Below are 288358 nucleotides of genomic sequence, written 5' to 3'. Positions count from 1 at the left end.
ACAATAGTAACGCCCTAGAAGTAACGTGATTAGCATTTAGGTACATACACTCGAACCGCGCTGCCAATAAAGTGAAAAAGTTTAAAGCAAAATAAGCTCTCGCGTGTAGTGATACGACATAAACTAGCCTGCACGCACGCGGTATCACTATTGGTTCGAGGTCTCATTCGATTTTTGTTTTTCTCGATTGTAAATTTGACATTTTTGACTCTAATATTTTTTTATATTTTTAAATCGATTGTAATATCACGACAAAATCATTTCGCTTCGGGAAAACAACCATCAAAATTTCAGCGTGTATATTTAGATTTTGTAGTGCGGGGTGTATAGACGGCCATACGATACCTAATATACATCCTGGGATGGCTGTTTTAGGGTGGATATAAACGGAATAATCACTTAACATCAGGTGACCCGCCTGCTCGTTTGCTCGCTATATAAATTAAAAAAAAAAAAAAAGCCATACAAGCTTTTTTTAAATGCAGAATAAGCTTGACGATAGTCATACTTTAAAGAAAGCAATGATGAGGTCTAAGTTTTTTTTATTCAGATTCAAATTAGCCCTTAACTGCAATCCCACCTGGTGGTAAGTGATGATGCAATCTAAGATGGAAGCGGGCTAACGTGGAAGAAGTAAGGCAGTTTTTATTAAACCCCTAGGTAACCCTTTGGTGTCTACACGGCATCGTAGCGGAACGCTTAATCGCTTAGCGCCACGGCTTTGCCGGTAGGGCCATAAATAGCCACGACCGAAGCCTCCCCCAGACCAGACCAGAAATTTAGAAATTATAAAATTCCAAACCCTGCCGGCAATCAAACCCGGGGCCTTCCACTAACAAGGCCACAGCGCTTACCACTGCGCCAGGGAGGTCGTTAAAAAGTTAGAGCGCGGTTGCCTAGAAGATGCCTCTTGCCTTAAAGGTACACTTTGTATAAACTATGGCAAGTGTTGTGTATAAAGCATTAAAATCGAACTTTCAAGTCATGTCATTAGCTATAGTTTAAAGGACAATTCTAGAAGCATTAGCAGTAAGCTTACTCGATGCGATTTTCTTGAATAAAATCTTTTAAGCCCTGATGAAATAGGTAAATTGTCTATTGCACGAATAGGTATTGCAGAGGCCCTAGAGAGTGGGATGTCCCAATGTCGACATCCCGAAGAAACGTAGGTACTATACGCAAAAAAAATTGATTTGACACATTCGATTTTGGTTCAAAATCTTACAAGTGACAGAGATCGAAATGAATGAAGAGAAAAATTCCTCAGTGCTTGAAGACCAAAGTCTTCGAACAGAGCATGATGCCAGTGATGACTTATGGATCCGAGACATGATCGCTAACATGGTTGGCCTCATAAGAAAGCTCAGAGTCACTCAGCGGGCGATGGAGAGAGCTATACTTGGAGTTTCTCTACGTGATCAAATCAGAAATGAGGAGATCCGTAGGAGAACTAGAGTAACCGACTTAACTCAACGGGTTGCGAAGCTGAAGTGGCAATGTAAGCAGGGCACATAGTTCCTACAACCGATAGACGTTGTTGTCTCAAAGTGTTCGAATTGCGACCTCGCACCGGAAGACGCAGCGTTGAAAAACCCCCCACTATGTCGACGGACGACATCTATCGGTTGATGATGATGATGATGATGACAGAGATCGTGCCAGGCTTCTAGCACTATCCGAAAAGGAATCTGGGTATTGGCTTCATGCCTTATCATCCAAAAATCTTGGCACGCTTTTAGATAACGAAAGTTTTCGTGTGGCTCTAGGGACAGAAGATATAATAGTACTAACTCTAGGTCTCTAGGAAATTTACCCCTATTATACCCGCTCAAGAGTTGAATTTGCGAAATGCGAAAGTGTGTTTGTTTGTTGGTTTGTCCTTCAATCACGTCGCAACGGAGCAACGGATCGAAGTGATTTTTTGCATGGATATAGTGTAAGACCTGGAGAGTGACATAGGCTACTTTTTATCCCGGAAAATCAAAGAGTTCCCACGGGATTTTCGAAACCTAAATCCACGCGTACGAAGACACGGGCATTTGCTAGTTTATTTATATAGATGCAAGCTACTTATAATAATTCTCCTAATAACACTTATGGCTTTATTAAATTACTCAAAATAAGGGGGACATTAGTGGAATTGTACTTTACGGCGATGGCGGCCAATTACCTACTTTATATTATTACATCAATGCATGCTGACATAACGCATGCTCGTAGTTCTTACCTCTCAAGGGGGGGAGTTATACATTAGGTATGTTTCTCCAAAGAACCAGCCCACTTGGTCACAAATATGTGCAGTTCCTTAATCACTATAGTTTAAGAGTGCTGTACCTAGAATCATCAGGGTTGAAGAGTTGGGACTTGGAGTTCAAGCATGACGTCGTTGATGGTACCTACAATATTAATTCACTATGAACAGTTCTTGGATATTGATAAATTAGGCGGGCAATAACCCTGCAGCATCAGGATTAAGCAGTTGGATCCAGAAATTCTATGGGATCACCACGGAAGTTTCTTCAGTTAATTTAAAAAAATTGCAAATCGGTCCGAAACCTTGAAAAAATTGGTGGAGGTACATAGATACATTAAAAATAACCCCCTCCTTTTTGGAAGTCGGTTAAAAAGAAGAAAGCAAGCATGCTAAATGCACAATTAGCAACCCCCTTCCAGGCGCCCTCGAAGTTTAAAAGTTTACTGGCAAAGCCACCATGAACCAAACTTCATAGTAACTCATCGTTCATCCTTATGTTGGGGACAATACGCAAAGAAACTTTCAGTTTTTAGGGTTCCGTACCTCAAAAGGAAAAACGGAACCCTTATAGGATCACTTTGTTGTCTGTCTGTCTGTCTGTCCGTCTGTCTGTCAAGAAACCTACAGGGTACTTCCCGTTGACCTAGAATCATGAAATTTGGCAGATAGGTAGATCTTATAGCTGACATTTGGGGAAAAATCTGAAAACCGTGAATTTAGGGTTAGATCACACAAAAAAAAATTAATTGTGGTCATGAACTAATAATTAGTATTTTCAACTTTCGAAGTGAGTGACTATGTCAAGTGGGGTATCATATGAAAGGTCTTCACCTGTGCATTCTTAAAGTAAAGTAAAGTAAAGTAAAATATGCTTTATTGTACACCAAAACAAAAACAACAGATTAACAAAGATCAACAACAACAGAACAGATTAGATTTAAACAGATTTTTATTTATTTTTATGCATCATCGTTTTTGAATTATCGTGCAAAATGTCGAAAAAATACGACTGTAGTACGGAACCCTCATTGCGCGAGCCTGACTCGCACTTGGCCGGTTGAATTTTCAAAAATCGTTTCTTAGCGGATGCCTACGTCATAATAGCTATCTGCATGCCAAATTTCAGCCAGATCCGTCCATTAGCTTAAGCTGAGCGTTGATGGATCAGTCAGTTACCAAGCAGTTATCTTTTCCTTTTATATATTTAAACGGAGGTCTGGCCCTCGCGGGCTTTAAGTCATCACTGTAACGTTGGGTCAGTGACGTGTTTCTCTATGACGTAACCTCACGACCTGCGGAAGTAAGGAAGTAGGTGAAATAAGAGGCATCCAAAACCGGAAGAGTGGAAATGTCACATACAGATAACATCTTCTAAAGCTGTTAGCGCAGTGCTGTGAATCGGCTGAATTCATTCGCATGGAATACACTACTGTTTTACTTACTCTTTTTAGTTTTTTGGGTTCCGTACCTCATAAGGAAAAACGGAACCCTTATAGGACCACTTTGTTGTCTGTCTGTCTGTCAAGAAACCTACAGGGTACTTCCCGTTGACCTAGAATCATAAAATTTGGCAGTTAGGTAGATCTTATAGATGACATTTGGGGAAAAATCTGAAAACCGTGAATTTAGGGTTAGATCACACAAAAAAAAATTGTGGTCATGAACTAATAATTAGTATTTTCAATTTTCGAAATGAGTCACTATATCAAGTGGGGTATCATATGAAAGGTACATTCTAAAACAGATTTTTATTTATTTTTATGCATCATAGTTCTTGAATTATCGTGCAAAATGTCGAACACATACGACTGTAGTACGGAACCCTCATTGCGCGAGCCTGACTCGCACTTGGCCGGTTTTTGTATGAGTAAAAATACAGCGATGTATGTTTGCACGACAGATTTGTGCAAACTGTACCGACTATTGCAGATTTAACGATTTACCTGGCGCAGTGCTGAGCGCTGGTCTCATGTGGCAGGTCCCTGGTTCGGTTACTATTTAGGAATTAAAATTTCTGAGTTGGCTTTGGTCTGGTGTGGTGGGAGGCTTTGACCTGGGGGGGGGGGGTCTTGCAACGCTGCGTCTCGGTGCGAGGTCGCCATTCCAGCACCTTCGTCTATCGGTTGTACGAACTATATGTGTCCTGCACATTGCCACTTCAGCTTCGCAACCCGTTGAGCTATATCGGTTACTCTAGTTCTCCTACGGATCTCCTTATTTTTGATTTGATCACGTAGAGAAACTCCGCACATAGCTCTCTCCATCGCCCGCTGAGTGACTCTGAGTTTTCTTATGAGACCCATAGTTTGTGAGTGTGACCATGTCTCGGATCCATATGTCAGATATATCCATATGGCATATAGGTAAATAAAAAATAAAAAAATAAAAATAGCTTTATTTTCCTTTCATATTTACATTGATAGGTACGTATTGTTCTAAAACATTTAAAAACCTTATATCTTATTTTACTAAAATTTAATAATTTATATCTAAAAAAATTAGGGTATTAGAAAGGACCGCTTTTAGCGGTGAAAGCCTCCTCCAATCTTTTTACGTTGTTTTTACGCCCCCGTGGTGACCAGCCAAGTTGGGGGAATAGGCAGGCATATTGGTACTTCCCTATATTTACTTAGTTAATAACCCAAAACACGGAAAACTTACTAACTAATTTGAATAAACAGTGAGCATAACATAGCTATCCGCTCACGAATATCTGCTAAGTATAGCATGTGATTAACAGGAAAACAGTATTAATTAGATATTTCTCACGCACAGACAAACAGTTATTTTATGGTTATGAAACACTGATTCATAATGTTTTAATACTACGACTTACAGTTCTATAAGTTCTTTAGTATGGGTTGTCTGGAAGAGATCACTTTAGTGATAAGGTCGCCCTTTGTTTTTTAAGTGTATCCCGTATTCTCTCTGTAATTTTATTAACAATAAAGTTGTTTAAATCAAATCAAATTAAATTACAAGTGAAAGTACAAAAAAGCTGTGATAGCTTAGTGGTTAGGACGTCTACCTTCTAATCGGAGGTCGGGGGTTCGATCCCGGGCACGCACCTCTAACTTTTCGGAGTTATGTGCGTTTTAATTAATTAAATATCACTTGCTTTAACGGTGAAGGAAAACCTAGTGAGGAAACCTGCATGCCTGAGAGTTCTCGATAATGTTCTCAAAGGTGTGTGAAGTCTACCAATCCGCACATGGCCAGCGTGGTAGCCTATGGCCAAAAACCCTTCTCACTCGGAGAGGAGACCCGTGCTCTGTAGTGAGCAGAGTGACTAATTAGATGTGCTTGCGCGGGACTTATTCTAGTAACCGTACAGTAATCAAAATAATATGAGTGTTTTGCATAACCATTACTGTTCCGAAAATTCCATCATGGATTTTAATTACAAAGTCATAGAGTTCTTATAATTATAGGCATTTGATATTTAAATTAGATTCTGTTAATCAAACGGGAAAGGTAGGGTGACGCAGACATTAGACAATTCATAAGATTGTCGCATTTAATATTCTCTTGCTGGTCGCGTGTAATCTGTCAACAGAACCTGGAACGTGGGTAAGTCTCGAGATGGGTTTCACTATTCCCATTACCCATTAATTTTAAATAGATAGCTAGAATCTCCTGGAATCACGCCCGACGCTATTAAGGCGAGTCACCGAGGCGGGCAGCACGGCTTTAAAGTAAACCGCTTGGCAACGTTCAAATTCTGTGTTTCAAACGTTAAATTTGAATTTAATAAATTATAGAAGTCCTGTTGAAAACCAAAATTTAGCAGGTTCTCTGTAGTACTTAAAGACAAATATTTCCATATAAAAATTATTTGCCAAATCAGAAATTTTAGTGTTAAATAATTCTTTTTAGACTTTTATTTCGGCTTATTTCAAGATTTTATTTGATCGAGTGAAGTACTTCCTATTTTGTATCAAAGTAGCACATTCTTTAGACAATGTCTTTAGGTATATTGTATAATTTTAGCAAGGCCATTATTTCATAGTAAATACCTAAAACATTTGATCTAGCAAACCAGTTTTTTCCGCTTAGCCTCGGTGACTCGCCTTAAATGGCATTAACAGTCGCTTCAGTACTGAGTGAACAAACATATCACTGTCACTAGCAGCAAGCGTGCCGTAGCTTAGTCGTTAGAGCGTCGGGCGCGATCCCCAGGAGACGTGGGTTCTATTCCTGCCATTCCGAAATTTTTGATATGTATTTAAAATTATTTAGAATTTTTTTTGAAGTTTAGGTAAAAATTATAAAAATATCTTTGGAACTACCTAAATAAACAAATATAAAAGGAAAAGGTGACTGACTGACTGACTGATCTATCAACGCACAGCTCAAACTACTGGACGGATCGCGCTGAAATTCGGCATGAGCTATTATGACGTAGGCGTCCGCTAAGAAAGGATTTTACAAAATTCAACCCCTAAGGGGGTGAAATAGGGGTTTTAAATTTGTGTAGTCCACGCGGACGAAGTCGCGAGCCAAAGCTAGTAAACAAATAAAACTATGTCATTTACTCTTCTAAAAATGACGTGTTTACATACAGTATCGACATTAAAAATGTCTACACATATTTGTCTCAAGTCTGCAGATCCTATGTGATGAAATCATAGATCACTCAGCGTAATAATATGTTACGATTTTTGTTGTGAATGTAACACTAACCAGTTGGCGAGTTAAAAAGTGAAATGGTCTAATTCTAAGCCTTAGCTTCATATTTTTTATAATATTGTTATGTAAAGACTATATAATATATACATATAAGTTGATTATAAGACAGCTTTTGTACCTAATTAATTTATTCTACTTTAATAAATTAAAAACAACATCACATCGGCTGCTCAGTCAGTGTTTATGAATTGTCTCTAAGTAGATAAAGTTTCATAATAAGGAATTTGAATCTTATAAGTAGGTAAACGATGTTAATTAGGGTTCCGTACTTCAAAAGAAAAAAGGAACCCTTAGGTATAGGATCACTTTGTTGTCTGTCTGTCAAGAAAACCTATAGGGTACTTCCCGTTGACCAAGAATCGTGGGCAAGTAGGTAGGTCTTATAGCACAAGTAAAGGGAAAAATTCGAAAACCGTGAATTTGTGGTTACTTTACAAAAAAAATTATGAAAATGTTGAATGTGTTCATGAAAAAATTAATTTACTATCACATTAACTTGCATTGCTCTACATAAAAGTGTCAGATACGTATATCTTGTACGATGGTACGGAACCCTTCGTGTGCGAGTCCAACTCGCACTTGGCCGGTTTTTTTTTAATTGTTAACAATTTACTAGTTTATAGACCGATGCCAATTAATTATGTGCCCTATCCCTCTCCAGAATTTACCTTAACCTATATTTTGTTATTGTGTTTTTCAATTTTAGATAAATTACTACGTTAACTTTCATTTTATACAAATTAAGATTTTCTAATCATGACAATTTTTAAATTTAAATATTAAATTTTAACCCTTGGGTCACAGACCATAATATTATGTTATTATAATCTTACATAATTTGCAACGCTTTGGATTGAATAATAGTAGAATCAAGTTAATTAATTTATTTCAAAGTAACTAAAAATTATGTAGCAATAATTAACACTTACCGTTAAATCAATGTGATGTCTTAATGAAATTGTTGGCTCATTCTTTTAGATCATCACACTCACCGTTAATCAATGTGGTGATGTCTTAATAAAATTGTTAGCTCATTCTTTTAGATCATTACATAGGATTTGTAACACATTTTCAGTTCTAGACATAACTGCTGATAGCTTCGATGCATTGATAAGTAATTTTTTTTTTTTTTCATTTATTAGGATCACCAACAGCTAATCATCTACATCAAACACAAAATTAAAAATACAAAAGTTCTTAGATAAAATGACGTGCTAATTAAAGGTAATCACCGCATGCGAATAAAGTGTCAGGTAATTTTACTACTAAAATAAGTTACTTAATTAAAAAATAATAATAATAATTACATAAATAAACTCTAAACTAATAAACAAACAAAAACTTCTAAAACTTGTAAAACTTCTCGTGAATGAATGAATTAAATTAATGAAGCTGAAGTGGCAATGGACAGGGCACATATAGTTCGGCCAAAACCCTTTGCAAAATTTCAGCTTTCTAGGTCCAATGGGAGTGGACTGGGCTATTGATGTGTCAGTCAGTGAGTCAAGAGTGAGTGAGTTTATTTTTGGTGTCCCGTACCTACCCGGAGGGTGCTAACAGGGAGCTAGGAATACACTAAAATTACTAAGCCTCCGCTATTCTTCCATCTGTTCGTCCGTGTGCGGGCTGTATCTCATAAACCTTAGTAGAGACCTGAAAATTAATAGAGAAATTAGGTAGAGAGATGAAATTTTCACTGAATGTGTATTTCTACTAGTTTATGTTTGCGACTTCGTCTGTGTGGTACTACGTAAATTTCAAACCCCTATTTTAAAAATCCTTTCTTTGCGGATGTCTACATCATGATCATCATGGTCGCACTTGACCGGTTTTTTATTTTAGTCGTGAGATGTAAAATATACAAATGGAGTTTTGCCGGCTATTGCAGGTATATATATATGACAATTGACTGCAAAGAAGTACCTAACCTACATTGTAATTATTTCCAGTTAGTCGTCTTTTTATGACCTGTAGTCTAGACTGGTTACAGATGTTAAACAAGTCAGTAACGTAAGGGTTGCGTAAATTCGCCAACCGGCAACCTGCACCAGTTTCTCACGTGCTGTTTATTGTGCGTTGTAAATATACAGCAACCTAAATTCAGCATTTACTTATGTGGAAAGTATTATAGATATAGACGTCCATCGGTTGATAATGATGAAGATTATAGATAAATCAAAGACACTCAAGATGGCTCGACTAGTTAACTTTCTTTCTTTAAAAATCCCGCGGGAACTCTGTTTTTCCGGGATAGATCTAATATACCAGAGAGAACTTTGACCATTAGAGGAATGATTAATAGCTCTATGACTAATGACTATGACTATTAATTGTCATAGGTACTAAGAGTCCCCGCAGACCACAAACTTTTTATCGGCCGATAGTTTGGTCGGTTTCTTAATCAGTATGAAGATGTATGTAAGTGCGCAAATTATAACGATTACATCTTCATACTGATTAAGAAACCGACCAAACTATCGGCCGATAAAAAGTTTGTGGTCTGCGGGGACTCTAAGAATTACTATACACATGGATTTACATAATATATCGCTTTGCCAAACTTGTTTAAATATAACTTATGCCCGCTATTTCCTACGCGTGGATTTAGGTTTTTAAAAATCCAGTGGAAACTTTTCGATTTCCCGGGATAAAAAGTAGACTGTGTCAATTTCCGTGTCTTTAACTATACCCATGCACAAAATCACGTCGATCTGTTGCGACGTGATTGAAGGACAAACCAACAAACCAAGAAGCCGTCTCGCGAATACTGTGGCCAGTTGAGTGGCGTATGCAGTATGCCGAACTATCGCACGCCCGAACTCGAAGCATTTGCCAAATCCCGACAGTAGAGAGAGATACACCATAATAGCAACATTGTGACCAATTGAATAATTTCCATTTCACAATGACCTTTCTCAGAACGTGTTCGTGTGAAAGTTAGCCTCACGACCCATGCAATGCTCATACGCTCTGTTTCACTTCACGACAGTGTTTTCGGAGATTTTTAAATTGTGACCTACTTGCAATAGTGTCAACAAAATCTGCCCCGGCGAACTTCGTACCGCCTAGCAGTCGATTCTTTTTCAGGAAATTTTTAATTTTTTTTTTTTTATTCATTATAGGTGTACGCTTGACCACAATCACACCTGATGGGAAGTGATGATGTGGCCTAAGATGGGACGCGTTTACCTAGAAGATGCCTATTCACTCTTGTTTTAAAGATACCCGGGTTGTAATTGGTAGGAAACACATATCGCGGGAGAGTTTTACTCTCCCTAAGAACCCATCCTCGTACTCCAAGGTATATTATGAAAAAAGAATTAGCGAAATCGGTTCAGCTGTTCTAGAGATTTGCGATCAGCAACACATTCAGCGATTCATATTTATATAAAGAGATAAACAAGTATAATATGAGAAGGAAAACTATACATATATCAACATAACATAGCTCATACCCTTAGGATCTTCATGCATGTAGGTTCTTTCTCACGGTTCTTTGTAAAAAAAACACGTGGAAAAAGTCGCATGGAAGGCTAGTTAAATAAGCGACGCCTAACTTCTTGTACGGTATTTGGTGAAATAAACACGAATTTTGCTTAGGCATTAGTTTTTTAATATTCTTACCAGGCAGCGGTCCCTTAACTTACTGTTTTAAAGCATTGATGTAGGTACAGTGCATTCAATATTACCTGGCGTGTTTACACTTGAGACCGTCATTTGCAATAGAGGACAATATGATTAATTCGTGGCTTGACACTAACACTGGTTGGTTTGCAACAAAATAGGTAAGGTTGAACCGGCTCCTTTAAAAGTGAATGGGCTCTATGAGTGTTTAGTTTATTACCCCTATTGCTTACGTTCAAGTGGAAACGCGTCAGCTAATACTGAATCTACTATACCTAGGAGGAATTTTCTTCTTCTGACCTAGGAGGAAGTTTCTTGCCGGCTCTTCTTAGTAGGTACATAGACCGTATAATTAGCTTTCCAAACCAGTGCAGTGGTAGTCACAGACGTAGTATAAAAGACACTAGTTTTCCTACATGCCAATTAAATATGTAGGTACCTACATTTAAAATTTCAAATTTATTGAATATCTATTTATAATTTTTACCGCATTTCCCTATTTTTCTTTAATAAAATTTAATAGCAACCCATTAATCATATTTTAGTAGAAATTTCTCAAATCATTACCTAATACTTTACGCAATTTTATATGAATTTAATCAGTAATTCAGATTTTATAGTGAATCTAATCTAATCGCATAATAATTTACCGCACCACGCGCAAAGTTCGTCAAACTCGCCGGCCACAGTCGCGAGTCGGTGATGGGGAGACGCGTGCGCGAGCTGCGTTTTGAATTTATGAGTTTTGTAATTTTTGAATTTTATGAATTTTGAATTTTAGAATTGTTTGAATTTTGAATTTTTGAATTTATGAATTTTGAATGTTTGTATCTATGAATTTATGAATTTAGAATTTATTAATTTAGAATTTATGAATTTAGAATTTTTGCGTTTATGAATTTTATAGTGACACTAATCGCATATAATTTCCTGCACCGCGCGCAAAGTTCGTCAAACTCGCAGGCCACAGTCGCGAGTCGGTGATCGTGCGACGCGTGCGCGAGCCGCGTTTTGAATTTATGAATTTTGTAATTTCGTCATTACGAATTTGACGCTTTCTGCCAAGAAACTTGGATGTCAAATTAAGTGGAGCGTGCTCTTTGTGTTGTATGGATTTATTTAGTTCGGTTTTGAGTAAGTTTCTTCTTTTGTTTTTGAACCTAAATTACGTTTTGTAATGTTTATAGGTGAAAGCTTATTTTGCAATTTTCCGGAAATTAGGAAATAAAATATGCGTTCCTAGTTGGCGGGAAAAGTTTTTTTTCTCAACGGCTAGATTGGATTTGGATTATCGAAAATTTCTCTTAGTACGTACAAACGTACGTACGTACGTACTTAAAAAACTACAGTACAAGTACAAACAGAAAAATTCTACAATCTCGACTAACTTTACCAAATTAAAGCTCTAGAAAAATTAAATTCTATCGAAATAAACAAGAAAATCTTTATTTTCTTGGTAACATTTGCAATATTTGTTTCTTAAAAGAGCAGTAGGTATGGTACCTTTATTAGCGATTTTAATCGGTACTTCGGACTTTGGTATATCAATTTAGTTTAGAACTAAAAAAAAAAAGTGATGATTAGAAGACGTGGTTTATAACGTTGGCTTTGTATTCGGGTTCACGGGTTACACGCACTTCTTATTCATCATCATCATCATGATCAACCCATCGCCGGGTCACTACAGAGCACGGGTCTCAGAGAGAAGGGTTTTGGCCATAGTCTACCACGCTGGCCATGTGCGGATTGGTAGACTTTACACACCTTTGAGAACATTATAGAGAACTATATTTTATAATTTTTATAGTGTTTTACCCACACTTCAAGGATATCCTCCTCCTCTGGGAGACGCGGGTTCGATTCCTGCCGGTTCGCAATTCTTGATAATGGGGCCGATTCACTTGTACACAATCTCTAAACTAAACTAAATTAACAGGTCTAAATCTAGTGCTATCCTTTTCCGCAAGCAACATTATGAAAGGGATAGTAATAGATTTAGACGTGTCATTTTAGTTTAGTTTAGAGATTGTGTACAACGGAATTAGCCACATTATGTATTTAAAATAAAAATTAAAAATTAAAATCTTTTTTTATTCGAATGAACTTTTACAAGTACTTTCGAATAGTCGGATGCATCTACCACTGGTTCGGAATGCCTTTCCTATTCCTATTTAAAATTATTATAGAGAACTCTCAGGCATGCAGGTTTCCTCACGATGTTTTCCTTCACCGTTAAAGCAAGTGATATTTAATTACTTAAAACGCACATAACTCGAAAAGTTAGAGGTGTGTGCCCGGGATCGAACCCCCGACTTCCGATTAGCGGACGTCCTAACCACTAGGCTATTACGGCGGAATCGCCGTGATGGTAATGATGAAGCAATAAAATATAACAATGTATCACATAATATTTAAAGACATAATTTCACCATGGAAGAAAGTAAAGAAATCAAAAGTTAAGTTGAATCTATTACTCGTATTTTTAAACAGTGGAAAGTTTAATAAGTAATTCTTATTTATTACCGCAGATACCTACTTTCTCGAGTAGTAAATGACTTTTTATACTTATAGTACACGAATTATATTATCATTAATTTGGTAGAGCAAATCAAGTTAGTAATTACTCTCAGCTTTTATTTTGAATAAATCATTTTTTTTTTTTATTATTTGACTTTGACTTTGATAATAAAATTAAAAAATATTTGTCGTTTACGCTTTGTGATGTCAATAATCTCTTTTTTACGGCGTGACATTAATAATTAATTATTTTAAAAATAAATAAAAATCATGTTTTTAGAAATTATTCTCTTTAATAATGTATTCTAGCCCCGCCCCATAAACTGCCGGTATACAAAACATCACGTCATTTTATTACTTCAGTCCAAGACAATCTTTGATGATACACTTTTGCATGTAACAGTATATTAGTCATCATCATCACCATCAGACTTGCAAAGTGAACAATTATTTCCGCCTGCACTACTGGATAATTATAATCATAACGTGTCTGAACCACTCGGTAACATGTGATTACGCATCATACATGTCTCGGTTAGTGCCTTGGAGTAACTAGTTTTTTGTTTTTTAATTTATTGCATTAGGTTCTAATTCTAACTGTAGTCTTCTTAGTCATCATCATCATCAACCGATAGACGTCCACTGCTGGACATAGGTCTCTTGTATATTGAGGCTCTAAATACAGGCTGAATACAGAAATGCAAGCTACATATAATGCGTAATATTTAACTCCTCACGCGTCATTTTAACTTTTTGTGTGTTTCATGTCAAAAGTACGATTTTAATGATTTTAGTGGTTTAACGACATAATATTTTAATGTAGATAAGTGGTAAGTACATACCACGATTAATTTGATGTTTTTATTTGTCGATATTTCAACGCAATACGGTATTTGACAACTAGTCAAATCAGTAACTTTTTATCAAACGTCAAAACGCGCACTTAGTATGCCATCTCTATAAAAATGAATCGCTAAATGTGTTGCTGATCGCAAATCTGCTGCTAAACCGATTTCGCTAATTCCTTTTTTATGATATTCCTTGAAGTACGAGGATGGTTCTTACGGAGAGAAAAATTAAAAAATTGCAAGTATTAAAAAAAAATTAAAGAATCGACTGTTAGGCGGTACGAAATTCGCCCGGGCAGCTAGTATTCTATGAAATACTAGAATGTGACCCATAGAGTTAAAATGGTGTGTTATTTTGTACGGACTATATTTCCTAACTAGATATTACAGCAGGAATTACAATCAATGCCATGGCATCTAGTTGTAAAACAAAGGCACGTTAGCGCATCGCCCGAGGGAGGCGGCGGGTAACGGGTTCGGTTCCCGTTACAGTTATGCGCCACGGTTCATTGGGGTGCTTAATTATTTCGATCCGCCGAGAATCTCGCACGTTAAGCCGACATGATGTTTATCACGCTTTATATAAAATTAAATATTTTACTCTTTGATAAAAAATATGGATTTCTTTCTTTCGATGACATTTTCGGTTACGCGGTAAGTAAGTAGATATAATATATTTAGGGTTGCGTAGGTACCTCAAAAGACAAAAGGAACCCTTATAGGATCACATTGTTGTCTGTCTGTCTGATCGTTTGCCTGTCGTGTCTGTCTAGAGACACTAGAATTATGAAATTTGGCAGCTAGTTAGGTCTTATAGCACAAATAAAGGAATAAATCTGAAAACCGTGGATTTGTAGTTACATCACGCAAAAAAAATATTTTGTGTTAAAGAACAAATAATTAGTATTTTCAATTTTCAAAGTAAGATAACTATACCAACTATACCAACTATACCTATCATACGAAACGACTTTACCTGTATATTATATTCTAAAACAGATTTTTATTTATTCTTATGCATAATAGTTTTTGATTTATCGTGCACAACGTCGAAAAAATACCCGAGTACGAAATCCTCGGTGTGCAAGTCTGACTCGCATTTGGCCGGTTTTTATTTTTGTGGGGAGATTTGACTTCAAAAGTAAACTTTCTTTAGAATGTTATAGACAGACCTGACCCTTTGATTAACTGAGCAGTAAAATTTAAAGATATTCACGATAATATTCTGGTAAATCTGTAATAAATCGGCCAAGTGCGAGTCAATGCAAGTGAGAGGGTTCCGAAGTACAGTCGTATTTAAATATGTAAATTACCTTTAGGTGTAGATATATTATTATTAATATTTGCATGCTGAAGTATCAGTAAATATGCGGGGACTATTTAGATTATAAGTAATATATTAAGACCTTTGTAAACTACCCATATTTAGCAAATAAAATAATTTCATTTCATTTCATTAAGGGCTCCTTTTTTCTTTTGAGGTACGGAACCCCAAAAACCGACGCCCACCATGTCTAATGGAGGTAGCTGTTCTTCCATGTATCGCACCATTGCGTGCACCTCGTTGCGTGTCTGCTTAATGATACAATTGTAGAGATGTAATTGATATAAGCAACTCTAGTAACGGTTCTGACCTTGATTAAAAGGCGAGCTTTATGGTTTTACTAGCTTATGCCCGCGACTTCGTCCGCGTATTATCTATATATATAAAATTCAAAGTCCTGACTGACTGACTGACATATATCAACGCACAGCCTAAACCACTGGTCCTTGAGACATGAACTTTGGAGGGTGTGTTCTTTGTAAACAGTTGGTATCCACTAAGAAAGGATTTTTCGAAATTCCACACCTAAATGGGTTAAATAGGGGATGAAAATTTGTATGAAAGTCCGTCATTTTTCAAGTTATTTGCATAAAAATTAGTATTTAGGTTTTCAGTCACAAATGAAGAAATATGTGTTCCAGGATTGTTGGAAATTCATCCCTCAACTCGATTTTCTAAATTCCACCCGAGCGAAGCCGGGGCGGGGCGGGTCAGCTAGTTACCTATAAAACGAAAAGCTGACTGACTGACTGGCTGATCTATCAACGCACAGCTCAAACTACTGGACGGATTGGGCTGAAATTTGGCATGCAGATAGTTTTAATGACGTAGACATTCGCTAAGGAAGGTTTTTGAAAATTCAGTCCCTAAAGAGATAAAATAGGGGTTTGAAATTTGTGTATTCCACGTGGATGTAGACGCGGGCATAAGATATCACTACCCATATTATAAATGCGAAAGTGTGTTTGTTTGTTGGTTTGTCCTTCAATCACGTCGCAACGGAGCAACGGAACGACGTGATTTTTTGCATGGGTATAGGGTGACATAGGCATTTTATCCCGGAAAATCAAAGAGCCTCAATAGCTCAACCGGTAAAGGAGTGGACTGAAAACCGAAAGGTCGACGACGGTTCAAACCTCGCCCGTTGCACTATTGTCGTACCTACTCCTAGCACAAGCCTGACGCTTAGTTGGAGAGGAAAGGGGAATATTAGTTATTTAACATGGCTAATATTCTTTTTAAAAAAAAAAAGAGTTCCCACGGGATTTGTAAAATTTTTGTACGAAGTCGCGGGCATCAGCTAGTTAATCAGCTAGTTAACAATATTATTGTCTTGTAATGTACTTCCTCTATTTGTTGCAGCTAGTGGCACAGCGCAAAATGAAGCTACAAGCTCGGACTGTAGTGGCGCCGTGGGGGGTGGCGAGCTCCTAGTAGTGCGCGTTGAAGTCTAATGTACTGTGAATGTGAAGATGTGCTCCACAGTGTGTTTGGTGTTGCTCGCGCTCGTGGGCTCGGCGATATGTAAGTACATTACTTTTAGGTATGATTTATGCTAGCGCGTGACAGGCACGAGCCGTGCCACGTACGAGCATAAGCTGCTTCATATAAAATGTTCATGATATTTTGAAAACCCTGCCTCGTCGTTGCGGGCACGAGCCGTGTTAGCAAAAATCATTTTTAGTACTAGAATCCTACATTACATTACAATACATTCATGATGGTGGTCTGGTGTGGAGGGCTGCGGCCGTGGCCCGCGGCTAGTTATCCGGAAAAGCCGTGCCGCCAAGCGATCTAGCGTTCCGATACGATGCCTTGTGGAAACGAGTACGGGTGTGATAAAAAGTTAACCCGCTACCATCTTAGACTACATCATCACTTACCATCAGGTGAGATCGCAGTCAAGACCTAATTTGTAAAGGAATAAGAATTATCATGAATATGAATGAAATATTTTTTACGCCAATATAAAACATATATATCTTTATAACATATATCTTTATTTGCAAAAAAGAGAAGAACATAAAAGGAAAACAATAAACAACAGAAATAAAAGCACATTTGGCGCTTTGGAGCATCTCCATCGTCGTCTACTACACGATAGACGACTTAACTTTACTTGTACCTACCTGTTGTGTACCTATAGATAAAGACCTGGAGAGTGAAATAGGCTAGTTTTTATCTCGAAAAATCAAAAAGTTCCCACGGGATTTTTAAAAAACCTTATTCCACGCGAACGAAGTTGCGGCCATCAGCTAGTAAGAATATAAAGTAGTTCTTGACTGTATTAAACGGATAAACGACAAACTGTCCTACTATTTTATAGTCTACAAAATTATTTACTGCTTTGATACAAACAATATATCTCATTTTAATGACAGTGATAATGTTTTCACAGCAGAACTCTAAATATCATAGATAATAGAAATAGTAACCACCTTTACGTGTTAAGTTCTTTAATAAGGGGAAAGTGTGTCTTTAATGTTATGCATTTTAATGCATTATACTAGCTGACCCGTCCTGTCTTTGCTCGAGTGGGATTCTTAAAAATTACTGAGAGGAGGGAGGAGGAGTGAGAAATCCTGAAACTCGCTGACATTTGGCTGTCTGGCAGCTCACAATCTATATACATGTATAATATATAAAATCTAAATATATAAAAGGAAAAGGTGTCTGACTGACTGACTGATCTATCAACGCACAGCTCAAACTACTGGACGGATCGGGCTAAAATTTGGCATGCAGGTAGCTATTATGACGTAGGTATACGCTAAAAGTCTACCAACCCGCACATGGCCAGCGTGGTAGACTATGGCCAAAACCCTTCTCACTCTGAGAGGAGACCCGTGCTCTGTAGTGAGCCGGCGATGGGTTGATCATGATGATACGCTAAAAAAGGATTTTTAAAAATTTTACCCCTAAGAGGGTGAAATAGGGGTTTGAAATTTGTGTAGTTCACGCGGACGAAGTCGCGAGCATAAGCTAGTCATTATAAAAACCATTTGGCTATGGTCAGGGCGCAAGGTTTAAGATTGACTTTCCAACTTTCTCTGACGGAACTTATTTGCGAAAAAAAAGCGATTTGCGCCATGATAATCAATCCTTTGTCTACGAGATAACATTTTCAGCGTAATTGGACTGTCTCACGATATTATGTGTTAAAATATATAACTACTGGTGAACAATGAACATAATCTAGTGTTTAGTTCGTGGTTATCTAGATACCTATCTATAAGAACTAGGAAGCGATTTTTATCTAACTTTACACATCAGACTGAAGAATAGTATTTATCGTGTACCTACTTATTTGCTCAAAATATTTTGGGCAGATCTTAATGATAGGGTCTTGGACTGTAGTAATAAAATGGGTAAATTTTTGTACCTATAGCGGTAGTTTTGACTAGAATACTTAAATAGAATAATTAGAAAAAAAAAACCATGATATGTATTCATTTAAAAATATTTAATTATTAACGTCACACTGTACGGAAAGCGATTAATGAAGCCACCTGGCCTAAAGGACATTTTTTTAATTTTTACATGAATAATAATTTCCCGCAGAAATTGCTCTACTTTTATGTTAAAAAATTTAAAAAAATGTCGTTTACGGATTGTGACACATTATTCACATTCCGTACAGCGTGACGTTCATGTTAAAAAAAATATATAAAAATCGACTTCCAAATCCACTAGAAAGTCATTTTTTTACTTTGTAGTGGTTTTGGAAGTCGATTTTTTTAATATTTTATTTTATTTTATGCTTTTTAATGTAAGTAGTCATTGCTTGGTACCTAAAATATCAATTCACCAGCATAACTTTCCAAATCCATACAGCTTAGGAGTTCAGTACCTTGCAGCATCAGGATTGAGAAGTTGGGATCCAAAGTTCAATGACATAGATCATATAGATATAGGCAGTGGCGTGCACAGAGTTTGAAGCCAGGGTAAGCATTAGTAAGATAGGCCTTAGATACACCTTATAGAGACCTGCTAAATGGCAGGTCATAAAGAAAAATGAGCACTGGTCATTTCAACTAGGGTAAGCAGTACTTTTATGCCTCTATGAATTGCACGCCACTGGATATAGGTATTATTTTCTGATGGTTCTTGATTTTAAACTTCAAAAAAAAAGTTTGTCATGATTCTTCATTTACCAAAACTTTGACATGCCAGTAATATGACAAATTAACCTACAAACCGTCGTGATAGCACGTCTCACCCATTACGATTGACATCATGTCGCGCTCCACATGCGGGGTAACTGTGACACAGATCGCAGTTATCAGATAGGCGAGGGAACTCGCAGGATTAGCGTAACATAGATCTCATTTTTTTAAAAGAAAATTGTGAAGGCTTGTTATTATGGTCATGTTGTTTTAAGCGTTCTCCTCTCTCTCTAGAAAAAAACCGCCAAGTGCGAGTCAGGCTCGTGCAACGAGGGTTCCGTACTACAGTCGTATTTTTTCGACATTTGAACGATAAATCGAAAACTATTATGCACAAAAATAAATAAATACCTGTTTTAGAATACACAGGTGAAGCTTTTTCATTAATTGATACCCTACTTGGTAAAGTTATCTTACTTTGAAAATTGAAAATACTAATTATTTGAACATATTTTAATTTTTTTGTGTGATGTCACCACAAATCCACAGTTTTCAGATTTATTTCTTTACTTGTGTTATAAAACCTAACTACCTGCGAAATTTTATGATTCTAGGTCAATGGGAAGTACCCTATAGGTTTTCGTGACAGACGGACAGACGGTCAGACATATGTTCTTTAGAGGATCTAGGAGAAGACGCTATGAAAAGGCTAGGGCTTTTATACTCCAAAACACTGACTGACTGACAAAATGGACTGATACAGAATCTCTCGTCAATGGAAATTTTAATAGTAATTTAAGCACGTAATAACTTCATGGGTTAAATAGTTCATTAGCCATACATATACATATAATATCTAATTAGTTATATTATTTAACAACTATTACATAATGCTTAGAAGCTTAGGAAATCATTTCGAAAAATTTAAATAATTATGAAATGGATTGTAATATTTGTATATAAAATAGGTGAAATTCTTTATAATTTATTTAAAGCCTACATTATTTAAACGCATAACAGATAAAATGCGCGTGAGGTGTTAATTAAAAAACAAATTACTTTATTTAAAAGTGTTACGTTAAACTGTGTTTAAACTTTAATTTACCTACCTAGTTAAATTTACATAAGTATAAGTAAGTACTTACATCACTTGAAAGTAATGGTTAAATTAACCTATCATTTAATAAACAAGAAAGTTCAAATACTAAAACCCATAGAGATTGAGTATATTATAGATTAGTACCTATCTAAAACCTGACTAGGTATTTGTCTACAAAATACATAGTCTAACAAACAAATAATTATTTTTTAGGATCTACACAATCATACATAGTGAAACCTTTCAATCGATGTCAAATTAGATAGATTTATCATAACTTTAATTTATTAACTGTTTTTTTGTCATATTCGCCATATTGAATTTGTTATGGTGTCAAAATAACTTGTGTGACCGTATCATTCTACTCAATATCGGACGCATATGTACCCGTAGTACAAGATTTTACGTCTCACCAAACGAAACCAAATTCGAGAGTCGAAATACTTCCGCGTTACAGTAAAATGGACCTAAACAGCCTTGAATTGAAGTCAAATATTCAATGCCACTGATTTTAATTTCGCAATGTTACCGCTTGGAGCGCTGGCTGTAGAAGTGTAGACAAACTTGAGCTTTAAAACAAGGCATTTAAGATCCAGTTTACTGTAACGCGGAAGTATTTCGACTCTCGAATTTGGTTTGGTTTGGTGAGACGTAAAATCTTGTACTACGGGTACTGCTCCTGCCAGCCGATCTAGCAAGCGATCTAGGATCCGACCTAGAATTACCCTACACAACGACATGTTCAGGAGGCAATCTAGGATCCGTGCGTAGAATGCTTACAATGGGTTTTACCCAGCGATGCTTCATCTATTGAGTTTGGTTGAACTTTGAGGTGATCGATAAAAGGGGAAAATTTTGTACAGAACCTCAGTACATTTTAGCTTTCTATAGGCCCTTTGTAATATACCTACCCAGGAAAGACCGGATTTCCATTTTTCCCACAGGAGTGAAGCTATAGGCGGTCGCTAGCAACTTTATAAGAATGGTGTCCGTAGCACCATATCTCCCATAGATTTCTCCAACCATAAGCCGACCGAATTAATTAGCTTCAAAGTAGCATGGCGTGTCATCTGAACAGCTAAATAATTGCATTAACATCTGTTACACAACTTTAAGCTCTATCATTACGTAATAGAGATCACGACAAGTGCATTCATTGCTTTGTATCTTTCTGATGGTTACTTGTAACTGTTGGTTGGATAATAGAATTTATTACAATAAAAATATGGTTTAATTTGGGTTGCGTTTTGTTTTGATCTCGGTCGTGAGACGCGACTTACTTAGAATAATTTAAAAGGCATTTTTCTCATATTGAGTTGATTATGCGATTTCTTTGGTACGTGTATACTATTTGTTTTGTATTGTTGTTGGAACTTGGAAGTGTGTCCGGGAAATGAGTGTAATAATTCTCCCGTTATTGCTTTAATTATCGAAGTTTTTCTAACTCTATAAGCTTAGTGGAGTGTTAACATCTATAAACTTATAATGATTGTATATTCGATTTAGTTTTTAAAGCTTATTAGCTAGGTAGCTATTTATTTGAGTTAATAATACGTTAACGTGTGTTTAATATTTCGTAAAAATCCGAAAATCTAAAAGATAGGCTACGAGGTTGTATCTAAACTATAGTACCTAGGTATTATTATATATTCTGGGCCTATACAATATAATGTTTTAATGACTGTATACCAGTGGCGTGTACAGGGTTTGAAGCCAGGGTAGGCATTAGTTAGATAGGAACCTGTTTAATGGCAGGTCATAATGAAAAATATGCATGGAGCTATATTACAACTGGGGTAAGCAGTGCATTTATGCCTCTATGAACTGCACGCCACTGCTGTATACATTTGAAGTTTTTAAAGCATTTCTTTAAAAAAAAAAAAGAATATTAGCCATGTTAAATGACTAATATTCCCCTTTTCTCTCCAACTAAGCGTCAGGCTTGTGCTAGGAGTAGGTACGACAATAGTGCAACGGGCGGGGTTTGAACCGTCGACCTTTCGGTTTTCAGTCCACTCCTTTACCGGTTGAGCTATTGAGGCTTATTGATCGTATGATCGTGGGTATGTAATAATCCTGCATGTTTACTAATGATTTTAAGCTTGTTTTATTATTATTATCAAAATCATCTAAGTAATCGTGGTACCCATGTACCCGTTATCTAACATCTTTATACTGAATCTAAACATCAGAACATATTAAAACACATGTTTAATATTAACATCCGAAATCCGAAGTTTTGCAATAATTAATTAGAATTACAATATTTAACATTTCGTAAAGAACTAAACTCTAAAATGTCACTTCGGTTATGAAAGCCACAAAATACAAAGTTACTAACGACACTTATTAAGTTATATAAATATAAACCTTTTAACACCGAGAACATCCGAGACATGGCCGCTAACTATGGGCCTCATAAGAAAGCTCAGAGTCACTCAACGGATGATGGAGAGAGCTGTGTGCTGAGTTTCTCTACGTGATCAAGTCAGAAATGAGAAGATCCGTAGGAGAACTAGAGTAACCGATATAGCTCAACGGGTTGCGAAGCTGAAGTGGCAATGGGCAGGGCATATAGTCCTAAACCGATAGACGTTGGGGTCCCAAGGTGCTGGAATAGCGACCTCGCATCGGAAGACGCAGCGTTGGAAGACCTCCCACTAGGTGGACGGACGACATCAGACGAGCCGCAGGGAGCCGCTGGATCCAGGCGGCGCAAGACCGTGGCGTGTGCAAGTCCCTACAAGAGACCTAAGTATGTCCAGCAGTGGACGTCTATTGGTTGACGATGATGATGATGATAAAACCTTTTAGCCTATCAAATACCTAAGTTTGTATGACTGGTGGCAGCCTGTAGTGGCCTTCTATTCGGGAGGTCGGAGCTTCAATCCCGTGCACGCACTTTTAGGTGCTTCTAGCTTTTTGGAGCTATGTGCGTTTTATTTTAAGCAATTACAAAACGCATATAACACCGAAATGTTAGATCCCTATAGGAGTTGAATTTTTAAAAATCCTTTCTTAGCGGATGCCTATGTCATAGCTATCAGCCTGCCAAATTTTATCTCCATCCAGTAGTTTGAGCTGTGCGTTTATAGATCAGTCAGTCAGTCACCTTTTCCTTTTATATATTTAGATCATGTAATGTTGTAACAGTAAAAACTGGTGTAATGTTCCCAAGTGCGAAGTATAAGCAATCAGCACAGAATGCGGAATGGAGCCGATTTCCGATCCGACACAATGTCCCTTGCTCCCATGCGATTGCTCGCGTTCGCCGCTTTCCGCGTTTTTGCGCATTCCGCACTCCACCTACTTACGAGTCAACGACCTCACATGATTGTGTTAGATCAGTCGGGATCTCAGTAAAAACAACTAAACCACCATTGAGTAAGTCTTTTCAAAATTTACTACAAAAAAAGATTCCGATGAATTGAGAACCTCCTCCTTTTTTGAAGTCGGTTAAAAAATTAAACACTCGTATTCGTGAGTAATTAATGGGATCGGATGCGATCCCAGGAGACGCGGGTTCGAATTCTGCTTCGATTTAGAAACTAACCCGTCTGCGACTTTATCGAATGGAATTAGGTTTTTCAAAAATCCTGTGGGAACTCTTTGATTATCCGGGATAAAAGTCTTTATCACTCTCCAGGTCTTTATCTATATCCATGCGAAAAATCACGCCAATCCGTTGCACCGTTGCGACGTGATTGAAGGACAAACCAACAAACAAATACACTTTCGTATTTATAATAAGGGTACTGATTTCCTTGAAGTGTATGTAAAACACTATAAAAATTATTTAAAATAAAAATGGTAATTAAAAATTGTAAACTTTATTTTCTGAACGTTTTCCAGTCACATGGGAAAATCGCGAGTTATTGAACTGTAACAGTATATTACAACTGTAATCTGCTGACACGCACATATTACTGATCTGCGTATGTAATTCCGTCCCCGGGCAACGAGAGCCGATTACAGAAAGCACGTAACTGACTCGTAATTACAGTGCGGGTTCGATTCCCGGTATTATGATAGTGTACTTGTGATGGCGTGTTGTATGACGTGTAGCGGGGACTTGAAGAGATGCCAGAGAAACAACTGATAATATACATGTCAGCGTTACTTGCAATCTCCTAAGTAACTTAATTATTAATTGTTTAGTTAAGTAGTTAGTTAAGTTCTTTTTATTTGTCTAGATATTTTGCAAATGCTGTGTACACATTTTATAGATACATTTATCAGCCTGTGTTTGTCTATAAGTGTCGTATTTTGTGTTAAATTAATGTATTGTGTGTGTTCCTAATAAATAAAATAAAATAAAAAAATGTTATTATAATTAACGGGTTATTAAGCTATGTCTTCACATGCGTACGGATAAGTTTATTCAAGCAAAATGTTGTCCCTTGCTTCTTTCAGTTATTTCTTTAATCCGTTCTCAATAAAGAAAAAATAACAATACAAAAACAAAAAAAAAGCGTAACATCTAAGTGTTACCCACAGCACATTAGCGGATTTAATTATGCAATTGTAATTGTAATTGTAATTCTGATTGATGCCGGAAACGAGCGTAGTTGAGAGCTCTTCGGATGCCGAACAAAAGCATTTTTTAGGGTTCCGTATCGTATCTGAGGGGCGTCAACATGGGCGCGTTTGGAAGCCTCGTAGCTTTAGTTTTAAGTTTACGTAGTTGATTATTACACTATACCATGTTACAAATCTAACAATTTTTACAATCAATAAGAGTAACATAATATGTTACCTATTCAAAAATTCACGATTCAAAATTCAAATATTTTATTCAAAACAGGTAATAAATTACAATTTTTGATTTTCAGTTGTTGGATTTGTAAGATATAGTGGTGACATCGATATAAATTACAAGATATGCCCAAGCGAACAAAATTTTTCACGGTTTTGGAACCAAATAAATCAGCGCCACCTCTTAGATACTAATGAACGACCCCTTTGAAATACAGACGTCGCTGAGGTTGTATTGGTGCATTTTGGAACCAAATAAATCAGGGCCACCTCTTAGATACTAATGAACGACCCGTTTGAAATCCAGACGTCGCTGAGGTTGCATTGGTGCATTAGCACCAATGAGTCGGTGCCATTTTGTTTGTTCAATAGCCCTGTCCATACGAAGTAATTATATAAGTCAATCAATCAGTGGTGATAATTATTACGCAAACTTTAAACTAAAGCTATGAGGTTTCCAAACGCGCCCAGGTATGTGAAGAACCCACAACAAACTCAGCTGGGTATTCTTTTTCATCATCACCGCTTTAAAAAATGCAAATAAAAAAAATATTAAAAAGTATATTATACAGTGCGACAAGGCTATCTTGGCGCGTGGCGAAAATCAGAACTAACGTTGCCGTCAAGTGTCCCCTTTGTGCTTATTTGAATATTCTTAGCATTTGTTCTCCACCAGCGCCCCCCTATCAAGTGCCAAGAAAGCCTTATCGCACTGTACCAAGTAAGATGGTACGGAACCCTTTATGTGCGAGTCCGACTCGAACTTGACCGGTTTTTGTAAGCGATCACAATTGCGCAACACTGCAAAGCATCTTCACTTTTTAGATTCCCTTCACTATCTAAGATCTCTTAGCGCCAAGCTTACGTGTCTTTGACCTACTAATTATTTGACCTGAATTATTTATTTATCATTGTTTGTGTTTATTAGATACTAGCTTATGCTCGCGACTTCGTCCGCGTGGACTTCAAAATTTCAAACCCCTATTTCACCCCCAGATTACACCTACCGAGTACAGTGGCGAGTCAGTGTCCTCGGCCGAGTACTCGGTTGGTATAAACACTTTAACGAGTGCAATTTCGCCGCAATTTCTCAGCCACAACACTGTCTCGGCCGAGTGACATTTTTAACCGACTTCAAAAAAAGGAGGAGGTTCTCAATTCGTCGGAATCTTTTTTTTTTTACTGTCTCGCTTCACTACTCGGTAGGTGTAATCTGCCCATTAGGCGTTGAATTTTCGAAAATCCTTTCTTAGCGGATGCCTACGTCATAATAGCTATCTGCATGCCAATTTAAGCCCGATCCGTCTAGTAGTTTGAGCTGTGCGTTGATATAGATCAGTCAGTCAGTCAGTCAGTCAGTCATTCCGTCAGTCACCTTTTCCTTTTAGTATATATTTAAACTAGCTTATGCCCGCGACTTCATCCGTGTGGACTAAATTCTTTCTTAGCGGATGTCATCATCATCATGATCATTGATCAACCCATCGCCGGCTCATTACAGAGCACGGGTCTCCTCTCAGAGTGAAAAGGGTCTTGGCCATAGTCTACCAAGCTGGCCATGTGCGAATTGGTAGACTTCACATACCTTTGAGAACATTATGGAGAACTCTCGGGCATGCAGGTTTTCTCACGATGTTTTCCATCACCGTTCAAGCGAGTGATATTTAATTTCTTAAAATGCACATAACTCCGAAAAGTTAGAGGTGCGTGACCAGGATCGAACCCCCGACCTCCGACTAGAAGGCGGACGTAACCACTAGGCTATCACAGCATAATAGCTATTCGCATGCCAAATTTCAGCAATTTTGCCAATTTTTCTATTCTATTATATTCTAAAAATTCTATTCTATTCCCACGACTTCATTCTCGTGGGCTTAGGTTTTTGCAAATCCCGTAGGAACTCTTTGATTTTCCGGGATAAAAAGTAGTCTATGTCACTCTCCGGGTCTTTATCTATACCCATGCAAAAAATCACGTCAATCCGTTGCACCGTTGCGACGTGATTGAAGGACAAACCAATGAACCAACGAACAAACACACTTTCGCATTTAAAATTGGATAGTGATACAAAAGCATTTTTGAGAGTGAATATTATCATTAGTATTACATGATGCTGCAACATCATCACTTCTGAGATTCCCTTCACTATCTAAGATCTCTTAGCGTCTAAACTTACTTACGTGTCGTTTTGACCCACTAATGTTTCTACTTTATTATTAATGGACTAAGAGCCAGCGCGTGCCAGACCTTCGTTATTTTATAAAGGCTGAAAGACCTCTCAGAGTCCCCAACACTGGGAAGACCTTTTGTTTGGATCATGATGGCTTTGGTAGACAACAATAAAGGTGTATAAAATCTTACGTCAAAGTATAAAGTCAAATTTTTTTAATATTTTCTTCTGAGTAGTATTAGAAAATATCATGTCGTGCATTGCCAGACTAGTGTAGTGGCAACCCCCTCCCAGACAACCTTAATTTTTTAAAATTTATGGGTGTCTAGCAGGGGGTTGCGACGATACTATGTGTCTGGCAATGCATGACGTGATTACTAATACTACTCTGAGGAAAATACAAAAAAAATTGACTTTATAAATTGATGTAAGATTTTATACACCTTTATTACCTGTTGTCTCCCAAAGCCATCATAATCCAAACAGACGTCCAAACAATCGTTCTTCCCAATGTTGGGGACAATACGCAGATAAACTTTCAGCTTTTATAAAATTACGAAGGTCTGGCACGCGCTGTCTCTCTCTCTCTAATAAATATAAGGTAGCATTTTCACTATGACTTGAAAAAATGCTTAGTGACAATGCGAATGTCAGAAAATTTTAATTTCGCCCCCAATATTATCGTTAGTTGCATAAATTACAGTAAATGCGGAAAAGAGAAAAACTCTTAACCTTTGGCCGTAGGACTGACGTCTTTCCATTCAAACCATGTGTAGTCTGGAGATGCTTTTTAGGACAAGCGTTTTAGCGTTCCGGTACGACAGCGTTTCCACCTTTCCACTATCGACCAGGAGTATGTAATTATTAAATAGGTCAATTTAGATCCAATTCATCAATAAGTAGATACTTATCTGATATCGATTCTGATTTTATTCCCATAACGCGTATCAATATATTTTATTTCCATCAGCGTGGCAGACTATGGCCTAAGTGCTTCTCTTTCTGAGGAAACTTGTGCTCAGTAGTGAGTCTAGATTAATTATTAGGCTAGATCGTAGTTCAATTGAGTAGCTTATTGACACTCAGTAATTTGACAACCTGGCACTGGAGAAAAAAACCGGCCAAGTACGAGTCGGACTCGCGTACTGAGGGTTCCCTACTTGGGTATTATTTCGACATTTTGCACGATAAATCAATAAATAAACGATTTTGCACGATAAATATACAAAAATAAATAAAAAATCTATGTGTTTTCAATCTGTACCTTTTCATATGTTTTTCCACTTGGTATAAGACCTACCTACCTGCAAAATTTTATAATTCTAAGTCAACGGGCAGTACCCTATAGGTTTTCTTGACAGACACGACAGACAGACAACGAAGTGATCCTAGGGTTCCTTTTCCTTTTGCGGTATGGAACCCTAAAAAAAGTTGTGAGCCGGCGATTGTTTGATCATGATGATGATGATGACGTGAAATAGTTGCTTACTTGACCATCAACTGCGGAACCAACACGAGTACCTGTCGTACTTGAGGAACTAACAGTAAACAAATGAAAGTGGTTTGCTACAAAAACATGCAAGCACCATAAGAGGACCATAAGGTACAAAAAGTCAATCACGCCTGCGGGTAAAGAGCGCCCGAACCTGTATGGTAACTTTCGTTTTTTTCTTAACAGACTCGATAAGACTTACTTTTTCACATAATGTTAAGTATACAGTTACATAATAGTTACCTATATTATTATATTATTATATTATTGTTATGAACATAGCCATACTATGCGGCTTAACTTTTGTCGCTTATACACTAGACGGGTCATTTGGAACAAAAATTGTCATGGATGATGGCGCCCTCTTGTTTGTCAATGAATCAGCATTTTTAAACAATACTAACCAAACTATTAAATCTAATATACCTACCAAATATTAAATCGGCAATCATAGAAACAGATGATGTTTTAAATAATGAATAGTCGGTTGTTATGGGTGTAGAAAGTTCATAACAAGTCTTGTTTCTGTGGGAAGTTGTATTTAAATCCAGACATTCTAGATACACCGACGCGACGCCTAACTGTAAAACATGCTAATTGGTATCTACAGGTTTTCCTAACAAAACCAAATCAAATTAAACATAGAAACGTGAATTTTTGCTTGCATATAGTTAAAGTAGTTAAACTTTCACCGATATTTAATTATTACATTGTTTTTGTTTTTGTAAAAAAAAATTTTTTGTGTACTGATTAATAAATAAATTCTAATTCTAATTCTAATTGTACCATGGACATATTACGTTCATATAAAAAAAAAACTCGCCTGGTTCTTAACTTAAAATCCTGGAGGTTACTTCCTATCCTTACTATTTAAAAAAGGTTACTTCCTATCTATCCTGGAAAATCAAAGAGTTCCCATGTTCTTAAAAACCTCGATCCATGTAGACGAAGTCGCGGGTATCAGCTAGTGTATAATTGAGTAGTGATATTAATATGTCTCGTGTTGTGTACTTCCGTGAGATAAAACTGTAAAGGTCATAAGCACACAATATATCAACTCGGATACAGATCGTCACCGTATCAACTGTAGCCGTTAGTGCCTAGTGGGAGATTTTCTAACTATTTGCTTAGTATAAGATTTAACGTCTCACCAACGTTGCTAGAATTCGAGAGTCTAAACACAATAACGTCAAAGTAAAATGGACCTAAAGAGCATCGGCTGTAGATGTTTCCTGTCAATTATAATCCGGGTACCTTTAAAAAAAGAGTGAAGGCACCTTTTAGGCAAACGCGTCCCATCTTAGGTCACATCATCACTTCCCATCAGGTGTGATCGTGGTCAAGCATGCGCCTATAACGAATAAAAAAAATGTGTTTCCTCTTGAAGCGCTGGCTGTAGATGTGTTTAGCTTTAAAACAAGGCAGTTAAGATCTAGTTTATTACAACGCGGAAGTGTTTCGACACTCGAATACTATAAACGTTCGTGAGACATAAAATCTCGTACTGGTGGTACTGGTTGACAGTGAGGCGAAATGCAATACGGTAACGATAAGTTTTCGAGTTGATATGTGTGCTATGACCTTAAGATGTAAATACGAAGTGATGGCGCCCTTGGTTAGGCTCCACCGTTCCGTGCGGCTGCGCGCGAGTTCGCTTTCCTCACCACTTTCCCGCTTTCTTGTCATTGTCGCCTGCATGGCTAGTTAGAATTAGAATTAGAATTAGAATTTGTTTATTAATCACTTGGTACACAATCAATTAATTTACAAAATCACTATAATAATTAATAATCAGTAAAATAATATGTGTAAACAAAAACAACACAATCGATAGAACTGCATTAGTGAAACACTGCGTCGCAATTCTATAATTACTAGTTACTAGATTATGACTAGATCTTATCTTATGTTAACACCAGCTTGTGCTCGCGACTTCGTCCGCGTGGACTACACAAATTTCAATTTATTATTTTACCGCCTAGCGCCTTAGGGGTTTAATTTTCAAAAATCCTTTCTTAGCGGATACCTACGTCATAATATTTTCATATCCTATTTATTATTATATTTGCATATCCGATTTGTATGTTTAGACTTTAGACCAAAGAATTTTTGAATACCTACTAATACTTATGTAAGTTATAAGAATTATTACTTCTACATCTATGCTTCAGACTATGTTGTACTTACTATAACCTGTTAATTTAAGTTTAATATGACATTCTTACTGAAAATCGAAACTATTTTATATTAACATACTTGTACCTACCTAATATTACAAAATAATTAACAAAGAAGAAACTAATTGACATTATAACAAACATAATTAATTCGTGCTATCAATAAATAAAAATAATTTCGATTCAAAATGAATGCCCTATATAATTACCTGATAAAATCTATTATAAAATAATGTAACACGTAGTTTGCATGTAATTGTATAATAATTATATATTTAGCATGTATGTATTGTTAATGTACCTAACTTTGCAATGCCCTAACGGGGCTTCATGTAACCATGAAAGCAAATGAATAAATAGATCATAATAGCTATCTGCATGCCAAATTTCAGCAAAAACACATACATCTTGGTAATGCATCAGGAAGAATGAATATGTCATCGAAATCACACATAGCATCATTCATACTTTAGAGTGTAGACATACAATATAATCATGTGACAAAACACCGTAGTTTGTTCCATATCGTTAGATATTACCGCTACACTTTCTCCACCTGTCCAGGAAATACTTCCTGCTCTGCGTTCATGACTTCCTTGTTCAGCTACCTTACCTTGAGTCCCCCTATCTTTAGATAGACAGGTATCTACTGCAGATAACGACCACAGAACGCGAAATAAGGTGATAGGAATGGTTTCTATCGAGGCCACAAAATTTATGTAAAACAAATACAGTGTTGCTAACTTTGGAATAGGCTAGTTGACACTTTTTTTAAGTTGGTCTTAAATGGTTGATATTTGTCCTATTAGATCAAAAAAATTAACACTATATTTTTTTGCGCCCTAAAAACCGTAAAACTTTAATTTAAAAATATATTTTTCTTAGACAGGTGAAAACACTGTCGGCCATGTTTGGCCGATAGATTATCTGTGCTCTGACGTCATGCATTTGTAAACAACAGCATAACTTCCCAAAGTTTAATAAACATGACTTCTATACTAGTTTACATGGAAAATATAGTAATTATCGTTATTGTATCATCCGAGAATGTAAAAACGCATCGATAAAGACCACAGGAAAGTTGTGGATTAGAGTGCCCAATGAAATAAATATACGTAACACGATCCTATATGACTAACGACTTCAACCCAAATTTATTTTTGCAAAGATCACTTCGTTGTAAGTCTTACTTAATAACTTATTCAATTTATAAAGAGAAAACGATAATTTTTTACGTTTACTATGAGTTTTTAGAAATATATAAAAACTAGCTTGTGCTCGTGACTTCGCCCGCGTGGACTTCATAAATTTCAAACCCCCGTTTAACCCACTCAGGGGTGGAATTTCAAAAAATCCTTTCCTAGTGGATACCTTCTCTTTACCTACAAAGAACACACCCACCAAATTTCATGTATCTAGGACCAGCTGGTTAGATGTTTAGGCTGTGCGTTGATATATAAGTTAGTCAGGACTTTAAATTTTATATATATGGATACTACGTTAGTCCCCGCGTGACATAGGGATGACATTTCTTTGTTTACATATTTAATGACGTCACATTATGGCTGACAGCGTTTTCTGCGTTTCAAATAAAAATAAAAATTGTATTTTTTTATCCATCCTGCGTTTTTAATAATTTTTATTGAAATATTTCGTTGTCTTAAGCAAAATACTATAATAAATAATCATTTATTGGACGAAATTAGATATGAGTCAAGTAGCCTATTTCATTTACGTATTTTTATAAGATACCTATAACAGCTACGTTACGATCAAAATCATAGGTATCTGATTGGCTGACAGTTTCTCACTTTTGGCTGCAACGCATTGTTGCAGCAAGAATACCATAAACTCAACCAATCATAGTAGTTGAAATTGTAGCAATGATGCAATCTTTCCACAATCAGCTTCGGGATGATATATCACCGATTTTGAGCAGCTCTCGTTATTATAAATGTGAAATTATAGTTGTGGGTTTGTCCATCAATCACGCCGCAACGAAACAAAGAATTGACGTGATTTTTGTATGGATGTAATAATAAGTAGTTAAAATCTGAAGAGTCACATAGGCAACGTTTCATCCCAGGAAATTAAAGAGTTTCGAAGGGAAGTATTTTGAATTTTAGACTTTTCTGGATTTTTAAAACCTAAATCCTCGCGAACCAAGCCACAAGCATCATCTAATGCAAGATAATTCAAAAGAGCATTATCTTTAGAATCCATAGCAATCTAAACTAAACTGAAATGTTTTAGCGTTTAAACTACCGTGAGTGGGGCACGCGCGTCCCGCAGTCAAAACCGCGGCGCGTGCGCGAACGGACTCCCTTGAAAAAGGACCCCGTATGGGTTCGAAACTAGTCGGGCTAACGTCGACTACACACGTGAGTAAAGCCGGGACAGATATTATTTAAACTGAAATGCTGTACAAATATATTTTTACAATAACTTGCACTGATGTGTAACTGCACATAAGCGCGGCGACTAACTCACATTTCTATACGTATTCTGTGTCTCGTCCTACCTATCTCTAGGTTTAGTTAACTGGTAGGCAGCCTGGTTGTCTTTGACGTGGTAATTATAAACTGGTAGCGTTGTGAAAACCGTGGAAAGTAATGATTATGCAAAGTTTTAATGGCATGTTGTCAAGAAAACTCATTTTTAGGATTCCGTACCTCAAAAGGAAAAACGGATCCCTTATAGGATTGTTGTCTGTCTGTCTATCTGTCTGACGGTCTGTCGGTCTGTCTGTCTGTCTGTCCGTCTGTCAGTCTGTCGGTCTGTCAAGAAACCTACAGGGTACCTACTTCCCGTTGATCTAGAATCATGAAATTTGGCAGGTAGGTAGGTCTTATAGCAGACATTCGGGGAAAAAATCTGAAAACCGTGAATTTGTTGTTACATCACACAAAAAAATTAAATTGTGGTCATGAACTAATAATTACATTTTCGAAGTAGGATAACTACATCAAATGGGGTATCCATACAAAAGGTCTTCACCTGTGCATTCTAAAAAAGATTTTTATTTATGCATCATAGTTTTTGATTTATCGTGCAAAATGTAGAAAAAATACGATTGTAGTACGGAACCCTCGTTGCATGAGCCTGACTCGTACTTGGCCGGTTTTTTGTATGTGTACCTCGTAGTAAAATTGATGGAAAGGAGTCACAACCCCCAGCGATGAGAATACGACGCAGAAAGGCGCTTACGGCTCTTATCTCGCGATCACCTTTAAAAGCTATAATCATTGGCCTTACAAACAACCGTGATTCACATTGCCTGCAAAATAGCATAACGGTTCGGGAGATGAAAACATCGAAGGGCGATACTTAGCTGCGCAACTGGTAATTTGAACTATACGCGCTGAATTGTAGGGGCATTGAAATCTCTGTTATGAGATGAAACACCTCATCTCTTTTCTAAACTGTTATTTGAAAAGAACCATTGTTAAGACGTATGGATTCGAGACATGGTCGCTTACTATTGGCCAGCAGACATACTTAGAGATCTATAGAGCCCACTTTGACTTTGCTCAGACATAATACGAGACAGATTTATGTGAGAGATATACATCTGTCTCGTTTGAACTCTGTCTGAGGCTGAGATCATTAGGGCGATTGTCTAAAACCTGCATCAATCATTATTACAATCTCAATTGTTCTGATTGGCTGAATTTGTGCGATTCTTGTTGCAACAATGCATTGTAGCCAATAGTGAGCGAGCATTAACCAATCAGAGATGATTGCGATCGTGACATTGTAGCTGTCAAACAACCGCGGTAGGGCCACTGTAGAGCGCACTTTGACTTTGCTCAGTTTTAAGATTGAGTTAAAACGAGACAGATTTATGTGAGAGATATAGCTATGTCTCGTTTTAACTCTGTCGTAAGTCTCAGCAAAGTCAGAGTGCGCTCTATAGATCTCACCCTTAAGTTTAAGCAAAGTCAGAGTGCACTCTATAGATTTCACCCTTAGTGTGCGATGTTAGCTCACTAGCTATGCTTGGAGTTTCTCTACATGTTGTTCTTTCACTTCATTGAAAGAATCATTAACTATTACACCTTTAGATTATTATCATTGTCTACGGCAATATAACTTTAAATGTGTAGCCGAACTACCATCCTCAATTCAGAGGCAAATTAGATTTCCGATAACAAAATAGATAGCTACAATTACAAGATTAGCGTCTCTGTTCTGTTACAGCTTAGCTATTAAATAATGCATGGGAACTGATTTATCGTTTCAATTGAAAGGCTCGTCGGGAATCTTTATAGTTATCTAATAGCTGCATTGTTTCGGAGATCAGATATGCATTGCGTATTGTTGGAAATTTGCCTGAAGGTCAATATTACCTATATCTGATCTGATGAGGTCTTCGGGAGGGCCGTGGTTTGGCGTAGATGATACCTACCGTTTAGGTTTATAATAGCTACCCAATTGCCTAGAAAATATATTTAATTACTACATGATGCCCGCGGCTTCGCCCGCGTGGATTGAAGTTTTAGAAACTCTTTGATTTTTCGGGATAAAAAGTAGCCTATGTCCTTCCCCGGAATGCAGGCTATCCCTGCAAACCGCCGGTCCTAGAGACGTGTTTGGAGGGTGTATTCTTTGTAAAGAGTAGGTATCCATTAAGAAAGGATTTTTCGAAATTTCTCCCCTAATAATAAGGGGTTGAAATTTATGTAGTCCACGCGGACGTAGTCTCGAGCATAAGCTAGTAGATTATAAACGCACTGTATATATTTTAATTAAATCAAGAGTGGTGCCCAGAATCGAACCCTGGTGCTACCAAAAAGGAGGCCTATAGCTACTTACGTTTTAACCACTAGGCTATTATCGATTTTTCGTAGAAATAATCCGATCTCCCTGAAGCGGTTAAAATTTCAAATTTTGAGCAAGAGGCACCACCGAAATATTATTATCGAAAAAACAAGTCTAGAATTAGTCGCGTCACTTACCTGAATAGTTTTTCATCGACAATAAGTAGTAGGTACTTACCATAGATTTCCTCACAGTTGGTAGTTTCATCCACCGTGACGGACTATCGTAAGACATTTGCAATGGCAAATTTTCCCATGCCTGCCTGCCGTCTTTGGATTACAACACCATAGCACAGAATCGTCTAGGATGATGGTAATTTTGTTTATCTAGGTACTTTCCACATACCTACCTACTTATCCATGCATATACTCTGTCTCTAGACATAATCTATATACATAAAAGGAAAAGGTGACTGACTGACTGATCTATCAACGCACAGCTCAAAACACTGGACGGATCGGACTGAAATTTTGCATGCAGATAGCTATTATGTCGTAGGAAAGGATTTTTTCCAATTTTCAAAGTAAGATGACTATACCAAGTGGGGTATCATATGGAAGGGGTTTACCTATGCATTCTAAAACAGATTTTTATTTATTTTTATGCATAAAAGTTTTTGATTTATCGTGCAAAATGTCAAAAAAAAAATATCCGTAGTACGGAATCCTCGATGCGCGAGCCTGACGCGCACTTGGCCAGTTTTTTCACAGTAAATTGAATCTGTCCGATTGTTCCATAGTAATATTTTACGGTAAGATTTGCTAAACTACCAATAATAAGCATAACAACTTCTTACATTTTTTAAATGAAGACGCAATCTGGTTCTTTGAAACGTTGCGACAGAAAAAGTTAATAAAAATATTAGAATCTTATTTAAATGCTAACCGTATTTTGCGGTTCATTTGTAATTATACGCTCTATTAGGAGTCAAACATTCTATTGAAAGTAAAAACAAGTTCGTGTGGTCGAGCGTAACGCTTGAGCATCGTCATTTTGTCGATAAGTTGAGTTTTACGTAAAAAACTATATAATTATTGCAGTAGGTACAGTAGTATATCAAATATTTGAAAAGAGCAACCGCCGAGTTTCTTGCTGGTTCTTTTCGGTACGAATGGCATTCCGAACCAGTGGTACATGCATCCGACGATTCGAAAGCACTTTTAAAAGTTTACTTAACTATAAAATATTTATTATTATTAATATTATATTATTTATTATTATTAATATTATATTATTTATTATTATTAATATTACTAAACGTAACTTATGTCACATTAAGGACAAATCGTAATTTTTAAAAAATCCACATTTGAAAATGGCACCATACATAGTGGCGAGCACAGGGTTTGAAGCCAGGGTAGCATTAGTTAGGAACCCGTTCACTGGCAGTTCATAATAAAAAATATGCGTTGAGCTATTACAACTTGGGTAAGCAGTGCATTTATGCCTCTATGACCTGCACGCCACTGTCCATACAACCGCCATATTGCTTTTTTTTTTCAAAAAATTTATAGCCAATCCTTATATTATTATCCCGAAAAAATTCCAAAAACAGTTATTTTGGAATCTAGCTATATCGATATTAGAAATGTTTCCTCCGACTTTAATTTTCAAAACATATATTTTGATGTACAGAAATCTTCCAGTTACAGTTTTATTTTAAGTATAGATATTGCGATGTTTATCAGTATCATGTATATCTGACAGACACTTTCATAACAGGAGCAAAAATGAAAATTGTAACTTCCCTACTGAAGAGGACCTACAAGAAACTCGATGATGGGCAATCAGTAGTCACAAGTCATTATTTTCTTGTTGCTATGCACTTAGCTGGACGCAATCACATTTCATCTCACATTCTCTTTGATTATCCATTTTTATGAGACCATTCCTGATTTTTTCTTTCATAACTACGAGTAATACTCAGAGTCTCATTTTGAAAACTTTCAGTAGGTAAATTAAAATTACACTGACTCAGACTTTTATGTAAGTCTTGCAAGGGAAAATAGAGCTTGTAATGTACAAATATGCACTAATTAACAAATATGCACTATTTTTACAACAGTTTTTTACCTAGATTTTGTTAAATTTGTATAACGCGAACTCGCCATCCTCACATAAACTTTAACAGTTTCCAGAGGATGGCGAACTGTTTATTTTAAAATGTATTAGTGAAATTTACGTGATCAATAAAAAAAAAAAAAAAAAAAAATTATGATGTGCAAACAATATTATTCAACCTAAGGGTGTTCAAGTAATTTTATTTTCGAATAGATGATTGGGCTTCGAGTGGGATTTTTCAAAATCAGTTAGGGATCGAATTTCTTAAGATCTTGAAAAACGTAGGTATTTCTTCATTTCTGCCCGAAAGCTCAATTTTTATAGAAAATGACGGACTTTCTTATAACGTTCTTTTATCACCTATTTAGCCCCCGAAAATCCTTTCCTTGGCGCCTACGTCATAAAAGGATCCTACTGTCAAAATTTCAAGTTTTTCAGCGCGTGGTTGTGCGTTGATATAATAGATCAGTCAGTCAGGATGTCTTTTTACAATAGAATAGAATAGAATAGAATGTTTTTTTATTCATGTAAACTTTTTAAAAGTGCTTATGAATAGTCAGGTAGTTTTAATTTACGGTAGTTTCATTATGTAGGTAGAGGTACCTATAGATGCTTGAAACATCTTGATGTCAAAAATGGCCTTTACGTGATACAATTATTTCAGTATCAATATAAAGGGTCGAAATTGTGAAGTATATTTTCAAAGTATACCCGCAGCATCCACTTTCTATTTAAAGGTACCCCGTATTAAGTTTCCCAACACCACAAAATGTATGTTATCAATGAATGGTACACTTTCAAGCGTTTTCCCATGCATGCGTTGCCGCAATCTATCAACGTTTAAATTTTTCTCAACGGCCGCCGCTATTGATTCTATAACAAATAGGACAATCGGATTTCTCAAAGCCACTGTTTGAAAACGAGGTCAGAGATTAGAAAAGTAAATAAATTGTTCTACTTTTAAGAACATAATTAATTTTAAGCAGCTTTTTAAGTATTTTTGAAAAGTTTTGCTAATCTGTCAGAAGTTTTTTGAAAGTAAATACGGGCCTATTAGTTATTATCATGAATCCCTACTTTAATATCACTACCCATGATATAATAATTAATACAAAAGTGTGTTTGTCTATTGGTTTGTCTTTCAATAACATCGCAACGGATCGACACGATTTTTTGCATGGATATAATCAAAGAGCTGGAGAGTGAAATAGGCTACGTTGTACCCCAAAAAATCCAGCGTGACTAAGGCCTAAATCCATCTCATCCTTTTTTCGTTCGTTTTGCAGGCTGCAACTTCTACCCTGTCGGGGACTACCTGAAGTTCGTCAGGATACCAGAGAACTTGGAAGTGGGGGAAGAGGTCCTACAAGTTGAAGTGCATCCAAGGTTAGTAAATAAAATTATTTTATACTTACTTATTTTAGTTTTAATTTAATGTTGTTTTTTTAGATTTAAGTTTATTAATAGTTTATATTTTGTTAACCATATTAAAACAAATTGTTCATATATTCCAATCTCAGAATAAATACCTGATTTTATACTTATTAGAAAATGCTCGCAACTTCGCTTGGATTTATGTTTTAAAAAACTTGGGTTATCTCTGAAACTACTGAACCGATTTTGTTTTTGAACTGAAATTCTTTCACCAGTGGAAAGCTACATTATGCCTGAGTAACATAGGCTATATTTTCAATAAATAAAATTAGGGATTATCAAGTGATTTTTAGGCAAGATACCTATACCTAATATGTAGGGCGTATGTAACATGTCCTCAGTAAAGAGGCCGGAAACTTTGTTACGGCATAAAATATCGCAACATTCATATAAAATTCATTCACCAACTAATGATTTCTGTGAACTCTGTAGATACATACCTAGATAGTCGTTTATGGTATATATTACGGCGGTACTTACATGGGATTTTTATCTATTTTACTACCACATTGCGACCTGCCAAATTTCATGATTCTAGATCAACGGGAAGTATCATAGAGTGACTTTTGATTCCTCCGAATTGACTAACACGAAAGACAGACAACAAAGTAATCGTATAGAGCCTCAATAGCTCAAGACTGAAATCCGAAAGGTCGGCAGTTCAAACGTCACCCGTTGCACTATTGTCGTACCTACTCCTATAGCACAAGCTTTACGCTAAGTTGGATGGGAAACGGGAATATTATTCATAACAAGCATGGCTAATATTCCTTTTTTTTTTTAATAAAGGTTTCTTTTTTCCTTTTGTGGTACGAAACCCTAAAAATCAGCTGGATTCAACGGAAAGTTTTAAAATTTTAAATAATATTGTGCGAAAGTTTGTCTGTTTGCTAGCTTTTCATGGCCTACCGTTTTTCATTTCGGGAAAACAAAGACTCATCGCGGGATTTTTAAATCACCACAAATCCACGCGGACGGAGACGTGGCCATTATCTAGTATAGATATACATACTATACTTACGTATGCTTGAAGTTCACGATAGTGGATGAGAGAAATCAAATGATTTGAAGAAAAAGATGTCAAAAAAACATCTAAAATAGTATTTTTTTAACTTCAATCATTTTGTAAAATTAGCAAATCAATAGGTTACCTACCTATTACGTCTTTTGACCCACTTTTGACCACATAAATCTTTTGGCAGGAAATTTCGTAAATTTTATCATTTTTATCAGCTCTTAATGCAGTCTGGCAACATCCAGCTATGAGCTAATTGAGAATATTGAGCAATACACAGTCCACAAACATATTAGCCGCATAACTAGTGCGCGACACGCGGTGTTGCTTGCTCAGTTATTATCAGATTGTACACGCTTTTCAAGGAAGCCCGTGATTTATGATTGTGATACAATAGTCGTTTTATCATTATCTTTACTATAGGGTTCCGTGCCAAAATGGTACAATTGGAACCCTAAAAGTGCGACTTTCTCCATCCGACTGTCTGTCTGTCTGTCTTAATCGATTATTTCCGTAATTATTATTAAAGCTATCGACATGAAAGGAATAGTTGTATAATATAATAGTTTTACAGCATCATTGCAATATTTTTTTTGCGACACTTACCGTTTTACTTCTTCTATAGTACGGAACCTTCGGTGCGCGAGTCTGATTCGCCCTTGGCCGGCTTTTTTGTAATGTTGCCAATTTAGCTTGTATTTTATATGCATGATGCCTGAACTGATATTATTATACCTAATGTTTAAGACCTCTAATTCGGGAGGTCGAGGGTTCGATCCCGGGCACGTAGCTACATAGATGCCTCTAACTTTTCGAAGTTGTATGCGTACCAATGAAATTTAATTTCATCTGCTTGAACGGCGATGAAAAATATCGTGGTAGGTAGTAGGTAGATGGAAACCTGCATGCCTGGGAGTTCTCCATAATATTCTCAAAGGTGTGTGAAGTCTACCAATCCACACTTGGCCAGCGTGGCGTGGCCTCGGTAGACTCCTCTCATTCCAAGAGGGGAACAGTGCTCAGTAGTTGGCCGACGATGGTATGCTGATGATGATGACCCTAAATGACCAAGTAGGCGCTAAGCTTTCGCTTATTTGGTTTGACATTTGATACGTTCATAAACATTTTATAAACGTTGCATCAATAGCACATTCACGTCGAAGGCAGAGAAAAAGTTGTTATCAGTTAGCAAATAGGTACCTAATCTAAATATTATTATATGGAAAAGGTGACTGACTGACTGACTGACCTATTAACGCACAGTTCATAGCTACCTACCGAAAGTGTGTATGTTTGTTTGATTAGGTACCTACCTACGTCTTTGTCATTTCATTATGCCCTAACTACTCAATCGATTTCAAGGAAATATCGCCAATTCTTTATCGCGGGAAAATGTAAGTTAGTATTACAACTTTCAATGTTCAAATGGCGAAATTTAATTTAACATCTACCTAATTATAAAATACGTTGTAGGTTGTAGTATAGAAAACAGCTTTATTAAATACCTAAAATGTAGATTGTAGGTAGGTACTATCTTAAAGTATGATCACCCATCCAGTTACCAACTTGGGTTAAAGTTGCTTAACCAGCGCAACAATTTATTGACAACAGCCTAGCTGCCCCACTCTAGCAGATACATGCTTGTGAACTAGGACAAAATAAAGATGTCGTGCCTCGTTTTCCACTTCGCTATACTGTTAAAGATAACGACTATTAAAAACCGTTGGGACGTTGATGGAAAAGTGTATTTATGGTGATAACCACCTGAACTACATTTTATAAACGCCTCCAAGTAATGGATCTGTCTACAATATTTCGAAAAGTGGTGTCATGGGAATTTCATGAAGAACTAGGTTTGACTAGCGCCATCTATGAAAGATTCATAAAACTACTATTCAAAGTGCTCGTTCGTAATAATAGTGATAGATGTCGCTTTTTAAATTTTAATATTTCGTAGAGTGAAATGTTTAGCAACTTTTTACTCATAGCAATTGTCTTTTTATGACTTGATCCTAATTTAAATTAATTAATATTTTTAACTTAAATATCTAAATTGATTGAAGACTTTGTAAGTTGTACTAGTGACATATTATGTCAAACGAAAACGATTGAGACACCTTGTGGTCATTTAGTTCTTACGAGTATTAGCAGATGTCGCTTTTGATAACAAATCTAAAATACAAAATTGAAACTTCGCGGGTGGGGGAAAAAAATAGTGAGACAAAATTATTTGACCCTTACAAAATATAAATAAATTATTTACTCACTGTATATAAACATCAAAATGTTATTTGTACTTACACCAGAAAATAAAATATGTATCTAGGAGGTCTATCTAAGCTATGTGTGTTAATTAATTGTCTGTAATTTTTGTAACGTCGAAAATTGATAATTATGATTTTATAAGTTTTATGTAGTTATTCTAATATGATTTTTCAGAAAGAACCTGGTCCTGCAGCCGGTGGACAGGGAGGAAGACGCGCATCTGTTCACTTACCGCGACGTGAACCGCACACACGTGTCAGTGGTACTGGCGCAGAGCGTGGACAGCTTGGTGGACAGCGACTCGCCTCAGAACGTGGTCAAGTTCCGTCTGGGCTGCGACTTCGACACCGGCGACGATCTGGTAACTATAAAACCAAAATATTAATACGTAGGTACTCTTTCCTTCACCATCATCAACCCATCGCCGGCCCACAACTTTACGGCATAGTCCTTCACGCTCGCCAAGTGTGGATTGGCAAACTTCACACACCTTTGAGAACATTATGGCGAATTTGCAGACATGCAGGTTTCCTCACGATGTTTTCCTTTACCGTTCAAGCAAGTGATATCAAATATAGGTACCTACACACACATAACTTCGAAAAGTTAAGAAGAGGCAATAGTCCACCACGCTCGCTAAGTGTGGATTGACAGACTTCACACAATTTTGAGAACATTGACTCTCCTGTGTTCTCAGGCATACAAATTTTCTCACGATGTTTTCCTTCACCATAGTTAATTGATAGGTATTTAATTGCTTGAAAGTTTTTTTAATATTCATTATAGGCGCACGCTTGACCACGATCACACCTGATGGCAAGTGATGATGTGGACTAAGATGGGACGCGTTTGCCTAGAAGGTGCCAGTTCACTCTTGTTTTAAAGATACCCGGATTATAATTGGCAGGAAACACTGATCTCCAGACTCTGGAGATCAGTGTAGTCCAGACCCTAGCCTACATGCCTATAGCCCTAGCAGATAAGGAACGATGACGCAAAGCGTTTCGTACGCGAACATGGAATGTTGACATAGGGGTGGAAACTACCCCGGTCTCTTGCGGTACGGTGGTAGAGAGGTGAAGGGGGGACAAGATCGAGCAGCTCCTGAGCACACTCTCCAAAATATATCCTGTAAAACATTAATTACACATAAGTAACTCTGATACGTACCTAATTAGTGTTTGTCGAACCCCCGACCTCTCAAACAAAAGGCCGACGTCTTAACCACTGGTTGCGTTAAAACTGGCGCCTTCATAAAAAGCATTTTATGAAGGCACCGACATTGGCATGGCAATATTGTATCAGTCGATGTACCGTTTGTCGGTGAATGGAAAACGCATCATACCTACTTACAATTTCCTCCTTTGCCGTAACGCCGCCGGTTCCGGTGCCGAGCCGGCCATTCAAAAAACGTACTGGAAGGATTTTTTTAAATTCCCAAATTTTTTTTTTTTTTTTTTTTACAAGAAATCACAACTTTTTTCACCTATTGCAGAAAGTAATGTATCTACATCGCCCTTTAGAATGACATTTCGGCTTTGTAGAGCGTTGTCTCTGTCACTATATCTATATGAGGTTTTGTCGGTCTTAATGGTCGATGTACATTATTTTTATGGTTTCCTCACGATAACATTTCCTTTACCGTTAAAGCAAGTGATACTTAATTGAACGGATAAGTTTTGAGATGCGTCATCAAACCCTGGACCCCTCGACTAGGAAGCCGAAGCCATATCGCTTTAACCCATAACATAGGAAACAATAAATCTCGTACGCACTCGGCACTATAAAGTGTATAAACCCAATAAGGCCGAAACGATTTCACGTTAGCTTTTACAACGTGCGCCGTAAAACGTATAAAGACTCCTTTTTAGATGAAGTTCACTGAACCTCGCTGAGAACGGGAACGCCATGGGTGAGGCTCCCAGAAATACTCATGGCTGGAAGTGGCACTGTAAAGTTTTTTTTTAATCTGTAGGGCGATTTCGTAAAACCTGCATCAATCGTTATTCTGGTTTAAGACATTTTTAGGGTTCCGTACCTCAAAAGAAAAACGGAACTCTTATAGGATCACTTTGTTGTCTGTCTGTCTGTCTGTCTGTCAAGAAACCTACAGGTTACTTCCCGTTGACCTAGAATCATGAAATTTGGCAGGTAGGTAGATCTTATAGCTGACATTTGGGGAAAAATCTAAAAACCGTGAATTTAGGGTTAGGTAACACAAAAAAAAATTGTGGTCACGAACTAATAATTAGTATTTTCAACTTTCGAAGTGAGTGACTATATCATATGAAAGGTCTTCACCTGTGCATACTTAAACAGATTTTTATTTATTTTTATGTATCATAGTTTTGGAATTATCCTGCAAAATGTCGAAAAAATACGACTGTAGTACCCTCCCTGCGAACCCTCATTGCGCGAGCCTGACTCGCACTTGGCCGGTTTTTCCATAAAGGAATTTCCACTTAGATGGAACTTACAGGCTATTCAGCTTCGCAATCCGTTCAGCCAAGTCGGTTACTCTAGTTCTCCTACAGATCTCCTCATTTTTGATTTGATCACGTAGAGAAACTCCAAGCATAGCTCTCTCCATCGCCCAACATTCGGTTAGTTTTTAGGAGGACAAACTGAAGGATCATCTAGTGTGACTGTATCGCTGTATCCAGACGACATTGTTTACCCAAATACTTCACTTATTTGCATAATTCCCTTCAAAACAGCCGCTCGACTGCGGAAACAATGTGTCTTCACTTATTATGAATATAGAATATTAATATTACACTCTGACAGGAAAATGAGAAGGGAAATTCGTTTTTCGTGCTAAACTACACCTGATGGATTTTTATGGCTAACTTATTCTTTCTTTCTTTATTTTAAGGGTTCCGTACTTCAAAAGGAAAAAAGGAACCCTTATATACGATCACTTAGTTGTATGTCTGTCTGTCTGTCAAGAAACCTATAAGTAGGGTACTTCCCGTTGACCTAGAATCATTTAATTTGGTAGGTAGGTCTTATAACACATGTAAGGGGAAAAATCCGAAAACCGTGAATTTGTGGTTACCTCACTTTCTTTTATTACCTGTTATCTCCCATAGCCACCTTGGGACAATACGCAGGGCAACTTTCAGCTTTTATTAAATAAGACAGGTCTGGCACGCGCTGGCTCTCTCTTTAAAAGCTATAGAATAGAATAGAATATATATTTATTCAAGTTGACTTATTACAATTGCTTTTGAATCGTTTACTAGTTTAATTTACCACTATATAAAAAGCCTTGACTAAAGTTATATAAAAGGTTTTTAACTTTTTTATAATAAATGTTCCGTAACAACAAGAGACATAAAACAAAGCTTCATTAGGCACGCTAAATCTAGGTCTAGTGGAGTTGTAATTCACAGCCTGTCTACAATTATATTTTCTTTTCAGCGACATTGAAATAAACCTCCCCACTTGACCTCTGCTTTCGAGCTAACGAACGAGCGTGGCTTTTTAGCTGAATTAACAGTTTGGTAAAGAAAACATCCATACTAATTTCATAAAATAATGCGAAAGTTTATGTGTCTGTCTGCTAGCTCTTTACAGTATATTTTTAAATGTTTAACAAATGTTGATGCAATTTGTTGCACATTAGCTTGCTTTCCAGAGACGGCATAAGGCTTTTAATTTATTTTAATTTGAACAACTTTATTGATTCGAATGGGGTGGAATTTCGAAAAAATATTTTTTAGTGGATACCATCGATATAAATGACAAGATATGCCCAAGCGAACAAAATTTTTCACGGTTTTGGAACCAAATAAATCAGCGCTAGCTCTTAGATACCAATAAATGACCCGTTTAAACCGGTTGAATCCAGACGACACTGAGGTTGCATTGGTGCTAATGCTAAACAAACATTTTAGGACCAACGAGTCGGTGCCATTTTGCTTGTTCAATGGCCCTGTCCTTACGAAGTAATATATAAGTCAATGGTGGATACCCATTCTTTAAAAATTACACTCCCTCCAAATTTCACGACTCTAGGACCATGCGGTTTAGGCTGTGCGTTGATATACACTAAGTCAGTCAGTCAGGACTTTGAATTTTATATATACAGATTTACCCTTATTATAAATGCGAAAGTGTGTTTGTTTGTTGGTTTATTGGTTTGTTGGTTTGTCCTTCAATCACGTCGCAACGGTGCTATGGATTGACGTGATTTTTTTTGGGTATAGATAAAGACCTGGAGAGTGACATAGGCCATTTTTTATTCCGGAAAATCAAAGAGTTCCCACAGGATTTTAAAAAAACCTGATACCACGCGGACGAAGTCGCGGGCATCAGCTAGTATAATATAAGGTGTCTAAAACTCTAAATATAATTATTTGGACATCACTTCGCCTGCCACCCTGATTTATAGTGAACTACGAGTATGCAAAATATTTCCTCCAATGATTTCTTCAAAAAAAAAAAAACAATAATCCAGTCTGAAAACTCCCAGTGTTTTCAACAGACGGCAAAAATATAAAAACTAAAACGTTACAATAAAATTTAAAGCATAAATTTTAAGTTTTATTGTAACATTTTCAAGAAAAAAAAAGAAAAACGGTACTTCCACGTCTGAATATAAAATGCTGATAAACAGACGATCACTTCCGGTTGAAGGAACTCTCGTGGATCGCGAAATGCCGCGTTACTTCTCTGCGATAAATCACCAGGTATTTTTAGGAATACAAAAGGAGGAGGTTTTTTAGGTTTTATTATAATTTTTTGCACTGGCGACAATAAATTTCTTGGAAGTGAGAAAAGATTTTTTTTAAAATTTCAGATATAAATTAGCACTTGACTGCAATCTCACCTAGTGGTAAGTGACGATGCAGTCTTAGTTGGGAGCGGGCTAACCTGGAAGGGGTAAGCCGTGCCACCAAGCGATTTAGCGTTCCGGTACGATGCCGCGTAGAAACATGGGTTTAATAAAAACTGCCATACCCCTTCCAGGTTAGCCCGCTTCCATCTTAGACTGCACCATCACTTACCATCAGGTGAGATTGCAGATAAAGGCTGACTTGTATCTGAATTAAAAAAAAAATACTTTGTTTGCGACTACCACCACAAAGGATTGCTTTACTCTAAGCCTACAATATAGCGGCGTTACCAGTTTATGGCGGTTTCTAGTAGGTACCAATTTGATTCCCGGAAATTTTTTTTTAAATTTCGTCACTATACCGACTGCCATGTTGTTTACCATTTATAGATGATTCCATGTAGAAACTGATTGGGTTTCATAGAAACTGTCATTTTGTCTTCCAAATTAGAAAATTATGCTATTCAAAACGATGTAACGGATCGCTTCCCTGCTTCTAATACGAGAAAACTCTTACCAAAAGTCACAGGACAACCTCAACGATTAACCTTCACCCAGTTTGGAAGTCGGCCTCTCTTGAGAATTTAATCTTCTCCGCGTTCAGCTGTACCTACTGGCCGTGACTGCGACAATGCCCCGGGAAGCTATATCGCCGTGTTGAAACGCGAGGGTGGGCCGCTTGGCGGACGAAAATTTTCTTTGTCGCACTTTATTCTTAACAATGCAACAAGAATTGCTATTAAGTAAAATAATATTTGTCATCAAGTCGTAATTAGTTAGGCTCGCGCAACGAGGGTTCCGTACTACAATAGTATTTTTCGAGCTTTTGCACGATTATTCAAAAACTATGATGCATAAAAATAAATAAAAATCTGTTTCAGACTGCACAGGCGAAGCACTTTCATATGATACCCGATTTAATACAGTTATCTTACTTCCAAAATTGCAAATACTAATTATTAGTTTATGACCACAATTTTGCTTTGTGTGATGTAACCACAAATTCACGGTTTTCAGATTTTTCTCCGAATGTCTGCTATAAGAAATACCTGCCAAATTTCATGATTCTAGGTCAACGGGAAGTACCTTATAGGTTTTCTTGACAGACACGATAGACGGACAGACAGACAGACAACAAAGTGATCCTATAAGGGTTCCGTTTTTTGCCATTTGGATACGGAACCCTAGAAACGACTGCCCTTTCAAAACGGAGACTATTTTTTTGACATCTTTGAGAATAGTGCCATTTAGCCGCCATATTGATTTTTTCAAAAAAAAAGCTATAGCCAGTGTCACTTAGAATTATATTACACAGAAGGATTCTAATAATATCCCAAACATCCAAATCCGTTTAGTATTTTAGAAATTATGGCGAAATACATACATGAACCATGAAAATGTGATTACGCTCGTTTTTTTGGCCAGTTTTTTATATCCCTTTTTTTTCTCTTGTAGATATCGGCTTTCCTGTCAGTAACAGTGTACATAGAAGACATCAATGACAACGTGCCCAAGTTCCAGGATACGCCGTATCGAGTCACCGTGGACGAACTCACACCGACAGGTGAAATTATATAAACTACATTTCAATGTTATAATAAATTATTTTTTATTACCGATTATAACCGATTTAGGTGTTCTGAATTTGGCCTTTTTTATCTTTCGTGGTCTCAGAAAGCATATCAAGCCGTAACCACCACAAAATACAGTAATACCTAATCCTTAAAAAAGGGCATTTGCTGAGTTTCTTGCTGGTTCTTCTCAATAGAAATTGCTTTCCGAACCGGTATCAAGACTACCATTGGATGTCCTATATAAAATAAATAAATACTTTTCATTTAATTTCAAAGAAACCAATGAAAAATTTCCAGGTCTCACAATCTTTAAAGGCATCCGAGCATTCGACCGGGATAAACCCAACACGCCAAACTCAGACGTCCACTACAGCATCACGGCAGGGGATGAAGACGGCCGCTTTGCTCTTGAGAGCTCCCACAAACCAGCTTTGATCCTCAACAAGCCACTGGACTTCGATAGCGGGGACAAGGAGTTCCTGCTTGTTATAACTGCTTCGGTAAGGACTGTAGCTAAGATCTTTATTGTAAAATTGTCATCATCATCATCATAGTCAACAAATAGACATCTACTACAGCAGCACGATAGGGGATGAAGTTGCTCTCGAGAGACGCGTTTCTATAACCTTGTGGGGGGTGGGGGGGCTTCCAACGCGTAATGCTGTATTTTCGGGTGATCGCTTTTCGTGGATTTAAGTTTTTTGAAAATTTAAATCCACGTGGACGAAGTCGTAGGTACGTACTTCAAAGACTATAATTATAGAGTTAGCTTGTATCCTATAGACATAGGCTTACTTTACTTCCCGTAAAACGCAAAATCAAAGAGTTCCTATGAGATTTTTAAAAACGTAAATCCACGAAGTCGCGAGCTTTATCTAGTCTAGTAATTTATAATGCAACAGAAGTTTTGAATAATTTACTTAGTCAGAAATAAAACGTTTACATTATCAATTTGTAATTTTATTATTTTGCCCTTAAAATAATAATATTGTTTAAGACTTTTTTGGCTTAAAATAACATAGTCAAAGTCAAAGTCAAAGTCAAATGATTTATTCAAAATAGGTAATAAATTACTCTTATTGATGGTCTGGTATGGTGTTAGATTTGTAAGATAAATGATAATTATTACGCAAACTTAAAACTAAAGCCACGAGGGTTCCAAACTTTTAAACATTGTCGACAAAATAATAAAACCTGACGATAAAAAATAACTTTGATATTTTGAATCTAAAGGGTGCTAATAGGGCGTTGGTGAAATTTTAATGAACTACAGTTTGTAATTCACTAAAGAGTTCAAATTCTCGGGTGATTGGTTACGAAAAACGCGAGATTGAAATAATTTTAATCTGAAGTTCTAAGGATATCTTATGCCTAGAATTTGCTAAAGAGTTAGATTCTATTTAAATATCTTTTATTTTAAATGGTTTTAGCTAGGAATTTCGTGGTAATTTTAGTATACTAAGATTAACAGTATAAAGGAAACCATCGTGAAGAAACCTGCATATCTGAAAGTTCTCATTTTTTTCAAAGACAGCCATGCTAATCGTTAATAATATTCCTCTTTCCCCTCCAACTAAACGTAAAGCTTGTGCTAGGTGCAGGTACGACAATAATGCAACGGCTGGGGTTTGAACCGGCGACCTTTCGGAATTCAGTCCACTCCTCAACCGTTTAGCCATGACCCTAATGTTTTCAAAGGTTTGTGAAGTCTGTTAATATGCAGTTGGCCAGCATGATAGACTATGGCCTAAGTCCTTCTTATTCTGATGAGAGTCAGTAGTGGAACAGCAATAGGTTGAGATGATGATGATGATGATGATGGAACTTTATTTTTGCTATATATTTCAGGACCGTGGATCGCCCCCTCGGAGCTCCAACACTACAGTACACATTTTGGTCCAAGACAACGACGATCTGCCACCCAAGTTCACCCTTGATGTCTACCGTACCAGAATATCTGAATTCTACCCTATACTGGTAAGTATTTTGCAAAAATATCCACATCATTGTTATTATGTTAAAAAAGTTTAATGCCGGCTTTTCTCAGTATAATTTGCTTTCAGTATAAATTGAACCATTGGTGGAATCCTGACGTAAGCGATAAAGTTAGCCTGCATAAAATATTACAAAGATCAGGAGGCAAGGCAGTGGGGCACTGACGTCAAGACGAGCCAAACTTAAGGACAGGGCACTGCGTACCTTTTCTAGAAGCGTTTCGTCGTATTTTCGAGCAATCATAGCTTAAAATTTTCTCTTACAGATTTAGATCTAATCCACTCGCACAAAACGTATTTGCTCAACGTTCCTATTTTCTGATACGAACCACTAAACCCTCAGTGTCTATGTTTCCTGCCACGTACAATCTAAATACCTTCAAAGCAAGATTGAATAGGCACGTTCTAGGCAAGCGCGCATCTTCAAGGCAAGCGCGCTCCAACCTAAACCTCATCATTGCTTTTTGCTTGCTAAAAAAAATTGTTTAACTTTTCATGAAAGAAGAAAGAAAGAAATGACGTTTACTTTCCAAACTGTGCCACACATCACATCTTATAACTAAGAGCTGGTTATTCCGGCGCTTCTTCCAACTGAGCATAAGCCCAACATGCTTCAAGCAAAAGAAGCGCCGGAACAAACTGTCATGTATGGCACAACCCGAAAAAGGGTCCCAGCTCAGCAAACATTGAATTTTGATACCAGGGCAAAAGAATCCACAAGGAGTTATCGTTCGAGCAGCCGATACGGGCGTTTGACCAGGACGCAGGAGTCGCCGCGCCAGTACGTTACGAGCTGATCTCCGGCAATGACCGTCGCTTGTTTCTGCTGAGTGCTCTCAATGGGAGCTTGTTTCTGGAGAAAGAAGTGGACTTGGATGCGGAGCCTCCATTGCCTGGTGAGAATCTATACATAGTATTATAAAGAGGTAAAGTTTGTAAGTTTGGAATTAGGAAGTAATTTTTTAAACTACTCATCCGAATTCAAAAATTCTTTCATCATTTGAAAGATACATTATTCAAGGTGGAAATGATAAACGCAAAAATGTGTTTGGATTGACAAACTGCAACAGATCAACGTGATTTTTCGCTAAACTAATTTTTTTTTGGAAAGTGATATAGATTTTTTTATTCCGGAAAATCAAAGAGTTCTCATGGGATTTTAAAAGTGCTTAGTTGTAAGCACAGGAAAATTATCAGAAGTTGTAGTCCAGATGTTTTAAACACTGAAAAACAAATCTCACTGATATATAATATTTTTCATTCTTTCAGGCAACACTTTCGTCTTGCAAATCCAGGCATCGCAAGTGGATAATCCCTTGAAAACAGCAGTGGCAAGGGTGGAGGTGGAGATACTGGATCTCAACGATAACCTGCCAGAGTTCGAGGTCGACTTCTATAACATCAGCATTGTTGAAAATTTGCCTAACGGTAAATATAAATCTTTACTACGGTTGTCACAGCTTATTTCATGTAAAAGAGACTACTGACCTTGTGTTTTTGCTGTGATAGCTTAGTGGTTAGGACGTCCGCCTTCTAGGACGGAGGTCGGGGGTTCGATCCCGGGCACGCACCTTCAACTTTTCGGAGTTATGTGCGTTTTTAAGTAATTAAATATAACTCGCTTTAACAGTGAAGGAAAACATCGCGAGGAAACCTGCATGCCTGAGAATTCTCCATAATGTTCTCAAAGGCGTATGAAGTCTATCAATCCGCACATGGCCAGCGTGGTAGACTATGGCCTAAATCCTTCTCACTCTGAGAGGAGATCCGTCCTCTGTAGTGAGCCGGCGATGGGTTGATCATGATAACCTTGTATTTGTGCAGTAGGCGATTTTATTAGACTTTTGTTTCCTGCGCAGAATGAGCACTTAAGTGTAGATAAATCTGTATCCCTGAAATCAACAGCTGTAACTAGATAAAAGATCGCTGGTAACAGTTGACAATTATACTTTACAGGTTTTAGTGTACTGCAAGTCATGGCGGCGGACAAAGATCAAGGGGATAACGGAGAGTTCACCTACCAACTAAACGATCCCAGAGGTGCCTTCTCTATTGACCCTAGAACTGGCTGGCTTACTGTTAGGAATCAAGTAAGTTTTATTATGCAAATATTATTACAAAATATCTATTTCACAAACGCTTTAACAAATTTTACAAATTAACTAGTGTCTTTGGTGAAGTAAATTGTGCCGTGTAGCACAATCAAAAGTCACTAAACAAACAACAATAACAAATTTTATCAACTGTAGTAAAATTTCTTTGTGCAGAAAACAAACAGAAAAAAATGGACTATCACATTTGTATATTTCGTTTATTCCAGACTGAATTGGACAGGGAACAGCATTCATCACTACGAATGAAAGTATACGCGAAAGAAAAGAATCCAAGTATTGTTGGCACATTTCTAGATAAACAAAGGCTTTCAAAATGGCATCGTAACCCCACAGTTCGAACACCAGTTAAAGACAAAACAACATACGTGTTTCCTGATAAATTAGGGACAAATAGCGAGAATATTGAATTCATGGAAGAAACACATCAACTTATGTCATTTGTTACAGTAGAAGTCACATTACTTGACGCAAATGATAACAATCCAGTTTTCATACCAAGTAACTTATACGAATTCTCAGTTGCATTTGATGCAGATATTGGTACGGAAATCGGTAAAGTAAAAGCTGTTGATCCAGATTTAGGAAGAAACGGGATAGTGCTATATGATTTACAAAGAACGAGTAACTTGACGATCACATCACCGTTTCAAGTTGATGCTGAATCTGGAATGATAACTTTAGTAGAGTCACGATTGTTGGAAGGAAGGCATGCTCTTTTTATTGAAGCATCCGATCAACCTGCAAATCCTAGTGAGAGACGATATTCTTTGGCAGTTGTAACTATCGATGTCATTGGAAGTCTTAAAGGTAATAATAGTCTTATTCAGTAGCCCTATTATCTAATACATCATCTTAAATGATACAAGTTAAGAAATATTGCAGATATTTTATAAAAAATTCGAAAAGACTTAACAAGCTTCAATTTCAAGGTTCAAAATCGGACAGGCCTGACTTCATAGGTGCGCCCTATGAATTTTGGGTTGGATCAAACGTTGGCATTGGGACGAGTGTCGGTCAAATAAAAGTAAATGATGCTTCTGAAAAAAGCGATGTTACTTACGATCTACTACATGGATATGAAGAAGGAGGTTCGTAACTGAATATTTTAAACTAAAATTTTCTAGTGTGAGAATAAATTATTAATAAAACGGATTTTTGGTTTTCAGTACCTTTTGCAGTAGAGGAAAGATCAGGTGTAATCACAGTTATAAACGAACTCTCAAAGTTTGAAAGACCTCTGTATGACTTTGAAGCTGTAGCTATTCTAGAGAAACTGAACGTAACAATAACAACAAATGCCACTGTCCACGTGGTTGATGTGAACGACGAGAGAGGTGTCTTTTTGAAGTAATTACTCTATATTTTATTTAACTATTTAAGTCCTTGAATTCACAATAACATCGCTTTTCGTTTTCAGGGGGACGCATTCGCCGTTTGTGTTTCACGTCAAGGAAAATGTAGCGGGGGCTACAATTGGACACATTTTTCCCGTGAATATTAGTTCTTTTGCAACTAATAATGGAAACATCAAATTCATAATTGCAAACCAACAAGACGTCGCTGATGAAATTGCTATAGGTAAAAACTATGTACTTCGCTACTTTGTTTAATTGCTTATTTAAAAAAAACAACCCAGTTTCAAATATTTCATTTTCCCTCAGGACCAGATGGAACTATTTATGCTCAGCAAGCGTTAGATAGAGAAAAAAAGGATACATACAGAATGACAGTAATTGCAGAATTCAATAAAGGAGTTATCTCAGGAGCTGGGTTATATCAAATTACAATACATGTAGATGATGAAAATGATAACCCACCTATTTTTGATATGTTATCTTATGAAGGTTTTATTACTGAAAATGCAAAAACAGGAACAGAAGTCACAATGTCAAATAAAATACGAGCTAAAGATGCAGATATGGACCAAAATGCTGTATTTATGTATACTATTTTTGGTGACGGACATGATCTATTTAGCATTAACGAAGACACGGGAGTGGTATCATACATTGGTAATAAATTAGATAGAGAGGAGAAGAGTGTCTATTTATTGAAAATTGTAGCAAGAGACAAAGGCAGTTTAAAGTCAGAAGCAAAACTGACGATAACAGTATTAGATGAAAATGATAATGTACCTAAATTCAACCAAATATTAATTCCATTAGGAGAACCAGTAGATTTATTAGAAGTAGATGAAAGTGCCCCTATTCAAATTTACAAAGAAATAATAAATAACATAACTAACAAAGTAGCCAAGATTGAAGCAATACCTAAGAAAACTTTTCCTATAACAGCAGATTCGCCTCTTTTTTTAATGCCCGAAAATATTGCAATAGGAACGATAGTATTAAAGTTGAATGCTGTAGATATGGATAGTGGTATAAATGGACAGATAAGATATGAATTTACTTCAGAGGTATTTCTACCTCCATATGCATTACCTCCGAACTTATTACAAGTCAAACGATATTTCGTAATAAATGAACGATACGGTCATATTATTGTTGCAAGAACTTTACCACCAGAATCAGAGTTTCGATTAAATGTGACCGCTTTGGATGGTGGAGAATTAAGCGATCAGATTACTATAAGATTTTTTGTCAAAGACGTTAATGATCATTTTCCTATGTTCAAGAAATCATGGTACAATTTTAACGTAGAAGAGGCTCAATATAGTAGACGGATTTTAGGTAAAGTTGACGCAACAGATGCCGATTTTGGTCAAAATGCTAATTTGACTTACTTTATCCAACCGTCAAGTAAAGAAATTCCATTTGAAATATCCCCTTTGAGTGGCGTTTTTAGTGTAAACGGTGTTTTGGATCGAGAAAAGGAAGACAAATATACTATAACAGTAGTTGCGCGTGATAATGGAAATGATAAGAAATTATCTTCATCCGTGAGCGTAGAAATTCAAGTACTAGATGTCAATGATAACGCTCCAAAATTCTTCGCTTATGATGATTTGTTAGAATGGAAACATCCTGAAGCTGATGAAATTTCAAACCACAATTTCGAATCAGTTATGATGATACCTGTATATAAGGCAACTTTAGAAGAAAATGCTCCTATTGGTACTACAGTAACTAGGGTTTATGCTAACGATTCTGACTTCGTTGGTAATGGGAATGGATTAATTCTTTACACTTTGCCGCAAAAAATAAATCAACTTAACATGTTTGCCATCGATTCTAAGGAAGGTATCTTGACCACCACAACAAAATTAGACTATGAAACTCAGAAAGTACATAATGTCACAGTCGTTGCTTCTGATTTAGGATCACCCAGTTTAAGTTCTACAGCCCTAGTTATGTTAAGTTTAATAGATATACCTGATGAGATTGAAGTTTCTGATAAACCAGTATTTATATCAAGATATTATGAATTAGAAATCGAAGAAAACGTTCACACTCCTATTGAACTAGTGACTGTAAACTTAACAGAATATTATGAAAATTTTAAAATGAAATATTTTATACATAATGAAAACGACACAGATATAAAGAAAACATTTATTATAGACCCTCGTAATGGTACCTTATACCTAATTAAAAGTCCCGATCGAGAATATAGGGATGTTTATGATATTATAGTTAGAGTTGAAAGGCAAAAGATAAGCCGTGAGCTGCCTCACATGATTTATCCGGTTTCTGATGATGTTCTCGAAGGGATGTCTAAGTTTGACGTTAAAGTAGTCGTAAGGATTAAGGATGTGAATGACAATGCACCCAGATTTGTCAACGGGGGACGACCCATGGTTACAGCTATTCCTACCACTGCACCCTTCGGTTATGAAGTTATTCAATTGCATGTAAGAATTATAATATATCTACTACTCTAAAAACTTAATCTTAAAATGGCAAAACTGTTACGGCGGGTAGTTTCTATTTGAAATTTACACCAGAGCTTTAGACGTGGCCTGAGATACGTACGATGATATTATGTTGATCGTAGGCAATTTTCTTTGTCGTATATTACAGGCAACGGACGCAGATATAGGCATCAACGCAGACATCCGCTACCAGTTGATCAACTCCGAAGGCGGTCGGTTCACGGTAGAGCCAGTATCGGGGCGCGTGCGCGTGGCAGGCAGTGTAGCGCGCTCGGCGGGCCGCGTGCTCGGCTTCGATGTTAAAGCCACTGACAGACGCGGCGCTGATGATGGACGGTCGGCCATTGTTAATGTTTTTGTGAGTTTGTTAATATAATCAATATAGATTACATTCAATGAACCAAAAGCTTAATTTGCTGTTGTCTGGAGGTCTACATCTCCTGAGGATGCTCCGGTGTCGGGGCGAAACGTGCGTCGATTGGGAGGGCGGGCGGTGCATTTCGCATGCTGCATGTTGCACCATACAGATTCGACCTGTTTCAGCGGATTACAGCAAATTAAGCTTTTGGTTCATTGTATATCATAGACTTCCGCAAAGTAACGCCTGCTTCTATACAATAGATTACATTATTACCAATTCGTTGGAAGAAGCAAGAACCACGTCTAGAGGGTGAAATTAAAATGGTGCGCTACGAATTCACATAAAACTCATAACTTAAACTGTTGTAGATAAACTTCTTATAGATTACTGGAGGGGAGGGCTTTTATTCTCTGCATCGTATTCCTCATTGCTCAGAATTATTGCGACCCCTTTCGATTCATAAACACTCTTTGAAACAATACTTAAATCTGACTCATGTTTAAAGGAAATCTTACCTTTAAAGGAGTAGGCATGATAAAACAAATTTGGAATGAGTTTGGTAATTAACAAGAGTAATAAAAAAGTTACTAAAAGGATTTGCTGAAGTTTTTAAAAAGGTTTTTTTACTGAACTTTTTGGTTGGGGTTTGAATTGGGGGTTTGATCCTGGGCCTCCTCTAACTTTTCGGAGTTATGTGCGCTTTAAGCAATTAAATGTCCCTTGCTTTAACATTGAAGGAAAACATCGTGCAGGCGTGCAGGTTGCATGCCTGAGAGTTCTCCATAATGTTCTCAAAGGTGGCTTCTTGGCCAGCGTGGCTAACTATGGCTCTTCTCATTCTGAGAGGAGACGTGGTGATGAATAGGGTCTTGGATTGTAAAAATAATATGACGTGATTTTTTGTATAACGGTAGTTTACGGGGCTAGAATTCATTATCAAAGAGAAAATTTTTAAAAAATCATGAATCATCGTTTTATTACTACAGCCCTATTAGATTATATTATAAGACCCTATTGATCATGATGATGATGAAGAAGCTTTTTGAAGTTGTAAAAAAGATGCTTTGTGTAGGTGTACGTGTTGGATGAGAACAAGCAGCTAGTGATGGTGATAGGAGCCAAGCCGATGGAAGTGGAGCAGGAGATGGACAGCATCGTACGGCATCTCTCCAACGTGACCGGCTTCGACGTGCGAGTGCGGCGCCTGGAGTCCAGTGCCAAGGCTGCTATGGATGGATACGCGTACGTTGACCAGTTATACGTTTTTAATAGTTTATAGCGGGCTCAGGCGGGTGATGCTATGCTTGAAGTTTATCTACGTGATCAAATCAGATATGAGAACCAGGGTAACCGATATAGTTCAACATGTTGAGAAGCTGAAGTGGCAATGAACATGTCGAGGAAGATCTAGAGGCTGGTGGATTGATAAAAAGGTAAAGGGTATGAGGATTATGGGAAAAGTTTCCTCGGCCAGACTATGAACTACTCAAGTCTGAATGATTGAATGAGGACCCTCCGATGATGATTAGGATGACATAAACCAATACTTCTTTTTGATCATTTAATTTTCGAATCGATCATTGGCTTCAACTGTCGATATCTATCGCTACTTGTACTAAAGTTATAACGCATAAGAGTAAGTTCCTATAGTAGTAGGGCGGTGCGGGAGGGGGTGATGACGTAACATGAGAGTTCAACTTATCTCTCGCACAGCTTCGCTACCGCAGGAGCCTCCTCAGTTATGCGCTATACCTCTAATTGTAAGTATTTCTAAACGATTGGTTTTTGTTTCAGAACGGATATGTACATTTACGCTGTTGATCCAATATCTAACGCCATCATCGATATGGAGATCCTGCAAAAGTTAGTTATTATTTACCATCATGTTTTTATGGCGTGCTGTAATCAGAGTGCTATAATTTATGAGTAAAATAAATGAAATTTTGGTTAAATTAGTATAACTGTCTCGTTTGAAAATTTTAATGAAATGCTTGATATGAGTTAAAACGCCTTTATAATATTCTTATTGTACATATTTGAATACACATAAAAATATTTATTTCCCTTTTTAAAGACGCTACAAATTCTTTCTTACAGATCGTTAATGAAAAGAGAAACATCCTTACGCCATAATTTAGCCGGCTTCAAAGTGCTAGAAGTAGGTGATACTACAATGGTTCAGGCCAGAAGCGTACAAATATTGAGCACCATGGAAATTAGCGTAGTGGCCTTGGGATGCCTCGTGTTTATCGGCGCTTGTACCACCGCTATATGCATATTGTGCTTTAGGAAGACGCGAAGGTAAATATCTTGTAATGTTTAAGACTAAATATTTTATAAGAATTTCTCATTCAAAATCACTACGTCAGATTAAATAACTAAACACTGCAAATGCAGCCTTTGGGCTGCATGTATACAGGCTGCATACTGGGTACATAACATACAGGGTGTAACCAGAACGCTGGCAAAAACGAAGACAGGTGATAGTACTGCTGATTATTGATATATTACCACAAAAAAACGCGAAAAATTATTTAAATATTTCCAATAATTTTGTAAAAGTTTACGATATTTTGCAAATAAAACATCTGACTGACCGTAGGTCAACTAACGTTGCGTAAGTAGGCCACTTGGACCAAAGTTTTGCACGCTATACATTGCGGGTTTGGAAAGTACTAAATCACTAAAACTACAAAATGAGGCAAATGGTTATTGGTATTGGATTGTGTTTATGTAGTATAACTACAATGCTAAGTTTTTGCTAGCATTCTGGTTACAACCTGTATATGGTGACATGACTTTACGTGCTAGGGTCTTTTAAAATTTCTAAATTCGCTTAATTCTGGCCAACTGGGTGGCGACAGTCGTCCCTAGTTACCTCCAATAAAGCTATGCCCATGAGGGATTTAGCGTTCTGGTACAGTGCCGTGTAGAAATCGATTAGTGTTAGTAGCCTGCTTCTATCTTAAGCTGCATCATCAGTTATAAATGAGATTGCAGCCAAGGGACAATATTTTATCGTCGATTTAAAAAAGATAACTGCAATTTCATTTCTTTGAAATCACAATCACAACAATTTTATTATTTGCATTAAAGGAAGAATGTACATTTTTGACTTGACTACGGAACTCTCCATGCATGACCAGATTTATACTTGTCTATTTGCTTTTCTCTAACTCATATCAGACCAAGACCAAGTCAAATTATTACAAATCTACCGTTAAATTGTTATTCGTTTACTTTAAATTTCCCAATGACTCTTTAGTAACTTAAAATAAACTTTGACGCTTCACTTTATTATCTTAACCTTATTATGAATACATTATTTTATAGATCATAAAAATAACTAAGTTCTTAACCTAATTACCTATCTTTCAACAGAAGGTGAGTGATATTTTTCTTACACATTTCAGACACCATCACCACTACAAAAGAAAGCATGCTCATCATTACTTCACCTAAACACAAAACTTCAATTAAACATACATACAATATCCAAGAATTCAATTATTTAATTTATTTTTATACATTTAACTGTCTTTCTTCTTTAATTGGAATAAAGAACTTTTGAAGATTGATGAATAATTTTATTGTATTCCTATAGATATAATTTCATATCTGATCATTTATCTCTAGTTGAATTTTATTAATATCTGCTATTTTCTTAATATCAACTACCTACTCTTTTATATTAGGTATGTCATAATATGTAATTATAATATGTTAAAAAGCAAAGTACAATGTTTGGATACCTATATTTGTAGATAGATTACTTTCCTTGATTAATTTCGTTCTGTACTCCATAAGTAATTAATCTGGATACCATTATACATATTTATTATAGTTTGAATTTTCTTTTTTCTCACCTCTAGACTTGACAATTCCACTATTATAAATAGTTTCATGATTAACATTACACTTCTATTGACTGAATTCTTTTCTATCTTTGCCCTAACAGAAATCGCCACAAACCATTTTCCCAACAACGTCTTAACGCTTTCTCAACTGAACATCTAACTAAATACGGAGGTCTTTTCCCATCTGGTAATAACCAGTGTCAAGAGCTGAATCAGTCTTATAGCGAAGCAGATTCTTACATCGATGTGATGAACCAAAGCACCCTGAAGAAAACGTGTCCTCATGGTAACGCAGTGGAAGAATTTGGAAAGACTCACCAGAAATGTGTCAAAGGACAGTTTGCTGATGTCAACTCTAAAGAGAAGCACGAGAGGATTTGTATCAAATTCAATCAGCGACCTTTACAGAAGAGGTAATTTTTATTCATGCCTTTAAATTTTAAAAAAATAAATATTTTTACATTATTGACATTTATCAGACATAAAGATTATCTTTAAATATATTTTTCGCATGTTTATAGAAAAAAATGAACCATATTTATTTTATTATACTTTACTAATAACTCCGAACAGGACTACTAAAATCAGCAATCAATAAAACTCTAAAAGCTTTTATACTAACAATACTTTCATGTCTCGAATAAAACCTTGATAACACATCTAACAGTAAATCTTTAATTATTATTAACCTAATTATTCTTAATTAGGGTTTTATGTCTATCTTTCTTTTCTACATTCCACTCAGCTTTATATAATTAATCTCCATTCAACCTTTAGGAAGAATGCTTGTGGTATAAATGTTGCTTTTTCTGATTGTTATTTGATGCTCAATAATACTATTATTTTATCTGAAAATCTATGATGTCCTCCAATGTTATGAATATAGTCACAAGTTCAACAGATAATATAATTTTTTGGTCTCTTCAAACCATCCAGTTTTCATGAAAACTTTTCTGATATCACAACATGTCTCAACATGTCATAACCTCCAACATGTACAAACATGTGTTCACATGTCCACTAACACACACGAACATCCACACGTAGGAAAGGCCATGACACGTCGCTAACGTCAGTGCATTCCAGTGGACAGGACTCTGGCATCGCGGACGCGCGCTGCGACTGCGTGCGCTCCATCAACCACACTTCTGAAGAGAGCAGCGGGTATGTGGATTTAGATTTTTGTGCTCATCTATATATTGCATGTTATGAAAAATTCCCACCTTCAAGATCCACTAGTTTAAATTGTGCGTTGTCTGACATTATCAGCACGTATTTGTTAGAGTTTTATTAAGTAGATGACAGATCGGAATCAAATCTATTGTCTTTTATATTTACAAATTTTGGAAACGTTTGATTGTATCTAAGATCAAAACGTCAAATGAGATCGCAGTCAAGCACAAATCCTGGCTCATTTCACACTACGGGATATAATATATACTATAGTCCGGTCAATATTGGTGTTCCCAGCATTCATACCAAGCTCGAGTATTATTCAGAAATCCACTCCAAGAAACATAAAAAAAATTAAAATGAATTTTTAAATGTGATAAAAATTCTATTTTCAGATGCAGCTACGAAGACTCCCTAAAATCAAATCATAATCAAGACAGAAAACTATTTCGCACTGAACCTGGGAACAGATTCATTCGACGAGCATCTTTCAACAACCAACCTCTAGACGTCCGAAGATACAACCATCGGCGACAAAGCTTTTCCGAAAACCTCCAAAGACACTTTCCAACTTTCGAAAGAATCGGTTCAGGGAATGGATCGAGACAAATATCTTCACCGAATGTAAGTTCACAACCCTATTTCTTAAATTCTAAAAAGAATTATAGAAATGAAGTGGTTAATGAACCGATGGTAGACTATGATCATAGTGAAGTTGATGATGTTTTTGATACAAATTTGGGCAGGAGGCTGAATTCAAAAAATAGAAATAGCAGTATGGTGGATTTAAATCAAGCTGTGTTCATGGCTACTCCAGCTACTGCTGAGATTATGCGGAGAGGAAGTGAAAGGATTATGTTTGCGAGACCTTTATAGCATAAGGAAAATGATACTATGTCTAACATTAGTGTTAAAAGATATGATAGAGGCTATAGTTTTAAAGATTGGAAAATAACTGTACTTGAATTGGAGAATGATCATAATACTTAAGCCTCATCCATAAACCAAAAGTCGCTCAGCGCGCTATGGCGCGAGCTATGTTGGGTATCACTCTCAGGGATAAAATCCGGAACGAGGAAATTTGTAGAAGAACAAAAGCGCTCGACATAGCTCAAAAGATTAGCAAGCTGCAGTGGCAATGGGCAGGTCATGTAAGTCACAGAACCGACGGCCGATGAGGCAGACTTGTTCTGTAGTGGAGACCACGTACCAGTAACCGTAGTGTAGGACGACCTCCAGCCCGCTGGACCGATGACCTGAAGAAGGTGGTTTGGAGTGGGTGAGTGAGGAAGACGGAGGAGTATGGTGGCGCACTCTTGGAAAGGCCTATGTCCAGCAGTGGACGCATACAGGCTGATGGATTGGATTGGAACAATACTTAAGATTAGGCCAAAGTACGATTGCTACTACGATTGCCTGATTAACGAGTTAAAGTATTAGTAGTTAGCTTTAAAACTGACTTCAAAAATGAAGCTAGCTAGGGCTGCAAATCTCCGTGAATAATATTATGTTATTCAAAAAATGGGTCAAGTTCGAGTCGTGCTCTTAAACTAAGGGTTCCGTATCATTGTACAAGAAATAACACTTTTAAATTTTTATAAATTTTCATGGCAACTATTTTGAAATTTTTGTTATTTGTTATCATAGCGGCAATAGAAATACCAAAACTCTACCTTTTACGGTTCACGAGATATTATAACCCGCTGATAGACAGACGGACGGACAGCGAAGGCTTAGTTATAGGGTTCTTGGCACCTTTTGGGTACGGAACCCAAGAAACGATAAGCTTAGCGAGTTTTTCTATACATAATATGGATTAATAAAGAAATGAAAACCAGGTTTGGTTAGACCAAATTGTAACAGACAATTAGTTCAATATTTATCTAAGCTGAAAATTAATTATTATATAAATTGAGTCTCTTATAATGAAAATGTCCGATTCCGAAAATGACGAGACGCAAAATACTGCGTTTAGTATTATAAAGAAACGAAAATTGTTTCACTTGGGAAATTGATGGAGAAATTACAATCTCATTCTATACTTCATTTCCTGCGGTCGTAAAATAAAATTGTACATAGAATTTTTTGTATTAGCATTGCGATTGTAATTTTATGTATTAACTTTAGAGATTACTTTTTGTAAATAGCCTGGTAGCTATGTAATGTGTTTATTTGTAATGTGTATTTTTGTAAATAAGCGTCTAGAATTTTAAAATAACTATACAGGTTGTAACCAGAACGATGGCAAACACGAAGTCAGGTGATAGTACTGATGATAACTGATACGATACCACAAAAAAACCCGCGCAAAAATAAATAAAAAAATCCAATTCATTTGTAAAAGTTTACGATATATTGCAAATAAAATATCTGACTGACGCCAGAGGTTAAAGAACACGTTAGTAGGTCACTCGGAGTTAGTACCGCGTTGTAAGCGGGGCATTGACCCGAGTTTTGCACGCTATACATTGCAGGTTTGAAAAATACTAAATCACTAAAACTACAAAATGAGGCAAATGGTTATTGGTATTGAATTGTGTTCAGGTCGTATAACAATAACGCTAAGTTTTTGCTAGCGTTCTGGTTACACCCTGTATAGTTCTCTCCGTGGATAGAATATAGTTGCTCATAAATAATTTGCTCTTTCTGATAATATTATGAATTTTTATTTCGCAAGTGTGCCATTTTGAAAATTGAGCGTTTTTGTAAATCGAATAATATCCACCTGTATGAATAAAATGTAGTACTTGTTGTAGTATAGTAATTATCTTGTAAGTTAATACTTAATGTTTTGTATCATAAATTGTAAAAATAAAATTGTAAGGATTTGTAACTTCGTTTTTTTACAACACAATTTTTATCCATGACTGGTAAGTAGTACCTACTTACTGCGATATCCCATCGCGCGATTTTATTTCGCGAGTGCGACTGACTTCATACAATTTCCACAACAATGTCATAGAATTTGGCTAGAAAATGCGCGCGGTGTAAATTTGCAGTGCAGGTTTATCCTTAGTTAGGAATATGACGTACTAGCTGATGCCTGCTACTTCGTACGCGTGGATTTAGATTTTAAAAATCCCGTTTGATTTTCCGGGATAAAAAGTAGCCTATGTCACTCTCCAGGTCGTTAACTATACCCATGCAAAAAATCACGTCGATCCGTTGCTCTGTTGCGACGTGATTGAAGGAAAAACCAACAAACAAACACACTTTCACATTTATATTATAAAACGTACTGAATGTACTGATGTACTGATATAATGTAGGTACTGATTAGGTACATTTTTGCAATTGACACATGCAAGCTATCTCTATACCAGACTGATAACATCCACGTGGAATTAGGTTCTTTAAAAATCCCGTGGTTAGGTTCTTTAAAAATCCCGTGGGACTTCCTTTATATAAATATGCCCATCCCCAGGATGCAATCTATCTCTTTACAAAATTTCATCAAAACCGGTAAAACGCAGAGGCCATGAAAGCTAGCAAACAGACTGACACACTTTCGCAATTATAATATTAGTATGGAATATGGATTTCGCATAAAAGGTTTCAGAGCCATTATTAGTGGTTTTTCAAGAGTAAGTTTTTTTTTCCTAGTATAAGTCCCGCAAATTGCTATTGCGTTAAAACCATGTCTCATTAACATCAAAATGACGTCATTTTGACGTCAGCCGAAATAAAAATATTATACCATCTCGAAACTTCAGTCTAGTGACGTCAGTAAAATGGCGGCCACGCGCATTAGCAATTTACGGGACTTATAGTAAAACCTTTTCTGAAAATGTTCATAACATTTTAAGCATAGGAGCCTATTTTCCACTTCATAACCTCTTCCGGCGATGTTCACAAAAACAACCGTTTTGCGAATAAATGGAGCAATGTAAGGATGTGAGTGAGTTATTGTGTAACATTAATATGCTTATAAGCAGCAGTTGGAGTTTGTCTAATGCTAACATTCGACTGGGTGTGTGTAGAGTGACCATAATTGAGGGAAAACTTGTGTGCAGTTCACACGCGGTACGAGTAAACTGTGAAACCTTCAGAAAACTAACCTTCGAAAGAATGAGACTAATGGAGAGTACCAATCCAGATGAGATTCATTTAAATCATTTATTATAAATCCATATTATAAATGCGAAAGTGTGTTTGTTTGTTGGTTTGTCCTTTAAGCACGTCGCAAAGGAGCAACGCATTGACTTGATTTTTTGCATGGGTATATTTAAAGACCTGGAGAGTGACATAGGCTACTTTTTATCCCGAAAAACCAAAGAGTTCCCACGGGATTGTTAAAAACCTAAATCAGCTAGTAAATTATAAAAGAAAATGGTGACTGACTGACTGATCTATCAACGCACATCTCAAGTTACTGGACGGATCGAGCCGAAATTTAGCATGCAGATAGTTATTATAACGTAGATATCAGCTACGAAACCATTTTTGGAAATTCAACCCCTAAGGGGGTAAAATAGGGATTTGAAATGGGTGTAGCCCATTTGGACGAAGTCGCGGGCATATGGTAGTTACGGTATAAAAATATGTTGTTGTGTATAATTCACGACCAAGCATGACCAAACGTACCAAGTAAGAAATTCATCATCATTATGATCAACCCACAGACTACGGGTCTCCTCTCAGAGTGAGTAGAGTTTTGGTCATAGTCTACCACGCTGGCCATGTGCGGATTGCTAGACTTCACACACCTTTGAGAACATTATGGAGAACTCTCAGGCATACAGGTTTCCTCACGATGTTTTCCTTCACCGTTAAAGCAAGTGATATTTAATTATTAAAAACGCACAACTCCGAAAAGTTAGAGGTGCGTGTCCAGGATCGAACCCCCGACCTCCGATTAGAAGGCGGACGTCCAAACCGCTAGGGTTGTGCCACACATGAGATACTTTATTCCGGCGCTTGTTCTACTTGAGGTCTTTGGACTTTACTACTCAAGTATTAGAGGCGCCGGGATAACCTAACCAGGTCTAACTTGTAATGTGTGAGCTTTAAAAAATAAACGTTTTTTTTTGCTTTCTTTCTTATAGGCTATCACAGCTTTTAAGTACACAGTAAGAAATTGAAAGTATGATATTATATTATTGACATGATTTAGAATTGTAGTAATTTGTTAATATTAATGTATTATTGTAATAAAAATAACCCACATAATTAATTTTAATAATAATAATCATTGTATCTGACTCGTAATTTGCGTAATTAACTAATATTAATTTATACTTTATGATTTAATGACAACTTTATGAAGGGAAAAAAGAATAAAATTATACTTAAAATATGAATTATTATTATTATTATTTGATTGCTAATTTGATTGCTAATGGACTAAGGGAAACGAAATGTAAGATTGTTTAATTTTTTTATTTTATTATTTGTAACGTATTAGAATAAAGGCTTTTTTATTTATTTATTTTATTTAATATTGCCAATGATATTTCAGTAAGGGATGTCCGAAAATCACAGCCATCATGCGGCTCCTACCCCATTGATGCGGGTAGACGGGGCAAAGAACCTCTTTAACTACACCACTACTCAAATCACACTATACCAGGATATCCCACTCCTCTCTTATTTATCTGTGGACTTGTTTATTATCAGTTTCATCTGATTTTAGAAACACAGTATTAGTCCCGCAAATTGCTATTACGCTGGAACCATGTGGTCTTATTAGTGGGAGGTCCCGGGTTCGATTCCTGGCAGGGATTTGGAACTTTATAATTTCTAAATTTCTGGTCTAGGTTTACGATGCCGTGTAGAAACCAAAGGAGCGTGGGTTTATTAAAAAACTACAATACCCCTTTTAGGTTAGCCCGCTTCTTAGACTGCATCGTCACTCACCACCAGGTGAGATTACAGTTAAGAGCTAACTTGTTTCTGAGTAAAAATTTAAAAAAAATCGCTTAATTATTTCGGCTAGGTAACTTAATCCTAAATGGTGCTATCAATCGCAAAGTTGGGCTCATATAAATTCCCTAAGTTCATTTAACTTAGCTAATTTACTTAAATGTTACAAAACCAACCTGAGAGGTGTACCTAAGTTTGTCAGTTAAAGGTGAAAACAAAATTACAGACTTTAAATACCTACAATTTAGATTGTAGTTTAGAATCAAGTCGCCCGCTACTGACTAAATAACTGTTTGGAAACTCCAACCCTAAAATGTGCTGAATGGATTTTGTTTTCTAAATATATAAAAGGAAAAGGTGACTGACTGACTGACTGATCTATCAACGCACAGCTCAAACTACTGGACGGATCGGGCTGAAATTTGGCATGCAGATAGCTATTATTACGTAAGCATCCGCTAAGAAAGGATTTTTGAAAATTCAACACCTAAGGGCGTGAAATTGGGGTTTGAAATTTGTGTAGTCCACGCGGACGAAGTCGCGAGCATAAGCTAGTTCTAATTTAAAGAAGTAAATAACAATAAAACCCAAAGCTAGCCTTAGCTTACTGTATAAATTAGTCATGCCCGCATGGAATGGTGCCAAGTTTATTAGCTGGACAGTCAGGCTGATCCTTTACGCAGAAAACGAGCCAGCTTTTCTATCGCCAGATAAAGCAAACCACGGTGAGATCTCGTAAAGATTTTTAGTCTAAGCCAAGCTTCATGATAATAACTTTGGGAGATAATGGGTAGTAATAAAGGTGTAAACAATCTTACGTCGAAGTATAAAGTCTAATTTAGGTTAGGCACGCGCTGGGTCTCTCTCTTATAAGGAATAGCGTATCATCAAATAAAATTAATAAAATAGTAATCAAGCAACACCTAAGTACGTATAGCTTTTGACGCTTTTTCCAAAAGGCCTCATAAAATCGACGTAAACCTAAAAAGTTACCATAGATTAGGACGGGGCGGGCCGGGCATTATCGTCCATTAATTTTAACAGCCCCTAAACCATTTTATGAGCATGCACTTAATGCGTGATATTACCACTTTATCATCAATATCATCATACCCAACCTAGCCCCGCCTGATATATGAATAAAAAAGATTTTTATTTTATTTTATTTATTTTATTTCAATCACAAATATAATTTTATTTACATCAAATATGGCGAAGCAGTGATAGTAAGTACATAGACTCTATTGGTTATAAATAATAAATAAAAATAGTTTTTTATTTTTACAAGACTTTTTTTTATTATTATTTTTTAAAGAATATTAGCCAAGTTGCCGACTAATATTCCCCTTTTCCCTCCAATTAAGCGTAAAGCTTTTGAATCTTCAGATGCATCATGCATCTACCACTAGTTCGGAATGCCTTTCTTAGAATAACCAGCAAGAAACTCGGCGGTTGTGACGTGATTGAAAGACAAATCAATAAATCAACAAACAAACACACTTTCGCATTTAAAGTATGCGTAGTGTAGTGATACAGCCATTCAGTTAAAAAAAATCATTAGCTCCCAGTTGTTGTACCTAAAAAAAAGTTAAAGCGTTTAATTCAACTCCACCTCCACGAATAACAAGGCTAATGGTTTTTGCTCAAAAGAGTTAAGCCATTAAGCTCAGAAGTTCAAAGCTGGCATACTTAGCTCGGTGCAAAAAGCAAGGTGGCGTGACTCCGAAAATAATCGTTTACTTTCCTAATTTGCCCTGGTGAAATCATGATTTTTCTGAGTTCGCGAAATTTCCTAAAATTAGTTTTCTCTCTAAGTATATTCTATAGTATTTTCAATTTTCGAAGTAAGATAACTATATCAAGTGGGTAATCATATGAAAGGGCTTCACCAGTGCATTCTAAAATAGATTTTTATTTATTTTATCCATCACAGGTTTTAGATTATCGTGCAAAATGTTGAAAAAAATACGACTGTACTACGGAACCTGTCTCGCACTTGGCCGGTTTTTTTTATTATAATTTGAAAGAAAGAAAGAAAGAAAGATAATTAATAATAACTTTATATTAGCAATCACTCTGAGGTTTTTAACTACTATCTTACCTACTAATAAAAACTTCATTAAAATATAATCCAACTGTTATTTACTAAGAAACCATTATCAAGTTGTATCTACAACTTCACTACTCGCAAGTAAATACTTGTTAACCACTGTTCCTCAAAGTTTACGATCTCGATATCCATTTTGCCCGATCATTGAACTCTCCGAATATTGTAGTACAAGCTCCGGTCTCTGTGATATTATAGCAAAACGAAATTTTTGATATTATAGCAAAACGAAATTTTTGATATTATAGCAAAACGAAATTTTTGATATTATAGCAAAACGAAATTTTTGATATTATAGCAAAACGAAATTTTTGATATTATAGCAAAACGAAATTTTTGATATTATAGCAAAACAAAATTTTTGGTATTATAGCAAAACAATTTTTTTGATATTATAGCAAAACAAAATTTTTGGTATTATAGCAAAACAAAATTTTTGATATTATTACAAAACAAAATTTCAAAAGTTCATTGTAATATTGTTAGTAAGATTAGTTTTCAAAGTAATTTTAACTAGTAATCTTAAATCTAAATACAACCTATACAAGGAAAAGGTGGCCGATTGACTGACTGACTGATCTATTGACGCACAACTCAAACTACTTACTGAACGAATTAGGCTGAAATTTGGTAGCCAGATATTATGATGTCCTTTCTAACTGGATGCCTAAAACCTAGCTAGGAAACATGCGTACTCTTCAACCTGAAGAGTACGCATATACAAGGTTTTGCATGAAAACAAAATCGTAAATTTTAAGTGTTGGTGGGGGACATGAAAGAATGCTTTGTTGTAATTGGTGGACTCAAAAGTCACGTAATCAAGACAATGTGCGGAATCAGGGTACCGAACGGGCGTGTGCCAAATTTTATGCTAAGCAACTGCCTAAGCTGTGATAGCCTAGTGTACGACCGCCTTCTAATCGGAGGTCGGGGGTTCGATTCCGGGCACGCACCTCTAACTTTTCGGAGTTATGTGCGTTTTAATTAATTAAATATCACTTGACACGGTGAAGGAAAACATCGTGAGGAAACCTGCATGCCTGAGAGTTCTCCATAATGTTCTCAAAGGTGTGTGAAGTCTACCAATCCGCACTTGGCCAGCGTGGTAGACTATGGCCAAAACCCTTCTCACCCGAGAGGAGACCCGTGCTCTGTAGTGAGCCGGCGATGGGTTGATCATGATGATGACGAACTGCCTAAGCTTGGCGATCGGGGGCGTCCAGCTATTAGGCGTCTATAGGCGGTGGTCTGTTCTAGGATAGGTTGTGTTACTACATTCCAATTTCCAAGACCCTATTGGCAATGGTTGGGGCGCTCGAAGAACCGACCGTTAGAATAGACCGTTTGGGGTTTCTATATATTCGTGTAACTGCGTAAGGTTTACACGCGGCGAGCTCTTGTACTATGTACAAATATTACAAGTTTAGATTGGAAACGCGGTGAGACATCTTGTTATTTTCACGACATTGTTTTCTTTTAAAGAATCAGTTCGGAAGATAGGGAAAACAATGGCCGCCGTCACAGACGCATTATTCGCTAGACACCATCGATATAAATGACAAGATATGCCCAAGCGAACAAAATTTTTCACGGTTTTGGAACCAAATAAATCAGTTAGATACTAATGAACGACCCGTATGAAATCACGGAGGTTGCATTGGTGCTAAAGCACCACTGAGTCGGTGCCATTTTGTTTGTTCAATACCCTTGTCCATACGAAGTAATATTATATAAGTCAATGCTAGACACTCTCCAGTTATTGGTGTCAATTCTGATGTTTTCTATAAATTAAATTTAGAGTATCTGCATTTCTTTCTTTTTAATATTGTTTAAAAAGGACGTAAAATGAATTTGAAATTAAAGACTCAAAATTTTAGTGCTATTCTTTATACTTTAAACACTATTCTCAAGACTAGCACCTTAAGTCATGAGGTTTGACAGTTCTAATTAAATTAAGTTTGTCTGTCCTTTTCTTATTACATTGATAAGAAAAAAAAGCGAATACTGTTAAATTTAGTTGCCACCAGAATCAGTACCAATGTATGTACACAGGGATTCCCACGGGATTTTTCTAGAACTTTCATAGACAAAAAAAATTAATAGTAGGTACCTACCTACCTTCCTTGAATTTAATATACTTAGTTTAGTATAGAAAGGTAATAAGATATAGTAAGGTATTCATTTATATCTCTATGAAGGCAACCCTTTTATTGCAATATAGGTAATGTAGGGGTTTGGACACATTTATAAAAATAGACCAAATGGAAATGATACGCTTACTGGGGCAGTGACCCCAGGATCCCAGATAAGGAAGACACAATGATTGACGTAGGACCATTGCCGCAGAATAGAATAGAATAGAATAGACTATATTTTTATTCAAGTAAACTTTTAAAAGTGCTTTTAAATCGTCAACTAGTTTAATTTACCATTGGTTCGGAATGCCGTTCCTACCGAGAAGAACTCTGTTCCTACAGAATGAAAAAATACAGGGTGTAACCAGAACGCTGGCAAAAATGAAGACAGGTGATAGTACTGATGATTACTGATATGATACCGCAAAAAAAAACGCGGAAAAATATATTGCAAAAAATCCTATAATTTTGTAAAAGTTTACGATATTTTGCAAATAAAACATCCGATAGAGGTCAACGAACATTGCGTAAGTAGGCCACTCGGAGTGAAAATTGACCCGAATTTTGCACTGTATACATTGCTGGTTTGAAAAATATTAAATCACTAAAAATTACAAAATGAGGCAAATGGATTGTGTTTAGGTAGTAACGCTGCAAGTGTTCTGTGTACACCCTGTATGAGTTAATTATATAACTCATAGAGATTGAAAATTAGTTCATAACTAATATAATAATGTATGGATGAACTGTACGTTTATTTAGTTGTTCACACCAACACGTGATTAGTCTGCATTTTCACGGAACATCACGTGATTTTAGTTTATAAGTTAGTCACGAGTGAGCTCGGTGGACGTGTTAGTCGCGTGGTGTTGATTATAGTTTGCAAACAACCCTTTTTAGGGTTCCGTAAAACAAGGAACCGTATAGTTTCGCCAAGTCCGTCTGCCTGGCCGTTCGTCCGTTACTTAGCTCAGAGATTATAGTACTATAGAAAGCTGTAATTTGGCATAAATTTATGGGGTTAATAAGCGTATTAAGTAATTAAATATCACTTGCTTTAACGGTGAAGGAAAACATCGTGAGGAAACCTGCATGCCTGAGAGTTCTCCATAATGTTCTCAAAGGCGTGTGAAGTCTACCAATCTGCACATGGCCAGCGTTGTAGACTATGGCCAAATCTGTCACTCTAAGAGGAGACCCGTGGTCTGTAGTGAGTCGGTGATGGGTTGTTGATGATGGAGTTAATCACGCAGACCAAGTGGTTAATAAAATCTTGAAAAAAAAATCTCCACGACATTATGTGGGGTCGAATTTCTTTCCTAGTCTATTCTCAAGGTGTGTGATATCGTTGCATAGATCTGTCAAAAATATTGCGGTTTATGAAACCATTTTTCGATTTATTTACACTGAAAATTACTTAGATGAAGTTGTATATGTAAAACAGTATTTTGTGACAAGCAACTACGGAACCCTACACTGTGCGTGGAGCGAAACGCACTTGACCAGTTTTTCCTACTACTACTACTAAAATTTCCTATTTTTCTTCCTGAATCCACCCTTCTACGACTGTATTAAATACTACGAGTGTATTTTTCCTCCTCGTTAGAAGATCCGAGTGTTTGTTTAAATGTCTGCCCCTATGCTCGCACTCGTTCTAATCCAGATTTAAAATGAAGTGGTTCTTTTTTTACAAGGATTTAGCTGTGAACGACAAAGCATAGAAATATTCCAGACGTTCCATTATAGCGTACAGAAATCTCTACCGTAGTGCATAATAATAATATTCTCTACCGCACGCGTCTTCGATTCGGAAGCTTTGTAACTGTCACCTAGAGTCAAACTATCACGGCTAATGTCACGTCATCACACTAGCCGTGAAATAGTACTAACAATTATGTGCCTGTTGCAATTTACGCTAATATTATAATTGGTTGAACTTACGTGTACTAACAAAAAGCCGCAATAGCTTCGTGGTTAAGACGATCCGCCTCCTATTCGAGAGGTCAGGGGGTATGATCACGGGCAAGAACCTCTATCTTTTTGGAGTAATGTGGGTTTTAAGCAATTAAAATATCTGCTTTAACGGTGAAGGAAAACATCGAGAGGGGAAACCTGAAAGTTCTTTACAATGTTCTCAAAGATATAATGTGTGAAGTCTACCAATCCGAACTTGGCCAGCATGGTGAACCATAGCCAAGTCCTCATCATTTTTCCGGTGATGGGTTGATCATTACGATGATTAAGACGTGTTTAACAGACGTGAGTTTGTAGCCCTATTATTGAATGACAATAATTGTTAATAATGCGCGTTCCACGCTTTATCGTTCACTGAGATTTAGATATTTAAAATCACTCGTGAATCTCCACAAAAAGGGGTGTCATCGACCGATCCTCCGGAATCCATTATAAATAGAGACTGTTTGATGAAGGCATCCTGTACGCTTAGTACGAGACTTTGTGTCTCACTAACGTTGATAGTATTCGAGTATCGAAACACTTCCGCGTTGTAGTAAACTGGATCTTATCTATACCTTGTTTTATACAGCTCAAGTTTGTCTTCACATCCACAGCCAGCGCTCCAAGGGGAAACGTTGCGAAATTAAAATCAGTGGCGTTGAATTTTTGACTTCAATTCAAGGCTCTTAAGGTCCATTTTGCTTTGACGTTATTGTGTTTCGACTCTCGAATACTAGCAACGTTTGGTGAGACGTAAAATCTTATACTAAGCGTACTGAGAGGCTTGTTTGTGGACACACGGCTTGAGGGAAATGGGTCAAAATATCATCGACTTATCGATCAACAACCCTTTACAAAGTGTTCAATATTTATTCAATTAATTTATGGATTTGGTTCAAATTTAAATTGTCTAGCAACCGACGTTGGATCAATTCCTACCTTATTCCTAACTAACAATAACTAGCTTTCTCCAGCGATTTTATTCGCGTGGATATAATTTTTTATAGATGTTGTTAGAATTTCTCAGAATATTTTTTTAATAACTCTAATATTATCATAAGTTCACCATCTTGAAGAACCTTCAGCTACTTTATTCTACCCTAGCCTATGCCCGCGACTTCGTCCGCGTGGACGTATGACGACGGACGTGATATAGTAACGTAACTATATCAAGTGGGGTATCATATGAAAGCTCTTTACCTGTGCATTCTAAAACAGATTTTTATTCATCATAGTTTTTGAATTATCGTGCAAAATGTCGATAAAAATACGATTGTTACTACAATCTACTGAGGGTTCTGAGTACGGAACCCTCAGTAGATGCGCGAGTCTGACTCTCACTTGGCCGGTTTTTTTACATATAATGCTCCTTCAAAATTTTCATTGAAATCAGGAAATCATTTTGGGCGTCTTTTAGGTCGTTAGCATCGGATTCTGCGGAGTCAGGGTGAATAGGTATCATTGATAAGAATTTATAACTTTTACAAGGAACTAAGCTGTGATAGCCTCGTGGTTAGGACGTCCACCTTCTAATCGGAAGTCGGGGGTTCGATCCCGGGCACGCACCTCTAACTTTTCGTAGTTACGTGCGTTTTAAGTAATTAAATATCACTTGCTTTAACGGTGAAGAAAAACATCGTGAGGAAACCTGCATGCCTGAGAGTTCTCCATAATATTGTCAAAGGTGTGTGAAGTCTACCAATCCGCACATGGCCAGCGTGGTAGACTATGGCCAAACCACTCTATGGTCTCCTCTCACTCTGAGCACTGCAGTGAGCCGGTGATGGGTTGATCATGATAAGGAACTAATATTGATGTCCGCGACTTCGTCTGCGTGGATTTAGGTTTTCAAAGTCCCTTGGGAGTTCTTTGATTTTCCGGGATAAAAACAGCTCTCACTCACCTATCACACTATGCGTGATCCGCATAAGTGCGGATTGGGAGATAAGATAGATTGACTTTAGCTCGCCATATTAGCAAGCTTCATAAAGTTGATAAATAATTGATAATCTTCTTTATATATAAAAGGAAAAGGTGACTGACTGACTGACTGACTGACTGAATGACTGACTGACTGACTGACTGATCAACGCACAGCTCAAACTACTGGACGGATCGGGCTGAAATTTGGCATGCAGATAGCTATTATGACGTAGGCATCCGCTAAGAAAGGATTTTTGAAAATTCAACTCCTAAGGGGGTGAAATAGGGTTTTGAAATTTTGTAATCCACGCGGACGAAGTCGCGAGCATAAGCTAGTAGTATATTAAAATATGTGAAGTGTAGAGTTACTTCTTTGAATCGCTGATATTATGCTGGGCAAGTTTTTTTTTTTTTAATATTATAGACCAGCGCTTGGCTGCAATCAGACCTAATGGCATAAGTGATGATGCAGCCTAAGATGGAGTTCCTGTGGAGTGTGGGGTCAATGGACCGACAGATCTTTGAAAAACAAGGCAAGTGTGAGTAGAACTCGCACACGAAGGGTTCCGTACTTTTTAATTTTTATTGTGGCCATTTTGAAATTTATACTATTTGTTGTTATAGGGGCAATACCTTCATACTCTGTGAACTCCTATTACGGTTCACGAGATAGGCACAACTCGCTGACAGACGGACGGACGGGCAGCGGAGGCTTACTAATGTGGTAAAGGGTCCAGTTGACATTCATCGGCTACCTACGAATATGTAAAAATAGATTTATAATAATCCGATAATTTAAAAGAAATGAACATGAAAAGTTTTCGCTGTAAGAAAATTTAATGAAAAATGACACCTACTTTAATAATTTAAGATGTCATCACGCTTTAAACTCGTATTGAAGAAAACACAAAGAAACTTCGGGACAACGAACCGATAGGAAATTTCATAAAGTAGCGCAGACTTGCGTCTGGTTTTAATTTATTATCATGATCATCAACCGAAAGAAATCCACTGCTGGACATAGGTTTCTTGTGGGGACTTCCACACGCCACGGTCCTGCGCCGCTTGAATCCAGCGGTTCCCTGCGACTCGTCTGATGTCGTCCATCCACCTAGTGTCGCGTCTACCAACGCGTCGAGGTCGCCATTCCAGTACCATGGGACCACAACCTCTATCGGTTTTTCGGACTATGTGCCCTGAGAATTGCCACTTCAACTTCGCAACCTGCTGAGCTATGTCGGTTACTCTGATTCTCATACGGATATCCTCATTTCTGATTTGATCGTGTAGAGAAACTCCAAGCAAAGCTCTCTCCATCGCCCGCTGAGTGGCTCTGAGCTTTCTTATGAGGCCAATATAGTAAGTGATGTGCGAAAAAACTGGCCCTTAAAACATTGACTTTTCTGGTTTAAAAGAAGGCTTCAAAGAATTAATTTGATGCGAATTTTTAAAATCCATTTTACAAACATCATCATTATGTGTTTGCCCTTCAATCACGTCGCAACGGAGCAACAGGTCGACGTGATTTTGTACATGGGTAGGTTTATAAGTACTTACTTAAGAACTTGGAGAGTGACATAGCCTACTTTTTATCTAAAATCAAAGAGGTCCGACAGGATGTTTAAAAACCTAAATCTTCGCGGATGTAGTTGCGGGAATTATCTAGTAAATACTTATTATTTATGGTGTGTAACTTTTATACTCGTAATAATGCAGTAATTGTCTTGACTAGTGTCTGCACCGGAAAAGTTTGCCTAACTTTAACATTGTCAATGAAAATTTTACATTATGGATAATCAAAATAAGTTGTGAACGCTGGTAAATAGTTAATGCTGCATTTTAGCTATTATTACTAGCTAAGTATTTGTTTTTATTAGAAAAACATTTAAACGAAGTTGTATCTACTATCCAAAACAACCACCTTAATATATACGCGTACCAACCCATGTGTTGGTTTTAACAATGGTTAAACACAGCTGTGTAACAATTTCATATCATCATTAGGGTTCCGTAGCCGAATAGCAAAATACGGAACCCTTATAGATTCGTCATGTCTGTCTGTCTGTCTGTCTGTCTGGATGTATGTCACAGCCACTTTTTTCCGAAACTATAAGAGCTATACTGTTGAAACTTGTTAAGTAGATGTATTCTGTGAACCGCATTGAGAGTTTTACACAAAAATAGAAAAAAAAAAACAATAAAAGAGATTGCCCATTTTCTTAGGAGCTTTGGGCCCCCCTAATATAATTGTTATGTCACCATGGTTTTAATCTTATTTTGTAGACCAATAAATCTCTTTATACTCTGCAAACGATTTCTATTTATTCACCCTGGTTATAAAGAAATCTTATTTTTTATATTGCTGATATTGAGGTTATATTTAATTAATACTTCTTCAAAATAAATGCATGTTTACGATTCTAACTGTAATTGTGGATATTTTCAATAATAGAGTGAAAAAAAGTCGCTATAAAACATAATCGTAAAAAAATAACACATTAAAAAAAAAAAATTAAGTTTTGACACGACGCCACAAAAGAGGGCCCGTTCACGGGCGATCTCCTTTTGTGGTTCCCCATACTTAGAACTAAAAGTTAAAATTTTTTTTTCATCGAACCCATACGGGTGGTGTATCTATAGATAGTTCTTCAAAAATGATATTGAGGTTTCTAATATCATTTTTTTCTAAACTGAATAGTTTGCGCGAGAGACACTTCCAAAGTGGTATAATGTGTGTGTGTGTGTGTGTGTCCCCCCCGTGACTTCTAAAACAAGAGAATGATAAAATTAAAAAAAAAAATATAATGTGCATTATACCATGCAAACTTCCACCGAAAATTGGTTTGAACGAGATCTAGTACCTAAGTAGTTTTTGATTTATCGTGCAAAATGTCGATAAAATACGATTGTAGTACGGAACCCTCAGTGCGCGAGTCTGATTCGCACTTGGCCGGTTATTTCTTCTCTTTCTATGTATTCGTTTGAAATTTCAAAATATTTTGAAATCACAAGCAAAACTGCTGGAAGCTTGTTGTTTAACTCTGTTTAGCATTAATTAAGGCTCCTTCATCATTTTTATTGAGGAATTAAGCTAATTAAGCTAATTAAGGGGCCGACGACCGCACACCCGCGAAAACTCCACTCCTAACGAAACACTAATTAATTACGTGATAATTTGTGTTGCGAACTTTTCACGATTCGCGGAGGATCCTTGAAAATTCATGGCTGTCAGCTTTTCTCTGATCAGTTAATTGGAGGAAAAATATCGTTCAGTTCCGAGAAAAACTGTCCCATTTGTGAGATTATCAAAGCTTTTTAGAGTTCCGTACTTCAAAAGGAAAAAAGGAACCCTTATAGTGCAACTAGATGTGTTCGTACTGTTTGCTGCTTATAACTAACTGCTTTGGTATCTACAAATGATATGAACTTGAAATGTGGAATGATGCTTAATGAAATAATCCAAAAAAAATTAGCATTTAAACTACCGTGAGTGATTTCCATTCTAAATAATATCTGTCCCGGCTGTACTCACGTGTGTAGTCGACGTTAGCCCGACTAGTTTCGAACCCATACGGGGTCCTTTTTCAAGTGTCCGTTCGCGCACGCGCCGCCGTTTTGACTGCGGGACGCACGTGCCGCTGCCCGTAGCGCCCGTTGTGAGGGTGGCTGGGGTGGGGGGGGGATGGACAGTGATGAAGAACAGCAGGAACTGTCGGGAGACGATCGGCAGCTGTCTCCCCCCCCACCCCAGCCACCCTCACAACGGGCTCTACGGGCAGCGGCACGTGCGTCCCGCAGTCAAAACCGCGGCGCGTGCGCGGACGGACTCCCTTGAAAAAGGACCCCGTATGGGTTCGAAACTAGTCGGGCTAACGTCGACTACACACGTGAGTACAGCCGGGACAGATATTATTTAGAATCCAAAAAATATTATTTGTAAACGTATTACAATTGCAAAAGGGTTCAAAATGGGAAGGTTGAAATTTAAATCAACCCATCACTCACTACACAGCACGGGTCTTCTCCCAGAGTGAGAAGGGTTTTGGCCATAGTCTACCACGCTGGCCAATGGCCATATGCGGATTGGTAGACTTCACACACCTCTGAGAACATTGTGAAGAACTCTCAGGTATGCAGGTTTCCTCACGATAGACTAGCGCTTGGCTGCAATCAGACCTGATGGCAAGTGATTATGCAGGCTAAGATGGAGCGCTCTTGCTTAGAACTGCACCTAATCGGTTCCTACAGGCAGCACTAAAGACTTCTTAAATAAGCATTCGTACATAAACGCTTGTCTAAAATTCCTCAGTGCTTGAAGACCAAAGTCTTCGAACAGTGCGTGTTGCCAGTGATGACATATGGATCCGAGATATGGTGCGCTAACTATGGGCCTCGTAAGAAAGCTCAGAGTCACTCAGCGGGCGATGGAGAGAGCTATGCTTTTAGTTTCTCTACGTGATCAAATCAGAAATGAGGAGATCCGTAGGAGAACTAGAGTAACCGATGTAGCTCAACGGGTTGCGAAGCTGAAGTGGCAATGGGCAGGGCACATAGTTCCTACAGCCGATAGACGTTGGGGTCCCAAGGTGCATCAGACGAGTCGCAGGGAGCCGCTGGATCCAGGCGACGCAAGACCGTGGCGTGTGGAAGTCCCTACAAGAGACCTATGTCCAGCAGTGGACGTCTATTGGTTGATGATGATGATGTTGACATGAACGCTAAATCGCTTGATGATAAGTACTAGATTATTGAAAAGAGTATGCAAAAATATTAGAGCAGCGGCAGATGGCCTTGGTGGGAAATTAATGAGTTAGTTAAGGAGTACATGCGCTGTTCTAATTAACCCTTGTAACAAATCGGAGGGTCTAAAGTTCCGCTAACGAGACGGGCTGAGGGCTAATGGCTTTAATGCGGGCTTGAACTCGATGAGTTCACGCTTCATCTACGGTTTCCTATCAACTAATTATACTTTCAAATTAATACTATGACCCTATGCTCTTGTAGTTCTTGAAGTTTCACATCCACATTATGCGCTTGTATACCGAGGAGTCATCATAAATATCATCAGTACCCTTATTATCATAAATATCATCAGTACAGCATGCAGCAGACTTCTCACACCATTGAGAACATTATGGAGTTTACGGTGCTATGGATGGATGCAGTTTTTCCGCAATCGATCAGCAGCTAAAAAGCTATGCGACATTAGAGTTCAATAAACAGGTAAATGACCGGATAGAGAACGGTAAGCTTATAATGAGATGCGAAGAAACGATACGTATTAATTGTATCTTCACTTTACTGTGCTCTGCTCACATCGGATGGAGCCGTAAAGTTTATCTCTGCTCGGTCAGGAGTCAGGACTCTAGCTACCGTAATTAAATTATTTTAATTACCCAATAAAGAGTAGAACTGATCTGAGCACAACAAAATTTTAGAGTATTCACATCCCCTTCTTACTTATGTGATATGAAAAGGACAGTCACAGTTTGACAGTTTTAAATTTAAGTTAGAGCTGTCAAACCTCGTGACTTTAGCTGCCAGTCTCGAGCCTATTGTTTAAATTTGTAGAGCGCACTTAAATTTAGTCTTCCAAAGTTTAAATGTAAAATTCATGTTCCGTCCTTTTTTAGCAATATTGAAAAGAAAAAGATGCAGATACTCTAAATTTAACTTAGAGAAAGAAAACGGAATCGGCACCAATGCATATTTCTACTTAGTTTGTTTTACTTTTATTACTTTGAAATCAAAATATAGGAAATATCCATATAACATATTACACAGAAAACTCTTAACCTATATTTATATCACAATATTAAAAAGAGAAAATTTGTGCATTTGTCTGTCATCTGACAGACAGATAGACAGACATACAGACTTGCGTAATCTATATATATAAAAGGAAAAGGTGACTGACTGACTGACTGACTGACTGATCTATCAACGCACAGCTCAAACTACTGGACGGATCGGGCTGAAATTTGGCATGCAGATAGCTATTATGACGTAGGCATCCGCTAAGAAAGGATTTTTGAAAATTCAACTCCTAAGGGGGTGAAATAGGGTTTTGAAATTTTGTAGTCCACGCGGACGAAGTCGCGAGCATAAGCTAGTTGTTTTATAAGTAGGTACCTACTAGATTATGCCCGCGAATTTAGAGTTTTTAAAAAGCCCGTCGAATTTTGGAATTGCCCGGGATAAAAATAGCTTATGCCTGTAAGCTAACTCTGTACCAAATGTCGGTACCCCTTCCAGGTTAGCCCGCTTCCATCTTAGACTGCATCATCACTTACCACCAGGTGAGATTGCAGTCAAGGGCTAACTTATGGCTAAATAAAGAAAACTATAAAAAAATCTTTTGACTAAAATAATTGAATATGCAGCCCATCTTTTGTGAAAGAACCCGATGGAGTGCGACGTCTTTTTGAAAAGTTTGGTGATCGTCGTCGGCAAAGATGATAGGGTCGTTAGTTGCTGTCAATATTGGTCCGGAACTGAACTGCTCAGCGAGCGGTTGACAGTGAACGGTAAACATACCTACATGTCTTTCCTTACTCTTTGCTAGCAAGCAAAAGACCTGTCAGGTGATTCACCAACTCATTGTCTAACACGGTGTAAAGCGGTGAGTTCTCCCTAAGCCCAAAGATGTCCAAATCCCTGAAATTTCCGTACACATTTTTTACTGCAGATTATATTATTTAGGTTAACCTACTGGACTGACGACCTTAAGAAGATAGCGGGAAGTGGGTGGATGAGGAAGGCGGAGGATCGTGTGTGGTGGCGTGCTCTTGGGAAGGCCTATGTCCAGCAGTGGACGCAAATAGGCTGATTGATTGATTGATTGATTGAGGTTAACCTAAATAATATAATCTGCAGTAAAAAATGTGTTTAGAACTTTCGAAGGTAACTCCAGAAAAACAACTGATACCTATGGACGCATGTTGACGGATTTCCTCATACAAACTATTTTATTGGTCTCCAACTCTCCACATGAGGTTAAGCCGAAAGTGTGCCAAAAACAATACCCAACTGTGTGAAGGTCGGGACTCGGGAGAGCAACTCTGAACGTAGTTGATGTTATCGAAGTGGAGATTAATTACAATTCTCCGAGTTTAGGACAAAACCGTATGGGAAATGGGGATACTACTATTGGTTTCATTGAATATTTTGCCAGTTCTTGAGTTTTTCTTTTTAGGTTTTAGCACCTTGGGATCCCAAGGCCTATGAGTCTTTTGAACTGTGTCCAGCTCATTGCCACTTTAGCTGCACAAACCGCTGAGCTATATCGCTTAATCTGGTTCTCCTACGGATGCTCAATCCCTCAATAGCTCAACGGTTAGAGGAGCGGACTGAAGTCCGAAAGGTCACCGGTTCAAACCCCACCCGGAACACTATTGTCGTACCTACTCCTAGTACAAGCTTAACGCTTAGTTGGAGGGCAAAGAGGAATATTAGTCATCATTTTTTTTTAGGGTTCCGTACCTCAAAAGAAAAAACGGAACCCTTATAGGATCACTTTATTGTCTGTCAAGAAACCTACAGGGTTTTTCCTGTTGACCTAGAATCATGAAATTTGGTAGGTAGATAGATCTTATAGCTGAAACTTGGGGAAAAATCTGAAAACCGTGAATTTAGGCTTACATCACACAAAAAAAAAAAATTTGGTCATGAACTAATAATTAGTATTTTCAATTTTCTAAGTAAGATAACTATATCAAGTGGGGTATCATATGAAAGGTCTTCATCTGTGCATTCTAAAACAGATTTTTATTTATTTTTATGTATCATAGTTTTTGAATTATCCTGCAAAATGTCGAAAAAATACGACTGTAGTACGGAACCATCATTGCGCGAGCCTGACTCGCACTTGGCCGGTTTTTTAAATAGGTATCATAGTAGGGGATGTAACATGAGGATATTAAGTCAAGTCGTGTGTCGGAACTCGGAAGGGCGGAAGTCGAGCGTGGACGACCTTGGCTGATGAACGATTAGATACACTGACGATAATGTTTGCATTGATTTACTTTTATTTCTTTTGTAAAAAATACGCACGGAAAAAAGGACTACGGAAAGAAGGCTTTACTGAATAGTGCGCCATTTATAATTTACTAGCTTATGCTCGCGACTTCGTCCGCGTGGACTATACAAATTTCAAACCATATGGGTTCACCCCCTTAGGGGTTAAATTTTCAAAAATCCTTTCTTAGCGGATGCCTACGTCATAATAGATATCTGCATGCTAAATATCAGCACGATCCGTCCAGTAGTTTGAGTTGGCGTTGATAGACCAGTCAGTCATTTAATCAGTCAGTCACCTTTTCCTCTTATATATTTAATAGCTTATGTTTAGATTGAGGTCTTCTAAAGTATAGCTTCTTTATCTAAATATATAAAAGGAAAAGGTAGTCACCTTTTCCATTTTATATTCAGTGGGAAAAAACATCCAGATTAAAAAAACAGTATTTTGATCAGAAGCGTAAAATACTTATTCTGTTTTATTCGCCAGCTCCTCACTTGTAACACTAAGCAGCGGTATACACAGTCAGTACAAACAGTCAAGTGCACATTAGACTAGGTAGGGCATTGCAAGCCTGACCCGCTTACCTAGATCCCCTCAAGGCCGGGGGCGTCCCGTGCCATTTGTTTACTATCGCCGGTACGCTTCCTGTGCCATCTCCTGACATCGCCGGACTTATTGAATCATGTAGCTATTTAGCACGGTAGCTTATTCAGTTTTATTTGACAGCTCCTCACTTGTAACACTAAGCAGCGGTAACACAGTCAGTACAAACAGTCAAGTGCACATTAGACTAGGTAGGGCATTGCAAGCCTGACCCGCTTACCTAGATCCCCTCAAGGCCGGGGGCGTCCCGTGCCATTTGTTTACTATCGCCGGTACGCTTCCTGTGCCATCTCCGGACATCGCCGGACTTATTGAATCATGAAGCTATTTGGCACGGTAGCTTATTCAGTTTTATTTAATAGTTTAATAGTTTATTTCAAATAACTTAAGTTAACAGTAGCTGTAGGAGGTTGGAGCCTTCTTTTAGGAGTAGGCGAACTACTCCTGTGTCAGAAGACACCGCTCTTCCTTAACAATATTATCATCAGCGATATCAAGCAAACGTGTGTGAGTTAGTAAGTGTATGGATAGATATATGTATGTGTATGTGTGTGTGTGTGTGTGTGTGTGTGTGTGTGAGTGTGTGTACAGTACAAACAGTCTAGATCCCCTCAAGGCCGGGGGCGTCACGTGTTTACTATCGCCGGTACGCTTCCTGTACCATCTCCGGACATCGCCGGACTTATTGAATCTTCGAGCTATTTGGTACGGTGGCGCATCCAATCGAACAACACATTGACGCCGATTCTCTTGTACACAATCTCTAAACTAAACTAAATTAACAGGTCTAACCGCCGTACTCAGAGTCACTTAACCGTTACTTAAGTTTAGTTAAAACAAGACAGAGCTATATCTCTAACATAAATCTGTCTCGTTTTAACTCAATCTTAAGTAACGATTAGCGACTCTGAGTACGGTGGTAAATCTAGTGCTATCCTTTTCCGCAAGCAACATTATGAATGGGATAGCAATAGATTTAGAGGTACCATTTCAGTTTAGTTTAGAGATTGTGTACAACGGAATTATCCACAATATCTACCGTTTTAAGGGTTCCGAAGGATGTCAAAGAGGCCCTTTTACTAAACCGTCTGCCCGTCCTTCTGTCCGTCCGTCTGTCAGTGGGATGTATCTCATAAACTGTTATTCGGTAATAGGTAGAGAGTTGAAATTTTTACAGTGTGTATTTTTAGTGCCACCATAATAACAAGTAATAAAAATTCCAAAATGATCACCATGAAAATTAAAAGTTTTAGATATTATTAGGTTCTAAGGTTAGGTTTTAAGTTCACACTAAGAATTTTTCGTCAATAGGAATAACATGTTTACGTAACATATTGCTGGAAGTCTTTTAAAACCAATTAAAACATCCCTTCATTTTTCCATTCAGAAATGTGTCGGTATAGTACGCGACAGGTCGAGATGGCATTCGGGGTGGGGACGTCCCGCATACCCGCACAACCCCCGCGCTAACCTGGTGCGGGATAGCACGGGTGACGTACGGTGTGCAGGGCGTCCGCCCCCCGACTCATACCCCGATTGCCATTTCGACCTGTCGCGTACTATTTCAAAAGCGATCCCGCTACTAACAATACCGTAAGGTGTGAAGTCAGGCATTATTAACAGTGAACGCGTTCTTACCTCTCACGGCTTGTCTACGGAACAGATATTGAATTTAAACGTAGGCTTTCATTTCCGCCCGCCCTCCGGCCGCCGCCCGCCGCTGCCGCCCGCCCCGCGCTGCGTTGCGGTAAATAGGTCACAGATATGGGTCAAGAGGCGGCGGACACTTGATGTTTGCATCTACGGTGCATTTGACAATAACTCACAGACAGACATGGAAGACATTTGGAAATTTATTAAAAAAGAACATGATCCATACTAATATTATAAAGAGGTGTTTGTAAGTTTGTTTGTAGGATGTAATCTCTGGCACTATTGAACCGATTTTGAAAATACATTATTGCTGAGTGACAAAGTCTGTCAGTTGTAGTTTGCGCTGTGCGTTGATAGATCAGTTAGTCAGTCAGTCAGTCACCTTTTCCTTTTATATATTTAGATACAACTAGTGGATACCCAGCGTGTGCTACTACTAACTACGCTAAACAAAGAATGTGCCTAATGCATCCACTAAAACTAGTGGTCTAAAACCATATTCGCATTATTGCCTTTCTAATGGTACCGGTTTGGCGCACATCGGTTTTTACAATATATTATATGGGTTTGCGATATTAGGTTATCGCAAAGGCCGCCTCTTCAACAATCCGCCTAAACATGCACAGGTGTCGTCCGGTACACCGGCGGGCGGGCGGTCGGCTCACGTCCCGCCCGCCCTACATCCGGAATCAGTTCAAGGCCGATGCTGCGCTGCACCGCAATCGATGGCTATTTAAATTCAATGCTCCTCGCGTTTTTACTGAAATGTAACTATTTTTTGTCACTTAATTACCGACCAACTAAAATACAAGCTTTTAAAAATAATAAAATACACGACTGCCCCTTTTTTTTAACGCTGGGAAATGCGTTTACGCATCTCCCGCGGAAGCCAGCCAGCCAGCTAGCCAGGGAAGGTATGTGGGACTCGCCGGCTGAGAAGCGACCGGAATACCTGAGTTTGTTGTGGGCTCTTCTCAGACCTGGGCGCGTTTGGAACCCTCGTAGCTTTAGTTTTAAGTTTGCGTTATAATTATCACCACTATATCTTACAAATCTAACACCATACCAGACCATCAATAAGCGTAATTTATTACCTATTTTGAATAAATCATTTGACTTTGACTTTACCCACTGGAACCCAGAGGCGCTCCTGCGCATCACCTGGCGACTGGGTCATGGGAACACCGAAACAATCAACCGCGATCAGCCAGCGACTTGCGCCTAGGGCGGCGGACTCTCCACCGGGGACCCACTCACGAGGTCCCCTACCTCACGTCCGAGGCGCACAAAATCTCTCACCGCACCGCACCGGCCCGAATACTGCTCTTCCCCTCGGACGCATCCAAAAGGGACCAGCAGGCCCCAGGGACCCAGGCACACTGGGAGGCAGTGTTTCCATGTACACGGTAATTACCGTAGATGCACCGTAATTCAGCCCTAATCTACCGTCAAGGTAAAATGGCCATTACCTTGACCGTGTCACCGTTATACAAAATCACGTTAAAAATTCATAATATACTGCGTAATAGTAGTATTTCGTCCTTATTCAAGCAATTAGGAAGGAGTAAAATGTAAAACTAATGAGATTTAACAAAATATTAATATGAATAAATCCGTATATGAAAAAGATATTGCTATGCTAGGAGAATCAGATTCAGAATAATATTAATAGCTGATTAAAAAGCTAATTCATGACGTTTTTTCTTTTAAAAATGACACGGTAATTTACACGGTATTCTTTTAGCTAATCCACCGTAATTTAATCTAGAAACACTGTAATTTTAACCCTTGAACACGGTAATTCTCGATTTACATATGGAAACACTGCTGGGAGGTTACCTTGCTGGGACCCCGATACACGACTGCCCTGCCAAAAAACTTTGTGTCATTCGAGATGTTACAAGGATTCTAACGATAGCCCATACATAAATATATGAACCATGAAAACATTACATTCTAATTTTTTTGGGCAGTCCTGTAATATAATCAATCCATATCCATACTAATATTATAAATGCGAAAGTGTGTCTGTCTGTCTGTCTGCTAGCCTTTCACGGTCCATCCGTTCGACCAATTTTCACGAAATCGTATTTCGTACCTACAGAGATAGCTTGCATCCTAGGGAAGCACACAGGCTGCTTTTTATCCCAGAAAATCAAAGAATAGAATAGAATAGAATAGAAGTTTATTAGTTGATCCGACACATGATAAACACAAACACAAATATTTACAAAAAAAAAACATTCCTTAAAATCTAATAGGTACCTATTATCTAAAATGTGTCGTGCCAACGAGAAGGCCCGAACTCAGCTGAATGTTGTGGTTACACGATGAGAGTTCAGTCTCATTGAGAGAGAGGAACAAAGAGTTCCCATGGGATTTTTAAAAACCTAAATCCACGCGAATGAAGTCGTGGGCATCATCTAGGTAGTAAGTAATAATAAATTATTACTAAAATAATAAATTATTATTAAACGAACAGTCAATTCATAAAATCTAACTTTTTAAATTTTTGCTTTGAATTTTTGCTATACGGTAGAGATCCGAATTAAAAATTCTATAAAAAAATTTATATACAAGATACAATATTCAGAAAGAAAGATTATTCCAAATTCAAACTTATCATAGTTACTTTTCTGGGCAGCAGTGAGGAACAAACATTATTCCAAATTCAAACTTATGATATGAAATGTAATTCCATACTCACTATTCTGGACAGCTGTTGTAATACCTACTGTACAGAAATGAAATTCCATACTTACTTTTCTGGACAGCTGTTGTAAAAGGTAATACCTACTGTCCAGAAATGAAATTCCATACTTACTTTTCTGGACAGCTGTTGTAACAGCTGTAGTACTTACTGTCCGGGAACTTTAACTTTCGAACCAATCTACAGGATATGAAAAGCGCACATTTCATATCATTTTTTAACCGACTTCAAAAAAAGGAGGAGGTTCTCAATTCGTCGGAATCTTTTTTTTTTAGAAAAAAGATTTACAAGTTTATTGTTCCTACCAAGTTTGTTTCAATCCAATTTAATATCACTGTAAGCAGTTGTCACCACAAGGTTAGTGTTAAACAAAATGCAAATAAAGCTTTAACTAACGGGTATTGGCATCTGCAGACGAGCCAACCCACTAACACGCCCTAACTAAGCAACCAATCGACTTGATATTTAGCATAAAGATAGTTGCAAGCACGGAGACTAGCATAGACTACTTTTTATCCCGGAAAATTGGATTTTCGGAACATATATCCACTCGGACGAAGTCGCGGATATAATAATAATAATAATAATAAGGCAGTAAGGCGGGCCCCGAACTGGAAAAGCCCGGGACCCGACGGACTGCATCACTACTGGCTGAAGGGTTTTTCGGTTTGCCATGCGACCTTGGCTCGACAATTTCAAGAGGCTCTTGAGCAGAGGACACTCCCGAGCCTTTTCACTACTGGGATCACTCATTTAGCTCCAAAGTCCACCGATACCACTGATCCAGCTAAGTACCGTCCCATTACGTGTCTTACTACCATCTACAAGACACTGACATCCGTTTTGAGCCTCAAGATCTCCCGTCATGTAGACGAGAATAACATCATATCTGGGGCTCAAAACGGATGTCGGGGCGGTAGTCGTGGTACTAAGGAGCTCCTTCTCATCGACTCCGTTGCGGGCCAACTGGTCAAACGCAACCGTCGGAATTTCTCCGCTGCCTGGATCGACTACAGAAAGGCATTCGACTCGGTGCCCCATTCATGGCTCCTGAGGGTCCTTGAGCTGTACAAAGTCGATGGTACAGTTCGAGACTTCCTCGGGGCATGCATGGGGCAATGGAGTACGATTCTGTGTCTCCATGGCGAGCGGTTGGCGGCTGCCGATGACCGGATAAGGATAGGAAGGGGTATCTTCCAGGGTGATTGTCTGAGCCCGCTTTGGTTCTGTCTGTCTCTGAACCCACTCAGCACTCTGCTGGAGGGTTCGGGGACAGGCTTTCAGTTTCGGAGAGGAGGAACAAAAGTGCCTCACCTTCTCTACATGGATGACCTCAAACTGCTGGCACCCAATGCCACCCGCCTGCAGGAGCTGCTGAATGTCACCACTGACTTCAGCAATTCCATCAGGATGGAGCTTGGGCTGGAAAAGTGTGCGGTCATGCATGTGGAAAGGGGACAGGTAACTCATTCGGCTGAGATGAGTCTCGAGCCGTCCACCATCAGAACCCTCTCTGAAGCCGAGTCATACCGGTATCTGGGCATGTCACAGTCGCTAGGGGTAAAAGAGACGGACGTGAAACAGTCTGTTTGCGAAGCCTTTTTTGGCCGTCTGACAAAAATCTGTAAAAGTTATTTGTCAGGCGCCAATAAGGTCCGAGCTTATAACGGCTGGGTCATGCCCGTTCTCATGTACACCTTTGGCGTGCTCAGATGGACTCAGACCGAACTTGACGCCCTGGACAGAAAAGTCCGCACAACTATGACTCTTTATCGCATGCACCACCCAAAATCGTCTGTGATGAGGTTGTATATCCCGCGGAAGTGTGGTGGTCGAGGCGTATTGAGCGTCAAGACCATGCATAACCGGGAGATAGCCAACCTCAGAACCTACTTTGAGACGATGAGGGGGTCCCCCATGCATAGAGAGGTCATAGAATGTGATAAAGGACTCACCCCACTGTCCTTAGCCCAAACCGAGTGGCAGAAACCGGTGGTACTTAGCACCTCTGACCGGGAGGCCGTATGGAGGGAGAAGGAGCTGCACGGACGCTTTTTTAAAGCTCTTAATGAGCCACACGTAGATAAAAAAGCGTCCGTGCAGTGGCTGCGCTTTGGTGACCTCTTCGGGGAAACCGAGGGTTTTGTCTGTGCGATACAAGATCAGGTGGTCAAGACGCGGAACTACCGAAAGTACATTCTGAAGGATGGCACTCACGACATCTGTCGAGCTTGTCGCCATCCCGGCGAGTCACTCAGACATGTGCTTTCGGGATGCTCAGCGCTTGCCAACACTGAGTATCTGCACAGACACAACCAAGCAGCCAAGATCCTTCACCAAGAGCTTGCTCTGAAGTACGGTCTCCTGGATGAGAGGCTGCCGTATTACAAGTACACACCGGTGCCGGTACTCGAGCGCGACGGAGTCCGGCTCTATTGGGACCGGTCCATCATCACGGACAGGACTATTCTAGCGAATAAGCCTGACATCGTGGTGGTGGACCGGGCACAGTCGAGGGTGTTTTTGGTGGACATCACCATTCCGTATGACGAGAACCTCGTGAGAGCTGAGACGGAGAAAAAGCGCAAGTATCTCGATCTGGCTCACGAGGTTTCCGACATGTGGCATGTGGAGTCCACTGAAATCATCCCAATCGTCATATCTGCGAATGGGTTGATCCCAGTCAGCCTCGCTCACCATCTGAGGCGACTGGGGTTCCGTGGCAGTTCGCTCGCAGCCAGGATGCAAAAAGCGGTCTTGCTGGACTCGGCTAGGATAGTCCGCCGATTTCTTCACCTGTCGCCCTGACCCCCGGCCGTTTGGTCTCCCCTGCCGGGGTGTAATCCTCCGCCCGGTACAAATATGTATGTATGTAATGTTTATGTAGGTTTATTTATTTTTATGTATGTAAGTATATTATATTTCTTTTGGCTGTTATATATATTTATCTTGTACACGGGCGTGAGAGTAGATATATCGATAATAATAATAAAAACCTTTTATTCAGCCAAATTTACAAATAGGTAGAAACAGGTAGGGTGCCGTAGTCCCTGGGGAACCAAGGAGCCGACCAGTGTCCATGCTCCTTGGTTCCCCAAGACCCAGGCACCCACTTCTTAAAACTAGCTTAGAGTCTATCTTGGCCGAACGGGGCGCTGCCTCAGCTTATTGCTGCAGCCGGTCGACTGCAGCGCTGATTTTCAGGCATGGCCCCCAGTGATATCACGGGCCGATCGGGAGCGCGAACATCCCGTGCCTATTTTATATTGACACATGCCGAGTTACTTGCTGGTACCACGCTGGTACTTATATCCACCAGTATTAGATAAAAATGTGTGTACTTACTAAACTAAATAGTATATAATAATAATAATAACATAAGTGAATTCGAAGCTGAAATAAATAATACCGTAGAATCAATAATTAAATGGCTAGAATATAATAATCTATGTATCAACATTAATAAAACTAATTTTATTCAGTTTAGACATTATAATAAACGACATGTAAATCTTAATGTTAACTATAAAGGCCATAAAATTAATGAAACAACAAATTGTAGATTTTTAGGAATAGAAATTGATCAAAACTGCTCATGGAAATATCAGATAAATAATGTGTGTAATAGACTAAATAGATTTGTGTACGTATTACGTCGACTAGTAAAGACTGCTAGTTTGAATACTGCTCTCACAGCATACCATGGTTACGTGTCATCAGTACTCCGTTATGGCCTGATTATATGGGGAAATTCAACAGATTTTCATAAGGCATTCATAGTTCAGAAAAAATATCTACGAGCTATTCTTAACATGCCTCCTTATGAATCATGTAAGCCTGTCTTTCAAAAACATGGAATATTGCCACTTCCATGTATGTACATTTTAGAAATTGCAAAGTTTGTCAAAACGAACTTTCATTATTTCAAAACTCTGCATGATAATGTTGGAAAAAGAGGATTGAGAAATCAAGATAAATTAGTGTCTGATAGGATCTCCAAAACATCATTATACCAAAAAAATTGTTACTCTATGTGCATAAAAATCTTTAACAAATTGCCGATGGAGATTAAAATGCTTCCATTTAAACAATTCTGTCATAAATTAAAAAAATGGTTGCAAGAAAAAAATTTTTATACAGTGGATGACTTCGTACGACATATTAAGGCTTAATTTCGAGATTTGATTAAGTAATTAATTTCATCAATGTAATTAATTTATTATTATGTTAATATTAACATGCACTTAAATAAGACTATTTTAGGTTTTCTCTGACATCATATTTTAAATTTATTTTTTATTTTTTAGTACCTATGTTAATAGTAACTAAATGTGTAACTGACACTATTGTAAAATTGCGCGCCATTGATGGCAGATTGTAATTGGACTTTAATATTTTTAAGACCCTATGTACATACAATTTTGCAATTAATAAACTTATCTTATCTTATCTTATGTTGTCGCCCTGTCGGAATATCTATAAAGGCTTTATGTGATCGGTGGAGGCTTTGCGCGGCGGAGGGCGGAGAGCGGAGGGCGGAGGGCGGAGGGCCATGAACCGCGTTTTGGGTCAGTGGTGCAAGGCTGCAGGCTTGCAGGATTTCAAGGACGGACGGCTCGTTAGCGAGCAGTGGCCCAAACTGAAAATAATGGCCACCGGTAAAGGCCATTTTTAGTCAAACTTTTTGTCGAACCATCTGGTGCAGTGGGAAAAGCTGTGGAAGTTAGAAAGCACTAGATGATGCCCGCGATTTTGTCCGCGTGGGAACTCTGATTTTCCCGGATCAAAAGGTGCCTATGTCCTTCCCCGGGATGCAAGTTATCTCTGTACCAAATTTCATCGAAATCCGTTAAACAGATTTTCGACAGACAGATATCGACAGATCGACAGACAGAGAGACGTGAAAAGTTAGCAGACAGACAGAGGGACAGATAGACAGGCAGACACACTTTCGCAATTTATAATATTAGTATGGACTAGTGACCCGCCCCGGCTTCCCACGGGTAGCATTTTGCAATTTTCGTATGGATCTCTAATTAAAAAAAATATAGCCTACTAGCTGATACCCGCGACTTGGTTCCCGTGGATTTAAGTGTTTGAAAATCCTGTGGGAACTCTTTAATTTTCTGGGATAAAAAGTCTATGTCACTCTTCAGGTCTTTGACATGCAAAAAATCACTCTGATCAGTTGCTCCATTGCGACGTGATTGAAGGACAAACCAACAAACACACACACTTTCGCATTTAAAATATGGGTATACTGATTAGTATTTACAAATATGTAGAATAATTATGTATGGTTCAATATATGACTCCAGCATTTGTATTTATGTACCCACGTGGTTTAAGCTAGAACCAGCAATTATAATGTGTAAATATTCTTTTGTAATTTTTGAAAAAAAAAAAAAAACTTAATGTCTTAACCACCAGCAAGCCTCAAAATACCTAATACCGTAATGCCTTACCTTAGAAACACAGTACCCGTAGTACAAGATTTTACGTCTCACCAAACCAAACCAAATTCGAGAGTCGAAATACTTCCGCGTTACAGTAAACTGGATCCTGATTGCCTTGTTTTAAAGCTCAAGTTTGTGTACACTTCTACAGCCAGCGCTCCAAGCGGAAACATTGCGAAATTAAAATCAGTGGCATTGAATATTTGACTTCAATTCAAGGCTGTTTAGGTCCATTTTACTGCTCATCCGGAGTCCGGACGTGATATACGTATCACGTCCGGACTCCGGATGAGCAGGTAGGGATATAATATCACGAGGTCTGTAAACGGCGGCGGCGGCGGCGGCAGCGGCGGCGGCGGCGGCGGCGGCGGCGGCGGCGCACGGCGGCCGCGCGGGCCGTGGCGTGGCCCGGGTGACCTAATATTAGTAGTTCAAGGTTGCTTGCCCTGTTGCATACTACTACTTTTTAATTAACATAATATGCCTATTGCCTATTCGGTCAGCCGTTGAATCCAACTCAGTTGGGCAACGTTCAGGAAGCTTCGAGATGTCTTCTTGTCCAAAATTTCTCAGTGCTTGAAGACCAAAGTTTTCGAACAGTGCGTATTGCCAGTGATGACATATGGATCCGAGACATGGTCGCTAACTATGGGCCTTATAAGAAAGCTCAGAGTCACTCAGCGGGCGATGGAGAGAGCTATGTTTGGAGTTTCTCTACGTGATCAAATTAGAAATGAAGAGATCCGTAGGAGAACTAGAGTAACCGACATAGCTCAACGAGTTGCAAAGCTGAAGTGACAATGGGCAGGGCACATAGTTCGTAAAACCGATAGACGTTGGGGTCCCAAGGTGCTGGAATGACGACCTCGCACCAGAAGGCGCAGCGTGGGAAGACTCACCACTACAGGTGGACGACGAGTCGCAGGGCGCCACTGGATTTAGGCGGCGCAAGACCGTGGCGTGTCGAAGTCCCTACAAGAGACCTATGTCCAGCAATGGACATCTATCGATTGATGATGATGACGATGATGATGAAATTACCTGCGACTTCACCCACATGTATTTAAATTTTTGAAAATCCCGTGGGCACTTTGATTTTCCGAGATCAAAAGTAACCATATCCTTCTCCGAAATGCAATTCTCTATGTACATACCAAACGTCGAAATCGGTTGAAGAGTTGCGCCATGATAAGCTAGCAGACACACAGACAGACAGACAATTTCCTGTCAGTATAGATATCGATTAATAGGTATGGATGGAAAAGTTAAAAATGTGACAAAATTTTACCTTTCTAAATCAAAATTCATCTTTAAGTTTTGTAGTTATAAAAATAACAAATTAAAAGTGTTTTAGGGTTCCGTAGCCATATGGCAAAAAACGGAACCCTTATAGATTCGTCACGTCTGTCTGTCTGTCTGTCCGTCAGTATGTCACAGCCACTTTTTTCCGAAACTATAAGAGTACTGTTGAAACTTGATAAGTAGATGTATTCTGTGAACCGCATTAAGGTTTTCACACAAAAATAGAAAAAAAAACCAATAAATTTTGGGGGTTCCCCATACTAAGAACTGAAACTCAAAATTTTTTTTTTCATCAAACCCATACGTGTGGGGTATCTATAGATAGGTCTTCAAAAATGATATTGATGTTTCTAATATCATTTTTTCTAAACTGAATAGTTTGCGGGAGAGACACTTCCAAAGTGGTAAAATGTGTGTCTGTAACTTCTAAAATAAGAGAATGATAAAACTAAAAAAAAATACGATGTACATTACCATGTAAACTTCCACCGAAAATTGGTTTGAACGAGATCTAGTAAGTAGTTTTTGATTTATCGTGCAAAATGTCAATAAAATACGATTGTTGTAACGGATCCCTCAGTGCGCGAGTCTGATTCGCACTTGGCCGGTTTTGTTTTTTTTTGGTTACCTACTAAAGACAACAATAAAATTTTATCCTGATTGACTTTCTAAATTGTCAAAATTAAATTTACCTATTACAAAACATTTTTTAAACATTTTTTTTAAAAACTAAAAGCTGATTTTATTCTCCTTTTTGCTTTGATTATTTACCTACAATTTTTATTTTAAAACATTTTAATTTTTCAAAATCACCTACTAGACGTAGATTAGTTTAAAAGAGCGTTAATATGTTCTGTTGAGATCAAATCTTAGAATAATAAATTGTTTATTTATTTCCCTCTCCAGTTAGATAAGGATGTCTGTAGGTTCGTGTAGAAGCGGGTCATGCTATCGACCAGGTGACCCAATATTACTAGTTCAAGGTCCCTGCATTTACTATGTCTATGAGCTACAAGCATTCATTTATAATTTTCCAGTGATTTTAGAAGACCTTCCCGGCGCACTGTACTCTAGCGTCTAAAGCCTTATAAGCAAGAGTTTTTAGGTTCTATAACCAGATTTCCACTGAAAACTGACTAGTTTAAGTTATATTTTAAAAAAAATTACAAAGGCGAGTCGAATTTGATCGAAGGGACCGTATCATCGAACAAAGTATGTAATTTTTAATTTTTAATTTAATTTACATTTTGGCGGCCATTTAGGAATATTATTTGTTGTTATAGCGCCAATAGAAATACACTGCTGGGAAAATTTAAACTTTCTACCTATGACGTTTCATGAGATAGGTAGGTACATTACGTTGACAGACAGACAGACAGACGAATATTCTAGCACCTTGGGACCACAGCTGAATTTAATTTAAGCCCTTGATAAACTTTAAGGGCGTCTGGCAGGGGGTTGCCACGACACTGTCTGGATTTCGAAGAAAATATAAAAAAATTGACTTTATACATTGACTTTATACTTTTTTACACCTTTAACCTGTTATCTCCCAAAGCCATCATGATGATCGAAACTTCATAGTATACTGATCGTTCCTCCCAGTGTTGGGGACAATAAGCATAGAAAAACTTTCAGCTTTTATAAAATAACGAAGGTCTGGCACGCGCTGGCTCTCTCACATATTCGTAGTGTATAGTAGCCCTAAACTGGATTGGTCTGTCGTCAAAGCGATCGGTGTAATTTGTAAGCCGTCACTCTTTTGTGGCTCCAAATTTTAGATTTAGACTTTCCTTTGTAGCCGGATTTTTGACTAATGTATTTTACGAAATTCTTAGAAAACCCTTCAAGATCATACCTACATAGAACTTTTTAACTTCATCTTACGAGTTCATTGTTACCTACTACATTGATTGTTTCGGGAAAAAATTGGATCTATATTTTACTTTTTTTAGGGTTCCGTACCTCAAAAGGAAAAACGGAACCCTTATAGGATCACTTTGTTGTCTGTCTGTCAAGAAACCTACAGGGTACTTCCCGTTGACCTAGAATCATGAAATTTGGCAGGTAGGTAGGTCTTGTAGCTGACATTAGGGGAAAAATCTGAAAACTGTGAATTTAGGCTTACATCACACAAAAAAATTAAATTGTGGTCATGAACTAATAGTATTTTCAATTTCCTAAGTAAGATAACTATAATATCAAGTGGGGTATCATAATATGAAAGGTCTTTACCTGTGCATTCTAAAACAGATTTTGATCTATTTTTATGTATCATAGTTTTTGAATTATCCTGCAAAATGTCCAAAAACTGTAGTACGGAACTCTCATTGCGCGAGCCTGACTCGCACTTGGCCGGGATTTTTTTAAATTTATAGACTAGCACTTGGCTGCAACTTGCAATCTGTATCCAGAGGATAGTCCGGTATTGTAGTGAACTTGAGTGAGGGAACTTTCGATTTGATCCTGAATCCTGATCCTGAATTAGGTATAATATATTGTCAAATATTAGGTTATGGTGACATAATATCAAAGAAAAATAGGACTATTTTAGGGCTACTTGCGTCAAATGTACTAAACAGTTGAACCCTATTTGAACCCCTAACAGCTGTCGTGAACTGTGGTGGTGTTGCATGGTGATGCGTATTGCTTGCTTTCCTGCATGTGTAGTAGTGGGAGGGTGGGTGGTGGATACCGCATGCTGCACGTTGTACTATACAGATTTCTCTGGTTAACTGGGTTACAGAAAATTAAGCCGTTAGGCATTTCGATCATTCGATAAGATAAGGCACATCGAACATAATCGACAAGCTTATTTCTTTTTTTTTAAATATATAAAATTCAAAGTACTGACTGACTGACTGACTTAGGTATATATCAACGCACAGCCTAAACGGCTGGTCCTAGAAACATAAAATTTTGAAGGTGTGTTGTTTGTAAAGAGTGAATATCCACTAAGAGAGGATTTTTCGAAATTCTATCTCTAAGTGGGTTAAATGGGGGATGGAAGTTCGTATGAAAGTCCGTCATTTTTGAAGTTGCATCAATGAAAATTGGCATTTCACGATTTTTGATTATTCAACTACCAAGGGGATTAAATAGGTTATGAAAGTTTGTATGAAAGTCCGTCTTTTTTTAAGTTATTTGCACAAAAATTTGTGTTAGGATTTTCGGTCACAAATGAAATAATATGTTTCAGGATTTTTGGAAATTCAACCTCCACCTCGATTTTCTAAGCGAGCGAAGCCGGGGCGGGTCAGCTAGTATGTTATAATGATCGAAATGCCTTACGTAAGGATGCAAATAATATTATGTTACGTAGGTATGAATTGAAGTGCTTTACAATAAAATCAATTAATCCATGTCGCTTATTACATAAGGTGGTATTTTAATGTAAAGAATTAATTCCTTGACCCGACAGAAGCCTTTGGTCACAAAAGATATCATTTTTGTGAAATATTGGTTATACCATTGCGACTTTAATAAATTCATCGCATCAAGATCGCATCCTTATAGGTATAGTCCGTACAAAATGACTTCTCACGTGCCATTTTAACTCTATGAGCAACTGTGATGTCGAAAGTACGGTTCACCTTTAAAATAAGGACTAAATGACTTAAAAACTTAAGAGCACACACTACACACTCATTCGATCCGAATTGTTGGAAATACGGATATACAGAACTCGGACCAAATTCGGATATTGCTTAAGTAGGTACGCACTAATCCAAATAGGATCTCTGATCCAAATCCAAGCTATTCAGTGGGCATTTTTGACATATCTACGTCATATTATCATTTGAATCCGAGGCACATCCGAGATATTCTCACGGATGAGAGCGATCGCACACTCATCCGATCCGAATCTGTCAAAATACGGACATAAGTCATAAGCTACCATACAAATAGTTCCATCAATAGTTCGGTGTATGACTACTTCGGAACGTATTTTCACGAACTCAGATCGGATGAGTGCGTAACCACCCTTTAGGGTTCATTGTTTTACTACGGACCCCAAAAAATGATTGAGAATAAATAAAACAATTGAAACAGATTTTACATCCAATTAGTTTATTCAAATATATTCCATAGTTGCAGGTGATGCTCTCAAAAGCGATTAATTACAGTATGAAAAACAACGGTTTCGTATCTTATACACCTAGAGCTGGTGAGCGATATATGCAAGTTATTTACCAGCTTATAATGTTTGGGGTACATTTAGAGTAAGTAAAGTAGAATCTCACTAATCCGACACTTCTGTAGACCGACACGTCCAATAATCCGGCACCCACCGATCGCACCAAGTTGCACAAAACCAGACCTCAATCAAGGATTATTTTAAAATTAGGTAATTAGTTAAATATGAGATGTTACACTTAAAAAAAAGTGTAGAACATGAACAAAAATACATTGTATTGCCTTTAAAAAATGCTTATCTTATGAATTATAGTAAATTTTTATGTATTAATTAATAATAATTTATAGATATAATTCAGCTGAATATTCCGGCACTCTCTGGTTTTTAATAGTGCCGGATTAATGAGATTCTACTATAAATAGGTATCGGTCACTCAGCAGAGCAACCGCAATCCTATGTGCTTAGTATATGATTTTACGTTACACAAACATTGACAGGATTTGAACATCATGACACTTCATGAGTGTTACAGTATAGTGAGAAAACTCAAATTCGTTCAATTGGCAGCGTAGCGTAGCGTTGTGTAGTTAAAATCAAAGTTATTGAATTTTTTACTTTAAGTCAAGGAACGTTTAAGTCCATTTTACTCTGACCTAATTGTGTTTAGATGAAACTATAATTTTCAATTAGAAGTATGATGAGCAGTAAAATCTCATACTAAACGCACTGAAGCTGTACTTACATTTTTGTTTCTTTCTATTAAAATAGATTGTGACTTTTTCGTGATCTTAAAATTTTTTGGTTCACCAGCTCTATTACATTTTCCTGACAGTGACTTAATCTTTAAAACATTATTCATGACCCTCTTAGCTCAATCAAATTTAAAATGCAATTGTCAGTGCTCTTAAAAATAATTATTAATTGCATATTCACCACGATGTTAAACCAAAATTCCAAATATAAACTAAAAAATAATGTGTTAATTAATGTAATTAATTAAATCCTTGTATGCGTTTAATAGATAAGAAAATATGAATTCACTGTTTTCCTAGTTAATTCTTAATATAGATTTATGTTAGTTGCTTTAGTAAATAAACTGTATAATAGCAAAACTTAGGTATTGATTGCAAAAATAATATTATAAATATTAGTCGTAGAAAAATTATGTAGAATCTACATTTATTAATTAATTACTAAGAAAAATTGTTATTTAGAACAAATCAGTATTTACTATTTTTCTACCTTAGATTCGTTGTAGTTGTAATGCATATTTTGAACATATTATAAGAAATTGGAATCGTATATTATAGATAAGCAATAGCATAATACTAAAATTTAATTAATTAAAATTATTTTGGGCGATTTTATGAAAGGCTTCATTTCAAGTTTCCAAAACAGTTTAAAACAGCTTGAAATAAAAATTATATAGCACAAAAAATAAACTAAACTATATTTTCGAAGATATTTTTCATATGCATTAGAATTTTTGTGTTCAAAATATTTTTATTATTACAATTAATTACATCGCCCAAAAATGTTATATTAGGTATTAGTAAAAAAGAGTAATTAAATAAATGTGTTTTATATTACTCATAATTATTTTTATCAATATTTTTCGTATTTTTTAAAAAATTAGAATAATGTCAATCCAAAAAATCTGATAGAGGGCATTATCCGATTGATATGTAGAAAATTAGTGAAGACAGTATTAAAATATGTTTAGATTGCTTATATTTTTCCACAGTCAGTAAATATGATTATATATTATGTATATTGCAATATTTTTATTAAAGACTCATACGATTATGTATTACTTAAATATGAAGAGACTTACTTCTCCTTTACAATTTTTCTAGGTAAAAGATTTGTAACATGTTTGCATCCAAATTCCAAATCGATGAATTACAAATTTTTTATTAATGAAATAGTATTACATAATCGTATCAGTCATGTCTACTAAAAAAGCGTACTAAAATTTTATTCAATCCCCTAATATAATCAACTAACATTGCTTAAAACATCAAATCTACAGTTAATTTTATACATTTTACATTACATCTTACATAATAATCATACCTAACAAATGTTAAAATTTCAATAAAAAGTATGCTTCTATAATTTAAATAAGCATTTTTATTTTAATAATATAGAAGTATACGAAAAATGCATTCATGTAGACTGTAAAGAACACCAAATTTTTGCATACAGTAAAATATCAAAGATAAATTAATGTGAGAATAAACGTATTTTTCTGAAATTGAACACATTTACCATATTACTTAAATCAAACATGTATATAATATAATATGTGATTTGAACATCAAATAATGCATGAATAATTTGATCTTTGTTAAACTAATTTGATGAAGTTAACAAAACTTTATGATTTCTTAAACTTTAATTTGATTAAAATATTGTATGCGAAAAAGTATATTATAATATTATATTTTTAATAATATATTATATTAATAATAATATAAACCTTATTACTAACACCAAACACAGCAAATAAATTAAGCCATATACACAAATGCATTTACCCAAAATAAATAAAATGGCAAACATTACACTGAGTACACTTACAATTTATTTATGTATAGATATTTACAAAAAGTGAAATTTACGTGTTGATTAATACGAATCTTCTTGTATAAATATAGAATTTCATTCTACAATACAAAACAATGTTAAACATTTTTTGCCGTAACGTACAAAACTATAAACTTTGTTCATTTACAAGTCCTTCCAAATCTTTCCGTAGCAATCCCGAAACGTGAATAAATAAAATGTACTGAAAGCTGATGTTAAAAGTTTTCTAAATCGGTCCAAATTAAATAGTATACAACTTTATATATAACTATAACAATTTTAATAAGTATATTATTTTGATCACCCAAATTCAACATAAAGAACAACAAGTATTTTAAAACCTATATTTCAATTACTGTTTTTACTTACTGTTATTTTATCAGATATTCAAAACTAAGGTATGACTTGGACTTTGACTTAAAGAGTGCTGTGATGGTGTTATTATTGAATCGGTTTAAAACACTGTACAAAATCTTTCACCAGCTCTCTGACCAAAACGAATATAAATTATTATAACTAAGCTAACGTTATGTTGTACATATAAGAAAATAGCAGAATCAAGTTTTATATCATGTAGATATATTTTTTATCCTTTAGAAGGATGTTTCACACATCAGTCTTGCACAAGCGTCGACTTTGTCTTGATATCATACACACACAAGATAATGAAAAAAGCTCATGATAATAATGTTTAACATTACTCATTAAGTTAACATTTTTTAACATCAAAATCTATTTTTATGCATAAACGGAAAAGGTGACTGACTGACTGACTGACTGACTGACTGACTGACTGACTGATCTATCAACGCACAGCTCAAACTACTGGACGGATCGCGCTCAAATTCGGCATGCACATAGCTATTATGACGTAGGCGTCCGCTAAGAAAGGATTTTTCAAAATTCAACCCCTAAAGGGGTAAAATAGGGGTTTGAAGTTTGTATGAAACTCTGTCACTTTTGAAGTGTATATAAAGAAGTTTTGTAGTTAATATTTTTGCAATTAGCAGTATGACATAATATTATATTAAAATCTCAAAGTTAAAGATCAACCCTGGGTGTAAAATAGGGGTTTAAAATTTGTGTAGTCCACGCGGACGAAGTCGCAGGCATAAGCTAGTACGAAATAAAAAAAAACAAGCCAAGATATTTTGGAGTTAAATAAACTCCATAAGTATAAAATAAACAGGTAGGTATGTCAAAACACTAAAAAATGCAATTAAAGCCTCCTACAATCGATGCAACATTCCTAGTAAAAAAATACAATTCTTTTTAAGGTATTTTTTTTAATATTTTTTTAGAAAAACTTTTATTATTATGTTATAAAGTGCTGTATTTGTGTACTAGATCAATATTATTATATTGTTATTGTAATAACCTTTATTTTAGCTATCAAACAGTTGGTTACATTGCCATACATGAAAAAATATGTGTAAATAGATATTTTGTTTTTCACTTAAGTAGTTTATTGATTTTTTATTAAATATAAATATCTATTTGATTACCTTAACTAACATTATTCAAAAAATTTATTTATTAACTTTGTGCATTCGAAGCAGCTATCGAACCTGTTGTCACAGGTGAATGTTTCCAAGAGTTAGTAACAACAATTCGAGAAAAGCAAAGTATGTAGCACAGTATGTTAGAAAGTGTGTTTGTGTAAATATTTTAGGTATCTTAAAATTAAATTTATATTTTGTAGAGAATTAGGTATTATGTTGCAATTTAAATTTTAACAATTTAAATTATAATATTTAACTGTTTTTTGAAATATAATATCTCATTATTATTTTTACTAACTCTCAGAAAGATAATAATTTTTTAACTAACAATTTTAACTAATTTTTTTTCAATACAACAACATAATCATTATTACAACTTTGACGAAGAACTCACACATATTATTATTATTATATTAGGCATAAATTTTTAATGGGTTCTACTAAAAAAAGTAGGTATATTTTTTTAAATGACTTAAGAAGACATTTTAATGGAAATTGATATACATCAATCTATTTTTTTTGTATTGATTGCAAATCTAAGGAACTATTTCATTTCTTAATGGACGTGTTACAAAGACGTGTTTAAGTTCCTTAAGAAAAAACTTATTAATGAAAGAAACATATTGGAATAATATATTTAATAAGAAAAATTTAACAATTAGGCTACGCAACGAAGGTATTTACTTAATATAGTTTTCACTGTAAGTGTTGACATTCGAAAAAGACATGAAATGAATATCAGGAAATATTTATTAAAATATAACAAGAATAATAGTGATAAGAAAGTAACAACTGGTTACAGTGAATAGTGATACAAAAATATTTTTAGTGAAAAATAAAAGCAATGTTCTGCAACAAGATCAATTCTGAAACTTTGTACTAAATTACACGTCACAATTAATGTTTTACTTACCACTAGTTACATGTAACAAAATTAATATTATTAAGGTTTTATAAAAACTAATGCTACTTTTACCACTTAAGAATCTAAAACGCTTAGCAAGTTAATGCAGGAATATACAAAATTTTTCGTAACTTCTTAATTTCAGGAAGTTACACAAAGTACAGGTACCAGCATTTAACTATAGCTTTAGAATGAGAATGTCGTAAATGTTCTGATAACATAATATTAGAAAGATGTCACTAAACCCAAAAAAAACTCAACTAAGTACCTATGATTACTGTTACAAGCAAAGATGATGCTAAGGCTAGTAAATATAATGAATTAACGGAAAAAAGAATCTACGTGAAGGAATCTTCACATCAAAAATGTTTGTGCGACGTGTGCGTTCTCCACAGTTATTTATTTCTTCTTCAGAAATATTACATTTACGTATAAAAAGTACATTACTATCATTAAAATTTCATCATAATGACACACATTTATATTACTTAGCTCTACTAGATTATTGGATAGTCACATTGCTCGAAAACTTGATTTTAACACAGAACAACATCAAACTGACGAACTGAAAATTCAAGCACGAAATCTTCGTATTTGTCGATATGCTGAAACGTCTCCCGCCTCGTGGGGCTTGGGATCCGCAGACCTAGTGGTCAAGGTTGAGCTCAATTCGTTGTCGCTGGTGGGATTAAACTCCCGTGTGGTTGAAGATGAACGATACGGCGTTCTTGTCGACGGGTGGCGACCGTCGCGTGATGGACGCGTGGTTGTTATTGTTGTAATGCCATGACTTCCTCGTCGATGTGCTCGACGACTGCAGAGCGATCGTTTCATAGTAACGTAACCGTCCACAACATTTTCTACTCTTAATAATAGCAACGAATCCCTTCCTATATTTCTTATTGAAGAAGGCGTATAAAACAGGGTTGATGCAGGAATTAGAAGCTCCCAGCCACTGAGCGAGCGGCGTCACCACGGGGAACATCTCCTCCTCCCATTTCTGTATCGGTCCCCCTAACTTTATCCTCGCGAATATCAAGTAAAGCGGGAACCAAGATAAAACGAAGAGAATCACTACTGCTACGAGCATTTTCACAACTTTTACTTTCGACTTCTGCTGCATCCTCTCCATTTGAGCGTCTTGCGTGTCGGTGGGGATGGATCTTCTCCACACTTTAATCCAAATCAGGATGTAGCACATAGTGATGAGGACCATGGGCAGAATGTAGCAAAATATGAGGTTGCCTATCACGAAGTATAGGACTTCGCTGATGGGGTTCGGCCAGACGTCCAAGCAGAGTCGTACATGAGGGTTGTCGTCGAAGACAACCACGAGATCGAAGAAGAAGACCCAGGGAGTGGTGACGAGAATAGCGAAGATCCAGATGAAGACGATCATCATTCGTGCGCGACGTTTGGTGATCTGGCATTTCAGGGGCCACCAGATAGCGAGGAATCTGTAACAATAAGAAAAGACAATTTTAATGTTTGGTGGATTTGCTGTTTTGGTTTCGGATTACCTCGGATTTGTGTAAGATTTACAAAAAAATAGGCTATTTAATCAAACGATTTCGCCAAGATTTCTATTACCCTGTTTCTTCACCCAAATAATCGAGTAAAGTAATTGGCTATATCTAATAATAGAAACCTAGTTTCAGATAGAAAGGGGTCAATTAAGGCTAATCTTATTTGACTTTTATGAGCATCGGTCAAGTTTGCAAACGTTTATATTTACGTATACGTTTATTAGAGTAGTACTCAAAAAATTATTTTCCCACAAAAATTAATCTATTTTTATGTAAAAAATTAAAGAAAATGTCGTTTACGGATTGTGACGTCATTATTGACCTTCCGCGCAGCGTGACGTTCATGTTAAAAATGAATAAAAATTGTGTTTTTTTTTAAATTATTCTCTTTAATAATGAATTCTAGCCCCATAAAATACCGCTATACAAAAAATCACTTCATTTTATTACTACAGTCCAAGACCCTATTGTTGGATTTGTAAGATAATGATGTAATGGTGATAATTAATTAAACCTAAAGCTACGAGGGTTCCAAACGCGCCCTGGTTACCTACAGAAAAAAGTTCCGTATCAAGTTTTCTATCTTCTTCCGATAGAAATAAGAAAATTAGTTCATCGGTGTTGAATTTTTTTTTATTTAATTTTGTGAACAAAACAAGATTTTCTATTTCTAACCTCAATATTGACTGCACAAGTGTAGGACAGATTTTAATTACTGATCTAACTTATCTCAGCTGCTGCAGTTGCAACTAAGATTAAGGCAGTAAATTCTGCGGAATCGACCGACGATATTGCCTGGAAGACGCAAAGTCACCCGAGCATTAACGATTTACTCAGTCTGGGAGGTTAATTGAGAAAAAATAAAAAACCGGCCAAGTGCGAGTCGGGCTTGCACACCGAGGGTTCCGTACTACAGTCGTATTTTTTCGACATTTTGCACGATAACTCAAAAACTGTGATGCAAAAAAAACCTGTTTTAGAATGCACAGGTGAAGCCCTTTCATAATATGATACCCCACTTGAAAAAATTGAAAATACTAATTATTAGTAATTCATGACCACAATTTTTTTTTGTGTGATGTAACTACAAATTCACGGTTTTCAGATTTTCCCCTTATGTCTGCTATAAGAGTTAAGACCCACCTTACCTGCCACATGATTCTAGGTCAACGGGAAGTAGCTTGTAGGTTTCTTGACATACAGACAGACAGACAACAAAGTGATCGTGTAAGGGTTCCGTTTTTCCTTTTGAGGTACGGAACGAGCTAAGTGCGAGTTGAACTCTCGCACTGACTGGTCTCCTCTCAGAATGAGGACTGACCAAGTGCGGATTGGATCGGCAGATTTCACACACGTTATTCAGTACTCTCGGGAATGCAGTTTTCCTGACGATATTTTCTTTCGCCGTTAAAGCAAATGATATTTTATTGTATAAAACAAAAATAACTTCGAAAAATTAGAGTTGCGCGCCCAGGTTCAAACCCCCGACACTCGAATAGGAAGTAGACGTCTTACCCACTAAGCTACTCATGGAATGATACCTGTGATTATTTCATTTCTTAGATTAATTATCTCCAACTGCAAATTTTACTTACTGGATGATGCCCACGAATTCATCCACGTGAGTTTAGGTTTTTTAACACTCCGGGATAAAAAGTAGCCTATGTCCGCCCCGGGATGTAAGCTAACTCTATTACACGAAATTTCATTAAAGTCGGATGAACGGTTGGGTCGCGAAACGCTAGCAGACAGACAGACACACTTTCACATTTATAATATTAGTATGGATATAACGAAGTGATCCTATAAGAGTTCCTGTTTCCTTTTGAGGTACGGAACCCTAAAAAACAAGGAACTTGTTGTGGAAGATGCAAATTGATGGCCCGTAGACTGAGCTAAGTCCCGGCTTATTAAGTCGAGTGGATTTTTTAATCTTTTTTGTTGAGGAAAACAGGAGCTCCATTTTGTAGAGATACTTTATACAGCGGCATCTATCTAGCTTGAAGATTTTTAGATAATATTTTTTTCTTTTTCGTCGTATTTCTCATTGCTGAGGTTTCTAGACTTTCTACCATTATTTGAATGAATCCCCAAAGTAATGAGGTTAATATACCTACCCCATAATAATATACCATATGACATCATCATCATCATCATCATCATGATCAACCCATCGCCGGCTCACTACAGAGTACGGGTCTCCTTTCAGAGTGAGAAGGGTTATGGCCATAATCTACCACGCTGACCATGTGCGAATTGGTAGACTTCACACACCTTTGAGAACATAATGGAGAACTCTGAGGCATGCATGTTCCCTCACGATGTTTTCCTTCACCGTTAAAGCGACCTAATGCTGTGAAAGAAACTAAAATATACTAGTCTCTAGATATACGATAAGATATCAAAGTAATGGGAGCATTATTTATGCTCCTGTGTGATTTGTAGACGCAAATGTGCAGAAACGTGTGCAAAGATGGTTGCACAACGAGAGTTTTCAACCCATACTAATACTAATATTATAAATAAGAAAGTGTGTCTGTCTGTCTGTCTGCTAGCTTTTCACGGCTCAACCGTTCAACCCAATTTTGACGAAATTTAGTACAGAGGTAGCTTGCAACCCGGGGAAGGACATAGGCTACTTTTTATACCGGAAAATTTAAGAGTTCCCACAAGATTTTTAAAAACCTAAATCTACGCGTACAAAGTCGTGGGCATCAGCTAGTAACTAATAATTATAACAAACTAAACAAGTTTATGTTTAAGGAAACTTTCTAGATGCTTTGAGTCTTCTTATCCAGAGCTTGAAGAACAAAGTCTTCGAACTATGTGTATTGCCAGTTATGACTTATGGATCCTAAACATTCGGCAGGCGATGGAGAGAGCTATGCTTGCTTATCTATGTGATCAAATAAGAAATGCGGAGATCAGTAGGAGAACCAGAGTAACTGACATAGCTTAACGGGTTACAAAGCTAAAGTGGCAATGGGCAGGCCATATAGTTCGAAAAACCGGTAGACGTTGGGGTCCCAAGGTGCTAGAATCGCGACCTCACACCGGAACGCGCAGTATATTTATTATGCTTATAAGTTAAGGGTAAGAAAATAGAAATTATCGCCGTGGCCGAAAATTGATCGGAAGGACAAAAATATTAATATTATAATATTTTTCTCTAACATTAAATAATAAAAAAAAAAATTTATTTTTCTCTCTCATTGTACCACAGACCTAAAACCAACCGGCCTTGAGATGACCTATGATTATGCAAGTTCGCTACGGCATTCATCAATTATAGTTTTTAGGGTTCCGTACCCGAAGGGACCCCTTTATCAAGTCTGTGCTGTCTGTCCGTCCATCCGTTTGTTTGTCAGCGGGCTGTGTCTCATAAACCCTTATATAGATTGGGGGGTTGAAATTTTAACAGAATATGTTTTTATTGCCGCTATAATAACAAATAATAAAAATGGCAAATTTCAAAATAATCGCCATGCAAATAAAAAAAAGTGTCCTCCAGTACCCTTATTATAAATGCGAAAGTGTGTTTGTTTGTTGGTTTGTCCTACAATCACGTCGCAACGGTGCAACGGATTGACGTGATTTTTTGCATGGGTATAGATAAAGACCTGGAGAGTGACAAACTTTTCATACCGGAAAATCAAAGAGTCCACGGGATTTTTAATAAACCAAACTCCACGTGAATGAAGTCGCGGGCATCAGCTAGTAGTGTTATATCTTGTACGATGGTACGGAACCTTTTGTGTACGAGTCCAACTCGCACGTGACCCGCATCCGAAACTAGGCCAATATGAACGTGTTTAACTGACAATTACTTACTCTATTTGTTTTGTCACTGAAGTGTGATCAATTGATTAAGCTATTCGATTAATCAGATAAATAAATCTTGTAGGTAGTTTAAGTGCTTAATTGGCAAACAAATAGGTTGTATTGATTGATTTATCAATCTTTTTTATATTAATACTACATGATGCCCGCGGCTTCGCCCGCGTGGATCTAGCCGATGCACCCCGATTGCCATTTCAACCATGACGACTACATGGCGCAAAAAATCATATTTGAATATGGTTTTTTTTAAGTTTTAGTTTATTTTATGGTATATGAGCCTCATTATTGCCCTTGCGGCAGCCCCGTGGATCGGTTTGGTCACCATGGACTCAGTTGTATTCGGAGTGCAGGCCGCTTATATCGACACGGTGCTATTAATAATATAGTCCGTCGCGCTCTGGCCACTGCCTCAGTCCCAGCTCAGCTAGAACCTTCCGGCTTGTTCAGGGATGACGGCAAGAGGCCAGATGGGATGACTATAGTACCATGGTCGATGGGGCGTGCGCTGGTGTGGGATGCGACCTGCGTCGACACGTTGGCAGCGTCCCATTTATCGGGCACGTGCCAAAAAGCGGCTGCAGCAGCCGAGGCAGCTCAAGAGCTTAAGCGTCGTAAATACTCAGTCATTAGTAAGGACTATGTATTTGCGGCGCTTGCGTTTGAGACTCTGGGCCCATGGTCATCGGACACGAAAGCTTTTATTAACGTCGTGTCCCAAAAGCTGATCCACGCGTCTGGTGACCCAAGAGCTGGTTGAGCCTTGCCGTTCAGCGAGGTAATAGCGCCAGTGTTTTGGGCACAATGCCCATAAATGACCATTTGGACGGCGTATATTTTTTGTAAATATAAATTTTTTAGTGATAAGTTTTTCTGTATGTATATACATTTCTATTGTAGTTATTAATTCATATTTTTAATGTATTTATTAAAATACCAATATGGCAGGGTTGTACTATTATGCAGTAATGGCATCTTTTATTTTAGGTTTTCTTTTATTTTACTGAGCTCAAAATGCGTTTTAATTTTCTTAAGTACGACCGACTTGTTAGCTCCCATTGTTACAGATTTTGCCAATCACAAATCACAAGAAACAAACTTTAGCAAAGCCAGCTAAAACACGCGAGAGACAAAGGGTCGTTGACCCTAGAAACGATACCCGGTAACGCAGCGGGTCAGCCTAACTATCTGTCGGACATCATTTGTCAGTCAGCCTGACAGTCGATATTTTTGTACCTCCGCCCGACCTACGACCGGGTGCCCGATTCTAATAATGGGATTGGGCGGTTTTTGATACTACTTATAATATACCTTATTAGGGTTCCGTACTCAAAGGGTGCCGACGGGACCTGTTACTAAGCCTCTGCTGCCGTCCGTCTGTCAGCCGAATGTATCTATTAAACCTTACCTAATAGGTAGAGAGTTGAAATTTTCACAGGGTGTATTTTCTGTTGTCGCTATAACAACAAATGATAGAAACCAAAATGGCGAATTTTGGTTTGGGGTTTTTTAAAGACCTGTCATCTCGTCTCGTGGAACCCACGGTAGACCGGAGGGCTAGCAGTTACCTCGGTCAGCATATAAGTCTGGCCATCCAACGAGGTAACGCTGCCAGCGTTCTAGACACCCTGTCTCGTTACGCTGATTTAGATGATATTTTTGAATTTAATTTTATGAGCTTGTAAAATAAAACTTGTTTAAGCTGAAAAAAAAATTAAAAATGGGCGAATTTCAATATGGCTACTATGCGAATTAAAAATGTACATAACAACCAAAAATTGAATAAAATGCTATTCAATAAAATATGACATTCGATTTTATTTGCAACATTTCATTAAATAAATCATTTTTCAATTTCAATTTCAATAATTCACAAGTTTGAGCATCATGGCCTGGGTGCCTGGGTTTCAACACTGTGAGCACTCGAGCCTCTTGAAGCGACACTTATGTTGACTGAGCCCATAAAGCCTGATTAACGATTTGGGTTAAATGTGGCGATAACTTCAACCACGAATAATTTGCTTCGAGAGACGGTGAAGAGGCCAACTTTATGATTTAGGTCCCGCAGTTTTAATTAGTTATTATTATATTGAAAAAGGATTAGTCTGAATCATGTTAGATTATTAAATATTTAGTTTTTTATCTTTATTAAAACTAAACATAAAAAAGCAATACTGACTGACTGACATAAAACACCTAACTGTGAATATTCTCTATAACGAAGAAAGAGCCCAAACTAAGAAAATGATTTCAGAAATTCCACACGAGTGAAATCGGGGCGGGTCAGTTAGTATAATCATATTATAAATGCGAAAGTGTGTTTGCTTGTTGGTTTGTCCTTTAATCACGCTGTAACTGAGCAATGGATCGAGGTGATGAATACTATAGTTAAATACCTGTGCATCAATCATTATTACAATCGCAATCGTTGTGATTGGCTGAGTTTAAGATGTTCTTGTTGCAACAATGCATTGTAGCCAGTAGTGAGCGAACCAATCAGAGGTGATTGTGATCGTGACATTGTCGCTGTCATCGCTGGAGAGTAACATCGGCTTGAAAACTCAAAGAGTTCGCACGGGATTCTTAAAACCTAATCCACACGGACGAACTCGCGGGCATCAGCTAATTAGAAATATTTTGGTGGTGAATCTACCTACCTACTAAAGTGCTTAGCCAGGATTGGCATAATTTTTGAAAGTTTTGCAAGGAGGAACCCTAAAAAAAGCTCTGTAAAACATTCAGTTTTGAGCAATCGTAAAAATAAGTAAGTACAATGATGACACTCGTAATAATATTATGCCCTTTTCATTTCTTGATTAAATCCATGTACAATGTCGAATGTCTCATAAAGGCTGTACATTGAGGAATTGCATTTAATTATACTTGAATGCACTGACTGAATAAAAATGATAGACAGGAATATGTAACGCGCTATAGAAATAAAACGTGACTGGGGAAGCCGCTTTTTATAGCACAAGAGGGATGATGTTCTGTGGAACTGAAAAATGATAAAGTGAAAATTTATTTAAGCGCGTTGCGCAATTTTAGAGTTGACTAGCTCATGTCTGCGACTTCGTTCCCGTAGACTAGACAAATTTCAAACTCCTGTTTTACCACTTTATGGATTGAATTTTCAAAAATCCTTCCTCAGCGGATGCTTTCGTCATAATAGCTATCTGCATGCCAAATTTCAGCCAGATCCGTCCAGTAGTTTGAGCTGTGCGTTGATACATCAGTCAGTCAGTCACCCTTTCCTTTTATATAGGTACATAGATAATTGGGGGTAATATTTGGTATTAGCTTTTGAAACCTGAATTGTACATACGTACGTTTTAGTTGTAAATCGTTGTAAATACTTAGGTATTGAGGTTAAACTTTTAAGTGATAAATATGCTTTCATAGTTTTAAATTACACTTCTGTCGGCAGGTTTCACTGACTACCAATTTTTTTGGCATTGAATATTGAATGAATTTTTTAAAATCGAAAATCGATTGTCGGCTCATTGCTATGTGACACTCACAAAACTGGCTTCACTTTTAAGAGCGCAGAATACTTTCTGTGGCTCCGTCTACATTTTTCTTTAGTTAGTGAAAAGATATAAAAGATAATTGAGTATAAATTGTCGTCGATCATCGTTGCCCAACACTGTATAAATAAGCGGCCAATTTTATACAACTATAAATCTTGTCTTACGCATCTCTTTGGAAATACCTACTGTTGCACTTTAAAAGCCACGTGGTTTCTTTGGCTGAAGCTGACTATATAAACGAGCGGTGATAGCCGAGTGGTAAAGACGTCAGCCTCCAGTTCGGAAGGTTGGGGGTTCGATCCCGGGCACGCACCTCTACCTTTTCGGAGTTACATAAAATCACTTGCACTTTAGCTCGGGTCGCCGCGGAATTCTTTGTAATTGTACCTAGCTATGCTATCTATGAAGCTGTGGTAGCCTAGTGGTTAGGACGTCCGCCTTCTAATCAGAGGTTGGGGGTTCAATCCCGGGCACGCACCTCTAACTTTTCGGAGTTATGTGCGTTTTCAAGTACTTAATTAAATATCACTTGCTTTAACGATGAAGGAAAGCATCGTGAAGGAACCTGCATGCCTGAGAGTTCTCCATAATGTTCTCAAAGGTGTGTGAAGTCTATCAATCGGTAGTCGGTACTAGGCCAGCGTGGCAGACTATGGTCTAAAGTCTAAACCATTTTCATTCTGAGAGAAGACCCTATGGGTAAATGATAACAGTGATGATGATTTTAACAATCTTTTTTTAAAAAACATTTATTGTCTTCTTCTTTTAAGTTTTATTAAATTTATTTCATATCCCCTAAAATCATCATAAAAATAATACTTTATTTGCATTTTTATAGTTGATAAATAATCGTTAAACCATTCGATTGGAATTGAAAACGAAGTAAATGCCAGTTTATAGTTAATGCCAAGTTTATATACTACGGATTTCACACGTAAAAACGTAATGTATGGACGAAATTACTCCAATGCGTCACCGCAAAGTAAAGCTCAGTTCACACAAAATAATAAACTAAAGGAGAATGGCGAGCTCCCATATACCATCTATTTCAGACCAAGATTTGAGCCGCAAATTCACTTACCACACAACACAATTTTTTTTTTTTTTTTTATTTATTTATTCATAATAATTTTACAAAGTTTCCTACATATCTATCACGCCAAACTGGTGGGCCAGTTTGTTGGCGAGGGGGCGCTCTTAATACTAAGTACATAACTTACTACTATATTTCCTTAACGCTATTCATACACCTATATCTATTCTTATAATAAAAACTGTACTACATACTAATTTCCTACCTACTTCACTAAAAGATAAACTAACACAATTTAGTATTCTAACAACTTACTAATAAATAACCAAAGAAAACACAAAAACACAAATAAATAATTAAGAAGCATGATAGTCAGACACCCCCGATGGCCAAGCTTAGGCAATTGCTTAGCATAAAATTCAGCCCACGCTCGTTCGGTAGCCTCATACCGCACATTGTCTTGGTTACATGACTTTAGAGTCCACCAATCTTAACAAATCATTGTCCCCTGTCCCCCGGCAACATATTATTACGATTTTGTTTTTATGCAAAACCTTGCACAGTACGCGGCAGAATCGGCCTTTAGAATGACATTTCGACTTTGAAGAGCGTTGTCTTTGTCACTCGTACCAATATGACGTTTTGTCGGTCTCAACGACAGAGACAACGCTCTACAAATCTGCTTTCTCCTTCTAAATGTATGATGTACTTTACTTTCTGCCGCGATATGTGTTGAACTCTTGAGGTTGAATTCTCTGTGGATAGTACCTACTCATGTGTGACCTATGCCTAACTTTTATCGTAAAAGGTATTTTATTTGCCATAGTTATAAACTTCGAGCTTTTTCGAGTAAATAACACAAATAAATCGATATAATTATACATCGACACTTGATAACATTTATTGCTGCGGATAAAAAATTTTGGCGCCTTAAAATCTGTCAATGGCATAATGACAGGAGCCACTCACGCTGTTCGACGTTGGCATTGACATACAAAAGCCGGCCAAGTGCAAGTCGGACTCGCACACCAAGGGTCCCGTACCATCGTATCTACAAGGAACAATACGACGACCTCCCTGGCGCAGTGGTCTTATTTTTTTTTAATTTTTAAAGAATATTAACCAGGTTTACCATGCTGACTATTATTTCCCTTTCCCCTCCAATAATTAAGCGTAAAGCTTGTGCTAGGAGTAGGTACGACAATAGTGCAACGGGTGGGGTTTGAACCAGCGACCTTTCGGTTTTCAGTCCACTCCTTTAACCGTTGAGCTATCGAGGCTCTTATTAGTGGGAGGTCCCGGGTTTGATTCCTGGCAGGGATTTGGAATTTTATAATTTCTAAATTTCTAGTCTGGTGGGAGGTTTCGGCCGTGGCAAGTTACCATCTTACCGGCAGAGCCGTGCCGCTAAGCGATTTAGCATTCCAGTACGATGCCGTGTAGAAACCAAAATTTCATTCATTAAAAACTGCCATACCCCTTCCAGGTTAGCCCGCTCCCATCGTCACTTACCAACAGGTGAGATTGCAGTCAAGGTTTGTATCTGAATTTTAAAAAAATACTTTCAATTTTTTTGAATTGCATGGCAGCCGTTTTGAAATAATTGTTATTTGTTGTTACAGCGGCAGTAGAAATACACACTCTGTGAACATTTTTACTCTCTACCTACCGATTAAGTACGGTTCGTGAAATACAGACAGCAGAGGCTTCGTAATAGGTTTCCGTTGATAACCTTTGGGTACGGAACCCTAAAAAGTATCATAATTATACACCTAATTTTACCAACTTACTCATGCTTATAAGCTAGGTAAATCTAGATTTTATGACTTGGGATATAAGGTTGAAAATTGGATATTTTTTGTCAGATTGCTTTTTTTCTGTCCGTAGATTTTAATTCAGGTTGTAGAGTAACTAATCATTTAGTAAGGTAAGGCCATCCATATTAAATACTGAAGAAAGTAGATGACTATAATCACGTAGGCATATAACCAGTCAAACTGGAGAAATACCTATTTTATTACAAAAAAATTGAGGTTTAAGTTACACAATTATAAACAACTAGCGACCCGCTCCGGCTTCGCATGGCTGCAATGTAGATACTAACGTGGTGTCATTGCCTCAGAAACTCTCAAATGAGAGCTTTTTTTCCGACCTACATCACATTATTTTAATTTCTCTAGGGATCTCTAATTTTTTGAAAATTAAACTATAGCTATGAACCTTCCTCTTGAATCACTCTTTCTGTTGGTGAAAACCGCATTATAATCCGTTGCGTAGTTTAAAAGATCTACGCGTTTGTTATATTACGATAAAATTGGATACATAATTATTATGCTAAAATTCATCTAATCATAAACTTGGGAGTCTGAAGTAAATGTTTGTTGTGATATTTAAAACAGAATCGTAATTCCGTTTCCGGATTCAATATCAATGTACGGAAAGAGTATGATTTAATTAGTATCTTTTCTTGTATGTTGTTTAATTTAATATTTGGGAATGTGACAATACGATAAATGATATTATGTGAATTGTCAATACTGGTAACTAATTATTCATTGTAAAATTGTAAATTAAATACTGTCAATGTACGGAAAGGGTATGATTTGAATAGTATCTTTTCTTGTATGTTGTTTAATTTAATATTTAGGAATGTGACAATACGATAAATAATATTATGTGAATTGTCAATACTGGTAACTAATTATTCATTGTAAATTAAATACTGTCAATGCACTAAGAGTGACATTATACTAAGCTATTGTCAACATACAGTTGGCAATAGCTATTATGTGAAATAATAATGTTGTGTAAACTGACAATTTAAGTCGCTTATTATTATTGTAAATTATTAATACGTAGACCATCAATGTCACTGATTTTATTATTGTAAATTGGGTGTGTCAACATACCTTTTGTCAACAAACCTAAAATAAATAATGATTAATATTAAGATCATGTGATAGTCGACATCCGCCTGGTTTGCGATGGCAGTGTTATAAAAGTACCCTACCTCGACAGAGAGGGAACAGTCTTGTATCGACAGCCCAGAGCAAACACGGCGGACCTCACTGAAGTTAAGTATTCTTATATTTTATTATAATGTAATGTAATCATTTGCCTTTTATAGGTTACCTGTTGTAACTGTGTACCAAATATGTACCTACTACTTTACTCAACGTTCTAATGTTTTAAAAGATGTGTGTTATGGAGTTTCTTTGCCCTTTCTTCTCCATGACTAAACACCTTAGCGAAATGGGTGGTAGATTCATTTTAATATAAATAGATCAATGCTGAACAAATACATTTCAGTTATTATTCGACTTGGTTGGTTTTACTTCTGTATTTATCACCTACCCTCTTGTGCTATTTATTTTACACATTGAGATAAAAGTAAACACTAGGTTGTTAGCTTCTAATTATTATAGAAGCCTGTTTAGATGATTAGGATTCTTACTTTGAAATAATACAGCAGATGCTTTGCTTGATTTTTAATTACTTAGTATTTGGCCTTACCTGACAAATAATTGATAAATGATAACTTTCATTAGTAATCATTGGATTTAATTTATCATCACTATTAAAGCCCACTGCCTTAACTTCTCTTCTTTTTACCATAAATCTCACATCAGAAGTGGGATACGATAATTCTTTTCTTGTCGAAATACTAATACTTTTCAAATGCTTTTAGCAATCGTGGATGCGGCTTCTCCTCGAAGCAACAGGCTACTGCCTGTCATCGGCAGCACTTGGTATTGGTGCCCGATGATCACAAAGCGATGGGCAACGCTGTTGTCAGCGGCACTTGGTGCTGGTGTGACACCGCTGATCGAAACGTCGCGTCGCTCCAATTGTGAAAGATAAGTGAAGTGTAATTATGTGCTGCTTTAAAGTGATCTTAAAACCACGTTTGTGGTATTGTTTCTATGAAAAAGTTTTTGTGAGGGTAATCATAAAAGATTTTAATTAGTTAGATAAACCACGTGTTGTGGTATAATTTATTTGGATAAGAATAAGTCTAGTTAGAGGTCAGATTGGCCGAACGGTTTTTGATAAAGTATATGTAGATGTGAAATCATTTAGAACGCTATGATATACCGAAACAAAAAGGTTTGCTTTTAAGAAATCGCACCGTACTTACAGCTCAAAACTTGAAGAAATTAACTTATTCTGATTAATTAAACTTAAACATAAACTATATTTATTTATTTTGCTTCTTAAAATAATTCAACTATTTGTCTTTTCTTAAAACAACACAAGAGATTATCCATTCGAACAATTTTGTCGTTCAACTAATTTCCTTTTCTTAAAACAACGCAAAGCAGATTGCCTACTCAAGTATTTTTTTTCTACTCAGTGACGTTATTATAACATTTAACATTTTTTTTAATAAATAAGGATTAAGATTACCAAACTGTTTCCACATACAAAATAATAATAATAATAATACAACTACAAATTCTTTGAGATTTCTTACATTAATTTTATTCTTAACTCTATAATATTATTATAACTTCGCTTAAGAATAATTCCCCTTAAATATAGTTTGTTTTATTTAATCTTCTTTTGTCGAAATATCTCATTTCAAAAGTATTTTCTTTTTAATAAAATATTCTTATTGTTCCCACATATCAGCAATAAACTTTGAGGTTAGGTTGAACCTGATTTTATTTTATCTTATTATTTTGACAAACCAATCAAGTAAATTGGAACCTATTTTTTTTTCTATTGGTCATCCTACTAAAAATAATAATACGTCCTACATTTTATTTTAGGAAATACCTACGTTACAACGTGTTATTAATTTATTCCTGTTTTGAGTTTGTTTGATATACATACAAATCAAATAAAGAACATATTTATTCAAGCGGTAATAAAAAAAAAAACTGGAGATCATAGGAGTAAACCAAAACCTGTTTGTACATTTGGCGTTCCTCAGGGATCAATATTAGGGCCTTTGTTATTCCTGATCTATATTGATAGTATAAACGAAATAGGTTTAAAAGGAAACATACTGTTGTACGCTGATGATACATGTTTATTTTACTATGGCAACTCAATACACACAATCATCACAGATGCACAAAATGACTTAATACTACTCAATAAATGGTTTCAATAATATAACCTACTTACAATTAATACCTCAAAAAAAAAAAAACCATATGCTACATTACATAGTTACATATAAATATAACTACAATATATTTTCATACTAAATTCACATACATGACTATAAAAATAAAAATAAAATACAAACATATAAACATTTTTAAATATACGTGTCGCACTAGTGATGCAGTGCTGTCGTGACTCAGAGAATGACTTTTTCAGAATCGACGAAAAACTGATTATTCACTTCCTGTTATACATTATAAAAAAGTGCTTACTTTATAAGGTTTATAAATAATATTAACGCAATTATCATTTACTAATTATTTCAAAATTACAGGTAGTAACTGTAATTCGCAATTTTTGAGTTAAGACTGTATTGCTCAAAAAAAAAGTTTTCAGAAAGAGTAATTATTTTTTAGTTGTATAGTTATTGCTGAAAATTTTTGAGTTACTATAAATAATGTTTGACTTTTTCCTTATGGTTTTGAGTATAATTTTGTAGTTACAACAATTATTTAATTTAGTTTTAAGTTTTATAGTTCCCTCCAAAAAAATAATTTTCACATTCAAGTTTGGACATTGATAAATAAAACCAGATAATCAAGAAAATTCGATCAGATAATCAGTTTTTATTTATAAAAAGTAATAATTTAATTTCAACAATTTCTGCCTTTTTCAACAAAAAAAAACCTTCCAAAACAATAAACAAAATTTGTCTTGAATACAAAAAAAAAACAGAGCCATCAAAATATTTTTTTTTAACTTAAATAATCAGCTATTGTTGTAACTGCACAGTAATTGTACGTAGTCACTAAATTGGAGCTAGGCAAAATTAAATAATAGTATTTCTGTAATAATAGTATACTTAAACTAGTTTTACATCAGTCTGTTTCTAATAATTAGCATCAAAATGACAGCAATATTTTTTATTTAAGTACTTAAAATCAACCAGTCAAACTTCGCAAGTAAGATTCATAATAGGTCCTGGGAATCATATTTTGTCGAGCAGTTCTTTCGTCTTTTAATATTTTTGTTTAATTGTTTATGCTGGTGTCAAAGCAACAGAAAAATAACGTTTGGTTTCCAGCTTCACATTAAAATTACTACCCCACTGGTCACAATTTAATTCACATTAAAATGACTTACTAAACCAATAAGGGTGTCTTAAGTGAAAATACTATTTTAAATTTCATTTCTGTGAATCGATAATAGTGTAATAACTAGAAATACACCTAGAAATATCTATTTAGGTTTAAATCAGCTATATTGTATTAACTCGAATTCATAGTTGAACTTTTACATACCTGATTCAACAATATCGTTCCAATTTGAATTAATGCGGTCTAAACAGTAAACTGTCACGTCCTTCTTCGTCGAATTTAGATGTAACTAAAGATGATGCAATATTGGTTAGGGTATCACGACAGTTAGTCAGTCACTCAAATTTGACATGTTTTGGGTTGCGACAGTGTGTCGTCGGTGCGATATATGTATACATTTATATATACTATAAACCCTATACTTACTATAATACATATGTAATACATACACATAGGTACAGATATTATTACTATTATACTACTACCAAGCCGTTTCTAGTAATCCGTGTTTTGCCAATTCTATTTCTACCCACTTTATTTTGTATAAAATCGCAGTGGATGTGTGGATAAGATACCTACTGTTTATTTGTTAAATTTCTCATGTAAGTGAATTAATTTCTTAGTGAGAATAAAGTTCTTTAACCGTAATAGTAGTAACCGTATACATATTAACATTGGGGAACATTGTTTGGTAACAACAAAGAAAACATATTCTATTCTACTCTGATTTCGGTCTGACGTCTGGCTATCCTGGTTTTTATGACAGTAACATTGACATTGAATCATTGAATATCGTTTTGTGAATGGAGCAATCTTATTTTTTTTTATGTCGGTACTTTTGTTGCCGCTGTTCATTTAAGTTCACTGGCTGCATTTTTCTATTTTTCTATGTACTTCGGGAACGAAGTACTTATCAAGATGGCCGAATGGTAATAAAACATACTAATAATTTATGCTAAATGACAGAACAGAGGAAGAAAAAAAAAATATGCTCAATGGATACAAAATGTTAAGACTCACAATGTGACAAAATGTTAAGACTCCCGAATGTAGCAACAAAAAAAAAAAAAAACAAAAAAAAAAATCCAATGATTATCCCCGAATGGGACAAATGTTATTATTCCCGTATGGAACGGATGTTATTATTCCCAAAGGGGACAATTTTTTATTCCCGTATGAAACGGATGTTATTATTCCCAAAGGGGACAATTTTTATTATTCAAACATATAAAACAAAGGGAGTTAGGTTAGTTAGGTCTGCCTGGCACTAATCATTGCCCTTTTCATTGGTCGGGTAATGTTAGACGGCTCGACTTGACAGTGCTGGTATTACACCATTGGTGTGATACATCTTATTGGTGATAATTCAGTAATGTCCTGGTACGAGACCCATTTATGGGGGCGGCAGACAGTTACCTAGGTAGTTAGGCTGCCCGGCACTAATCATTACTAGACCCAAAAAAAAAAAAAAAAAAAAAAAAAAAAAAAAAGGGGTTAGTAATGTTAGACGGCTTGTTCGGACGGTACCAGTAAGTAGCGAGGTCTAGGTAATGACCTCTACTGGGCAAGAGTCTAGTACAAGACCCATTTATGGGGCGGCAGCGGTTAGGCCAGTTAGTTAGGCTGCCTGGCACTAATCATTACTAGTACCAATAAAATAAAAATAAAAAAGAGTTAAAAAATATTGGTTAGTAATGTTAGACGGCTTGTTCGGACGGTGCCAGTAAGTAGCGAGGTCTAGTAATAACCTCTACTGGGCAAGAGTCTAGTACAAGACCCATTTATGGGGAGGCAGCGGTTAGGCCAGTTAGTTAGGCTGCCCGGCACTAATCATTACTAGTACCAATAAAAAAAAAAAAAAGAGTTAAAAAATATTGGTTAGTAATGTTAGACGGCTTGTTCGGACGGTGCCAGTAAGTAGCGAGGTGTAGTAATGACCTCTACTGGGCAAGAGTCTAGTACAAGACCCATTTATGGGGGGGCAGCGGTTAGGCCAGTTAGTTAGGGCTGCCGGCACTAATCATTACTAGTACCAATAAAAAAAAAAAAAGTTAAAAAATATTGGTTGGTAATGTTAGACGGCTTGTTCGGACGGTGCCAGTAAGTAGCGAGGTCTAGTAATGACCTCTACTGGGCAAGAGTCTAGTACAAGACCCCTTGCTTTATAAAACTAATAATAATAAAACAAAAACTATACATATTATACAAAATAAAATAAAATTAAACATTAAATTATGGGGCGCAGCCAGTTAGGGACAGTTAAACTAGGTAGCTGTAGCTTATAGATCATTTTAGCTTATAGATCTTCCTTAGCTTATAGATCTTTTTAGCTTACAGTATTTTTTTTATTTAGCTCTTAGCTAGATTTTTTTTCTTTTCTTTCTAATTTCCCTATGTACTTCGGGAACGAAGTACTTGTCAGTATGGCCGTGTTATATTACGATAAAATTGGATACATAATTATTATGCTAAAATTCATCTAATCATAAACTTGGGAGTCTGAAGTAAATGTTTGTTGTGATATTTAAAACAGAATCGTAATTCCGTTTCCGGATTCAATATCAATGTACGGAAAGAGTATGATTTAATTAGTATCTTTTCTTGTATGTTGTTTAATTTAATATTTGGGAATGTGACAATACGATAAATGATATTATGTGAATTGTCAATACTGGTAACTAATTATTCATTGTAAAATTGTAAATTAAATACTGTCAATGTACGGAAAGGGTATGATTTGAATAGTATCTTTTCTTGTATGTTGTTTAATTTAATATTTAGGAATGTGACAATACGATAAATAATATTATGTGAATTGTCAATACTGGTAACTAATTATTCATTGTAAATTAAATACTGTCAATGCACTAAGAGTGACATTATACTAAGCTATTGTCAACATACAGTTGGCAATAGCTATTATGTGAAATAATAATGTTGTGTAAACTGACAATTTAAGTCGCTTATTATTATTGTAAATTATTAATACGTAGACCATCAATGTCACTGATTTTATTATTGTAAATTGGGTGTGTCAACATACCTTTTGTCAACAAACCTAAAATAAATAATGATTAATATTAAGATCATGTGATAGTCGACATCCGCCTGGTTTGCGATGGCAGTGTTATAAAAGTACCCTACCTCGACAGAGAGGGAACAGTCTTGTATCGACAGCCCAGAGCAAACACGGCGGACCTCACTGAAGTTAAGTATTCTTATATTTTATTATAATGTAATGTAATCATTTGCCTTTTATAGGTTACCTGTTGTAACTGTGTACCAAATATGTACCTACTACTTTACTCAACGTTCTAATGTTTTAAAAGATGTGTGTTATGGAGTTTCTTTGCCCTTTCTTCTCCATGACTAAACACCTTAGCGAAATGGGTGGTAGATTCATTTTAATATAAATAGATCAATGCTGAACAAATACATTTCAGTTATTATTCGACTTGGTTGGTTTTACTTCTGTATTTATCACCTACCCTCTTGTGCTATTTATTTTACACATTGAGATAAAAGTAAACACTAGGTTGTTAGCTTCTAATTATTATAGAAGCCTGTTTAGATGATTAGGATTCTTACTTTGAAATAATACAGCAGATGCTTTGCTTGATTTTTAATTACTTAGTATTTGGCCTTACCTGACAAATAATTGATAAATGATAACTTTCATTAGTAATCATTGGATTTAATTTATCATCACTATTAAAGCCCACTGCCTTAACTTCTCTTCTTTTTACCATAAATCTCACACGTTCATACATACATACATACAGACAGCGGGAAGCGACTTTATTTTATACTATGTAGACTTAGAGACTATACTATATAGAGACGTGTCAACGATGTCGTGTAGAAACCAACGGGGCATGGGTTATATAAAAACTGCCATACCCCTTCCAGGTTACCCCCTTCCATCCTCGACTGCATCATCACTTACCACCAGGTGAGATTGCAGTCAAGGGCTAACTTGTATCTGAATAAAAATAAAATTCGAAGCCTTTCTTTTATGAAGTTTCAAATGAAGTTGTTAATCAATTAAAACATTACCGCTAATTATTTTGCACTTTGTACGAATATAAATGGCATTTAAACTTTTTAAACTCGTACCTACCTACAGCGGAGCTTTTGATCCTCACCTTTTGATCCTCACCTTTTGATCCTCACCTTTTGATCCTCACCTTTTGGAAACATAAAAAAGGAATTGTGCTAAAAATTACCTTTTTAATGTTATAAAAGAGTTGTATAGATAACTTTATATGGTCGGGTACCACAAGGTACCACAAGCGCAATTTGTAATTTTATTGTAAACAAGCTTTTATACGCGAACTCATTTCGCGTTTTTTTTTTAGGTCATCAATGTAGTAGAGCTTACAGTTACAGTCCCATCTTTTTTAGGGTTCCGTACCGAAAGGGTTAAACGGGACCCTATTACTAAGACTACTATAAGACGCTGTATAAAGACTCCGCTAGTGCTATTTCTTGTACGACGGTACGGAACCCTTCGTGTGCGATTCCGACTCGGACTTGGCCATTTTTTATTTTATTTTTAGCTTTTGACGACGATCACACCTGGTGGGAAGTGATCAACATAGAAGCGGGCTAACTTACTTGGTTTTATTAAGCCCTTACCTCTAATCGGTTTATGTGCGACATCATTCCGCAAAACCGTACCGCCAAGCGAGCTTTTTTTTCGGGTTGTGCCACACATAACATGGTTTATTCCGGCGCTTCTTCTACTTGAGGTCTTTTGACTTTACTACTCAAGTATAAGAGGCGCCGGGATAACCTAACCTAACCAGGTCTAGCTGGTAATGTGTGGTACAGCCTTAAAAAAATAAACGTTTTTCTTTCTTTCTTTCTTTCTTTCTTTCTAAAAACCAAAGGGGTGTGGTTTTAAATTTTTTATAAAAATTGCCATACTCCATCGAGGTTAGCCCGCATCCAGGTGAGATTGCAGTCAAGAGCTAACTTGTATCTGAATAAATAAATAAAAACATAGAGTGGTAACTAACTACGGCCGAAGCCTCCTACAAGATCAATCATCATCATCATCATCATCAACCGTAGACTCTTACCACTTACACGCCACGGTTTTGCGCCGCCTGAATCCAACGGTTCGTTTCCAAGATCAACCATCTGTTTTAGCGTTTAAACTATCGTGAGTGATTTCCATTATATATGATACTAGCTTATGCTCGCGACTTCGTCCGCGTGGACTACACAAATTTCATACCCCTATTTCCCCCCCTTAGGGGTTGAATTTTGAAAAATCCTTTCTTAGCGGATGCCTACGTCATAATAGCTATCTGCATGCCAAATTTCAGCCCGATCCGTCCAGTAGTTTGAGCTGTGCGTTGATAGATCAGTCAGTCAGTCAGTCAGTCAGTCAGTCAGTCAGTCAGTCAGTCACTTTTTCCTTTTATATATTTAGATATTTCTACGGCTATACTCACGTATGCAGTCGACGTTAGCCCGACTAGTTTCGAACCCAACCGGGGTCCTTTATCAAGGGGTCAGTTAGCGCACGCGTCGCGCATAAGACATCTATGCGACGCGCGCGCCACTGAATTCGTGAGTGTAGCCGTACAAATATATCATATGTCAACCATCTGGGTTGAATTAAGACTACTTTAACACTGAAGCTGTCGTATTTTTAAATGGTCAATAATTCCTGATTTATGCTTAAAGATAAGTTCAATGATGGTCGTAAACATTGCCATTTCACGCGTGAAGCGACCGATTATAATGATTATTGCCGGAAAGTGTACAATATTTTCACTTAAAAACTCCATAAGTTAAGACCTTTGCCTTAACTTATTAATATAATTCCATTACACGGTCGAATTATTGATGGAGAGGTTACGCTCAAATATCAACTGACTAACTGACTGATTTATCAACGCACAGCTCAAACTATTGGACAGATCGGGCTGCATGCAGATAAAGCTATTAATATGACGTAAATATCCGGAAATTCAACCCCTAACGGCGAACAGACACGTAAGTGGTCTTAATAAGGGTTCCGTTTTTTCATTCGAACTGAAGGGGTATATAACCTAAACAGAGGTGATATAACTCTATAGAATGTACGGCACCATAAAAAGGTTCAAGTGATCTATGATTGAATTTTTACTGAAATATTTTCAGCTTCGATTATTTGAAACACTAAATAATAAAATCCTTTTAAGGACGTAACCCAGCAATTAGGCGGTTATAGGCTTCATAAATTAAATTATTATTTAAAATGGCTCCCGTAAAAACTCGTGTTTTAAACAGAGATATTAATTTTCCTCTAGATGGGGCGCTGTTAATCGTAAAGGTACAAGTCCGAGATGGGCTGCAGAACGCAAACTTCAAGCAACACCACTAGTTTCTATGAATCTGTACAGTCTGCGCGCTCGGGATCAATTCCATACAGATTCATAGAAATCTCTATCGCTTGCGATTTGCAGTTGCAGTTTGCGGTCTGCCGCCCATCTCGGACTTGTACGTTAATCCACTTAAGACGCAGTCGGTTTTCCCAAACACAAATAAGTTAGAACAGACTAAAACACAGGTACTAAAGCTACCTATGGGAATAATAATTTTAATTTTTCCTACGGACTGCGTCTAAAGCGAGTTACGATTGACTGGAGTGCGGACACCGACGCTCGTTAGAACATGTTGTTACTATGAAGTGCCGCATCTAGGGGAACATATTTTTATCGCTGCTATCGCTGGGTTTAAGGTAATTTAACACGTCGCGTCGCAAAAAGGCTTGTAATTGGACAGAAATTACCGCTATCTCCTTATTTATTGTCCACTCTCGATTGGACCACAAGTTACGACACTATATAGAGTTACGACGGAACTCGTGTAGTATTTACAAGTTACATCTGTTTTCATGCAGATAAAAACATCTACTTATTTTGTACCAAAAACTGAAAACTGAGACATAAACATTGAAAAGACATGCGCGAGGACAACTTGAATGGCTTTTTTTATTCCATTGCAAGTTAGGCCTTGACTACAATCTCACCTGGTGGTAAGTGATGATGCAGTCGAAGATGGTAGCGGACTAACTTGGAAGGGGTATGGCAGTTTTTGTTACACCCATACACCATATCGATACATCGATATTTTCTATATGGAATCGTACCTTTGATGAATCGCTTGGCGGCACGCTTTGCTAGCAGGGTGGTGGGTAGCCACGGCCGTAGCCTCCCACCAGACTGGATCTTTTTAAAATTAAGATACAAGTTAGCCCTTGACTGCAATCTCACCTGATGGTAAGTGATGATACAGTCTAAGATGGTAACGGACTAACTTTTTATAAAGAATATTAGCCATGTTAAATGAATTCTAAAATTAAACCCACACCCCTTTGGTTTCTGCACGGCATCGTACTGGAACGCTAAACGCTTAGCGGCACGGGTTTGCCGATACAGAGGTAACTAGCCACGGCTGAAGCCTCGCACCAGACCAAACCAGAGATTACGATATTATAAAATTCCAAACCCCTGCCGGGAATCGAACCTGGGACCTCCTACTAATAAGACACAACGCTTACCACTGCGCCAGGGAGGTCATCAAGCTTACATTTAAGGGCAAGTTTATATATTTCTTCCCATTTAGGTAATCCATAATTGCGGGATGTACATTAAATAAATCTATAATTGCCGTATAAATAACAACACAGATGAGCTAGCCTTAATTGAGACATTCTTTAAGCACAAATCCTGAAGCAGCATCTTTATGGCTGTACCAAGGTCAAGGTCAGAGGATGGATAAAACATTTCTTATCCAGATCTGATATCTTTTTCGTGAACTGTGTAGACGTTGTAGATATGTGAGACCATTTATTTTTATGGTTATGTTCTGGATAATGTTATGTTATGTTATGTTCCTACCCACTATACTCTTTTTTTAATCCCAGAGACCAAAATGACAGCTAGAAATGTCAAAATTAAAAATAATGATACCAGCTTAGCAAAAATAGTGTGGTCCTCAAGGTCCCGGTTCAGATTAAAATCTATATATATAAAAGGTAAAGGTGACTGACTGACTGACTGACTGACTGACTGATCTATCAACGCACAGCTCAAACTACTGGACGGATCGGGCTGAAATTTGGCATGCAGATAGCTATTATGACGTTGGCATCCGGTAAGAAAGGATTTTTGAAAATTCAACTCCTAAGGGGGTGAAATAGGGTTTTGAAATTTTGTAGTCCACGCGGACGAAGTCGCGAGCATAAGCTAGTCGTTAATAAAATAATATTTCGTACATAACGAGTAAAATAAACATACGAAATGTGTAATTACGAGACTAAAAAGTAGCACAAATCACATATTATTTGATAATTAATAACAAAAAAATAATTCACCCAAGGAATTTTTCAATAGTAGATATGTAAAACTCATAAATTGAGAATCAACCCATACTTATTTCAATTCAATTGGAGTTCTTTTCAACACATTTTGTTGTCTCATTCACATCTGATAAGAATACCTACCGGTATTTTATCGGTAAGTATTAATTGCACCACATCACTATTAAAGAGCCGTAAGAAAAACATGGAAGACGCAGCGTTGGATTACCCCACTAGGTGGACGGACGACATCGGACGAGTCGCAGGGAGCCGCTGGATTCAGGTGGCGCAAGACCGTGGCGTGTGGAAGTCCATACAAGAGACCTATGTCCTGCAGTGGACGTCTATCGGTTGATGATGATGATGATGATGATGATGATGGAAAAAACAGACAACACACGAAACGTAATTTTGGTCTACGGGATTAAAAAATAGACTATAGCTTAAGTTTATTAAGAACCTTATCTATTTGTCATCATTGCAAGATTCTTAGGGGTGTGATTGACTACTCTGAACTACACAACAAGCTCTGCTGCGTTTATGCACCCTCTAATTACAGCTATCTCCGCCACCGCTCCAAATTTTTCGTAAGTCCGTTTAGTCGCACGGTAGCGCGTTCCAGGTCACCCATACCGCGCACTTTGGCTGCGCTCAACGCAGTGCTGAAGGAGTCCCCCTCGCTGTGACATATTTGCTGACAAATGGGCTGACCTCATGGGTCAGATCTTGCACTTTTGTGAAAATTTATAATTTTGCTTTTTAAAATTTATAATTTTAAGTTGTTAATTTTTGTAAGTATGTTTATGTTAGTTTGTACTCGTATTTTAATTAGTGTAATTGGCTTTATGGCCGCTCTAATTAAATAATAAATAAAATATAATAATAATAATAATAATTTTTAGTTTTTAATAATGCCGCCCATGAATATTTGTAGCACCAGAGGAATCGCCAACGCGTTGCCGGCCTTTTAGGGATTTGTTGGTCCGCCCCTTGAATAACCCCATGTTGTAATCTAATTGCTTGAAACGCACATTATTCCGAAAAGTTAGAGGTGCGTGCCCGGGATCGAACTCTCAACCCTCCGACTAGGAGGCCCACGTCTTAACCAGAGGGTATCAGCGCTAACTAGCGTCCTTGCTCCTTCCTTCCTTATGGCGCTACGTGAATTCCCACGACATTTTGTGCTGTCGTAGAATTTTACGACGCGACGTCTCGAATCGAAAATATTGTGAAAGAACCCTTATAAATTACAGTACGCGACAGAAAATAATGTGCATCGACCTTTAGAATGAGATTTCGGCTTTGCTAGTCTCTGTTACTCATACCTATGTGACGTTTTGTCGATCTCAACGACAGAGACAATGCTCTACAAAACCGCTATCTCTTTCTAAAGGTCGATACACATTATTTTCTACCACGTACTGTAAATACTCGAAAGCCTAGTTAATAAATCTAGTACACACTATAGGCGTATTACAATAATAGTGATTTACAAACAAAAGTCGAAGGTCGTATCGATGGTGAAGCAACGGTTTCTTATCAGATGTTAGCTAAAGGTCCTACGCTACACCATAAAGGAGATTGTACAAATTCCATGTTAGAATAACTTTAACTTGTAAGAGCAAAAAAGAAAGTAGTTTCCTAAGTAGGCGTATAAGTCCCGCAAATTACTAATTTTAGTGACGTCAGCACTAGACTGAAGTTTCGAGCTGATGGTATATTTTAAGTTAAATATACGTAAAATGACGTCATTTTCGATGTTAATGAGACATGGTTCCAGCGCAATAGCAATTTGCGGGACTTATATTATCTGAGTGGATTTAACCTGGTTCGAAATCTCTGAGAAAATCGGTGTATTTATCAAAAGTATTGGTGTTTTATGTGTATTACTTCGTATATAAGAATGATATCTAGGTGCAATATATACTGAAACCTTCCTAAAAGTATGTAAATTACGATAATGGAAACTTACCCTCGTAGCTTTAGTTTTAAGTTTGCGTAATTATCACCACTATATCTTAGAAATCCAACATCTGACCATCAAAAAGCGTTATTAATTACCTATTTTGAATTAATCATTTGACTTTGACTTTGACTTTGACTTTGAAAAATATCAAAATCGGTTTATTGGTCGTTAAGATAATCGCGATATATTATAACCATAACCTTTGTTTTAAGTTGGTTCAAAAGCTTTCATACTTTTTCTAGATGATAAAGATTTTGGTTTTTGAAAATCCCGTAAGAACTCTTTAATTTTTCAGGATACAAAGCTTAACTATATCCATGCAAAAATCACGTTGGTCCATTGCCCGTTGCAGCGTGATTGGAAAACAAACTAACAAAACAACACGCAAACACACTTTTGCATTCATAATATAAATAACTAGCTGATGCCCGCGAAATCGTTCGCGTGAATTTAGGTTTTTGAAATTCCCGTGGAAACTCTTTAATTTTCCGCGATAAAAAGTAGCCTATGTCACTTCTCCAGGTCTTCAACTATACCCATGCAAATAATTACGTCGATCCGTTGTTCTGTTGCGACATTGTTGTGGATATTATTAGTTCTATTTATTGAACTCAATATTTTTGTTAATGTAAAATCCTCTTAAGTCATAGTGACTAGCGTATTTCCTACTTAAGGCTTACGTTGCGAAAATATTGTATAAGTAATATTATTGTCTATTAACAATTGAAACATTATCGTGTTGTTTTATTATTAAAGATCCCATAAGAGTCTTATAGGCTGCAATGAAATACCATTAATTGCACAGTATGGGACGGGTAAATAAGGGTTCCTTTTTTCCTAAGTACGGAACCCTAAAAAGTTAGCGATTATGCAAATAAGCCCAAAACATGAGACTAACCAAGGCGTAAAGACACGTTATTGACGATACACGACGTCTAGGAGCTAACGCGATTAAAGCTATCCACCCACTAGACAGCTTAACATTTTATTTGCTAGCTAGCCCGTGTCTTTATTCACGTGGAACTTCTTCTTATTTTTTTTTATTTTTTTTATTTTTTTTTATTGGTTTTCCAACAGATAGTACACATATTATAAAATAACAATTACAATTCACAGAGAAAAAATTTAGAGTGTACACCCAATTACTGGCAAACCGGCATGCATTTTAAAAGTTTGCAAGTGCGGGTTACCAGTTAACTTAAAGCTAAAAATACAAATATGAAAAAATAAAAAATAAAAACACTGCAATTTACAATAGTACTAAATATTAAATACTAAATATTACATAAAACAAGAAAAATAAGAAAAATTACGAAGAAGATTTAGAAGATTTATTAAAGAAAACAAATTTTCTTAAACATTTGAATGAAATGAAATGAAATAATTGAATATGGGAAGACAAGGTGTTTACAATACAATTTGAAATTTTCTGCAGCATATTATTTGGTTTAGGTCTGAGAGTCCATTATCCAAAACAGATTCGACAGACTAGTTTTTGAGATGCAAAATGTTAAAAGATTGAAATTGAATTTTTTTTTTGCTTTCATCCTAACGCAAGAGTGACAAAAAATACTGAATTCCCATAGTCCCATAGTCATCTAGTTGTTTTTATTGAGAGCTACATTTTAGTGACACAGTCCAACGCATTTAGATTCCGTTTAGGAGGCAGCCAAAAGATAGGATATAATTATTATGAACTAGCTTATGCTCGCAACTTCGTCCGCGTGGACTACGCAAATTGCAACCCCCTATTTCACCCCCTTAGGGGTTGAATTTTCAAAAATCCTTTCTTAGCGGTTGCCTACGTCATAATAGCTATCTGCATGCCACATTTCAGCCCGATCCGTCCAGTAGTTTGAGCTGTGCGTTGATAGATCAGTCAGTCAGTCAGTCACCTTTTCCTTTTATATATTTAGACTAGTTGATGTCGATTTCGTTCGCGTGGACTAATTTCAAAGGAGGTGAAATTTCAAATCCCTATTTCACCCCCTTAGGGATTGAATTTTAAAAAATCCTGTCTTAGCGGATGTCTACATCGTAATAGTTATCTACATGTAATGAAATGACATTTCATAAAATTGAGTTTGCCGCGCTTCGCGCGTGTATCAACTTGTCTGTGGTGGAGTGAGTGACGCATTGTGTGCAATGGCGTAATTACGTTGTTTTGATTTGTAAAAAGATAATTTAACGGATAAAGTTGAGGAGGCGATATTAGTGAACTTTAAATGTCGTTTCTTTGTTTTTCAGGTGAAAACTCATAGTTTGTTGTACCTATGTACCTACCTAATATTGTAAAAGTAAACGGGTGTTAAAATAAAACTTTGTTTTTCAGAGAAACCATTTATGTTTAATTGCAAAAATCCTCAACAATATAATCTTATAAAACGACATTTTCGTTAACTAAAGGAAGATGGACCGGCTGCAATTTGAGTTTACGATGATAGCTTCAAGTGATGGCAAATCTAATGTATTGGCCATAACCTCAATATCTACAGAAGAAGGAAAATGTTATGTTTTACCTGATGAGTTGAAGCCGGTAATTCACCATACGTATATTGTTAAAATGAACACTTTCTCAAAAATAAAAAATAGCATAAAAAAAAGACACCAAAGTAGAAAAATATGGATAAAATTGGATGAAAATCTAAAGAAAACGTACATAGATGAGGAAGGTAATATGCAATTCTCAGATCAATATTTAGAAGAAATGAGCACAAAACAACCAGAACACAGAGATGACAGTTTGCAACATATCTTGGAAAAATTAATAGAAACTACAACCAAGAAAGAAAATCAACATAACCTAAAACATATTTCAGAGAAATTTATTATTGAAAAATTCACAAGCAAGAACCCTAATGCAATGCAATGGATAGAGAATTTTGAAAAAGAATGTGAGCGCTTTAATATAACAAAAGATGAAACAAAAATAGACATATTGAGGTTATTTTTAGAAAAATCTTGGTTAGATTGGTATAGCTCGATGGTTATAAAATTAACAGTAAATTCTGAATGGAAGGAATGGAAAGACAAATTTTTGGAAACTTTTAAAAATCAAGGATGGGACATGGTCACAACTGCCCTCGCATTCAGGTATAAAGAAGGATTGTTGATTGATTATGCTATAAAAAAAGAGCGGCTCATACTAGATATAAACAAATCGATAGACCCGAAAACAATGACAGATCTGATTGCAACAGGTCTACCTGGGTTTATCCTAAATAGGTTAAACAGGGACGAACTCAACAACACTACTGATTTGTTCAACGAGATAAGAAAATATGAAGGTATGATATACAAGAAAAACTCAACTATAAGAAAAAGTGGTACATTTTTTTATAAAAATAAAACTAATGAGAAGAAGCCATGTAAGACTTGTGAATCTTTGGACAAAGGAATTAAATATCATCCGGAGGAGTCATGTTGGTTTAAAAAAAATAAAAATGAATCTGAAAAGCTCTTTAAAGCTAATAACTCCATTATTGAAGTAGACATGAATACTGAAAAAAAAAACGAGTAAGTACACCATTAATCAAAATCAAGCTTTTATTAGAAAATAAATTAGAAGTGAGCGGCATTTATGATTCAGGCTCACAGATCTCGTTAATAAATTCAAGACTGATTAAAGTAAAAGAAAAAAAAGATAACGTGAATATAGCATATATGAAAACGGTTAATGGTGTGAAGAAGACAGATGGCTTGATAACAATAAAAATAAAAATCCTTGATTTAGAAGAAGAGGTGGATGTATATATAATAGAAAATGAGGATTTTGATGATTTTATAGTCGGATTGGATATGATAAAGAAATTCAAATTAACACAAAATGAGGACTTGCGGATAGAGCAAAAGAAAACAACAAATAAAATAGACATGATGTCTAAAGATAACACAAATGAAGATAAGAATATAAAAGCATATGCAATAAATTTCAATGAACACATAGAAACACAGGAATTTGTTAGTATGACAGACCATTTAGATAATGAAAAGAAAATTGAGATAGAGAAAATTATAAAGGAATATAAAACAATTTTTGCTAAGGACAAGTATGATATAGGATCAGTTAAAGATTATGAAGCTCGTATAGATTTAGTAGTAAATAGATACTGTAGTAAAAGACCATACAGATGTACAATAGAAGATAAATTAGAAATTGAAGAGCAAATATCCATGTTACTAAAGAATAATTTAATCGAAGAATCCTACAGTCCATTCGCTGCACCAGTGACTTTAGCATTTAAAAAAGGTGAAAATAGAAAATCCCGCTTATGTGTAGATTTCAGAGAACTAAATAAAATTGTTGTACCACAAGCTCAACCTTTCCCATTAATAGATGATTTGATTATTAAAACTAGAAATTGTAAATATTTTACCACGCTGGATATAAACTCAGCATTTTGGGCAATACCACTACGGGTACAAGATAGAAATAAAACAGGATTTGTCACACAAGATGGCCACTTCCAGTGGACCTGCCTCCCTTTTGGCTTGAAAACATCACCAGCAATTTTCCAGAGAATTTTAAGCAATATTCTAAGAAAGCACAATCTCACAGGATACTCCGTAAACTATATTGATGATATTTTGATATACTCGTCCACTTTTGAAGAACATATAAAACACATAAGAAGTGTATTAGAGGCAATAATAAAAGAAGGCTTTAGATTGAAATTTAAAAAATGTACCTTTGCTTCAGACTCAGTAAAGTATCTTGGCCATGTAATTCAGAACAATTCGGTAAGACCACTAAAAGACAATTTGATTTCAATAAGATCTTTTCCAACTCCTAAGACGCAAAAGAATATCAGACAATTTTTGGGAAAAATCAACTTCTACCATGAATACATACCAAGAAGCGCAATTATCTTAGATCCATTACATAATTTATTAAGAAAAAATCAAAAGTTTGTGTGGTCAGAGAAGTGTGAAGAATCATTTAATCAAATAAAAAGATATTTATGTTCTCAGCCGATATTGGAAATATATGACAAAGACTTACCAATAAAAATCTTTACAGATGCATCCTTAGAGGGCATCGGGGCAATACTAAAACAAACACAACTAGATGGTAAAGACAAACCGGTGGCATATTTCTCAAAAAAACTGAATGAATCTCAAAAACGGAAAAAGGCTATATATTTGGAATGTCTTGCTATGAAAGAAGCTGTTAAATACTGGCAACACTGGCTCATTGGAAAACAATTCACTATCTACTCAGACCACAAACCTCTAGAGAACATGAACATCAAAAGCAGGACAGACGAAGAATTGGGTGATCTCACATATTACCTATCGCAATATGACTTCACAATAAAATACATACCTGGTAAAGAAAATGTAGAAGCAGACTGTTTGAGCCGAAACCCTGTATTAGAATCAGAAGATAACAAAGAGGAACTATTGAAAATAGTTAATTTAATACAAATAAAAGATATAGTTGAAGACCAAGAGAAAAATGAAACAATAAAAGAAAAGAGAAATCTTATACACAAAAATAGAATTTATTATAAAAAAATAAAGAAACATGAAAAGATTATCCTTTCAGAAGAATTTAGTAAAAGACTCATAAAAAAGGTGCATGAAGATCTATGCCATATTGGGATCAGACAATTGCAGAAAAAAATAAGTCCAATATATACAGCTAAAAACCTAACAAAAAATATCATAAATATTTGTAAAACATGTGAAATATGCATAAAAAATAAATCAAGATGTCAAGGAAAATTTGGATTAATGTCACAACTGGGACCAGCCACAAAACCATTTGAGATTATGTCAATGGATACTATCGGTGGCTTTGGAGGCTCTAGGTCAACAAAAAAATACCTACACCTTTTAGTTGATCACTACACGAGATATGCATTTATTGCGACTTCAAAAACACAGAATGCAAGTGACTTTATAAAACTTACAAAAAATGTGCTGGAGACAGATGAGATTGGAATAATTCTGACAGATCAATATCCGGGCATCAATTCAAGAGAATTTAAGCAACATTTGCAAGAGAATAATATTAAACTAATTTTTACAGCTGTGAATACACCATTCTCGAACGGCTTGAACGAGAGATTAAATCAAACAGTAGTAAATAAAATAAGGTGCAAAATAAATGAGAAAAATAATAAGAGAACATGGACAACAGTGGCAAGAGAATGTATACAGAAATATAATGAAACAGAACACTCCGTTACAGGCTTTGCACCAAAATATTTACTGGATGGTACGAATGTTAGTATTCTACCAAATGAATTAAAAATAACAGAAAGGGAAGACAAGTGGATGGCTGATAGAAAATTGGCATTAGAGAATACAATAAAATCCCACATGTACAACAAGAAAGTATTTGATAGAAATAGGAAAATTCAAGAGTTTAATATAGGAGACAGTGTATATGTAGAAAATGGAAATAGATTGAATAGAAAGAAATTAGACGAATTAAAAATAGGCCCTTTCAAGATAATAGAGAAAATATCGAACTCCATGTATAGGATTGACACTGGTAACAGAAAAACAGAATCAACTTTATTCCACATAACAAAATTACAACCTGTCACAACAGAGGCTGAAGAAGAAGTAGCGGAAAACGAATATGAAGATAACTTATAGGTATATTGTGTGGATATGTTGTTTAGAATTTTCGCTCTTAAGGGGGGGAGATGTAATGAAATGACATTTCATAAAATTGAGTTTGCCGCGCTTCGCGCGTGTATCAACTTGTCTGTGGTGGAGTGAGTGACGCATTGTGTGCAATGGCGTAATTACGTTGTTTTGATTTGTAAAAAGATAATTTAACGGATAAAGTTGAGGAGGCGATATTAGTGAACTTTAAATGTCGTTTCTTTGTTTTTCAGGTGAGAACTCATAGTTTGTTGTACCTATGTACCTACCTAATATTGTAAAAGTAAACGGGTGTTAAAATAAAACTTTGTTTTTCAGAGAAACCATTTATGTTTAATTGCAAAAATCCTCAACAATATAATCTTATATACATACCAAATTTCAGCCCGATTGGTCCAGTAGTTTGAGCTCTGCGTTGATATGTCAGTCAGTCAGTCACCTTTTCCTTTTATAATATTTAGATGAGATATCTATTGCTGTATTATGGACGGTGTATTTTAGATAGAAAGATAGTCCGCTCAGTACATGTCACATATAGATTATCGTATGCAAAACTGCCAATTAATGACGGATGATGTAACGGTGTGCAAAACGATTTATTATCAAAAGAGGTCCTCAAGTACGTCGGGTGCAATCTGGGGCAGACAATTTTGGGCGGCATATATAAGGGTCACTGTCGTCCACAGGACCATCAGTTGAATACCAGACGTGATACGAAAACACCAAAAAAATGCAAAAAATTGTAAGTTGCATTTAATGTGCAGAAATCATAATCATCATAATCATAATCATTTATTTATTTTGCTCAGATATGGTAGGTACATGTATATTATTTACATGGGGTCTTAAAAGTTAGGTAATCAGTTACATATCCTGCCAAATATGGCGTGCAAAATTATTTCAAATTATCTTTTCTTGAAATAATAATCAAATTATTTCAAGAAAAGTTCATTAATCATTTCGCTATTTAAAAAAAATTGGCTTAAAAAACAGATTTATATTAAGTTTGCTCCAGGAATAAAAATATTTATAATTTATCTCATGATAATAATTATTTATTTTCATATCTATTAGTACCTATAACTAAATACACTTAGTAGGTTAAGTAACTATATATTTTTTGGAAACGCATTGGAACATGGAAGAACACCTATTACAAATTATTATTATAAACAAAAGATTACGAAATCATCTCGGGTACATCTCGTTAGATTACTGTGGCATAAAAACGATCTTGAAAAACTTGTAGCAATTGTACTTTTCTAATGCTATCGTACCTACTTTTTCCTTTCCCAGATAAGTTAAGCTACAAATCCGAAGATGCTGTTTTAGCCTGTTTAAATAACTAATTAGCAAGATCCATCATTATAATAAAAAAGAAAATACTCAAAATGCGACTGACATTTTTATTGCATTTAGTTTTTTATTTTAACTAGCTTATGCTCGCGGCTTCATCCGCGTGGACTACACAAATTTCGAATCCCTATTTTACCCCCTTAGGGGTTGTATCTTCAAAAATCCTTCCTTAGCGGACGTCTACGTCATAACAGCTATCTGCATACCAAATTTCAGCCCGATCCGTCCAGTAGATTGAGCTGTGCGTTGATAGATCATTCAGTAAGTCAGTCAGTCACCTTTTCCTTTTATATATTTAGAAGATTTAATTTAATATTTTGTTAATTTTCAGATAATCATCAACGCCATATTGGCCATCGTAGCCGCCGCGCCTCTTGAAAACCTCACATACAATACCTACGTGCCCCTAGCAAAGTCTACCCTAACATCCAGCAGTCAGTCCGTAGACCATGGCAGCACCCATGTATTGCACACACCAGTTATACCATTATCAAAATCCACTTTAACCCATAGCACACAAACAGTAGACCATGGAAGTACCCATGTTCTACACACACCATTATACATGACCCATAACGTCGAATACCATGTACCGCTAGCAAAAACGACATCAACAAAAAGCAGTCAATATATAAGCCATGGTTCATTGTCCCCTGTGGTTCACTCGTACTCGCCAGTCTTGGTTCACTCTGCCCCTGTAGTGTCGTACAAAGCCCCTACGTCAGCGTTGACACACCACAGTTCCACTGTACATGAAACTGTACCTGTAGTCAACTCACTGTCGTATTATGCTTTACATTAATGTTTATGTTAATAAATGATTGTTTAAAAAATGTGTTTTTGTTATTTACTTACTTTTATTTCTCACAATGTACATGCTACCAGTGCTTCTAACCCTACGGGCCTACATTCCCATTAGTCTAAGTATAATTAATAAATACCACGTTATAAAACAAAGCTTGTTAATAAGCTGTAGCCTAGTGGTTAGGACGTTCGCCTTCGAATCGGAGGTCGGGGGTTCGATCCCGGGCACGCACCTCTAACTTTTCGAAGTTATGTGCATAAATATCACTTGCTGTAACGGTGAAGGAAAACATCGTGAGGAAACCTGCATGCCTGAGAGTTCTCCATAATGTTCTCAAAGGTGTGTGAAGTCTACCAATCCGCACATGGCCAGCGTGGTAGACTACGGCCAAAAACCCTTCTCACTCTGAGAGGAGACCCGTGCTCTGTAGTGAGTGAGATGAATCATTGTTAATCGATTACTTGAAAGTGCGACATTTTTTATTATTCGTAGTTTATATTTTGTCCTCTGTGGTACATTTGCACTCTGCCCCAACAGTGTCATACAAAACATAGCTCCTAATTCTTGTCTGCCCGCGAAATTTCAAATTTATTATAACTCTATGTTATTTTGACTAATTTCTTAAACTGAACACTTCCAAGTAAAGATTTTTATATAAACCTGTGAAGATGATAATTATTGCTAAGGGCAAAATTTGAATGCCATAAGCCTACTTTGTCGCATTAGTTTATAAATTGTGAATAACCAAATTAAATTTGAATTTCGCGGGCAGACTCGTGTCTTGGACCGTAAGTAAATAAATAATACCTATGTAATTATTGTCTTAATAAGGTCGCCGGGTGTCAATGTCCACGCTTCGCAACACGTTATAAAAGATCGCGACAATGGGAGGACGATCGGCAACAATGAAATTTTTGTTTCGCAACTAGTTTGTAATGTAGTTATTGTAATGTAGGGTCTGCAAATTGCTTTTTGTTTTTCATGACGTATATTTTTTTCTCTCTTATTACTGAGTGCCTATGAGCTACTCAATTGAACTATGCCTAGGACTTGCAAGGTGATAGCATAACTAAAGCCTGTGAAAATTCTTAAGTATAATAATTTCACTTTATACACCCAATTCAACTCGAAAATATCTCAATAACTAATCAATATTATATAAGCTGCGATAGCCTGGTGGTTAGGACGTCCGCCTTCTAATCGGAGGTCGGGGGTTCTTTTCGGAGTTAGGTACGTGCGTTTTAAGTAATTAAATTATTAAATATCTAAAATAATAATAAATTATTTAATTAATTTAGTTCACACAGAAATAAGCTTTAAATCATTAGTACTTATTATCCAAATTCAACGCGGATGAAAGCGTTAGTATGCAGTTCATACTTATTAATAATAATAATTGTTTCAGCCTAAATCTTCTTCTATATATATACCATTCAAAGTCCTGACTGACTGACTGACAAAGATATCAACGCACAGCCTTAACCGCTGGTCCTAAAGACATGAAATTTGGAGGGTCTATTCTTTGTAAAGAGTAGGTATCCACTAAGTAAGGATTTTTCGAAATTCCACCCCTAAGTGGGTTAAATGGGGGATGGAAATTTGTATGAAAGTCCGTCATTTGTCAAGTTATTTGCATGAAAATTGGTATTTGGGTTTTCGGTCACAAATTAAGAAATACGTGTTTCAGGATTTTTGGAAAATTTGCCCATAAGGGTGGTTAAATAGGGGATGAAAGTTTGCATGGGAGAGTTTTAATTATTGATATTATAATTGACTTGAAATTTGGAAAGTAGGTTTTTTGAGGTTAGGTGTCAGCTAAGAAACGACTATGAGAAAATCCCCCCAAAGGAGTGAAATGGGGGTTGGAAGGTTATATGCAGAAGCTAGTAATATGATTATGCTTTTAGCCTTTAATCTACTTTAGAAACAAGCTTAATATATCATTTCAGGGCCATAATATTTACGTAGTGTAAAACCTCAGTAGGTATTTCACACAAAATAATCTGTGATCAAAACGCGATGTTTGATATAACACGCAAACGTGCAATCATGTCGAAACTCAGCTGCTGTAATACCTAGTTATCTAAACGGCCTATGTAACACTAGCTTATGCTCGGGACTTCGTCCGCGTGGACTACACAAATTTAAAACCCCTATTTCACCCAATTTTCAAAAATCCTTTACATTATAGCTATCTGCATCCCAAATTTCAGCCCGAGCCGTCCAATAGTTTGAACTGTGCATTGATAAATTAGTCAGTCGGTCTCCTTTTTTAGGGTTCCGTACCTCAAAAGGAAAAACGGAACCCTTATAGGATCACTTTGTTGTCTTTCTGTGTCTCTGTCTGTCTGTCTGTCTGTCTGTCTGTCAAGAAACCTACAGGGTACTTCCCGTTGATCCAGAATCTTGAAATTTGGAAGGTAGGTAGATCTTATATCTGACATTCGGGGAAAAATCTGGAAACCACGAATTTAGGGTTAGATCGCACAAAAAAAATTAAATTGTGGTCATGAACTAATAATTAGTATTTTCAACTTTCGAAGTGAGTGACTATATCAAGTGGGGTATCATATGAAAGGTCTTCACCTGTACATTCTAAAACAGATTTTTATTTATTTTTATGCATCATAGTTTTTGAATTATCGTGCAAAATGTCGAAAAAATACGACTGTAGTACGGAACCCTCATTGCGCGAGCCTGACTCGCACTTGGCGGGTTTTTCTTTTATATATTTAGATATACAACGCTATTTCTAAAATTAAATTGCGAATATTGTTTTTAGGGTTCCGTACCTCAAAAGGAAAAAGAGAGCCCTAAATAGGCATCATCATGATGATGATCTATCATGATGATGATCATTCATTATTTAATTTGATACTAGCTGATGCCCTCGACTCCGTACGCGTTAATTTAGGTTTTTAAAAATCCCGTGCGAACTCCGATTTTCCGGGATAAAAAGTAGCCAATGTCACTCTCCAGATCTTTAACTATACCCATGCAAAAAATAACGTCTATCCGTTGCTCCGTTGCGACGTCATTAAAGGTTAAACTAACAAACAAACACACTTTCGCATTTATAATATGGGTAGTGATTTCCATACGGAAGAATTACGCAACTTCGGTGCACTGGCCTCTTTAACAGTGTCACCACGAAAATCATTTCGACTCAAAATTTCACTTTTAATTCCCGTTACATTTTTTTTTTATTCAGATACAAGTTAGCCCTTGACTGCAATCTCACCTGATGGTAAGTGACGATGCAGTCTAAGGTGGGAGCGGGCTAACCTGGAAGGAGTATGGCAGTTTTTATAAAACCCATACATTATAAATACTATCTGTCCCGGCTTACCGGTGTAGTTTAAACGCTAAAAACCCATACACCTTTGGTTTCTACACGGCATCGTACCGGAACGCTAAATTGCTTGGCGGCACGGCTTTGCCGGTAGGGTGGTAACTAACCACGGCCGAGGCCTCCCACCAGACCAGACCAGAAATTTAGAAATTATAAAATTCCAAATCCCTGCCAGGAATCGAACCCGGGACCTCCCACTAATAAGACCACTGCGCCAGGGAGGTCGTCAAAACATTTCCGGTATAAGTCCCGCAAATTGTTATTGCACTGGAACCATGTCTCATTAACATCGAAATGACGTCATTTTGACGTCAGCCGATATAAAAATACACCATCAGATCGAAACTTCAGCCTAGTGCTGGCGTCACTAAAATGGCGGCCACGCGCATTAGCAATTTGCGGGACTTATATTCTTCAGCTTCGCAGCAGCATCGCCACAATAAGTGTCATATTGTATGGCACACCTCTTCCAGTGTACTTACGTCTTGTACTCGTGTATTGCTATCACTGATATGATAATATTCTCTACATAATAAGTCAATGATTGCTATCCATTTCAGTGTTTCAGTGTCACATTATTAAACTTGAAAACTTGTACTAAAGGCTAAATCCTCCGATTTCCGCAACCAGTTAAGGTATTTAACCTTAAAGTAAATAAAAATTAATTTAATTTAAAAAACTTATAGGTTGTGATAGCCTAGTGGTTGGTCTCCTATTCGGAGTGACGGGTGGTTCGATCCCGGGCTTGCAGCTCTAACTTTTTGGAGTTATCTATCTATTAAACTATCATCGTAAAACAAAAAAAAAGTAGCTAACATCTAAATATGCATGCAATCATACACTCCCATTTACACACACACACACATGCACACACGCTCACACATACTCATAAGCACACACTCACACACGCATACACACACACATACAATCATACACACACTGTTGTAATTTTATTTTATTATTGTATATACCTACATTTATTCTAACTCTATTCTGTTAAAATAGTTTAATTATAATTTTAAGTAATCTCTTTTGGCCTTCTGTTATACCTAGATTTAAATTTAAATAATAATTATGTATTTACGCTGTTGATTACTTTCAAATAAACAAAATAAATAAAATAAATAAATTATGCGAGTTTTAATCAATTAATGATTAAAACCACTTAAAACGCACATAACTATATGACCCGGGATTGAACCCCCGACCTCCGATTAGAAGGCGAACGTCGTAACCACTAGGTCGTTACCTAAAAAAAGGTTTTCTTATAACTTTCACAGTCAATACCACCAACCTACTTCCTAAATCTTCAACGAGGCCAAAAAACACTGACTAATTTTAATCCATACTAATTAATATAATAAACTAGCTAATGCCTGCGACTTCGTCCGCGTGGAATAAGGGTTTTTAAAAATCCCGTGGGAGCTCTTTGATTTTCCGGGATTTTTATCCTATTTATTTTAACTAAATCCATGCAAGAAATCACGTCGATCCCTTGCTCCGTTGCGACGTGATTGAAGAACAAACCAACAAACCAATAAACCTACAAACCAATAAACCAACAAACACACTTTCGCATTTATAATATGGGTACTGATTCAAAAGAGTGTCTGTTTGTCTAGCTTCTCACGGCCCATCTGTTGAACCTATCTTTGTATCTTACAAGCTATCTTTGTACCAAACGTCAGTTTGGTACAAAGATAGCTTGGAACCTGGGGACCGACATAGGCTACTTTTTATCCCGGAAAATCAAAGAGTTCCCACGTGATTTTAAAAGGCCCATCTGTTTAACTGATTTTGAAATTTCGTACAGAGGTAGCTTGCATCCCGGAGACGAACGTAAGTTACGTTTTATCCCGGAAAATCAAAGAGTTCCGACAGGATTTAAAAACCAAATTCCACTCGGACGAAATCACGAGCTTCATCTAGTTTGATAATATAATTATGTATCACATGATATTTTATTCTAATTAGGCATATCGAGTACAGGGTAATATTGTATGTTGTATGTTACGTAAGTTCAACTTGACTGAGTGAACTTGCTCCTACTTGGATGAAAGCGTGTTCGCATTCGTATATTGTACGTATCGACATGAACAACTTTAAAAAATCAAGGAGGTATGAAGGCGAAATGTTTTAATGCGTGGATATGGCATCATTAAACTTAAATAACACTCGCAAAAATATTTGACATTTAATTTTCTACACTAAGCAAAAGATAGAGGTGGTAATGTAACAACTATTTTTGGTAATTTAACTTTTGAAAATTATAAGAGAACAGATTTAAATCCACTAGAACGTGATTACAATTTTATTTCGACGAGTCCAAGGGCAAAAGTTAGTATTTTTTATAAATTTTCATAAATCCAATACAATTTTAGTAATAAGCTAGCTATTTCCAGGTCCTCATTTGAGTTTTCAAGGATCCTGTTACAGAGACAATTCATATACAAAAGCTCCAGTTTTTACATCCAGCGGTTTGAGTTGTATATCTACGTTGATGGCTATTATTTTCTTTTATGATAATATAGGTACTAAGCTAGTTTTTAGGGTTCCGTACCCGAATGAGCCAACGGGACCCTATTTCCAATACTTCAGTCCGCTGACAGACGACGGACAGACAGTCCGCCTAGCTTTCTGCCAGCGGGCTTTTTTAGAATAGAATAGAATAGAATATGTTTTTATTCAAGTAGACTTTTTACAAGCGCTTTCGAATCGTCGGGTAGTTTTAATTTACCACTGGTTCGGAATGCCGTTCCTATAAATTATAAATTTTATAAATAGTTTGGGTGACATAGGGTCACCTTGTCTGACCCTTTTTTCTATTGGGAAGTATTCGCCGAAAGTTTCTAGTTTAATTCTGCTTACACATTTTTGGTTTATTTTACATACTTCTAGTGCTTTCTAGACTAACTACACACGACTGAATTGCCCACGGAAAAATTAAAAAGGTATAATATTAATACCTTCTCCAAAAAAGCTCGCACTTCGCAACTCCCTCATTACTCGTCAAGTGTTCGAGGCCCATTGTAAAGTTTCGGCGGTATAAATACCGTGGCCTGCGGTGCGATTGTTAGATAATTCGGCAAGCTCGACTCGACAACTACCAACAACAAACCCAACAAAACAACATGCAGGGACTCGTAAGTTCAATTTTGATTAAGACTAGCTTTTTCCAGAAATCTCTTCCGTGGTAGCAACTTCCTACATAAGTAACTTATAACCTATGTTACTTCTGAATTTGGTAGCTTTCTAATGCTGACAGAATTATCAAAATCGGCCCATTAGTTTCAGATAAATAAATTATTATAAGTCATTATCAGACATTTAAATTACCTCTGAATTAGCCCCATTAAAATTTAACGACTCAACTATACCTACTAATAATATGAAGAGAAAAGAATTGTTTGTTTGTAAAGACCATAAATTTTTTGACAAATAATAACGTTACTATATCCTATAGGTATAATGTATAATCTGACTATAAGTTACTTATCTGATTTACTTATTATTGACTAGCTTATGCTCGCGACTTCGTCCGCGTGGACTACACACATTTCAAACCCCTATTTAACCTTAGGAGTTGAATTTTCAAAAATCCTTTCTTAGCGGATGCCTACGTCATAATAGCTATCTGCATGCTGAATTTCAGCGCGATCCGTCCAGTAGTTTGAGCTGTGCGTTGATAGATCAGTCAGTCAGTCAGTCACCTTTTCCTTTTATATATATAATAAAGTAATTTCGGCCGTACTTTTTCTAAGCTTTTTTTAAACTTTTCGTGTTTAATATATAATTATAACTGTCTTGTTTTATCCTACAGGTAGTATTCACCGCTCTCCTGGCCTGCGCCGCCGCCGCCCCTGGCCTCCTAGTGGCCCACCAGCCCGTAGTGGCCACAGTCCACTCTGCCCCCCTGGTCCACGCGGCGGTGCCAGTCGTGGCCTCCAAAACAACCATCACCAAGAGCAGCCAGCTGGTCAACCACGGATCCCCAGTTGTCCACTCCGTACACACACCTATCGTAGCTGCTGTTCCAGTAGTTAAGACCGCCACCCTTGTTCACTCTGCCCCGATAGTTCACGCCGCCCCAATCGTTCACGCCGCCCCAGTGGTTCACGCCGCCCCACTCGTCGTCAAGACTGTCCCATCTGCGATCGCCCACAGCAGCTCTCTAGTTCATCATGCCCCCATTGTTTCACTCCATTAAGTGTTGATAATGTATACTACCCTTTAGAATAAATTATTTCCGACCCTTTATTTTGTTTTGATTTACACTACTGCTCGTAAATATTCACGTCGCCCTAATCGTTGCTTCCCCAATTGTCTAATGGTTCATGTTTCCCCAACCACGACCTTTTGGAATCGTACTAATATTAAAAATAAAACAACAACTCGTAGTCTAAATTTATTCTGAAAAAGATGTGCAAAAGTGTGTGTTTAATGGTTTGTCCTTCAATCAGGCTGCAACAAAGAAACTAAACGACGTGATTTTTAACATGAATGTAGGTACATTAAGACCTAGAAAGTGACATAAGCTACTTATTATGCCAGAAAATTTAAAAAAACCCAAATCCACACGGATAAAGCCCGGCAACACATCGGCAGTTTCTCTGATGCTGCAAATGTTCATGGGCGTCGGTAATCACTTAACATCACGTGACCCGCCTGCTCGTTTGCTCGATATCTCTATTAAAAAAAAGTTGTGAGCATCGTTTAGTAAAAAATCTTTATCTCTTTCTGTATTTTTCTTGTTTTTTGACATAAAAAATTATAACAGACGACAAATAACAAACGAATATTATATGCTTTGTTATCGTATTTATTTAACTGTGTAGGTAGTATAGATATTGATTTCATAACAAGAATCAGCAAATGAACGTTACATTTATTTGATTGCTAGATACAATTTGTTTGGAATTTCTATATGCCTAGATACTTGTTCTTTTTACGTAAAAACGTAATTACGTTTCTACGTATTCATACTTATCATACGTATCGTACTTTGGATAAACTCAATGCGTTGGCGTTGTTTCCATCGAAGCGTACAGAGTAATATCGTTATAGAACCTTCAAATTAGTAATACCTTTTTATTTATCTTGCTTCGCGAAACAATGAATTTGATTGATATACCTAATCAAAAAATATATTACCACTAGCTGATGCCTGCGACATCGTTCGCGTGGAATTAGATTTTTAAAAATCCCGTGGGAACTCTTTGATTTTCCGGGATAAAAAGTAGCCTATGTCACTCTCCAGGTCTTTAACTAGACCCATGCAAAAAATCACGACGATCCGTCGCTCCGTTGTGACGTGATTAAAGGATAAACCAACAAACCAACAAACAAACACACTTTCGCATTTATAGGTCTTTATCTATATCCATGCAAAATCGATCGTCGATCCGTTGCACCGTTGCGACGTGATTGAAGAACAAACCAACAAACTAACAAACAAACACACTTTCGCATTTATAATAAGGGTACTGATTAAAATATGTGTATAGATAATAATTTATCTTCTCTATCTATAAAAATGAATCGCTGAATGTGTTGCTGATCGCCAATCTCGAGAAAAGCGGAACCGATTTTGCTAATTCTTTTTTCATAATATTCCTTGAAGTACGAGGATGGTTCTTACGGAAAGAATTTTTTTAAAAAAATCCTGAAAAAGAATCGACTGTTAGGCGGTACGAAGTTCGCCAGAGCAGCTAGTATAAAATAAAAATAAAAATCATATAAAAATGAATAGTCATTTTACGTTTGGGATCTAATTAATATTATGATATTTGCGGGTATTTGATGCTTCTAGTAACATGTTACTCTGAATGTAAACTATCAACTATGTGCATCGAATGTTTTAACGAAGAGGATTTTTAAAGACTTTTAAGGAAAACATACAAAGTTAGGTAGCTAAAGAGTAGAGCTTTTAAAAATGTTATAATTGCGATAAGTGGTTTCGCACAGCTGGGCAACGACATTCTCTGTTATTGAAGAGAGAAAATTATAACTTAGTCCCACCATAATGCCTAGATGGTGATTTACACAATAAATCCCAAAGTTTCTCCTGAGTTTGTTATGAGAAGTGGTTACTAAGGGAGTTTGTGCACTTACCCGTGATTTTACGGATCCTGCGAATCGAATGTACTTATATGACGACTACTTCGAAGAATCACTGATACGAACCGAATACGGATGAGTGCACGGGGTCAACTCAGAACATTATGGAGAACACTATGGAGAACTCCTTCACCGTTAAAGCAAGTGATATTCAACTAAGTAGGTACTTGAAATGGAGTGCGTAACGCACTCCATCTTAGCCTGCAGTGGCGTGCACAGGAGTTCAAGCCAGGGTATGCATTTAGGTATGAACTTATTTTACGGCAGGTTATAATGAAAAATAAGCATTGATTTATTACAATGAGGGTAAGCAGTGCCTTTACGCCTCTATGAGCTGCACGCCACTGATCTTAAGCTGCATCACGACTTGCCAGCAGGTCTGATTGCAGCCAAGCGCTATTCTATAAATTTAAAAAAAAACTATAGGCTTAACCATGGTGTAGCAAAAAAAATTGCTAAATATTTTCCTTATGAACCATGGCGTATCTAATTATCCTTTACATACATTTTGTACCTAGAACCTGTACCTGTAACTTTACCTAGAACCAGTTGCGTCACATTCTGTATAGTCGAGGTGTCATGGCGTCATCACGAAATTAAGGGCATTCCTGCCCATATGAGTGTCGGTACGAATTACTCAGATTCTAAAGCTTATATAAATTGATGCAGTCTGCTAAATTTGTCACTTCGAGATTTTGCGACCATTTCGTTGGTTCTTGGTTGATTTTAAAAATGTTTTTCGTGGTGAGTATTTTTTTTAATTTTTTTTTTAAAGAATGTTAGCCATGTTAAATGACTAATATTCCCCTTTCCTCTCCAATTAAGCGTCAGGCTTGTGCTAGGAGTAGGTACGACAATAGTGCAACGGGCGGGGTTTGAGGCTCTAAATACGCACATTACTTTCTACCTATCACTAAAATAACTAAGTAGTCTGTAGAGATTTAAGTTTTTCACCAGAAAAACATCAGCAAGAAATACTTACTTAGCAAGTGTTAATAAAATAATTACTATCCTAATCAATCTAATTGAGAAACAAACCTAAAACTTCAAGGTTTGCAAGCAGTCTATCGTAGCCTGGAGATGGCATTAAGCTGAGTCATGGTCGTTTATCTACGTGATCAAATCAGAAATGAGGAGATCCTTAGATGGAAAGTGATGATTCAATGTAAGATAGAAACGGGCTAACTTGGAAGAAGCCTCCAGACCAGACCAGAGACAATTTAAAAATAATGAGTTCCCAAATTGCCTCTGCCGGAAATCGAAGCCTCCTACTTATAAAACCACAATACTCACCGCTGCGTCAGGGTGGTCGTCAAGTCACTAGGGGGGCTGTATGGCGCCATTTTCAAACGTGTTTTTTTATTTTTACTTCGTTTTTGGCAAGGCAGTCATGTTTTTAGGGTTCCATACCTCAAAAGGAAAAAGGAACCCTTATAGGATCACTTCGTGGTCCGTCTGTTTATTTGTCTGTCTGTCTGTCCGTCTGTTCATCTGTCCATCTGTCCATCTGTCTGTCGTGTCTGTCAACAAAACCTGTAGGGTACGGTTACATCACACAAAAAAAAATTGTGGTCATGAACTAATAATTAGTAATTTCAATTTTCGAAGTAAGATCACTATACCAAGGGGGCTTTACCTATCTATGCATTCTAAAACAGATTTTTATTTATTTTAATGCATCATAGTTTTTGAATTATCGTGCAAAATGTCTAAAAAATACGACTGTAGTACGGAACCCTCATTGCGCGAGCCTGACTCGCACTCGGAAGGTTTTTTTTAATTACGACTGATTTAAAATACCCATAATGGGAATCTGTATCTTAATAATATTTCTGTGGTTTGTTTCCAGCTAGCACTCCTCGCCCTGGTGTCAGCTGCCATCGCAGCACCCGCACCAGCACCGATAACAGTATCCTACCACCATACTCCAATCCTCCATACATCTCTGGTTCATGCCCCCATACTGCACACACCTGTGGTACACCATGCCCCGCTAACGGTGTCCCATGTCAGCTCCTTCTATCATCATCCAGTTTTGAGCCACTATCATTCACCGTTACTATGGAAGAAGTGAATTTTTGCAACATCACACACAAGAAACTCCGGTGGACTTACAAAATTGGAAAAAATTCTAATAATTTTGACGTTGATTTTTTTGGCATTAATTAATTAAGTATTGCAATAAGTTTATAAATTTTAAATAAGAAGTAGAGATGTTACCCATATCGAAAATAAATTATTTCCAAAATAATAATATGTTAACTCCGTAAAATCCATATTCTAACTTATTGGAAATATTTATAAAAAGCGCCTCAAATATATTTTATGAGTCACATTTCACTATTTCATCCAAGCTCCCATACTAAACACGCGTTTTGACGTTTGATAAAGAGTTGCCGATTTGATTCGTCCGCAACATCCCCATTGCCTATTTTTATCATCAATTTTTTTAGATCAATTGCTATAGTACAGTAAATAAAGCCGTTTTTTTCGTCAACCTCCCACTAAATTTCCGATCCAATTCCTTTTTTTTTAGGTTAAGGGTCACTAACTGACCATAAAACCAACCACTAGCTTATGCTCGCGACTTCGTCCGCGTGGACTACACAAACTTCAAACCCCTATTTCACCCTCTTAGGGGTTGAATATTCAAAAATCCTTTCTTAGCGGATGCCTACGTCATAATAGCTGTCTGCATGCCAAATTTCAGCCCAATCCGTCCAGTAGTTTGAGCTGTGCGTTGATAGATCAGTCAGTCAGACAGTCAGTCAGTCAGTCACCTTTTCCTTCTATATATATAGATTATTGTAGAGAGTAAAATTTTGCATCTTTTGTTTCCAGTAAACTTTTTTGTAAAACTTACCGTTTACGATTTATGACCGATTTAATGAACCGGGTTTTCCAATATTTTAAAAGTTTTTGGCCGAAATAGAAAAACCGGTTCATTTTTTTTTAATATCATAATTTTTTTATCATTCAATCGGCAATTTTGCTAGCGTTCTGGTTACACCCTGTATGTATGTTTTGATGTATGTGTAGTACCTATATTTATGTATAGTAGTAAATAACTGTCTACATAGAAATCTAAATATAACAATAAAGGACAAGTTATGTAAATTTTAAAATAAGATATTGTGACATTGTGACCCTATTAAAGATCACGAGTCATGAACTAAGATATAGCTACTGATATAATTATTTATTATTTGTAAGAAACCTGTACATTAATCAATAAATAAATAATGATAATTAATGAACTAAAATGATTATATATTTAACCCGACAAAGAGCTCCATTAAAGGGTAATCGATTCGTAAACTCAAGTTTCTAGACCCAGTAGGTGTGTCAGGACGGGAAAATTTGTAAGTGTCGATATTTTTTTAAAAATTCATTATAGGTAAACGCTTGACCATAATCACACCTGATGGAAAGTGATGATGTGGCCTAAGATGGGACGCGTTTACCCAGAAGAGACTTTCTAACGATATGAGATTATATTATTTTTTAAAAATTTAGCTCGATTTTGTTTAAGGGAAATCTGGAGAAATGTACGAGTACCTACCTAAGTTTGAATTCCCAGACAGTAAAGTGACCAAGATTATGTAGTGGTCAAGTTAGTATTTAGGTTATTGGCCAAGCATGGCTTATTAGTTATTCCCTTGGGCCAGCAAAATGTGTAGGGCTGCCAAACCCAACCAAACAAAGATAACTCTGTGTTTACATCTTATCTTAGTAGAATTATAGTAAGTACAGTAAAATTATATACTAGAACAAGCTTATAAGTTACGGGCAACTTCGTCCGCGTGGACTACACAAAGTTCAAACCCCTATTTTACCCCTTAGAGTTTGACTTTTCAAAAATCCTTTCTTATCGAAGGTCTATACGTCACAATAGCTATCTGCATGCCAAATTTGGGCCCGATCCGCCCAGTAGTTTAAGCTGTGCGTTGATAGATCAGTCAGTCACTTCACCTTTTCCTTTTATATATTTAGATTTAAGAAGAAAGAAGATATGAGTATACAATCTATAGTTTATAAAGAATTTCTGCATATGAAATCGCCAGATAGAGTTTTAATGTAATATTAACCAGTCTCGCCAGTACCTACTTAATTCGATAGGGGAGTATGTTTTTAATTTTTTTTAATTTTACAACACTGAACATCAAGTTCAAAACAGGGTTTACAGCCTTTTTATTTGGTACCTACTACAAAGAGTAATAGGTACTACACAGAGATCGTGTCTGAAACGGGTAATAGTGGGGATAGTTTTAATATTAAGCAGACTTGGAACGAGTATCTTTATATGAATTAAATGTTAACCGATAGACGAACCAATCTTATTTATCACAAGTATTAGTATAAGTGAAGAAGTGCAGCTAATTAAACTCACTATATTTAAAAAGTGACTGTCATAATGTAAATACTAGAAATAAAAATAAGCTTGTAATGCCCACCTCCAGGCTAAGTAAAGTTAGCAATTCATTTATTGGAAAATCTATAAGATTTTAAATTAAGCTTCCAGAAGACATATTGGAGATGTCTCTCAACAAGTTCAAAGTTTTCATAAAACGTAAACTAATTGAAAAATCCTATTACAATGTAAAGGATTATTTAAATGATAAGCAAGCTTGGGAATGAGTTGCTTAACGGATTGTGATAGTTCTAATAAGTTTCAATAATTTTGTAAAGTGGTGATAATAAAAAGAATACCCGGCTGAGTTTGTTGTGGGCTCTTCTCAGACCTGGGCGCGTTTGGAACCCTCGTAGCTTTAGTTTTAAGTTTGCGTAATAATTATCACCACTATATCTTAGAAATCCAACATCTGACTTTCAAAAAGAGTTATTAATTACCTATAAAAAAAAAAACTTACAGACTTTAAACTGGGCTTGTGATAACCCTACAGTTCTCTTAGTTTCTCCGGAGAGTCAGCATCAATGTAAGGTCAGCAAAGCGAACGAAGTTCAAAGGTACCTATTGTAAAGGGGTCAGTACCAACTGATGTGCTCTAGTAGGTAATAAATAGCATGGCTCACTAACTCCATTTAACGATATTCTGGATACATTGTAATGTAAATAAAGTGACATGTAAACTACTAAAGGAAACAATACATTGCAATAATCTGACTGTGACCTACATTAATCGCCTGGCTATGTTATTCTGTATTTTTTTCTAATTCAGATACAATTTAGCCTTTGACTGTAATCTCACCTGGTGGTAAGTGATGATGCAGTCTAAGATAGAAGTAGGCTAACCGAAGGGGTATGGCAGTTTTGATTAAAAACCCGTACTTACCCCTTTGGTTTCTATACGGCATAGCACCGGAACGCTAAACCGCTTGGCGGCACGGCTTTGCCGGTAGGGTTGTAACTAGCCGCAGCAGAAGCCTCCCACCAGACCAGACTAGAAATTCAGAAATTATAAAATTCCAAACGCCTGCCGAGAATCGAACCCGAGACCTCCCACTAACAAGACCACAGCGCGCTTCAAATTTCGCAATACAGGAAGCTATTATGACGTAGACATCCGCAAAGATTAAAGTTGGTTGCCGCTAGCTTTTATAAAATAACGTAGGTCTGCCGCTCCCTGGCTCTTAGTTCACTGGCTTTTCTCAATACATATTTTTACTTGTACATGTTTCATCTTGGTTTTAATACAAAAAATTAAATATCTATAACATTGAAATCTGCTTATAAAGAGAACTGCTTTTACTAGTGGCAATGCAATGTCAAAGGCAAGGCTGATATATTTATAAATTACTAGCTTAAGCCCGCGACTTCGTCCGCGTGGGCTACACAAATTTCGAACTCCTATTTTACCCCCTTAGGGGTTGAATTTTCAAAACTCATTTATTAGCGGATGCCTACGTCATAATAACCATCTGCATGCCAAATTTCAGCCTGATCCGTCCAGCAGTTTAAGCTGTGCTTTGATAAATCAGTCAGTCAGTCAGTCACCTTTTTCTTTTATATATTTTGATGTTTATATTCATAAGTAAATGAAATGTGATTTAGATGCCTAATGGCCAATGGGTCGTGACCGCATTATTGTGGCTAACCTTTGAGACGACATTGGAACTATTTGTACTATTGGAACTACTAGTATTTCTTATGGTGTACCTATCTGACTAGATAGTGCGAAATGACACCAAGTATAGTACTGATTAAATGCTTAATTAAATACTTATGTGTAGAACTAAAAATCTATCGGAATACGCAAAATTATTTTCGCACTTATTCCCAAAAAAAAAGGAATTTAATATTTGCCGGGTTTATTTGCATGACTATGTGAGATTCTTTATTCCACTTTGATTTTAACTAAAAGCCTGAACACATTTGGATGTCTGGGGTACCATTAGAATTATTTCTAGAATAGAAAATAATAATAGAAAATATGTTAACTTGTATTCGCAAAAAAATATTTCATTATATTCATTATGCAGCACAATCAGCCGTATTTTTGAACGCGAAGACTTGGAACATAGAAGCTCGATTTTTTAGCTTCAAGAAACCGTAAACCTATTTGATATTCATTTCGAATTGATATCTCCACACGTTTCCGAGAAAAAGTTCCTTAAAAGGCAGACAATTTTCCTTTTGAGGTGCGGAACCCTAAAAAATAGAGAAAATATAATGTATTTGTTCTAAAAGTATAAAGTGTCAATGGCTTAGTCAAAGTCAAAGTCAAATGATTTATTCAAAATAGGTAATAAACTACTCTTTTTGATAGTCAGATGTTGGATTAGTAAGATATAGTGGTGATAATTTTTTTTTTTTAACGAATATTAGCCATGTTAAATGACAAATATTCCCCTTTCCTCTCCAACTAAGCGTCAAGCTTGTGCTAGGAGTAGGTACGACAATAGTGCAACGGGCGGGGTTTGAACCGTCGACCTTTCGGTTTTCAGTCCACTCCTTTACCCGTTGAGCTATTGAGGCTCTGTTTTTACATTAATTTACATTAAATTTAATTATTACGCAAACTTATAATAATTACTTATAACGATCAATTTCCCTATTACTAAACAATAATAATTATAAATTACGACACGATCCGAGTCCATTGTCCTCTTAGCTCTATGGTCACACGCCACACGCCATAAAGGCTTAAAGTGGTATATAAAAATAACTCGTCGGTCAGGTATATGCTTACAAGATAACCAACTGTCCATCCAAGATGACACAACCCTTGATCATTGTAAGTTAAACATTACCAAATAATTAAATTAACTCACACTTGCACATACACTCTTTTAAACAAGTAACTTTTGAGATAGGGCAGTTTTCCTTTAGAGCTAGCGCGCACTACGGTGCTGTGATAATTTTCATTTTAATCTGTCAAAATCTGGTGCGTAATTAATTCCGCAGTGCGCGCAGTTCTATGTAGTTCTATAGTTTACAGATTTTGCAAAAATAAGTACGGAAATTTTCCGTGGTGCGCGCTAGCTCTAACTTAATGTGATTAATCCATAATATCCATATACTAATCCATAATGCAAACTAATATTATAAAATATGCAAAAGCGTGTCTGTCTGTCGGCTAGCTTTTCACGGCCCACCCGAATAACGAATTTTGACGGCATTTGGTACAGGGATAGCTTACATCGGGGACGGATATATGTTACTTTTTATCCTGGAAAATTAAAGCATTCCTACAGAATTATTAACAAACTAAATCCACGCGGATGAAGTCACTGGCATCATAGGAAAATCATTAAAAAAAAGTTAATTGATTAACATAAATCATTTGATGTAACTATAATAATTATTATGATGCAGTCTTTTTTGCAACAGTTTGCTAACAATGGTTTCATCTAGATAAGTAATAATTTATATTTCTATTTTTTGTAATCTAAAACAGAGATCTAATGTCTGAAATATTAAAGGTTATGGTGTAATAGTTTTAAATTAACATTGTATATATAATTAGTATTGGTAGCAATCATATTGTTAGTAGTTAATTGTAAGAATATAATATGTGTCATATAGTAAGCGCGGCAATTAATATTCTAATATAATATATTTTTTAATAAAAATAACGAGCAAACGATCACGTGGGTCACCTGATGTTAAATGATTACCGCCGCTCATGAACATTTGCAGCACCAGAGGAACCGCCAATGCATTGGCGGCCTTTCAGGCATTTGTTGAGCCGCACCTTTAATAAACCCATGTTGTAATTTTTTTTGTTTCAGCTCCTGGCAACCCTAGCCCTGGGAACAGCACTGCCTGTACCAGGATACTACCACTCATCGCCAATATATCAGTACGAATATCCAGTACATACAGTGCACAACATACACAGTGCCCCGTTGATTCACACCCCTGTGCATTCTCGAATAATTCACCCGATACATAGCGCTCCCCTGATACATATGCCTGTGCATTCTCGAATAATTCACCCGATACATAGCGCTCCCTTAATTCATACTCCTGTGCATTCTCGAATTATTCATCCTGTGCACAGTGGTCCAGTTGTGCACACACCTTTGCACTATGCGCCTCTTTATAATTATAAGTATAAATCCCATTACCACGTGTATTAAAATAAAATAAATATTAATTTATTATAATATTATTATTTTGTTTTATTGTTTTAGTTGCCCGATACATAGCGCTCCCTTGATACATACGCCTGTGCATTCTCGAATAATACACCCAATACACAGTGCTCCCTTAATTCATACTCCTGTGCATTCTCGAATTATTCATCCTGTGCACAGTGGACCAGTTGTGCACACACCTCTTTATAAGTATAAATCCCACTATAACGTGTATTAAAATTAAATAAATATTAATATATTTTATTATTTTAATTGCTTTGAATAGTACTGGTACCTTTGGTACTGTTGTTACCTTTAAGATAAGTCACCTAATTTTCACCTTTGAATAACAAAAACGGTTAATTCTGATTGCAAAGGGGCTGGCTAATTTTTTACGACAGTCTTCAGCGTAGAAATGTAAACAGTAGGTACTCTTGGCACGAGTCTACGAGGACATGATTCCTCATAATGATGGGAATGATGATGATGATTCATCATAATTATCAACTGATAGACGTTCACTGCTGGGCATAGGTCTCTTGTAAGGACTTCCTCATTCGTCTTGCGCCGCCTGAATCCAGCGGCTCCCTGTAACTCGTCTGCCCACCTAGTGGGGATGTTTTTCAATATATATAAAATAACATAGGTACCTATTTAATTTCCATTTTATTAAACGAGCTGTGTTTGAAATGAAATGAAAATTCAATAATATTTTATTTCACGAACTATTTCGCATGTGTTTATAAAATAAACTCATCTCTTATAAGTAGTAATTCTATAATTGATATCCAAATTCTACAAAAAAAACTGATTGGATTTAACAAAAAGGATTGGATTTTAAAAAACTATATCTCCTTACATATTTTGTTTGGTATGGTAATGTAGAATGGTAAACCTATCCCGGGAATGACAGTCTAATAAATCAAATCCAATAAAAAGTAAGGCCCCCATGGGAAAGCATCCGGAAAACTATTAATAAAACGCCTACATTTTCTGCCAACACGAGGCTACAGGTATAAATCGAGAATTCAATGACCTCCAACAATGTTAATAGTTACTTTTTGAATTGGAAATAAGCAGTGACATATTGTGCCCTAGATACTGAATATCGTGAAACTTTGCAAATCAGAAAACTATTATCGCTTTGTCGGCAGAACTTGTTATTGTTTAATAGCTTTTTCCTGCAATTTGGTCTGTGAGGCTCTAGGTTTATATTCCGTTAAAAATTCTCAAAGTAGTTCTTAGAGGCATGAGTGAGCACGACGCGCAGAGGCTTATCAAGAGTTTTACCTTTTATAATAACCAAACTGCAATATTAACTTGATTAGGGCACAATAATTGCTATTGCAACCACTCGATCAAAATGGCGACCTAAAGTACTAAGACCTCGAGTCGGAAGTCGGAACGAGACTCGACCGACTATTAAATGCTTTTTGTGTAAGAAATTAAAATTGTCATACATGCCCTGCCCATCGCTACTGAAAACAGTCCTTTCTACCTCTTTACACACAGTTCAATCAGCTCTACGCCCTACAGGCTAGGCTAGTAACGCAATTACCATACCTAATTAAAATTTACAAACTGCATTAAACATGTTGATTGGCTGTTTACCTTTAGTGTGGTTGCGATTACAAAGTAAACAAAGTGCTCGGGTCAGGAACGGGCCTCTGCTCCCGTAGAATGACAACTACACTGTGACGATTGCAATCACGACTGATTCGTCGACGCTTTCTCGCTATTTGCTAAAATGTATTGTTGCAGAAAGTGCCTACACTATTTTGAACAATGACAACAACATCAATATGATCTTGGAATGTAGTAATTAACATGAAAAATATTTTCCAGCAGAAATTACACTATTTTTAAGTTAAAAAATTGAAACATATCTTGTATATATTTTTATGTGATGTAATCACAAATTCATGGTTTTCAGATTTTTCCTCATATGTCTGCTGTAAGACCTACCTACCTGCCAAATTTTATGATTCTAGGTCAACGGGAAGTACCATGTAGGTTTCTTGACAGACAGACAGACAACAAAGTGATCCTATAAGGAATCCGATTTTCCTTTTGAGGTACGGAACCCTAAAAACATGACTGCCCGCCAAAAAGGAAGTAAAAAGATAAAAAAAACACATTTGAAAATGGCGCCATAAAGCCGCCATATTGACTTGACCTCCCCTGGCGCAGCAGCCGTGAGCATTGTGGTTTTATAAGTGAGAGGCTTCGATTTCCGGCAGAGGCAATTCTGGAATTCATTATTTTTAAATTGTCTCTGGTCTGGTCTGGAGGCTTCTACCAAGTTAGCCCGTTTCCATCTTACATTGAATCATCACTTTCCATCTAACGGTAAATCAAAAACTATTATGCATAAAAATAAATAAAATCTGTTTTAGAATGCACAAGTGAAGCCCTTTCATATGATACACAACCTGATATAATTATTTTACTTTGAAAATTGAAAACACTAATTATTAGTTTATGACCACAATTTAATATTTTTATGTGATGTAATCACAAATTCATGGTTTCAGATTTTTCCTCATATGTCTGCTGTAAGACCTACCTACCTGCCAAATTTTATGATTCTAGGTCAACGGGAAGTACCATGTAGGTTTCTTGACAGACAGACAGACAACAAAGTGATCCTATAAGGCATCCGATTTTCCTTTTGAGGTACGGAACCCTTAAAATCACATCATTTTATTACTACAGTCCAAGACCCTATTAGTGTAAAACTAGGAATAGGTACCAACAAAGGGTGTGATTTAAACGTTTCGCATTTCAGTCCGCCCCCCATACGACAACCTATTGAGACTTGCTTTATCCCACTCTAGAATTCCAAGACACAATCCGCCACAAACACGTTGAAAATGTCCCTCTAAACAGTTTTGCATCTAATAAACCAAAATCGCAGCAGCACAGTGTTTGCGCTCATTCACTTTGCAGTTTGCGCATTAACTCTGCGCGAAACGCAGACCACTACAGACAGGGAACTTTGTAAACTACAGCTTACGAAGTCTTTCAACGGTGTGAGATAGCGCGAGCATCGAGTAATGACAGTACAGTCTTGTGTATTAAGTTTTAAAACGCTGTTAAATATACGCACTTACGCTCACATTCAAAAAATCTTTCTTTGAAAAATACCTAGTAGTTCCCCTATGTATAATACGAGTAATAATAAGTAATGAGAAAAGTATACACACTGCTTATTTATGGCTTTTATTATTACAATCACACATTCAAATCGTGACAAGAACTTAGAAACTCGGAATTCTGGAGGTATAAATTAAAAAGTTCGCGTTGTGAGCAAACGTGTAACGTAGTTCTATTACCACTTCAATAACAACTGATTCGGCGCACTAATAGATTTTCCAGACGTTGGCGCGTACACACAATAGACACAGTCGGACTTGCAGCTCCTAATCACACAACAGATTTTACCCTAAAATCTAGACCCTTCGTGGTTTTTTGCTGTGTCTAAATTGGAATTGTTAAACATTCTATATGTTGGTAATTAAAAAAAAAAAAAGATCTGGGTATTTCGAACTTTCTTTTGTTGAGAAATCATTATGTAAGTCACCATGAGAGATCCTTGAAGCACGAGACAACATACTCGGTGAGAAGGGAGAAAGTAGTAATCTATATAATAGGTCTCGGTTTGGCTCAGTTTTTAGACTCCATGAGAAAGCAGCTTTAGTTTCAAGCTCAGAAATTCGTTCATTAGATTTGAAAGGGGCCCATTAGTGAGAAATCTTCGCTAATTGTTGGAGGCCAACGAACCTGCTACCTCCGAGTTGCGACTGTTTATCTAAAGTCTAAACGCATATCCTTTCAGTTTACTTTGATTATGATTTTAGGGTTTCGTTCAATTATTTCCTAGTATTAGATATTCTTTATTATTAACTACTAGGGTAATTCCGGGGGAGATGGCCTCATTAACTTTGAGGACTGATTGTCAATGAATCATAATAAATCAAACAATTACTTTAATCACAAACGAAACTTTAATTATCTCTGTTATCAAATATTAACAATAATCAGTCTTAAAATAAACAAAAGTAATCAACCTGGCACGAAATAAAAAACTTACGATTGCCCATCTCTCCCAGATTGTCCGGGTATGATGGCCATAGGAATCGGGGAGAGATAGCCAGTACTCTTTTTCCCTTTCCCTTTGCCCTTACGTCCTTTCAACTCCTTCTTTTTCTTATTGCCGCAGTCAGAGCACATATCCTCAAACTCCGTACAGTTTTCAAGCATCCAAAGCATACAAATATTACATTGCAGCCAGTCTTCGACGAGTTGGGTCTTGTGATAATTTTCTCCACAGGCTCTACAGTTATCTTCTTCGTTGTCTTCATTCTCACTTTCAGAAGTATCACAAAGGGAGAAGGGAACTTCTTCACAGCTACTGTCTGAGATCCTCCGAATGGCTTTGCGTTTTCTAACAATAGGCCATCTATCCCGATTGTCCGGGAGAGATGGCCATATGAATTAAAAAAAGAAACACGCAGCTATGATTTATAATTTATAGGTTAAAATGCGTGGAAACTTAATTACTTTACAATAACTGTGCTAAAACATGCAAATATTGTAAAATCTTTTTGCCACCACGTACTATGATAACCCCTTGCCTTATATGAAATGTTTAATCAAACAAAAAAGTGGAATTTACTTACATTTTCATGTACTTTTTTGACAAAAACTCACGGACACCTGTCGCCGGTCGCGAAAGGAAGCGTACTAAACTGATATTAGTGCCGTTTACTGTCTAATTGTCGATTTTTTATGTATTGGCCATCTCTCCCGTACGGCCATCTCCCCCGGAATTACCCTATATATACTTTTTGATTTTCCGGGATAGAAAGAGTAGCCTATGTTACTCTCCGTCCTTTCAACTATATCTATACCAAAAATCAAGTTGATTGGTTGCTTAGTTAGGACGTGAAGAAAAGACAAACAAACAAACAAACATACTTTCGACTCATTTTTTGCGCAATCGATCGGCCTGGCTGTCCAGCGTGGAAAAGCTGCCAGTATTTTGGGCACCATTTCACGTAGGCATGATTTGCAGTCATTAGATGATTAGATTTTATTTTCAATAAAAAAAAATTATAAAAATTCATTAAAAAAAGCTTCTAAATACCTACAAAATGTAAGAATCTTGCACGATGCGCACCTTATGGTGAGCACATCGTAACGCGTCAAGTAGAATTTTAAAATGACCTCTCTTCCGGTTGAGCTAATCTTAGGCACAACATACACCAGCAGAGTTGAAGCATCTCTTTCTTTATTACAAACTTTCAAAAGGCTTTATTTACTTTGGCATAACGTTAGTGGCGCACTACACACTTAGTCACGCTCAGGCGCAGCAAGGCAATATCTAAGTAAAAAGCTGTGAATAGTCTAGTTATTAAAGAGATTTGTGCGATTACTAAATCTAATTTTTCAGTGTTATGTACGATTTAAGCAATTAAATATCCCTTGCTTTAACGGTACAGGAAACATCGTGTGGAAACCTGTAGGTATGCATGGGAGTTCTTCTCAAAAAGTATGTTATCAATAGACTCGGGTCCACTCTACTCCATCTGTATGTGTCAGCCCTTAAGAACCAATTACCATCGTTCTTCTGCCTGTTAAACCTCCCGACATTTTGTAAATATTTGCAGACGACCAATCTGCTAATTGGCCGCCGCAATAATTAACCTGCGATTAACTAATTTACGACCGACTCGCGGGCGACGGCCGTGGGGACACGTCATCATAACAGCTGTGTCACCAGGCAAGGTAGCTTGGATATATAATCACACGGCTTTACTCACGGAAACATTTCATATCATTTTTATAAAAAAGTTTTTTAAGAAACATCCATACAAACCTGTACATTTTATTTTATTTAAAATTATTATTTGGTGTACTTTCATCTTAAAATAAAAGAATTTAGTTTATTTAAAGTAAAAAATTATATCGATGCTATATCATATCGTGATAGTAGCGATGCAAAATCATAATTGTTACGTGGGTGAAGGTACCTATACGACTAGCGGAGTATCGCGACTGTATATCTACTGAATAGACATGTGTCCGCTATAGCTTAACGTAACTGAAAACCGCTGCCGTGCCTATAGCGTACCGTAGCGTTATTGTCGTAGCTAACAACGGTTATCAGCTATCATCTATGACGAACCACCTGACAACGCAACGCTGCCAACTGGCAACTGACAATGCATTGTTTGATTTTTTGGTAACTAGAAACGCAATAATTATGCCTTCTCTTTCTTTCTAAGTGTTTCCTCACTGAAAGCTGAGAAGGAGCGGTTATTGGCTACCGGCTTAGTAACTAAGAACTTGATAAACCAAAGCCGACCTTATCTCTATTACGCTAAGGCGTAACTGTACAAGTACTTGTCCATTACACTTTGATCTATCAATCTTATTACAGATAGCCTTAGAGTAATAGAGATAAGGTCCTCTTTGGTTTATCAATCTTCGTGAAATGTTTTTGGTTAACTGAACTGTGGCAAACTATCCGTGCAGGCGTCCACTATAGTTTGATTTATGTCAATGATCATTATAATTAAACTTTGCTGCTATGAACTTAAGGTTGTGATTACTTCACGATATTCATGAAAGTAAAATTGGTTTTATTTTAGTGAAATATGCGCGCGCTAGCTATGCAGATGGTATTGATACGGCAGCTAGCTTAGTTACTACAACGGAAACTGTTGCGCGTCAACTCTGATACCGATATTCGGCAACTGTTATCAATATCGGTATTGAAACTAAATAACTGTTGGATAACCGTTGTCACAAATAGCCAATAACGCCCATCTTTACTACTGAATCGCTGCATAAAGTCACCGTGGGTAACCTCCCTTAGCCGTATAAAACTAGATGCGATACCGTCCTATTTCCAAAAAGCGATTACATAGTACCTACATAAAAAGTTGAGTTACCGCTAAAAACGTGGAATATTTAAAAAATTGTTTCTAAAAAGATCGCTACGCAGGACCAAGATTTTTATTTACTTTTCAGTTTGATTTGAAAATAATTAATTTGAAAACTTGACAAAAAGTTTTTACTTTAGCCAGAAATGTGTCTGAGGATAATAAAGTGTTATTAAAATTGTTAAATGATTATCAGTTTTAATTAATCTGGCTAACTCTGACCTAATCAGCTATCAAGATAGCCTCTAAATAATGGCTTTATCTTCAAGGGGACTTTGAAACTTCATTACAACCATATTTAATAAAGCCTTAGATTTTTTTATTTCTTACCATTTTCATTGTATCTACCTGTTTCATGACTTTTTATTCGATGATATTAGCTAGCGTTTGGCTGAGATCTAATTTGATAATTTAAGTGGTGGTATCCACACTCCACAGCAAAGCAAAAGAGTGACCAAAATCAAAACAAAAACAAGTATTAGGTATACTTAGATAATTTTTAGGGTTCCGTACCTCAAAAGGAAAAACGGAACCCTTATAGGATCACTTTCTGTCCGTCTGTCTGTCCGTCTGTCTGTCTGTCAAGAAACCTCAAGGGTACTTCCCATTGATCTAGGGGAATGAATCATGAAATTTGGCAAGAAGCTACGTAGGTCTTACAGCAGACATGAGGGAAAAATCTAAAAACCATGAATTTGTGGTTACATCATAAGAAAAAATTTAATTGTGTTCATGAGCAAATATTGCTATTTGCAACTTTCACAGAGAGATTACTGTAGCAAGTGGGTTTATTTTTAGACATAATAGTTTTTGGATATCGTGTAAAATGTCGCTTAATATGATTGTAGTACGGAACCCTCAGTGCACGAGACTGACTCGCACTTGGCCGGTTTTTTTCGGTCAGTGTAAAAATTTAAAACATCTAAGTTCAACGTAAAACATGGAATTCGGATTTCGGATTCAGTAAGCGTTAGTAATCTATAATTATATAAAAGGAATAGGTGACTGACTGACTGACTGACTGAATGACTGACTGATCTATCAACGCACAGCTCAAACTACTGGACGGATCGGGCTAAAATTTGGCATGCAGATAGCTATTATGACGTAGGCATCCGCTAAGAAAGGATTTTTGAAAATTCAACTCCTAAGGGGGTGAAATAGGGTTTTGAAATTTTGTAGTCCACGCGGACGAAGTCGCGAGCATAAGCTAGTCCATTAAAAGATGAAGTGCCAGATATATCCCGGAAATCTAATCCGCAAAGTAAAAACGGCAAAGTAATCCATCTGCGCTTCGCTAGTGACTGCACGCGAATCCACCCCTGGGACTCGATATACATTATAGACTATAGTGCACGTGCTATGTGCATGATTTGAGATTTTAGGTCATAGATTTTTCAAAAAAAAAAACTGTATTCTTAGTATTAGTTCCCCCGGGATTTCAAAAACCTAAATCCACGCGAAAGAAGTCGTGGGCATCAGCTAGTATGAAATAGCACACACCATATACCAGACAGTTATTTCCTGTATTTTCTTATCCATACAAATAAAACCAGCCAAGTGCGAGTCAGGCTCGCGCACCGAAGGTTCCGTACTGCAGTTGTACTTTTTCGACGTTTTGCACGATAAATCAAAAACTATTATACATACAAATAAACAAAAATCTGTTTAGAATGCACAAGTAAAGCACGGTTTTCGGATTTATTCCTTTACTTGTACTATAAGACCACCACCACCAAATTTGGCTCATCTCTTTTGGCCTTCTGTTATAACTAGATCTAAATTTAAATAATAATTATGTATTTACGCTGTTGATTACTTTCAAATAAACAAAATAAAAAATAAATAAATAAAATTTCATGGTTCTAGGTCAACGGAAGGTACCCTATAGGTTTTCTTGACAGACAGACAGACAACAAAGTGATCCTATAAGGGTTCCTTTTGAGGTACGGAACCCTAAAATAGGTCTCGGATTTCCGTATTTTCTTCATTAGAGACGACACGACCTCGACATAGGCGGCTAGCAAAGGTCTGCATCTCTACAGGACCAATTAATTCATTCTCTGTTCATACATCGCGACCCGATCGCCGAGTAATGTGTCTTTAAACCTATATACAGGCTGCTTCGATATTTAATAATGAAAATGCCAAGGAGGATGATGCCTTATGGTGTAAAATAGGTAAAATATGTAATTATTAAAATGTTTTATTTATAACTAGCTCATGCACGACAACTTCGTACGCGTGGATTTAGGTTTTTAAAAATCCTGTGGGAAGTCCTAAATGTTCCGGGATAAAAAGTAGCCTATGTCCTTCCCCGGGTTGCAAGCTACCTCTGTACCAAATTTCGTCAAAATCGTTTGAACGGTTGAGCCGTGAAAAGCTGAAGTGACAGACACATTTTCGCATTTATAATATTACTAGCTTATGCTCGCGACTTCGTCCGCGTGGACTACAAAATTTCAAACCCCTTTTTCACCCCCTTAGGAGATGAATTTTCAAAAATCCTTTCTTAGCGGATGCCTACGTCATAATAGCTATCTGCATGCCAAATTTCAGCCAGATCCGTCCAGTAGTTTGAGCTGTGCGTTGATAGATCAGTCAGTCAGTCAGTCAGTCAGTCAGTCACCTTTTCCTTTTATATATATATATAGATTAGTATGGAAATTTAAACATAATTCTAAAATGGGTCATACAACCATATTAAAATTTTAAAAATCCCTTTCTAACAAAAAATAATTCAAAATTTAACTTTTAACTTTCCCCACGTTATTTTACAATTAGGTACAATTTATTAGGCGTGTTTTTCATAATGTTTTCCAACTTCGATACATTTTTGAAATGTAAATTAAAAGCAAGAAAAGAAAATTGCGGAAAAATTGTGATTAGGTAAATAATATGATACCCAAAGAAAGTTTAGGAATCCCGTCAAGCTTAAATATTTTTTCGATAAACCTAATGGAAAGTCCCGCGTTTCTAAACGAAAAGCGTGTTTATCTAGAAACGATTTAGCTTAGTAGACAACTTTTTGTGCATGAGTCAGTCTAGAAATAACTATAAAGCATATAAATTTATATCGCTAGAAATTTAGCTATGCTTTCAGGGTGGTGAAGAAAAACCGGACAAGTGTGAGTCGGACTCGGACACGAAGGGTTCCGTATACCTAACAGTTTTATGTAGAACACCAGTCATCTATGTGTATGTGAATTAGAAAATTATTTATTTTGATGACTTAACGACATTCACGGTTTTTAGATTTTTTTCTTTACTTTACTTTACTGTGCTATAAGATCAACCTACCTGCCAAATTTCATGATTCTAGGTCAACGGGAAGTACGGGAAGAACGGGGGGTAAGGGGGTGCGCTAACATCTTAGCACCCCAAATGTCAACCTCACCTGCACGTGGTGCCCCCTGCCGCCTGCGAATCAGCGGACGAGGATATGACGACCGAAGAATGGCGGGATAACCATTCCATATGGCTTGGCTTTAAATAATATAGACCAGAGACGGGCAGCAGCGTCACTGGTGCGAAATAGCCTACAGCCCTGCGCTGACCACCCCGCTTGCCCAGCGTGGTCTGTACGGGCACTACTTCTAATGAGCAGCGCCAACAGACAAAGGCCCCCAGTTCCCGGCAGCCCTGCTATTCCCGATTAAGGTGGTGGAGAGCGGTTGGATGAGGAAGGCGGAGGACCGTGTTTGGTGGCGCGCTCTTGGAAAGGCCTATGTCCAGCAGTGGACGCAAACAGGCTGATGGATTGGATTGGATTGGGAAGTACCCTATAGGTTTTCTTTGCAGACACGACAGATGGTTAACGGACTGACCGACAGACAGACAACAAAGTGATCCTATAAGGGTTTCTTTTTTCCTTACAAATCCAACAACCGACCATCAAATTGTCGCACGTATAATAAGTACATAAATAATAATGTCACCTGTTAAAATATATGTGTATGTGCATGTGTGTATATCCATATATGTATGTATATACATATATGTGTATATATGTATATGTATTATATGTTCTTTGTTTTTAACATTAAGTTATTTTATTATAATATAGTAATAGTATTATTTCTAATTTTGTTTTATGACTAAGTAGGCATGATGTAATGCGCAGACGTACGCATTGAGGGTCAAACCTCTGTGGTTTTTTTACAATGCGTACTACCTATTATATGTAAATTTTCTTGTGTGTTAATAATAATAAAAAAAAAAAAAAAAAAAAAAAAAAAAAAAAAAAAAAAAAAAAAAAAAAAGTGTAGTTTATGAGCTACTAGCTGATGCCCGCGACTTCATTCGCTTGGATTTAGGTTTTTAAAAATCCCGTGGGAACTCTTTGATTTCCCGAGATAAAAGGTAGCCTATCTTACTCTCCAAGTCTTTAACTATACCCCATGCAAAAATCACGACTATCCGTTGCTCCATTGCGATGTGATTGAAGGACAAACCAACAAGCCAACAAACTAACAAACCAACAAACAAACACACTTTCGCATTTATAATATGGGTACTGATAATATGGGTACTGATTTTGAATAAAATATTTGACTTTGACTTTGACTTTTTAAGGTACGGAACCCTAAAAATGTGGGTATAACGACCATTGGTGTACGGAGAAAGGGTGGAAAAACTTTGTAGTAAAATGCTTTACTGCTACGGAGACCATTGTCTTAGAAAGATAGTGTTTACCAACAAAATCACTACCGATCTAACATTTTACATGAAAAATAAAATGTTCGCCAATTTTCTCTCTTCATTACTGGGGGTCATTACCCCCTTTATATCTTCACTTTTAAATATATAAAAGGAAAAGGTGACTGACTGACTGACTGATCTATCAATGCACAGCTTAAACTACTGGACGGATCAAGGCGAAGTTTGTCATACTGATAGCTATTATAACGTGGCTAAGAAAGGATTTTTAAAATTTCAAAAGTTCAACCCCTAAGGCGGTAAAATAGCCTCAATTTTGAGCCTCAATAGCTCAACAGGTAAAGGAGTGGACTGAAAACCGAAAGGTCCACGGTTCAAACCCCGCCCGTTGCACTATTGTCGTACCTACTCCTAGCACAAGCTTTACGCTTAGTTGGAGGGGAAAGGGGAATATTAGTCATTTAACATGGCTAATATTATTTATAAAAAAAAAAAAAAAAAAAAAAAAAAAAAAAATAGGCGTTTAAAATTTGAATAGTCTATCCGGATGAAGTCGCGGGTATGAGCTAGTATTTTATATAATATTTAGAAGATTTCTACATAATATTTCTATCGTCTTATCTGTCCCCGAAACCGTTACTCACTCCAGTACCCGTAGTACAAGATTTTACGTCTCACCAAACCAAACCAAACCAAATTCGAGAGTCGAAATACTTCCGCGTTACAGTAAACTGGATCTTAAATGCCTTGTTTTAAAGTTCAAGTTTGTCTACACTTCTACAGCCAGCGCTCCAAGCGGAAACATTGCGAAATTAAAATCAGTGGCATTGAATATTTGACTTCAATTCAAGGCTGTTTAGGTCCATTTTACTGTAACGCGGAAGTATTTTGACTCTCGAATTTGGTTTCGTTTGGTGAGACGTAAAATCTTGTACTACGGGTACAGAGCACGGGTCTCGTCTCAGAGTGAGAAGGGTTTTTGGCCATAGTCTACCACCCTGGCCATGTTCGGATTGGTAGACTTCACACACCTTTGAGAACATTATGGAGACCTCTCAGGCATGCAGGTTTCCACACGATGTTTTCCTTCACCGTTAAAGCAAGTGATATTAATTTAATTAATTCAAAGTTAAAACACACATAACTCCGAAAAGTTAGAGGTGCGTGCCCCGGATCGAACCCCCGACCTCCGATTAGAAGGCGGACGTCCTAACCACTAGGCTATCACAGCTTCGCACCGTCGTTTTTATTTAATTTTAAAAAGTAAAGCCAATTTATAAAATCAGCCTGTACATACCGCGTTTTAGTCTCACACTCAGGTTGCGCGTTGCCTAACAACAGAGTAAGGATTTATTACAGATATTTAGCCTAGAGAATAAAGCCTAGGACCTATAAAAGGGCTAGGACTAACCGCTCAATACACAAGTCTAGTCGACTTCCTTCAACCGCACGGTTTCCTTTAAACATTACAAAATGATTAAACTGGTGAGTTTTACTACAATTATCTATTTTATTATTGTAAAATAAATACAATTGAAAAACATGAATTCATTAGAGAATCATCATTTTGATTGCAAATGTTATCAGAAACAATTAATTACTAGCTGACCCACCCCGGCTTCGATCGGGTGGAATTCAGAAAATAGAGGTGGGGGTTGAATTTCCAAAAATCCTGGAACACGTATTTCTTCATTGGTAACCGAAAACCCAAATACCAATTTTCATGCAAATAATTTGAAAAATGACGTACTTTCGTACAAACTTTCATCCCCTATTTAACCCACTTAGGGGTAGAATTTCGAAAAATCCTTTCTTAGTGGATACCTACTCTTTACAAAGAACACACCCTCAAAATTTCATGTCTCTAAGACCAGCGGTTTAGGCTGTGCGTTGATATATATGTCAGTCAGTCAGTCAGGACTTTGAATTTTATATATACAGATTATTACGATGATGATGATGATTAAAAAAGATGAATTTTAAAAACCATCAATTATTCTGTGAATTTTAAGTCCAACAAAGTGTCAAGTTTAGTTGAGAAGTTTTCCCAGCGCTCTCCATACAAATGTAGTTTGGTTCTCATTTGAATACGCGATAGGTCGAGATGACAATCGGGGTATGAGGCGGGGGGACGCTCCGCACACCCGCACGTCTCCCGCGCTATCCCGATATGTCAGATTTTATACTTTGACGTAAGATTTTTAGTTATGTCCCAAAGCCACCATGAACCAAACTTCATAGTCGCTGATCGTTCCTTCTTGTGCTGAGGGCAATACGCAGAGAAACTTTTAGTTTTTATAAAATAACGAAGGTCTGGCACTCGCTGGTTCTCTCTCTCAATAACCTTCGAGTACCGAGTAATTCAATGTGCTTAGCTCACGTATAATAATAATATATACAATAAACATCAGTTACATTACAAATACCTATCTAAAAAAGTCTTTGGTTCAAGAAATACTTAAATCTTAATAATAATGGAAATATCAAATTCACTACCACGGTCCAGGGTGGGGTTTTGGGTTGAACAAATATTGAATTTCATAATAGTCTTATTCAATTTACTGTAACGACCAATTTTCTTCCACGAACTGAAAATTATTTCTGAGAGAGAATTTTTGTGCTAATTTCGTTCACAGCTCGTTTTTCATTCGCAGCTATAAGTCTGTCAGATCCAATCAGCAATAAGTACCTAGAGGTGTAATGTATTATTTTTATCAAAAAATTATGGGAAAAAACCAGCCAAGTGCGAGTCGGACACGAGCACGAAGGGTTCCGTACCATCACTACCCCTATTATAAATGCGAAAGTGTGTTTGTTTGTTTGGTTTGTACTTTGTTGGTTTGTCCTTGAATTACGTCGCAACGGAGCAACCGATTGAAATGATTTTTGCATGGGTATAGTTAAAGACCTGGAGAGTGACATAGGCTACTTTTTATCCCGGAAAATCAAAGAGTTCCCCCGGGATTTTAAAAACATAAATCCACGCGCGTACGAAGTCGCGGGCATCAGCTAGTTATCGATAAAAATGGCCAAAAATCACGTTTGTTGTATGGGAGCCCCCTTAAATATTTATTCTATTCTGTTTTTTAGTATTTGTTGTACCTAAATTACAACTTGTAATAGCGGCAACAGAAATACATCATCTGTGAAAATTTCAACTGTCCACCGTGATACGGTTCATGAGATACATCCTGGTGACAGACAGACAGCGGCGTCTCAGGGTCCCCTTTTACCCTTTGGATAAGGAACCCTAAAAATGCTAAAAGTCCAACAAACTTGTCCTCAACCTACAATTTGGATACCTTCTCAGCTGTTAGCCCAGATCTAAACCTACTTATTTCTATACTATAATTATTATTTACTATTTTTAGGGTTTCGTACCTGAAAAGGAAAAAGGAACCCTTAGGATCACTTCGTTGTCTGTCGTGTCTGTCAAGAAAACCTATAGGGTACTTCCCGTTGACCTAGAATCATGAAATTCGGCAGGTAGGTAGGTCTTATCTAGCACAAGTATAGGAAAAAATCCGAAAACCGTGAATTTGTAGTCACATCACAAAAAAAATTAAAATGTATTCATGAACAAATAATTAGCATTTTCAACTTCCAAAGTAGGATTAATAGTGGTGTACCTACAATAAAAGTATATTCATTCATTCATTCTTTCATAAAATTTTATTATTATGTGTTACAGACAATCCTCCTAGCCATCGTGGCCATCGCGCACTGTGGTGTGATAGCGCCCATAGTACCCGTTGCACACCCTGTAGTGGCCCACCACGTAGCTCCCGTGGTCGCTCACCCAGTGGTCTCCCACAGTGCGGTGGTGCACCCGGCGCCCATCGTGCACGCGCCCATCGTCCACGCCGCGCCCATAGTGCCCGTGGTCAAACACCATGTTGCGCCCATTGTGGCCGTGCACCACCATTAAATTGGAGTGAAACATTGTGATCTTATTGTGATAGTAAATATTATAATATATATTTTTTTATAAATATTGTAGTTTTTTTATAATCATCTGTAAACAAGCAATTTTTTAATATTTCTGTGGTTCCAAATCAAAAAAGAATGAATTAAAAATTTAGATTTTAAGTTGGTGCACATTGGTAATGTTATTATTCTTCCACGACGTTATTTTTTAGTTGGAAGGTATAAAGCCGGTGTCCACCACGCTGACCAAGTGCGGATTTAACAATCTTTGATTTTTAAGTAAAATAAAGTCATCAAAAGTCTATTACTTTTGATGACTTTATTTTACTTTCAGAATATTATGGAAAATTTTAGGTTTAACTTTGGAACGTAGGAACGTCACGATTGATTCTTCCCTTCCCCTTAAATTCTTAATTGTATAAAACGCGCATTAACTCCTAAAAGTTCTAAGAGGTGCGTACCTCCCCGGTATCAAATTGGATACCCCCTAACAGGAGGTAGAAGCCACTTAACCACTAGTGCCTTTTTCACTTTTTACTATTCTACTCTATAGATGCTGGTAACTAAAGTATTAATTTATAATTTTTCTATCTCCTCCTAAGGACATAGATCCCTTTGTGATTCTTATCGCCTCTTATAATACTGAAATATCAAATAATAGATATTGCTATTTTATTTCTACAGGAGTATATTTTTTTTGTGTGTTTTTACTTTTTAAAATTAATTAAGTTCAGTTAGTCTTGTATAAATCCGTAGTAATATCTTGTATAAATTAAAGCCCGTGTCAATGACACCGTCATCTGTGCCCGGAATACGAAATGGGGCATATTGCACGCGAGATAAATCTCTGCTAATGTCCTATACCTAATGTGATTTATGATAATATATTACTGGGAATATCTAAAACTCATATTTTAACGAATCCTATCGTTTGGCCAAAGGTGTGTGACGTCTACCAATCCGCACATGGCCAGCGTGGTAGACTATGGCCAAAACCCTTCTCGCTCTGAGAGGAGACCCGTGCTCTGTAGTGAGCCGGCGATGGGTTGATCATGATGATGATGATGACACACCTTTGAGAACATCATGGAGAATACTCAGGCATGCAGGTTTCCTCAAAATGTTTATTTCACCGTTAAAACAAGTGATATTTAATTTCAAAGGCATAGGTATAAAAGTTAGAGGTGCGTGTCCGGGATCGAACCCCCCGGGCCCGATCTCCCTAATAGGATGCGGTCGTCCTAACCACTAGGCTATCACAGCTTTTACCAATATACCTACAGTCCTACACGTAAAATAAAATTAAGAAATGGTCTTGTGTCTGCGCTAACCTAAAAATTCAAGGCTAAGCCTGTACAAAGTCACTCGTTCCTAAAAAAGCCCTAATAAAATTAACAAGCCCTGATAAGTGTTTGCGGATGGAAATTGAAAACCAATTTGGTTATATTTGGGTCAGAAGTACGATGCGGGTGATGTGAGGGAAAATAGAATTCTTTTCGCGAGCTTTCCATGCCAATTTTCCTGCTTTGTTATTTTATCTTCGAGTCTCTACTTGGGAAATGAATGGGGTTTTGTTAGTTTACCATCGTATTTTTCTTGGAGGCTGTTATTTCATTTTTTTTTGTTGTAGTACTAGCCTGTAACTGGCTACTATGCTACATGAAGATGATTTTCTCATGAGGAAAAAAAGCAGTCAACAGCGAATCGGACGCGCACACGAAGGGTTCCGTGCCATCGTACATTTTTTTTGGGATGTAAATACAAATTCACCGTTTTTGGATTTTTTACCTTCACTTGTGCTATAAGACCTACCTGAACCAGCCTTTCATGTTTCTACGTCAACGGAAAGTACCCCGTAGGTTTCTTGAGAGACATGACAGACAGACAGTAAAGTGATCCTTTAAGGGTTCCTTTTTTTCTTTTGAGGTACGGAACCCTGAAAAGAGTTTGATGCTGTGCTACTTCGTAGTTCTCACTCTTCTGCACCACTGCAAATTTTGATTAAAAAAACCCTTCGAGTTGTACAAAACTAAAATTCACGCCGATGAAGCCGCGGGCATAACTTAGTCTAAATATTAAAAGGAAAAGGTGACTGACTGACTGATCTATCAACGCACAGCTGCTGCTGGACGGATCGGGCTAAAATTTGGCATGCAGGTAGCTATTATGACGTAGGCATCCGCTAAGAAAGGATTTTTGAAAATGTTACGTGTACATTCTAAAACAGATTTTTATTTATTTTTATGCATAATATTTTTTGATTTATCGTGCAAAATGACGATAAAATACCACTGAAGTACGGATCCTTCGGTGCGCAAGCCTGACTCGCACTTGGCCGGTTTTTTTTAATGTTATGTAGCCAGTAACACTTATGCCATCAAGAAGAATTCAATGATGTAACATTCCTTAAGGGGGTGAATTAATAGGGGTTTGAAATTTGTGTAGTCCACGCGGACCAAGTCGCGAGCATAAGCTAGTTTATGACAAAGCCACAGGTACAACAAAAGTAATAAAATAAATCTCTTACACAATAAGTTTATATAGATCGTTGTAAACACCTGGCTCAGCTATATTTTTACCTGAAAAACTCCCTTTCAGGACAATAACCTTTGAAACTTCTAGTTTATGAAAACACTAAAGCTATCACAATTGAAAGGTAAATGTATGGAGAGAGACCATTTTAATTATACTCGTGACTAGAATGTTGTAGTTTAGCTGCAACTAACGACTACCCTCTGTGTGTGCTGTGAATTTAATTATTAGGTCTTTGTCAAGGATATAAAGTAGTTTTAAGTTAATGTTTCTTTGATGTCCGGTGGCATTAAGAGCCCCCTTTATACTAACGTTTCTCCAGCGTAGGTGTTCCCTGAATGTCTGACGTTGCAACTTTTTTTTTATTCAGATAAAAGTTAGCCCTTGACTGCAATCTCACCTGGTGGTAAGTGATGATGCAGTCTAAGATGAAAGCGGGCTAGAAGGGGTATGGTACTTTTTGTTTTAGTTAAACCCACACCCATTTGGTTTTTACACGGCATCGTACCGGAATGCTAAATCGCTTATCAGCACGGCTTTACCAGTAGGGTGGTAACTATAACCACGGCCTAGACCTCCCACCAGACTAGACTGGTTTAGACATTTCCTAGAGCCTCGATAGCTCAACGGTTAAAGGAGCGGTCTGAAAACCGAAAGGTCGCTGGTTCAAATCCCACCCGTTGCACTATTGTCGTACCTACTCCTAGCACAAGCTTTAGAGGGGAAAGGGGAATATTAGTCAGCAATTAACTTGGCTAATATTCTTTTAAAAAACAAAATATCCCCGCCAGGAATCGAACCCCGGACCTCCCACTAAAAGACCACAGCGCTTACCACTGTGCTAGGGAGGTCGTTAAAAATATGAAAATAACTGCCGTACTCAGAGTCGCTAATCGTTACTTAAGATTGAGTTAAAACGAGACAGATTTATGTGAAAGATATAGCTCTGTCACGTTTTAACTAAACTTAAGTAACGATTAAGGGACTCTGAGTACGGCAGTAAGTATTTAAAATAAGAAAATAAGATATACTTAGTTTTCTATTTATACGATAATTTCTGAAACAAAATAGGTGCACCCATTTATAACATCATAAGCAGATGTAAAATGCGGACTGGCATTCATACAAGTTAGTGAATGTAATGAAAATTTGTCTACGTGACTGGAATTAATTCTGGCGTCTCTAGAGCTTACAGATTTACTCTCTGCAGTGCATTACCTACGCTCCCCTATTGAAGCGAATATTTCCATGTTTTCAACGGGATTTCATGCACTTCTATTGAATAGATAAAATTGTAGTGCTAGAAAAAATGTTATACACTGAAACTTTTAGAAAAATTGAAAACAGGTTTTGGGTCAATTACGGTTTTGAAAAATGTGTTAATTTTGAAGAATCACATTTCTATGACGACTTCCCTGGCGCAGTGGTAAGCACTATGGTCTTATTAGTGGGAGGTCCCGGGTTCGATTCCCGGCAGGGGTTTAGAGTTTTATAATTTCTAAACTAGTCTGATCTGGTGGGAGGCATCGGCCGTGGCTAGTTACCAACTTAACAACAAAGCCGTGCCGCCAAGCGAAAATAAAATTACCTATATTAACAGTTTACGACGCCTTTCAAGATAAAACCGGCCAAGTGCGAGTCGGGCTTGCACAACGAGGGTTCCGTACTACAGTTGTATTTTTTCGAAATTTTGCACGATAATTCAAAAACAATGATGCATAAAACTAAATAAAAATCTATTTTAGAATGTACAGGTAAAGACCATTCATATGAATATGATACCCCACTTGATATAGTTATATTACTTCGAAAATTGAAAATACTAATTATTATTAGTCCATGGCCACAAATTATTTTAGTCCAATTTATTTTGTGAGATGTAACCACAAACTCACGGTTTTCAGATTTTTCCCCGAATGTCTGTTACAAGATCTACCTGCCAAATTTCATGATTCTAGGTCAACGGGAAGTACCCTGTAGGTTTCTTGACAGACCGACAGACAGACAGATTTTTTCTTTTGAGGAACGGAACCCTAATAATAGCAAATATGCCACGTGGAAAATTGCTCTTATAACTAACTAGGCGCCAGAACACAGCACAGATCCTATGCAAACGTTTCCCTTATCAATTTGACGCAAAGATCCCTCCCTGTTGACAAATGCGCTCACCTGAGAGCCGCCAAGGCCGTCCCGGTTCCCACAATACCTTGACCCGTGCCGATGGGCCCCATTATAATAAAGACCCCATAATGCGATTGAGGCATACCGAAGGTCTTGCGTGCCAAAAATTTATCAATGGGGTTTTCAGGGGAATTAGGAAGGCCTTTGTCTTGATCGGTGGCACTTTGAGAAGCTATTTTTTATGCTTTTATATTTTTCCGAAACAAAAAATATAGTTAGTGTCCGTGATCCGTCCAGTAGTTTGAGCTGTGCATTGGTAGATCAGTCAGTCAGTCAGTCAGCTTTTCTTTTAACGAGTATATAATTATATCAAGATATATAATATAACTATGGGCAATACCTAGCCGATGATAGATTCAACTGGCACATTGAAACTTATTTAAGGGATTATGAATAAGATTTAAACACAACTATGACACTACCTTATGGGCTAGGTATAGGTAAATAACCTTACTAATTCCACACAAGAGACCTCTAAAATTCGCAAATACAGACCCTTCGGCTGAGGCCCGCGCACCCCAAGCTCCCCACTTAAATATTACATCCACATAAATAAAGTACCCTCCAATTAAACCTCCCCGAGTGAGCAGTTAGGTCTTTTGCCAAAAATTACTGACCGACCAAATTTTCAAATTATGAAGGTACTGAACACGACCAGGTCAAGTTCAGTTCAAATTATTTTGAAAACTGGTTGATATGGTTCATTAAAGAATAGGGTCTTGGACTGTAGTAATAAAATTACGTGATTTTTTTTGTATTGCGGTAATTTATGGGGCTAGAAGAGTAATTAAAAGAAAATCATGATTTTTATTTATTTTTAACACAATTATTACCTAATTACTAGCTGCCCCAGCGAACTTCGTACCGCCTGGTAAGAATTAAAATTCTTAAAGCCAGCTCTCTCCTTCACACTCCTGTACCCATATATTTATCTTACTCCTTCGCACCAAAATCGCCTTTCACCTATTCGCCACACGTTGCGCCTGCGATGCTAGGCGCATCAATCGCAACAAAGACATCGTGCTGGGCGCTCGCTTCTCCGCTCCAAGAACCCGTAATGGCGGACGCCGTGTCGTGTTAAAACGTGTGTAAACGTGTCGCTAATCGCCTGAACGCCTCAGCTGTGGTCGATTCTCTCGCGAAAAGAAAGTGAAGTGAACAGAAAAGGAATTTACGAAGAACTGTCGCGCATACGTGAGTTATCCTTTATTTTTCCTTTCTTTGTCCTTTGTCCACTGCTTGGAAGCCTCCACTTACAGTCCTGGAGCTATCGAAGATATTATTCATCACGCTTTTTGAATCTGACCATAGTTTTTGGATCCTTACGACCGGAAGTTTGATTCCGTATAAAATAAAAATATAATTTTCTCGCAGCATATTCATAACGCCCCGCCTGTGACGTGTCACGTTTGCGATTCTATCATTATGTTTTACTTATTTATCGCTAAATAAACGCTTATTGTATGTAAAATATACATAATAAGTTATTTTGTGTATATTTTTACGTAACTTTCGCCATAATATATATCATATACCTATGTATCGCTAAATAAACGCTTATTTTATGTAAGATATACATAATAAGTTATTTTGTGTATATTATTACGTAATATTCCCGCCACAATATATATTATATACCTATTTATCGTTAAATAAACGCTTATTTTATGTAAAATATACATAATAAGTTATTTTGTGTATATTTTTGCGTAATACTTCCGCCATAATATATTAGATACCTATTTTTCGCTAAAATAAACGCTTATTTTATGTAAAATATACATAATAAGTTATTTTGTGTATATTTTTGCGTAATACTTCCGCCATAATATATTAGATACCTATTTTTCGCTAAAATAAACGCTTATTTTGTGTAAAGTATACACAATAAGTTATTTTGTGTAAAGTATACACAATAAGTTATTTTGTGTATATTTTTGCATAAATATATCTCTAGAATAAATAAATACTTGATATTTGTACATAATATTCATTTATTAAATAAAATTGCTACCTACCTACATCAACTATAGGTAATTATTGGGTTGAGTAGAACTGCTTACAGTCGAATCTAGAATCATTTTTCGTTATACTTCGCATAATAATTGAATGTTATTAAAGTTTAAAGTCACGTTAGTAAGTTTAGTATAGTAGGCAAAAGGAATAAGTTATTTTCCTACTAACCGCACCCGCTAACTATTATATTGAACCTTATTTCGTGGTAATAAGTAATATCCATTTGCAACTAAGTAGGTACTCTCCTCAACGCCTTTCGAATTGCTTATCCAGTATACGTCTAAATATAACGCCCTGCGCCTGCACCGCTTGTATAGCTACGTACTCGAAACACTCCGAAGAGGTCGCTCTGGTAGGCTGTAGGTAACTATTATAATAAGTAGGTGTGCCGGCCGCTCGCTGGTACTTATCTTACCTACTGTATTCGCTCGCGAAACGCGTGTCTCATTCATGGTCACGCGCTTTCTTATCAGTTTACGATTATTTTAACGTTTTGCCGACTTAATAAAATTGATAGTTGTGTATTGTTGTGTTGTAAAAACAATATACAATTATTTATTGTGATTCTAAACGCTACACTTAATAAATTAAAGTGATAATAACGTTTTAAAAATAGAAACTTGTTTTGATTAGGTAACTTTAATTTTTAACATTCAAAATGAGTAAAAAGACTGCTGCTACGTCGTATGATAACGATGAAACTCAGCTATTATTATTGGAATCGAAAAGAGACGCAATGTTTGCGCGCTTACAAAGAATTTATGATACTGCGTCGCAAGTCGATTCTGACCGCACCAAATTATCATCATTATCGATACAGGCGTCTAATATTGATACTTTGCGCAAAGAGTTCGAATTAAATTTAGATCAATATAATTTGGCACTAATGAAATTCGATCCTAAATCTACAATTAGTTACCAATCATGGACTTCGTTTGAAGAAATGTACTGTTTCGTGAAACAAGTGTTAGAGACTTATTCTAATAATAAAAATACTAACTCTGAAAATATTGCTATGCAGTCAATCTCGAATTATCCTAAAATAAAATCTCGCCTACCTCCTATTGAATTAATGGAATTCTCCGGAGATATAAAACAGTGGCCCTTATTTTACCAACAGTTTAAAAACTTAATACATGACAACCCGAATCTTACCGACAATGAAAAAGTATTTTATTTGGTAAGTAAATTGAAAGATAAAGCTTCTTCTGTTTGTGCTGGGTTGCCAACTTGTGCTGAAAATTACCATATTATTTGGAAAGCTTTAATTGAAAAATATGATGATAATCGCTCGTTAGCGAGCTCATATTTAAATCAGTTATTAAATTTTAAATCATTAAATAATAATAGCGCCGCTGGTCTTGAATCATTTTTAAACAATTTTAATTCCGCTGTAGACGCAATTAAGCAATTAAAATTAAAAGATTTAACTGATTTTATTTTGTTACATCTCGCACTGCAAAAATTAGATGCAGATACCGTAAAGCTTTTTGAAATAACTTATCGCAAAGAAAAGATGCCCTCTTATGAAAACTTAATTGAATTTGTTAAGGAACAAAGTAAAGTTCTATCTAGGACTAATAATTTTAAATCTTCTGATTCTCACGCTGTTATTAAATCACAACCTAAGGGCTCACCTATTTCTAAATTAACTAAAACTTTCGTTACCACTGAAAATAACGAAAAGTTAAATGATATTAGATGCATTCTATGCAAAAATTCACAACATATCCATTTATATAAATGTCCGCACTTTATGAAATTGTCTCCGCACGAAAGATTCGAAGTAGTGAAGAAGAATTCTTACTGTACAAATTGCTTAAGTATTCTCCATAGAAGTTCTTCTTGTTCTTCTTCACGCAACTGTGCCCATTGTAATTTAAGGCATTCTTCTTTATTATGCTTTTCTAACGCTAGTAAATCTAATTGTAGTGTTGTGGTTAATAATTCCACGGCACGAAACGCACCGCACCATAATTCTTCAACGCTAACCGCTATTCAAGCGGAACCTATCGCTAATAAAATCGCTAATGATTACAACCCGCACGCTAATTTGCCAGTCACTAAATCGACTGAGCAAACCGCTAAGTCTGAGCTTACTATTAGCTCGTCCGCTAATGGACACGCTTCTTTATGTTCTATATCGCGCGATTATCGCAATCACCCCGCTACTACCGCTTTATTAGGCACCGCTAAAATTAAAGTACTAGATAAGTACAATCGCTCTCACTTTGTGCGCTGTCTCATTGACCCCGGCTCACAAAGTGATTATATTTCTATGTCTTGCTGCAAGAGACTATCGTTACCTGTTAACACGCAAAGCCGTTTCTTTGAAGTTCAGGGAATCGGTGGAACTTCTCAAAAGATACTTGGGATTTCCGATTTTAAATTCAATTCTCGATACGATGACACTAAAGAATATCATATACGCCCTCTGGTGGTAGAAGAAATTACTTCTCAGCTACCGAACACACGAGTTGATGTATCTGCTTTAGACCATTTAATTAAAGATATTCCGTTAGCTGATGATAGTTTTTCTGAACCAGGCTGTATAGATATATTAATCGGAGTAAAGCTTTATTGTGATATTCTGCTTTTTAATAAAATCTCAGGTAACGATAGCTCTCCGTCAGCCATAGAGACATCTCTAGGGTATGTTATCCTAGGGCATGCGCCTATTCTTTCGCAATTTTCGCACACTTCTGCCTTTTGCTCTATTTGTCCCGTACCGCTTGATAATCTTTTAGAAAATTTTTGGAAGGTAGAAGAAGTACCGCAACAGAAATTCTTGAGTCCCGAAGAACAAGACTGTGAGAATATTTACGTCAGCACAACTACAGGCAACAGCGATGGACGCTTTGCTGCAGTTAATTCTAGAGTTTCTCCTGAAGAATCCACTTCGCCAGTGTTCTACTTACCTCACAGACCTGTTATTCGGGATGATAAAACCAGTACTTGTATCAGAATTTTCCTAGATGACTCGACGAAATCTGATTGTGATATATCTTTAAATGATATTCTTCATACAGGCTGCAATTTACAAGCAGAAATCTTTAATATTTTAATAAATGTTCGTCTCTACAAAATCACATTTCTTGCCGATGGAAGGCAAATGTATTTGTGTATCGAAGTTCACCCTCACCCTCCGCATCGTAAATACCAACGCATTTTATATAGATTCTCTATTGATGACCCGCTAGACACGTTCGAACTCAATCGTGTCACAGTTTCATTGCGCTCCTCTCTCTTCTTAGCTCTTCGAGCTCTCCGCGAAGTAGCTAAGCAAGAGAGAGAGAAGTGGCCCGCTGCTGCAATCATCGAAAGGGATGTGTTCATAGATGATCTCGCATTCTCTGCCTCTTCTACTTCAGAGGCAGTAGAGATAGCTGAGCAGCTGATCCACATACTTAAATCCGGTGGATTTGACTTAATTAAATGGACTAGTAATTCCCCCGAATTACTACGTCACATACCTAAAACGCACAGACAATCTGAAGACATACCGCTTGATAATAAAAACAACTTCAAGATTTTAGGCTTGCTTTGGTTTCCCGCTCAAGATTATTTAACGTTTTTCGTATCTCAACCCTCGCTAAATTGTACAAAACGCTCTATTCTTTTCGCAACTGCGCAACTCTACGATGTTTTAAGACTCGTAGGCCCCGTAATTCTTTACGCTAAATTGATTATGAAAGAATTATGGATTTTACAATTGACTTTGGACGAACCTCTCCTCACGCATATTATAGAAATTAAAAAATTAAAAAATGGAACTGCATGTTCACGCGCTATTCAAAAATTAATAAATTTTATTCGTGATAACATTATTCATGTCAGAGCTCGCTTGAGCTATTACTCTTTTGATTTTATTTATAAACATTCGATTTTGATGCCTAAAAAAGGACACATAATTTTAATAATTGATTATTACTACCGCGAAAACCTTCACGCTGGACCTCAGATATTATTGTCTGTAACTAGCCAGAGATTTTGGGTTTTATCCGCCAAACGCTCTATAAAACAACGTATTCATAAATGCATTAACGGTTATAGATTAAATCCAAAACCTACAATTCCTAGTATGGCTGATTTGCCACCTCGCCGCTTAAAGCAAGCTAACGCTTTTAGGCATACCGTAGTAGACTATGCCGGCCCTCTGTACCTAACTTTCATAAGAGGACGAGGGGTTCGCAAACGAAACGCACGCTTATGTGTATTTATACGTTTAGTATTTAAGGCAGTTCACTTCGAACTTGCTCTTGATTTGAGTTTTGCTTTCTTTCTAAACATATATGAAAGAGTTAGCTCCGCTTTGCAACGGCCGTTAGGTCTTATAACTCGCACATTTTCTGGTAGACATGGCTCTACCGGAGTTGCTGAAATAGAAGCGAAAAATGGTTCTTTTATTAGACCAGTGGTAAAGCTTTGTCCTTTGCCTATCCACTAGAATAACTTAAATATAGTTGATTAGTTTTTAAGTATATTTTACGATCTTAAATATTATTTTCCGCTTAATTTAAAAACTTATATGTAAGTAAAGCTATATTTAAGTATTTTATTTTTATAAATTATATCTCTTTTCTCCTTTCTCTATTATTACATAATTGCGAGCTTGACAGCTCACAGGCGGGGGAAATGGTAAGAATTAAAATTCTTAAAGCCAGCTCTCTCCTTCACACTCCTGTACCCATATATTTATCTTACTCCTTCGCACCAAAATCGCCTTTCACCTATTCGCCACACGTTGCGCCTGCGATGCTAGGCGCATCAATCGCAACAAAGACATCGTGCTGGGCGCTCGCTTCTCCGCTCCAAGAACCCGTAATGGCGGACGCCGTGTCGTGTTAAAACGTGTGTAAACGTGTCGCTAATCGCCTGAACGCCTCAGCTGTGGTCGATTCTCTCGCGAAAAGAAAGTGAAGTGAAGAGAAAAGGAATTTACGAAGAATTGTCGTGCATACGTGAGTTATCCTTTATTTTTCCTTTCTTTATCCTAGTCCACTGCTTAGAAGCTTCCACTTACAGTCCTGGAGCTATCGAAGATATTATTCATCACGCTTTTGAATCTGACCACCGCCTAACAGTCGATTCAATTTTTTTTAATTTTTCTCTCGCGCAAGAACCATCCTCGTACTTCAAGGAATATTATAAAAAAAGAATTAGCGAAGTCGGTTCAGCTGTTCTCGAGATTTGCGATCACCAACACATTTAGCGATTCATTTTTATATATAGAGATTAACGTCACGTTGCGTTGACACATTGGCCCCGTGTCATATCAGGAAGACAGCATCAAGACCGGGAGCCGCAGCAGAAACAGCTGAAAACAGCAAGCGGCGCAAGAATGCCTCTCTTATCAAAAGTTACATCTTTGTTCCGTTTGCGAGACAATTCACCGCGTAGCCTCATCTGGTGACAGAAGGGCTGGCTCATTTTGCGCTGCGGATCAGCTTGGCTGTCCAGCGCGGCAATGCAGCCAGCATTCTTGGCACCATTCCAGGCGGGCATGATTTGTATAGTAACTAGATAAGGCTAGCTTTAAGTTTTATTGTAATACTAGCTGATCCCCGCGGCTTCGCCCGCGTAGAGTTAGGTTTTTAAAGATCCCGTATAGCCTATGTCACTCAGGAATAATGTAGCTTTCTACTGGTGAAAGAATTTTTAAAATCGGTTCAGTAGTTCTAAAGATTACCCCCTACAAACAAACTTAACGACATTACCTCTTTATATAATAACAACGGGCCGTGCAGCAGAAATCGTAATATTTTAATTTCGCCATAACTTCAAAACCAAACGTCCAATTTTAATCATTCAAAGACCAAATATTATCTCCATAAACTGTTCTTAGTGATGAAATCATTTATTTTGATAAGGATTAATAGCATGAGTAAAATAAACGCGTTTAAATGTAGTCCAAAAAAAATTCAAGATTTTTAAATAAAAAAATGGTTGCTGTGCCTCACTCGACATAGATGGGTATAGTGTGTCGCGGACTTTTTTGTAGATATTTATAAGATCTACAATTAATTAGAACATTTTATGGTTCTATCTTTTATAGTTTAGGCAGCGTACGCAAAATAAGTAACTTTTCTGGTTGATTTTTTACACCTTGTGTCCGAAAAACCCAAATATCTTACGGAACCCTATTTTTATCCAAAATAAAATATAGCCTATGTTACTCGTGGATAATGTAGCTTTCGAATGGTGAAAGAATTTTTAAAATCGGTCCAGTAGTTTTTGAGCCTATTCAGTACAAACAAACAAACAAAGTTTTCCTCTTTATAATATTAGTGTAGATTTTCACCATAAGAAAGAATAAGAAGTTAGTTTTGTTTATTTCTATGCTGTATCTGTGGTATCAATGAATTAGCCAGCTGAAGTGGCAGTGGGCCGCCACGTCTGCCGCAGAACCGATGGCCGCTGGGGCAGACCGCAGACGTGTTCTGTGGGAACAGTGAGCGCAGTGTGGGACGACCTGCAACCCGCTGGACTGACAAGGGTGGATGAGGAAGGCAGAGGATCGTGCGTGGTGACGCGCTCTTGGGAAGGCCTATGTCCAGCAGTGGACGCAGTGGCTGATTGATTGATTGAAAGCCGCCTCAGGAAAGTCCAAAAGTCATTTGTGGGTATTGGTATTACCTTTTATAATAAAATCCCGCAAACTATTTTGGACTTACCTTTGCACAAGTTTAAAAAATCTATTAAAAATATGCTCCTGAAAAAAGCATATTACACAATTGAAGATTATCTAAATGATAAAAGAGCGTGGATTTGACCTGCAGCTCGTTCCAGCAACGCGCAAGACTGCAAATACTATTTTATACATGGCATAATTTTGTACCTCTATCAAATATTTGAAAAGAGCAACCGCCGAGTTTCTTGCTGGTTCTTCTCGGCAGGAAAGGCATTCCGAACCAGTGGTAGATGCATCCGACTATTCGTAAGCACTTGTAAAAGTTTATACGAATAAAAAAGATTTTCATTTTCATTTTCATTTTCATTGATCTGTGGTATATAAAGACTTACCTGTCAAGTGAGACAGCGACCAGGCTGTAGACGGAGGCAGCCACAGAGAGTCCTTGCACGTAGGGCACAGTCTTGCACATCAGCCAGCCCAGCACCCACGCTGCAATGAGAATAAAACAAGTGTTTTCACAAAAAAATCTATCAAGCATAGTAGGTAGGTATGTTCTCACTAGTTACTTAACTAGTAACTACTCACGTAATTTTTCCGGTCTGAATATAGACCAAACATGACCTGACCATCTTTGACAATTAAAAAAACCTAATGACTGAATGCTAGGTTTTACTCTAGTGCTTAGAATGATAAAATACTAACGATTTTTGAAATAAAAAAATGAGACAAAATCGGGTCTCATAACACACTGTGCAGCGCTCACAATCACTGCGTCATAGAGGTGGTCTGTAATGTGTATTTTCTATTTTCAAACAAAAGGGAGAAAACGTACCTAGGTACATATTTAATAACTCAACGTCCTAATTAATTCTCAACCTTTTTCATACCAGATGAGCCGTAAGTTGGGCGCCTTCAAAAGATCCGAAAGCGCCTCAACAGGTCGCACTGAATCAATATTTACACCATAGCCTGCACCTCCAACTAGGTCAGGTCACTGTACCTCGAACCGGCAGCCTTGCATTCCCACATCCACCCTCCCTCTCACTCAGACCACAACCCTCATATCACCGTCCCGTTCCAACTTAACCTTGTCCCGGTATAAACGGAATTACGACACAAAAGTCGGAAATGACAACGTCGTGTGCAACTCAAATTGTTTCTTACTTCCTTGCGTTACAGTCGTTTGTAGTTTGTTGCGGAATAAGGAAGAGTTGCATCTTATCGATTTAGTAAGAAACTGATTTTACATTAATGAGGCGTGTTTTGGAGTACGTCTGTAACCCACATTATCAGTCCTTGACCCGGCCGCGATTATGCTCAGGTGTATGGAAATGAGATTTTATTATGAATTTCTGAATGCCTGGTAGATAGCTGTCGAGTGTCGACTTTCTACCTGATTGCTACGAAGAAAATTGAAGTTTTCTTTTCGTAATTTTCCACTATGCCCGTGATTTCGTCTTCAATTTGGGTTTGTTAAAAATCTCGTGGGAACTCTTTGATTTTTCGCGATAAAATGTAACCTACCGCCTTCCTAACCGCTTGGTACTCCTGGGTACTCCAACAAACATCCGAACTTTCAAAACCACATCTAAATATAATATAAAAGGAAAAGGATACTGACTGACTGATCTATCAACTCACAGCTCAAACTACTGGACAGATCTGATAGCTATTACGACGTAGACATCCGCTAAGAAATGATTTTTCGAAAACCCCTTGGGGGTTTGAAATTTGTGTCTAGTCCATACGGACGAAGTCGCGAGAATAAGCTAGTTTAGTAATATCTCAGCACAGGTAATTTCATGAAAATCCAGATTAACAAATACAACATACCGAAGTAACTCAAATATGTATGAAAGTTTGCGGTGGGTTCGTACGTCGTTTACTCAGCACATAATATTTGCTATTTTTATTTTTTTATTTTTTATTGAATGGTTTACTAGCGATTTTAACATAAAACTTACTAACTATAATAAATACATAGATTTTTCTATCATGCACAACTATGTTAAATCATTTTAAAGTAAACACTGCATGCAAATTCCCTATTGTAGGCAACACAGAAAACCTGCCATCTGTCACCCGTGAGTGGAGGTGTGACAGTGGTAGCGGCGTCGGACGGACGCAGCGAGAGAAAAAGATGGACGAGATAAAAGTAATTAAGCGAGATATAAGTACTAGGTGATTAATTAAGCTAGATATAAACTAAGTGGATGTTACAAGTGTACCTGAATATAAGACTGTGGACATCGGAACTGCGTTTGATTCATATTAGGGTCATCCCAAGACTAATAAACCCGGATTGGAGGTTAAGTTGTTTATATCAGAAGATTGGATGTGATTCATGCCCAAAAATGCGGGTCTATCCTGGAAGATGTTAAAAGTGCCTGTACAAGACGCATAGCAACATATTTATTAGGTACTTATATCGGAAATTATATGAAGAAACCTACCTGAACGAATAACAAAGTGAATATGAAATATATACAAACTGCAATGGTGCTACACTATTACTTTGGGAGTACTTGAGTAGACCTGTGTCGAGTTGGAGGACTTGTCTCCAACGCAACTACTCAAGAGATTGGTTTAAGGAAAGCACCTTGCACTGTCTGGAACAAGCAGAAGTACGTAGGTCGATGGGTCCAATGCATCCATTGGTTGTATTGAAAGCGGTGAATCTGTGTACTTACCTTCTTACAGTGGATGTTCATTAAAGCATGGGTGAATATTAAGAGTGCCTAATGTTAGATTACTGCATCAAAATACCTAAGTAGGTATTTGATAAGTTACAATATTACCAATTGATACTTTTAGAACAGAGTAAGTGAAGGCTATAATTATTAATAGTAAGTAGATATCAGCATTATGACTTATTTGAGAGTTCAAAGTAAGGGATTATAGTTTTGTTCTGACCGCTTTAATGGATTATTATGTAGGGACATACCTAGCCCAAGATTTGATCTATGAAGTTATAAGTAGTATTAGTATTAATTTCAAGACTGGATGCAACGCACCGTAGTACTAACACCTTGTATTTTAAAATCGAAATAAGGTAATAAGTGATATGAAATACTTTAAACCAAATAGGCACCTACCTATATTAAAGTAGAATCAAGAAAACAATTAGATTATTATGTAGGTAAGTACTTGATACATGAGCTAGTGTAGAAATATAAAAAATAGAGTTTATTTGCTAGAATGTGGTACAATTTGGTCTTAAATCTGTTTTGATCTAACACATTCAACCAATAACTGAGTGTGCAAATTATTACCTATAGTACATTATCATAGCATAATAAAATGTGAAAATTTAGAATGAATATCTACTTAACTTTATCTATCTAGGAAGTAATGTTAACAATATAATTTTATTCAAGTCTTAATTTAAATCATTCAACAATCATTTTAAAAAAAGAAATATGTACATGTGCTTTAGTTAAAAATAGAAATAATAATCTTACAATAACAACGGTCATATCTACATCAATGGGTCAATCAATGGTTTTAGTGCAAAATTTGGGTTATATACAGGGGTCTGATATAATCAAGTAGGTATGTACTTGATACTGGTGTCACTTAAATGAAATATTTCCGAGATTATTCAACTGTTACCATTTTTTTCATGTTTTGACAACTTTTCTGATGATGTCCACGACCCTGTGACCCCGACTTGACGATGAGGTCGACGAATGTGAGATGAACAAGTGGTTTTGGCCTGCATCTGTGGTGGAGAAGTGCACATAACCTTCAAGTTGTGATTGGAAGCAGTCATGTACCTGCATGGATCGGATAAGAACACAGTAACTCTTGGTGTGAGGCCTGTATAATGATACAAAAGAAAAAAAAGCCATCCCGGCCTGCCTCATTATGATGGAGGCTGTAACCTCAAGGTATTGTTATGTAATACAGTAATAAGAAGGTAAGAAACATCTGAATACTACTATGGTTAATTGAGGCAAATCTAGTTTACCTAGTAACTAAAATAAAGTCTTAAACTTTGAATTGAATAGTCTCAATATGAGTAGTTATTCTTCTTTAATTAAATAATTACATACTTAACTATACACATAGTAATATTTTAGTACAATTTAAGGATAGAATGCCTGAAATATGTGTCAGGTGCATGTGTTTTCATTACCTACCATTTAATGTAAGATTTTTGGATTTGGGTCTATGGTAGGCATGGTATGGTTGTGAGAATGATAGACAGTGATAGGGAGACTAATAGAGTCGATTGCCAGATGCACCCATTGAATACCTATCTACCGACTGAATAGTCTGTATTATGTACTGACAGACATAGATCAACCCGCAGGCCCTGCATAATCAAATATGATTTGAGTTCTCTACTAAGCTACTACTGGACATAAAGAAAAGATTTTGGAAAATTAGACCTGGGGTGGATCAGCTAATAAATAATTAATTGGTCCACTAGATAAAGTAGGTAACATTGAACCTATTTTGAATCTGTAGGTTTACTTATTCGACCAAATTAGAGTTATTAGATTACTTTGAATACCTAGTAAGTATAGGGTATGAAATATCAGGTTTGAATTAATCTAACTATGTACATACCAGAAACAGAAAGACATACAACACTCATGCTCACGAAAGTAGCCATGTGGATGTTGGAATTTTATTTGATTCTTATACCAATAAAATTTATATTAAGTGCTAGTATGTACTTTTGTTCCGTTTGCTCACCCTTGTGGAAATTATAAATTACATTTGCTGCAACCACCATTTAAGGAGAGGTGAGGTTATGAAAGGAAAATGAATTGAATCATTATTATATTAACCTAAAGTGAATTTAACTGATCAGATCAGATGAAAATAAATAAATGGACTTATTCCTAGTGTGATAAGCGGTGATTCTTGAGAGTATTTTATGATAACCTAACGAGCAAATAAGAGAGAAGAATACCGACTTATGTATGGACTTATTCCTGGTGTGATAAGCGGTGATTCTTGAGAGTATTTTATGATAACCTAACAAGCAAATAAGGGAAACGAATACCGACTTATGTATGGACTTATTCCTGGTGCGATAAGCGGTGATTCCTGAGAATAGTTGAAAAGAATACCGACTTATGTATGGATTTATTCCTGTGTGATAAGCGGTGATTCTTGAGAGTATTTTATGATAACCTAACGAGCAAATAAGAGAGAAGAATACCGACTTATGTATGGACTTATTCCTGGTGTGATAAGCGGCGATTCTTGAGAGTATTTTATGATAACCTAACAAGCAAATAAGGGAAACGAATACCGACTTATGTATGGACTTATTCCTGGTGCGATAAGCGGTGATTCCTGAGAATAGTTGAAAAGAATACCGACTTATGTATGGATTTATTCCTGGTGTGATAAGCGGTGATTCCTGAGAATATTTTATGATGAACCAACCGGCAAATGAGAGAAAAGAATACCGACTTATGTATGGACTTATTCCTGGTGAGATAAGCGGTGATTCTTGAGAATAGTTTATGATAAGCCAACAAGCAAATAGGGGAAACGAATACCGACTTATGTATGGACTTATTCCTCGTGTGATAAGCGGTGATTCCTGAGAATATTTTATGATGAACCAAGTGGCAAATGGGAGAAAAGAATACCGACTTATGTATGGACTTATTCCTGGTGTGATAAGCGGTAATTACTGAGAATAGTTTATGTAATATAACTTGTCCCAATTGTGTCAAAGGTTGTCTATTTTATATGTTCCAAATGAGACATATTGTTATTGGAAAATTTAATTCATGTCCCAATTGTGACATACAGCAAGTGGAAATTTTTGATTTTGTAGCAATCGTGCCAAAGGAGGGCAGCATTGACTATAATATAGACCTAAGAATAAGGAATCAAGAATGACAAATGGAAGGTGGCAATACTGACGTAAACAATGGATCGTATTCCGGTGACAAAAGCTGGTCCTAGTAAGAACCAACAAACGAATTGGAAAACGGCTGACGAAGCGTCTGAAAAATGACGAACAATAATAGTCTGGTAAAACCTGATTCGATAATCCCGATGCGAGTGGACGGTGATCTTCAGTATGAACTTCAGCAACTGATCGGGTCGCGATGGTGACAAGAGGGAGTCTAGTTAATTTGATGGAAAACAAGCAGACTAATTCGGGGTCGGCAAGTGGAAAGGGTGTATCCTTTTTATTAATAATAATAGATTTATCTACAGAATAGAGGTACAGAAGTAGATATCATGGTTGGAAATCACTTTACCTGTTCTAGCAGATACTCACTAATGTTCAAGGGTTACTTAAATTCAAATTAAAGTTCTTATAATTGACGTATTCCGTAATGATATATTAATTATGTCTTGCTGAATTCGGTACGTAGTAGCTAGAAGTTGTATAGACCCTTTAAAGTAGATCTAAAATGACATGCTGATTGTAAATGCTAAATATCGGTTCATGTTAATGTACATCTTCGCAGTCACTCATTGTATTACGTTGATGTTTGGTGGAAACAGCACAGTAAAGAGCAAATTCTTAAATACTATTTCAAGTAACATCTATTCCAATAGACTATATAAGCAGTTCGCGCACGAAGGCTTGCTTACTTCACTCGCTAGGTATTAATGTATGGATCGCTGATATGTTATTAAAGCGTATAAGTACACCAATGTATCACGAAATAATTTCCTACATCTTTGTCATTCATTTGTTACACACTGACACGAGACAAGCAACGGTGACCGATGCGGCAATTCACGGCTCAGCATGACGCTGGGTTGGTGCAGCGTTTGGTGCTGTTTGTCCTCAATCACCGTGTTCAAGTTAACCATATTATCATAAGAGGACGAGGGTCTCTGGCATCGTTCGTCCTTACGCGCTCAAGAATGTACAAGAATGGAAGTTTCCAGAAATCAGATTTTATTGTATGTTACATCAATTAAGTCTATAGTGCCATGAAGGACTCGTTGCTTGCGAGACAATAAAATGGGGCAACAAAACGCCGTCTGTTGCGCTCTCTATCGCACTTACGGGGCTTATGGTAGACACAGTTATGCATGCATCTGCCCCTAGTGCAAGGATGATATGGGGCATCACAGGTAACGAGTTTATAATAATACAATAATACCTTGGCTAACATCATTGTGACTTATTTTGTTATATTAATAATAGTATTTGTTGTGCTACAATCGAGATACAGTCAGAGGCAGTCGTCTCAGTTATTTGAAAATATAGGATTACATTTTACACATTGTAGATCTCATAGTGATCTGTACTGTGTGTATCATTATCAATTAGTGGATTCATGTTTCTTTAAATTTCTGGAATAATATGATTATTGGGGGTCTCCTTAGAATACATTGTGGTTTGTTTCGATCTTAGTACTTATTAATAATAACAACTACATTTAACCATATTATTTATCTTGACTTCGTAGACATAGGTTCAATATTCAATAACTCAATTTGATAGGTAATTATCTTTTATTGTTATTCAAGTAGAGTACAAAATATGGTCACATAATATCTGTGCCGACATCTCTGCCTTTCTGATCTGCAAAATTATTTTACAATCATTATTCATATACTTACCGATATTGCTTAGTATAATACTACATATATGCAATTAAGATTGGCATATTGTTTTCTTATTATTTGTTTTACGTTACATACTTATATTGTAATATATATATATATATATATTTTTTTTTTTTTTTCAACGGTGTCAATCAGTAGGTACCACTTGAGAATAATTAAATGTCAATTCACGATAGTCAAATTGGTAATGCATGAAACACTACAAAGACATTATAATCAAGGTCAACTCATATCAAATATTCATCAATTGTATGAGAACATTGGATTATAAGATATTCTTTTAATTTATTTTTAAGTTTAAAGAAATTATGAAGTCTACAGAAGTAGTTAGGTTCATTAGTATATTGTAAAACTTTGTGATTAATTTTGTATAAAGTGTTAGTAATGGTCAATGGGATCCAACAACTCTTACCATATCTCTTAAAATGTATATACTAGTGAAAATATTGTAATTTGTGTTGCATTAGAGCATTATGTACGATTAGAATTCATGTCATTACAGTGGTAAGAAGGAAAGGGCAAACAAACTTACTTTAATTGAAAACTGATAGTGACATTGTTTAAAATCATAGAGTACTTAGCACTCAGAATTCAAGTTGGTGATAATTCACTATCCTTCTTTTCTTTCCTCGTTGTTGTTTTGTTTAAGGTTGATTATATTTTATTCGCTTTAAATGCAAATTACCAAAGATGTTTTATAATTCTCATAATTAGTATTGCCACATTTGCCATGCAAATATTTATTCACGTATTACTAAATACAAATACAAACTTGAAGAATATGTAGTTCATAATAATATTTAAAAATAAAATTATTGATTTCACTATAATTTCCTTGTATTAAGTATTAACATAAATTGTGTTGATTTCAATATTTGATTATACTATTGTGAATTGGTTGTATACGTATATCACTAACAATAACTAGATCATACAATTTTCTTAATATCAAGCTTAAATCAGAATGACTTATAGTATTTACTATTTACTTATCTCAGTGTGATTTGTTGTGTATTTATAAGAATTAGACTTAAAGATGTTGATTGCAATGTACATAATGATTATTGATACCAGTATTTTGTAGGTCTCATTGGCACTTGTTTTGTGCACTTGTTAAATCTAACAATGTTAGCTTTGATCTGTTAGAGGAATTATTATACTAATCATATTAATTATAATATAGGACTGTTAAGGTATTCTATGTTGCTCCTATTGAGTTATGGGTATGAGGGCATTACCCTCGGTTGGAAGGCCGAGTGGTCAGATATGAGGACATATCTGGAGCAGGATGGACGACTGTAGGCAACACAGAAAACCTGCCATCTGTCACCCGTGAGTGGAGGTGTGACAGTGGTAGCGGCGTCGGACGGACGCAGCGAGAGAAAAAGATGGACGAGATAAAAGTAATTAAGCGAGATATAAGTACTAGGTGATTAATTAAGCTAGATATAAACTAAGTGGATGTTACAAGTGTACCTGAATATAAGACTGTGGACATCGGAACTGCGTTTGATTCATATTAGGGTCATCCCAAGACTAATAAACCCGGATTGGAGGTTAAGTTGTTTATACTATGTTATAAAGCTTAATTTGAGTTGGTCGTACAAACTGATGCGTGTATTTACAAGTATAAGTCCCGCAAATTGTTATTGCGCTAGAACCATGTCTCATTAACATCGAAATGACGTCTCAGCCGAAATAAAAATATACCATCAGCTCGAAACTTCAGTCTAGTGCTGACGTCACTATGGCAGCCACGCGCATTATCAATTTGCGGAACTTATATCACAGTACAGGTAATTTCATGAAAATCCAGATTAACAAATAGGTACATACAACATTACTGAGCTGAAATATGTATGAAAGTTTGCGGCGGGTTTCAATACTTCGTTTACTCAGCACATATTTGCTATGAAAGTTATAAAGCTTAATTTGAGTTGGTCGTACAAACTGCTGCGTGTATTTACATGTAAGTGAAAATGTACTTGTGCCATATTAATTATTTACTCGCACGCCCGCCTCTTTGCCTTTGCAGGGAGTTGTAAGCTACTTGAATGGTTGGCGCTTAGTTTTAATTACTTTATTTTCGTTAGATTTCGTATAGCAAGTAAATATCTTTAATTTTAGTACAAGACATGTATCTGTATACCTATAGGTACAAATAAAATTCAAAGTCCTGACTGACTGACTTATAAAGTCAACACACAGCCTAAACCGCTGGTCTTAGAGACGTGATATTTGGAGGGTCTGTTCTTTGTGAAGAGTAGGTATCCACTAAGAAAGGATTTTTCAAAATCCCACCCCTATGAGGGTTAAATGGGGGTTTGAAGATATTATGTTCTGTAGTCCACGCGGACGAAGTCGCGAGCATAAGCTAGTATTTATACAAAAGGAAAACCTGACAGACTGACTGAATGATCTATCAACGCACAGCTCAAACCACTGGACGGATCGAGCTGAAATTTGGCATGCAGATAGCTATTGCAGTGACGTAGGCATCCGCTAAGGAAGGATTTTCGAAAATTCATCCTCTAAGGGAGTAAAAATCATACCGACCTCAACCTCAACAACAACAAGAACAACAACAACAACAACATCTCAACCTGTCGCGGACTTCAGGTACAATAATCTATACTACTCTTAACTTTAAAACTAACAGAGTAGGTACAATATAAACACTATTAGAATATTATTATATGTAGCAAAACTCACATACGCCGTTTATGAGTATACTTGGTACAAGGATTATGTCGAGCCGGCGCCCAACCTTGGACCTTCCGGCTTTAGGGCGCATTCAAATGAGGCAATCCCGCACCTGCCCTTTCCTTGAAAAGAGATGAAAACGCTCGAGGCCGCTGTGAAAAGGCACTTTTGCATTTGTAAGATGCTCTCAGGGAAGAAATAAAATCTTTATTCATATTCCAATGTCAAAAATGCTTTTCAAAGATTAACACACTCTATCGAAATGTTCAGATAGTATAAAATGCTTAGAGCCTCAATAGCTCAACGCTCAAGGAGCGGACTGAAATCTGGTAGGTCGCCGGTTCAAATCCTACCTGTTGCACTAGGTATATTGTCGTACCTAGTCCTAGCTAGTCCTTTACGCTTAGTTAGCAGGAAAGGGAAATATTAGTCATGATGAAGTGGTTATTGGGGCTGACTATTTGTACACAATCTCTAAACTAAACTAAATTATCGGGTCTAAATCTAGTGCTATTCTTTTCCGCAAGGAACATTATGAAGCATGAATAAAAACAAACAAAAAGTTGACCCAAAAACGAAACCAGTAGGTAAGTGTATTACGAAACAAAACAGCCTGAAAACCTCAAAAACGTATCAACAGATTACCAGCATCCCAGTGAGCGGAGATGGATGGCCAAACGTATATCGTAACATTAGCTAATGCTACACGCTGACCTATTTGCTAGGCCCAGTTTAGGAAACCTGGATTTTAGGGTTCCGTAATCCGTAGGTACCGAACCAACCTCTCGGTTATATGGGCCGAATCGCGGGAGGGCACCCGTTCGGTACTTGCTCTTGGCGTTTTCCCGGGGCGCCGCGCACCGTCTTGACTCCCTACAAATTATTTTATGTCTCCTCCTTGCCCCTTATGCTCACTCTCCACCTGGGGGCTAGACGTCACTAAGACAGCTGAGATCCCCGTATCTCGTGTATTTCTTACCCGTAATAGGTAGAGACCTGAAAAACCTTTCACAGAATGTGCATTTCTATTGCCGCTATAACAACAAATACTAAAAGTTTCAAAACTACCGCCATGAAAATTAAAAAAAATCAAAAAGGTGTTATTTCTATTACGATCGTACGGGAACCCTTCCTGTGCGAGTCTGACTCGCACTTGACCTATTTTTTAGTTTACCTCTCTGATTGATATACCGATCAGTTACCCTACGCTCTATAGGCCTATTTACCTTGTATATATTTGTGCTGAGGCTTACAAAACAGGTGAGAAATGAGGTATCCTCATTCCTAAAATAAATCCTATTTTAGTTCGAAAAAATATTTGACAAACACCTAACAAAAATTAGTAGTAACGTAACTTTCTATCACTACCCATATTATAAATGAATAATATAATGAATAACTTACCTTTAACTCTGCAAAATACCTACAGTAAAAGAGCGATTTTTATAAGAAATTGTAAGAGGCACTTCCTGGATCTAGGTGCCTCTTTGGATGCCTAGTCTAGGTCTAGGAAGTGCTTCATGTAACGATATTTTATATGTACAAATATGCACTAATTTACAGCTTTTAATTTTTATAAGTTTGTTACCTAGATTTTATTAAATTTGTATAACGCGAACTCGCCATCCTCACATAAACTTTAACAGTTTCTAGAGGATGGCGAACTGTTTATTTTAAAATGTATTTTTGAAATTTACGTGATCAATAAAAAAAAAAAAAAAATGCGCAGTATGTTTGTTTGTTGGTTTGTGTTTGGTTGATTGAATCATGCCGCAATGGAGAAGCGATAATGTTTCATGAAACTTCTTCCAAAACATATTATAATTATTTCTTAACAATTTTTCTAACCAAGAACTACTCGATATTTTGGCGTTTCGACCTCAAAAGTCCCAGTTATTATCAATAGCATCTAAGCACGGGTCTCCTGTCAAAATGAGAAGGGCTTAGCAATAGTCCACCACGCTAGTCAAGTACAGATTGCATGGCAGACTTCACATATCTTTGAGAATAATCATGGAGAAATTTCAGACAAGCTGGGTTCCTCACGATGAATTCCTTTAATGTTTAAGCAATCGATATTTAATTACTAAAACGCATAATATAGGTACTTTCAAAAAGTTGGAGTTGCATGCATGCTACCCGGACACCTCGAACAGGAGGCTATCTCATTAATCTTCTAGCATCTGTTAATAATTTACTTATTAATCTTTAACCTAAGAGTTGAGATCGAGAGCCCAAAAAATCTCTACCTGTAAAATGTGTTTTTTTTTTAGGAGGGTTCCCATGTTTTGAAAAATAAGTAGATACGAAATCGAACTCGTTAAAACGACTGAAGTTTATTTATTCCATTCCATTCCATTAGCTTCAAAATCACAATAAACAAACCCACTGGCACATATTAACCATTTAAACGCGCACATTATCCTCCTCGCGGAAGCAAATGGCCCGAAAAATCCAATATGTCACCCCCCAGAGCAATATACAAGACAATGCAGCCTTGCCGTCTATCGCACTCCGCGCTGCAGGGAATTGACACAGGCTCGGCCTTGGAGTGCGTCGTGCGACAATATCTCCAGTATATATTGAAGTTTTGTCGCCCCTTTATCAGCGAGAGGTCGCGAAGTATAAAAATTTAATTAATACGTGAGTAAAGCCGGTTTCTTCTACATTTATAATGCCAAGTAAAATCGGTTATGGCCTAGGGTTAAGACATCGGCTTCGTGAAGTCGAAGGTTCTATCCTGAGCACGCATCTTTAATTTTTCGGAGCTATGTGCGTTTTAAGCAAATAAATGTCGCTTGCTTTTAATGGTAAAGGAAACCATTGTGAAGAAACCTGCCTATCTGAAAGTTTTCCATAATATTTTCAAAGGTGTGTGAAATCTGTAAACCCGCAATTGGTCAGCGTGGCAGACGCTTCTCATTATAATAGGAGATTCGTGCTCAGCAGTGAACCGGCGAAGGCACAGATTCGCACATTATCCTTTTCGCGAAAGCAAATGGCCCGAAAAATCCAATATGTCACCCCCCAGAGCAATATACAAGACACAATGCAGCCTTGCCGTCTATCCCACTCCGCGCTGCAGGGAATTGACACAGGCTCGGCCTTGGAGTGCGTCGTGCGACAATATCTCCAGTATAATTATATTGAAGTTTTGTCGCCCCTTTGTCAACGGGAAGGCATGCAATTAATATTAATAAGCTAATATGAAATAAGGAGGTAGGTATGTGTTCGGGATGCCCCGAACGTGCACTAGTTCTCGCCGGTCGGTGTTCACCACTGCCAGGGTCGTCAGGTGAATCAGTCTCCGCTCGGTGAAGAGCAGCGCTCTTGAGCAGGCTGGTGGCCCAGGGAGGTTATAATAAAACACTGGTATCCTGGTATAACCCCTCAGGCCAGTCGCAGGCTGCCTTGCCCTTCTAACTTGTTCGCAGACTAATACGGAATGGCCGGCCGGGTCCAGTGCCCGCCTATTTATCATTTGGCCGTGAAATATTATCGTATGGTAGGCAGCGTGCGACTGGGAAGTGAGAGACGCTATTTTATTTTTACAAATTGCTTTGTTTTACATTTTTACATTTAGGGAATCCCGTGGAGCAGAAAACGGGCCCTTCTGTGAAATTGTTACTTACACCGGAAGATACATTTTAACTTATTCTAACAATGCAAACAATTGCAAACAAACAGTTTCGGGCCTCGGGGAAACACGCGGGTCGCTTTCGAAATAGCTATTACAATGGAGCATTTTTAAATTCACAATACACTTACAATAACACTACACTATTCTACACAATTCAAAGTTACGAGGTTCTTATTATTAGATAAATAAAGTTCACTATTGCGTAGCACAATCACTCAATAAAACCACCGCGCGTCGTGCACAGTATGGAGATATCCACATACCGCATACATGGCCGACCGCCTGCACGATGGTGCGACGATCAGATCAAAGTATTTATATGGTATACTAGTGAAGAGACCATAGTCCTGCAGTAGTAGACTGTACATGATGTAGAGAAAGGAAACTATCGTGAGGGAACCTGCCTATCTGAAAGTTTTCCATAATGTTTTCAAAGTTGTGCGAGTCTGTAAATCCGCAATTGGCCAGCGTGGCAAACTTTGGCTATAACCCATCTCATTATAATAGGAGATTCGTGCTCAGTAGTGAACCGGCGATCACGATCAATGTTAAACAATATTTTACTAACAATAACAGTGGGTATCACTTGCATCAATTCCTTCAGCATACATCAACACTGTTTATGGTAATAAAGCTTGGCAACAGTTCCCCCATATGTGTAGAATAAATCAGTGAAGCCCAGTTATATGATATATTCTCTACACACGGACCTTTCTTATTTATCAACTTAATCTGAGTGGGCGCCAATTTATTCATTATTTGTATAAATTATATGATTTAAGGAATGACGTCTCTTAAGGAGAATCTTTAAGTTTTAATGTAATATTTTCAATTGAAAAACGGCCAAGTGCAAGTTAGGCTTGTGCACCGAGGGTTCCGTACTACAATCGTATTTTTTCGACATTTTACACGATAATTCAAAAACTATGATGCATAGAAATAAATAAAGATCTTTTTTGGAATACACAGTAGAAGCCCTTTCATATGATACCCCATTTGATATATCTAAGGGCTCCGTTTTTCCTTTTGACGTACGGAACCCTAAAAAAGTAACAAATGCAAATTAATTAATTTGAAAACTTTGAAAACACTATAGGTAGGAACTGAAGGAAAAAGTCAAGAGAATAATATCTCATTTCTCCATCGCTGCATTTCTCAGACGATAAATTACTCTTAATTAATTTCATTTATCTCTGAAGTTAGGATAATAACGCAAACTAATTAGAATTATTGCCTGAATATAAACAAACTGGGAAAGATATTTCACTCTATCGGATAACTTAATTATACTTTATCTCGTAAAAAACCTTATTGTTGCTTTTATTTTATTACATTCTCTTTTTTCCATATTTAACGATACGAACAAGTTGAGGAAAGTTATAGTCTTCAAGATAAAATAATATGTTGGTAGCGACATTCATTAAACACTGTCATCATCATCATCATCATCATCAACCGAAAGACGTCCACCGCTGGACATAGGTCTCCTGGCGAGGCCGCCATTCCAGCACCTTGGGACTCCAACGTCTATCGGTTTTACGAACTATGTGTCCTGCTCAGTGCTCATTGCCACTTTAGTTGATCACGTAGAGAAACTCCGCACATAGCTCTCTCCATCGCCCGCTGAGTGACTCTGAGCTTTCTTATGAGGCCCATAGTTAGCGACCATGTCTCGGATCCATATGTCATCACTGGCAACACGCACTGTTCGAAGACTTTGATCTTCAAGCATTGAGGAATTTTGGACAAGAAGACATCTCGAAGCTTCCTGAACGCTGTCCAACCGAGTTGGATTAGACGGATGACCTCTTTCTCGAAATTCGACCTAAACACCGAGTATAAGTTTATTAATAAAAGTTCTTCATCACAGGTTCTTCATTTTTTTACTGCTGGTATTTTTGTTTTCTTTAAATTGATTAGGTTTAGCTTTACAAATCGTCATTCATCATCATCTTTAACCGATAGACGTCCACTGCTGGACATAGGTCACGCCACGGTCTTGCACCCCCTGAATCCAGCGGCTCCCTGCGAGTCGTTTGATGTCATCCGTCCGCCTATTGGGGGGTCTTCTAACGCAGCGCTTTCCAGTGCGAGGTTGCCATTCTAGCGTCTTGGGACCCCAATCTATCGGTTTCCCGAACTATGCACCCTGTCCATTGCCACTTCAGCTTTGCAACCCGTTGAGCTATGTCGGTTACTCTAGTTCTCCTACGGATTTTCTCTCTTCCCTTTCGCCTTTTAGCATTCAATATTAAACCAATAATTAATAAATACAGCAATGTTTTTATCAATCTTTGCTAAGAATCAAACGCTGATGTATTATAAAGACGAAATGAAGATAACTATGAATATTTTAGAGCGTAACAATGAAGGTATTAAATATCATTATTAAAGCACTCAAAAGCTTTTGAGAAAACAATTAATTTGAATGAGAGTATCAGTCGTGAATTCTGATCGAGCAGAATAATAATTAAGAGTTGAACTGGAGACCAGAGACAAAACACTTGCAACAGATTGCAAGTCATAAAATAATCCCCTTTCGACGAACTTTAAAATACCTACGAACGAATAGCCCTACGAATAGGGCTGCCATCGCAAATTATAAAATTACAGTGCATATTATAAAATTACAGTAAGTAGAATGAAGAAGATCGAAATGAGGGGATCCGCAGGAGAACCAAGGTCACTGACATAGCCCAAACTATTACTATGAGGAAGGCTGAGGACCGGGTGTGGTGGCGCTCTTTGGGAAGGCCTATGTCCAACAGCGAACGTCCACAGGCTGATGATGATGACAGTAAGTAGGCAGGTATGAAGGATTTTTTGGTAGTAATATATTTTTTTTCAATTTTATTCGACGAAAAATCTCCAGTATTAGGGCATGTTATGAAGCTTATGATCAAAGCGTAAATCTGAAAAGGGCTTAATATTTTAAAAGTCATACAATTGGCATTTCCTCGTAACACAAGTTATCTTAGTACGAGTGTCTAAGCACTCCTTTGGCAGGATCACATATTGTTAACTAGCATAATATTGGGAATTATTTTTAAGGAATAAAATTGAAAAATTCACCTATTTCTTAACAATTAAATAAATTGAAATTGAAATAAATTGAATTATTTTTAAAACCACAGACCGCTGTCCGCTATGTGTTACAGCACTTGTCTTTGAGTCATCTATTGTACGTTGATGTACCAAACCTTACTAAGACACGCAAGTCCCAGCAACAAATGTACAAAGCTTCAACTTAATCAAGCTATGCGTGAAATCTATACACGAACATTATTTTTATTATATCAAAAGAAGAAAATAAGCCAAAAACAACACGTAAATAAGAAAGTGCCAGTTTCTCATATTAAAAAAAAACTAAAAATGGGGCCGATTCTGTAGTACACAATCTCTAAACTAAACTAAATTAACAGGTCTAAATCTAGTGCTATCCTTTTCCGCAAGCAACATTATGAAAGGGATAGCAATAGATTTATTGTCATTTTAGTTAGTTTAGAGATTGTGTACTTTTAGAGTATTCGCATCCTCTTCTTACTAATGTAATGTGAAAAGGACAGACGCAGTTTGACAGTTTTAAATTTAATTTTTAGATGGTATAACCCGTGATTTTAGCGCACAGTCGCGAGCCTACTGTTTAAATTTGTAGCGTGCACTAAAGAGTCATTAAATGTAAAGTTCATGTTCTGTCCCTTTTTAGCATAGTTAAAACGAAATAGATGCAGATACTCTAAATTTAGTTTAGAGAAAGACAACGGAATCGGTGCCATTGTTACGATAAGATTTGACTTAAAAGAAAGTGCCAACCCTAGCTATGAATAACTTTGTAGACGGACGACGGAACTATAAAACTGTGCAACCAACATTGGAGGCACGCCCAGAACGAATGAAGACTTTAAAAAGTACCCTCAAGTTATTATATCGAAGTTATGGGAAGTCAGCAATAAATACCGAGCGAGTTGTAAAATACGATTGGTGGAATAAAAATCTAATCCATTTCTTTATGTGTTTGTGCAAAGTCTAAGCCGTTTAAGACGTTCAAAGGCTTTAAGGGGCTCTAAAAGCGTTAGATGTTTTGAAATTGGAAAATGAATAGAAATTTTTTGAAGAATTTTATGTTGAGCCTTTGATTCTGTCTGGTGCAAGTTGAGCTTCGAAAGAAAAATATCCTAGATTCCATCTCTATCATCATCATCATCATCATCATCATCATCAACCGATAGACGTAGCGCTACTGGACATAGCTCTTGTAAGGACTTCCACACGCCACGGTCTTGCGCCGCCTGAATTCAGCAACTCCCTGTGACTTGTCTGATGTCGTCCGTCCCCCTAATGGGGGGTCTTCCAACGCTATGTCTTCCGGGGCGAGGTCGCCATTCCAGCACCTTGAGACCTCTATCGGTTTTATGAACCTGCCCATTGCCACTTCAGCTTCGCAACCCGTTGAGCTATGTCGATTACTCTAGTTCTCCTACGGATCTCTTCATTTCTGATTTGATCACGTAGAGAAACTCCAAGCATAGCTCTCTCCATCGCCCGCTGAGTGACTCTGAGCTTTCTTATGAGGCCCATAGTTAGCGACCATGTCTCGGATCCATATGCCATCACTGGCAACACGCACGGTTCCATCTCCAGTAAAGCAAAACTATTTAACAGTCTATACTTATTATTATTATCCCAAGAAAACTCCTACCATTATGAGATTAGTGGAAAGGGGTCACGCCTCTCAACAATGAGGCATTGAACCCTAAAAGTTGGCTTAAAATTTAAAGGCACTATAAGAACTGGATTTGGAAAAATTTAAAACAATTCCATCATTCACGAGCGGTTTGTCTTCGTATCTGCCAGACTTCCTTCTAATACCGCGGTATATCCCGTCCCACAAGCTTTCTCGGTTTTAGGTGCAGCAAAACTCTTTCCAACTTCTAATCTGTGCTTTTGCAGCTTCTTCTTCGTATTTTCCCTTTGATTTCAGGTAATTGTTTACGATTTCTTTTTACGTTGGGGTGCTGCGCAGCGTATATTACACTTCTTTGTAATCATGTCCTTCTTCAATTTCTCCATAGATGATGCCCGCGACTTCGTCCGCGTGGATTTAGGTTTTAAAATCCCGTGGAAACCCTTTGATTTTCCGGTATAAAAAGTAACTTAGGTCCATCCCCGGGATGTAAGCTAACTTTGTGCCAAATTTCGTCGCCAGTTCTCGGGTAGTAGTCGGGTTTTAGTGCTGTTTATCTTTGTAAGAAAAACTGCCATACGCCTTCCAGGTTAGCCCGTTTTCATCTTAGACCGCATCATCACTTACCACCAGGTGAGATTACAGTCAAGGGCTAACTTGTATCTGTATCAGTACCCTTATCAGTACCCTTCTTATAAATGCGAAAGTGTGTTTGTTTGTCCTTCAATCACGTCGCAACAGAGCAATGGATCGACGTGATTTTTTGCATGAGTATAGTTACAGACCTGAAGAATGACATAGGCTACTTTTTATCCCGGAAAATCAAAGAGTTCCCACGGGATTTTTAAAAAACCTAATTCCACGCGGACGAAGTCGCGGGCATCAGCTAGTAAAAATAAATCTTGTCAAGCTTGAAGAGCATAACTTCCATATTACGAAGAAAATTTAGAAAATCTCCATTCGATCTCTATTCCCTAGTATAGGCACGTATCGGCAACAAACGCGCGCGTTGGCATGGCAACTATTTGTGAAAGGGTCGTTCCCAACATATTTACGAAGGCCGGCACATTCTATGGAGCCATGGCTATTGATTCCTCAAGGGCACATCATACAGCTATTGGTGCATTAGAACCTTGGATCTTACATGGTCATCTCGTTCAAGCTTAGTCAACTACATGAAGGAACTCGAGTATTGACAAAGGGTCGTCTTGCAAGGCCAAACTAATTTGACCAAAGTGCGTTTGGAACCCTCGTAGTTTTAGTATTAAGTTGACGGTTATAACTAGGTATTACCACTTCCTCGTCGTAAATCAAATCAAATCAATTCATTTATTTGCACGATTGCAGGTACAATGATGGTGTTACAGTGGTTTATTTACAGCTACAATCCGCCATACAGTGGGCATGCAAAATTTATTTTCTTATTATCTATTATTAATAAGCTATTTTTTTTAACTTTTTTTTTAGAATTATAATGTTCAACAGTCACATATCACATAATATAATATAATATCACATGTCACATAATAATTATCTACCTGTAATATATTAACCAAGAAATAATAAAATTAAAAAATAGTCAATATAATATAATCACATCAAGTCAACTCTAATTAAATTACCTTAAGATTACTATTATTATTACTACATAAGTATAAATTGTATAATATTTTATTCCTTGTATTCAAAAAATTCTTTAACGGAATAAAATGTTTTTGCGGTCAGCCATTCATACAGTTTTTTTTTTAAATGGTCCCAGTGGTAAGGACTTGATGTGATTTGGCAATTTATTGAATACTTTAATGCACATTCCAGTGAAACTTTTCATAAACAAGGCCGTTCTAGGGACACAATTAAAAACTAATCTATTAGGATTTCTTGTAGGATAAGAGCAAACATCATACGCTTTAGTAAAAAGATTATTATGCTTCTTAATGAAGACACAAATATCAAATAAATATAAACATGGCAGAGTTAACAAGTTAAGCTTCTTAAAAAGTGGTTTGCAAGTATCCGTAATCAACCTATTGAGCATATAGGTCTCCTCGCTCTCAGAAGGAGAAGCTTAGACGTGCCATTGGTGTCGTTGTATGGAGAACATCTTTTTGCTGAGCGGCTCGTAGGGTACCATTTATGTCAATGTTCTGATCGCCACATAGATGACGTCAGTTGTTTGAAACTCAACAGAATGCCTACTGTTACCATCTGTTTTTTTGGCTTCTAAGTTCTAAGCCTCCGTTAGCTAGTACATGGTACAAAAACATTCGCTTCGTGATCCAAGATCTTGGCATGCCATAACACCACGTAATTTGCATATTGTCGAGGAGATACGTCAGCAGCTTAGATGTACCATAGTCTGCCACGCTGTCCAAGCTCAGATTGGCAGACTTAACACACTTGAGAACATTATGGAGGAGTGAGAACATAATATTGCAGGAGCAGTTGAATTTCCTGGTATAAAAAGTAGCCTATTGTCACCATACAAAAATCACGTTGATTCGTTGCTTCGTTACGACGTGATTGATGGCTATGCCAACAAACCAATAAAAAATTTCGCATTAATAATATTAGCAGATAACTAATAACTTTTCTTTCGTTTTGAATTAAAATTGCAAAGTTTGAAACCTTGGTATGAAACTATATATTGATAACATTATGGTATAAGCTGGCAATGTCTTTATGGATTTCACGGTAGAGTTCACTCCATTGCGAAAATTCGCCTTAAAAAAACAACTCCGCAATAAGCTAATGATTCAAAAGTTTATGTGCAGCTGTCGGATCCCGAAAATAAAAAATACTGCTGTTTCTCACCGCTTTTACTGTAGACCAGGATGTCTACGAAAACATAATGAATGAACAGTACGTTAAAACGATTGAGTTGAAACTTTCTACAGTAGGTAATCGTTTTTGGGAGTTGCAACATGGGTAACGGGGCGTCAAGGCATGGTCTTCTTACTCGGGTAGGGCGTAGGCAACTGCCGGCTAGGGCCTGCCATTCTTGGGGCTTCTTAGGGCTCTACTCTCTAGGATCTATGTCCGTTTGTCTCCGCACGTGCTATTTTTAAGTCAATATACTGGCGTCCGAGTCGCATTGCAAAAACTAACACCGCAATGAGCTTTTATCCCGGGAAATCAAAGAGTTCCTACAGGATTTTTAAAAACCTAAATCTTCTCACTGTAAGAAGAGACCCGCGTTGTGTAGTGAGCCGGTGATGGGTTGATCATGATGATGATGACGCGGATGAAGTCGCGGTCATCAACTAGCAAAACATACATTGCTATTGCAATGTGACAGGAGCAATTCGGTCAACGAAACTGTTTTTTTTTTCAATACTTTAAACAAATCACGCACTTGCTCTTGGATTAGATGCATAGAGAAAATATGAAAGAAATAATTTATATGTCATTACAGATTCCGTGCAAGTCACAAGTTTCAATACAAGAGAGTTCTACCATTCGAAAGTGAACTTTATCATCTGTTCCATAGTGTTTATTTTTCGTTGGTAAAAGTTTCAAGCTTTTGGTATAGTATAGGGTTATTGATATTTGATCCTGTCTAGTGGATCCATGTTGGGGCGCTATGTTTAATATTTTTAGATTTATTTCGGAATTATCTTCTTTATATTCGGATATGGTAGTATTGGTATTTTATAGTAAAGGTACTTAATTGTTTTTATTGCTTTATTTTTCGTTAAATTTAATGGTTTTCTATAGATACTAAGACTTTCCTCGTTTGGGCTCGAACAGAATATTTGAATTGCGTATTATACAAGTTACCCCAAATTATCCAAGTTACCCAGTATCACAATTTCCCCGTCTCCGGCAGTAGTCTCGGGCAGACCTGAAGTAGGGCCTGAAATAGACGTGGCCTGAAACCTTCAGGGCATAACCTCAAGGTCACGCATTGTTTGCGCCTCAGACGAATAGTCAGCCTTTGTAACTGACAGCTTGTACCTACTTCCAGTGCGGTGGAAACTCCTTGAAACTTGATTTTAATTAATCTTTCGTGATTAAGTTAAATCATAATTCGAATAGCATGGCCTTTTAGGGTTCCGTACCTCAAAAGGAAAAACGGAACCCTTATAGGATCACTTAGTTGTCTGTCTGTCTCTCCGTCTGTCTGTCAAGAAACCTACAGGGTACTTCCCGTTGACCTAGAATCATGAAATTTGGCAGGCAGGTAGATCTTATAGCTGACATTTGGGGAAAAATCTGAAAACCGTGAATTTAGGGTTAGATCACACAAAAAAAAATTAAATTGTGGTCATGATCTAATAATTAGTATTTTCAACTTTCGAAGTGAGTGACTATATCAAGTGGGGTATCATATGAAAGGTCTTCACTTGTACATTCTAAAACAGATTTTTATTTATTTTTATGCATCATAGTTTTTGAATTATCGTGCAAAATGTCGAAAAAATACGACTGTAGTACGGAACCCTCATTGCGCGAGCCTGACTCGCACTTGGCCGGTTTTTTTAATATATCTCGCGACTTCATCCGCGTGGACCACACAAATTTCAAACTCCTATTTCACCCCCTTAGGGATTGAATTTTCAAAAATCCTTAGCGGATGCCTACGTCATAATGGCATGCCAAATTTCAGCCAGATCCGTCCAGTAGTTTGAGCTGTGCGTTGATAGATCAGCCAGTCAGTCAGTGAGTCACCTTTTCCTTTTATATATTTATTTATATTATATTACGTTTCTTTATTTATTATTTGATTTTCCGGCATGAACGTAAGTTATATCCACCTTCGGGATGCAAGTCGATTCTGTACTTAATCTGTATTGTTTGGTCAAATGTAACCCGTAGTAAAAATGATTGCAATCGATTCTGTCACTGATTCTGAACAAACTACTTTCAGGTTCTGCATGTAAAAACTAACGTTTCATTGCACATAATATTTATGTACAAAGGTCTTTGATACTTCTTTGAATCAGCAGATAAATAATTGAGAATAATTGAGAACAACAATAGGTAACTAATTAATGAGCTTACCCATCGAGGCTTAAACAAAGCCCGTAAATATAAAGTCTGTAACAGACAGACGAACGCTGAGCTACAGGGATGCTGATAGATCAATGATCATAAAGTAGGTACCAACACAATATCTAAAGACGATGTAAAATTTATATAAATACAACGACTCGTGATAATTCTAAACTTATCTCCTTTTATAACAAGTCTTCACATTGCTAAAAATAAATAATAGAAGAATTTACAAAGAGACTTCTTCCATTTTTAGGGTTCTTAGGTTCCGTTTTTCCTTTTGAGGTACGGAACTCTAAAAAACAAAATATATATTGTAAAAATATTTTCGCTGGCATTTAGGTACTTGTTCTATGGCTATGTCATTTCATAAAAAGGTTAAGGTTCATTAAAAACAAGCAAAAACAAGTAAAATATCGTTGTTTATCATAACGATAAAAATATTAACTAGGACAGGATAACATTGTGTGTAAAAATGTTATCTATATTTTAACGAGAATGTTAAGGTCTTTACAGAATACATAGGTATCTCATAACGTAGTATTCAGTAGAGGGTAGACATTACTCTATATCACTTGCTTTAAGTTAGTACTTTTAGACTAAACCAAAGAAAATCTGGATATAAGTCAAGGAAAGATGACTAATTCTTGCAAATCCTTTATGAAAATACTAAACAAACCCACACAAATTCCACAATATTCCAATAATTACGAGCCGCAATCGCAGAGCGCATTCCAGGAAGGAATATTACGTTACTGGGGAAGGGGGAGGAGGGAGGAAAATTCCAATCTCTGCATACGCTTTAGCATGCAATATTCTATACACGAGGTTGTCTCGCGAATGTGGAGCTATTTATTGATTTACTAAGTCTTTGGAATAATTATTAAGCAGTTGATTAATCCGTAGAACGCCGATTGTTTCTAATAAAAGTTCGTTATTTTTAGGGTTCCGTATCCGTACCCGAACAGCGACCCTATTACAGGACTCCGCTGTTCGTCCGTCTGTCGATCAGCTGGCTGTATCTTGTGAACCGTAATACGAAGAGATGAAATTTTCAACAAATCTATAATATAAAAATGAACCACTAAATGTGTTGCTCATCGCAAATCTCGAGAACCGCTGAACCGATTTCGCTAACTCTTCTTTTATAATATTCCTTGAAGTACGAGGATGGTTCTTACGGAGAGAAAAATTTAATTCAACCTCCCCCTCAAATTTCTAAACTCCACCCGAGCGAAGCCGGGGCGTGTAAGCTAGTAAGTAATAAAAATTTCAAAATGGCTGCCATGAAAATTAAAATATTATTTGTTGTACGATGGCACAATAAATTTTTACCCCCTTACCCCTCGAGTGCGTGTCCGATTCGCACTTGACCGATTTCTTAAGTAACAACTAAAGAAATATGTTTCACAATTTTCGGGAATTCTACCACCAATAGCTTATTATAGCTAGAAATAAAATTAAGCTTACTTACATGAAATAAAACAGTTTCTTCTCTGTGAATCTTTATAGCAAGTTCGATTTGAATGAAATAGTTTTGCGCAGACCAATAATATTTGATGAATACGAAAATTAAAATACTTAGATCCTTTAGTAGGCGTATAGGATAAATACCAACGAGAAGGTATTTTAACAAAGTTTCTATGGATCCTTGATCCGTAGCAAAGAACGTAACGCCTACGTATTTTACAAAATCTGGCCTGATTTAATATTTTATAACTTAAATACTAATTTTCTTGTTCAGCAATTTTAGGATATCGTTCATTGATTTTGTTGTTTTGGCGCACACCCACGTAGCTTCGTTATTTTGTGACTTTTAGAAATCTACAAAATAAAAGCGAAAGGTAACTGACTGACTGACTGACTGATCTATCAACGCATGTAGCTCAAACTACTGCAGAATTTGGATGAAAGGCATGCAGATAGCTATTCTGACGTAGACATCCGCTAAGAAAGGATTTTTGAAAATTCAATTCCTAACGGCGGTTACGCGCTCATCCGATCCGAGTGCGTGAAAATACGGTCCTTTTTGTTTTGTATGGGAGCTTATGACATAATATGTCGTAGATAATCGCTGGTATTCTTACGGATGACGGATAGAACTCGGGTGACGGAAGAGCAGTGCGTAATCGCCGTAAGGGGACAAAACAGTAGGGCGATTGTCTAAAACATGCATCAATCATTATTACAATCTCAATTGTTCTGATTGGCTGAATTTGTGCGATTCTTGTTGCAACAATGCATTGTAGCCAATAGTGAGCGAGCGTTAACCAATCAGAGATTATTGCGATCGTGACATTGTAGGTGTCATTCTCCCGCAATCGCGCAGCAGGGGTTTGAAATTTGTGAAGTCCACGCGGATGAAGTTGCGGAAATAAATTAGTGTGAGTAAAAATCCTTAACGAAAACTTTCCAAAATATAAAATCTTGCAAATAAAGATGTCTAAGTGCGAGAGATGCCCACCGTAGGTATAGAACGTCGAACCTCAATCAAAAAGATTTATTCATGCCCCAAAATTGAACCTCGAATAAAGGCCTAAATACTGGAGCATCCGACAGTCTTCAAGGTTAGGCTGAATTGTTCAGAACAGCGAGTGAATCAGACGGTTTAAATCCCAGCTCTGATAATCGCTGTGACTTTGATCAGTCACTTCTATTAAGTATATTCAAGTGTTTACTTCAATAAATGGTGATATTGAATAATTCATCCAAGATTATTTTCGTATAATTTCTAGAAAATATATCAACATAAATTGTATGGTTTAGACGCTAAAAGATTTTTTTATAATGGCAAGTTAGCTCTTGATTGCATTCTCACCAGTTGGTTATTATTTTTGATGTAAAAAAACTATTTTTTCATCTTTAAACGTAGCAGATGTTAGCATAACTAGTATTATGAAGTAATAAATTCAGGATTGAAGCAGTATGAACTTTAAATTCATCAAGCTTGCATTATCCTACAATAAACTTTGCATAAAAATATAATATTCTTGACGGGTTATTCAAGATTTTTTATTGTGAGTTTAGAGAATTTTTACACACTGTCAATGTCAATTTATACTTTATGAAATTTTTATAGCGTCTGGTCGCAAAACTCAACAAAAACTGAAACATAATAAGGTATCCCAGGACCACCAGACGTTACTTATTTTCTGAGAAACACCGTGTGTGGAATACAGTGCCCGTAGTATAAGATTTTACGTCTCACCAAACGTTGCTAGATTTCGAGAGTCGAAACACAATAACATCAAAGTAAAATGGACCTAAAGTGCCTTGAATTAAAGTCAAATATTCAATGCCACTGATTTTAATTTCGCAATGTTTCCGCTTGGAGCGCTGGCTTTAGAAGTGTAGACAAACTTGAGCTTTAAAACAAGGCATTTAAGATCCAGTTTACTGTAACGCGGAAGTATTTCGACTCTCGACTTTGGTTTGGTTTGGTGAGACGTAAAACTTGTACTACGGGTACAGTAGTGAGTGTGTACCTACTTGTAACGTTCACATATTTATTAGCATGTGCCGATGACTAATTTATACGCATTAGTTGCTAAAGGTACTTTTCTTAAAATCTGAGTGCTGATTTCATGTATGTTTTATAGAATACTAGCTTATGCTCGCGACTTCGTCCGCGTGGACTACACAAATTTCAAACCCCTATTTCACCCCCTTAGGGGTTGAATTATCAAAAATCCTTTCTTAGCGATTGCCTACGTCATAATAGCTATCTGCATGCCAAATTTCAGCCGGATCCGTCCAGTAGTTTGAGCTGTGCGTTGATAGATCAGTCAGTCATTCAGTCACCTTTTCCTTTTATATATTTAAGACTAGATCATGCCTGCAACTTCATCCGCATGGATTTAGGTTTTTTAATATAAGTTTAAATTTTTAAAAATCCTGTGGGAACTTATTGATTTTCCGGGACAAAAGGTAACCTATGTCCTTCCCCGGGATGCTCGCGACTTCGTCCGCGTATACTACACAAATTTCAAACCCGAATTTCACTTTTCACTCCCTTAGGGATTTAATTTTCAAAAATCCTTTCTTAGCGGATGCCTACGTCATAATACCTATCTGCATGCCAAATTTCAGCCCGATCCATCCAGTAGTTTGACCTGTGCGTTGATAGATCAGTCGGTCAGTCAGTCACCTTTTCCTTTTATATATTTAGATAATTCGGCAGTAATTTAAGACGATTTAAAGCTCGCGAAAAATTACATTTTTTAATGTTATTTCCAATCTGAGTCGTAATTTATATATTATGACTAGCTTATGCTCGCGTCTTCGCCCGCGTGGACTACACAAATTTCAAAACCCTGTTTCACCCTCTTAGGGGTTGAATTTTCAGAAAATACCTAAGTAAAGTCTGTCGGTCCCAGCATATTGGACTAAAAGATAATGGAATGAAGGATGAAACTGACAAGATGTTTTCATTCTATTTCGTTGTAAATGAAAACAACTTTGTACGTTTTCATTGTTGCAACGGTTATTTGAGACGTTAATGCGATACACTTTCTACTTTCAATTTTAAAACAAACGAAGTCTCAATAATATTATGTCAACGGTAATGGGAGGGTTGAAATCAGAATGATTGAAGTTTCAAATGTAATTAAACATATTGATTGATATTACAAATGCGGAAGTGTGTCTGTTTGTTTGTCTGTCTGCTAGCTTTTCACGGCCCAACCGTTTAACAGATTTTGATGAAGTTTGGTACAGAGTTAACTTACATCCCGAGGAAGGACATAGGCTACTTTTTATCCCGCAAAATCAAAGAGTTCGTCAAAAACTATATCACTACCCATTTATCACTACCCATATTATAAATGCGAAAGTCTGTTTGTTTGTCCTTCAATCACGTCGCAAAGAAGCAACAGATTAACGTGATTTTTTGCATGGGTTAGTTGAAGACCTGGAAAGTGACAGGCTACTTTTTTATCACGGAAAATCAAAGAGTTTCCACGAAATTTTCAAAACCTAAATCCAAGCGGACGAAGTCGCGGGAATCAGCTAGTACCCAATAATAATTAATGTACCAAGTATGTACTCCTATATTTTACTTTTAATTTAATGTTCGAGCAAAGTCGAAATTCGTAGGTATTTGCAAAAAATGAAAAAATAAAAATGTCTGCAATTAATAACTATGATTAATGAAATGTATGGCGACGCAAGCTCAGCGTCTGACTGTATACACATTAATTATTGTGATAGCTCGTATATTTTTTTTAGGATGATATTTAACAATTTAGCTAATGAAAGTTGGTAGAGACTTACCTACCCCGTTTATTTAATAAAATCACGCGATTTTGTCTGCTCTAAATTTTTTAAATGTGTAAGTAGTGGTTTCACGAACATCTACGAAGTGATTTGCCTCCACGTTTCTAATTCGAATAGCTGGATATGGTATATTATGTTTCCGCTAAATCATGAAATTTAGCGGAAACGAGAAGTACCCCATAGGTTTTCTTGACAGACACGACAGACAGACGGACAGAGCGACAAACGGACAGACGGACAGATGGATAAACGGACAGATAGACAGACGGACAGACAAACAGACAACTATATCTCATGAGGGTTCATTTTTCCTTATGAAGTACGGAACCCTAAAAATATAGAGATATGCTACATGTTACACTATATTTTTAGTAATTTTTAGGCATCTGTAGTTCCCAACAGCGATAATAGATGGCACCACTAGGCGACTGTGTCACGCAAACGACCATCGCCTTTGAAATGTATATATATATCTCAACTAGTGTATATATATATATATATATCTCAAAGCTGAACTGTTTTGTTGTTTTTGTTTTGTTTTATTTTAGAAAGAATAAGAATATTAGCCATGTTAAATGACTAATACTCCCTTTTCCTCTCCAACTAAGCGTCAGGCTTGTGCTAGGTGTAGGTACGACAATAGTGCAACGGGCGGGGTTTGAACCGTCGACCTTTCGGTTTTCAGACCACTCCTATACCGGTTGAGCTATTGAGGCTCTTGTATCCCCCTCGGTAGGGTCATAAGTACCAAAGTTGCATCCTCCGAATCGGCACTCTTGGGACTATGTAGCGGGTAGCCATCCTTCATCCACAAGTAACAATAATTGCAACCGCCGAGTCGGCAATGCCCTCGGTGCCCTAGTACTGGTCTCTCGGATCATGTACCTAGTACTGAATATTCGCTACGTAAAAAAATTTTTACAAAAAAAATAAAAACCGACTTCGATACACAAACACTAAAAATTGAAAAATAATTTAATTTATTACCGAATATATTATGTATACAAGAGTTAATATAGTTCCATAGTAATACTTTTTGGTGCCGGTGCCAATTAGCTTTAGCTGCGCGAATCGTCTAGACTTCATATTTTTATGAGACTCCACAATGGCACCTCATTGGCACCGACCCCAAAAAATATTATTATGGAACTATATTAACTCTTGTATACATAATATATTCGGTAATAAATTAAATTATTTTTCAATTTTTAGTGTTTGTGTATCGAAGTCGGTTTTTATTTTTTTTGTAAAAAAATTTTATTTCACAATTTTTAGTGGTCCTATGGAATTATGCTATGACTGGTTAAAAATCTACTGTTTACTAAGCTATTACACTGATCGCGAGCAATTTACTCTTATCCGTTGAGGAGTTCCAGTATCTATCTTCGAAGATGTTCATCAGATCTTCACCAAATTTAAATGGGACCAACTTTGAAGTATACCCTTTCAAACAAAAAAAGAATTTACAAAATCGGTCCAGGCGTCTTCGAGTAATCGGGGAACATACATAAAAAATAAAAATAAAAAAAAATAAAAAAGATTCCGACGAATTGAGAACCTCCTCCTTTTTTTCAAGTCGGTTAAAAAGAGTTAAAAGAATATACGTTAAGTTGTGAGAATATAAAACGTTAGCTGAAAAAATCTGAAAGAGAAACCATCACTTAGCCATTCAGTGAGTAATAAAACGGCACTTAACTGTTAAGCAGCCATAACTTTTATCCAGTCAAAATAACTGGGTCAGACCCTAGTGTGTGATCGTGAGATACCAACAGACTTTGAGATTTGTATGATCTATTTTACACTAGTTAATATCCGCGACTTGGCCCGAGTGGATTTATGTTCCTAAAAATGCCGTGGGAAATCTTTGATTTTCCGGGATAAATAATAGCCTATGTCACTCTCCAGGTCTCTAACTATACCCATCAAAAAATCACGTCTATCCGTTACTCCGTTGCGACGTGATTAAAGGAAAACAAACACACTTTCCCATTTATAATAAGGGTAGTGATCCATCATCTCATCTGATCGCTGACCTACTATTGAACACGGATCTCCTCTCTGAATGAGAAGGGCACAGTTCACCACGCTGGTCAAGGGCGGATACACTAAATTCACATTTCACACACATCTGAAAACCACCTTCACCAGAGAACTGTCAGACATGTATGCGGGTTTCGTCACGACGTTTTCGTTCATCGTTAAAGCAACTGATATTTAATTGCTTAAAACACTCATGAGCTCTTATTGGAATACTAATCAATCAAACCCAATAAATAGTCCATCGCTAGAACTTACGATTTTTATGTCTCTTACTTCAAAACATAGAACTTTCATATAACCTTCCAATCCCCAATGAATTGATTTCAAAACTTAACTAAGTAATGGGGCCGATTCTCTTGTACACAATCTCTAAACTAAACTAAATTAACAGGTCTAAATCTAGTGCTATTCTTTTCCGCAAGCAACATTATGAAAGGGATAGCAATAGATTTAGACGTGCCATTTTAGTTTAGTTTAGAGATTGTGTACAAAGGAATTAGCCCCAATGCTTACACCCTAGAAGAATTTCGAGTTTATAGGCTAAATAGTTCCTGAGATCACGTGATTAGTCAGCGAGTGAGTGGTAGTTCGCTTTATAGATTTAGTGTGTGCAGATACGCACTTATCTATTACGAGTTGGATTGGAGAAGGTAATAGGGGTTTATTGCGAGGCGTAGCATTGACCGCGACACAGGCACCTCGTGAAGCGTGCGTAATGTCTAACACGTGTACACATGGGTGTGGAAAACTGGCTGGAATGTGGCGTTTGTTATTGCCAACAAACGATTGGTACATCCAGTGGCGTGCACAGGGTTTGAAGCCAGGGTAGGCATTAGTTAGGTAGGAACCTGTTTAATGGCAGGTCATAATGAAAAATATGCATTGAGCTGTTACAACTGGGGTAAGCAGTGCATTTATGCCTCTATGACCTGCACGCCACTGGGTACATCTCCATATTCATAGAGTTCAAACTTTTTATACATACCTAAACCTTTGTAATGAAATTTGCTCAAGTGCACTTGGCCGGTTTTTTTTATTCATTTATTTTATTTTTATTTTTCATGTACCAAAATTGTAGTTACAAATTAATAATAAATTAAGTGACATTGGAAATGCTTATCTCTAAACAGAGATTTCTTCCAGCTTCCCATTCAAGGTTGTGAGTAAGGCGTATCAAGAAGTGGAATAGGTCTACGGTACTAGAATCTAATAAACTACATAAATATCTTATAATAAACTAGCTTATCCTCGCGACTTCGTCCGCGTGGACTACAAAATTTCAAATCCCTATTTCATCCCCTTAGGAGTTGAATTTTCAAAAATCCTTTCTTAGCGGATGCCTACGTCATAATAGCTATCTGCATGCCAAATTTCAGCCCGATCCGTCCAGTAGTTTGAGCTGTGCGTTGATAGATCAGTCAGTCAGTCAGTCAGTCACCTTTTCCTTTTATATATATATATATATACCCAAATCAACTTGTATACAATAATAATACTTATAACAAATATTTTTAGTATTATTTACAAAGGTATGATTGTGGACGTATCCACTACGCCGCGCGGGCACGTCCACAACTACCTTCGGTATGTTTTCACACAAACGTCAAAGTCTCACCCGGCTCACTCACGGGGCTCAGCGGTAACGCAAGTGTGCGTAATTCATTAGCAGTGTATTGGCCCCGGACTTACGACACACATAAACCAATTTATACCTCCCCGTAACTCTGTATTGACATCACTATAGTATGCTTTCTGTAGTTTGACTAGTTGCAAATCTAAATATATATTTAAAAAAAAAAAAAAAAAAAAAAAAAAAAATTCCGACGAATTGAGAACCTCCTCCTTTTTTTGAAGTCGGTTAAAAAGGTGACTGACTGACTGACTGGTCTATCAACGCACAGCTCAAACTACTGGACCGACGGATCGGGCTGAAATTTGGCATGCAGATAGCTATTATGACATAAGCATCCGCTAAGAAAGGATTTTTTTTAAATTCAACCCCTAAGGGGGTGAAATATGGGTTTGAAATTTGTGTAGTCCACGCGGATGAAGTCGCGAGCATAAGCTAGTCTACTATAAAACAATAATAGTCTCGAAAATACAACAAAAAATAACAACAAAGCTCTCTATAATTATATTTTTTTTTATCAAAATTATTCAGAAAATTCTCTATAATTAGTACATAAGTAGGTAGGTACTTTGTTCATCTCTGGTACTGCTCAAGCAGTTCGGGCGTGTGTTTAATCTCGCGTCTCGCGTCTCTGCGGCTATCCATCTCACGAGATTGGACACGCTGAACAAAAGGAACACATTTGTAGGGTTCCGTACCTCAAAAGGAAAAACGGAACCCTTATAGGATCACTTTGTTGTCTGTCTGTCGTCGGTCTGTCAAGAAACCTACAGGGTAACTTCCCGTTAACCTAGAATCATGAAATTTGGCAGGCAGATAGTTCTTACAGCAGACATTACGGGAAAAATCTGAAACCCGTGAATTTGTGGTTACATCACACAAAAAAGAAATTGTGGTCATAAACTAATAAATAGTATTTTCAATTTTCGAAGTAAGATAACTACATCAAGTGGGGTATCATATGAAAGGGCTTCACTTGTGCATTCTAAAACAGATTTTTATTTATTTTTATGCATCATAGTTTTTGAATTATCGTGCAAAATGCGACTGTTGTACGGAACCCTCGTTGCGCGAGCCTGAGTCGCACTTGGTCGGTTTTTTATCTCTACCTTAATAACACTTCGAGAGTCACTAAGGTGGTTACAGTCGTCGTTTTTACTGAACGTTTTTCGGTCTTTAATCTATACTTAAATGCGAAAGTGTGTCTGTCTGTCTGCTAGCCTTTCACGGCCCATTCGTTCGACCGATTTTCACGTAATTTGGTACAGATACACAGTAAGCTGTGGATAGTGTAGTGGATTACATATTTATCAATTTTGTTAGATTTAAGTCGTACCTAGTTTTAACTTTTAATATGCAATTGTTTACTGTCCCAAATAAAAAAAAAAAAAAAAAAAAAAAAAAAAAAGATATAGCCTGCATCCCAAGGAAGGACATAGGCTACATTTTATCCCGCAAAATCAAAGTTCCCACGGGATTTTTAAAACCAAAATCCAAGCAGACGAAGCCGCTGGCATCATCTAGTAAAATAATATATCAAAGACAGAAGTTACCTACTACTCAACACTTCTACACTTCTTCTGAAGTAGCCATGGTGCGCCTAGAGACGTACCACTTAACCCGCTGACCGACCACACTCATCAATAATCGGGTTACAGCCACTCTGCCGAGATGAGAGACGAAAGAATAAGATTATTAATTAGAAAAGCCTTAATAGCTCAACGGTTGACGAGCAGACTCAAATCTGAAAGGTCGGCGGTTCAAACCCCACTTCAAACCCTTTATGGCTTAATACCATAATATCAGTCTGAGAAAAGACCCGTACTTACAACCAAATTACATCTGGTGGAAGCTTCGGCCGTGGCTAGTCACCACCCTACCAGCAAAGCCGTACCGCCAAGCGATTTAGCATTCCGGTACGATGTCGTGTAAACCAATGGGGCATGGGTTTAATAAAAACTGCCATACCCCTTCCAGGTTAGCCCGCTTCCATCTTAGACTGCATCATCACTTACCACCAGGTGAGATTGCAGTCCAGGGCTAACTTGTATATAAATTAAAAAAAATTAAAAAAAATCATCCTTTTTCGCCAAGTAATGATTGCAGCTACTCTATTGTTCTATTGCAGGTCTCTTGAAGGGACTTCCACACACCACGGTCTTGCGCCGCCTGAATCCAGCGGCTCCCTGCGACTCGTTTGATGTCGTCTGTCCACCTAGTGGGGTAGCTACGAATAATAGGATTGCAGTCGAATAATTAATATTACACAATCGAAAAAAAAACTAAAATAGGTTATCGATTCGTCCCAGCCTTCGACTAAATACTCAATCTGACCCAATAATAATAAATCAGTTAGTCGCCATGCCGACGCATCAGACAACAAGTAATAAATGTACGGACTACCTTCAGAATCGATTCCTACTTGCAACTGCATCGATCGGTGCACAACCGGGTCGCGGGGTCGTTGACCCGGCCTGGTTATGCAGTTTGGCCAACACGCCAATGTTTGTCTGCCGTTGGAACCCAAAATTGCTTCTTGAAATGCACGTCATGATATTAGAGAATACTCATCGTCATGCATTAAGGTTTTTTGAAATTCCTGTGGGAACTATTTGATTTTCCGAGATAAAAAGTAATCTATGTGTGAGTTTATAGTAAAGGTCTAAGTAGTATCAAATAAACGGCCAAGCCATACTTTTTTTACCAAGATGTAGGAATTATAGAAATAGGGCTTATAAGTAGAGTTATTTGTTATTTAATATTATAAATGTGATACAGGTCAAGAGCACTTAGGAGCTATATACTTTGGACTTGGGACAAGCCCCATGGGCAGCACAAATCGAAGCTCAGCTAAGGGCTTGGCTCTACTAGAGATTTATTTTATTTTATTTATTTTATTTATTTATTTTAAGCGAAAGCATAGATTAATAATTATTGGTCTCGCTCATGAGTGAAAGCATTATAAACTTGTGAGTCTTGGCAACCAAATTTACATGAAATGTTTTAAGTGAGATTTGTATTGACAAAATAAATCTTGACCTACATTCATGAAACCAAAGAAGCTACGCAGCCCTCTACGCTTCTACGTTTTGGTTCTACGAAACACTGCAGTCACATAGTTTCTCAATCAAAGGTTTCAATAACTTTCAATTAGTACGGAGAAACCAACATCAGATGCTGCGCGCAACTTAGATGATTGAATTTCCTATTTCCTCTTATTTAAAGAAACTTGTATAATTTGTTTACATCGACACTAATTAACGAACTGCACCTTTGACTTCTAACCACGATTTGCTCCGCGTGAATTTAGGTACGTAACTATTTATAATAGAACTAGCTGATGCCCGCAACTTCGTACGCGTGGACTATACAAATTTCAAACCCCCATTTCACCCCTTAGGAGTAGTATTTTAAAAAATCCTTTCTTAGCGGATGCCTACGTCATAATAGCTATCTGCATGCCCAGCTCGATCCGTCTAGTAGTTTGAGCTGTGCGTTGATAGATCAGTCAGTCAGTCAGTCAGTCAGTCAGTCAGTCAGTCACCTTTACTTTTTATATATTTAGAAGACTAGGTGATGCCCGCGACTTCATTTGCGTGGATTTAGGTTTTGAAAATCCCGTGGGAACTTTTTGATTTTCCGGGATAAAGCCCGTAGCCTATGTCACTCAACAACTTCGCGTCGCAACAAAATCACGTCGATCCGTTGCTCCGTTGCGACGTGATTGAAGGACAAACCAACAAAACAAACACACTTTCGCATTTATAATAAGGGTACTGATTATATAACTAGCTTATGCTCGCGACTTCGTCCGCGTGGACTACAAAATTTCAAAACCCTATTTCACCCCCTTAGGAGTTGAATTTTCAAAAATCCTTTCTTAGCGGATGCCTACGTCATAATAGCTATCTGCATGCCAAATTTCAGCCCGATCCGTCCAGTAGTTTGAGCTGTGCGTTGATAGATCAGTCAGTCAGTCATTCAGTCAGTCAGTCACCTTTTCCTTTTATATATATAGATTATACTTTCATGGCCGAAATAAAGCTACTTACGAGGTGCCCTATCTGAGAATAATACATTTTCGAAACCAAAAATACCAATGAGCAAGGGCACATAGCACACACAGGTAGACGACTTGTCTTTCACGTGGAGTAGCACCTTTTGAAATGTGCTCTTTTGACTCAGCGAGTGTTTTCATACCCAGAGTGTGGTTTAACAAATAGGCCCACAAGGTCGCCGGTGTAAGGTCGAGCTTAGCACTTCAAACGAGTTCTTTTCAAAGAAAACGTGGAGAAAATTATTATATATTCTAATAAGTAAAAATTCTTAGTAAGTGAGTACCTGCTTCTTGAAATATGGAAAAGACTGCCACTCTTTCGTGGCCGACTTCGGAATAGTTAGAACTTTAGCCGTGTACGTTTGCGTCAGGGCATACTAGCAGAGTGGAGTCAAAGGCAAAGTGGCTTTTTGGAGAACAACCGAAACTTTATTTACTTTCTAGGAATCCGTACCTCGAAAGGAAAAAAGGAACCCTTACAGGATCACTTTGTTGTCTGTCTGTCAAGAAACCTACAGGATACTTCCCGTTGACCTAGCATCATGAAATTTGGTACGTAGGTATTGTAGGTTTGGTAGGTAGATCTTATGGCACACATAAGGGGAAAAATCTAAAAACCATGAATTTGTGTTTAATATTTAAAAAAAATGTGTTCATAAACAAATAATAAGTATTTTCAACTTTCAAAGTAAGATAACCATACCAAGTGGGGTATCATAATATGAAAGGACTTTACCTGTACAACAGATTTTTATTTATTTGTATGCATAATAGTTTTTGATTTATCGTGCAAAATGTCTAAAAAAATATCCGTTTATAAATAAAAGAAGCTAATTGCTCCATACGAGTTTATACGCACTGAAGTTCGACTAAATGTAAACTACAGATCTTTACGATCTCTTGCGGTTCAATGAAAAAGTCCCTTAGCGTGAACTTCAATTTATGCAAAATTGATAGAAATTGAGCTACATAAATACAAAATACAAAGGCAAATATGTATTTTAATTTTACACAATATTAAGTCATTTTATATAAGTCAATGCAATATGTTTTATTTTTATTCAATCCAAATCTAAAGTATAGAATCAACGAGAGATTGCGTTTTTGGCATCTGTTAATTACAAACAAACAAAGATTATGTGCCCTCTCGCATACTTTGATTTGATAACGAAACGTCAAAAATGCGATCTCTCGTTGGCTCTATATTAGTCCATACTAAATACGAAAGTGTGTCTGTCTGTCTGTCTGTCTGTCTGACTGCTGTTCACGGCCCAACTGTTTTCGACGGGTACAGAGATATCTTACATCCCGGGGAAGGACTATTAGAATTCTTACGTCATCGCGAGTGACAAAAATTATTATGGTTGCTGTATCGTGCCATTTTCAAATGTGAAACTTTAATTACCAAGTTATTTCAAATGTGAAAATTTCCAAGTTTTTCGACGATCTAAATATGTAATTTTAAAAACATCAAAAATTGCGGACTGACAGGAATCGATTCCGCGTCTCCTGACGGGATCGCACCCGACGCTCTGACCACTAAGCTATAAGTAGCTTGATTGCTGCCAGTGACGAAATTTGTGATATGTATGTTCACTCAGTACTAAAGCGACTGTTTATGCCATCTGGTGGCGACACTTGCAGCTATTGTTTATTTTTATTTTGTGACGATATCTCAAAAAACTTCTTTTGCAGTTAACCGCTTTTTAGAAATAGGACGGAAGAGGTGGCAATCCTGTGCATAGTTTACTGATCCTGATGAATGTTGGCAAAGCTCGTTGATTAAATACAAATCTTGAATAGATTTGTGCACGGGTGTTAGTACTGTGTAGACTGTAGAACGTTGGATATAGTTGAAACGTGTCCGATATCAGAGCACGGCAAATATTGATGCTGATAACTCTACTCGTGTTTGTGCTTTCTGCGTGTCTCTACTTGGAGTTTCAGTAGGTACCTATATCACTTTTTTTAGGGTTCCGTACCTCAAAAGGAAAAACAGAACCCTTATAGGATCACTTTGTTGTCTGTCTGTCTGTCGGTCTGTCAAGAAACCTACAGGGTACTTCCCGTTGATCTAGAATCATGAAATTTGGTAGGTAGGTAGGTCTTATAGATAAAAATAGGTCTTATAGATAAAGCTAAGGAAATTTTGGCAAATATGAAGGAAATAGCAGTATTTATGACAATAGTTTCGGATTAGCACCCACAAACTTTCGGATCTCAAGTAGGTAAGTACACATCCTAATCTGTAGAGCTATTACAATTAATTGGAGCTCGATTTTTCAAAAGGTTTTTCATTACTACTTACCTCCCTAATTATTAATTATTTATACCAGTATTCAGCGTCATTAATCACAATAATTTTATACTTTTACATTCTGTTATCGTACCTACCCATCTACCTAAAACATTTTCGTTATTTAGACAAAAGAAATGCTTTCCACACCCACTCATAAACATCACATTACTTGTTTCAAAGGAAACGACATTCATTATTTGTATTGTATAAAAAGATATGTTAAGATCCCAGACAAAATATCAGGCAGGCTATCAGGCTATTTATATCTTTTTTACGTAACGTATATGCTATTATTTATTTAACAAACTGGAATTGGTTATACAAGTAAAACAATGTAGGCGGCAATTGAAAAAACAACGTTTTTCTCTGCGCATTAAATTCTAAATGCTGTTTTTATAGCAAAAAGGTTAAGTTGGACTCACCCTTTTATAACCTCTAGGTAGTTTAGAAGTTCAAAAGTCGTATTCACACTGACCGTGCGTTTTTTATTCGATGCCTCTCTTATAGAGAGTCACATTTTTTGTACCGTTCGCCGTGGAGACCCTGGGGCCGTGGAGTCTTGGTGCTAAAAATTCTTATGAGATAATATGTCACGGTGGTTAATCGCCTCATCTGGTAACTCATTTTTTGCACAAAGGATCGGCTTTGATGAAGATGCAGCCAGTATTATTGGCACCATTCCACGAGGGCATGATTAATTGTACAGTAATTAGATTAGGTTAGCCTTAAGATTTACATTGTCGATGTTGTTGATATCTATTGATTAGTTGAGACGGAAAGAAGATACTTTCTGATTTAGGAATAGTAAACTAGTTTATGCTCGCGACTTTGTATGCGTGGACTACACAAATTTTAAACTCATATTTCACCCCCTAAGGGGTTGAATTTTTGAAAATCCTTTCTTAGCCGATGCCTACGTCATAGCTATCTGCATGCCTTTCAGCCTGATCCGTCCATTAGTTTGCGCGTTGTTAGATCAGTCAGTCAGTCAGTCACCTTTTCCTTTCATATGTTTATTTATTTATTTATAGATAAGTAGTTAGATTAGGGAAGGTAGGTAGGTACATGCTTGTGAGGTAAAAATTATAGGTAGGTATAAGTCAATAAAAGATAAATAATTATAAAGTGAAATACAGTCTTGTTATATAGCAAATCCTCTCAAAATATAAATATAGGTTAAGCTGTGAACGCTCCCGTTGGTAGCGAGGCTTTCGGCAAGGAGTTAAGCCTTCTAAGACTCTACTTTCCCATACTTATACCTAGTATATCTTATAACTACCAAGTAATGCTTACAAGCTTCAGTCTATAAAAATCTATACTAATATTATAAAGAGGTAAAGTTTGTAAAATCGGTTCGGGCGTCTTCGAGTAATCAGGGAACATACATAAAAAATAAAACGAAGAACTGAGAACCTTCTTTTTTTGAAGTCGGTTAAAAATCTATCACCTTCTAAGCTATGAGTGTAAACTAATAAAGAAGAACCGTACCTACCTAGATATTTTTTCGAGTTTTGAAATCTACGATGAATAGTACGTATGAATAGTACGGTGTTTAAAAAATGTTAAGTAAGTAATTTAACATTTTTTTCATTTTTTTCAACTAAACAACCAGTGTGAGCAATTACCCAGTTTTCTTACTTTTAAAGTACGTTCACTGACTTTTGCAAAAAATAGACTTCAAATGAATTGTTTGATCTTGGTAGGTACTAAAATCTTATAGGATATACGTCAGAAAAGGTCAGAATAGAGTCCAGTATAGGCCAGAGTGAACTATAACTAGGAAGTCGAGTAATGTACTAAAATTAGATGAGGCAAACACAATAGGATAAGAAGAAAATAAGAAAACAAATACGACTTCGCCCCAACAATGCTCGAATACATTCATAAAAAATAAGTCCGCAAAATATTGAATGCAAAATAGAAAAAAACCGTCCAAGTGCGAATCAGACTCGCGCAACGAGGTTCCGTACTACAGTCGTATTTTTCGACATTTTGCACGATAATTCAAAAACTATGATGCATAAAAATAAATAAAAATCTGTTTTAGAATGCACTGGTGAAGAGCTTTTATAATATGATACCCCACTTGATACAGTTATCTTACTTCGAAACTTGAAAACACTAATTATTAGTTCATGACCACAATTTAATTTTTTTTGTGTGATGTAACCACAAATTCACGGTTTTCAGATTTTTCCCCTAATGTCTGCTATAAGACCTACCTACCTGCCAAATTTCATGATTCTATGATGATGGCAGACCGACAGACAGACAGACAACAAAGTGATCTTATAAGGGTTCCGTTTTTCCTTTTGAGGTACGGAACCCTAAAAATGAAGCATTGTCCGAGCTGCAAACACCGGCGTCTTGCCAAGACAAATTGCTATCTCGGCGTATAACAAAAGAAACGTGAAACAAGTAAAAAAACTTGGCATTGACCGTTCGCAGATTAATCTAGATGCTACAAGGTATGCTTTTGGTTTACGATTGTTTTTATTATTTGCAATTTGAAGGTCAATATCTAAATATATAAAAGGAAAAGGACTGACTGACTGACTGATCTATCAACGCACAGCTCAAGCTACTGGACTAGCTCAAGCTAGCTATTATGACGTACGCAACCGATAAGAAAGAATTTTTGAAAATTCAACCCCTAAGGGGGTGAAATAGGGGTTTGAAATTTGTGTAGTCTACGCGGACGAAGTCGCGAGCATAAGTTAGTTGTAGACAGTGGCGTGCAGCTGATAGAAGCATAAACGCACTGCTTACCCTCGTTGTAATAAATCAATGCTTATTTTTCATTAAAACCTGCCGGAAAATAAGTGCATACCCAAATGCATACCCTGGTTTAAAATCCTGTGCACGCCACTGGTTGTAGACGTAAAATTAGAAAGCATTTAGGTCTCACACGCGCCGGGCTGTCGAGTCGCGTCGGGAACTATTACTAACTCAATTACATTATGAATTAAAACTTCGCAAAGTTCTGCCCCCGACGTCCGCTCGTAGACAAGCCACAAAGTGGGCACCCATCAGTCTGGCTTTTACGTCAAAATATTATTATATTTCTATATATATAAAAGAGAAATACCACTCACTCACTCACTCACTCACTCACTCACTCACTCACTCACTCACTCACTCACTCACTCACTCACTCACTCACTCACTCACTCACTCACTCACTGACTAATCACGAAATCTCAGGAACTATAAGGCCTACTTTAACTTGAAATTTGGAAGGTAGGTTCTTTCTAGGGGATAGGTATCAGATAAGAAAGGATCTAACTAAATTCACCCCTTAAGGGGGTGAAAGGGGGGTCGAAGGTTGTATGAAAGTCCTATGTTTTTGAAGTTCCTATGGTTTCTTGACAGACAGACAGACAACAAAGTGATCCTATAAGGGCTCCTTTTTTCCTTTTAAGGTACGGAACCCTAAAAACAAAAGAGATTCCAATTTCCATACACTTCAGTAAATGAAGCTGGACTCCGCATATTAACAACAGAAAATACATTATGTACGGCCGCAAAGACGCAAAGCAACGTTTCAATAAAGCCTATTTTCCTCCCAATAATAAGGTTTGAAACAAACACGACGCGAAACGGTTGCATGTCTTACGTGGTTTTTAGGGCCAGTTGCATATCAGCCGTTTAAGTTACGCTACGGTTACCGTTAGAGTTTGAACGTCAATAAAGCTCTTTGGTTTTTATTAGTGGTCATAATTTAACGGTTACAGTAACATAAATTAATCCATCTGATAATACCTAATTATCTTACTGGTCTTTAGAATTATAATACAAGAAATTGTATTCAAGCATTCCCAATGCGAGCTGCTTGTGTTCCCCATAGAAGGGGAAGATGGAGGCCCGTATTAGCGGGCTGCTCCCAAAAAGGCCTATATCCTAGAGCGAAAGTACAGCAAGCTGATGGATTGGATTGCTGCAACTTCATAATTCAATACTGTAGGAGATTCTAAAACCACCTACCAAGAAGGCTATAAAAACGAGCGCGCACGGCCCGTCACGGTTCGTCGAAGGGTACGGCCCTACCCTCAGTTTACATTATTTTTTTGTGAAGTGATTTTTCTTATATTTAAAATTGTAATTGTTAGGAGAGATTTTTGCCTTTTTTTAATAATATCCTATAATATTTACATATTCCATCTTTTTCTTTCAAACGAGCAACTGCTGAATTTCTTGCAGGCTCTTCTCAGTAGAATCTATCATTCAGTGGCAGAGCCACAGACGTAACATAAGAGACATTAGGTAGTTGTAAAATACATAAATCTTGATTTTTGATTTTTATGCAACAAGAAACTCACTTCGACAACGCTTAGCGCTATGTTTGTATCAACCTTAAAAGGATTTAATAAAAGGAGGTGAAATCCTCTTATTCCCGCCGGTTGCATTACGCTCGTGTCCACTCGATCGTGGATTCGATTTTGCGATGAAAAAGTTTTCACTTTTTTTAGTCTGGCTTTTATATCGGTAGTCAGTACAGCTTTTGTATTGGCAGGCCGTTCAATTTAATGTAGTGATATTGGAAGTATTGTGCTTTTGTGTAGTCAAATTGTTTTTGCGGTAAGTGACGATTGAGTTTGAGATCGAATTGCTATTTGAAAGGGTTTTGTTTAGATATGTGGTATCTTACCGGAACACAGAATCATTCGATGGGACGGCGTTACTGGTAGAATGGTTACCAGCTATGGCTGAAGCCTCCCACTAGACTAGACCTAGCCATCGAACTCGTCTGACCTTTATTTTTAATCCATTGCAGGCTTTGTATGAAAAATTACTATAATATCACTCAGTGAAGCAGCAATGTAGAACCAACCAATATCAAATGAGCTTGGTGACTATCATTTTTACACAAGTATTCATAGTCAAGATAGGGGCTTCTTTAGAGGATGATTCAGACGACATAATATGTCAGACATAACCTTAATGCATTGCATACAGAGGCTGAAGATTAGATTTTAGAGCCTCAATAGCTCAACCGGTAAAGGAGTGGACTGAAAACCGAAAGGTCGACGGTTCAAACCCCGCCCGTTGCACTATTGTCGTACCTACTCCTAGCACAAGCCTGACGCTTAGTTGGAGAAGAAAGGGGAATATTAGTCATTTAACCTAATATTCTTTCTTAAAAATAAAATAAATAAATAAAAAATATGATAGTGTTGGATCACCCACCCAAGCCAACTTAGAAATTATAATTTTCACTCTGGGAAACGAATACAGGACCTTCCACTGCAAATACTACAGCGCAGTCATAACCTCATCGTAATAAGCATTTTGCATCAAACGTCTCCTTTAGAGTATCCAAGCGTAGGCATTCTCAGGACGTTGAAGCCGTTGAAGGTGCCGTCAAAGGCAAAGGAGGAGTTGTTCAGGCGAATTATGGCATAATTACATACTGTAACAGTAGCGCAGACAAGCGACTGTCTTGATATGAATGTGGTAGCATAGACAATCTTTTATATATATAAAATTTAAAGTCCTGACTGACTGACTGACTTATATATCAATTCACAGCCTCTGGTCCTTGAGACATAAAATTTGGATGGTGTGTTCTTTGTTAAAGAATGGATACCCACTAAGAAAGGATTTTCGAAATAATTCTACCCCTAAGGGGGTGAAATAGGGGTTTGAAATTTGTGTAGTCCACGCGGACAAAGTCGCGAGAATAAGTTAGTTCAGTAATAAAACAACTTTATATTAATTTTTCTTTAGGTACCTACGGTAATTTAAAATTTTCTTTTCTTTCTTCGCTTTGGAATATCAATGAAAATTACAATAACTGGACATTTATTTTATTTATCTGAATTTTTGATCAGATATTTAAAATATAGCACCGTGAACTCCGCAACATATTGTTATGATTTCAGGTTTCATGTATGTATGTGAGTTACTTTATTCCACCATAACTTCTAAATTTGAATCTTTACATCATCTCGAGTGACAGTGGGTATAGTTTTTTGAAAAAAAGAATCAATATTATGGTGTCTGCACGACGTGGACGCCATTTTAAAATTTGTTTTTATTTAATTTTTAGTTCGTTTTTTGCAGGGCAGCCGGGTTTTAATTTTTTTTTTAATACGACTTGTGTCTGAATATTTCAACATCTTCGTCGTATCAAAGTGTGTCGGTTGATAAAAGAGCTACAAGTCTTAAGTCTGTGCTAGCCTCAAAAGCATACAATAAAGTGCAGGCACACATGGCTACGTAATAAAGCCAGTTACATAATATTATGTATTATGATGAGCAGTAAATATTAGCACATATTGTGTAACTTGGCCGATATTCAAGGACGCGACAGACTCACGACAGTTTCATTTGCGAAGAAGCCTTGTTTACCATTTCTGCCCATAATATAAGATACAAATCCTATGATATTTCATCCCTTTATCACATTGAAGATCATGAAATCTAAATGACGACCTCCCTGGCGCAGTGGTAAGCGCCTGTGGTCTTGTTAGTGGGAGTTAATCGGCATCGGCTAAATGTTTTGGCTAGTCGTTGATGAGTCAGTCAGTGAGTGAGTAAGGACTTTTTTTTTAATTGACTGCAATCTCACCTGGTCGTAAGTGACGATGCAATCTAAGATAGATACCTAGATAATATGGCAGTTTTTATTAAACCGACACCCCTTTGGTTTCTACACGGCATCGTACCGGAATGCTAAATCGCTTGGTAGCACGGCTTTGCCGGCAGGGTGGTAACTAGCCACGGCCGAAGCCTATCACCAGAACAGACCAGAAATTTAGAAATTATAAAATTCCTAACCCCTGCCGGGAATTGTACCCGGGACCTCCCACTAATAAGACAACAGCGCTTTCCACTGCGCCAGAGAGGTCGTCAAATAGGTTAAGTAAGCTGCCACTATTTAGGCATTAACATGCCCCATTTATAGAAGTCATTGTATACTTAGTATTCAAAACAGATCTTGAAACTTCAAGACAAGATATAACTTTTTCACATTCCCTACAGAAAAGAGGCACATATCAAACTAACTCGCGAAACCAGCTCTAAGTGTTATGTAATGTAACCGTGAATTACTCAAAGGTTCCACTTACTACTAAGTAGGTGACCGACAAAGTAACAAGTATATACGCGGGCTGAATAAAGCCGACTCACGCCGGATGCGCGCCCTAAACCTAAAAGTTATCCGTCACTATTCAAAGAGGCGACGAAGTTTTTCTGCTGACACGCTTAGGAAATACGTTTTTTTTTTTTTTTTTTTTTTTTTTAATTTATTATCAAATAAAAATACATACAAATAAAAGCTTAAACTAAAAACACCGAAAAAACCACAGAGGTTTGTCCTCGGTGCCTATCTGCAACGAAGATACCTATTAACTAATTACTTAAAAGAAATATTCTACAGTAGGTATATAACGTTCTATAAACGACTGGTGTTTGAACTACCCTTTTACACGTACGAGATACTCATATGATAGGGATATAAGTAATTTTTAGAGTTTTCTTATCGAATAAGCATGACTTGCTTTTGTATTTGTTTTTATTTGACACGTGCCCTGGTGATAAGGAAGTATTAAAACATGTACTTCGCGACAGATCGAGGTGGCAATCGCACGTCTCCCGCGCTAAATCTATCTTTGACAACAGAGTGGTAACAGACAAAAATACCTCGATATATCTCAAGCAAGAGGCAATAAGCACTCTACCTAATTTTTTTTAGCACTAGATGATGCCCGCGATTTCGTCCGTGTGAATTTAGGTTTTAAAAAATCACGTGGGAGTTCTTTGATTTTCCGGGATAAATATTAGCCTATGTCCTTCCCCGGGACGCAAGTTATGTCTGTACCAAATTTTGTGAAAATCGGTTGAACAGATGGGCCGTAAAAGGGCATGCAGACAGACAGACAGACACAGACAGACTTTCACATTTATTGACGTACTCCCTGGCGCAGTGGTAAGTGCTGTAGCCTTATTTGTAGGACGTCCCAGGTTTAATTCCTGGCAGGGATTTGGAATTTTATAATTTCTAAATTTCTGGTCTGGTCTGGTGGGAGGCTTCGGCCGTAGCTAGTTACCACCCTCCAGCAAAGCCGTGCCGCCAAGCGATTTAGCGTTCCGGTACGGTGCCGTGTAGAAACCAAAGAGGCATGGGTTTATTAAAAACTGTCATACCCCTTCCAGGTGAGCCCGCTTCCATCTTAGACTGCATTGTCACTTACCACCAGGTGAGATTGCAGTAAAGGGCTAACTTGTATCTGAATAAAAAAAAAATATTAGTATGGATATGGATAACGTCAAATTTCACCGCAAACGTATCTCTCCATTTCTATGGCGGCCGTAAGCAAACCCCATTTTCCGATGGCCGGATATCTTTAACCCAATATTAGCACAACAGAAATACCACTCGCTACTTATAGGCCTATTATAGCAAGTAGGCCATAACTCGCCGGTCTCTTGTTAGCAAAAACCTAACAATGTAATTTCATTTCGCATCAAACGCCCATCAACAATGGCCCACTAAGACATTAAGGTTACCTAAACCTATTCGGAGGTAAACGCACGGTTTCTGGTACACCGGGTCACTCCACACTTCACGCTTCCTCGAAAATGTGTAATACAAAGGAATAATACAATCACGCCATTCTGATAATATGTGCTAGATAAGAAATCGGACGGAATTTCGCGAGCAATTTCTTTCGTAAGTTACGTATTACTTATTGCATACATTTTTTTTAGTTGTTAAGTTACAGTAATCATTTTACGGTTCCGTACCTAAAAAGGAAAAAGGAACCCTTTTAGGATAGGTAGGTAGGTTTAGCACACGTAAGGGGAAAAATCCGAAAACCGTGAATTTGTGGTATTGTACAAAAAAAATTAAATGTGTTCATGAACAAATAATTAGTATTTTCGACTTTCAGACTAAGATTAATATACCAAGTGGGGTATCATTGAATGAATCTTTCTTTACATTCTAAAACAGATTTATTTATTTATTTTTATGCATAATAGTTTTTGATATTTTATCGTGGCAAATGTCAAAAAATACGACTGTAGTACGAATTCACGGTTTTCGGATGTATTCCATTACTTGTGCTATAAGACCTACCTATCTACCAAATTTCATGATTCTAGGTCAAAGGGAAGTACCCTATAGGTTTTCTTGACATACCTACACGACGGACAGACAGACAACAAAGTGATCCTATAAGGGTTCTTTTTTAACCGACTTCAAAAAAAGGAGGAGGTTCTCAATTCGTCGGAAACTTTTTTTTTTATGTATGTTCCCCGATTACTCGAAGACGCCTAGACCGATTTTGAAAATTCTTTTTTTGTTTGAAAGGGTATACTTCAAAGTTGGTCCCATTTAAATTTGGTGAAGATCTGATGAACAACTTCGAAGATAGATACTGGAACTCCTCAACGGATAAGAGTAAATTGCTCGCGATCAGTGTAATAGCTTAGTAAACAGTAGATTTTTAACCAGTCATAGCATAATTCCATGGGGCCACTAAAAATTGTGAAATAAATTTTTTTTACAAAAAAAATAAAAACCGACTTCGATACACAAACACTAAAAATTGAAAAATAATTTAATTTATTACCGAATATCGTTCCATAATAATATTTTTTGAGGTCGGTGCCAATGAGGTGCCATTGTGGAGTCTCATAAAAATATGAAGTCTAGACGATTCGCGCAGCTAAAGCTAATTGGCACCGGCACCAAAAAGTATTATTATGGAACTATATTAACTCTTGTATACATAAGATATTCGGTAATAAATTAAATTATTTTTCAATTTTTAGTGTTTGTGTATCGAAGTCGGTTTTTATTTTTTTTGTAATTACTTTTCAGGTACGGGACCGTAAATATAGAAAATTCAGCAAATTCTTCATTCCCTCCGCCCGGCCGTCTGCCGCGTGCTGGATGTTGCCGAGGGGTTTATTTATGCTTTGTTGTGATTGACACAGTTCGCGACACTTGATCGAGTTAGCTGCTCCATTGGAAGTCCCGCGGCGCGACAAGTGGGGCGTCACCACAATAAACCTCACGACATAATTGTCATAATATCAAATCTTTTTATTTGCACTCACGATTTATTACGTCATGTAAATACATCAATGGATACACCCATATTCTATAATATAAAAGGAAAAGCTGACTGACTGACTGACAGACAGACAGACAGACTAACTGACTGGCGTACTGACTGATCTATCAGTGCACAGCTCAAACCACTGGACGGATCGGGCTGAAATTTTGCATACAGATGACTATTATGACGCGGACGTAGGCATCCGCTGAGAAAGGATTTTTAAAAATTAAACCCCTGAGGGGTTAAAATAGGGGGTCGAAATTTGTGTAGACCACGCGAATGGAGTCGCGAGAATAAGCTAGTCATAAAATATACGTAATTTTGTTTTTTTGTTGGGTTTTCAATCAATCACGCTGCAACGGAACAACAGTAGGGCGATTGTCTAAAACCTGCATCAATCATTATTACAATCTCAATTGTTCTGATTGGCTGAATTTGTGCGATTCTTGTTGCAACAATGCATTGTGGCCAATAGTGAGCGAGCATTAACCAATCAGTGATGATTGCGATCGTGACATTGTAGCTGTCAAACAACCGCGGTAGGGCCACAGATTAACGTGATTTTTGGCACGGGTATAGTTCAAAACTTGGAGAGTGATAGGCTACTTTTTATCCTAGGGATTTTTAAAAGTGTAAATCCGCGTGCTTCAGCTAGTAGGTATTCTCTGACCAGGTCCATATAGAATTACTATCATCCTTCAGGGTAAGGCCATCATTATGTCATTCTATAATTATTTTCTGTTGATTTTTTGTGGATTTATTCGTATTTCGAGAGAGAAACACGAGACTCCGCATTGGGGCGTCGAGATCGAGCGAGTTGCGACTTAATCAAGGGTCCTCAGAAAGTGTGTCACTAACGAGCGCCGATTTTGTTACACTCACTAATTGAACCTGTTACCTTTATTGCGGTCGTCCAGGAATCCGATATTACTTAAATATATGAGGCTAAACTACCTGACCCGCCCCGGCTTCGCTCGGATGGAATATAAAAAATCGAGGTGGGGGTTGAAATTCCAAAAATCCTGGAACACGTATTTCTTCATTTATGACCGAAAACCCAAATACCAATTTTCATGCACATAACTTGAAAAATTACAGACTTTCATACAAATTTTCATCCCCTATTTTTAACACACTAGGCGTGGAATTTCGAAAAATCCTTTACAAAGAACACATCCCTCAATTTTTCATATCTCTAGGACCAGCGGTGAGGCTGTGCGTCGATATATAAGTCAGTCAGTCAGTCAGTCAGGACTTTGAATTTTGTATAATAATATACCTGTAGATATAGAAGATAGATATGTTTAGTGTTTAAAAGTCAAAAATCATTACCGCATGGTATGGTTTGACTGAATATCGCGAGTTCACTACCAAAAACTTTGAAGGTCTATTGAAATTCGCGTATATTTAGTTTCTTCGAAAAATCCCGTAGGATTCCCGTAGGCTCAAAGTCAGTTAAGCAGGTGGGTCGTCAAAAGGTTAAAAACAGATAGACAGACAGACAACACTTTCGCATTTATAAGTGTGGATTAGACAGACAACCAACGCGGATTGCGACTTTGTTTTATACAATTTAGGAGAGAGATAAAGAAGTCGGTTGCGTAATACGAAGCTACATGCGTGACACGTATAAAAGCGGCCTAATTTATTTTTTATGTACACCTGTGTTTCCGAGTGTACTAAAGGCTTAGACAAACACTACGCGTCACGGTAGCGGCAGCGTGAACTACAGTGAGAACTCTCGGTTTGACCCTAAATCGACGAAATGTCAAATATTAGGCTATGGTGACGTGAATTATAGAAAATCAAATAAATAAATAATAATAAAAACGCCTGCCTGTGACGTCGAAGCCTTGGCGTTTTGTTAGAAGTTCCCTAACTGTCGTAAGCTGTGGTAGCGGCGAGAGCAGTCACACTGATAATGTGCAAGGTTGGTTATACAAGGAATCGCAAAAAGCGAAGCGAGCGTAGGAGCTGCCATCTTGCTTCACCTCACCGTATAAATAATTGCTTTATACTTTTTTTAAACAGAGATAGCGAGCAAACAAGCAGGCGGGTCACCTGATGTTAAGTGATTACCGCCGCCCATGAACATTTGCAGCACCAGAGGAACCGCCGATGCGTTGCCGGCCTTTAAGGAACCGCCCCATGTTACCTAACTGTCATATACCTACTTTTCTTTACTTACTACTTTTTTTACTTACTTAACCTGTCACGTACTATACACGCGTTAATCGTGGCGTGGTGCCGCGCGTTGCGTCTGTCCAGGCCCTAACAGTAAATTACCCTTCCACGTAGATACAACCCCCACGCCCCAGCTTCATAGCCCGCAGACGATTTTGTCGTTGTCAGTAGAGATATATCGCCCGAAAACATCCCGAAAAGATAAATAGCTCATTTAAATATCAACTGGTATTAGCGATATAAATGTTCCACTAGATGGGCGCTTTATAGTAATTATGGCGCGTTTGGAACCCTCGTAGCGTTAGTTTTAAGTTTGCGTAATAATTATCACCGCTATATCTTACAAATCCAACATCTGACTATCAAAATGAGTAATTTATTATCTATTTTGAATAAATCATTTGACTTTTTGACTTTGATTAGTAACAACATGTTCCATCCGCTGCTCGTTCCCTCTAGTTCAACTGATTAGTTCATCCGTTGAACTGCGTCTAAATCCTTTTAAGAGTTGAACTACTGGGAAAAAAAGTGTCACTAGGTCAACGGTTGAACTAATCAGTTGAACTAGTGGGAACGAGCGGTTCCAACGAACATGCGGAACATCGGTGTGTGCGCTCTTGTTTCAATCGTAATCCGCTAATATCGTAAATTTATAGTTATACTGGCTTGAGGCCGCGACTTCGTCCGTGTGGACTACAGAAAAATTTCAAACCCCCGTTTTATTCCTTAGGGGTTGGATTTTCAAAAATCCTTTCTTAGAAGATGTCTACGTCATATTAGAAAGAAAAGAAAGAAAAGACGTTTATTTACATAACTGTGCCACACATCACATCTTAAAACTAAGAGCTAGTTATTCCGGCGCTTCTTCCACCTGAGAACAAGTAAAAGAAGCGCCGGAACAATTAGCTATCTGCATGCCAAATTTCAGCCCAATCCGTCCAGTGGTTCGAGCTGTGCGTTGATAAATCAGTCAGTCAGCTTTCCCTTTATATATAAAGATAAATTTTTATTCACATGACATAGATAGATAGACTCCCATCGGCGGTGTTCCCACTAGATTATAACATGGGGTTATTCAAGGGGCGGACCAACAAATTCCTAAAAGGCCGGCAACGCATCGGCGGCTCCTTTGGTGCTGCAAATGTTCATGGGCGGCGGTAATCACTTAACATCAGGTGACCCGCCTGCTCGTTTGCTCGCCATATCTATTAAAAAAAAAAATAGATAGCTTTAGTATCTATATAGTATGTTCTAACATTTATATTATATATATAGTATGTTTGTAAAAACTGACTGCGTGCGGATAACGATTGATAAGAGTGCGAACATCGATGTTCGTTGGAACATGTTATTACTATGAAGCGCCGCATCTAGAACATTAATATCGCTGACTGGTACATACTGGAGCACCCGTCACACTTTGGTCTGGCTTCGACGTGTAAATAACGTATGGCGGGGTGTTTCATATATCAATACACAATACGTTCTTTTGTTCGTACTGTGCAAAAATTCACTTATTTTTTAATACTTATATTATACTAGCTTATGCTCGCGACTTCGTCCGCGTGGACTACACAAACTTTAAACCCCTATTTCACCCCTTTGGGGGTTGAATTTTCGAAAATCCTTTCTTAGCGGATGCCTACGACATAATAACTATCTGCATGCTAAATTCCAGCCCGATCCGTCCAGTAGTTTGAGCTGTGCGTTGATAGATCAGTCAGTCAGTCAGTCAGTCAGTCAGTCATTCAGTCAGTCAGTCACCTTTTCCTTTTATATATTGGTAGACTAGCTTATGCTCGCGACTTCGTCCGCGTGAACTACACAAACTTTAAACCCCTATTTCACCCCTTTGGGGGTTGAATTTTCAAAAATCCTTTCTTAGCGGATGCCTACGTCATAATAACTATCTGCATGCTAAATTTCAGCCCGATCCGTCCAGTAGTTTGAGCTGTGCGTTGATAGATCAGTCAGTCAGTCAGTCAGTCATTCAGTCAGTCAGTCACCTTTTCCTTTTATATATTGGTAGACTAGCTTATGCTCGTGACTTTGTCCTTGTTACTGACTTTGTCCGCATGGACTACACAAATTTCACACCCCTATTTTATCCTCTTAGGTGTTGAATTTTCAAAAATCCTTGCTTAGCGGATGTCTACGTCATAATAGCTATCTGCATGCCAAATTTCAGCCCGATCCGTCTAGTGTTTTGAACTGAGCGTTGATAGATCAGTCAGTCAGTCAGTCAGTCAGTCAGCTTTTCCATTCATATATTTAGATTAAGTATTTATTTTACTGTCGTGGAAAAGGTTGTGGAAAATGCTTTAAAAAATAGAAATAGAAATAGTTTTTATTTGTTAGAATGTTGAAAATATTATAATAAAACTTATTTCTATACAAATCATGCCCGTGTGGAATTTTGCCAAAAATACTGGCTGCATATCCACGCTGAGCAGCCAGGCTGATCCGTTGCACAAAAAATGAGCCAGCCCTTCTGACACCAGATGAGGCTATTAATCGCGGTAACTTAATGTTTCCTAATCTTTTTTAGCACGAAGACTCCATGGCCTCAGGATCTCCACGGCAAACTAATTTAGAATGAGGAACAATTTGGTAGTAATTTATAAGATACTAGCTGATGCCCTCGACTTCGTACGCGTGGATTTAGGTTTTGAAAACCTGTAGGAACTCTTTGATTTACCGGGATAAAAAATAGCTTATGTCCTTCCCCGGGATGTAAGCTAACTCTGTATCAAATTTCATCGAAATCGGTTAAACTGTTGGGCCGTGAAAAGGTAGCAGACAGACAGACACACTTTCGCATTTATTATATTAGTATGGATAGCTTAAAATTAAAACATCCTTCCTACAAAGATTCATTCCAAACTTAACTATCTTAATACAAAACTCAATAGTATCAAATTACCACTCACAAAGGATTTAGAAAAGATTAGCGTTCAGTCAGTTTCAATCTACTTAAATTTCAATAGGAATTATCGTTAGGAGCCTGCTAAAGTATGCTATAGGGCTTATGTGAAGGCAGTCGCCACTCGCCGAGGCATCTTTATAGCGGCCCTTGTCATAAAGGGCGGGCGGGCGGACTGGGCTGGCAATAATCGGGACTGTCCCAATATTTTAAAATTGATATATTTTTTTTAATTTATTACAAGTTAGCTCTTGACTGTGGTTTCACTTGGTGGTAAATGATGATGCCGTCTAAGATGGAAGCGAGCTAACTTGGAAGTGGTATGGTAGTTTTAATTCAACCCATACTTTTTATCGGTTTCTACAACGCATCGTACCGGAACGCTAAACCCCTTGGCGGTAAGACTTTGCCGGTAGGGTGGTAACCACTGCCGAAGCCTCCCACCAGACCATTAGAAATATGTACTATATATTTTGTATTTTGACGTATTGTTGGAAGACCCCCCACTAGGTGTACGGATGACATCAGACGAGTCGCAGTGAGTCGCTGGATTCAGGCGGCGCAAGACCGTGGCGTGTGGAAATCCCTACAAGAGACCTATGTCCAGCAGTGTACGTCTATCGGTTGATGAATATGATTAAAGCTTAGAATGAGTAGGTTTAAGTTATATTGCGAAATGGTGATAGTGAAAAGAATACCCTGAGTTTGATTTTGACTTTAAGAAAAACATGCTTAGGTGAGGGAACCGGCATGACTGAGAGTCCTTAATGTTCTCAAAGATGTGTAAAATCTTAATCCGCACTTGGCCAGCGTGGTGGACTATGGTCTAAGTATGATCACTGAGAAGAAAGATGTGCTGCTGTGAACCGGTAATGGTTTGATGGTGATGATGATTATTGTTATTTTTTCATCAAAAATCCATTGTAAAGTTTTGTCCTGATATTTTGCTTTGCAGATTTGGTAACCCTTGCTAGGGACAAGTGTTTATAAAAGATCTTTATAAGGTCAACTCTGAAACGAGTGTTAGCTTTGTTTTGAAGAAAAAATAGAAAACACTTGGTGATATCGTAAGATGAAATTTTTCTCTCGCAGCCTAAAATCAGACGAGCGGAAGAATCATCTAATCCTGCGATTTTCGTTTTAGAATCTTATCAGACTTTTTTTAGGGTTCCGTTCCTCAAAAGGTAACCAGGAAACCTTATCCTTATGCGTAAACTACTGCAAGGCAAATACAATTAGCGTGACAACGATTTCACTCGGCTTTCTCGTCGACAAAGCGTCGTTACAAAAGCCGTGACTGAAGGAGATGCGTCGCTAAGATTATATGATCTGTACAGAAAAGGTCTACGTATTGTTCTAAAAGTTCAGCTGGTTTTTTTTAATTAATTTAACAATGTTACTAAAGTTAAGTAGCTTTGCTAACAATATTTTGATTTTATTGATATTTTATTATTGATATTTTTAATAGATATTTTAGGAAACTCAATTCATATCAAATTCTAACTAAGTAGATGATTTTTTTCAAATTACTATTACCTACAGTAAAATCTGAATGACTGTCTGAGTCTGAGTATGATGAAGTGAATAAAAAACATCTTAAATATTAAAAAAGTGTCCTTTACAATGTTAATTTTCTTCAGTGTATGTTTTCAATAGAAACTTGTGAGGCGACGAAACGTAAAAACCCCTCATTGGCGATTCTATTGCAACTAAACCATCCTCAATGCGCACCTATCTTAGACAGAGAGCCAGCGCGTGCCAGACTTTCGTTATTTTATAAAAGCTGAAAGTTTATCTGCGTATTGTCTTCAACACAGGGAGGAACGACAAGCGACTATGATCATAGTGGCTTTGGGAGATAATAGGTAACAAAGTTGTAAAAATCTTTCGTCGAAGTATTTTTGTATTTTCTATTTTTATACCTATTTTCTTCAGAATAGTATTATAAGCCCCTGCCAGACACCCTTAAACTTTTAAACTTTCGGGGTGTCCAGCAGGGGGCTGCCATGATACACAGTGTCTGGCAATGCATGACGTGATTTCTAATTTCTTGTGTTGGAGACAATGCACAAATAAACTTTCAGCTGTTATAAAATGACGAAGGTCTAGCACGTGCTGGCTCTTAGTCCATCTGTTTTATCTCCGACATCAAATCTCGCATCCCCTGACAAACTGACCACTATCTATTCTTCTGAGATATATTGCTACAATTTTACAACTTATTTAATGATTAAAAATAGAGTTAAACTTTTTCTCCAGAGCTAAGCTAAGCTATAAAAGTTTATGTAGCAAGTACTCGTGTATATCCATATCTATACTTCCATACTAGTTTTGTAAATGCGAAAGTGTATCTGTCTGTGTGTCTGTCTGTCTATCTTTCTGCTAGCGTTTCACGGCCCATCATCCATTCAGCCGATTTTGATGAAATTTGATACAGAGATAGCTTGCATCCCGGGGAAGGACATAGGTTACTAATTTATCTCGGAAAATCAAAGAGTTCCCACGGGAAAAATTAATCGCCGAAATACATATATATGGATGCGCATAACTTGCAAAGGACTGCACCAAATTGGATAATTCTCTTTTATTGTGTTTGTAATTATTGTCGAGACAAGGTTTGTATGAAATATTTTTTTTTGGAAAGCGATTTAGCGTTCCGGTACGATGCCGTGTAGAAACCAAAGGGGTATGGGTTTAATAAAAACTGCCATACCCCTTCCAAGTTAGCCCGCTATCATCTTAGACTGCATCATCACTTACCATCAAGTGAGATTGCAGTCAAGGGCTAACTTGTATCTGAATAAAAAAATTAAAAAAAATCCACGAGAAAAAACGGTTCCCATGGGACGTGGACAAAGTCACGGGCAACAGCTAGAATTACATTATTTTTGACTTTTTTTATTCAGATACAAGTTAGCCCTTGACTGTAATCTCATCTGGTGGTAAGTGACGGTGCAGTCTTAGATGGAAGCGGGCTAACTTGGAAGGGGTACGGTAGTTTTTAATACACCTATGCCCCTTTGGTTTCTACACGGCATCGTACGGGAAGGCTTGGCGGCACGGCTTTGCCGAAGCCTCCCACCAGACCAGACCGGAAAGAAATTATAAAATCCCTGCCAGGAATCGAACCCGGGACCTCCCACTAATAAGACCACAGCGCTTACCACTGCGCCAGGGATGTCATCAAAACTTGATAGGCGATTGATCACGTAGGCCGTAACCCTCTGAAATAGGATATCTCCCGTTTGTTTTGCGAAGTTCGTTCACACGTAAAATGGATGTTTTGTTGGCAAATATGTGATGCGGCAACATTATGTTCATACGACACCGCGATACTCCTAATAGTTCCTGTGCTGAAATAATATTTTTGCGCAGGGGCGTAAGGTCGTGAACTTGTAGCTTAACGGTACAGCGAGGATGGATGAGTTGGCAAACATTAAGCGAGTCTTTTGAGATAGGTTGTGCTAGCCTAGTGGTTAGGACGTCCGCCTTCTAATCGGAGGTCGGAGGTTCGATCCCGGGCACGCACCTTTAACTTTTCGGAGCTATATGCGTTTTAATTAATTTTTTTTTTTATTCAGATACAAGTTAGCCCTTTACTGCAATCTTACCTGATGGTAAGTGATGATGCAGTCTAAGATGATAGCGGGCTAACCTGGAAGGGATATGGCAGTTTTTATTAAACCCGTACCCCTTTGGTTTCTACACGGCATCGTACCGGAACGCTAAATCGCTTGGCGGCACGGCTTTGCCGGTAGGGTGGTAATTAAATATCACTTGCTTTAAACCGTGAAGGAAAACATCATGAGGAAACCTGCATGCCCGAGAGTTCTCCATAATGATATCAAAGGTGTGTGAAGTCTACCAATCCGCACATGGCCAGCGTGGTAGACCATGATGATGATGAAGTGAGTCTTTTACTTGCATTAATATTAGGTACTAGTTGACCTTGAATTTAGAAAATTGAGGTGGGGGTTGAATTTTCAAAAATCCTGAAACGCATATTTCTTCATTTGTGACCGAAAATCCAAATACCAATTTTTATGCAAATAACTTGAAAAATAACTTGACTTTCATTCCCTATTTAACCCCCTTGGTAGTAGAATTTTCAAAAATCGTGAAATATGTATTTTCTTATTTTTAACCGAAAGCTTAGATACCAATTTTTAGACGAAGGCGATTAATGACGTGATTTGATTGATTTTCCGGGATGAAAAGTAGCCCATGTCCTTCCCCGGGATGCAAGCTTTACCAAATTTCGTCAAAATCGGTTGAACGGATGGGCCGTGAAAAGCTAGCAGACAGACAGACAGACACACTTTCGCATTTATAATATTAGTATGAATTAATTAATTTTAGTAAATTGAGCCTAAGCTGTCGCTTACTCCACAAAGCTATCTCTACGCTAAGCTCTCTCAACAAGATAACTGAAATATCTGAAACTTCTCAACTCGTATCACAAAAGCATTAAGGCTGTAAATTGTTCACTTTCCTCATTCCATCTGCACACCTGCAGGTTATCAACCCGGGCGCCATTTTAATTCATTACCCGTAATTGAGCTAATTACAAGGCAATTAACTAAGTAAATGTAATGGTATCATGTGTACTTAGTATGAGATTTTACGTATCACCAACGTATGGGATTCGAGAATCGAAACATAATAACAATGTAAAATGGACCTAAAACTCCTTGATTTAAAGTCTAAAATTCAGTACTAACTATTTTAATTTTCAACGGTTCCGCTTAGATGTAAATGTGTGAATAAACTCGAGCTTTAAAACAAGAAAGCTAAGGTCAACTTTAGTTTAATGCTGAAGTAGTACGATGGCTGCAGGTAATACGGTATTTGACAACTAGTCAAATCAGTAACTTTTTATCAAACGTCAAAACGCGCTCTTAGTAGGTATGCGATATTCTATGAAATACCGGAATGTAACGTCACATCATAATGACGTACTTTTTTAGTTTAATCGTTAATTTAAAATGTTTATTACACTTAAAACTAACAAAGGACGTGGATTTTACGTATTTTGGAAGACCCTCTATTTAATAATCACTGAGAAATAATTTATTTTTGATGTAATCAAATACCCAATTGTGTGGAGTTGAAATAATGAATTGAATACTTGAGCGTTAAAACGAGGAAGTTAAGGGCTATTTTACTCTAATGCTTAAGTGCTTCAACGCTCGAATACTATTAACGTTTGCGAGATATAAAATTTTATAAGTACTAAGAGTCAGGTGTACGCGATGTCAACACTCGAAAATCCTTGGATTGCGTTTATGCATGTTATTTTGACTGTTTATTATTTAAGTACGTCCTTGATTGTGAGTTTAAACTTAAAGCTTTGTTTACAGTGCGACAAGGCTCTCTTGGCACTTAAATGACATTGACAGGGGGGCGCTGTTGGTGAACAAAGGCTGAGAATATTCAAACTAGAACAAAGGGGACACTTAATGACAACGTTAGTTCCGATTTTCACCACGCGCCAAGATAGCCTAGTCGCACTGTATCTGTTTCGATTAATTTATTCGTAGAGAATAGAGATTCGTACAGAGACAAGGACTGTGGTATAAAATAAACCTCGATAAAGGTAAGTAAGCTGTGATAGCCTAGTTGTTAAGACGTCTACCTTCCAATCGGAGGTCGGGGGTTCGATCCCGGGCACGCACCTCTAACTTTTCGGAGTTATGTGCGTTTTATTTATTAAATATCACTTGCTTTACCGGTGAAGGAAAACATCGTGAGGAAACCTGCATGCCTGAGAGTTCTCCATAATGTTCTCAAAGGTGTGTGAAGTCTACCAATCTTATTTTGTAAAAGGTAAACTGTGAATATTTATTGTTTAAATAAGTGTAATTTAAATTTTATGTTGTTGTATGACCTCCATACTGAGACATCTTAATAACAACTAGCTTATGCCCGCGACTTCCTCCACGTGGACCACACACATTTCAAACTCCTGTTTTGCCCCCTTAAGGGTAATGAATTTTCAAAAAATCCTTTCTTAGTGGATGCCTACGTCATATAGTTATCTGCATGCCTTTTAGCCCGATCCAGTAGTTATGCATAAGGTAGAGTTTCGCCCTAATTACGCGTATACTAACTTCTAACTTGATCAGTTTTTCATTTATAGAAACGGCCAAATGCGAGACAGCCTCGCTTACCGAGGGTTCCGTACTCGGGTATTTTTTCGACATTTTGCTAGATTAATCAAAAACTATTATGCATAAAAATTAAAAATAAATCTGTTTTAGAATGTACAGGCCTTTCAAATGACACACACTTGGTATACTTACTTATCTTACTTTGATAACTAAAAATGATGTCTCCACAAATTAACGGTTTTCAGATCTTTTTCCTTTACTTGTGCTATAAGACCTACCTATCTTAGTATCTTTCAAACATGATTTTATAGGTCAACGGAAAGTACCCGTACACGACAGATGGACAGACAGACAACAGTTTCATTTTTCCTTTTGAGGTACCTACGGAGCTCTAAAAATTACACTCCGGGGTCCAGACATTGATTTACGTCAAATATTGTCAATTTTGTATAACATTTTCACTTTATAATAAAACAACGATCAAAATTATCCATGAAAGATTAATCAAACAGCTTGAATGGCTTTAATTAAAGGATTAAATGTTATTGGAGCAAATCCGCGCTGTCGTCAAATTGATGATTGCTCGAGATAGACGCGTTATGGATCGTAAAAATCATTTCGAGGGTAATAACACGCCGCTCCTAGATGATCTGCGCTCTATCTCTGATAGCCGAATACGTAAATCCAACGAAAATACCAAAATGCACTCGATTTTCGGGAAAAGGGTCGTAAAATATTATAAGTAAAGTAAGTAGATTATTATTTTAAAAAGAAAAATATCTATTTATGTTCAAACTAAATGATACCCGCGTGGATTTAGGTTTTGAAAATCCCGTGGGAGCTCTTTGATTTTCCTGTCCTTTTGATGTCCTTGGAATGTAGGATAACTCTGTATTAAATTTGATCAAAATCAGTTTAATTGTTGGGCTGTGAAAAGCTAGCAGACAGACAGACAGACACACTTTCGCATTTATAATATTAGTATGGATTACAGTAGCCGGCAAGAAATATTCTACATCGACTTTTACAACGAGATTTCGGCTTCGTATTGGTCGTACTTTCGGCGACGTTTTGTCGGTCTCAATGGCAGAGACAAAGAAGGATTCAATTAAGAAAGAAAATCTCAAAAAATGCTTATCTGTTCATTTCACGAAGATATCCCTCCTACATCAATGGTTCATCCCTTTCTACCACAGAACTGCATTAATTTACAAGAATAAAATCGATTAGATGCCAAACATTGGAACCCAATTGAAGGAATTCTTTACAAACAAAAACTTTTGCATTTACAAAAATTGATCAGACAATCGTTCTAACTTTTATTTGTTCGCTAAAGTGCTGATGGACAATTTCATGACTTTACTTAAGGCTGGCTTACACGAAGATAGCTGCTGCTAAGATAGCAGGCCAGGGTTTACCACGAAGTTTTTATTTAACAACCAATGAAGTATGACTGGGGGTTTACTACTCAGGCTTAAACGTAGACCTAGATAGATCTACTTAAGAGTTATTTAAATTCTTTCTGTATCTGTATTATCTCTTATGTATTTACATATCTCATTGATATCATATTTTTAACAAAATGTTTACAAAAATAACATGACAGAAATAACAAAAAATAAAAAACAGGGACACTAAAAATATCATTATTATGATTATTATTTGTTTTGTTGTGTTTATGTCAGTAACTTAAAGGCAATAAAGCTTACGATTTATGACTTACTAGCTTCGTCCACGTGGACTACATAAATTTCAAACACCTATTTTACCTCAAATAGGGGTTGAATTTCAAAAAAATTTTTAGCGGATGTCTATTGTCTACGTCTTAATGGCTATTAGCATGCCAAATTTCAGCCCGATCTGTCCAGTAATTTGTGCTGTGCGTTGATACATCGGTCAGTCAGCTTTTCCTTTTATATTTTTTGGCGGGAAAACCTTTGTGTTCGTTCTACTCTGTGGATTGCTCTACGGGCATAGCTATACTATGGGGTGACGCATAGACTCTCTGGTAACGCTTAGGAGATGGAATAGTCTATTGCGTGCTCGATTGTAAACATATATTAATTATTGGTCTCGCTCCGCTCTACATTGTAAATTAATAATTTAGTGAACACTTGAATAAAATTTTATTTTATTCAAGTGCTCACTAAATAAAATAAAATTTTATTTAGGGTCTATTAACGTAAATAGGTATACACAGAGAATTCAACCTAAAGAGTACGCATATGCAAGGTTTTGCACGAAAACGAAATAGTAAAATGTTGGCGGGGGACAGGGGAGAATGCTTTGTTGTAATTGGTGGACTCAAAAGTCACGTAATCAAGACAATGTGCGGAATGAGGGTACCGAACGGGCGTGGGCCGACTTTTATGCTAAGCAACTGTCTAAGCTTGGCGATCGTTGGTGTCTGGCTATTAGGCGTCTATAGGTGGTGGTCTGTGCGTATATAAAATTGTGTTATCTTTATCAATATATACAGAAGATTTATGTGTTAAAAACTGGTGCAATCAAAGCACGGTATCATCGGTGCTCTGCGTTCGCGCGCTAGCTCGCTCTATGTGAACAAGTCATAACTAAAGGGCTTGGGGCAACTGACCGCATAATAATTGATTCGGTTAACTTTTACTCCCTGAAAATTGAAGATTATTTAATTTTGTAAAAATTAATTTTAGTGTTATCTTTAACTTGTAGTTCAGCAAAATTACTTTGTTTGTTAAATAGGATTAATTTTGATTGTTTTTGCTCCCTAATCAGATAATTCTCGCCACTAAGCAGCCGCTCTATAGCGTAAAATGATACGGAAATATTTAATTTTGAGGTTGGAATGCGTGACTTTTAAGGCTTAGAATTTATGATCTTTTTGTTTTTTTTTGTTGTTTTTTTCTGTATGTTTTGTACTGTGTACTGTGTTTGCACTATGGTCCCAAATAAATGAGTATTTCTATATTTTCTTTCTTTCTTTTTTCGGCTTTATTCTTTTACTTGTGCTATAAGTCCTACCTACCTATTCAAGTCTTTAAAATTTTCTTGACAGACATGACGACGGGCAGACAGACAACAAAGTGATCTTATAAGGGTCCTTTTTTCCTTTTAAGGTACGGAACCCTAAAAATACTTAGTCTTAAATCTCGTTACAATTTTCCTACAAAACGCGATTCAACTAAAATAGGATTTAAGTTTCAGATCACGTAATTCCTCCCGCAGCTCACGTACAGCTACACATTATGAAATCACTTACAACTTGATCTCCAAGCTTTTAATATCTTTAGGGTTCCGTACCTCAAAAGGAAAAAAAGGAACCCTTATAGGATCACTTTGTCTGTCTGTCCGTCTGTCTGTAAATACACCTGTAGGGTACTTCCCGTTGACCTAGAATCATGAAATTTGGCAGGTAGGTAGGTCTTATAACACACGTAAGGGTAAAAATCCGAAAACCGTGAATTTGTGGTTACATTACAAAAAAAAAAAAAAATGTGTTCATGAACAAATAATTAGTATTTTCAAGTTTAAAAGTAAGATAACTATACCAAGTAAGATATTATATGAAAGGGCTTTACTAGTACATTCTAAAACAATTTTTTTATTTATTTTTATGCATTATAGTTTTTGATTTATCGTGGAAAATGTCGAAAAAATACGACTGTAGTACGGAATCCTCGTCTGACTCGCACTTGGCTGGTTTATGTCGTGGTCTGACTGGTGTTTAGATAGAGCGATATAAAAATAGTAATACTTACTTGGCAGTCCGTATTACAAGGTGCTGTTGAACTTTTGGGATGGATATATTATTATCTACATTCTTAAACAGACTGCTGCAAACAACATGTTCAATATAATTTTTTTATCGATATGATTTTAGAAAAAGATATTTTCATATGCAACATTTCAGATACAAAACTTATGAGGCACCGTGGCAGAAGCGAAGCTTCATACGCACTGTATAATATACAAGTCGTAATTTTAAAAATAAAAATACGACTGCCATGCCAAGAAATGTAAACGTAACGAACTAAAATTTTGAAAAATTTAATATTTATAAATGGCACCATACATTCACCATTTTTTTCTTTTTCAAACTTATAGCCATTGTAATTTCCGATGATGTCAGGATTTTAACAATAATTTAACAATATTCATCCAAATCTGTTCAGGCATATAGAACTTACGATGGCATAAAACTCACATACATACATGAAAACATTACAATAATTCTTCTTTGTGCAATTGTGTAAAAAAACGAAAACCCTTTAGGCATCGTGGAACACCGACAAAAGTGAAGCTTCTTACAAACTGTATATAAAATCTTGTACACTGTGTCACTCACTCATGCGGGCAACGCGCTGCCCATCTAAAGAAGTAAGCAGCATTTAGTTCATTTAGTTTATAACTTTCTAGTAGTTATTGTCGTTTTTATTAGTCCTATGTCGTCATCGAGGTCTTTTAATTTGATCTGTGATTACTATGTGAGCACTTGTTTTATAGCGTCTCTAACTATCGCAGCAGTTAAAAAGTCGTAAAATTATTAACAGTTCTATTGCACTATATATTCAAGCTATTTGACTTACACCTATTTAGGAAATATTTACCACAGAACATGAAACGATTCTGTTTTGTGGAATTTTCTATATTTTCTATTTTTTTTTATTTTTTTTTTTTTATTTTTTTTATATAAAGAATATTAGCCATATTAAATGACTAATATCCCCCTTTCCTCTCCAATTAAGCGTCAAGCTTGTGCTAGGAGTAGGTACGACAATAGTGCAACGGGCGGGATTTGAACCGTCGACCTTTCGGTTTTCAGTCCACTCCTATACCGGTTGAGCTATTGAGGCTCAACTATTATATCGTTTATTCGATGCTTAGGTATATAAGTTATAGGTTTGCAGACACATTTTCGGATTTACTATTCACTCATCCATATTCATCCATACACAAAGTATATATAATATACAAACTATAAAAAAGTAGCAAACCTACAAGCCTAGATGCAAGCTATCTTTGTACCAAATTTCATCAAAATCGGTTGAACCGATGGGCCGTGAAAAGCTAGCAGATAGAAAGACACAGAAATATATTATACAGAAAGACATACAGACAGACAGGCACACTTTCGCATTTATATCTAGTCGCGGCCCGTTATACAGAACAACTCACATATATAACAAAATTCCTAAATATATTACAGACGAAAATAACGATAGGACCTTTAAGCGTAAACTCAAACAATGGCTCATACAGAATAGTTTCTATGAGATAGACGAATTACTGCAAAACTAACCATACCTACCTATTTAATACATGACCTCAATTGCACGACCGACGCTATATTTGCATATCCTATTTGTATGTTTAGACTTTAGACCAAAGAATTTTTAAATACCTACTAATACTTATGTAAGTTATAAGAATTATTACTTCTAAATCCATGCTTCAGACTATGTTGTACTTACTATAACCTGTTAATTTAAGTTTTATATGACATTTTTACTGATAATCGAAACTATTTTATATTAACATACTTGTACCTACTTAATATTACTAAATTATTAACAAAGAAGAAACTAATTGACATTATAACAAACTTAATTAATTAGTGCGATCAATAAATAAAAATAATTTCGATTCAAAATGAATGCCCTATATAATTACATGATAAAATCTATTATAAAATAATGTAACACGTAGTTTGCATGTAATTGTATAATAATTATATATTTAGCATGTATGTATTGTTAATGTACCTAACTTTGCAATGCCCTAACGGGGCTTCATGTAACCATGAAAGCAAATGAATAAATAAATCATAAATCATAAATCATAAATCATATAATATTAGTATGGATATGGATTATAGTATCGCTACCCATAATAATTAATGCGATAGTGTGTTTGTTTGTTGGTTTGTCCTTCAATCACGTCGCAACAGATCAACGGATCGACGTGATTTTTGCATGGGTGTAATTAAAGACCTGGAGAGAAACATAAGCTACTTTTAATCCCGGAAAATTAAAGATTTTCACGGGATTTTTAAAAACCTACATAATCTTTAAATATATAAAAGGAAAAGGTGACTGACTGACTGACTGACTGACTGACTGACTGACTGACTGACTGATCTATCAACGCACAGCTCAAACTACTCGACGGATCGGGCTGAAATTTGGCATGCAGTTAGCTATAATGACGTAGACATCCGCTAAGAAAGGATTTTTGAAAATTCAACCCCTATGGGGGTGAAATAGGGGTTAGAAATTTGTGTAGTCCACGCGGACGAAGTCGCGAGCATAAGCTAGTCTAAATATATAAAAGGAAAAGGTGAATGACTGACTGACTGACTGATCTATCAACGCACAGCTCAAACTACTGGACGGATCGTGCTGAAATTTGGCATGCAGATAGCTATTATGACGTAGGGATCCGCTAAGAAAGGATTTTTGAAAATTCAACTCTTGAGGGGGTGAAAAAATAGGGGTTCGAAATTTTGTGTAGTCCACGCAGACGAAGTCGCGAGCATAAGCTAGTATATATATACACGTGGACGAAATCGCGATGCCAAGTAGTAATATAAAATATTTATAAAATATATATATATATATATTAGGTATGCAACAACTAAAAATCTAAAACGTTCTGATTTTCGTGCCAGAAAATTTGTTTTGTATACTTAACATTTTATTCGTTTTTGTTCAATTCGTTACCCAGCCGACCTCGACCCCAAAGTTGTCCGGGAACAGCGATTATACAACTATATAGCTCCGAGGGGCATTTGTCAACTAATTTTGTCAATTTATAGATTACTAGCTTATGCTCGCGACTTCGTCCGCGTGGACTACGCCAGTTTCAAATCCCCATTTTACCCCCTTAGGGGTTGAATTTTCAAAAATATTTTCTTAGCGGATGCCTACGTCATTATAGCTATCTGCATGCCAAATTTCAGCCTCATCCGTCCAGTAGTTTGGGCTGTGATTTGATAGATCAGTCAGTCAGTCAGTCAGTCAGTCACCTTTTCCTTTTATATATTTAGACTAGCTACGCTGTCTACTTGCGTAGTAGGTGATTACTAGCTACGTAGCTACCCCGCTACCCCGCTACCGGGCTACCCCGGCGAACTTCGTACCGCCTAACAGTCGATTCTTTTTCAGGATTTTTTTCAAATTTTTCTCACCGTAGAACCATCCTCGTACTTCAAGGAATATTATAAAAAAAGAATTAGCGAAATCGGTTCGGTCATTTTTATATTATAAAAAAAAAAGATTTACCAACTATACCGCACAATTTGTCAACAATCGCAAAGCTGCAGCGAGCAGGTACGGAACTCGGCAAACTATTCAAAACGTTTAGCCCGTATTAGATTGAGCTGTATGGTTACATAATTACTGAGTTCCGGAATTTGAACTCTAAAACTATCCCGAATATACGTCAGAGGATATCAACTGCTACAGTAAATTCCAAGTCCATTGTTACTTCAGCTTCGCAACCCGTTGAGTTATGTGGGCTTGTCTGGTTCTCCTACGAATCTCCTCATTTGATCACGTAGAGAAACTCCAAGCATACCTACCTCTATCCTTCGCCCCCTCACTGACACTGAGCTTTTTTATGAGGTCCATATATTTTCACGATAGGCAAACTAGAAACCGAAATAAGCTCGCTACTCCTCCTGCGCTCCGCCTCTGAAAGGTGGGAAAGTTATTTGTGGGAATATAATAAAATTCCAAAATCAATTTTAGACTTGCCTTTACACAAGTTTAAAAAATGTGTTAAAACTTAAAAGTATGCTCCTAAAAAAAGCGTATTATACAGTTGAAGACTATGTACATGATAAAAAAGCTTGGATTTCACTCGCTCCAGCAATGCACGTGGCTGCAATGGCTTGTATAGTATTTACATTGTAAATTGAAAAATTAAAAAGAGCAACCGCCGAGTTTCTTGCTGGTTCTTATCGGTAGGAACGGCATTCGGAACCAGTGGTAAATTAAAACTACCTGACGATTCAAAAGTACTTGTAAAAAGTTTACTTGAATAAAACATATTCTAATCTATTCTATTCTATTCATAGTTACCGACCATTATTATTATAAGACCGCAGCCTTGGTGACTTCAGCGAAACTTTTAATAATGATCTTTCGCTGTCCCGCCATTACGCGCCCCGAGTTTAGTGGGTCACATGGAATACGGACTTCTCACATTTAAATTGTTTAACACCTTTTCTGGAGTTACTTATTTCTATTTAAATAAGGTCATCTCTTCACCGATTCAGGGTTCTGACTGAAAATCAGCACTGTAGGCTCTTGTGTATTAAAGTATACAGCATTATGCTGAGCTGGAACCATTTTTACCAGGTTGTGTTCAGTGCACAGTTTATTCCGGTGCTTCTTCTGCTTGAGGCATGTTGCCTTTTTTTAAAATAAAATTGCGAGCAAACGAGCAGGAAGGTCACCTGATGTTAATTGATTAACGCCACCCATGAACATTTGCAGTACCAGAGGAACCACCAATGCGTTGCCGGCCTTTCAGGAATTTGTTAGTCCGCCCCTTGAATAACCCCATGTTGTTATCTAACGGGAACACCGACGAAGGGAGTTGATTCCACAGTTTGCATGTGCGTGGAAAAAAGGATCTGGCACAACGGGTGGTCGAAGTGCACCAGACAACCAGGGAGGGTGGAATTGTTTGCGGTGGCGTGCGGTGCGGTTGTAGAAAAAGGAGGGTGGAATGAGATCAAGCAACTCTTCAGAGCACTCTCCATCATAGAGGCGATAGAACACGCACAGAGAGCTTACGTCTCTGCGATGATTTCCAACAAGCCGGTTAGTTTGGGATCGTCCACAAGTCGACTTTAATGTTTAAGAGGAAGAAGCGCCGGGATGACCAGCTCTTAGTTATGACCAGTAGGCCACTGGGCACGTTAGGATACTAGACATTCTAGTCTAGGAGACTAGATATTGTCTGCCGAAACCGGTTTGAACTGTACATTGATATCTCAATCAGTCAGATTTCCTTTTATGATATTTCAATCAGTCAATCAGCCTGTTTGCGTCCACTGCTGAACATAGGCCTTCCCAAGAGCGCTCCACCACACGCGATCCTCTACCTTCCTCATCCACCCACTTCCCGCTACCTCAGTCCAGCGGGTTGGAGGTCGTCCCACACTGCACTTGTCGATACGCGGTCTCCACTCCAGAACACGTCTGCCCTATCGGCCATCGGTTTTGCGGCAGACGTGGCCTGCCCACTGCCACATAAGCTGGCTAATTCGTTGAGCTACATCAGTCACTTTAGTTCTCCGACGGATTTCCTCGTTACGGATTTTGTCCCTCAGAGAAACAGCAACATAGTCCGCTCCATAGCACGATGATAATTGATATTTAACAAAGGCAAAAAAAGTTCAAGTTTTATTCGATATGTAAATAATAATGAGAGTGGCATACTTGAATACGATCTTACCAAAAGCTTTTAACCCAGCCAGCCGTCTGTTAAAGTCAATAAGCTGCTAACGTAACATGTTATCATTGTTTACATAGAAGTACCTATTTTCTGTGAAACGCCTTTGAGCTTGCCGCAGATATTTAGAAGGCGATAGTAACTTACAGTGTGGGCGTACGAACAAACACAATGTGGCCCTTATATTATAATGTTGATGTTGGAAGCTATTGTTCGTAAATGTGGTAACTTAGTACGGAATATTGTGTAATATAAAGTAACACAATATAATATCGCGTAATTTTATATTACACTAGCTTATGTTCGCTACTTTGTCCGCGTGGACTACAGAAATTTTAAACCCCTATTTTAAACCCAGGATTACATTTTCAAAAATCCTTTCTTAGTTTTCTCTACGTATTGTCCCCAACACAGGGAGTAACTATCAGCGACAATGAAGTTTGCATCATGGTGGCTTTGTCAGATAACAAGTAACAAAGGTGGAAAAATCTGACGTCAAAGTATTAAGTCAATTTTTTTTTTATTTTCTTCAGAATAGGTAGTAAGTATTAGAAATCACGTCATGCATTGCCAGATACTTAGTGTCGTAGCAGTCCCCTGCCAGACACCCTTAAAGTTTAAAAGTTTAAGGGGGCCTTTTAGGCCCCCACAACCCCACAAATGTGTTTGTCACAATGATATGCCTGACAAAATATTTATATTTCCCTTTCATCTACAGAAGAGGATTGGAACTGATGGCTTGTCTGAGTTTAGTCCATCCTGTAACCCGTTTAGCTATTGGGGCTAATTCAATATCTTGTTTCCTCTAGAGAGAGTTAGTTGTTAAGAGACCAAACAAAAAGTAAGACAGCTCAGTAAATAAGTGAACAAGTTATTTACAGTTTCTAAATACATCTTAAACCCCCTCACACACGGCGTCGTAGCGTAATGGTATCGTAAACCGCGCGTACGACGAGAGCAATACGAGCATGAACATGTTTAAACAAGTCCGCATACGAAGCGGTGTTGCAGCGAGTCGTAGGAGGTGTTTATTGTCATTACGATAGTCGTAGCGTACTGGCGTAAAAACACAAGCGTTAAAAGTTAACTTTTCATTGTTTTCTTAAAAAAACATCTCAATTTAACTAAATTTTAATTCCTTATGACTTTTAACTTTCAATACGACTGAAAAAATAATTGAATTCATCAAACTGGTTGAAGACTACCCTTGTCCATATAATCATTCATTAAGCGAATATTCAAGAAAAGATGTTACAGACAAAGCTTGAGCAGAAAATGGGGCCGATTCTCTAGCACACAATCTCTAAACTAAACTAAATTAATAGGTCTAAATCTAGTGCTCTCCTTTTCCGCAAGCAACATTATGAAAGGGATAGCAATAGATTTAGACGTGCCATTTTAGTTTAGTTTAGAGATTGTGTACAACGGAATTAGCCACAATATATCGTTAAAAATGAACTGGACAGGTATGAAAAAAAAATTGACGCCATGATTTTAACTGATATCCAAAACGATACGTCTACGCGACGATTCGTTTGTTTCGTACGTGTAGCGTCGTAACGATACCGATACGACTACACTTACGACCCATGTGCGAAGGGGCTAAGTTAACCAAGCTTAAAGTTTCTAACTTTACCTTTTCAAGTTTTCCGGCATTTATGTTTGTCCCACAAAATATATGGACTCTGCTACCTATTTTGTGACTGCATAGATACTTGTATAGAAAGTACAAAAAGCAGACACAAATTCTAAGATCTTAGCGAAAAACTTTCCTAGACTTGGCTTTCTCGCAAAAATCAAAGTTGCATCCGAGAATTTATGTCAAAGTACCTAGCCGTGTACGTGCTCTAAGAAGTGGAGAGATAGAAGATTTTATCATTTTTAGGGTTCCGTACCTCAAAAGGATAAAAAACCAGCCAAGTGCGAGTCAGGCTCGCGCAATGAAAGTTCCGTACTACAGTCGTATTTTTTTGACATTTTGCAGGATAATACAAAAACTATGATACATAAAAATAAAAATCTGTTTTAGAATGCACAGGTGAAGACTTTTTATATGATACCCCACTTGATATAGTTATCTTACTTAGAAAATTGAAAATACAAATTATTAGTTCATGACCACAATTTAATTTTTTTCGTGTAGTGTAACCACAAATTCACGGTTTTCAGATTTTGCCCCAAATGTCAGCTATAAGATCTACCTACCTGCCAAATTTCATGATTCTAGGTCAACGGGAAGTACCCTGTAGGTTTCTTGACAGACCGACAGACAGACAGAAAGACAGACACACAACAAAGTGATCCTATAAGGGTTCCGTTTTTCCTTTTGAGGTACGGAACCCTAAAAAGGAACCCTTATAGGATCACTTCGTTGTCTGTCTGTCGTATCTGTTAAGAAAAGGGAATCAAAAGCTATAGGGTACTTCCCGTTGACCTAGAATATATGAAAGGCAGGTAGCAATGTCTTATAGTACAAGTAAAGGAAAAATCCGAAAACCGCGAATTTAATTATAACACGGGTGTACAACTTATTTTAGGCATCAATGGCTTAACTTAATCTTGGCTGTAAATTTTGGTGAAACAATAAATGATTAATTTATTTTAGCATTTAAACTACCGTGAGTGATTTCCATTCTAAATAATATCTGTCCCGGCTGTACTCACGTGTGTAGTCGACGTTAGCCCGACTAGTTTCGAACCCATACGGGGTCCTTTTTCAAGGGACACAACGGGCGCTACGGGCAGCGGCACGTGCGTCCCGCAGTCAAAACCGCGGCGCGTGCGCGAACGGACTCCCTTGAAAAAGGACCCCGTATGGGTTCGAAACTAGTCGGGCTAACGTCGACTACACACGTGAGTACAGCCGGGACAGATATTATTTAGGATTTATTTATTATTTGTTTATTTAATTTGTGGTTACATCACAAAAAAATGCGTTCGTTGAAATTATGTTCACTAAATCACATCAAGAAGGCCCTGTCCGTCCATTAACTTTTTAGAACACTAAAACACAATAACAAATTTTTATCATACTGGTTAAGGATTTCTTGTACGATAATATGGTGCGGAACCCTTCGTGTGCGAGTCCGACTCGCACTTGACCGGTTTTAGCGTGTTAAAAAACGAACGCTTATGAATTCCTTCCTTTGGACGTTTTTCTCAAAGACCGCTTACCTACGGACCAAGAATATCCACTGGAATTACGGAGAAAATGCGTTTGAAGGAAAAACTATTTTAAAAACAGCTGTAAAAGGTTATTTTTATGCTGCACGTATTTATTAAATTTTCAATAAGTTATTTTTGCTTGAGCTTGATTTTGTATGAGGATAAAACAAAGATATTAGACAGCAGTATCTAAAATATTACTTTAGTCTTATTATCATGCCGTAGTACCCTCTTTGCTTAATCGAATTTAGTTTGGTTCTTATTTGAATTCTAGCAGATACCGGGCGTGCTTTACAAAAAAAAACATCTTCGCATTACTGCCTTTTTAATACAACCGATTTTGGGCACATCGGTTGGATAGTTTCTAAATCTAATAACGGACATAGGTAGGAAGAATAATTTTTTGGGTTTTATACCTATTAAGATTAATCAAGCTCAAAAACAAAATCTTTGTCTGTGTTTTTTTTTCAGACTTCCTCGGTTTTCCTTATAATAAGAATAATTGTTTCTGAAAAATGATATGAAATGTTTACATTTCACACCCTGTAGATTGCCTTGGCCTCGTGTTATAGAAATCCTCGCCAAGGCTCGGCCGTCTAACTCACACTCGACCAGAAAACGCTAACTTTCCGCTTACTTATTTCCTACATCTATGATAATTTCAAAGTTACACCGGCTCAAAGATATGTAAACCTTTGAGACCGCGCGTGTAACTTTAAAACTAAACATTTGTATAGAAATCTCATATTGGGTGCTTTCCCCTTGAACTACTCAAAACATCGTCACGTCTTGATACGTGACCGAAGAGAAAATACGAGACGCTATAATGTGACTTATAAAATCTTCGCCAAACACAAAAGAAAGCATCTTCAATATTACGGTTGTATTTTATTCGTGTCCTTCCAATAATAGTGCTGTTATTTCTGGATGCTTAGTACAAAATTTTACATCTCACTAACATTGATAGAATTCGAAAGTCTAAACACTATAACCTCAAAGTAAAATGCACCTAAAATACTTGAATTTAAGTCAAAAATTCAATACCATTTATTTTAATTGCGCGACATGAAAGCATCTTCAATCGCAACAATATGCTATATGTGTCCTTCCCAATTAATAGTGCTATTATTTCTATAATCGCCTAACGTTGATAGAATTCGAGAGTCAAAACATTATAACGTCAAAGTAAAATGGGCAAAAATGTCCTTGAATTTAAGTCACAAATTCCCCGCTATCTTTAAAACAAAAGCCAATAGTCATTAGGCCACATCATGACTGTCCGTCAGTGTGATTGTGGTCAAGCGTGAGCCAATAATGAATAAAAAAGTAGGCTAACTTGGAAGGGGTAGTAGCAGTTTTACTAAACCCTTATATCGGTTTCTACACGGCATCGTACCGGAATGCTATATCAGTTGACGGCACGGCTTAGCCGGTAGGGTGGTAACTAGCCACGGCCGAAGCCTCCCACCAAAAAAAAATGTTTAAAAGAGAAGCTGAACTTCAGCATTAAAACAAGACAAGGAAAGTTAAGGTCCATCTTTAACGCGAAAGCATTTCGACGCTCGAATTCTATCAACGTTGGAGAGAATTAAAATCTCATACTAAGCATAGTATGCGGGTAAACGCCAAGCCGTAGGTCGTAAATAGAAAGCGGGATTGTTGTGTATTCTCTGATGCTGTGATACTCTGTGCGGAGCCGAGATAAGTGAACATAAAAACTGCTATTGGAAGAGAAACAGTGAATATTGTATAAATAGTACAAACACTTGTATCAAAGATTTATTTTCTTTTACTAGTTGAAGCCCACGACTCCATCCACGTAGATTTATTCTTTACAACTGAGGATCATGACCCCTTCCCTTTAATTACATGAATACTTTCTATCTTCTTTTTTGTACCTATTCTACTCCCTCTACAACCTCTCGTACTGCCAAGGGTCACTGGAAGAGATCTCTCAGAGAGAAGTGCTTCCCTGTCCACTTTTACTCTCTTTTTCTCTTTATTGTAAATGTTTTTGGTACAAATCTATATATATAAAAGGAAAAGGTGACTGACTGACTGACTGACTGACTGACTGATCTATCAACGCACAGCTCAAACTACTGGACGGATCGGGCTGAAATTTGGCATGCAGATAGCTATTATGACGTAGACATCCGCTAAGAAAGGATATTTGAAAATTCAACTCCTAAGGGGGTGAAATAGGGGTTTGAAATTTTGTAGTCCACGCGGACGAAGTCGCGAGCATAAGCTAGTCTAAATATATAAAAGGAAAAGGTGACTGACTGACGGACTGATTGACTGACTGATCTATCAACGCACAGCTCAAACAACTGGACGGATCGGGCTGAAATTTGGCTCGCAGATAGCTATTATGACGTAGGCATCCGCTAAGAAATGACTTTTGATTTAACCACTAAGGGGGTAAAATAGGGGTTTTAAATTTGTGTCATCCACGTCAACGAAGTCGCGGGCATAAGCTAGTATCCTATAAGTTCAAAGTACCGTACAGATAGGCCTATTGCTGAAGCCAAAGAAAAGTTGAAAACTTTTCAAATTATGGTTTGGAATAAATTTGGTAAAATATCAGGACCATGAGATAAGAAAATGATAAAAATCTACCAAGCGTGAGTCGGACTTGCGCACCGAGAGTTCCGTACCTTCGAAGGATATGTGTAAAATACACATAGGTATCCCTCCAATGTAGTAATTATTGCGTTGACTAAGTTTGACTCTTTTACAACCTTAAGGGACCGCAGACCTAAGTCATCATCATCATCAACCGATAGACGTCCACTGCTGGACATCGGCATCTTGTAGGAACTTGCACACACGACGGAGTTGCGCCGCCTGAATCCAGCGGCTTTCTGCGACTCGTTTGATGTCATACTTATGTAGGTATTCAATCTATACTAATATAAAGCGGTAAAGTTTGTAAGTTTGTTTGTTTGTAATCTCTGGAACTACTGAATCTATTCTGAAAATTCCTTCACCAGTAGAAAGCTACATTATTTATGAGTAACATAGCCTATAATTTATTTTCGAAAAATTGTAATAAGCTACCCGTGCGAAGACGAGGTGTGTCGCCAGTATTTGATAATTTCAGCTAGATATCCATGCGTTTCTGAGAAAAATAGTATTGACAGACAGATAGACAGACGGACGGATGAACAACGAAATGATGAAGTATGAGTTCTTGTTTATTTTTGAGGTATGGATCCGAGACATGGTCGCTAACTATGGGCCTCATAAGAAAGCTCAGAGTCACTCAGCGGGCGATGGAGAGAGCTATGCTTGGAGTGTCTCTACGTGATCAAATCAGAAATGAGGAGATCCGTAGGAGAACTAGAGGCAATGGGCGGGTCATATAGTTCGTAAAACCGATAGACCTTGGGGTCCCAAGGTGCTGGAATGCGACCTCGCAGCGGAAGACGCAGTGTTGGAAGACACCCCACTAGGTGGACGGACGACATCAGACGAGTCGCAGGGAGCCGCTGGATTCAGGCGGTGCAGGACCATGGCGTGTGGAAGTCCCTACAAGAGATCTATGTCCAGCAGTGGACGTCTATCGGTTGATGATGATAATGATGATGATGGAACCCAACAAAATTCAAAAATCTTCACGCCGCTTTCTCCAATCTCACAAAACAATAATGGAAAGGAATCAACAAGAATTCCCCGACCGTTTAGTCAGCATTCCAGCCGTGCCTAGACAAAGTGATAGGCTCTGTTGGCTGAAAGATTTATTGATATCGCTCCTATAATAGACAGAGAGCCAATGAGTGCCAGACTTTCGTTATTTTATATAAGCTACATAGCTCAACGGGTAGCGAAGCTGAAGTGGCAATGGGCTGGGCACATAGTTCGTAAATCCGATAGATGTTTGGGGTCCCAAGGTCCCAAGGTACTGGAATGGCGACTTCGCACCGGAAGACGCTGTGTTGGAAGACCCCCACTAGGTGGACGGACAACATTAGACGAGTCGCACGGAGCCGCTGGATTCAGGCGGCGCAAGACTGTGGCGTGTGGAAGTCCCTACAAGAGACCTATGTGACCTATATGACCAGTGGACGTCAATCGGTTGATGATGATGATGATATAAGCTAAAAGTTTCTCTGCATATTGTCCCCAACACAGTGAGGAACGATCAGCGACTATGAAGTTAGGATCACGGTAGCTTTGGTAGATAACAGGTAACAAGGGTGTAAAAAATCTTACGTCAAAGTACAAAGACTAATTTTTTTATATTTTCTTGGGAATAGTATTAAAAATCACGTCATGCATTGCCAGGCACTTAGTGTCGTGGCAACCCCCTGCCAGACGCCCTTAAAATTTTAAAGTTTAAGGGTATCCAAACTTCGCAGTCGCTGATCGTTCCTCCCAGTGTTGGGGACAATACGCAGAGAAACTTTCAGCTTTTATAAAATAACGAAGGTGTAACGCTCGATGGCTCTTAGTCCATAATACATTTGGCAGTTTTCCTTGTCTTTCCCGCGGTTACATCCCGGATTAAGGAGGTTAGGGGCTACGTCCTGGAGGCGGTTTGTGACGTCAAACATCTCTATATCTAAAAACTAGCTTATGCTCGCGACTTCGTCCGCGTGGACTACAAAATTTCAAAACCCTATTTCACTTACAAAACACTTACTTAGGGACTCTCTAACTGACTATCATGCTTCTTAATTATTTATTTGTATTTTTGTGTTTTCTTTGGTTATTTATTAGTAAGTTGTTAGAATACTCAATTGTGTTAGTTTATCTTTTAGTGAAGTAGGTAGGTTTAAATTAGTATGTAGTACAGTTTTTATTATAAGAATAGATATAGGTGTATTAATAGCGTTAAGGAAATATAGTAGTAAGTTATGTACTTAGTATTAAGAGCGCCACCTCGCCAACAAACTGGCCCACCAGTTTGGCGAGATAGATATGTAGGAAACTTTGTAAAATTATTATGAATAAATAAATTTAAAAAAAAAAAACCCCCTTAGGAGTTGAATTTTCAAAAATCCTTTCTTAGCGGATGCCTACGTCATAATAGCTATCTGCATGCCAAATTTCAGCCCGATCCGTCCAGTAGTTTGAGCTGTGCGTTGATAGATCAGTCAGTCAGTCAGTCATTCAGTCAGTCAGTCAGTCAGTCACCTTTTCCTTTTATATATATAGATGAATCGCTAAATGTGTTGCTGATTGCAAATCTCGAGAACAGCGGAACCGATTTCGCTAATTCTTTTTTTATAATATTCCTTGAAGTACGAGGATGGTTCTTACGGAAAAAAGAAAAATTTTAAAAATTTGAATCGACTAGTTGTTAATAAAAATCTTGGGCACTTTGAACCCGGTGACATTTTCTATTGTCATCATCATCATCATTATGATCAACCCATTGCCGGCCCACTACTGAGGACGAGTCTCATGAGAAGGGTTTAGGCCATAGTCCGCCACGCTGGCCAAGTACGTATTGACAGACTTCACACCTTTTAGAATACTATTGAAATTAGTAGACCGGTGATTATGATGATGATGGATATTATTGTAGGCTAGATGATGCTCGCGACTTCATCCGCGTGGATTTAGGTTTTTTTAAACTTTGATTTTCCGAGATTAAAAGTTGCCTATATCAATTTTCGGGATGCAAGCTATCTCTGTACCAAATTTCGTATAAATCGGTAAAACAGATAGGCTCTTAAGTAACCTGTGATTCCGGGGGGATTTCCGGGGGAAAAAGTAGCCTATATCCTTCCCCGGAATGTAAGCTAACTTTGTACCAAATTTCATCAAAATCTGGGCCGTGAAAAGCTAGCAGACAGACAGATAGACTGACCGACAGACAGAAAGATAGACAGACACACTTTCGCATTTATAATATTAGTAAGGATTTACAGCACTGAAGAAGTTGATTACGCATAGAAATGTCTTCATATACAACGCGACTAAGGGTTTATTTAGTTTAGGTTCATATCTCGCCCTAGTTATAACTACCTAGTTATAAGTGCACTGACTACTGAATGGTGGTGAAACTGGCGCGACCACGTGATTCATTGTCGTTGCCAACCGATAGATGTCCACTGCTGGGCATAGATCTTTAGTACGTACTCCGTAAAGCGAAATCTTATGGGACAGACCAAATGGATCAAATGGCCCGTAGTACCCATTTTAGTAACTAAATCATTTTTTTAAAGAATACTAGCCAATTTTATCATGCTGACTAATATTCCCCTTTCCCTCCAATTAAGCGTGAAGCTTGTGCTAGAAGTAGGTACGACAATAGTGTAACGGGTGGGGCTTGAACCGGCGACCTTTTCGGATTTCAGTCCACGCCTTTAACCGTTGAGCTATCGAGGCTCTAAATCATGCCTTGCATAATATTCTTACTTGCAATTTAAAAAAAAAAAAAGAATACCAAGGTCTCACCGATGAATCTCAGTACCTACTAATAATGATACTGACATATAACACTCGTCATCAAAATTCACTACTACTTAGTTAATTTGAACTAACTTTATATTTGGTGGCGAGCCGTAGATTTATTTTTTAATAAGCCCTATGTAATTTAAAAAAAAACTGAGGTATACTTAATTCGATTGCGTCAATTGCGTAATTTTTTAATATTTAAAGTCAGATTATTTTTTATTTTTGTACACTTTCAATACCCAACCAAATGGTTTTACAAATATATTTAACTACAACACTTCTAATAAATACTAGCGACCTGCCTCGGTTTCGCATGGGTGCAATGTAGATACTAATGTGGTGTCAGTGAATAGTGATTAATAATCCATACTTCCATACTGATACATTGTTTTCGTGTAACTTTGACCATTTAAGCAGCGCACGCCTCGAAAACTCTGGAATGAGAGGAATTTTTTCCGACCTAATTCATATGATTTCAATTTCCCTAGGGATCTCTAATTTTTTGAGAAATAAACCATACTTATAAACCTTCCTCTTGAATCACTCTATTTATTGGTGAAAACCGCATAAAAATCCGTTGCGTAGTTTAAAAGATCTACGCGTTCATACATACATACATACAGCGGGAAGCGACTTTATTTTATACTATGTAGAGATATTAAACTAATACTAAACATCACAAAATTACAATAATAATCTAAAGTAATACTCACGGACAAAAATATTGGACATCAACGTAGCAGGCAGGCAGAACACGATCACCAATATATCAGCGACTGCCAGGTTCACGATAAAGAAGTTCGTCACCGTCCTCATTCGCGGCGAGCGGTACACCACCGCAATTACAAAACAGTTCCCGATCAAACCCACCACGAACACTAGCAAATAAGCCACGCAATACACCGCAGTCATCGCCCCGCTATGCCTGTACATAAAGTCATTGTCCATCACACCAAAATCCGACCGGTTCAGCGTTATATTCACCCTCAAAGGGTGATCTTCCAAATGAGTAGATAACGGCTCCAAATCAGGTAACACACTGTTCTCAGGTATAAACTTTGTATTAATTACTTCCATTATAGAGTTCGACATGACTTCAACGAAATGATTCCTCGAGTGTTCCCGGGAATGGTTTCTATGTCTCAAATGATGTTTTTCGCTCGGTTGCGTAGAAAAGTTCTGAAAGTCATCGAAATCACTCAACACACGTAACGGAGCCATGTTTTTTTTTTTGAAAAGTTTTTTTTTAATTTTTAAGTCATTATCAATTTTATTTATTAAAACTATTAAATTACTTGTAGTATTATTTTATAAGTTATAACACACATCAAACATTGGCAAATAAAAAGGAGCACAGCACATAAAATAGTACGATAGAAAAGTATTAAAAGTTCCGAAGTTGTGCGGGTGTCATTCGTAGCGGTTCTACGCGCGGCTGTTTGGGCGATCGCGCGCCTTCTGAGCGTAGAGGCTCTACGGCGGAGACTTCGACGCATGTGCATTTTTGGTGCCTACTAAAACTAGACACTTTTGCACTTTGAATATACGTTATGTGTAACAAAATAGAGTAGAATATCGCTTGGTTCACGTTTATTTAAGTTTGTTTTCAATTGGGAATGGTTTGGAGGTCGGATAGGAACGCATCCGGGTAAAAGCTTAGCATTTCATGCATTTTAATCATAGTGCCATTTAATCGAGTTTTCGACTTCCATTTTATGCCCACTTTGTTGGGAATTTCTATTAACGAGTACGTCCATACTCCATACTGCGCGTAGGATGTGTACGATTCAATTAAAGTGAGATTTCCGTTCGTGACTATTTTAATACATGAAACTAACTCCATTAATATAACTTTTAAATATTATACCAACACTAAATAAACCAATACGACCAATCGACATTGTATTTTACAACATATTATCAGCAGATGGATGTGATTTTTACATCATTATCATGATGATCTCATCGCCGGCTCACTACTGAGTACAGGTCTTCTCTAATAGTGAGAAGCGTTTTGGTCAGGGGTCACCAATTAGTTCCATTTGGGGTCCGGTTCTAAAATAATATGACGCGGTCCGTTTCTACTTTTTTATACACCAGATAATTTTCTAAGCCAACAAACCGCCCTTCTCCAGGGCCCACGTCTTTACGAAACTCAAAATTAACTTCAATAAGTGTATAAATATAAAATTATAAGTAAGCGATGGAAACTATATTCTTTTTTCGCTCAGAATTGCTGAAGTTTGTTCAATGTTGAAAAGAAATGCCTTTAAGTCTTCTAAAAGAAGATTTAGTTTCTGCTGTGTAATTCAATTAGATAAGGTCCGCACAAAATAGGCCAGCGGTCCGCCATTTGGTGACCCCTGGTTTAGGCCATAGTTCGCCGCGGTGGCCAAGTGGCCAGACTTTACACACCTTTCGAGAACATTATGGAGAACTCTCAGGCATGCAGGTTTTCTCACGATGTTTTACTTCACCATTAAAGCAAGTGCAGATATTTAATTAATCAGTACCCTTATTATAAATGTGAAAGTGTATTTGTTTGTTGGTTTGTTGGTTTATTGGTTTGTTGGAGTGTCCTTCAATCACGTCGCAACGGTGCAACGGATTGACATGATTTTTGTATGGGTAGCTATAGATAAAGACCTGGAGAGTGACATAGGGTACTTTTTATCCCGAAAAATCTAAGAGTTCCCACGGGATTTTTAAAAACCTAACTCCACGCGGACGAAGTCGCGGGCATCAGCTAGTATTTAATAAGTAATTGCTTTTTTCTAACCTCTTAAAGACAACCTTTGGTGCTATGAAAAGGGTACTTGATTATTCAATCCGCCCTCGATGCTTAATTGCATCCTTGGTTTTAGGACGAAGGACAAAATACAAAACCCTTTAATTTTCCAACTCGCATTGCCAACGTAATACAACCCTTATAGCTAAGGCAATAAGAGTTAAGTGGTTGTAGGTCCTGTGATGCATATTGGCCACTAATCAAGATGTCAGTGAGGCCACGAGGCCACTCCTGTGGCCTTAATCTGGACTCTAGATAATATATGAGCTCAATCTGATTTAGTTTCTTTGACGTCTGACGATCTTCCTGATTTTTAAGGTTCCATACCCGAGCCAACGGGATTCGATTACTAAGACTCCGTTGTCTGTCCGTCCATCCGTCAGCGGACTGTATCTCGCGGACCGTAGATAGAGAGTTGAAATTTTCACAGAATGCGTATTTCTAACACTTTTCACAACAAATACTAAAAATTAAAAAATTACCGCTACAAAAATTAAAAAGTTAAAAAGTGTCATTTCTTGTACGATGGTACGGAACTCATTCTGTGCTAGTCCAACACAAACTTGACCGTTTTTTTGTTCCATTACAAGTTTAGTTAGCCCTTGGCTAAGATCACACCTGGTGGTGAGTGATGATGGAGTCTTAGATGGAAGCGCGCTAGCTTGGAAGGGGTAGGGCAGTTTTTATTAAACCCATACTCCTTATCGGTTTCTACACGGCATCGTACTGGAACGCTAAATCACTTGGCGGCACGGCTTTGCTGGTAGGGTGGTAGCCACGGCCGTAGCCTCCCACCAGTCAGACCAGAGACAATTTAGAAATGGAAAATTCCTTAATTGCCCCTGCCAGGAATCGAACCTTCGACCTCCCACTTATAAGACCACAGCGCTCACCACTACGCCAGGAAGGTCATCAAAAGTTTCTCCAATGTCTGTGGATTTCCTGGGTGCAGTTGGCAGAGCTTTACCCATATATAAGTGGCCCTGGGTTCGATTACCGACAGAGTAAAGCTGGGAATTTAATAAATAAATAAATAAATAAGCCTTTATTATTCTGAGGGTTCACAATTTGCAATTTGTTATGCAATATGCAAGCTGGGAATTTAACAATTTGTAAATTAATTAATAATGCATTCAATTTCAAATGCACTTTCCATAACACGAAATTAAAAATACGAATTTAGTAACATCATAGCTGGTTTACCAATCCATTTACAGATTTGGGCCAACGTTGCCTAACTAGGGCAATCATGTCAATTTTACGCTTACACAACGAGGCCTTGCCGCCCTAAAAAAAACTGCTCTTTTGTTCTTTATTCTAATTAGTGTTGACAAAATAATGAATCCAAAAATTTCCATACCAATTAATATTGCGAACAGTAAATTGTCCGAATTGTAAAATGAAATATTTCGTGTTTCCACGTACGAAATTTATGAGTGACATTTCCAAATTACTTCCACCCGATTATAGACTGTATTTTTTTAGAAATACGAATGAAAATGGTGTGCAAAATTAGTTTCAGGTCATCGCACTGAAACAGTAGGCTGTATTTCAAGTTGTCACCGCATTTTATGGTCTACCACCCATCTAGTGGTTGTTAACTAAACTTTAATTAGACACTACACTATGAATTTTCAATAGAAAATTAAATACGCGTGACAATCCAAATATAATCAAACTCAAAGCATCTATTCAACATGGTTATAGTTCCCAGCAGTTAAATAGTCGCATCTGACCTACCAACCGAGCTCGCACAGGTATTGTTCCACGCGCTCGTGTACTGTGTATGGATGTAGCACTCACACTAATGCAGATGGTGAACGCAGCGTGTGGTGTGGCATGCGGGTTGGTGTGCTCCACTCAAAACCAAATTGAATTGAAAGACACTAAGTTAGCAAATTGAATTGAAAGACACTAAGTTAGCGAATCACCCCACTTGATATATTATCAAAGAGTTCTCACGGGATTTTTAAAAACCTAAATCCACGCAAGTCGCAGGCATCAGCTAGTAGAAAATACGTCAGGGAAACTATGAAAGCCTCAGGTAGGTATTATTATAAAATGTATTTGCAAACATTTACAATATCCAGTGAACCGTACTGCCGAGTTCACGCATTAGACTATCTCCATAATGCTACACCCCGGCTTCGGTCGGGTGGAAATTCTGAAAAAACGTTTCTCAGTGGAGGTCTCATAAAGGTATTAGGTATTATTTATTGCTTACCGCCACCGGGCGGTCTGCGTATAAGCAAAACCTATATGCAGCATACGTCTATAGAAATAAAAATACATACTAATATACTAATAACTAGCTTATGCTTGCGACTTCGTCAACGAAGAACGACACAAATTTCAAACCCCTATTTCACTTCTTTAGGGGTTGAATTTTCAAAAATCCTTTTTTAGCGGATGCTAATACAGATATCTCGAGCAGTCAAGAGCAAATAACGTAGGTACACGAACAGATCGAGTGCTCGACACATATACAGACAGGCTGGAGGAAACTATAAGGATTTCTTGTTTTAGAAAGAAAGAAAGAAAAGAGGTTTATTTATCAAACTGTGCACACATCACATCTTAAAACTAGAGCTGGTTATTATGCCGCTTCTTCCACCTGAGCATTAGTCCAACGCGCTTATTTTTTATTTTATTCAGATACAAGTTAGCCCTTGACTGCAATCTCACCTGGTGGTAAGTGATGATGCAGTCTAAGATGATAGCGGGCTAACCTGGAAGGGGTATGGCAGTTTTTATTAAACCCATACCCCTTTGGTTTCTACACAGCATCGTACCGGAACGCTAAATCGCTTGGCGGCACGGCTTTGCCGGTAGGGTGGTAACTAGCCACGGCCGAAGCCTCCCACCAGACCAGACCAGAAATTTAGAAATTATAAAATTCCAAACCCCTGCCAGGAATCGAACCCGGGACCTCCCACTATTAAGACCACAGCGCTCACCACTGCGCCAGGGAGGTCGTCGAAATTAGCTTCAAGCAAAAGAAGCGCCGGAACAAACTGTCATGTGTAGCACAACCCGAAAAAGGGTCCCAGCTCAGCATTATGCTGTATGCTTTATTGCACAAGAACATGCAGCGCTGATTTTACGGAACCCTAAAAACACCGTGGTTTGAGTTTCACTTTCCACTGAGATTTGATGCAAAAGGAAGAGCGCATCATCTATCTGTGGTGTCAACGACATTTCTTTGCATACTTTATTACAGCTCCCACTTTACGACGGTATCATTGCCCTGTAAAAGCATATTTTGTATTGTATAAGTCCCTTAAATTTCTATTGCGCTGGAACCATGTCTCATTAACATCGAAATGACGTCATTTTGACGAAATAAAAATATACCATCAGCTCGAAACTTCAGTCTAGTGCTAACGTCACTAAAATGGCGGCCACGCGCATTAGCAATTTGCGGTACTAATACTCCATCACAATTTCATCCCATTACCACAGAATAAGGATTTGATATTGCATACAGAGGTTCCACGAAGGCATCTAGACAGAGCAATCGTGAGGTATACCTAAGTGTGGGATGAAGGAGCGACTCGAACTGGCCTACACAGTTAGGGCCCTATGTTGAAAAGTCGTCGTGGTTGTTTTTAGGGTTCCGTACCTGAAAAGGAAAAACGGAACCCTTATAGGATCACTTTGTTGTCTGTCTGTAAGTCTGTCTGTCTGTCTGTCTGAAGAAACCTACAGGTTAGTTCCCGTTGACCTAGAATCATGAAATTTGGCAGGTAGGTAGGTCTTATAGCAGACATAAGGCGAAAAATCTGATAACCGTGAATTTGTGGTTACATCACAAAAATTAATTAAAATGTGTTCATATACCAAGTGGGATATCATATGAAAGGGCTTTATCTGAGCATTCTAAAACAAATTTTTATTTATTTTTATTTTTATGCATAATAGTTTTTGATTTATCGTACAACATGACGAAAAAATACTACTGTAGCACTGAACCCTCGGTGCGCGAGTCTGACTCGCACTTGGCCAGTTGTTTTATAGTTGTAATGGAATATAAAAAGTGCAATATTTAGAGCAGCATGATCCGGGTATAATATTTTAAGCGAAACGTCGCGACTGCTCGTAAAATATAGTTAGAACGTTGATCTACGACGCTAGGTACACTCGCCCACTGAAATAGATTTTTTAATGAATATTAGCCTTGCTAATCAGGACTAATATTCCTCTTTCCCCTTCCAACTAAGCACAAAGCTTGTGCTATAATAGGAGTAGGTACGACAATTATAGTGCAACGGGTGGGGTTTGAACCGATGGCCTTTCGAAATTCAGTCCGCTCCTCAACCTATTGCTATTGAGGTTAATTAGATGAGATGTTAATATCTCATATTTCCTATTACTGATCATCATGATCATCGCCCGGCTCAAAAGAAAGCAATAGAAAGAAAAAGTTTAGTTATAAATTGTGGCATGTATCACTAGTTGAACATCTAGTTGATGATTCGTGTCATGCCATATTGTCGCATTTTTTACTCTGGTCTGGCGTAAACACCCAGAGTTTTTTTTTTAAATTCAGATACAAAGTAGCTCTTGACTTCAATCTCACCTGGTGGTAAGTGATAATGTAGTCTTAGATGGAAGCGGGCTAATCCGGAAGGGGCATGGCAGTTCTTATTAAACCCATGCCCCTTTTGTTTCTACACGGCATCGTACCGGAACGCTAATTCGCTTGGCGGCACGACTTTGCCCGTATGTGGGTAACCAGCTACGGCCGAAGTCTTCTCAGACCAGACCAGATATTTAGAAATTATAAAATTCCAACTGCCAGGAATCGACCCAGGACCTCTCTTACTAATTCTAATAAAGACCACAGTGCTTCGACCACGAGCTTTTCGCTTGGTTGGAGGGGAAAGGAGAATATCAGTACCCTTATTATGAATGCAAAACTGTGTTTGTTTGTTGGTTTGTTGGTTTATTGGTTTGTTGGTTTGTCCTTAAATCACGTCGCAACGGTGCAACGGATTGACGTGATTTTTTGCATGGGTATAGATAAAGACCTGGAGAGTGACATAGACTACTTTTTATCCCGGAAAATCAAAGAGTTCCCACGGGATTTTTAAAAACCTAATTCCACGCGAACGAAGTCGCGGGCATCAGCTAGTCAGTACCCTTATTATAAATGCGAAAGTGTGTTTGTTTGTTGGTTTATTGGTTTGTTGGTTTGTACTTGAATCACGTCGCAACGGTGCAACGGATTGACGTGATTTTTTGCATGGGTATTGATAGGCTACTTTTTATCCCGGAAAATCAAAGAGTTCCCACGGGATTTTTAAAAAACCTAATTCCACGCGTACGAAGTCGCGGGCATCAGCTAGTTAGTCATAATTGACAAATCTTTAAAAAAACTCTAATTTTATTATACTTAAACTTTATTCACGTCGACTGTAGGTACATAGTGCTACAAAAAGTCGTCCATTTTTAATTGATTTACTTCATAATGTCCGCTATAGTAATCCAATTTATGTTCACTTTCATGAAAGTCACTTTAAACACTTTCGTCTTTATTTACTTAGAATAGAATAGAATAGAATAGAATAGAATAAATTTTATTGCATTAACTGTGTAGGTACATTAGGTGTTATACTTGTTATAAAGTTCTAACAGTTTGCCACTTTGTGGCGTGCAATACTGGTTACATACAATATTTTTAAATATTACAATTTTTAACTATTTTGTTTACTAAACTAAAAAACACATCCTAGGTACTTCCATACTACACTTACATCAATAATTTTCATAAAAATACTCATTAATATTATAAAAGGCCTTACTAATTAACCAATTTCTTAATAGCATATCAACATAACAAAATAGTAATTTATCAACATGAAACTAGTACATGGTACAATAATTATGATTGATGTAAATATTTTAAACTACATAGATGATACCTGCAACTGCGTCCACGTGGATTTAGTTTTTTATAAACCCCTCAACGGGAAGTTTTATTTCCTTGACGCATCTTGACAGACAGACAGACAAAGAAGTGATCCTATCATCATCACCATAATCAACCCTCTCCGGTTCACTACAGAGCACGGGTCTCCTCTCAGAATGAGAAGGGTTTTGACCATAGTCTACCACGCTGGCCATGTGCGGATTGATAGACTTCACACACCTTTGAGAAAATTATGGAGAACTTTCAGGCGTGCAGGTTTCTTCACGATGTTTTCCTTCACCGTTAAAACAAGTGATATTTAGTTAATTAAAACACACAGAACTCCGAAAATTGATGAGGTGCGTGCCCGGAATCGAACCCCCGACCTCGGATTAGAAGGCGGACGTCTTAACCACTAGGCTATCACAGCATCAGCAGTCAAAGAGACGGTGCTAGGTTATACGCTCGCGTGTTATTAGTACCTACTCTATTACGGGTTACCACGTACTACGTGTAATATGTCCCGTTAATGACGGACTCTGTAGGTGCTGTAGGTACCGTCTGCTGCCATTTGTCAGTTACTGCTTATCTTTTGTCTTTCTCTACATGTGAATAGAATATCAATTTTTTTAGCGAGCAAACAAGGAGGTGGGTCACCTGATGTTAAGTGATTACCTACCACCGCCCATGAACATTTGCAGCACCAGAGGAACTGCCGATGCGTTGCCAGCCTTTCAGGAATTTGTTAGTCCGTAGTTGTAAAATAGACTCCTAGGTACATTGGGGCCGATTCTCTTGAACACAATCTCTAAACTAAACTAAATTAACAGGTCTAAATCTAATGCCATCCTTTTCCGCGAGCAGCATTATGAAAGGGATAGCAATAGATTTAGGCTTGTCATTTTAGTTTAGGTTAGACTATAGTTCAATGGAATTAGCCACAATATTAATTTAAAGATATACTTATTTTAACTTAAATTGTTAGAATTTTCGCTGAAAATAATTTATTAAATTCATCATCATCATCATCAATCGACGTCTAGTATGTCTACTGCTAGACATACCTAGGGCTCTTGTAAGGATTTTCATATGCCACGGTATTGCGTCGCCTGAATTCAGCGGCTCCCTGCGACTCATTTGATGTCGCCTGTTCACTTAATGAGGGATCTAACAACGCTGCGCCTTTCGGTCCAAGGTTGCCATTCCAACACCTTGGGACCCCAACGTCTATCGTTTTTTCGAACAATGTGCCCTGCCCATTACCACTTCGCTTCGCAATTCGTTGAGCTATGTCGGTTACTCTGATCCTCCTACGGATATCCTCATTTCTGATTTGATCACGTAGAGAGACTCAAAATTTCCTATCAGGTTCAAACTTTGCTATTCGTTACATAACAATAAAATGAGTACATTCCTAACTCCCATTCCGTTGCACGTTATTTTACGTTCGACAGAAATCGCAATAAAACAGAGTTATATTTTACCTGTTTCCCGAATAGAATAAAATTCTGTTTACCTGACAACTAATGTAAACAACGATGAAGGACGAAAAGTCAATAATTCAGTTGAAAATACAAAATAATAAAATTAATTCTTACTACGAGTATAAAATAAATAGAGATCACGATAAAATGTGCGTCCTTTAACCTCAAAATTATTCATGAAATATTTCATTTCATTTATTCATTTGCTTTCATGTACATTGGATGGAGGATGCTTAGCTACATAACTGAAAGCTACATAATATACATGATACCCTGTCAGGGCATTGCAAATACAATTTATTTTAGGTAGGTAGGTATAATAATGATTATTAAAATTTTAGATACAATCAATGTTAGAATTAAAATAAGCAAATTAACATTACAAATTTTAAATGTAATGTTTACTTCTGTTTAAACATAATACGTACCTACTTGAACGAGATAAGCCAACCAAAAGTAAAGCATTTTTAGTGCAGCTAGAAATATGTCCTGCCGAAAAGGCGTTTTTCAAAAACGCACTTATAGTAGGTACACTTCTACTTAAGTATAGTTTCGAATAGAAAGCTATGTTTTTTTTGTTTTATTTCATTCAGATACAAGTTAGATGACTGCAATCTCACCTGATGGTAAGTGATTATGCAGTCTTAGATGGATGCGGGCTAACCTGGAAGGGGTATCGCAGTTTTTATTAAACCAAACCGCTTTGGTTCCGTACATCGTACTGGAACGCTAAATCGCTTGGCGGCACGGCTTTGCCGGCAGAGTGGTAACTAGCCATAACCAAAGCCTCCCACCAGACCAGACCAGAAATTTAGAAATTAGGTATAAAATTCCAAACCTCTGCCGAGAATCGAACCCGGGAGCTCCCACTAACAAGACCACAGCGCTTACCACTGCGCCAGGGAGGTCGTATGTTGGTTACTCTGGCTCTCCAACGGAACTCCCGTTTCCTGATTAATGATCACGCAGAGAAACTCCAAGCTAACTATAACAATAATCTATTTGTATAAGTCCCGCTAATTGCTAATGCGTGTGGACGCCATTTTAGTGACGTCAGCACTAGACTGAAGTTTCGAGCTGACGGTATATTTTTATTTCGGCTGACGTTAAAATTACGTCATTTCGATGCTAATGAGAAATGGTTCCAGCGTAATAGCAATTTGCGGGACGTACACCTATTATCTTTACAGACGAAGTCGTTAATAAAAATTAGTAGATAAGTATAACATAATAAAATCTACACTTAAGAGTAAGCTTACAACAAGTCATAAACACAACAAATTGTGAAATTCCTTGATTTATAACCTCTGTCTAGGATCTCGAACGCTCTCGTCTCTCCGCGAGAGGGCGTGCAAGACAAATTGACATTTTCGCTGGATGGGGAACTCCCACAACTTCGCGAAAACAATTTGTAAGTTCTGGCGAGGAATTTTGATTGCTTTGACGGATCAATTTAGACCGAGTCTCGCGGTCTCGAGTTTGTAACTGATGAAATTAATTTAGTTTGCAAATATAAGCAAAACTTGAGAGTCAATCGAATTGAAAACTTGCTGAAAATAAGCAGAAGTCTAAATAAAGGGAAAAGGTGACTGACTGACTGACTGACTGATCTATCAACGCACAGCTCAAACTACTGGACGGATCCGGCTGAAATTTGGTATGCAGATAGCCATTATGACGTAGGCATCCGCTAAGAAAGGATTTTTGAAAAATCAACCCCTAAGGGAGTGAAATAGGGATTTGTGTGGTCCACGCGGACGCAGTCGCGAGCAAAAGCTAGTCTACGAGTAAGTCTGTACGCTTAGTATAAGATTTTACTTCTCACCAATGTACGTTGATAGTATTTGAGAGTCGATATACTTTAATTCGTTAAAGTAAAATGGCCCTTAAACGCAGTTTTAATGCTCAAGTTTGTACATATATTTCGTACTAGCTGATGCCCGCGACTACGTACGTGTGGATTTAGGTTTTCAAATATCCCGTGGAACTCATTGATTCCCCTAGATAAAAAGTAGCCTATGTCACTCTCCAGTCTCCGTCTTTAACTATACCCGTTGCTCCGTTACGACGTGATTGAAGGACAAACCAACAAACCAACAAACCAATAAACCAACAAACAAACACCCTTTCGCATTTATAATATGGGTACTGATAATATGGGTACTGATTTATACAGCCAGCGCTCCAAGCAGCAACGTTGTGAAATTAAAATCAATGATACTGAATTTTTGACTTTAAACCAAGAAACTTTAGGTCCATTTTACTGTGACATATTTTGTTTCGACTCTCAAATACTATCAAAATTAGTGAGAAATAAAATCTCATACTTAGGACACTGTACGCTTAGTATAAGATTTTACGTCTCGCCAACGTTGATAGTATTTGAGAGTCGAAACACAATAACTTCAATCTAAAATGGATCCTAAGATCCTTGAAATTTAAATCAAAAATTCTATACCACTGATTTTAATTTCGCAACGTTTCCGCTTGGAACGCTGGCTGTAGATGTGTAGACAAGCTTGAGCTTTTAAACAAATTAGTTAAGATCCAGTTTACTATAAATCGGCAGGTTTTATCTCGAATACTATCAACGTTGGTTAGACATAAAATCTCATACTTTGGGCACTGGTTTCGCACGTTTTTCGTTCGTTTGGTTCGGGAGTGCGGCGGCGGGTCGTTACCCGACGCTGACTGCACTTTGATTTATCACCATTTGGTTACAACGCTTTACATCAAATATGAAATGTAGTCTAGGAGCCGGCTCCGTGATCTACACTCGAAAAAAAAAAACCGACTTCGATACACAAACACTAAAAATTGAAAAATAATTTAATTTATTACCGAATATATTATGTATACAAGAGTTAATATAGTTCCATAATAATACTTTTTGGTGCCGGTGCCAATTAGCTTTAGCTGCGCGAATCGTCTAGACTTCATATTTTTATGAGACTCCACAATGGCACCTCATTGGCACCGACCCCAAAAAATATTATTATGGAACTATATTAACTCTTGTATACATAATATATTCGGTAATAAATTAAATTATTTTTCAATTTTTAGTGTTTGTGTATCGAAGTCGGTTTTTATTTTTTTTGTAAAAAAATTTTATTTCACAATTTTTAGTGGTCCCATGGAATTATGCTATGACTGGTTAAAAATCTACTGTTTACTAAGCTATTACACTGATCGCGAGCAATTTACTCTTATCCGTTGAGGAGTTCCAGTATCTATCTTCGAAGATGTTCATCAGATCTTCACCAAATTGAAATGGGACCAACTTTGAACTATACCCTTTCAAACAAAAAAAGAACTTTCTAAATCGGTCCAGGCGTCTTTGAGTAATCGGGGAACATACATAAAAAAAAAAAAAAAAAAAAAAAAAGATTCCGACGAATTGAGAACCTCCTCCTTCTTTTGAAGTCGGTTAAAAATAAACTATTTCACTAATAGCTGTTTGTCATATCACTAGTGAAGCGGCGGCGAATCTCCACAGAAATTAATTATTATAGCGCGGGAGATATCACTACCCATATTATCACTACCCATATAATTATAAATGCGAATGTGTGTTTGTTTGTTGGTTTTTCCTTCAATTACGCCGCAACGGAGCAACGGATCGACGTGATTGTTTGCATAGTTAAACGCCTGAAGAGTGAAATAGGCTACTTTTTATCCCGGAAAATTAAAGAGCACCCACGGGATTTTCAGAAACCTAAATCCACGCGGACGAAGTCGTGGGCATCAGCTAGTATATTATTGTGCACAAGTGTGTGTGCAAACACAGGTGCACTGTCTATCTATTCCCTTAATCTATGGATGGCAATCGACAAATCGAATCGCCGAGCTATGCCGATTAGGTAGAAAGAAAGAAAGAAAGAGAAAAAAATAAAGAAAGAAAATGCATGAAATGTTTCCTAGGCTTTGTCAATGCTTTTGCGAAAACAAAATACTTATTTATTGGTAGGTACTTTAACGAACAGCTCCTAGACTACATCGCATCAGTCATCACATCAGCCCGTTGTACGCGGTGTCGCAATTTCCCTCCTTTCATCGGAACTCGGGACCCGTTAATGGTGAATCGCGTACTACTAAGTACGTATTGTACGCTGCCAGTCGAGATGGCAAACGGGGTAGGCACGTCCCGCACATCCGCACAGCCCCCGCGCTAACCCGGTGCGGAATAGCGCAGGAGCTGTGCGGGTGTGCCGGGCGTCCCCCCACCTCATATCCCTATTGTCATCTCAATCTGTCGCAAACTGTAGGTAGGTAGGTAGTAGGCACACACGATCTTTGTCATCAATTCCGTATTTTCGGTGTCAAAGCTCTATAAATAAACAAAATTCGAAAATATTTGAAAAGGTCGAAAGCGAAATAAAGAACCGTTTTAGATACTTAATTAGAAAAGTAGCTGTGATAGCCTAGTGGTTAGGACGTCCGCCTTCTAATTGGAGGTCGGGGGTTCGATCCCGGGCACGCACTTCTAACTTTTCAGAGTTATGTGCGTTTTAGTTAATTAAATATCACTTGCTTTACCGGTGAAGGAAAACATCGTGAGGAAACCTGCATGCCTGAGAGTTCTCCATAATGTTCTCTCAAAGGTGTGTGAAGTCTACCAATCCGCACATGGCCAGCGTGGTAGACTATGGCCAGAACCCTTCTCAGTCTGAGAGGAGACCCGTGCTCTGTAGTGAGCCGGCGATGGGTTGATCATGATGATGATGATCTACCTAAAACATACTAACACTATTTTAGGTACCTAACCGATTTTTTTACAATACTTTGGGGTGCTCCATGTACCACAAAGGTAATACTACTTTATATTATACTAGGTTATGCCCGTGACTTCGTCCGGGACTACACCAATTTCTGGGTTTGGGGGTTCAAACCTCAAAATATCTTTGAATATATTTTTTAATCATACTAGTTTTTGAATTTACCTACCTACCGGGGCGCACCGGCCCGAAAACTGCTCTTCCTCTCAGACGTATCCAAAAGGGACCAGCAGCACCCAGAAACACTGGGAGGTTACCTGGCTGGCACCCCTAGAGGGGCGAGCCTGGGATCGAACCCTTGACCTCCCAAATAGGAGGCGGACATCTTAACCACTAGGCTATCACGACCCTAGAGAGTGCCAACCGACGTTAAATTTCCCCAACTCACTAAAGCCCAATTCCTATGACAAGCTATCAGCGCGATAAGTACCTACTTTCTGAGAACATAAACCAAACCAAACATCTGGACGATGAGCAGGCAGTTTAATTTTGAGAGTCAATAAAACATTACTAGTAACGTCAGTCGAAATGGGTCAAGGTTGCCGCGAGATGAGATCTTCCCGGACCGAGATAGCCACTAGCCAGTAGCCATACGGACTTTAATTGGGCACTTGGGCAGTCAAATCTTTTTTGGAAGACCATATTTTGTAATTTTATGCTAGTAGCGCCATCTATCCAGTTAGATGTTAAACTTGAACATTAATGTTCTTTGTGTGGCTACAGCTACATAGATGGCAGTATTGGTACTATGGCAAAATGCCAAAGAGTATAAAAATTACTCAATGTCAAACGTCACCAAGTTCGCAATTTTGACATATAGTGCGAACTTCACTTCACTCTGTCAATCTGTCAAATCACGACCTCCATTCATCCTTCGTCCAACTTCCACTGTAAAAATTATTTTAACTTCATTTTCCTCAAAATTAACCGAACACCTCATTTAAAAGGCTTGAAATAAGCTTCAACGAGTGTGTGGTATAGTTATTAAGTGTAATAAAAACAGTGTTCTCGTGCAAATGGCTTTAAAATCACCACCGGTGTTGCTCGGACTCCTTGGGCGACTACCCCGTCGTTCTTTCTCTACCTCTAAGGCTTTAGCGTCAAAGCCTGTGACTGTGCGTGATGCCTTGAACCAGGCAATCGATGAGGAGATGGAAAAAGACGAGAATGTGTTTGTTTTAGGTGAAGAAGTGGCTCAATACGACGGTGCCTACAAAGTTACCAGGTGATTAAAACCAACCTCTTATCGCTTAAAAAATCTAGTTGTAGAAAGTAAATAGCACACGTCTCAGTGATCATATAACATATCAAGGTTATGTTGAAAGGAATGCAAATATAATGTTAAAGTCGTTTAAAAAGTGTTATATAACAGTAATAGATCGTCAATGTTGACACTTCCTCAAGTTCAAGAATCCGCCAATGCACATTTTTTTCAAAATTAGTTCACTCAAAATATGCACTCAATAAACTTGCCATGCTTCACAAAGCTGAAACAACATAAAAAAATTAAGAATAGAAAACTAGGAAATGTATTAACTAAAGTACTTATTATCTTTGTAATCTATTTAACCTTGCTGGGAATAAGTGGCATACTTTGAGACAGATCTCTAGTGTAATTTGACTTCGATCAGCCTTAAAGCGAAATGAACTAATGTCTCTACTATAAATATCTCATTTTAACTATGTATAGTCTGAGAAAAGTCAAAGTATGCTCTAAGGTTGAGATCTATAGAGTGTACTTTGACTTTTCTCAGACTTAAGATTGAGTTAAAACAAGACAGATTTATGTAAGAAATATAATTGCCTCTGTCTCGTAAGCAAAGTCAAATTGTGCTCTATAGATCTCACCCTAAGATCTGAGTAGACCTGCCAAATTATTTTATTTAGAGATAGACTTCCGCTGTAAATACTTATTTTCCTACGTCTTATAATTAGTTGTAAGTTTTCCTTTCAAATAAAAAATATGACAGTTGTACCTACAGAAATTTTTAGCAGAAAATATTAGTGTTGTTTTTTTTTCTTTACCACTTTTCTTCTATTCTCTCTCCCTCAGTTGAGATTTTTGTTTTTCTTATGTAAATTCCATCTGTGAAAACTTGTCACTAACTTCAATTTTCTTCTGTTTTTATCTATTTACTTTTGCCTTAGCTGTAAGTTTTCCTGTAAAATGAAAATAAAAAATAAAAATAAATAAAATAAAACTGAAAGGCAAAAAAATCATTAAAATGTGAATTGAAAATATTTCAGAGGTTTATGGAAAAAGTATGGAGACAAAAGGGTCATAGACACACCTATAACAGAGATAGGGTTTGCGGGTATAGCAGTTGGGGCTGCGTTTGCGGGACTCAAGCCCATTTGCGAGTTAATGACCTTCAATTTCTCTATGCAGGCTATTGACCATGTAAGTACTTTTCTTTGAAAGTGTTTGATATTTAAGTCATGATCATTATTGCAACCCATTCTTCTTCTTTGGGGCTATACAGGTCCTTGCTATCCCTGAATCACTGCAACCGTCTCCGATCTATTGTGTTTGCCTCCACTTCACACTTCCTTATCAAATCCTGTGGCCGCCAGATACAGCAGCACCTTCTTGACTGGAATTGAAGTAACATCCTCCGGATAAATGATATGTCTCCCTAGGTGGACGCTACGTTTGTGCATCAGAGCAGGGCAGAAGCAGATAATGTGCATCGGAGTCTCGGGAGACTCGTGGCACAGCCTGCAGATGTCCGAGCCCTGGAGCTTAAGGTTATACATGTGCCTTTTCAGGCCACAGTGACCCGTTAAAGCTCGCACCAGGATGCACGTGTTACTTCTGTTAAGCGACAGCACCTCAGATGCTACCTTCTTGCTGAAGGATTTAACCAGCGCTTTCGAGTGGTTTAACCCTGGCAAGTTTCTCCAGCGGTTGAGTGTGTCATAGTAGCATAGCATAGCAACCCATAGTTGTCTACAACTGAGCATGGGTTTCCTCTCAGAATGAGAAGATAAACCATAGTGCACTGGTCAATTGGCACTACCGATTTTGACGAAATTCAGTACAGAGATAGCTTGCATCCCAGGGAAGGACATAAGCTACTTTTTAAAAACCTAAATCCACACGGACAAAGTCGCTGGCATCATCTAGTTTGTAATATTGAAAGGGGGAACGTATCTTCCGAACCTCGCCTAAAGGGACTCCTTTTAACAATATATTTTAGTTATAATATTATATTTTTTAAGGTTTTAGTTTTAGGTTCATTGTTTTAGTCTTTTATATAGTGATATAAAATAATAAGGAGTCCTTTGTAATATAATTATGGATTAAGTATAACACTTGTAATTCCAGATAATAAACTCAGCAGCGAAGACATTCTACATGTCAGCGGGTGCCATTCCGGTGCCCATTGTATTCCGGGGTCCCAACGGTGCAGCATCAGGAGTGGCGGCGCAACACTCACAGTGCTTCGGTGCCTGGTTCAGCCACTGCCCGGGCCTGAAGGTCCTTATGCCCTACTCTTCTGAAGATGCTAAAGGTTTGAACAACTTTATTTTTTAAAGTTCCAAAATGATAAAAAAAACCGGCCAAGTGCGAGTCAGGCTCGCGCACCGAGGCTTCCGTACTACAGTCGTATTTTTTCGACATTTTGCACAATACATCAAAAACTAATAATTTTTTACTACACATTGTAATTTATTATTATGATTATTCATATCTAGACAAACACTTTGGAGAATAGACTACACTGTACTGAAAACTGAATCAAAATCAGTCAAGCCAGAAATGAGAAAATCGCGTACTTAGTATAAAAATTGTCAAAAAAAAACTTTATTTTTCCAGGTCTATTGAAAGCTGCAATCCGGGACAAGGACCCGGTAGTGTTCCTAGAGGACGAGCTTCTCTATGGTGTGCCATTCCCCATGTCTGACGAGGCTTTATCGTCAGATTTTGTACTGCCCATAGGTAAATTTAATTTTGACTAGCTTATCTACACAAATTTCAAACCTCTATTTTCCCCTGTTAGTGGTAGAATTTTCAAAAATCCTTTCTTAGCGGATGTCTGCGTCATAATAGCAGTTAGTCAGTCACCTGTTCCTTTTATATATTTAGATGTATTGTTGTTTTTCAGGTAAAGCTAAAATCGAAAGGCCGGGAAACCACATCACAGTGGTGTGCGCCGGCAAAGCCACCGACACTGCCCTACAAGCTGCCAACGAACTCGCTGGAAAAGGTATGCTATATTAATTACTAGCTTATGCTCGCGACTTCGTCCGCGTGGACTCCACTAATTTAAAACCCTTCTTAGCGGATGTCTATCTATAGCGGATAGCATCTGCTAAGAAAGGATTTTTGAAAATTCAAACCCTAAAGTGGTGAAATAGGGGTTTGAAATTTGTGTAGTCCACGCGAGCATAAGCTAGTCTCTACTAATATTATAAAGAGGTAAAGTTTGTAAGTTTGTTTGTAGGGGGTAATCTCTGAAACTACAAAACCGATTTTGAAAAATCTATTACTGTATTTAAAAAAATTAGAGATCCCTATGATAATTGTAATAAGCTAGTTGTGCGAAGCCCGGCTGGGTTACTAGATTTGTGTACATTAATCACTACACTATAGTTAGGTATCCCCTCTGTATGACATGTAAAATTTAAATGACTGTTTTTTATTTCTATTTTTTTTTTCTTGTTTTTGTATGACTTAATTAATTTACTTTCTAAATATTATATAATTTTAAAGATTTTGTAATTTATATGTACTTACATGTTTCTAAAAATTTAACTGTAATGTAATATTTAAATATTCATACACCAATATTCTAAGGTAGAATGCATAAGGCTCGCCAACTAATTTTATAACCATGTTATGTCACCTGCATTCTTATGAATAAATTATTTATTTATTTATTTACTTGTTTGTTAGTGTGTCCTTCAATCACGTCGCAACAGAGCAACAGATTGACGTGATTTTTTGCATGGGTATAGTTAGAGACCTGGAGAGTGCCATAGGCTAATTTTATCCCGGAAAATCAGAGTTCCCTTCCCACCTTTAAAAACCTAAATCCAAGCGTACGAAGTCGCGGGCATCAGCTAGTAGCTCATAAAATGAAAAGAGTATTGAACATTCCCGACTCCAACAACGAAGGGTATCAAAGTTTTTTAATACGAGTATGTGCTTTGCCAGAAAACTTGCTCCATCGTCCCTTCATTCAGCTTCGCCTTTGTTTCAGGAATTGAATGCGAGGTCATCAACCTACGCTCGATAAGGCCGCTGGACTTCGAAACCATCGCTCAGTCCATCGCCAAGACGCACCACCTCATCACTGTGGAGCAGGGCTGGCCTCAGTCCGGTAAGTCTAGTCCACATCATCATCATCAACCGATAGACGTCCACTGCTGGACATAGGTCTCTTGTAGGGACTTCCACAAGCCTGAATCCAGCGGCTCCCCTGCGATTCGTCTGATGTCGTCCGTCCACCTAGTGGGGGGGGGGGGTCTTCCAAGTGCTTCCGGTGCGAGGTCGCCACTCCAGCACCTTGGGACCCCAACGTCTATCGGTTGTAGGAACTATGTGCCCTGTCCATTGCCATAGCTACGTCATGCCTTTGTTACATTTCGGATGAACATAACGTTCGCGTTACTTCTATGGAGTGGAGTGGGAATATGGGGGAAAAGTTGAAAAGTACCCAGCTATAAACAGTAAATAATAGTTCAAAACCCTCCAAAATGTCGGCAGAAGTAGTGGTGCAGAAACTTGTTGTGGAACTTGTTGTGGAAACTTTTTGCCGAGACTTGTTGACGAAACATGTTGCGAAAACTTGTTGATGAAACATGTTGACGAAACTTGCTAACGAAACTTGTTGTTGGAACTTGTTGTGAAAATTTGTTGACGAAACTTGTTGACGAAACTTGTTGCGGAAACTTGCTAACGAAACTTGTTGTTGGAACTTGTTGTGAAAATTTGTTGCGGAAACTTTTTGCCGAGACTTGTTGACGAAACTTATTAACGAAACTTGTTGATGAAACTTGTTGACGAAACTTGTTGCGGAAACTTGTTGACGAAACTTGTTTCCATCTCGACCTGTCGCTTACTATAGGCATAAGTGACAGAGACAACGCTCTACGAAGCCGAAACCTCTTTTCTACAGGTCGATGTACAATACTTTCTGTCGGCTACTGTACTACGGAAGTCCGACTCGCACGTGACCAGGCCCCCGATGGTGTAAGAAAAACGTATTATCGTTATCGTAATCGTCAACAAATTCTGCACTTTGATTGGTTGATTCGCTGTTTACATTTTTTCACAGCCAATCAGGGCAGAATTTGTTGACGATTACGATAACGATGAATACATTTTTCTTACACAGTTTACTTACATGACAATTCCTCAATAGCTCAACCGGTATAGGAGTGGACTGAAAACCGAAAGGTCGACGGTTCAAATCCCGCCCGTTGCACTATTGTCGTACCTACTCCTAGCACAAGCTTGACGCTTAATTGGAGAGGAAAGGGGAATATTAGTCATTTAATATGGCTAATATTCTTTAAAAAAAAAAAAAATTTTTTTGAAGGCATTGGAGCGGAGATCTGCGCGCGCGTGATGGAATCGCCAGTGTTCTTCGAGCTGGACGCGCCGGTGTGGAGAGTGACAGGGGCGGATGTGCCCATGCCTTATACCCGCTCACTGGAGGTGCTCGCCATACCACGCCCGCCCGACGTGGTGGCCGCTGCCACTGCCGTTATAGGCAACAAGTGAGTTTGTCATCATCATTATCAACCCATCGCCGGCTCACTGCAGAGCACGGGTCTCCTCTCAGA

General features: G+C 37.3%; 4 protein-coding genes across 6 annotated transcripts in view; 3 read left to right on the top strand and 1 right to left on the bottom strand.

Annotated features, from left to right (window-relative positions):
* The first annotated feature begins 16728 nt into the window (after positions 1-16728).
* Cad89D (cadherin 89D) lies at positions 16729-63272 on the top strand. Its single transcript, XM_069501439.1, has 21 exons — positions 16729-16780; positions 39224-39323; positions 42826-43012; positions 48947-49055; positions 49363-49565; positions 50914-51042; positions 51763-51955; positions 52329-52487; positions 53016-53149; positions 53380-53980; positions 54103-54261; positions 54340-54520; positions 54591-54751; positions 54835-56984; positions 57154-57363; positions 58439-58608; positions 59161-59229; positions 59464-59667; positions 61325-61636; positions 62271-62387; positions 62792-63272. The coding sequence occupies exons 1-21, from the start codon at positions 16729-16731 to the stop codon at positions 63270-63272; spliced, it is 6081 nt and encodes a 2026-aa protein (XP_069357540.1).
* Positions 63273-82280: 19008 nt separating this feature from the next.
* LOC117985681 (neuropeptide SIFamide receptor-like) lies at positions 82281-268042 on the bottom strand. 2 transcript variants are annotated; one of them, XR_011237245.1, is made up of 4 exons: positions 267316-268042; positions 187800-187899; positions 103625-106713; positions 82281-82316 (listed from the first exon to the last, which is right to left on the bottom strand). XR_011237245.1 is itself a non-coding variant. In XM_034972442.2 (3 exons), the coding sequence occupies exons 1-3, from the start codon at positions 267821-267823 to the stop codon at positions 105945-105947; spliced, it is 1377 nt and encodes a 458-aa protein (XP_034828333.1). In that variant the 5' UTR covers positions 267824-268042; the 3' UTR covers positions 102688-105944. The 2 variants fall into 2 exon arrangements, 1 of the variants encoding a protein (XP_034828333.1); XM_034972442.2 differs by lacking the exon at positions 82281-82316 and having other exon boundaries at positions 102688-106713.
* On the top strand, positions 171532-174112 carry LOC117985684 (cuticle protein 16.8). The gene is made up of 2 exons (XM_034972446.2): positions 171532-171605; positions 173812-174112. The coding sequence occupies exons 1-2, from the start codon at positions 171594-171596 to the stop codon at positions 174046-174048; spliced, it is 249 nt and encodes an 82-aa protein (XP_034828337.1). The 5' UTR covers positions 171532-171593; the 3' UTR covers positions 174049-174112.
* Positions 268043-282406: 14364 nt separating the features above from the next.
* Pdhb (Pyruvate dehydrogenase E1 beta subunit) overlaps positions 282407-288358 on the top strand; it is a 16638-nt gene continuing 10686 nt past the window's right edge. For both annotated transcript variants that reach the window (XM_069501562.1, XM_034972444.2), the window contains exons 1-7: positions 282407-282788; positions 283811-283964; positions 284892-285078; positions 285384-285506; positions 285673-285774; positions 286771-286890; positions 288112-288292. In XM_069501562.1, coding sequence (XP_069357663.1) covers positions 282580-282788; positions 283811-283964; positions 284892-285078; positions 285384-285506; positions 285673-285774; positions 286771-286890; positions 288112-288292 — 1076 coding nt within the window. In that variant the 5' untranslated portion in view covers positions 282407-282579. The remainder of the gene's footprint in view (positions 282789-283810; positions 283965-284891; positions 285079-285383; positions 285507-285672; positions 285775-286770; positions 286891-288111; positions 288293-288358) is intronic.

Source organism: Maniola hyperantus, chromosome 10, assembly GCF_902806685.2.
Source record: "Maniola hyperantus chromosome 10, iAphHyp1.2, whole genome shotgun sequence".
In the NCBI taxonomy this organism is placed as follows: Eukaryota; Metazoa; Arthropoda; class Insecta; order Lepidoptera; family Nymphalidae; genus Maniola; species Maniola hyperantus.
Note: the sequence above shows the minus strand (reverse complement) of the source record. Positions and strands in the feature narration are given on the sequence as shown.

Coding starts and splice junctions, on each gene's coding strand:
- Cad89D (XM_069501439.1), top strand. CDS start 16,729: ATGTGCTCCACAGTGTGTTTGGTGTTGCTCGCGCTCGTGGGCTCGGCG. Junction 54,262..54,339: donor ACATGGATATGAAGAAGGAG/GTTCGTAACTGA, acceptor TTTGGTTTTCAG/TACCTTTTGCAGTAGAGGAA. Junction 59,668..61,324: donor TGCTTTAGGAAGACGCGAAG/GTAAATATCTTG, acceptor TTGCCCTAACAG/AAATCGCCACAAACCATTTT.
- LOC117985681 (XM_034972442.2), bottom strand. CDS start 267,823: ATGGCTCCGTTACGTGTGTTGAGTGATTTCGATGACTTTCAGAACTTT. Junction 187,900..267,315: donor GATGTCCAATATTTTTGTCC/GTGAGTATTACT, acceptor TTCTCATTGCAG/CGTGGGTGCTGGGCTGGCTG. Junction 106,714..187,799: donor GTCGCTGTCTCACTTGACAG/GTAAGTCTTTAT, acceptor TTATTGTTACAG/ATTCCTCGCTATCTGGTGGC.